Consider the following 272,780-nt stretch of genomic DNA (forward strand, 5'->3'; position numbering starts at 1 on the left):
ACTTGCTCACGCTCGGTAAACGCAAAATACTCTGTATTCTCAACATGGTCCAGCAATTGCTTCAACAATTGGTATTTAGGTTGGTTAAGAGATTTCGAGTAGATGTAGATATTTTCAAATCTGAGTCCATTGGGATGGGTTATAAGTGTGAGCAACGCATTAGTTTTACCACAATTCGACGGTCCACAGAATATTGCACGTACTCTATTCGGGAGTAATTCACCGTGCCGCTTGTGCCTTTTGACATTTTGCTCCGAAAGTTTGTCAAAATTCATCACGGGAAGCTTGGTAGGTTGTTTCTCAAACCGCATCTCGGACATGACTGATCGGATTTGCTATAAATACCCCGTTTTAAAGCACTATTCTTCAGTCAACGCACGAACATGATCGCGTACAGAGATAAACGAAGTAGCAGCAGGCGGCAACATCGTGGCAAGGGTCTGGTGAATAAAATCATCAACAAACTTCCGATCGAGTTGCATGTTCCAGGTTACCAATACTGCGGTCCTGGTACGAAGTCGACGAAAATACTCGCGAGAGGCGATTCCGGTATCAATCCTCTCGATGTAGCGTGTAAGGAACATGATATAGCGTATTCGAAAAATCGTGAAAACGTTGAGGTTAGAAACGAGGCTGATAGGGTGTCGGCTGAGAAAGCTTGGAAACGGGTTCTCGCAAAGGACGCAAATTTGGGTGAGAAGGCAGCCGCTTGGGCAATAGCTAATACAATGAAAGTAAAATCAAAACTCGGAATGGAAATTCGAGAATCAAAAAATGTGACCTTGAGAAAAATTATAAATGCTGCAAAACGTTCTATGGTTCCAAGCAACGATGCAAAAGTAGCCATCGAATCTGCGCTGAAGGGAGCTGAGAACGCCGTTAAAAAAGCGGGTGGTAAATGTAAAGTGCGAACACCTCGCGTCCTACCGGTACCTTCAAAAGTCGGTGGTTTTCTACCGTTTCTGATTCCTATTTTTGCCGGTCTCAGCGCTACGGGTGCGTTAGCCGGTGGTGCGGCAGGTATAGCAAAAGCTGTGAACGATGCGAGCGCGGCTAAACGAGAATTGAAGGAAAGCAAACGACACAACAAAACTATGGAAGCTATCGCGTTGGGCAAAGGGCTTCATATGAAACCCCACAAAACAGGTCTTGGTCTCCTCTTTCAAAAAACTAGATGCGATGCTACCACGTCGAGCGTTGACTGATTGGGACTTGTTGAAATATGCAAAAATCTTTAAGGTTCCGCATTTCCGCGGTGTTTTCATGAGCAACGAAATGCCCGAAAACGGCCCACGAAATAACGAGTCAGCTATAATCAACCTTGACGACAAAGACGGTCCGGGAACACACTGGGTTGCATACAAGAAACGCGACAATAATATCGATTACTTTGACAGTTTCGGTAACCTTCAACCACCCTCAGACCTCATAAAATACCTCGGCGTTGGTAGCGTCAAATACAATCATGAAAGGTACCAGGATCATGATACATTTGAATGCGAACACTTGTGTCTGAAATTTCTAAGTGGTGAGCTATATAAACATGGTGCGTGATTCGTCAAAGTCAGTCTACCACTCGCAGTCATGGATGATTCGTTAACGTTAACGATTTCGGGAACCTCTTCGATACTCGAGGCACAATATTTCCCACCGATCGAACTTGCTCATGATAAAAGTTATGGTCTTGGCTTGGTAGAATTGATAACCTTCAATTCGATTCCCAACGTTGATGTCGGTCACAATAAAATTTACGTAGCTGACAAAGTGATCACCATACCTACCGGTAGCTACGAGATCGAGTACATAGAGGAGTATCTTCAAAACGTGCTAAGAAATACAGATATCAGGCTCGCCATCAAACCCAACAATAATACATTACGCAGCGAAATCGCATGCAACCACACGATTAACTTTGAGCCGAATGATTCCATTGCTCAACTTTTGGGGTTTACACCACGTGTATTGGCAGCTAACCAAACTCACGAATCAGACGTGCCTGTAACTATACTCAAGGTCAACGCGTTGCGAGTCGAGTGTAGCATTACAACGGGCGCCTACGTCAATGGACACAAAGTACACACTATTCACGAGTTTTTCCCGACCGTCCCACCAGGATATAAGATCGTAGAAGTACCGTCGCACGTCATTTACCTTCCGATCACCGTCAAGACCATAGATCACGTTCAGCTCCGGTTAGTGGATCAAGACGGAGACCTGGTTAATTTTCGTGGAGAAGTTATTACTGTGATACTACACATCAAATCGCAATAAACGATGGGAATTGTATATAACAGACTGTCAAAGGGTATGTATATCAGTAAGTCGACATGCCCCGATCAAGTCAGTCGTCGATCGATTCCCGAACCGCTAACACCTCGAAACGTGGAGTTCCTGATAGCTCTGGGTCTGAAACTGACACCTTTTGGAAGAGGAATTTCCGGCAAATAAAAATCCGATTTTGCTTTTTTATCATCTGCTACGTACCATGGAGGAAGAAATCTTAAACATTCAAACACCAGTCGTCTTTGACAAATCCGTTGCGCATTACGAGATTCACGCTCACAAACCTTACGCCTCGTCAACTTTCATCAACAGCGATGAAATTCGAATCACCGTTCAGCATCAAGATTTATGCGTATTACCGAGCAAAAATTCGGTACATATCCACGGACGAGTCCTCAAACCTGATGGTACAGCTACTGTGAACACACAGCTCATAAACAATGCGATTTGTCATCTGTTTGAAGAAATTCGCTACGAAATTAACGCAGTTGAGGTTGATAGAAGCAAGAACGTTGGCTTAACAAGTCTCATGAAGGGTCACGCTTCTCTGCACCCTGGTCAGACTTGGCTGATGGAGAACGCTGGATGGCTTGATGTAGAAGAGAAGAAAAAATTAACCGATGCCGAGGGTAATTTTGACGTACTGATACCGCTCAGCATGATATTGGGTTTCGCTGAAGACTACCGCAAGATCGTTGTCAACGCTAAACATGAGTTAATTTTGACGAGATCAAAAACTGACGTCAACGCAATCATGCAGACTCAAGAGGAGGAATTCAAAATCACGATCAATGGAGTCCAAATACTCATCGTAGAGTTCACATTACATGACGCAAACGCAGCTCGAAACCCTCCATCGCTGCTTAGTGGTGTTCGGAGTAGCATTTTCTTAGATTTTAAGACTTAATTCTAGATACAATTACAAGGTCCAAAACGTACGTAGGATCAAAGGTATACAAGAAGGTTAGGCGATAAATGAAAAAATATTCATAATGTCAATCTTTTTTTTCTTTCGCTTATTGAACGTAAGACCTACACAGGACACTGAATATTTGAATGTGATACTCAGATTATACGTATACGAATTCAAGTTGACCGCACGGTCCGCCAAGATAGCGTAGATGCAACCGTATCTCCTTACTGGTTGTCGTCACCTTCTGGAACAAATCTTCATCTTCTTGAAGGGCCTTGGTCAGTCAGTTGGGCAGAAAAATTGTGAAAGAGTCATCCAAGTCCAGAACGATTCTGTCACCAAATTTCGTTTTAACCCGACGAACGTCACTGACTCGGTATTCGAAGTATACTTCGAGGTCCGAAAGCTCTTTCAAGGGCAGAAGTGTCTCCAGGCGAGCGACTTCGTTTAATTTTGACAAGTCCATGATCGTTACGGTCGAGTTGTATGTGCTCAAAATCTCTTGTGAGTTGATTGAGGTCAGATCTGATTTTCAGCAGATGTTTTACTTCACCAATATTCTTGAGGAGCAGTTCTACTCGTTTCTTCAATTCACGTTGTTGTACAGAGCACTTCTCATTTGCAGGAAGAACAGCTTCAGACTGGCGATGAAGTTTTCACTTTTCGCTTATATAACGTTCCCCCACCACATAATTTGAAATTTGGTGGAGGGTAAGGAATGTCACGTGGCTGATATCAAATACGTATGTTTGTGTATGCGCGCGCACCTTTTAGCATTCCAAGAGCGATAGTAACTCAACACCGCAGATCTATGGCTTTGAATGTACCGCGACTATCGGTCGACTTTGGATATCAAACCGACATCCGAGTAAGTGAAAAACAATTCTCGGAACCATTAATTTTGGAATGTCACGAGGTTGATAACGTGGAAAAGGAATGTGAGGTGGTTGATGTTACACATCAGCGATATTGGGAAAGGAATTCGGAGTGGTTAATGTTACACATCAGCAGTCATATCGTGGGAAAAGAATGCGGGACGGTAAAAAAGTTCTCGCCCCCCGCTGCGTCCTCTACCGTCGGCAGGCGAGCACTACAGACTTTGACCTTCGGTACGGCAGACTGTGACGTCATCGCGGGATTTTGACCTTCGACCGATACAACTGTCGGTAAGGTTGCACGGTCTTGACCTCAAGCCGGTACGGCAGACTGTGACGTCATCGCGGAAAAGGGTTTGCGTCTGGGCTGCGCGGAGCGGAAAAGGGTATAAGTCTGAGCTGCGCAGAGGGGCTCGGTCGGTAAGTGTCGGTAACCGGAATCTGCGTGTAGAACCGGCCTTGCTATACTACTTATGAAACACACAAATTAAAATCAAAACGTAACATACTACAGATAAATAAAATCATGCGAAGTCAAAGAAAATTACTCAAGCAGTTATCATATCAAATGATAACAATAATTGTTAACCGTGTCAAGAAGATTATATCACATGATATCATAGAACGTAGCATAGAATATTACGAGAAGAAACCATCCTCAAAGTCATCGCATAATCAAATCAATATAAACTTGCATGAAGTCAGCCGAAATTATTCGGAATCAAATTTATCACTTAAAAATCCTGAAGAATCAGATGAAATCATGTGAAATCCGGTAAGCTTTTATAATAAAGCAATCTTGATACTCCGAATAGGTGAATCGTAGAAAATCATGAGACAAAGAAAATAAGCGCTCGAACGACTTGATTGGATTATTATTAATGGAGAAAACCAGAAAAACAACGGTTCTTTAAAGAATGCCCCAGGCCGCCATTTATTAAGTTGTGGTGAAGGCTCTGCGAGATAGTAGTGATTGATAGGTACTTCATGTGTCCACAACCCAGGCGCTGTCGGATTATTAGTTTTTCCATAATTACCTGGTTGCATCAAAAATGATCCAATTTCAATTTTCTTATCAGATTTTGACAGTAGATGTACAACTACAAAACGTATATTCTTATTTTACGTTAAAATGCTGTGAAGTATATGAAAAGTACTTGCAAACATAACTGAAAACGAACGAGCTCGTGAAAGCGGTTGAGTAGTGAAGGTAGAATAGCAGACGCGAGGAAGTGTATGTAGTGTAATCATGACCATATTTGTATATTAGCTGTTTGAAAACAATTATTATTAATATATAATTATTAGGCTGTTTATATTTCACTCCTATCACAGTATTTTATCAATCTCATATTAATATTAGGGATGTGCCGGATAGTAAATTTATTCGGCTCTAGGTCATTACCGGATACCGGATACTCGGCTGTATATCCGGGCATCGAGTAACCGGCCGAATTCTTGGCTATCCGGCAGCAAAAATTTTATTGCGCTCATCTTAAGAGTCATCAAGAGAGGCCATACGAAGCGCCAAGTAGCCAATAAGTGGACTTTATTCCACAGATTTTGCCGAAAATACAATAGTATTATGCAATAAAGAACAATAAACAAATTAGCTCGACTTGTAAGAATTGCCGACTAGTACTCCGTTTTGTTAATTTTTTTTTTTCATCCATAATAAATTATCGGAAATTCGAGGCGACCGTCGTTCATCACGACGCGTTTCTCGCCCACTGACAAATTTATTTAATTATAAATTTGTATAGATAATAATAGTTTCGAAAGGTTGGATGTTGAATTAGAGCAGCAACCAAGCGATAGGATCCGAAGAAAGTTACAGCAATTGATGCAGAAATTGACAAATATGTGGCTGAGTCGTTGTTATTGAGATGAGAAAGTCCCTTACTTTGGTGGAGACTATACGCCAAGGAATGTCCAAAACTCAAAATGCCATCAGTGAGCATCTGAGTGCTCCCCTTTCTTCCGTTCATTCCGAAAGACTTCCTAGTGCAGCAGGGAGGATCTACACAAAAAATAGAAATCATTTGCTGCCACAGAATGCAGAGATGCTGCTCTTCATTACGAAACTTATTAAAAAAGCGAATTTAGTGTATTAAACTATTTAGCCAATCATGCCAAAAACTAATAACAAAGATTTTTATTTCCTGTTGGACTACTTATTCAATTTTCTTTGATTTCTTTCTTTTTTCTTCACCTCGATGTCTAATTGTTCTACGGCAATGTTACGTGCCAGCCAATAATTATGGTTGTACCCTCTCTGTACCGTAACCTACCGATGTGCAATTACCATAGGAGAGCACACATGCTTATACCATAGCCTTTAAGATCAACATCGATCTAAATTCAGTTACCATCTTGGTATGCAATGGTCTTCCACCGACAACCTGCATACAACATATCATCTGTCATTTTGCAAGCGAGCTTACGTTCATGTAATGCGCTGCGATATATATATATATATATATATATATATATATATATATATATATATATATATATGTATATATATGTCGGAGAATGGCCACATATCACTCGCAAACTTTGAGTTTTGCATGTGGGACGCATGTTGAACCACCGTTTCATTTAACAAGATGAAACTGAACTTTACTTATTTAACAAAACTTTTTTTATAACGAGATAAAATGTTCAATATTTGTTCGGTTATTGATTTTGCCGTCGTTTCTCTAGAGACCGAATAAAAGAAGGCGGTGATAATCCTCTTCGTTGTTCATTTCATTATCCTTGACACGGCTAGTCCTGACTATCACACGTCCTCGTGTGCTGTAATAAAAAAATTAAAAGATATTTAGACCGTTCGGTCAACCTGATCATATTACCATTCCAAAAATCAGAGATGATGTACTTTAACAAATCCATAAGTTTTAACAAATTCTGTACTAAATAACAAGTCCGGTGACAAACCGTCGACAACACCCCATTTCATATAAATCATCTTCTTTCCACAAGAGTAAGAATTACAATCTTGTCAAAAGACTTGCATTCCTCTCATGAGATTTATATTTTTATCCAAAGACATGTAATTTCCACACACATTGCCAATTATCAATTGGGCTTCACATATGTGACTGCATGACAACACCAAGCCGTCCATACATGAACATTTCCACACACAGTCGCCTCATGCGACAGCACCACACCATTAGCCGTTACATTGCGCCATCTCCGCTCACCGAAATGAGTAAGGTTTTTTTTTTGACTTGCAACTAATAAGCGTAATGAATGTGTGCACTAGGATCAAGCTCAAACCAAAGGGAATGACAATCATTTCCTACTCCAATATTCTGATGAATTTCTTATAACACGTGCGCCAACAAGGATGTCACAGGTTATTAATCCAAAAATAACACATTAAATTTGTAATTTAATACCTTGAATACTCAATGACTCTTCAGAAGATTTATCAAAATCAATATCCAATTCTGAAGGTACAGAACAGTTAGGCATTGCTCGAAGACGGTCATGAGCGTATTTATACGTTCGATTACAATTTAGAGATTTTAATATGTACCGATTTCCGTCTAACACTTCAATAACACGAAATGGCCCTTTAAATTTTGAATTCAATTTTGTTTGATTTCTTTCGTGATTTTCAATTAAAACATAATCCCCAACAGAAAATTTTTAAAAATTTTGCCTTTCGGGCATCAAATCGCGATTTTTCAATTTGCGAGTTGATCTCAATCATATTGGCTGCTCGCTCTCTGATTTCCGATAAGTTAATTTCTTTTTCACAATCAGTAATCGGTAACAGATTCAACGGTCTGGCTACGCGACCGATCACCGATTCAAGAGGAGTAGCTTTAGTCACACTACTGACGGAACAATTCAGTGCCAGTTGAATATCTCCAAGAGAATCCTGCCAAGATCTATTATTATCAACCTCAACAGAAGTGAGCATATTTTTAAGTGTGCTCATAACACGTTCGACTTGATCATTGCCTCGACTAGTACCAGTAGCAATTAAATGAAGATTAATGCAATGGGAACCACAAAAATCACGAAAATTTTTGTTTGCAAAACATCTCCCGTGATCAGCATCCACACGATCCGGTGCTTTATATGTGGTGGAAATAATGTGACAATTGATTTTAAAGCTTTTATAGCACTTACAGCATCAATAGAAAAAGTATAGTGAAGAAAAACAAACTTAGTAAAGGCATCAATAAACACAAAAACATATTCTTTAATATTACTTTTGCCACTAAGGTTTCCAGTAACATCAATATGAAGAGTATGCCAAGGAATACTCTTTGGGATTGGATGTAATTCAGCTTGAATTTTACCAGAAGTAGATTTGGAAATTTGGCAAGTAATGCAATTTTCAACAAATTTTCGGACATATTTGGACATATTAGAGAACCAATAATGTTGGTAAGCCTTCTCTAAAGTTTTATGCCATCCCAAATGAATAATCGATTCATGAACATGATTTATTATAGACCAATGAAAAGCTTTAGGGATTATTGTTAAAATACGAGTGTCATCATTTCGCTATATTTTTCTGAACAAAATTCCAGATTTAAGTTCGTATGTGCTAGAAACATTTGAGTCAAGCTCATCGTTTTCTAATTTAGAAATAAGATCACGAATTTCGGCATCCTTCTGCTGCTCCGCTTGTAACTTTTGAAAAATTTATACGTTTTTGCTCAACAGTTTCAACATTCAGTTTGTCATTCTCAGGTAAAGGATTTCGAGAAAAGAAATCTGCATGTGACAGATTTTTTCCTTCTCGATAAACAATATCAAAGTCGAATGACTGTAAAAATGCCCACCATCTATAAACTCTTGGGGATAAGTCAAGTTTTGCACGAGATGCCTTGAGAGAATTAGAATCTGTGACTACTGTAAATTTTCTTCCATGTAAGTAATGCCGAAAATGTCTAATAGCATTCACAACAGCAAGTGTTTCCAATTCATACGAATGATATCGCGACTCTATTTCTGTAGTTCTTTTGCTAAAATAAGCTACAACATGAGCCTTTCCACCAACTTTTTGGATGAAAATTGCACCGTAACCAACTGAGCTAGCATCTGTATGTAATTCTATAGTAAAATTTGGATCAAAAATCATTAAAAGAGGAGAACTCGTCAAGTGAGAAACAATTTTTGTTCGAATTTCCTCAAATTCAGGTTTCCAATCAATTGTACCCTTTCCATTAGTAAGTTTATACAAAGGACAAACAAGTTTAGAAAACCCTTTTATGAATTGCCGAAAATACGAGGCAAGTCCAATAAATTGTCTAAGTTGAGTAACAGTTTGAGGAGGCGGGAATGCAGTTAACGCGATAACCTTGCGAGGATTTGGTCGAATTTCTCTTGCCGAAACTTGATAACCAAGAAATTCTATTTTCGTTTTCAAAAATGAACATTTCTTTATATTGACTGAAAATCCAGTTTTAGTCAAAGCCCCTAAAACAACTTCTAATTTTCGAATACCCTCAATAACTGTTTCTGACGGGATGAGAATATCATCCATATAACAAATAATAGACGTATTCACTAGGTCTCCCAAAGCTTTGTTAATTGCTCGCTGAAAAACAGAAGGAGCATTTTTCAAACCAAAAGGCATTGCTAAATATTCCTACTGCCCGTCAGGAGTAACAAAAGCAGTCCGTTCAATAGAATCTGGGTGAATAGGAATTTGGCGAAAACCGCTAGCCATATCAAGAGATGTAAAATAATAAGCACCTCCTAGTCTATCTATCTGATCAGCAATAAGCGGTAACGGATATGTAACAGCCACCGTATTATTGTTAAGCTCCGGATAATCAACACACATTAGATCAGATCCATCTTTTTTTTTAACTAAAATAATGGGACTAGCAAAAGGAGAACAACTGGGTCTGATGATATTCTCCTCTTGTAATTCTTTGATTTTATCTCGCACTATTTGACGTTCAACAGTCGAAAGACGATAAGATCGTCTTTGCACGGTTCGGTTATGATCTAGCAAACGAAATTCAAGTTGTCCGGTCGTTACTCTAGATTTAGGTGTTCCTTTGACGAAAGTTGAACGAAATTTGTTTAAAACATCAACCAAGAGACGTTTGTCGAGTTCAGAAACGTCTGTTTTTATTTCGTCAAAATTGAATGAATGAGAGTCTACTTCACAAACATTAATCCTCGGAATTCTTTTTAGAACTAAACTGTCAACTGTCATTTCTATTGAGTAACCAAGAGTTAATATTTCTCTTCCAAGAAGAATTTCAGTTATAAGAAAATCATCATGAATCACATGAAATAAAATTTCCAGGCAATGATTATTCATAGTCACTTGTGCCAAAATTTGAGTGACACTTTGAATACTGGAAGAATCGATACCGCAAAAAATGACTACAAAGTTCTGACGTTTTCCTGAAAGTTTTTTAGCAATGCTTTCTTTAATCAGAGAGCATTCAGCACCGGAATCAAAACAAAATGAAAACTTCTCACCGGAATGTAGTAAGTCGCCAAAAGTTGGTTGAATAGAACACGAATTAACGCGACGCTCCATTTGACCTTGAGCAAGGGTATTTTGTTCAGACCCAGAAGACTTCTTGCAGTTCGTAGAAACATGTCCAACTTCTCGACAATTGAAGCACGTCACAGAAGATTTCACAGCGGTGGAGGGTATTTTCTTTGAAAGATTGCCAAAGTTGTCCGGGATCGTACTCAATGAACGACTTCGACACTCCGATATTTTGTGTCCAAATTTTCCACAGTGAATATCTGGCTTGAGAAAAAGGAAAAGCTCTTTTTCAGTAACCAACTGCCATAAGTTCTTGTTGTAACTTCGTTAGAGAACTTATTTCCGTAGTAAGAGCCAAACGTTGTAAACGTGGATCCAACTGAGCCACGTGAGAAAGAACAATCGAAACAGCAATTCCTTCAGAATTCATCAGTTGTAGTCGTGAAATAAGAACACTTAAAACTCTACTTGAATATGCAGCGATATTTTCATCTCCATTTGGCTGTCCAGAATACAACGAAGGTAACGTCGCCGCGGGAGTTTCAATAATTTCATATCACGCGAGAAAAATGTTTTTAAATTGTTCCCAAGTCATTCCGTTAAAGCTTGTTTGAGGAAACCAAGATGCAGCTGATCCTTTCATAGCTTTACTCAACGCATTTACTAACTTGCTCCCTTGAAGTTCCTGTTCTTGCATACACAATCTAGCTGTCGAGCACCAAGCTTGTGCATTGATATTTTGCTCATCCGGATTGAATTGCGGAAAAGTAAATTCATGATGAGAATCAGCAGTTGGACTTCGCATTGTTCGAATTATCTCCATCATATTTTTATTTTGATTCGCAAACAAAATTTGCCAACGATCTTCCGAAGTATTAGAATTGCGTTGGGGAGTCTCGGACGGTAATTCTGAAATGGATGGTTCCGCGTCCCTTCGGTATCCTACTTCTGACGTCGGAGAATGGCCAGATATCACTCGCGAACTTTGAGTTTTGCGTATGAGACGCATGTTGAACCACCGCTTTATTTAACAAGATGAAACTGAACTTTATTTATTTAACAAAACTTTTTTTATAACGAGATAAAATGTTCAATATTTGTTCGGTTATTGATTTTGCCGTCGTTTCTCTAGAGACCGAATAGAAGAAGGCGGTGATAATCCTCTTCGTTGCTCATTTCATTATCCTTGACATATATACTGTAACCAATATTTTTATTACATAAAGTTGAGGGTAAAACGATAGAACAATAATTGGTTACCCTACGGCGCAGTCGCTAACCTAAATAATTAGATAGAGAGAGATACTAAGGGAGAAAGATACAATTGTTGGGCGCCAGACGCACATGCGTCAAAAATAGATAATTAGAGAAAAAGACAAAGATAAAGGTAAAGGTAATAGATAAAGGTAAGGTCAGGTTCTACGACGGTTTTGCACAGTTCGCTCAGAGAGACAAGATAATGGTAGAGGGGCGGAGTCGAATCCAATAGATAAAATAAGAAACAGGTGAAGCAGGAATAATATCAAATATATTAAACAAGAAGCGATAAGTTTACTGACAAGCAAGTAGCTGAAGAGTTTGCGATACAAGTACGATATATGCGATAATTAACAATAGTTACAGCCAGAGAAAGGTTAAGCGAGAGAGTTAACAATTAACGGAACGTTTTCCGAATAAGCGGGAAATATGCGCAAGCTCGCGATACTAAAAGGTAATGATTAACACGGTTTTATGGTAGATAGGCAGAACAGAAAAAGATATACTGTAATTAAATTAAGCGGTAAGCAAATAAATCATAAAATCAGAGCAGCAATTATAAACACATGCGAAATACAATAATTGTAATAGTTATCACATTACCAGAATAATCAGAAATGGGCAGACAGGGAATTATGAATTACAAGGTAGATTCAAGCGACAGGTCAAATAGAAAATTAGCATAAAATATAGAGAATAAAAGATAATACGTAGTCTATAGTTTGCGGTAAGTGCGAGAGAAAGATAGATAATATTCGGTACGATAAAAGGCAATTCAAGATAAGACAAACAATATTCAAGATAATTAATAGGCAACGTACGGCAAACCAAATAGACTACGGACAACTACGATCAGCGATATAAGCGAAGAAAATAGTGAAAAAGATGTTATGCGATACGGCACAATACTCCAATGTCAAATGAACGACGAACGGGACCGCGCAGCGATATAAGATCGCTCCCGCGGTACTCTCACTAAGATACGATAATCAACGATAATAGGTAAAGAGACAGATAGAAACTAATCAGAGAAAATATAACAAAATAGCAATGCTCAATAGCTAAGATAAAAATTTATCCTTCAACGGAACGCGCTGCTAGACAGCGATATTAGACATTCAAATATTCTAAAAGAGAAAGATAATAAGATAAACAATAGTCACTACAATGCGTAAGTAATAGTCAACTAGTCGCGAAGTTACTTGCAATAAGACAGAGAAAGGGACAAGATAAGAGATAAGAGAGAATAAGGTACGAGCCCAGGTGGCTCAAGCAGACCAACTGCAAGATAAAGAGAAAAGATACGAGCCCAATTGGCTCAAGCAGACCAACTGCAAGGTAAAGAGAGAAAGAGATAAAGGTAAAGGTACGATATATTGCAAGTAATCTCGTGGCTTCACAAAATAGAAAAGGAACCTCACTTACGTAAAAGAAGATATAGCAGATACTAGAGGATGCGGTACAATAGCGAGAAACTAAATACAGTGATAGCAGTAATGGCACTAAATATGACAATAGCACGTCTTTGCGATTCAGGAACTGAACGTAGAGTGTCGAGATGAGCGATGATCCTGATTTTCGTCGAGCTGCTGTCACGTGATTCTTCCTAAAATTTGCGGTATTCTAATTGGACCAGCAGGTCGCGTGGCCTGGTCCACGGGTAGGCGGCGATAATCCCTCGCCGCTTGTTTTTCTTTTCCCTCGACGACAGGTATCGAGGTATCGGGACGTCGGAAGGTGGTTAGCGATGTTTTCCTGCAGCTATGCGGTATCGTTGGTGAGAAGGGGGGGGTCGTACTGCTCGTGTGTTGCGATAATGAGGTGTGCGGCAATGTTACGTCACCGGTCCTTTGGACTTGCGATCGACTGTAACTCACTCCTTGCTTTACTGGTACTCCCCGTTGTAGCTATTTCGTCGGCGCTGCATCCCGGCCCTCGCTCATCGAAGCCCTCATGCCGGAACGATCTGGTGGTGATGGCCCTCAACCCGGATCCCCACACTAGATCCACCAGATCCACGTGGTCAGCATATCATTAGCCTATTCCACGCCGCAGTCCTTCGATAAGACGGTTCGTGAAGAGAAAACCGTCTTCTATTGGATAGTCAACGACTTAGTAGATGTTAGGGTCGGTTCAGCTCCAGGCTGATAAGTATCGTCGACGGGAGGCTTTGTTGTGTTTTTGACGCACAGCCCTGTACGCCGCCTGACGATGCATCCGAGCGGTAGAAGCATTCGTTCGTGGTTCGGCTCCTGGCCGATAAGTCTCAAATAGTTGGAGGTGCTGTTTGTGCATCACGCACGACCCTGTTCGACAACTAGATAGGCATCCATCGGGAGTGGTTTCAGCGGTATTCGTTCGTCTGTAGTCGGTTGTGGTCGATGTTGAGCTGGTACGTGACCCCTGTCAGGCAGTGTCCTGGTATCTTGACGCGAAGGTCTCGCGGATGGTTCTCGAAGAGCATTACCGAATTAGAAAATAGCATACAATTAGCTTAGTAAAGAGAAATCAACTTAAAGATAATTAGTCGTTCATTTTTGGAGTATTGGCCTCAGACGTGCTTTCGTTATTTTTAGCGATATCTGCACCTAGGGGAATGCGATAATTAAACAAAGTGACGGGGTACGAAATACCACGTCACAATACATATATATATCCTATAAATATATGTATATGTGAAGAGAATATATTCTCTTTAAATTGAGCGCGCTTAATGGTCTCCACGCACGCTTATATGACACCAGCTAGATGCCTCGTCGAGTACGAAATGGACAGGTAAACAGAGTCGAGTTAGAGAGAGGGAGAGATAGAGAGGGACAGATAGAGAGAAGAGTTAAACAATATACAGAGCGGTGAAAGAGAGACAAATAAGTGGCCTTAATTGTCGTTTCTCTTATTTACAGGTAACTGGCCAAGTGTATATATACTTTAAATAGTAATATCGTTCAGAACAAAAAAAATTCTTATTTACAGAGAAACTAATTCGGCTCGTTTATTCGACAACCCCAATAGTAGTATAGCAAGGAGAGTTGTGAGTACAAACACCTTCTTTACCGACCGAGCCGCTCCGCACATCCCAGACGCAAATCCTTGAAGGTTACCCCCACTCTCGTCAGATAAAACGTGCTCTGCCGCACTGACTTGAGGTCAAAAACGTGCAACCTTACCGACAGTTGTATCGGTCGACGGTAAAAATCGTACTGCTTTGCCGGCAATTCTTATCGGTCGAGGGTCGAAATGACGTTGTTTTACCGACAATCTTACCAACCGAAGGTCAAAGTCTGTAGTGCTCGCCTGCCAACGGTAGAGGGCGCAGCGGGAGCGAGAACTTTTTTACCGTCCCGCATTTTTTTCCCACGATAGGACTGCTGATGTGTAACATTAACCACTCCGAATTCCTTTCCCACGATAGGACTGCTGATGTGTAACATCAACCACCCCCACATTCTTTTCCCACGTTATCAACCACGTGACATTCCAAAATTAATAGTTCCAAGAATTGTTTTTTATCCACTCGGATGTCGCTGATGTGTAACATCAACCACTTCACATTCCTTATCCACGTTATCAACCGCGTGACATTCCAAAATTAATGGTTCTGAGAATTGTTTTTCACTTACTCGGATGTCGGTTTGGTATCCAAGGTCGACCGATAGCCGCGGTACATTCAGAGCCATGGACCTGCGGTGTTGGGTTACTATCGCTCTGGGAATGCTAAAAGGTGCGCGCGCATACACAAACATACGTACGGCTGTCCTATAAAAAGGACGCTCATCAATGCAAACGATCATTAGGTCTCAACTTGTCAAGTATACGTGAGGAAAAAGCTCAAGATGGAATCCACGAAGTGTTAGAGATTGATCGACATTATGGAATCGGCGTACAAAATCTTGGACAAATCATCATCAACAGCAGAGATCCAGAAATAGATGAAATTTGGAAGTCAAAATATTCGGCTTCTGAACAAAATTTTGCGAAAGGCTTCATCGATTGGAGAAAAGACGAGAATTATCACAACGATCGGACTCTTGAAAGCGCTTGCGGAAAAATTCATACATTTTCAGAAAACGGGTGGAGGTACGCGAAAAGTAAGAAGAAGCGATCGAGTTCACTGGGAAGATTTGGAATCAGCTTTCGAGGGGAGAATTCGAACTGGATCCATCGTCAATTTTAAGCATAAAGATGTGGAGAGATTACTAGAAGACGCTAAGGTACTAGCTGTGACGAGACTAAAAAACGCTTTGAAGAAAGACGGGAGCTTGAGAGCCAAGGTTATCCTGGCTTGTAAATTTGAAGTTAGAAAAGATGATCGCACGGTGGAAGAGATCAAATTTTTTAATACGAGAAATGAAATCATCCTCCAGACAACGGATATCAACGAATGGTTCATCGAAAACGCGACGGAGCGTTTGTTGAAAAAGGTGGAAGATTTCCGGGAAAAGGATTCAGGCTGGTCGCTGACTGAAATAATCAATTTGACTGTGAATATCAACAAGTACGTGCCACTACGAGGCGGTGTCTTCACATACACACCACTACCCAAAGATATTCAAGATAATAAGGCTGTCGTCAACATCCGTAACAGTGACTCGTATTGCTTTCTTTGGTCGGTCACCGCAGCTCTGTTCCCAGCCGACAACAACAATCCCAGTAAAATTACTGCATATCCGTATTTCAGCTCAGTGCTACAATACGGAAGTTTGCATTTTCCAATGTCTTCAGACCAGATTCCAAAATTTGAGAAACTCAACAAACTTTCAATCAACGTTTATGGTATAGATAGTACGGAAAAACAAAAGCGCAGTGAAATCGTACCCATTTATTTGAGCCGAAACAAATCTGACAAACCTGTAATTCATCTTTTAGCGATAGAAACTGAAATCACTGACGATGACGATGATGATGTTGATATGGAAAATTATGAAAAAAATGGAATTTTTCGATTCACTTGTATTCGAAATCTGTCTCGATTAACAAGTTCTCAAATTTCTGAACGTAATGGTCGTACTTGGTTGTGCGATAGATGTTTGACTCACTTTCAATCTGAAAGATGTTTGACAAAACACAATGTAGATTGCATGAATTCAAACAAAACCAAAGTTATGCTACCTACAGAGGAGGAAAAGATACTGAAATTCAAAAATTTCAAGCACAAAGACACCGTTCCATTCTGCATTTACGCGGATCTAAAATGTTTACTGGAACCTACGCTCAAAAAGATGGGTACAAGAACAATTTATCAGAAGCATCTTCCGTACAGTATAGCTTACTATCTACATTGTGCGTTTGACGATTCGCTTTCAAAATTTAAAATTAATCGCGGAGAAACTTGCATCCAATGGTTTGTGAATGAGTTAAAGGAATTAGCACTTTCGTTAGAGGGATACTACAAGACTGTTGTACCGATGGAACCGCTAAATTTCAATCAGATCAACGAATTTGATTTATCGGCGGTCTGTCATATTTGTGAAAACCCGTTTATACCCACAGACGTGAAACATCGGGATCACTGTCATTTCACGGGAAAGTACCGTGGTGCTGCTGACCGCAGCTGTAATCTAAATTACCAAAATTCGCACACTATCCCAGTGGTATTCCACAATCTGTCGGGTTACGATTCACATTTTCTGATCAAAGCCCTGGCAACGTCATTCGAAGGTACTGTTAAACTATTACCTGTTAACAAAGAAAAGTACATTTCCTTCACTATATTCGTTAAGGGAACGGATGTAACGTTCCGTTTCATAGATTCGTACCGTTTCATGCCTAGCAGCCTCAATAAATTATCATCGTATCGGGACGATTGTCAAAAAACAATAACACGTAAATTCTGCAGAAGCTTGAACAAATTTTGGTTATTGACTAGGAAAGGTGTCTTCCCGTACGAATACATAGACAGTTGGGAGAAGCTCGAGGAGAAACATTTACCAGCCAAAGAACAGTTTTATTCAAAATTGAATGACTGGAATATATCAGACGATTACGCACACGCGTGCGACGTATGGCAAACTTTTAACGTCCAAACTTTGGGAGAGTATTCGGACTTGTATTCACAGACAGACGTGTTTTCACTGGCTGACGTTTTTCAAAATTTTCGACAGAATTGTTGGACGACGTACAAACTGGATCCATTACATTACTACACAGCGCCCGGTCTGTCGTTTGATGCAATGTTAAAATGTACAGGCATCGAACTCGAGCTTCTCACCGACATAGACATGGTTATGTTTATCGAAAAAGGTATTCGAGGTGGTGTATCACAGTGTTCGAACAGATACGCAAAGGCCAACAGCAGATATATGAGAAAGGAATTCGATCCTGAGGTCGAAGAATCTTATCTCATGTACTTTGACGTCAATGATTTGTACGGTGCTGCTATAAGCCTTGCTCTGCCATACAGTTCCTTCGAATGGTTATCAGACTTCGGACAACGCGACGTTCTTACCATCTCGGACGATGCGGAGTTTGGTTACATACTGGAGGTGAATTTGGAATATCTTGAGGAATTGCATGAAATTCATAAGGATTTACCACTGTGTCCGGAGCACGACATACATCCGATCTCGAATAGTAAGCAACCGAAATTGACGCCCACGCTACTTTCCAAGAAAAACTACGTTTTTCACTATAGCGTTTTGAAACAATGCTTACAATTAGGCTTGAAATTACTCAAAATCCACAGAGTTCTCAAATTCACACAAACCCCGTGGTTCAAAAAATACATAGATTTGAGTACCGATTTGCGCAAAAAATCTCACAACGAATTCGAGAAAAATTTTTACAAACTGATGAACAACGCAGTTTTTGGCAAAACAATGGAAAACGTGCGAAAGTACAGAGATGTTCCATTGATCACCGAATGGGATGGACGGTACGGTGCTAAAGCTACCATAGCCAAGCCTAATTTTCACAGCTGCGCCGTTTTCGACAAAGAGATGATTATCGTCGAAATGAGTAAGACGAAAGTCAAGTTGAGTAAACCATTGTATGCAGGTTTCTCCATCCTGGATCTGTCTAAAACGCGCATCTATGATTTTCATTATAATTATATTGAGCAGAAATTTGGCAACCGAGCAAAATTAATGTACACGGATACCGACAGTTTGATTTACAATTTTACCGTCCCCGACATATACGAACATATGAAGGAGGACTTGCATAAATTCGACACGTCTGATTATCCGCTTGACAACGTTCACGGAATACCTCGAGCAAACAAAAAAGTTGTCGCCTTGATGAAAGACGAGAACAACGGGAAAATCATTTCGGAATTTGTAGGATTACGAGCTAAATTGTACGCATTCCGAGTCTTGGGAGATGAAAAAGACAACAAACGTGCCAAAGGTGTTGGTGGATCAGCGTTGAGAAAAATAACTTTCAACGATTATTTGGACTGTGCGTTAAAACGTAAAAATCTATCCTCAAATCAGCATTTGATATCAATTCGAAAGCATGAGGTATACACCGTAGACCAGCAGAAAGTAGCACTGAGCTGGAACGACGACAAGCGGATCGTATCTCAAAACACAACCGACACGCTTCCGTGGGGTTACAAGCCTGCACCGTAGCTTTTGTAATTACCGTATCGTAATCTATGTCGGACTTAATTTATAACTGCATCATGATGTTATGTCTGTCGATTGTCTAAAAAATAAAGACGCATACTTGTTATGTGTCGGGTATAAAATAAAGAGAGACATACGTTTCTAGAAAAAATTCATTTATTAAAATGTTACATATCCGATTCGTTTATCCAACTGTTGTGTGTATTGTCAAAACCTAACCATTTAACGTATATTTTTCTTCCACGCTTCTTGAGCACCTTCTCCACCAGAAAGATATCCGCATGTTTAACCTTGGAGAGCTCTTGTTCGTAGAAACCACCAGCGATGGGTTGATCTCGGTAGTCTTTGAGCTTGTACGTCACAGGATGAGTATTTTCCACTCGACTTATCGTGAATATTTCAGTCGTCCAATTGGGAGTGTAACCTTTCTCGAAGACATTTTTGAATTTGCTGATCCGAACTTTGTCGCCGGACTTAAACTTTGCCGATACGGTAGGTACCGCTCGAAGCCCTCTGTACGCCTGACTTAACAACAGCCTCTCGTTTGCAACGGTGACATCCGACGGTTGCATTCTTATGGTTCGGTATTTGACGTTGTTGTAAGCCGAAACCAAGTCAGATAAGATGTCGAGCCACTTATATCTTCCTTTCATGCTGAACTGTGTCCACATTTTATCTATTAGCGTGCGATTGAAACGTTCACAGATCGAAGCCTTCAAATCACTGTACGTGGAGTGAAGTTTGATGCCGTAACGTGTCATAAGCGATTCAAATTCCGAGTTGTAAAATTCCGTTCCTCTGTCGAGGTGTAAATTTTTCTGCACCCGTCCTTGAACAAGCACAGATTCCATTGTGTTGGTATGAATGTTTTTCAAGCATCGAGAGTTTGCTGATGTGAATGGGCGTTCGTGCAACATCGGAACCGTTCGTGAGAAGCGAAGCGTCCGCGTGAAGGCACACGGTCGACGTGTTAGTGTCGCTCTGATCGCTTATACGTAAACAAGTCTCTGTACTCTTAGAAAAGAAAATAAAGAAGCGTGTTAAGCTGCCATCTTGTTTAAGAAAAATAAAACCGACTATTTTATTGTCCTCCAATCCATCCCTCGCACAAACTTGCACAACCAAACTGGCTATTAATTCAACACATTGCCTTCGTAACATCATCTCCAGACTTGCTCTTTATCGGTACAGCCCACGCATACTTTGAAAAAATATCAACGACTGTGAGCAAGTACTTGTAGCCTTTGTTTTGTCCAGCGTATGACGTCATATCAACAAGATCCTCCTGCCAGGTCTCGTCGATGCCGCGCACGTCTACGCGTCGACGAGGGTAATTCCGGCGCGCAGGCTTATGCGGTTCCGTCACCAGTGCTTGCTTTTCCTCGTTCATATTCTAACGATCTTAGTCGAGTGTCCAATTGAGAAATGTTATCAGCGTTTCGAATCGACAGGTCTCTGCCTGTTTTAAAGTCTGTGTCGAAGGTATCCAAGGCTTTCTCCGTGGTGAGCTCTAAAGCTTTCATCATTTGATCGAGGTTATCGATTTGTTTTTGCAGCACGTTGAATTTTCGTCTCAAGATTTTTAAGGTTACAGTATTGTTCGGCTCTGCGGGATCTGCGACATTGCACAGTCTCTTGTTCCGTATATCGTAATGCCCGTCCGCTGTTATTTGAAATCCGACACCCGGAGGACCGCGAGTGCTCGCGGCCGTGTTTTTATCCAGATGCCGCGCCGTCCAAACACGTCGACGCTCAACTCGGTAATGAATGCAAAAATGACGGGAGCTGCTTAATAAATGATTTCTGCTTCGCGTAGCTCTTCGATAATGGAGATTATTTCGTTATTGTGACTCGGATTTCCTGCTGCCTGAGATGCCAGGAGTAAACGAAGACGCTCCACTAATTCGTTTGGATCATCCCATAAAATGTATTCCGTTTCAACACCTTGTCGAGTGATCATAGCTTGCGGAAGTAGACCTTTACCCTTTCGGCGAGGTGATGGGGAATAATCCATCAATTCGGCAATGACATTTTTGAATTTGTCACTGTTATCTTTTCGAACAGCTCCATCGGATGAGTAATACTTTTTATGCGCGTTCGTTGCGAGGATTATGTTTTTAAAATTTTCCCGATCTCCGGCGCTCACAGAAGAACCGTCAGGCTTCTCTTTGAACAAAAGTTCCAGCAAACCCTTCGTTTTCGGGTAACGCGTATCGCCAATACCAATGTAGTCACTCTCAAAAGATATCGACGAATCACCAATCATTAGTCCGTTTGAGAGGTTGCGTACACCGTACACGTTGTCCAATTCACCTTTTGTCTTCGCATCTCTCATCAGTACAAAATACTCATCCTCGATTTTCTCGACCGGTGTTTCTACGATTGTTTCATCCCCCGCCGAAGCAAAGAAATCGTCCATTTCCGAGACAGTTTCATTTTTCGTTTCATTTTTCATCTGCTTTATTTCTTCTTTAATTTCTTCCACCTCTTGTTTGACAGGTTTGGTATCTTTTGTAACATTCACCAGTTCTTGCAACGGAGTTACTACTGGTTTGAAAACGTCACTCAATTTCTGAGTCGTAGATTCCTTGCCCGACTTGAGCAATCTGTGTTTTCGACGGATCGCAGCACTTGCTTGAGCGATCTGATGTAGGACATGTTTTTGCTTGGAAATTTCAGAGCTCCGCATGTTGACGCAACTGAGCCTGCAACGCTACTGCGTCTCTCGCTCGGAAACGTTAGATTTTATTCCTTTGCCAGGCTAACAAAAGAATCGAATCCCTTCCTGTATCGTCCTTCGTTGAGCTCACTGTCTTTGTCGATCACCAGAAACCCGTACTACTCACCGTTCCAGCATGCAGAGCACACACTTTTAAACTCTGTGTAAGACATATCGGTGTTTACATGGTCGTTGTATACGTGTCTCAGGTTCATATCGTCTTGTTTGAATAACACGAGTAAGTTCACGTTGTCGCGCACGAGATGTTTGGGAATACGCGCGTACGTCTGACAGAGATAGAAACAGTCAACGTCGTGATGTCTACCCATGCAAAAGTAGGTTCTAATATTGTCCTGCTTCTCGCACGCTACATCGTCAAATATGATTATTGAGTTGGGCCGTGCTTCTTCCGGTGTGATCACTTGCTCACGCTCGGTAAACGCAAAATACTCCGTAATCTCAACATGGTCCAACAATTGCTTCAACAATTGGTATTTAGGTTGGTTGAGAGATTTCGAGTAGATGTAGATATTTTCAAATCTGAGTCCGTTGGGATGGGTTATAAGTGTGAGCAACGCATTAGTTTTACCACAATTCGACGGTCCACAGAATATTGCACGTACACTATTCGGGAATAATTTACCGTGCCGTTTGTGCCTTTTGACATTTTGCTCCGAAAGTTTGTCAAAATTCATCACGGGAAGCTTAGTAGGTTGTTTCTCAAACCGCATCTCGGACATGACTGATCGGATTTGCTATAAATACCCCGTTTTAAAGCACTATTCTTTAGTCAACGCACGAACATGATCGCGTACAGAGGCAAACGAAGCAGCAGGCGGAAACATCGTGGCAAGGGTCCGGTGAATAAAATCATCAACAGCCTTCCAGTCGAATTGCATGTACCTGGATATCAGTACTGTGGGCCTGGTACAAAATTAACAAAGAGACTCGCGCGGGGTTGATCCGGGAATCAATCTTCTCGACGCTGCTTGCAAGGATCACGACATTGCTTACTTGCAGAATCGTGAAAATCTTGAAGTTAGAAACGAGGCTGATAGGCTCTTGGCTGAGAAAGCTTGGAAACGGGTTCTCGCAAAGAACGCAAATTTGGGTGAGAAGGCAGCCGCTTGGGCAATAGCTAATACAATGAAAGTAAAATCAAAACTTGGAATGGGAATTCGAAAGTAAAAAAATGTGACCTTGAGAAAAATGATAAATGCTGCAAAACGTTCTATGGTTCCAAGCAACGATGCAAAAGTAGCTATCGAATCTGCGCTGAAGGGAGCTGAGAACGCCGTTAAAAAGCGGGTGGTAAATGTAAAGTGCGAACACCTCGCGTCCTACCAGTACCTTCGAAGGTCGGTGGTTTTCTATTGTTTCTGATTCCTATTTTCGCTGGACTTAGTGCTACAGGCGCGTAAGCCGGTGGTGCGGCAGGTATAGCAAATGCTGTAAACGATGCAAGTGCTGCTAGACAAGAACTGGGAGAGAGCTGACGACACAACAAAACTATGAAGGCTGTCGCGTTGGGCAAAGGGCTTCATACGAAACCGTATCAAACAGGTCTTGGTCTCCATCTTTCAAAAAACTAGATGCGATGCTACCACGTCGAGCGTTGACTGATTGGGACTTGTTGAAATATGCAAAAATCATTAAGGTTCCGCATTTGCGCGGTGTTTTCACGCGAAACGAAATGCCCGAAAACGGTCCGCGAAAAACCGAGTCAGCTATAGTCAACCTTGACGACAAAGCCGGTCCGGGAACACACTGGGTTGCATACAAGAAACGCGACAATAATATCGATTACTTTGACAGTTTCGGCAACCTTCAACCACCCTCAGACCTCATGAAATAACTCGGCGTTGGTAGTGTTAAATGCAATCATGAAAGGTACCAGGATTATGATACATTTGAATGCGAACACTTGTGTCTGAAATTTCTAAGTGGTGAGCTATATAAACATGGTGCATGATTCATCAAAGTCAGTCTACCACTCGCAGTCATGGATGATTCGTTAACGTTAACGATTTCGGGAACCTCTTCGATTACCGAGGCACAATATTTCCCACCGATCGAACTTGCTCGTGATAAAAGTTATGGTCTTGGCTTGGTAGAATTGATAACCTTTAATTCGATTCTCAACGTTGATGTTGGTCACAATAAAATTTACGTAGCTGATAAAGTGATCACCATACCTATCGGCAGCTACGAGATCGAGGACATAGTGAAGTATCTTCAAAACGTGCTAAGAAATACAGATATCAGGCTCGCCATCAAACCCAACAATAATACATTACGCAGCGAAATCACATGCAATCACACGATTAACTTTGAGCCGAATGATTCCATTGCTCAACTTTTGGGATTCACACCACGTGTATTGGAGGTTGATAAAACTCACGAATCAGACGTGCCTGTCACTATACTCAAGGTCAACGCGTTGCGAGTCGAATGTAGCATTACAACGGGCGCCTACGTCAATGGACACAAAGTAGACACTATTCACGAGTTTTTCCCGACTGTCCCACCAGGATATAAGATCGTGGAAGTACCGTCGCACGTCAATTACCTTCCGATCACCGTCAGGACCATAGATCACGTTCAGCTCCGGTTAGTGGATCAAGACGGAGACCTGGTTAATTTTCGTGGAGAAGTTATTACTGTGAGACTACATATCAAATCGCAATAAACGATGGGAATTGTATATAACAGACTGTCAAAGAGTAGGTATATCAGTAAGTCGGCATGCCCCGATCAAGTCAGTCATCGATCGATTCTCGAACCTTCAACACCTCGAAACGTGGAGTTCCTGACAGCTCTGGGTCTGAAACTGACCACTTTTGGAAGAGGAATTTCCGACAACTAAAAATCCGATTTTGCTCTTTTATCATCTGCTACGTACCATGGAGGAAGAAATCTTAAACATTCAAACACCAGTCGTCTTTGACAAATCCGTTGCGCATTACGAGATTCACGCTCACAAACCTTACGCCTCGTCAACTTTCAACAACAGCGATGAAATTCGAATCACCGTTCAGCATCAGGATTTATGCATATTACCCAGCAAAAGTTCGGTACATATCCATGGACGACTCCTCAAACCTGATGGTACAGCTACTGTGAACACACAGCTCGTAAACAACGCGACTTGTCATCTGTTTGAAGAAATTCGCTACGAAATTAACGCAGTTGAGGTTGATAGAAGCAAGAACGTTGGCTTAACAAGTCTCATGAAGGGTCACGCTTCCCTGCACCCTGGTCAGACTTGGCTGATGGAGAACGCTGGATGGCTTGATGTAGAAGAGAAGAAAAAATTAACCGATGCCGAGGGTAATTTTGACGTACTGATACCGCTCAGCATGATATTGGGTTTCGCTGAAGACTACCGCAAGATCGTTGTCAACGCTAAACATGAGTTAATTTTGACGAGATCAAAAACTGACGTCAACGCAATCATGCAGACTCAAGAGGAGGAATTCAAAATCACGATCAATGCAGTGGAATGGCTAGTACCGTATTTGAAACTCGCGGATCAGAAAAAAGTTGACCTACTAAATTTCATTCAGAGAGATCCGCCTATTTCGATGAGCTTCCGCAGTTGGGAATTGTACGAATATCCCTTACTTCCCACAACATCGAAACACGTTTGGACTGTGCAAACTTCCACTCAGCTTGAAAAACCTCGGTACGTCATTTTGGGTTTCCAAACAAGTAGAAAGAACAAGACCGGCAAGAACGCAAGTCATTTCGATCATTGCAATATCACGGACGTCAAGCTATTTTTAAACTCTCAATCTTATCCGTACGGTAACCTGAACCTCAACATGAGTCGTAATCTGTACGCGCTCCTGTACGAGATGTACGCAAACTTCCAAGCTACCTACTACGACAAGAACCCCGAGCCGTTGCTGACAAAGAGTGAATTTCTTCGAGACGTCCGCTTAATCGTTATCGACTGTTCAAAACAAAACGAATCTTTGAAGTACGGAGCTGTCGACATTCGTCTTGAATTTGAAGCTAAAGCCAACTTTCCCGCTGAAACATCGGCATACTGCTTGATTGTTCACGATCGTATTGTCGAATACAACCCGCTCAGTAGTGGAGTGAAAAAGTTGGTATAAAAGCTGACCCGTTTCCACTATCTCGCACAGTTCAAAGATGGAGCTTATCGTTGACATACAAGGCTCTCGTAGACCTTTCAACAATACCTTCACATTGAAAGAATTGGCTTTAATTTCAATCTACTTGGAAGCATCTCCATCAATGTGTTTCTTTAAGCCACCTTACGAATGGGACTGTTTGGACGTCAAATACAAAAGCCAAAATTCTTGGTTAGAACGCGATTTTCACGGTTTACCTTGGAGCTGTGGAACCATACCGTTTGAGGAAGTTGAGTGGACCATCGAAGACAGGCTGAGCAAAGCTGAAACCGTGTACGTAGAAGGAGAAGAAAAACGAGATTGGTTGCTCAAAATTGTCCCGAAAGTTCAAATCATCGATATACTGGACTTTGACTGTCCGTCGCTTCAAACCTTGCAAAAAACTTCAGCTGTGTCTCTAAGATGCGACCTTCATACAATACCCAACGCAATCTGTGTAGCACAAAACGTTTTAATACTTCAGAATTGGCTACAAAATCATCATACTGTTCGGATGGCGAGGGTGTACGATTCGTGTTACTGCGCAGAAGCGTCTACAAGAACGGTCCCGCATTCCTGGCGAATGTATCACCCTGGTTATGATACTGTTGAATAGAATTATTGTACTATCGTTGTGAAGTAAATGTCAACCGTACTCTAAAAATTGTACTCAATAAAACTGTTTTTTAAAGAATATTCGTGAAATAATTTTACACCTTCACCTTCACCTTAGCTCTTAAGAGAGAATTTTTTTCAATACGAAGCTTATGTAAGATTCAACCTTGCTCTCCATCCTTGACCGAGCTGTACTCAAACCGAGTTATGTTTTGCATTCCTAGAGCGATAGTTACCCAACACGGCAGATCCTTGGCTACGAATATATACTGCCGCAGCTGTCGGTCGACCTTGCACTCTGGTCTTGACTGAACCCGTCCAAAATTCATCCTAGAGTTCACAGTACAGTTACAAGACGCAAACGCAGCTCGAAACCCTCCATCGTTGCTTAGTGATGTTCGAAGTAGCATTTTCTTAGATTTTAAAACTTAATTTTAGATGCAATTACAAGGTACAAAACGTACGTAGGATTAAAGGTATACAAGATGGTGAGGCGATAAATGAAAAACTAATCATAATTTCAATCTTTTTTTTTTTTTTTTCTTCTGTTTATTGAACGTAAGACTTACACAGGACACTGAATATTTGAATGTGATACTCAGATTATACGTATACGAATTCAAGTTGACCGTACGGTCCGCCAAGATAGCGTAGATGCAACCGTCTCTCGTTACTGGCTGTCGTCACCTACTGGAACAAATCTTCATCTTTTTGGAAGGCCTTGGTCAGTCGGTTCGGTAGAAAAATCGTAAAAGAGTCCTCCAAGTCCATAACGATTTTATCACCTTTCGTTTCAACCCGACGAACGCCACTAACTCAGTATTCGAAGTATACTTCGAGGTCCGAAAGCTTTTTCAAGGGCAGAAATGTCTCCGGGCGAGCGACTTCGTTCAATTTTGAAAATTCCATGATCGTTACTGTCGAGTTGTATGTGCTCAAAATCTCTTGTGAGTTGATTGAGGTCAGATCTGATTTTCAGCAGTGTTGTTATTATCGGGTTAATTAATATACGATTGTTGATTGAGACGATATTTATTGATTAACATAAGAGTCCGTTTTATATGATCCGAAGAACCCGCTTATCACTTCCATACGTATGCGTAAGTTAAAGTCGAGGGGGGTGCCGACAGAGGCGCCAACCTTCTTAGTTCTAGGTTCCCTTTTTGGCGGTATCATTCGAATCTTTTATTGTACATATGATATCTTCAACACTCCCACTCAATAAAAATTCGTTACCTGCTAATTATTGTTAATTTTTTGTTCTTGTACAAGTTGGATACTTAACTTATTTCTTAAATATATGAATCTATCACGTGGAAGTGGTTTTGTTAGTATATCAGCGTACTGGTCTAACGTCGGAACATATTCCAATTGAAATAGTCCTGCCTGTACTTTTTCCCTGGCAAAATGGTACCTTATATCGATATGTTTAGTGCGCTTGTGAAATTCTGAATTTCTTAACAATTTAATTGCACTTTGGTTGTCCATGTATAATATTGGTTTTCTTTGGCGTTCTCCCACTATCTCCTTGTACAACCTTTCTAGCCAGATCAGTTCCTTTATTGCCTGAGCTGCCACTATATACTCCGCTTCCGTTGTGGAGAGTGCTACTACTCTCTGTCTTTGTGAATTCCAAGCAATTGTGCTAGAGTCTAACATAAAGGTATAGCCAGTTGTTGACCTTCTAGTTTGTACATCACCTGCGTAATCCGCATCACTATAACCTATCAGTCTTAAATTTGTACCTTTCTTAAATATTAATCCATAACTAATAGTTCCCTTGAGATATTTCAATATTCGTTTAACTGCATTCCAATGAATTTTATCTGGATTCTGTAAATGTTGACTCACGGTACCGAGGGCAAACGCTATGTCTGGGCGGGTGCCTATCGCTAAGTACATGAGGCTCCCGACTGCTTCTCTGTATAACGCTAGTTCAACGGATTGGTGGTCCTCTCTATGAGCCGAAACACATAGTTCCTGGTGCTTGTCTACCGGTATTGCCACTGGGTTGGCGTTGCCCATGTTGAACCTCTCAATCACCTTCTTTGCATATCCAGCCTGATGCAAGTTTATGGTCCCGTCCCCTGTTACGTCTATCTGCAAGCCTAAAAACAAACTTAATATGCTCGTTGTTACCTCGAATTCTCTCCTTAAGGATATCAACAGTCTGTCGACGGATTCGGGGTTAGATGCTGCTATCAGTCCGTCATCGATATATATGGCAAGTATTAGGGACTCGTCTCGTTCACTCGTGAATTCACACGGGTCAAACTCGCTCGGTTTCAGGTTATGTTTCTTCAAGAAACTTGTGAATCTTTCATGCCAACATCTCGATGACTGTTTCAACCCATAGAGACTTCGTTCTAGCTTGCAAACTCGCCCCGTCTCGTCTTCGTAGCCTTGAGGTTGTGTCATGTAGATGCTTTCTTGTAACTTTCCATTTAGAAATGCTGTCTTGATGTCGAACTGTTGTAGCTTCAATCCTTCTGATGCAGCCATCGCCAGTATCATTCGTATCGAGTCGAATTTGACAACCGGGCTGAACGTCTCGTTATAGTCAACTCCATATTTTTGGGAATATCTCTTGGCCACCAGTCTGGCTTTGTATCTTACTATTTCTCCATTCGGTGATCTTTTTATCTTTTAGACCCAGCGATTTTCTATCGCCTTTTGTCGGTCCGGAAGTTGTGTTAGCGACCACGTTACCTTCCTCGCAAGCGAGGTTATTTCTTCGTCCATGGCTTGTTTCCACTTCGTTGCGTCCTTACTCGTGATTGCTTCTTCAAAGCTTCTAGGCTCTTGGCTTTCCGCCATAAGGTTGCTATCCTCGTCCTTGACGTAGTCATCGTATCTACTGGGTTTCCTTATTTGTGTTCTGTCTCTTAATGAATGAGGTCGTAACTGGTCTCGTTGTTGTTGTAAGGGTCTTTCCATTGGTACTTCAAAGACCTTGTCTTCTGAGTTGTCCTCGTCATCTTGTTGTTCTTCCTCTTGTTCTTGTTCCTCTTCTTCCTCTGATGATTGCTGGAGGTAAGTTATTTCGTGATTTTGGTCGGAAGGATCCATTGGTAGTTTTTCTTTCACGTCTTCTTTGAATTTTATATTTCTGCTGTATTCGACCTTGTCTTCTGAGGCGAACCAGATTTTGTATCCTTTGACGTTTTCACCATAAGCAACAAAAAGTCCTTTTCATGCTTTATGGTCTAGTTTCTTCCTTTTTTGTTTGGGCACATGTGCGTATGCTTCCACTCCAAAAGCGATCAATTTTCCGAGCTTCGATTTCTTGCCGAACCAAAGTTCATACGGTGCTTTGCCACGAATTTTGCTATTTCCTGTGCGATTCAGTATGAAGACTGCCGTGTCAGCTGCTTCCGCCCACAGAATTTTCGGTAATTCTCTGGCATGTAGCATCGCCCTTGTTGATTCCATGATAGTCCTGTTTTCCCTTTCAGCACTACCGTTTTGCTCCGGAGTGTAAACTACGGTTCTTTGATGACGGATCCCATGGCTTCTTGTGATTTCTTCCATCTGCTGATTAATGAACTCTAGACCGTTATCTGTGCGGATGGCTTTAATTTTCCTATTAATGTCATTTTCCGCTAGCTTGATGAAGTCTTTAAAGCGTTTCTCGACGTCGCTCTTTTGTTCAATGAAATAGACTGACCTGTAGCGAGAATAATCGTCCTTAAAGAGCAAGAGGTAACGTGATCCTTTGATTGACGATACCTGCATGGGGCCACATAAGTCAGCGTGAATCAGTTCTCCGGGAGCTGACGTCTTCATTTCTGTGCGGTCTGTCTTCGGAAAAGGAAGTCTGTGTGATTTGCCATATACGCACCCTTCACAGAAGAAATTCTTCTCCGCTTTGACCTCTATTCCTTGCTTCTTTAGGTAGTTCTTGACGTGGGTTACGTTTTGATGAGCCATTCTTTCGTTCCAGGTGTGAATGTTGCTTTGCTCGGCCATGTAAGCTGCACACGGCTCTGCTCGTTTGTTTTCCTTCGATGGTCTTTGCAGCTTGAATTGCATTTGGCATAATTTATTCTTGCGTACTCCCATTGCTTCAACAATTCCCCTGCGTGTGAAGCGGCATCCCTTGGAATCTGCAACTAGCTGCATATCTTTATCGAGCGCTGCTCCAGTAGAGAAAAGGTTGTACTTTAATTTTGGTACATGAAGCACCTCGGCGAGATGCTTTGCCTTCCAGACATTATTATCATAAGCAAGTACGTTTACATTACCTTTGCCAACAGCATAAATTCTCTCACCATTACCTATCTTGATCGGTATAGGTTCTTGTAGTGTTTCATAACCGACAAACCAATCCTTTTGGTTAGACATGTGCTCCGTTGCCCCCGAGTCGAGATACCATCCTTCTTCTTTTGGGAGATTATCTTCGCATAGGGCTGCGATCTCCATTACCAGAGCTTCTCCTTTTGTTTCGTTTTTCTTATAATCTGCCCTGTATTTTGGGCAGTCGTTTTTCCAGTGACCAGGCTTTTTACATATGTAACAGTTACCAGGCTTGTTCTTTTGCGACGATTGCTCGCCACTCTTTTTCTTCTTGTCATTCTTTTTCCATTGCTTGAACGCTGCTAGTGCTTCATTTTCTTCTTCTTCCGATCCTTTCTTTCTTGTTTCTTCTGCTAGCAGCCTCTCCGTGAGGATGCCCAGCGTTCGCTGTTCCTGACTCGTCGATTCCCAGGCCGTAATGAAATGACTGTAACTTGACGGGAGGGTGATGAGAATTTTGGTTATTACCATTGAATCGGAAATATTCTCACCTAGAGTCTGGATCTTATGGGCTAGATCCTCTATTTTAGCAATGTGGGTCGCCATGCTGTCTGCGGACTCTTTCGTCACCTTGTACCATTTTTGCTGAAGAAGATGTATCCCGATATCTGACTTCTGCTCATACACATGGTGTAGTTTTGTCCACATTTCTTTGGCAGGGTCACAATTCATTATGTGCAGCAGCTGACTGTCCTCCGCAGCTGTAGCTATTATCTTCTGTGCGATATTGTCCTTCTTAGTCCACGTGGCCAATGCCTGTATCCGTGCGGCGGTGGCCTGTGCATCTGCCGCACAGACTGGTGGCTTTTCTTCAATACCGTTGACCACATTTAAACTACCTTGTGCTCTGAGTATTACTGAAGTTTGGAATTTCCAACACGACCAATTTTCAGAGCCCTTTAGCTTAGTTATTCTTGTTGTTTCTCCTTCCATCTTGGGCTGTTCCACTTTTGCACACGCGGCTGGGTAACCTCAAAAAAGTGATTGTCTTTATCGCGAACTTTCAACAACTTGATCCCGAAAATATATTCTTTACTGGCATGTTTGGGCCCATAACCTGTTGTTATTATCGGGTTAATTAATATACGATTGTTGATTGAGACGGTATTTATTGCTTAACATAAGAGTCCTTTTTATATGATCCGAAGAACCCGCTTATCACTTCCGTACGTATACGTAAGTTAAAGTCGGGGGGGTGCCGACAGAGGCGCCAACCTTCTTAGTTCTAGGTTCCCTTTTTGGCGGTATTATTCGACTCTTTTATTGTACATACGATATCTTCAACAAGCAGATGTTTTACTTCTCCAATATTCTTGATGAGCAGTTCTAATCGTTTCTTCAATTCACGTTGTTGTTCCAAAGCACTTCTCATTTGCAAGAAGAACAGCTTCAGACTGGCAATGAAGTTTTCACTTTTGACTTATACTATAACGTTCCCCCATTATATAATTAGAAATTTGGTGGAGGGTAAGGAATGTCACGTGGTTGATATCAAATACGTATGTTTGTGTATGCGCGCGCACCTTTTCGCATTCCTAGAGCGATAGTAACCCAACACCGCAGATCCATGGCTCTGAATGTACCACGGCTATCGGTCGACTTTGGATATCAAACGGACATCCGAGTAAGTGAAAAACAATTCTCAGAACCATTAATTTTGGAATGTCACGTGGTTGATAACGTGGAAAAGGAATGTGAGGTGGTTGATGTTACACATCAGCGATATCCGAGTGGATAAAAAACAATTCTCGGAACTAATAATTTTGGAATGTCACGTGTTGATAACGCGGGAAAAAAATGTGGGGGTGGTTGATGTTACACATCAGCAGTCCTGCCGTGGGAGAGGAATTCGGAGTGGTTAATGTTACACATCAGCAGTCCTATTGTGGGAAAAGAATGCGGGACGGTAAAAAAGTTCTCGCTCCCGCTGCGCCCTCTACCGTTGGCAGGCGAGCACTACAGACTTTGACGTTCGGTCGGTAAGATTGTCGGTAAAACAGCATGATTTCGACCTTCTACCGATAAGAATTGCTGGCAAGGCAGTGCGATTTTTACCGTCGACCGATACAACTGTCGGTAACGTTGCATGTTTTTGACCTCAAGTCGGTACAGCGGAGCACGTTTTATCTGACGAGAGTGGGGGTAACCTTCAAGAGTTTGCATCTGGGATGTGCGCAGCGGCTCGGTCGGTGAAGAAGGTGTTTGTACTCAGAAGTCTCCTTGCTATACTACTCCCAACACTCCTGTAGAAACAAACATTACACAGATATATACATAGATATATACATATATATATATATATATATATACATATATTAAAACGTTTTGAGTTTGCACGCTGTCGCCAATTAGACGTACAGTTTATTCGCGGGCTTTGTTTCGCCAAAACTTCACACGCTATGTGTGATATTTAGCGCATACTCCAATGATATATTTATTTTGAGAATTTCCTGTCTCTGAGATAGAGCTGCAGGATTCGGCCTGTGGACTCGGAAGGAAGGTGAAGAAGGATAACTTGTTAATTGTGTGATTAACTCCTGGAACAGCCTGAATAGTTTGACCACTTCTACTTGGTTTTTCAAGATAGCCTCAGAATTTGTTTTCTCACCCTCATGTGCGAAGGCACGAGTGGAATAGACCCATCATCATAGGCCGTGTAAACGGTTGGGGGTCAAACTTGATCTGCGAGTGTAAAGCACGCACAGATAGATCGCTCTGAGAGGTTGACTCGTGATACGAAATATTTATTTCCGGAAGGGAAATATTGCAATGATACGTCTATGTTTTGTTCCCGTGAGGCGGGATAAGAGACAAGATGAAAGGTTGTGAACTTATTCTTCTGGTAATCTCTTAGAGATTTTTGATAATTTAGGAAGGGATAGTTCTTCCTTATTTGCTCTGATATTAATGAAGTTCGCCTGCGGCAAGACTGACTATTAATTGCGTGATAGCATATTGGTCAGAGGGACGGTATTTTATTATTCTGGATCGTTGACTAGTCGGTTTTGGTGATGGATAATGATTGGTTTAGTGGAAACTAAGACAGAATATTATTCATGTGCTAGTATGGTAGTCGGAAGGACTTAGATGATAGTTCGGTTTACCTATGGGTAGACTCAAGTAGTATACCAAGGGGGGTTCTGAGTACAAACACCTTCTTTACCGACCGAGCCGCTCCGCGCAGCCCAGACGCAAACCCTTTTCCGCGATGACGTCACAGTCCGCCGTACCGGCTTGAGGTCAAAACCGTGCAACCTTACCGACAGTTGTTTCACCGTTGTTTTACCGACAATCCTACCGACCGAAGGTAGAAGCTGTACTGCTCGCCTGCCATCGGTAGAGGGCGCAGCGGGAGCGAGAACTTTTTTACCGTCCCGAATTCTTTTCCCACGATAGGACTGCTGATGTGTAACATTAACCACTCCAAATTCCTTTCCCACGGTGAGACTGCTGACGTGTGACATCAACCACCCCCACATTCCTTTCCCACGTTATCAACCTCGTGACATTCCAAAATTAATAGTTCCGAGAACTGTTTTTCACTTAATCGGATGTCGGTTTGATATCCAAGGTCGACTGAAAGCCGCGGTACATTCAAAGCCATGGACCTGCGGTGTTGGGTTACTATCGCTCTGTGAATGCTAAAAGGTGCACGCGCATACACAAACATACGTATTTGATATCAACCACGTGACATTCCTTACTCCCCACCAAATTTCAAATTATGTGGTGGGGGAACGTTATATAAGTCAAAAGTGAAAACTTCATCGCCAGTCTGAAGCTGTTCTTCTTGCAAATGAGAAGTGCTCTGGAACAACAACGTGAATTGAAGAAACGACTAGAACTGCTCATCAAGAATATTGGAGGAGTAAAACATCTGCTGAAAATCAGATCTGACCTCAATCAACTCACAAGAGATTTTGAGCACGTACAACTCGACAGTAACGATCATGGACTTTCCAAAATTGAACGAAGTCGCTCGCCCGGAGACACTTCTGCCCTTGAAAAAGCTTTCGGACCTCGAAGTATACTTCGAATACTGAGTTAGTGGCGTTCGTCGGGTTGAAACGAAAGGTGATAAAATCGTTATGGACTTGGAGGACTCTTTTACGATTTTTCTACCGAACCGACTGACCAAGGCCTTCCAAAAAGATGAAGATTTGTTCCAGTAGGTGACGACAGCCAGTAACGAGAGACGGTTGCATCTACGCTATCTTGGCGGACCGTACGGTCAACTTGAATTCGTATACGTATAATCTGAGTATCACATTCAAATATTCAGTGTCCTGTGTAAGTCTTACGTTCAATAAACAGAAGAAAAAAAAAAAAAAAGATTGAAATTATGATTAGTTTTTCATTTATCGCCTCACCATCTTGTATACCTTTAATCCTACGTACGTTTTGTACCTTGTAATTGCATCTAAAATTAAGTTTTAAAATCTAAGAAAATGCTACTTCGAACATCACTAAGCAACGATGGAGGGTTTCGAGCTGCGTTTGCGTCTTGTAACTGTACTGTGAACTCTAGGATGAATTTTGGACGGGTTCAGTCAAGACCAGAGTGCAAGGTCGACCGACAGCTGCGGCAGTATATATTCGTAGCCAAGGATCTGCCGTGTTGGGTAACTATCGCTCTAGGAATGCAAAACATAACTCGGTTTGAGTACAGCTCGGTCAAGGATGGAGAGCAAGGTTGAATCTTACATAAGCTTCGTATTGAAAAAAATTCTCTCTTAAGAGCTAAGGTGAAGGTGAAGGTGTAAAATTATTTCACGAATATTCTTTAAAAAACAGTTTTATTGAGTACAATTTTTAGAGTACGGTTGACATTTACTTCACAACGATAGTACAATAATTCTATTCAACAGTATCATAACCAGGGTGATACATTCGCCAGGAATGCGGGACCGTTCTTGTAGACGCTTCTGCGCAGTAACACGAATCGTACACCCTCGCCATCCGAACAGTATGATGATTTTGTAGCCAATTCTGAAGTATTAAAACGTTTTGTGCTACACAGATTGCGTTGGGTATTGTATGAAGGTCGCATCTTAGAGACACAGCTGAAGTTTTTTGCAAGGTTTGAAGCGACGGACAGTCAAAGTCCAGTATATCGATGATTTGAACTTTCGGGACAATTTTGAGCAACCAATCTCGTTTTTCTTCTCCTTCTACGTACACGGTTTCAGCTTTGCTCAGCCTGTCTTCGATGGTCCACTCAACTTCCTCAAACGGTATGGTTCCACAGCTCCAAGGTAAACCGTGAAAATCGCGTTCTAACCAAGAATTTTGGCTTTTGTATTTGACGTCCAAACAGTCCCATTCGTAAGGTGGCTTAAAGAAACACATTGATGGAGATGCTTCCAAGTAGATTGAAATTAAAGCCAATTCTTTCAATGTGAAGGTATTGTTGAAAGGTCTACGAGAGCCTTGTATGTCAACGATAAGCTCCATCTTTGAACTGTGCGAGATAGTGGAAACGGGTCAGCTTTTATACCAACTTTTTCACTCCACTACTGAGCGGGTTGTATTCGACAATACGATCGTGAACAATCAAGCAGTATGCCGATGTTTCAGCGGGAAAGTTGGCTTTAGCTTCAAATTCAAGACGAATGTCGACAGCTCCGTACTTCAAAGATTCGTTTTGTTTTGAACAGTCGATAACGATTAAGCGGACGTCTCGAAGAAATTCACTCTTTGTCAGCAACGGCTCGGGGTTCTTGTCGTAGTAGGTAGCTTGGAAGTTTGCGTACATCTCGTACAGGAGCGCGTACAGATTACGACTCATGTTGAGGTTCAGGTTACCGTACGGATAAGATTGAGAGTTTAAAAATAGCTTGACGTCCGTGATATTGCAATGATCGAAATGACTTGCGTTCTTGCCGGTCTTGTTCTTTCTACTTGTTTGGAAACCCAAAATGACGTACCGAGGTTTTTCAAGCTGAGTGGAAGTTTGCACAGTCCAAACGTGTTTCGATGTTGTGGGAAGTAAGGGATATTCGTACAATTCCCAACTGCGGAAGCTCATCGAAATAGGCGGATCTCTCTGAATGAAATTTAGTAGGTCAACTTTTTTCTGATCCGCGAGTTTCAAATACGGTACTAGCCATTCCACTGCATTGATCGTGATTTTGAATTCCTCCTCTTGAGTCTGCATGATTGCGTTGACGTCAGTTTTTGATCTCGTCAAAATTAACTCATGTTTAGCGTTGACAACGATCTTGCGGTAGTCTTCAGCGAAACCCAATATCATGCTGAGCGGTATCAGTACGTCAAAATTACCCTCGGCATCGGTTAATTTTTTCTTCTCTTCTACATCAAGCCATCCAGCGTTCTCCATCAGCCAAGTCTGACCAGGGTGCAGGGAAGCGTGACCCTTCATGAGACTTGTTAAGCCAACGTTCTTGCTTCTATCAACCTCAACTGCGTTAATTTCGTAGCGAATTTCTTCAAACAGATGACAAGTCGCGTTGTTTACGAGCTGTGTGTTCACAGTAGCTGTACCATCAGGTTTGAGGAGTCGTCCATGGATATGTACCGAACTTTTGCTGGGTAATATGCATAAATCCTGATGCTGAACGGTGATTCGAATTTCATCGCTGTTGTTGAAAGTTGACGAGGCGTAAGGTTTGTGAGCGTGAATCTCGTAATGCGCAACGGATTCGTCAAAGACGACTGGTGTTTGAATGTTTAAGATTTCTTCCTCCATGGTACGTAGCAGATGATAAAAGAGCAAAATCGGATTTTTAGTTGTCGGAAATTCCTCTTCCAAAAGTGGTCAGTTTCAGACCCAGAGCTGTCAGGAACTCCACGTTTCGAGGTGTTGAAGGTTCGAGAATCGATCGATGACTGACTTGATCGGGGCATGCCGACTTACTGATATACCTACTCTTTGACAGTCTGTTATATACAATTCCCATCGTTTATTGCGATTTGATATGTAGTCTCACAGTAATAACTTCTCCACGAAAATTAACCAGGTCTCCGTCTTGATCCACTAACCGGAGCTGAACGTGATCTATGGTCCTGACGGTGATCGGAAGGTAATTGACGTGCGACGGTACTTCCACGATCTTATATCCTGGTGGGACAGTCGGGAAAAACTCGTGAATAGTGTCTACTTTGTGTCCATTGACGTAGGCGCCCGTTGTAATGCTACATTCGACTCGCAACGCGTTGACCTTGAGTATAGTGACAGGCACGTCTGATTCGTGAGTTTTATCAACCTCCAATACACGTGGTGTGAATCCCAAAAGTTGAGCAATGGAATCATTCGGCTCAAAGTTAATCGTGTGATTGCATGTGATTTCGCTGCGTAATGTATTATTGTTGGGTTTGATGGCGAGCCTGATATCTGTATTTCTTAGCACGTTTTGAAGATACTTCACTATGTCCTCGATCTCGTAGCTGCCGATAGGTATGGTGATCACTTTATCAGCTACGTAAATTTTATTGTGACCAACATCAACGTTGAGAATCGAATTAAAGGTTATCAATTCTACCAAGCCAAGACCATAACTTTTATCACGAGCAAGTTCGATCGGTGGGAAATATTGTGCCTCGGTAATCGAAGAGGTTCCCGAAATCGTTAACGTTAACGAATCATCCATGACTGCGAGTGGTAGACTGACTTTGATGAATCATGCACCATGTTTATATAGCTCACCACTTAGAAATTTCAGACACAAGTGTTCGCATTCAAATGTATCATAATCCTGGTACCTTTCATGATTGCATTTAACACTACCAACGCCGAGTTATTTCATGAGGTCTGAGGGTGGTTGAAGGTTGCCGAAACTGTCAAAGTAATCGATATTATTGTCGCGTTTCTTGTATGCAACCCAGTGTGTTCCCGGACCGGCTTTGTCGTCAAGGTTGACTATAGCTGACTCGGTTTTTCGCGGACCGTTTTCGGGCATTTCGTTTCGCGTGAAAACACCGCGCAAATGCGGAACCTTAATGATTTTTGCATATTTCAACAAGTCCCAATCAGTCAACGCTCGACGTGGTAGCATCGCATCTAGTTTTTTGAAAGATGGAGACCAAGACCTGTTTGATACGGTTTCGTATGAAGCCCTTTGCCCAACGCGACAGCCTTCATAGTTTTGTTGTGTCGTCAGCTCTCTCCCAGTTCTTGTCTAGCAGCACTTGCATCGTTTACAGCATTTGCTATACCTGCCGCACCACCGGCTTACGCGCCTGTAGCACTAAGTCCAGCGAAAATAGGAATCAGAAACAATAGAAAACCACCGACCTTCGAAGGTACTGGTAGGATGCGAGGTGTTCGCACTTTACATTTACCACCCGCTTTTTAACGGCGTTCTCAGCTCCCTTCAGCGCAGATTCGATAGCTACTTTTGCATCGTTGCTTGGAACCATAGAACGTTTTGCAGCATTTATCATTTTTCTCAAGGTCACATTTTTTTACTTTCGAATTCCCATTCCAAGTTTTGATTTTACTTTCATTGTATTAGCTATTGCCCAAGCGGCTGCCTTCTCACCCAAATTTGCGTTCTTTGCGAGAACCCGTTTCCAAGCTTTCTCAGCCAAGAGCCTATCAGCCTCGTTTCTAACTTCAAGATTTTCACGATTCTGCAAGTAAGCAATGTCGTGATCCTTGCAAGCAGCGTCGAGAAGATTGATTCCCGGATCAACCCCGCGCGAGTCTCTTTGTTAATTTTGTACCAGGCCCACAGTACTGATATCCAGGTACATGCAATTCGACTGGAAGGCTGTTGATGATTTTATTCACCGGACCCTTGCCACGATGTTTCCGCCTGCTGCTTCGTTTGCCTCTGTACGCGATCATGTTCGTGCGTTGACTAAAGAATAGTGCTTTAAAACGGGGTATTTATAGCAAATCCGATCAGTCATGTCCGAGATGCGGTTTGAGAAACAACCTACTAAGCTTCCCGTGATGAATTTTGACAAACTTTCGGAGCAAAATGTCAAAAGGCACAAACGGCACGGTAAATTATTCCCGAATAGTGTACGTGCAATATTCTGTGGACCGTCGAATTGTGGTAAAACTAATGCGTTGCTCACACTTATAACCCATCCCAACGGACTCAGATTTGAAAATATCTACATCTACTCGAAATCTCTCAACCAACCTAAATACCAATTGTTGAAGCAATTGTTGGACCATGTTGAGATTACGGAGTATTTTGCGTTTACCGAGCGTGAGCAAGTGATCACACCGGAAGAAGCACGGCCCAACTCAATAATCATATTTGACGATGTAGCGTGCGAGAAGCAGGACAATATTAGAACCTACTTTTGCATGGGTAGACATCACGACGTTGACTGTTTCTATCTCTGTCAGACGTACGCGCGTATTCCCAAACATCTCGTGCGCGACAACGTGAACTTACTCGTGTTATTCAAACAAGACGATATGAACCTGAGACACGTATACAACGACCATGTAAACACCGATATGTCTTACACAGAGTTTAAAAGTGTGTGCTCTGCATGCTGGAACGGTGAGTAGTACGGGTTTCTGGTGATCGACAAAGACAGTGAGCTCAACGAAGGACGATACAGGAAGGGATTCGATTCTTTTGTTAGCCTGGCAAAGGAATAAAATCTAACGTTTCCGAGCGAGAGACGCAGTAGCGTTGCAGGCTCAGTTGCGTCAACATGCGGAGCTCTGAAATTTCCAAGCAAAAACATGTCCTACATCAGATCGCTCAAGCAAGTGCTGCGATCCGTCGAAAACACAGATTGCTCAAGTCGGGCAAGGAATCTACGACTCAGAAATTGAGTGACGTTTTCAAACCAGTAGTAACTCCGTTGCAAGAACTGGTGAATGTTACAAAAGATACCAAACCTGTCAAACAAGAGGTGGAAGAAATTAAAGAAGAAATAAAGCAGATGAAAAATGAAACGAAAAATGAAACTGTCTCGGAAATGGACGATTTCTTTGCTTCGGCGGGGGATGAAACAATCGTAGAAACACCGGTCGAGAAAATCGAGGATGAGTATTTTGTACTGATGAGAGATGCGAAGACAAAAGGTGAATTGGACAACGTGTACGGTGTACGCAACCTCTCAAACGGACTAATGATTGGTGATTCGTCGATATCTTTTGAGAGTGACTACATTGGTATTGGCGATACGCGTTACCCGAAAACGAAGGGTTTGCTGGAACTTTTGTTCAAAGAGAAGCCTGACGGTTCTTCTGTGAGCGCCGGAGATCGGGAAAATTTTAAAAACATAATCCTCGCAACGAACGCGCATAAAAAGTATTACTCATCCGATGGAGCTGTTCGAAAAGATAACAGTGACAAATTCAAAAATGTCATTGCCGAATTGATGGATTATTCCCCATCACCTCGCCGAAAGGGTAAAGGTCTACTTCCGCAAGCTATGATCACTCGACAAGGTGTTGAAACGGAATACATTTTATGGGATGATCCAAACGAATTAGTGGAGCGTCTTCGTTTACTCCTGGCATCTCAGGCAGCAGGAAATCCGAGTCACAATAACGAAATAATCTCCATTATCGAAGAGCTACGCGAAGCAGAAATCATTTATTAAGCAGCTCCCGTCATTTTTGCATTCATTACCGAGTTGAGCGTCGACGTGTTTGGACGGCGCGGCATCTGGATAAAAACACGGCCGCGAGCACTCGCGGTCCTCCGGGTGTCGGATTTCAAATAACAGCGGACGGGCATTACGATATACGGAACAAGAGACTGTGCAATGTCGCAGATCCCGCAGAGCCGAACAATACTGTAACCTTAAAAATCTTGAGACGAAAATTCAACGTGCTGCAAAAACAAATCGATAACCTCGATCAAATGATGAAAGCTTTAGAGCTCACCACGGAGAAAGCCTTGGATACCTTCGACACAGACTTTAAAACAGGCAGAGACCTGTCGATTCGAAACGCTGATAACATTTCTCAATTGGACACTCGACTAAGATCGTTAGAATATGAACGAGGAAAAGCAAGCACTGGTGACGGAACCGCATAAGCCTGCGCGCCGGAATTACCCTCGTCGACGCGTAGACGTGCGCGGCATCGACGAGACCTGGCAGGAGGATCTTGTTGATATGACGTCATACGCTGGACAAAACAAAGGCTACAAGTACTTGCTCACAGTCGTTGATATTTTTTCAAAGTATGCGTGGGCTGTACCGATAAAGAGCAAGTCTGGAGATGATGTTACGAAGGCAATGTGTTGAATTAATAGCCAGTTTGGTTGTGCAAGTTTGTGCGAGGGATGGATTGGAGGACAATAAAATAGTCGGTTTTATTTTTCTTAAACAAGATGGCAGCTTAACACGCTTCTTTATTTTCTTTTCTAAGAGTACAGAGACTTGTTTACGTATAAGCGATCAGAGCGACACTAACACGTCGACCGTGTGCCTTCACGCGGACGCTTCGCTTCTCACGAACGGTTCCGATGTTGCACGAACGCCCATTCACATCAGCAAACTCTCGATGCTTGAAAAACATTCATACCAACACAATGGAATCTGTGCTTGTTCAAGGACGGGTGCAGAAAAATTTACACCTCGACAGAGGAACGGAATTTTACAACTCGGAATTTGAATCGCTTATGACACGTTACGGCATCAAACTTCACTCCACGTACAGTGATTTGAAGGCTTCGATCTGTGAACGTTTCAATCGCACGCTAATAGATAAAATGTGGACACAGTTCAGCATGAAAGGAAGATATAAGTGGCTCGACATCTTATCTGACTTGGTTTCGGCTTACAACAACGTCAAATACCGAACCATAAGAATGCAACCGTCGGATGTCACCGTTGCAAACGAGAGGCTGTTGTTAAGTCAGGCGTACAGAGGGCTTCGAGCGGTACCTACCGTATCGGCAAAGTTTAAGTCCGGCGACAAAGTTCGGATCAGCAAATTCAAAAATGTCTTCGAGAAAGGTTACACTCCCAATTGGACGACTGAAATATTCACGATAAGTCGAGTGGAAAATACTCATCCTGTGACGTACAAGCTCAAAGACTACCGAGATCAACCCATCGCTGGTGGTTTCTACGAACAAGAGCTCTCCAAGGTTAAACATGCGGATATCTTTCTGGTGGAGAAGGTGCTCAAGAAGCGTGGAAGAAAAATATACGTTAAATGGTTAGGTTTTGACAATACACACAACAGTTGGATAAACGAATCGGATATGTAACATTTTAATAAATGAATTTTTTCTAGAAACGTATGTCTCTCTTTATTTTATACCCGACACATAACAAGTATGCGTCTTTATTTTTTAGACAATCGACAGACATAACATCATGATGCAGTTATAAATTAAGTCCGACATAGATTACGATACGGTAATTACAAAAGCTACGGTGCAGGCTTGTAACCCCACGGAAGCGTGTCGGTTGTGTTTTGAGATACGATCCGCTTGTCGTCGTTCCAGCTCAGTGCTACTTTCTGCTGGTCTACGGTGTATACCTCATGCTTTCGAATTGATATCAAATGCTGATTTGAGGATAGATTTTTACGTTTTAACGCACAGTCCAAATAATCGTTGAAAGTTATTTTTCTCAACGCTGATCCACCAACACCTTTGGCACGTTTGTTGTCTTTTTCATCTCCCAAGACTCGGAATGCGTACAATTTAGCTCGTAATCCTACAAATTCCGAAATGATTTTCCCGTTGTTCTCGTCTTTCATCAAGGCGACAACTTTTTTGTTTGCTCGAGGTATTCCGTGAACGTTGTCAAGCGGATAATCAGACGTGTCGAATTTATGCAAGTCCTCCTTCATATGTTCGTATATGTCGGGGACGGTAAAATTGTAAATCAAACTGTCGGTATCCGTGTACATTAATTTTGCTCGGTTGCCAAATTTCTGCTCAATATAATTATAATGAAAATCATAGATGCGCGTTTTAGACAGATCCAGGATGGAGAAACCTGCATACAATGGTTTACTCAACTTGACTTTCGTCTTACTCATTTCGACGATAATCATCTCTTTGTCGAAAACGGCGCAGCTGTGAAAATTAGGCTTGGCTATGGTAGCTTTAGCACCGTACCGTCCATCCCATTCGGTGATCAATGGAACATCTCTGTACTTTCGCACGTTTTCCATTGTTTTGCCAAAAACTGCGTTGTTCATCAGTTTGTAAAAATTTTTCTCGAATTCGTTGTGAGATTTTTTGCGCAAATCGGTACTCAAATCTATGTATTTTTTGAACCACGGGGTTTGTGTGAATTTGAGAACTCTGTGGATTTTGAGTAATTTCAAGCCTAATTGTAAGCATTGTTTCAAAACGCTATAGTGAAAAACGTAGTTTTTCTTGGAAAGTAGCGTGGGCGTCAATTTCGGTTGCTTACTATTCGAGATCGGATGTATGTCGTGCTCCGGACACAGTGGTAAATCCTTATGAATTTCATGCAATTCCTCAAGATATTCCAAATTCACCTCCAGTATGTAACCAAACTCCGCATCGTCCGAGATGGTAAGAACGTCGCGTTGTCCGAAGTCTGATAACCATTCGAAGGAACTGTATGGCAGAGCAAGGCTTATAGCAGCACCGTACAAATCATTGACGTCAAAGTACATGAGATAAGATTCTTCGACCTCAGGATCGAATTCCTTTCTCATATATCTGCTGTTGGCCTTTGCGTATCTGTTCGAACACTGTGATACACCACCTCGAATACCTTTTTCGATAAACATAACCATGTCTATGTCGGTGAGAAGCTCGAGTTCGATGCCTGTACATTTTAACATTGCATCAAACGACAGACCGGGCGCTGTGTAGTAATGTAATGGATCCAGTTTGTACGTCGTGCAACAATTCTGTCGAAAATTTTGAAAAACGTCAGCCAGTAAAAACACGTCTGTCTGTGAATACAAGTCCGAATACTCTGCCAAAGTTTGAACGTTAAAAGTTTGCCAAACTTTACATGCATGTGCATAGTCGTCGTCTGATATATCCCGATCATTCAATTTTGAGTAAAATTGTTGTTTGGATGGTAGCCGTGTGTCCTCGAGCTTCTCCCAACTGTCTATGTATTCGTACGGGAACACTCCGTTTCTGGTCAATAACTGAAATTTATGTGAGCTACGATAAAATTTCCGTGTGATTGATTTTTGATCATCACCGAGATACGTTGCTAATTTCTTAAGACTACCGGGCATGAAACGGCACGAATCTACGAATCTAAACTTTATATCTGTCCCCTCGACATATTTTGTAAAAGAAATGTACTTCTCTTTGTTTACGGGTGGAAGCTCAATTGTGCCCTCGAACGATGTAGCCAGTGCTTTGATCAGAAAATGTGAATCGTAACCCGACAGATTGTGGAATATCATTGGGAGAGTGTGTGAATTTTAGTAATTTAGATTGCAACCTCGGTGAGCAGCACCACGGTACTTTCCCGTGAAATGGCAGTGATCACGATGTTTCACGTCTGTGAGTGTAAATGGTTTTTCACAAATGTGACACACTGTTGTTGAATGAAATTCGTTGATTTGATTGAAATTGAGCGGTTCCATCGGTACAACAGTTTTGAAATAAACTTCTAACGAATGTGCCAATTCCGCTAACTCATTCACAAATCATTGAATGCAAGTCTCTTCACGATTAATTTTTAATTTTGAAAGCGAATCGTCAAACGCACAATGTAGATAGTAAGCTATACTATACGGAAGATGCTTCTGATAAATTGTTCTTGTACCCATTTTTTTGAGCGTAGGTTCCAGTAAACATTCGAGATCCGCGTAAATGCAGAATGGAACGGTTTGTTTGTGCTTGAAATTTTTGAATTTCAGTATTTTTTCCTCCTCTGTAGGTAGAATAACTTTGGTTTTGTTCAAATTCATGCAATCAACTCGGTGCTTCAACAAACATCTTTCGAAATTAAAATGAGACAGACACCTATCGCACAACCAAGTACGACATTTATGCTTAGAAATTTGAGATCTTGTTAATCGAGACAGATTTCGAATACGAGTGAAATGAAAGATTCTATTTTTTTCATAATTTTCCATATCGACATCATCATCGTCATCGTCAGTGATTTCAGTTTCTATCGCTAAAAGATGAATTACAGGTTTGTCAGACTTGTTTCGGCTCAAATAAATGGGTACGGTTTCACTGCGCTTTTGTCTTTCCGTACTATCTATACCATAAACGTTGATTGAAAGTTTGTTGAGTTTCTCAAATTTTGGAATCTGGTTTAAAGACATTGGAAAATGCAAACCTTCGTATTGTAGCACTGAGCTGAAATGCGGATATGAAGTAATTTTACTGGGATTATTGTTGTCGGCTGGGAACAGAGCTGCGGTGACCGACCAAAGAAAGCAATACGAGTCGCTGTTACGGATGTTGACGACAGCCTTCTTATCTTGAATATCTTTGGGTAGTGGTGTGTATGTGAAGACACCGCCTCGTAGTGGCACGTACTGGTTAATGTTGACGGTAAGATTTATAATTTCAAGTAACGACCAGCCTGAATCCTTTTCCTGGAAATCTTTCACCTTCTTCAACAAACGCTTCGTCGCGTTTTCGAGGCACTATTCGTTGATATCCGTTGTCTGGAGGATGATTTCATTTCTCGTAATAAAAAATTTGATCTCTTTCACCGTGCGATCATCTTTTCTAACTTCAAATTTACAAGCCAGGATAACGATGGCTTTCAAGCTCCTGTCTTTCTTCAGAGCGTTTTTTAGTCTCGTCACAGCTAGTACCTTTGCGTCTTCTAGAAATCTCTCCACATCTTTATGCTTTAAAGTGACGATGGATCCAGTTCGAATTCTCCTTTCGAAAGCTGATTCTAAATCTTCCCACTGTACTCGATCGCTTCTTCGTCGGCTTCGTAATCCGTCACCCACTTTTTGAAATTGTTGAAATTTGACTGTCAAGGATTTCAGAATTCCAATTGTAGTCAAAATTCTTGTCTTCTCCCCGATCGTTGAGGCGTTGTTGCGTAAAATTTTATTCAAAAGCCTGATATTTTGGGTTCCGAATCGAATCCATTTTGCAATTTTTGCCGGCGACGATTCTTCAGATAAAATCTTGAACGCCGTTTCCATAATATCGATCAATCTCAAACACTTCGCGGATTCCATCCTGAGCTTTTTCCTCACGTATACTTGACAAGTTGTGACTTAATGATCGTTTGCAGTGATGAGCGTCCTTTTTATAGGGCAGCTGTACGTATGTTTGTGTATGCGCGTGCACCTTTTGGCATTCCCAGGGCGATAGTAACCCATCACCGCGGATCCATGGCTTTGAATGCACCGCGGCTATCGGTCGACCTTGGATATCAAACCGACATCCGGGTAAGTGAAAAACAGTTCTCGGAACTATTAATTTTGGAATGTCACGTGGTTGATAACGTGGGAAAGGAATGTGGGGGTGGTTGATGTTACACGTCAGCAGTCCTACCGTGGGAAAGGAATTTGGAGTGGTTAATGTGACACATCAGCAGTCCTACCGTGGGAAAAGAATGCGGGACGGTAAAAAAGTTCTCACCCCCGCTGCGCCCTTTACCGTTGGCAGGCGAGCACTACAGACTTTGACCTTCGGTCGGTAGGATTGTCGGTAAAACAACACGATTTTGACCCTCGATCGATACAACTGTCGGTAAGGTTGCACGGTTTTGACCTCAAGCCGGTACGGCGGACTGTGACGTCATCGCGGAAAAGGGTTTGCGTTTGGGCTGCGCGGAGCGGCTCGGTCGGTAAAGAAGGTGTTTGTACTCAGAACTCCCCTTGGTATACTACTGACTCAATATTATTTATGTGATAGCCTGGTCGTCAGAGGGACGGTATTCGATAATGAGGAATCGTCGTTAACAGTTGATTTTGATATCATAATTATCTGTTTAGATAGTACTAAAACAGGATATTACGTGTGTGATAGCATAGTAGTCAGAAGGACTTTGATAGTAGTTCAGTTGCGTATGGCAAGACTGAATATTACTAGCGTGGTAGTTAAAGGCAAGGGGATTCTACGCAAACGTACCTTCACCTGCATTAAGACTTTCAGTCGCAATGACCGTGACTCTCTACGGGTTCAGGTGTCCTACCTATGGGTCGGGGGATTGTGAGACGATCACCATATCTCAGCTATGATGTCAGACGCAATGCTGTCCTTCACTCAGACACGGCTCCCTAGTACCTAAGGAGTTTGTTTTTTTATTGAAAACAAGTAAAAATTATTAGTACGCTGAAAGCCCTCCTTTGATGGGAAGTGATGTCGAGGATTCCTTGGACGGGTACTCCACGTCTCCTGATCGTGGGTCCTTGGTGTCCGGCTCCTCGTGGATGTGGGAAGTATGGGTCTTCTCGTAGAAGTCTTCGATGATCTATCCTGGCGGTTGCTCAATAGGTAATAGATAGCTAGATTCGCATTTGCGCTCGTCTTATATACTCTTATTGTCCAGTTACGCTGTTTTCGGGGATAGAGATTGGTCGCGTCCTCTGAAGAAGGGGTACGGTAAATCGTGCGATTTGATTGGGTTCCCGGTATGTGGCGGGGTTATCGAGTGGACAGTGAGATTTGGGCTTGGGTGTACCAAGCAAAATATTAGGGGGCACGCGCCGAACCCCAGGTGTCGGTATGCCAGCCAGGCGTCCCGTCACAATATATATATGTAAGTTTGTGGCCTGTTTACCCAAACTTATCCATGAAAAACAATAAACACGCTGAACGGGTTACGGAAAGGATAACTAAAAGTGAACACCGCGGAGCCATCGCCTCGGGAGAGAGGGGAGTGATTGACAGGCGCTCGGGACATCCACTAGCGTCATAGTGAATGCTCCGCAAAATATATTGTTTATTACAAATTATTCTTTGTCATTACTATTAACTAAGCCTGCATTCCCGATCATCAAAACCGACATTGTTGTTGATTTAGGTGACTATAAGTGTTATAATTATTTATGTTATTATTTATGTTATTATTTATGTAATGTAATTATTTGTGATGAATAATATATATATACACACACACACATATATATATATTGTAACGTGGCGTTTCAGAATCGCCCGTCACAAGGGCACACAACCGCTATTATTTTTAATTTACGCGTCCTCAGCAGGGTACTCCAAACGAACTCGATACAAAATAGGCAATAACTACTTTTTAACTAATTCTTTTTTGTAAATTCCTTATTTCGCGCTTCGGCGCAAGCTAACAAGGTACTTGGACGACAACGATCCCGATCAACAAGGGACCACTAGCTACCGTTTGCAGCTCTCGACGACTTCGCCTACTGACGGTCTCACCAGACTACACTGGCTACCTTGGTGCACCTTTATATACACCTGGGGTAGCATCCATCCGAACCTTCCGTATCGCCTCGACTGCCGGTGAACAGGGAGATAAAAATCCTCCCGGCGGCCGAGGGCACCGTTCCTCGAAGAAGAACCAGCCGCCAACTCTATCGGATGCCGGAAGGATGGCGTGAAGGGCAGACCGTAGCCTGCCATCCTCCGACTTACCGGCCTGGTGCCGGACCGACCCCAAACCACTACGTCCAGGTTGATGAAGCCATCGTTCTGAGGATGGACGCTGCCTTCCTATCGACAGGGACCAATTGTGTGGGTCGTGGTCCACGGTTTGGCCAACCGTCTGACTGCACGACCTCAGGTACAGGCAGCTAGCTACTGCCTGTACAAAAGCCGGTGGAGGTGAACAATGAGGCGTCACTCTCCACCCGGTAACTTTGACCGAGAGGCACCCTGTGTATGCCTCTGTCAAAGAAGTCCCCGATGATAGGCAGCCTGGACTGTAAACTGAAGCGACTACGAAACCGTACGAGTTGGTGTCAACGACGAAATCGCGAGCAGCACATTACACCACATCTAGCGGTAATTTTTGGAAAACGTATGACCACGCAGTAACCGACATTCGCCACAGGGGGATGGCCTATTTGCGGTGGGGGTCAACCGACCAATCAAAGAAGAAGAATCACCGACGACCGCGAGATCGGCGAGCTGAACTACGACCTGCTATTCTACGCTCGACCTGTTGAGGAACAGCTTCGATTTTCCAATTACTCTCCCGATCTTTCTACCGATTTAAGCTGCCGACACCTTTTCATTCTACCGCTACCGTTCTACCGTCTATTCTACCGAGTACCTTTATCCTTCTAAACTCTTTTCCTTCTTTCTCCTTTCCTTCCCCGTTTTGCTATTGTACAGTATAATTTAAATTAGAATCAGTTTGTGTGCCTGAGATCAACCGTCAAGGTAAGGCTTCTGCCTTTGAGTTGTACTGTTACGAAGTTGCTCATAATTTCTATTCTTTCTCATAGTATTTATCGACTTTGCGTGAATCATGGTCCACGGTTAAAGTTGCAGTAAGCCGCCGTGTCGCTGCATGATTTCGGTCATTAATATTATATTTATTGTTTCTTGGTTGCATCGTGTGATGCCGTTTTGTGTGAATCATGGTCCACGACTTCCGTGTGGCTGTATGATTTCAGTAACTTATTATTTCCGTATCTGAGCGACCTCGTAACTGCCAAATAATTATTTCTTGTATTTATGACTTTTCTGATTATTTGTGAATCTCTATTATCTTGCTTCCGTATTTTCTATCGTATTTCGAGCCCTATTGGCTTCATATTTTATTCCATACTCTTCTTGTAATAGTAGTGTGCCTTGTATTTTATTTCCGTTATTGCTTATTATATTTTTATTTATTTTTGTGCCTATTGTATCGTATATCGAGTTCCTTGGAGTACAAGTGAGCGTAGAATCACCCTTAGATATTACCGCATTTTTCTTTATTACTATTGACAATTTTATACTATTTCTGCCTGTTATTTATTTTTCCGTATTTTGTTAGATTAAGTTCTGTGAATTATTCTTTTGTATTGCGGTGTATTTTAGTATATTTCTCTATTTTGTAAACTCTCCGAAATTCTCTCACTCTCATAACTTTGTATTTTGGTATTCTCTCAAAAGTTATGTTTAGGAATTCACTATTTGAATCCTCAAGTATGTAATGATTATAAATTATCGAATCTACCGTATGAATAATTCTACCGAAGGCTACCTAGTCGATCGTTTGCCGACTTGGTAAATTGTTACTGAATGTCAATCTCTCATCCTGGTTATAATTTATAGTAAATTTGACGTATCATCTACCGAACTACCGTTACGTTGTTTTCTACCGATCGCAGTAAAGCTCTCTCGTTCTAATTAACAGAATAATAATTTTCGTAGCGTCATTTGCAACTTGGGTAAGACCACGTCGCCCAGTGACGTGTAGTTTTAAGTCAACTCTTGCATTATATCGCATCTCTCGGCCTACGTTTATTTTTCTCTGTTAACTACCGTCTCTCGTGTTAAAGCTACCGTTTACTGCTATTCTACCGATATTTTTGTGAACAACGATTATTTATTTTATTAACTACCGCTATCGATACCACCTTATTTGCCTGTCTCACTTATGTAACCTTCTCGACAATATATGATCGATTGACTTATTCATTTTCCTTTTAACTGGAGTTTATTCTTTATTTTGTTATTTTCTTTAATTCTGGAATTACTGCTAGCTGCCTTGAACTCCGCCACTCTACCGGGATGTACGCGATCGTACCTGTGCCTAGCCAGCCATACAACGGGTTCTCTATTTATCCCTTTTGTACGGTTTTGTGTTAATTTTATTGATTTGCATTATTATTTGAAAATCGACGCTAACGCGTCTGGCGCCCAACGTAATTATTTTGTTGTAGTTTGATATTGCGGATAAGTAGAGAATCGCGCCAAAGTGTCAACGGTAAGTCCTCATCCGAACGTAACAGAATTTAGCGTTACAAATCGGCGCTCGACGAGGGGCCCGAAAAGGCTTAGCGTTACAATATATATATATATATATATATAAATTTTGCAATTTCGTATTTTTGCAACGGCTCATTGAATCAGCGGACCAAAGCATATTCTTGTAGGAAATTTGACGCTCTACAAAAAAGGTCCTCACAAAGTTTTCGATAGACACACTCCTTCAAAAGTTATTCGAGGTCAAAGTTGAACTTACAAAAAAATTCAATGTTTTTTTTTTTTTTCGATGATACTATGAATCTTTTCTCAATATTTTGCTAGTAATAATATTTCCTGATGTATTTTTGCTATTCGGAGATTTTTTTAACTTTACTTATAAGTAGATTCGTCTTTCGGCACAAAACCTTTGGTTTAGGCGCTTTTTTTCAAACGAATGAACTGAAGTTGCTTTATTAAAAAAAAATTACTTACAGTAGCTCATTCAGAAATGGAGTTCACTTGTTTACCGACATAACCTAAAAGACACATGTTTTGATTTTCCTCGTTACTGTGCCACATTGTTTCTAACTCTCTTTTCAATCGAACTTCAGATATTACTATTTATTATTTTGCTCTCTAAGTTTATTGTTTTGTTGTTTATCATTTCATTGACTATAATGGAAAATAAAAAATACTTAATTGGTGATATCAAAGAAAATCTTGTTGGACGAAAATTACCAACAAACGGAGAGGTTTTATCAGCGTTCTTATATCAGCATTGTATACACAAACTAACATTAAAAAAAAGTGCTTCAGGTACAATAAAAAAAGTTGAAGAAAAATGGTTACAAGCTGGACTTCCAACTTGCAAAAATTCTCATGCTGTGCAGAAAGTTTTACAATTATTTAATGAATGGTTGAAACTCAAGAAAAGTCGATATCGAAAAAAATCTACTACGCAGAAAAAAAAAGAGACAATGTTAAAAGAAAAGTTTGTAAAATTATTTGATATTGCTCGTTTAGATCCGAAGCAAAAACTTGATGATACAAAAAAACTATTTTTGGAATCTCAACGATCTAACAAACGTTATGGATTTATTGACACAAGTGCTTCAAATGAAGAAATTCATCAAGTTGCCATGGATATTGATGTTGATGGTTATTATTTATTTTATTTTTTTAGAAAACAATTATTTCATATTTTATCTCAAATAGGATTGCATTTGTTTCTTAAGTATTAGCTGTTAATCATATATATTTGATAATAGGTATTAATCAGCCTACAACTAGTAGTCCAGTTCAGGATGGTAGTATTATTTCACGGTTCCAATCGACAATTGGTACAGGAACGACATCTGGAAGTCAACAATCAGAAATGTTTTCTGACTTTGAACCTCCATCTAGTCAGCCAAATCCTCCTCCTAAAATTGATATAATGACTCCTGAACTTGTATCTGCCCTCGATCGAGCAAATGTTACTAGTCGAAATGCTACTTTTATCTTAGCTCCTGCTTACCAAAGTATTGGAATAGATATTGAAACATTAAATTTAAGCTACAGTACTATCCGGCGAGCCCGTCTTAGATTTAGACAAGCTATCGCAGAGCACTTGAAAGAAAAGTTTAAAACTGAAGATCGCTATACTGTACATTGGGATGGTAAAATTTTAACTGATTTGACCGGTTCTGAATCTGTAGATAGAATTGCAATAATATTATCTACTTCGAACGTCAATCAACTCCTCGGTGTACCAAAAATATTTGACGGAACTGCAGAAAATCATGCTGTAGCTATATTAAATACATTGGAAGACTGGAAAGTTACTCCTTACATTAAGGCTATGTGCTTTGACACTCCAGCAGTGAATACTGGTATGGTTTGTTTCGTTAACTTTAAATAATTGAAAATCTAGTTAATACCTACTAATTAATACTATTTTCTCACTTATGTTTCTCTTAATAATTGGCACTATCTTTAATTTACATATTCATACATTATTTACAGGAATACTAAATGGCACAGCCGCTTTGATTGAAAGAAAATTGAACCGGAAACTAATTTGGTTACCTTGTCGCCACCACATTTTCGAAATTATTTTGAAAGGAGTTTTTGAGGTGTTTTGGCCCACAACTTCTGGTCCCAGTGTACCTATTTTTGGGCGATTTAAAAATTGGTGGAGCAAAGCCGATCATTTAAAGTATCAAAGTGGCATGAAAGATGAATTTGTTGCAAATGCCTTGAATACAGACAGACTTGAAATAATTAATCTCATCGATAATTTCTTAACGGTATATTTCTTATAATTTATATTTGAAATAGTTGGGAATTCGTGTTTAAAGATTTTAATTAAAAAATTTTTTTAAACAGGTTACTCAGCCAAGGAATGATTACAAAGAACTTCTCGAGTTATCATTGATTTTTCTTGATGGTCTTCCAGAAAATGAAATAAGTTTCAAATGTCCAGGAACGATGCATCATGCTCGATGGATGAATAAGGCCATTTACAGCTTGAAAATTTTCATCTTCAGAGACCAATTTTCTCTTTCTAAACGAGAAATTAATAGTTTGCGTCAAATATGTATTTTTATTATTTTAATCTACATTAAAGTATGGTTTACTTGTTCGTTGGCAATCGAAGCACCGAATAATGATTTGCAATTGTTGAAAAAGTTACTTCTTTGCGAGGAAATTCAATCATCAGTCGTACAAAAAGCATTAAAAAAATTTAGTGATCATCTATGGTACATGAATGAAGAACTAGCAGCACTGGCATTGTTTGACAACAATGTCTCAAATGAAATAAAAAAAAAAATGTGTGAAGCAATTATTAATAATAAGGAGAGTAAAATTATTCGAGAAAAACGATACGTTGCTAAAGGAATCGAATTGGAATCATTTTTTGATAAAGATTTAAGTGAATTCGTCTCGAAAAATTCACTCATGCTTTTTGAAGCCTTCGATTTATCATACGATTTTCTTGAAGTCGACGTATCATTATGGTCTAATAATGAAAGTTATAGAGATAATTTAGATTTTTTTAGAAGACTTTCTGTAGTTAATGACTCAGCAGAACGAGGTATTGCTCTGATTGAGGATTACAACAACTGTTTAACCAAGAACGAAGAACAATTACAGTATCTATTGCAAGTCGTCCAAGAACATCGTCGTAGTTTCCCAGATTGTAATAAAACAACCTTGAAATAGTCTTTATTTGAGAATATTATAGACGAGAAATCTAAATGTAAAAGTTATAGAATATAACACAATAAATATATCTGACTATAATTGGGCTTTTTCAATCATTAATTTTCCCATCGAGTCAATATAAAGTTACCTTACAAAAATGCGATGTTAAATAATAAACATGTTATCATGGAGAATCCATAACTGATGCACTTGACTATTTAAAAATGTAATTGTTCCGAAATCTATCTTCTTTATAACAAAATAATGAGAAAAGATTCATAGTATCATCGAAAAAAAAAAAAAACATTGAATTTTTTTGTAAGTTCAACTTTGACCTCGAATAACTTTTGAAGGAGTGTGTCTATCGAAAACTTTGTAAGGACCTTTTTTGTAGAGCGTCAAATTTCCTACAAGAATATGCTTTGGTCCGCTGATTCAATGAGCCGTTGCAAAAATACGAAATTGCAAAATTTAAAAAAATTTCTTCCTGTGTTATTTAAATGGGAAATAGAAATTCCCGATGCGCGACCTCTAAATAATAATATTAAGAGCTCTGCTTTTTACAGGCGTCTTTTCACACCTTCTCGGAAGTTTTTATGTGGGGATTTCGAAAAAAAAAAATTAGCCATTTTTTTTGAATCAGCCTAATATATATATATATATATATATATATATATATATATATATATATATATATATATATATATATATATATATAAATCGGTAATGCGATATACCGCGACCATATACTCGGCAGCTCAGTACCGCGGAGAGGGGAGGGGTAATTTTTGGGTAGAGAGTTTCGTACCTCTCTCTACCAAAAATTACCCCTCCCCTCTCTGCGGTACTGAGCTGCCGAGTATATGGTCGCGGTATATCGCATTACCGATTTCGAGACGTGTTGATCACGCCAAGCGCCCAACAAATTTCGCGATCTCGTTTTAGGTCCAGGATACCTCGCGGACGCCGATTTATTGTGCACACGGTAAGTTCTCGGTCATTTTCTCTAATTGACCGAGGCGCAAGAAAAATCCACGTCACAATATATATATCACTTTCATTTCTTCACTTTATATCTTCAATTCCAACTCACACATAGACCATATGGGTCCACAATCGAAATTCACGGAATTCAGGCTCACGAACCCTCACTGACCAGATAGTCTGGTTGAGAAGTGAGTTCACTGAGAAAAATCGTTAGAATGGTCTTAAAAATATGGCGATTGGTGCATTGGATTCAGAATTTAAAATGATGAAACCGGTATTTTTTAATTAAACCGCCATTAAAAATTTCAATAGTTATAAACAAAAAACGAAAAGAAAAAAAGGGAGTCTCCGTTTTATAGCTATAATTTCAAAAATATAAAAGTTAAATGAATTTTGAAAAAAGATCCTAAAAGAGGAGGAAATTTCCGATGAAAAAGTCCATACTCCCGGAATTCTAGCTTTATTATTTATAATTTTAATTTAACGTTGAAAATAGGGCTCCGCGCGGCCGTTTCGGTGCCTAGGCGTCACCGCCTAGCGAAGCATGCAACGCGAAACAATTTTTTTATAACATTCAATATCAATTTAAAAATTTGAATAAATTATAGTGTTATCTAGACACTTGAAGGAATGTAGTCTTACCTAAAAAAATTTTTAACTCGATTTTCGTTTAAGTTATTTCATTGTTAATTAACTCATTTTTCGTAGACTTGACTTTTCATAAAATCACTTGTAAAAGTTTAAAAAATGGGTCTATAAACTTTTTTTCTTTTATGAGCTCTTCTTATATAAATAATAAACAAGATTCAGTGGTAAAAGTTTATAAAAGTTTTTTCATTTGTTTATAATGATTTTTCAAAGTTATCAAAAATGGAAAAATCCGGCTAATGTTATGAAAAAAAATTTTTTTCATAAATCTTGAATTTTCGTTGTTTTTAAATTAATATGTTGCGTTTATTAGCTTGGCTGAAAATTTTTTAACGTGTATTGTTTAAAAATTTTTTATGAACAAATAGCCAAGTTGAATATTTTTGAAAAATTTTTTTTGGTCATTTCATTGTCTTAGTGAAATAATGATTTAAAAAAAAAAATTTTTTCCTAAAAAAATTATTTAATTGTTTATAACTGTTTTTTTCATTTATCCACCATTTAAATTATTTATTAAGAAATAATTTTTTTTCTATAAATCATCATTTAGAATTGTTAATATAATTATAAAAAAAATTTTTTTTTCTATTTGAATTTTCATTGTTTATTTGATAAACAATTTGTTATAAACAAATTCATATTTTCATTTTATTTTTTTTTCGTTGCTTTTAAAAGTTACAAATACAGCCATGTGCATCAGAGTTGTAAAAAAAATTTTTTGGGGTAAAGTATTTTAAAATTCAATAATAAATAGAGAAAAATTTTTTTCACAACTCTGATGCACATGGCTGTATTTGTAATTTTTTAAAGCAACGAAAAAAAAATAAAATGAAAATATAAATTTGTTTATAACAAATTGTTTTTTAAAACAAACAATGAAAATTCAAATAGAAAGAAAATTTTTTTTCATAATTATATTAATGTTACGCCCCGACGTACCGCCTTGGCGTACCTTTTTCAAAATTCCATTTCATTTCATTTCTTTAATTTCTTCAATGCACAGATATCATTTCATCAAAATCTCATATTCTAATAACGGCGAGTTCCACCCCTCCTGGCAAAAGTCACGTAGAGACCAACAATGATCCCTAGTATAAGGTTCAACTTTCTTCTATTTAACTGGTACCAAGAACAGAGATAGGAGACTGCTGAATTAGCATCAGTAGCGCTCAGCCTGGAAATATCCCTCTTTTTAAGTTAAAACTATAATCAATAATTAGGATAAACCACTACCTTTGGAACCACCAAATGAAAATAGATTACTCATTAGGATGTATGAATGAATGTGTGAACATTGCATGTAAATATCTTTTGTTCACATCTTCAATGTGTCACCGACGAGATTGAGAATCGTCGGAACACCGTCGAAGAGCGAGAAGTAACGCTGACCATGTGGATTTGGGCGCCAGGAGGTCGCCCTCGCACCTCATTGGCTAATTACCGTTGTAACTTATTACAACTGCAGCTCCTTGGACCCTCGGGCCCAAGAAGCCGCGTTCTTTCGTCTGTCAAGTCGCGAAGTGCGTGGACCTCAACCCGGATTAGCCCTCTCGAGCAATAGTAGCGTTCGGAAAATCTTAGTTGTGACCGACCTAAAGTCTCGCGCTAATTCGTCAAATTCGAGCATTCAGTTATTCTGTTAGCTGCAAGAGACTCACTATCTTCTACGTTTCCATCTTTTCTGTGCTTTACTAAATCTCATCATTTCGCGAATAGACATTTTTATGCCATTCCATTTTCCATAATTAAATTGAGTTCGGCCCTGATTCAACCGAATCAGGTAATTTTAAGCGATAATAATAATAATTACACTATCGTTTTTAATAAATAATCGTTCCAATCATTTTTAACATACATCAAAATCAGAAAATTGATACTTTCAACTATAACTTTCGATAACAAGATATCATTCTAAAACTGCAAAGACTAAGTAACCGACGTTCAACATCGTTCGATTGATCAACTCTTCCAAACTTGAGGTGAGGCCCTGGTCCAGAATTCTACCGACGCAGACTGACACGATCCGACGGCTCTCAATCTCGTCGACCGATTCACCTAAAGCTAAGTCAATCCGAGTGTTAATCTTCGAAATTGAACGAATTCTTGTTTCACCGTTATAATCAAAATTTAATTCAGTAATATTCATTCAAAAGCAAGTCTAGAATTGGTGGCTAGCTTCACTACCCACAATTAAATCATACTTATTGTATTCCAAGAATTTACCAACGAGACTTAACAATAGGATATATAATTGATTTAAGATAATCTAAAAAGAGAGATGCAATACAATAATCACGACCAGCTAGTTATAACAACCGTTCAGAGTAGATGTTCCTGGTACCAAATAATAACATCCTTTAGAATAGAATAACACACGATTTGTATAAACTCGAACACTTTATAAATTGTTACTTTCGGCTCTTATATCATTATCACCATTGATTGTTACCAGACATTTCAATCACCAAATCGAAACAGAATATACTTCATCTTTTACCAGTTAAATCATATTAAACCATTTATTTTGAACGACCTTTTCCCATTTTTATTATTATAAAATTGCCTCAACAATTTAAACAAACCTCATAGACCTGTACAGGACTATAGTAACACGATCCTACAAATTACCGGCTTATCGAAAGGTAGGTCTTTTCTTAGTTTTAATAATTATTCATTGTCGTTACGTGGGAGCTTGATTATTCAATTAATCATTAACTACCACCGCTCAGTACACTCTCACCCCCACGTAACATTAACAATTGTAAATGATGATTTTTCGAAAAAAAATTATTTCTTAATAAATAATTTAAATGGTGGATAAATGAAAAAAACAGTTATAAACAATTAAATAATTTTTTTAAGAAAAATTTTTTTTTTTAAAATCATTATTTCACTACGACAATAAAATGACCAAAAAAAATTTTTCAAAAATATTCAACTTGTCTATTTGTTTATAATAAATTTTTAAACAATACACGTTAAAAAATTTTCAGCCAAGCTAATAAACGCAACATATTAATTTAAAAACAACGAAAATTCAAGATTTATGAAAAAAAATTTTTTTCGTAACATTAGCCGGATTTTTCCATTTTTGATAACTTTGAAAAATCATTATAAACAAATGAAAAAACTTTTATAAACTTTTACCACTGAATCTTGTTTATTATTTATATAAGTAAAGCTCACAAAAAAAAAAAAATTTATAGACCCATTTTTTAAACTTTTACAAGTGATTTTATGAAAAGTCAAGTCTACGAAAAATGAGTTAATTAACAATGAAATAACTTAAACGAAAATCGAGTTAAAAATTTTTTTAGGTAAGACTACATTCCTTCAAGTGTCTAGATAACACTATAATTTATTCAAATTTTTAAATTGATATTGAATGTTATAAAAAAATTGTTTCGTGTTGCGTGCTTCGCTAGGCGGTGACGCCTAGGCACCGAAACGGCCGCGCGGAGCCCTATTTTCAACGTTAAATTAAAATTATAAATAATAAAGCTAGAATTCCGGGAGCATGGACTTTTTCATCGGAAATTTCCTCCTCTTTTAGGATCTTTTTTCAAAATTCATTTATCTTTTATATTTTTGAAATTATAGCTATAAAACGGAGACTCCCTTTTTTTATTTTCGTTTTTTGTTTATAACTATTGAAATTTTTAATGGCGGTTTAATTAAAAAATACCGGTTTCATCATTTTAAATTCTGAATCCAATGCACCAATCGCCATATTTTTAAGACCATTCTAACGATTTTTCTCAGTGAACTCACTTCTCGACCAGACTAAGACGTAAGGAACATGAGAAAAGACAAGACGAGCAGTTCAGAAAGTATTATTCTTAGAATTCAAATATGCATTCTTGCAACTAATTATCTTGACAGAACTGCACCGATTGGCCTCTTCAAGACCAATCGTCTTGCAATGACGTAGCCAAAAACCAATCAGGAGTCTCTTCCAGATCTCCCACTATTGAAGATCCTTTTCGAACCTGACAGATACAAAAGAGAAAAGAACTAAATTAATTGCAGAACCAATTTAGACTTCAGACCATTCAGAACACTTTGAAATCAAGAACGTCATAGATCATTTTGAATCATAGAACACTTACATTCAGAACCTTCGAACTTCAGTACAACTAACCAAATGAATAACAAAACTGTAAAAACCATACCTCGAAAATCGATTTAAAGATCATCTTATTGGTAATAAACGTGTATTTCAAATTAAAGTGCTGTGTACAACAAATTATTTCAATCACGCATAGTGATAGCTGGCACGACTCAAGACAAAATTCCGGATCGAGACAGGCTGCACGACAAATTCTACTCAAACCTAAACACCACAAGATTTTTCCCGACGTTCTTCCCAGAACGTCACTGCAATATGGTATTAGCCGGCAATCCAGTCAGATATTGGTGTTATCCGATAGACCTGTCGGATAGTGAAAAACAGGAATAGGCCGGATACCGGATAGTAAGCGGACATCTGGCATATCAATAATTAATTTAAGAATATGTGGTGAAGAAATTCAACAGCAGCTTTGCGACTAATTATTTATGATATCTGACTGAAGAATCAATTTTCGCGGGTTCAGTTACCATAAAATTGAAAAAAAAAAAAAAATTTAGTAACGCTCCAGTGGCTAGCGCGCAGTGTGCTTGTATTGCCACATTACTTACTACTATTTCGCGAAGGACTCACATTACAACTTAAAAAATTTATGCGGCATCATGCATTTTAGAAAAACGCTGGTTTTTCCAATTTTTCTCCGTTAATAATGATTCTCTGCAATTCGAGTATTCAGAACATCAAGATTGCTTCATTAATTTTGATTTTACAAGCGAAAAACGAGAAAAAAATACGAGTTTTTGGTTGATAAATGTTTGTTACGTCCGGCGTCCGCGTCCGTGAAGTGGGTTTACTCTCAAGTGATAGGAATAAACAGGTTCGGCTTCGCTTTTACGTACTAGGACAACCGGCAGTTAAAATGAGGGTTGAATAACCTTGGGTTTGTTTGAAATATCAATTATATGTTTATTGTGAAGAAGTTGAGATAGCGGTAGGAATGAAGTATGCTGTGCGAGACCTATAAGAAGTCTAGATGTGACGTTATTGAGAGTTAGAATGCGAGTGTCTCCAGAGACAAAACGTATGGGTGCAGGAAAGGTATGAGAATGCAGAAGGAAGGGAATGGAATTAGTTGAGTAAGAGCGATAGTGACTAGCGTGAGGCTAGATAGAGATAAGAGGAAAGGGCAGAGACTATGATATTAATAAAGAGAGAGTGCAATTACGAAAATTTTCAGGTGAGTTGAAAAATGAACGACGGAGCCAGGAATCGAACCTGGTATCTAGACATGCTTTGCCGGAGACTTACTCTCTCTAGCAAATTTTTCTCGCTAATAATTGATATGAGTCTTTCGTATCGTTCAAATCGACGGCTGGGTCCGCCCTAAATTGGCTAAAATAATGTAGTGTACTGAGATATACACATTAACAGTCACATACAGAAGTCTCTAATGTGTATATGTCAACAAGCCACATATACAAGTCTAAAAGGTGCCTCTTCGCGACGAATTTCAAATAGATATCAATATAAGAAATGTGGTAAAGTTACCGAGTAGGAAAAATAGACAGGTGGTGGTACGCTGGATAGAAAATGTTTATAAAAAATGAATAAATGATAGCTGTAAGTAGAAAACATAACAGCATATAACTACGGACTGTCTTTTGTTCGTGTGATGGGCACAGTCGGTATCTTGATAGTATTTTTGACATGTAAAAATCTCTATTCCTTGTTCGTCACTCTGGAAAACAACAGGTCTCAAATTATAGCGCATGCGCATTAAATTGTTGCACAGACCATTCTATCGTTAGCAAGTCACTCTGTATACAAGATGTATTGTTACTATTTTATGCATATTAATTGCACATCTTCCTCTTCTGATAGTAAGTTCCAATGTCAAAAATTTAACACCTAATTTATTTCGAGGAACGAGTAAATATAATTAATTCAACGAAACTGAAACTTTTTTTCTTTAAAGTGGTTGTATTTTTGGCATGAAAGTACCACATACTAATTGTAAGAACGAACGGTGCACTAGATGAACTATGTGAATCGTGCGCAACAACTTTTATTATAAAAATTAAGATAAATGAGCAATAAAAATATGCAAGGTCCATTGGCAGCCGGCCGCACAAGTGCAAGAATTCAATTAGCTTCTAATCCCAGAGGTATTGGGGTTTGTCCTTCGGACACAGACACGTTGGGCCAGTTAACGCATATCTTGATATCTTGTCTTTGCAACTATATAGTAGCAGGTGGTGATGACTTGCCATGTGCTTATCAATTCTAAGAACAGTAGCCGCGTGTGCAGATGTGTCACTTTGTTTTAGCGTCTGTGACATTTAAAACGTGTCTTCTAAGAACAGTAGCCGCGTGTGCAGATGTGTCAGTTTGTTTTAGCGTCTGTGAAATTAAAAACGTGTCTTCATGATCGAAAACAAGGAGCCTAATAAAATTGAAGAATGTTAAATCGGAGGGCTGAGGAAATCTCCAAGATAAACTGAAAAGTGAAGCGAAGTAATACTCAAATACGTCACAAAATTACAAGTTTTGTTGATCATAACAAAATTCATCAATTGTGACCCATCGCTGTTCAGTGTGAAGTAATAATTATTCTTCATTTGGTACAATTAATGTAAACGATTTTGTCCTCGAAATTGGATTCTGAATTTTTCCGTGATACCCTCTGACATATTATATATATGATGTTGCATTTCTAACGATTGTCTTGATTATGTAACGTAGGATTAAAATTATTCTTCAATGGTCATAAGAAAGCTTTGTGCTTACATTAGAATTAAACTTCCAAGCAAGGCCATTATTTTCAAATCATTTGGAAACATGAAACAAGTTCAAAAGCACAGTAGCGGCTTGTAATTCCCTTGGTTTACAGTAGCCATATAGAGGTGTTCTGCAACTTACACGGTGAATTAGAAATTTGGAACGAACGTTTCTCAACATCAATATAGAAAAAACTGGATTGATAATTTTTTTGCTTTACTATTGCAAGTTGCCTGCATTATTTGTTTTTAACCGTAGTGCGAGTCATTGTGAGCATTTTCGATTTTAGTAAATTTCTTCATTCATTTATCAGAATTCAGGTATTTTTGATTCTTAAAAGGTATTTATACATACTAAATTGAGGGAAAGATTGAAAATGAATCAATTTTTTTGCTTTGAGAACTCCGGTGAATAATATTATTCATGCAAAATTGAGCTTTACGAAGTCTTACAAAGCATAACTATCTAAGGAAAACCGTTGTACCTTAGGATACTTTTACGATTAATTTTTATAAAATAGGAAATTTTTAACACATTGACATGGATCTGGTATCACCTTTCATGACAACAGTTTCACTACAAAACATACTACCACATGTTTGTTCAAGTAACATAATTCTTGAATAAGGGAACTTGAGTTTTTTCCCCAAATATTCTCTAATTGATAAGATACAACTCTCGTGTGTCTTGAAACACGAAACTTTACGGTAGATAACATTCACTACACTCCATTATTTCTGTGTTTAATGACTCTTGATAGATTCGTTTCTCATCTATTTGATCTGTTTATATTCTACAAAATGACGATATGTATCGATTTGACTCGATTCAAGATATACTCTTTTCAATAGTTACCTACAACAGTTCTCCCGAACACGTTTTGATGCAATTACCTTATTTACCTGTAAGATATGAGAATGAGCATTTTCTCACAGTGAGAATGCGTCAGCTTGAATTTTGTAATGATTTTAATATCATCTTATTTTTGCATGCCTAATTTAAACCAGTTTCACATTTTCAAGTTCCTGCTTTAAGAGAACAGGAAGTTATTGTATTCGTTACAGGAAAAAAATTCCAAGCTGTCGCTGTTGCTTTACTTTTGAAGACCCTGCGTATCACGATGGATTATTTCGAATGGATTTTATGTGCGTGCGTGTATGTATGTGTGTACATACGGAGTATTTCTCGTTAAACGGACAAATCAAAAAATTTCACCATCTTTTTTATAATCAGCGATTTTTCTTATGGTAGACTCTCTCCGGAATACTCTTTTTCCAGTTCCCTCTCATTAACATCCATGAGTATGTTATATTTTTGATGCGATTAAGATATCAATCAAAACATAACATATATCGCATTAAATAGTTCATGGAAAAAAGGAACACAAATCTACTTTAACTCGCCTATCTCAGTAAAATATTTTTTCTACTCAGCAAGAATGTTGAGTTCTACGATGAATTTTTTATACGTTTCCAATATAGGGTGTCCCAATTGAAAAGAAGCATTACGTTTTCAGCCGACCTAATAGTTCAATTGGCAAATGTGTCCTATAAAAGTTGTATGGTTCAAAGGGGGACACATGAAGAATTTTCTTTCTGCGGTCCAGCATCATAATTGGTGATGCTGTAGAGGATGGACCAGTTTCTTCAAATGGAATCATACATTTTTGTTTCAATTAAAATATTCCTTATTCAAAAATGTACAACTTTATCAGGAGTTTTTTTTTCATAATATGAATAGTTCGTGAGATACACCAAAAAATCAAATTCTGCAACACACGAGGAGGTTGAGTCTTCCGCGCCGCGTGTGTGCGTGTGTCTGCATGCATTTGTGTTGCGTCGTATCTGACCTTCTTATAATACGACACAATAACAATGTTCTGTGTCTTACCTTTTCATAACACAACAAGGACATACGGGGCGCGGACGACTCAATCTCCTCGTGCATTGCAGAATTTGATTTTTTGGTGTATCTCACGAACTATACATATTTATGAAAAAAAAAATTTCTGACAAGGTTGTATATTTTTGAATAAAGAATATTTTAATGGAAACAGAAATGTATGACTCTATTTGAAAGAACTGGTCCATCCTCTACAACATCACCAGCTAGAATGCTGGACCGTAGGAAAAAAATTCTTCATTTGTCCCCCTCTGAACCATATAATTTTTGTAGAACACATTTTCCAATTGAACTATTAGGTCGGCTGGAAACGTAATGCGTCTTTTCAATTGGGACACCCTGTATATTGCCAAATACCCTGTGAAATTTACAGGGAAATCAAACGTGTCACATTGAAAGAAAAAAAATTACCCATTTTTTCGCTGAAAATATCCTTTTTGATGGCATCAAAAATATAACATATCCTTATATTGCATTGAATAGTAAATGGAAAAACATAACTTTTTTATGCTGAGTTTTTTTGCCGGACTTCAATCTTCCATCCGTATACGGGTTTGAAAAAGAAAACATTTCCGAAACAAGTAGATTAAAAAATCTGAAATAAATTCACAGAGAGTACCTTTAAGTATTACTACTATATAACCGATTATGGAACAGATCCGAGAGGACAAAAAAAAGTGGCTGAGTTGGCGGAGAACGCCTCAAAACGATTCAAAATGAAGTATCGATATTGAACCACTACTCAATGTAGGACTACCTCATGATAATTTGAAGAGGATACCTAAGTCTTGAAATTAAAAGAAAACAAATGATTTTTTTCCTGTTGAATATTCTTGCAATGTTAACTTCGAAGAATATTTCAAACCCAATATGAGCCGAAAATTTCGAGATTTGACGATGTTACAAGGTTCGTTATTTTGAGATTCACGCCTTATTAAATCAGGTTTTGCAGCACAGGACACGCAAAAACGGCCCCAACTGTCCACAGATTACAAAGATTGAGTGTAGAACATAATCTGGATGACGAACGACAGCTGTATAGCTTCCACTGACTGGTGACGAGACGATAATATTTTACATCGTAGAAGATACGTATCAAAGATAACGCGATTATTTGTAAAGTACATTTCTCGATACAGACTGATTATTACTTTGAGTAAACGTGATATTATTGACATGACCTTGTGCGATTACATTGGAAACAGTAGTTATTTTGAGTTTACAATAGCTATTTTCACTTGGATGAACCATTTGGAAATGATAATGACCTGAGCATGTTTTTTTGGGTGCAAAATGATTGTTTTTCAAAAACTGAGCCGGATAGAACAGTTTTTGAGTGATACTTTAGTAGGTAACATCTCTGTTAAGCAGGTCTTTTTCTCCAGCCCTTTGGCGTATACGTAAAACGCATTTCTTACCATTTTTTGTACAATTTTCCACACATCCGCGTGAGATTTATTACCTGCATTTCATGTTATTACGTGTTAACTGATTGTGAACGTTACTAGCTCTATATTCGACCGGTAATCCCACTAAATCACAGGGTGGCTTGAAGAGTAGGTCCTCCAAATCCGATCTGTTTATATTGAAGACTGCACGTTCCTTGAGTATAAAGTCCTTCTCACGATCGATGAAACATTGCACATCCAGGATTATCTTCACATTGTAGAGCGTTGTTGGAATTATGTGTTATTTTTTTTTCTTGTGAATACTGGTAGGACTGATTTTTGGCTTCTTGCACATACGCTTTAATTCCCTCACGCATGAATTTTCAAGAAGTGCAGCAGATTAATTTCAAAGATGCGGAGGGGTTGACATGGATTATTTTATGTTACATAACTGCACAAAAATTCAAATTAGTTGAATTCTCCACCGCTTTTCCTGCAAACGATTTTCACTTACCATATTGTGCAATTTACGAAATTTCTGCAGCTCTTGAAAAACATAATGAAGACATCGCGGCGGTGCCGAGGTGGTCTGTCGCGAATTCGCTGCGCTTGAACGCATCCAAGGCTCACGCCATAATCCTTGGCAACATTCCTTACGTCACCAGGCTTATTGACTATTCAGCTTTATCTGACATAATGTTGGATGGTGTGCGCATACCCCTTTGTTCGTCAGTTCGCGATCTCGGACTTCTTATCGACTGCAGACTCTCTTGGAAAAGCCAAGTTGATGTCATCTCGAACAAAGTCCGCTGCACATTGAGGCAACTCTCGGCGTCTCGCCCCTTACTTTCTGCGCAACTGCGGAAAAATTTGGTCCTGATACTGGTGTTTCCATTTTTCGACTACGCGTGTATAGTGTACAACGACATTTCTAGCGTATTAAACACAAGACTACAGCGCCTGCTTAATGCGTGCGTGCGTTTCGTTTGTGGCGTGGCAAGAGATGTGGACATCACTCCTCATCGACGTAGTTTGGGCTGGCTGACAGTCGGGGACAGGCAACTGTATTTTGTGGGCTGTTTGCTTTTTTCAGTTTTTCGAACTGGCTCGCCGAGTTACCTCAGACGCCTATTTACCAATCGCAGCATCACTTCGTGCTGCTCCGCCAGGCGGGAAAGAACCGACTTTGAGATCCCTACTTTTGCCACGGAGACCTATAGAAACTCCTTCTCGATAGCCGATATCTACTTCTGAAATTCAATTCAATCTACAATTAGACACGTAACTTCTTATCCAAGTTTGAAGACTGCACTACGTCAGTACTTAGTAGATACCGAGGGTCTCCGTGATGTTTACGCCTGAAAGTAGGTTTCAAACAAGGTTCAAAAAATGAGCGTGGCATTGAGATGATAAATGGTCAGAATAGTCCAGACGAATAAGCTATAAAATCGACTGACTTCTATTCTGGAATAACGTAGGTTAGCCGATTTTTTTATAGGTTCATTAGAGACGGACAAACATATTTTCACCCATGTCCAAAAAAGTTAGGTCCGGGTTTGTCCGTAACGATTGTTTAAACTTTTGAGACCCACATTTTGTTAAATAACGTCTTTGTTATGGGTCATACACGAAAACTGTTCAAACAAAAGTTGTTCGTCTCATCATTCTCGATAAAACAAGCTGTCGTGAGATCAATTTTCTCTATTTGTTTAGTTGCAAAATGTAAAATGCCGTGGAAAAAAAAAGTTACATTTCTTGTTATAAATTGATGAATAAACAACGTGTGGCTTTGAAACTTATGGTACAGGTAATATGAAGTGTCTTCGCAATTATCGTGCAAGGCTTTTTTGGCTGTGTTATATAGGTGAGCAATAATCCGCGACAAGCCAAGATCCGTATATCGGATGCCCTCTCTTATGTGATTGGCCCACGGGTTGCAAAAAAAGCATGGAATCAGTTCGTTACTAGTACTTTCCATAAATGAAAAAAAAAAAAATTTTTATACACGAAAATCTCAATTTTTAGGCGACTTGAAATTTTTTGCTTTTAAACAAATAGCGATATCTCCGAGAATATTCATATTATTGTAAATATTATGATGGATTGTACTTGCCCTTCATTTTACGAGTGATTTAAAAAAAAAAACATGAATATCTTCATTAGAACCGGAGATAACGGTGTTTAAGTGTTAGTTTGTTTATTGTTTTCGTAATTAATACTAGGGGAAAAAAATATCAGCTATCTCTCGACACCTCAAGGCATCGCTGTGAATTTTTTCAGGTCTCTAGGTGCGTTGTATCTAGTAAAAAAAATTGCTCAGCAACGTTCGTCGAGCGGCGTTAGTCGGCGGAATGAAGCCGGGCGGCGTGGTGCGGGGCTCGAGGCTTCGCGCGCCCGGCTGTTTTTACCGCTTAATTAACAACTCGATAAGTCCGTTAATAATTATCGTACAAAATTTTTTTTTTTTTTTTTGAACTATGCTATTTTTTTTCTCAACAATTCGAATCTGTAATTAGATTTTTAATATTTGTAATATTTTTTTTTCTTTTGGATTTTAGTCATATTCTTAGGAAATATTGCTATAAATAACTTTAGATATATAATGTCTGTGAATTTTAAGATAAAATGAAATTAAAAAAAACTTAATTAATGTGGTGTGAGTATGTATACATACATATATACATATATAATGGAAGAGCGAGAGAGAGATTCCAAGCGTTATAACGGGTTTTTGCTTTGAAATATGTATTTTCCTCATATGTATATATATATTTCTATACATTAGACTCGTCCAAAATTTAAAAAAAATCTGAAAATACGTAGGATAATGGTAGGAAAAATGAAACTGATTTAAGCGTCAATTATATTTAATGTTACTATACATAAAATAATGTTGAACAAGTGACCATAAACATCCATCCATATTTTTTTTCGCTCGAAATTGTGTATACATATTATTTTATATGATAAAATTATTTATTACATTATTCTGTTATATTAACCCGTTATAACGCTTGGAATCTCTCTCTCGCTCTTCCATTATATACGTATATATGTATGTATACATACTCACACCACATTAATTAAGTTTTTTTTAATTTCATTTTATCTTAAAATTCACAGATATTATATATCTAAAGTTATTTATAGCCATATTTCCTAAGAATATGACTAAAATCCAAAAGAAAAAAAAATATTATAAATATTAAAAATCTAATTACAGATTCGAATTGTTGAGAAAAAAATAGCAAAGTTCAAAAAAAAAGAAAAAAATGTTGTACGATAATTATTAACGGAGTTATCGAGTTGTTAATTAAGCGGTGAGAACAGCCGGGCGCGCGAAGCCTGGAGCCCCCCGCCCGGCTTCATTCCTCCGACTAACGCCGCTCGACGAACGTTGAGCAATTTTTTTTGCTAGATACAACGCATCTAGAGATCTGAAAAAATTCACAGCGATGCCTTGAGGTGTTGAGAGATAGCTGATATTTTTTTCCCCCTCAGTATTAATTACGAAAACAATAAACAAACTAACACTTAAACACCGTTATCTCCGGTTCTAATGAAGATATTCATGTTTTTTTTTTTAAATCACTCGTAAAATGAAGGGCAAGTACAATCCGTCATAATATTTACAATTATATGAATATTCTCGGAGATATCGCTATTTGTTTAAAAGCAAAAAATTTCAAGTCGCTCAAAAATTGAGATTTTCGAGTATAAAAATTTTTTTTTTTTCATTTATGGAAAGTACTAGTAACGAACTGACTCCATGCTTTTTTTGCAACCCGTGGGCCAATCACATAAGAAAGGGCAGCCGATATACGGATTTTGGCTTGTCGCGGATTGTTGCTCACCTATATAACACAGCCAAAAAAGCCTTGCACGATAATTTTGAAGACACTTCATATTACCTATACCATGAGTTTCAAAGCCACACGTTGTTTATTCATCAATTTATACAAAGAAATTTAATTTTTTTTTTCCACGGCATTTTGCATTTTGCAACTAAACAAATAGAGGAAATTGATCTCACGACAGCTTGTTTTATCGATAATGATGAGACGAACAACTTTTGTTTGAACAGTTTTCGTGTATGACCCATAACAAAGACGTTATTTAACAAAATGTGGGTCTCAAAAGTTTAAACAATCGTTACGGACAAACCCGGACCTAAATTTTTTGGGCATGGGTGACAATATGTTAGTCCGTCTCTAATGAACCTATAAAAAAATCGGCTAACCTACGTTATTCCAGAATAGAACTTAATTTCATTCTCCTGGACTAGAATAACTTTGAGTGTAGTGGATGCTCGCACGTCAATCTTTCTCCCAACTCTTTCCTCTTCATGCATTTGGCTTAATTTATTACTACAATTAGTTCTAAGAATTTATGTACCCATTTGCTATTCACATATTATTTGTCCAACATTGCCATGGACATAATAAACTATTATTATTACTATTATTACCATATTACACATTTCGGCCAGCTGATTCGAATTTTCTTGCGGAAGTGTTGAATTTCTCGGTGATAAGAAGGCCTTGTATTCTTCTTCAATGGTATCCAGAACACGTACTCCGTCTTTCGTTTTAATAAGTCTTAGGTTAGTAACGTTGTATATTGTACCAATATCCAGTTCGGACATCTTCTTCGTCGGCTAGCTTTCCAAACGACTGATGAGGTTGATTTTTCCAAGATCCATTCGACGCCCGATACGAATAAGAGGACGTTTCAGATTCCGAATAGAAAAGAGCACGTTTCGAATTCCGGGTGAAAAAGAACACATTTCAGATTCCGGGCGAAGAAGAGCACATTTCAGATTCCAGGTGAAAAAGAACACGTTTCAGATTCCGGGTGAAAAAGAACACGTTTCAGATTCCGGGTGAAAAAGAGCACGTTTCAGATTCCGGGCGAAAAAGAGCACTTTTCAGATTCCGGGTGAAAAAGAGCACGTTTCAGATCGATCCGAATATTAGCACAATTCAGGTTGACTCGAATATTAGGAAGTTTCAGATAGGTTAATTCCAATGTTGCGGAGATTTGTAATTCTCCAAAAAAGGCGATATAATTTTATCTTTCACGTTGACACTGATTTATTTCCCCAAATCATTACAAAGACTGATGATCTTGATGAATAATATACAGTATAGTAAAAATTCAAAAAACAATAGCAAAACAATCAAAAAATCTTACCGATCATGTTATTGTATAAAACTAGGTAAACTTTGTATTAGCAAACAGAACGATTTGTTTCAGAATAATGATTGCCAGTGTTAGATAGATCGTATTTCAAGTGAGAAAATTGGTAATTCATGTTGTTTTTTTTTCTTTATTTTTTTTTTCTTTTTGTTTTGTTTATTTTTGGTTCTACTTAATCCGAGTTTATTTGCCAATACGGAATGATTATTTTGAATACTGATGTGATTGTATAAATTCACAATGAAATTTTTATACGAATAAAATTTAGTATTCAGTACAAAACAAAAAATTCAACATACATAATGGGTTTTGAAAACCTGGAATTACTGCCATGGGGGCGGGGTTGAAGTTCCGAATTTTAAATATTCTGAACGCGCCTAATTCCGAATGTGTTGGTGGTGAAACTTGAAGTAAAGAAATAAAACTTTTACGAAACAACCAAGTTTCGAATGGTCGGAAACCCGATGGTTCAAAGTCCTAAAATTTAAGTTACGATAGAGCAAAGTTCCGAAAAGTAAAGTTCCGATAGAGCAAAATTGCAAGAACTAAAGTTTCGATACAGTAAAATTCCGAAAATTAAAATACACTCAGACCGCGCAGTTTACTCAACACGTGAGTTTAAAAAATCCGAAACACAGAAAATCAGAATCACCGCAATTCCCAGCGTAAAAATATCGAAAATCCAAAACAAAAAAAAAAAAAATCAAAGTAGTGAAATTTCACCAGCCAGATATTCATAAAACTGAAAATCTTGGATCATTCGGAATTTCGATGTTTCAGATTTTTAAGTATTCTCATTCTCGCACTTTCGGAACTATGCTTGACGGAGTTTTGCCCTTTCGGCATTATGTCCGTTCGGAATTTTGAAACGTTCCTTTTCGGACCATTCGAAACTTTGATGTTTCATCAAACTTTGATTTTTTTACCTCAAGTCTCGCCACCAAAAAATTCAGAATTTGGCACTTTCGGATCATTTCTTTGGAGTTCCAACCCTGCCCCCTGCCATGCAGTTCTAGATAAATTTTGAATGTAAATTTCATCACCTAATAATAGGTAAGTGATTATAGGAACATTTCAATTTTCAATTCAGTGAAAGTTCCGAAAACTTTAACAAATATATTTGTGTGCACTGGATTTCAATGAAATTGCTTATTAATTTTCACTCACCTGATTACCAAGTAATAATTTCAGTCGAGGATTATTTTAATGTATTGGTTTCCAATAAAGAAAAATATATTATTATTTTATAAGATGTATTAATCATCTAACTAAATAAATTATCCACCTAATCGAAGCTTATGGTAACAGCTCATTACAGTATTTGAAAACGAAGTGCCCTGCACAGCTTGTGATTCATTGTCGACAGCGGTTATCCGTTGCGTAGAGTTGAAGTTTTCCTACTACCGAAAGTCAATGTTATAACAAGCAAGAATGATGAATAATTGCGAACAAATATACACGCCACATATTATAATATAGATAAAAATAGTGTCATACTTACGCCAAGATCTTCATTTTCTATTTTTTGAAGTTTGGAGAATAATTATTAGTATAAAACTCGTACACTCATCAGTTTTTTCCGAAAACAATATTTCAATAATTGCGCACTGAACTCCAGATTGCGAACTGTGATATCGACAGTACTTGTCTAGATGAATTTCGGCCTCAAACTGAAGTAAAATTCTTCGAACAATATGCTGACTTGAGTATCAAATATATAAAGAATAGGAGTGTTTTCACACACGCAACGTAAACAAGGCGCGCATACCCAAAACAATCATGCTGTTCGGTCACTTTCCCATCACCCGGCGATGAAGTGACGGGTAACATACAAATATATCAAATATTGTTATTTGTGATTGTCTTTTATTGCAGTTTACTCCTTAAGAATCGATTTTCATATAAGGCGCGAGTATGAAAATTTTATGAGGAGTGAAATAATACAAGCGTTAACTCAAAAGCGTTATGTGTCTATACCTATATGTATGTATGTATGTGTATATATATATACATACATACATACATATATATATGTCGCATCACCATATTGTGTCATTGTTATATTTTGATCACCGGTTGTATGACGTTGATGGAACTTGTTTTGGCTTGATTTGTTTTGTTCTTGTTTAACTTAGTTACTTCTTTTAGAATTATTTCGAAACGATTTGAATAAAGTTGTGTTTTTCCGTGGCACTGCGGTTTAAAATGAAATAAACTGAGTAGTTCTCTTTATTAATCTTCGTATATCTGACATATATACATATATATAGGGCAGGGGAGGGGGGGGGGGGGGGGGGCGAAACGGGGTACTTAAGGAAATACTAGAATTTTGTGAACGTAAATATGTTAATTTTTTTTTTTTTTAGTTGCAAACAACGTAAATAATGTCAATTTTCAATTTCCAGTGAGAAAAATTTTTTTATTTTTGCCGGTAAAATGGGGTAGCCTTTGTTACGGGGTAGATTGCGTAGGCTCCGATGAGCGGTAATCGGAGCTTACTCCACGCCCAGCCAAGGTGTTATTTGGCTATTGTAGGGTCCGTTCACGTCGACTATGCACTCGCGTGCTACTACTCCCAATGCAGGAAGGGAATGGAATAGAAAGGGATCGGTATTAAGGGAAGGTAAACGATTTAAAGTATATGATTGTTTATTAGTGGTCAATGCAACGGAGTCGGTCAAGGGAAAAAGGGTATGGTCTTGTTTTAGAGGGATAGGTGTCTTGCTTGAGTGCTGGGATGGATCTGCCTGGTTTTGCGGGATGTAGCAGGCAAGCTAGCCGCGAGTTACAGGAGAACCTGCTGACTCGCGAACGATAAGAGTAGATTACAGAGCGTACGGTAACTAAGAGCGTGGGAAAGGAATATGAAGTCTGGAGGACGTAACAACTTACAAAAAGTAATTTTTTTTTTTTTTTCAAGTAAATAAAATATGTGTAATAATTACTTTTTAAATTAACGTTAGTAATAAAATTTACTCTCAACATAATTTAAAAGAAGTTTTTTCTTGTTATTTCCGTTTCTTTTATTTGTATTGTTTCGCAAAAAGTATGCAAATTTTTTTTTTAGCTTTTAATAGTAAAAATGATGCTAGATGTCATTTTTGACCATTTACGTATCGAAAAAAAAATTTTTTACGAAATTTTCAGGGTACCCCATTTTGCCCGCCTACCCCGTTTTGCCCTCCCTTCGCCTATATATATATATATTATATATATTGTAACATGGAATTTTTGATGCCCGTTACAAGGGGCTCCTTGAACCCTGGGTGGAACCAAAATTTAGAAATTTCCGAAATTGAGTCGCGAAGTTTGTGCAAAAGAGCGCCAGGACTAGAGTCACGCATCCGAAACTACGAGACATCTTAGCGAATAGCGTAAGATATTTCGAGTTTTTTTTGTTTTTTTGAGTTACAACGGTATCAGGCAAGAAGTCGGCACCGAATTCGAGGAAAGTGCGGAGTGGCGGACTAGCGACAATTGCAAAGGAAGGACGTCGAGGCTGCGGAGGGGGAGCCGACGCAGATCCCCGCATCGCGGGAATCGAAGGTGGACGCGATTCCCGCTGGCGGCTGGCGCGCCGCAGCCTCTCCCCCTTCACCCCGCCAACAATTGAGTAGCAAACTTGCGACGGACCGACTGGCGACGAGGGAGCATCACGCTCACCACCAAGCGTCGTGGAGCTGCGCGGAGGACGAGATTGCGATCTAGCGTTAAGTTCTGCGCCGCGATGCTACTAAAGATGCGCGTCGAGTTGCGCAATCGACGAAATCGATGAGGGATCGATTATTGCGTATTCTTGTGGGTATGACGTCACGTATGGGATGGCGTATCGAGATCCGTGTTGCGGCAGGTCGTAGGTTTTTGAAACCACTCTAGTTCTGGCGGTCGTGATAAGTAGTCACGTTTTCCGGAGTTTCGCGAAGTAATGGAGTCGCCCAAAAATCGCGAGGGGAATGGAAAGGGGGTTGCAAGGATGTAGAAGATAAGCGCTGCTTCTATCCCCGCGATTGAATTTCGAGCATAATTACGAAAAGGCTTGCCGAGTAACGGATAGCCGTTTTGGATTTGCGTCGTAGAAAAGTACTCGAAATTCTTTTGCCGATTCTTTTGCTTGATAATCGTAGCCTGATCACGCGGGTTAGAGTAGAGTAAATGTTGAGTTCTTGAGAAAGTTGAGTAGTGTCACGGGTTCTAATTGAGTTTCTCTCGTTTTTGAAATTCAGTATAGCCGAATTCCGCTGTTCCGGGTCGAGCCGCGTTATCGGGTTTTTCAGTGTCACCTCTCGAGTAGGTCGGGAAGTGCCGAATTGGAGTGCTCGGATTAGCGAATAACGTTTTCGAGGATTTTGAGAAGGTTTGATTTCGGATGCGTTGCGATAGCGAATAGTTGCGGTTACGGTTAGTTGCGCCTGCGCTTAGTTCCGTACCCGTTTAGTTAAGGTGATCTGAAATGAGTTGCGTCACCTTGGGATTGTGTTTAGTTGAGGTTACATTTAGTGGTGCTTGCGCTTAGTTAAGTTGCCGTTTATTCAAGATAGTGTTTAGTCGAGTTGAGGTGATGTATAGTCAAAATTGCCGTTGCGTTGAGCAGCGGTTGAGACGAGAAGTTCGAATATTGAGTTTTGGTTGCGTCTGAAGTTTAGTGGCGTTTGCGGATTTGTTTAGTTGAAATAAGTAGGAAACAAGCTTTAGGTTAAGTTATGTTGTCACGTTTATATTTAGGACAGCTCGCGGTAGCGTCGAAGCTCCGAGTCGGGTGAGATTTCGGGTGAGATTGAGGACGCCGTGTGTTCGGTAGCCCGACGGGCGCACCGTCGAGAAAGTAGTTATAGTTTCGGTTTCGAGCAATTATCGCTATGGAGAAGAAATGACGAATCTGCAAATCGAGAATAGCGTATGGAGATTTTGTAATTGTTGAGTGGCATTTTAGTTAGGGAGCCGCGAGCTCAGTAGAGTATGGAATAGAGTAGGTTACGTGTAACTTTCTGTTTAATTTTAGAATCGCGACGAGCGACTTTTGGATTTTTTTTTTGTTTTGTATCACCGTTATTGGGAAATATAAGATTTTATTTTACTTCTTTTGTTAAGTAGCGTGTGTATTTCGAGTGTCTCTCTCTCTCCAAAAATTACTCCCCCCCTCTCCGCGGTACTGAGCAATCGAGCATATGCCCGAGGTATAGCGCATATACAGCGAGAACTTACCGCGTGCACAATAATTTGGCGTCCACGATGTACCCTGGATCTAAAACAATATCGCAAAGTTGTGTTGGGCGCCTGGCGTGATCAACACGCCTCGAAATCGGTGATACGATATACCGCGACCATATGCTCGGTAGCTCAGTACCGCGGAGAGGGGAGCAGTAATTTTTGGGTAGAGAGAATTGCAACACAAGTAAGCCAACGCGTGATGTGGCCAAATTACTATAAAATTACAATGGTATATTTCTCGTCAGCGATATTACAAAAGCAAAAAAAATAAAAATAAACGTAAAATTAATAATAATACGACTGCGTAAGTCGTCCTCCGCGATTCCAAATACAATTTTAAATTTAATCCAAACGAAACAAGAAAGGGAGAAACAAACCAAGTAAAAAAAAAAAAAGGTGAATAAATCTAGGAGACCTCTACGGCCTACGTGCGCTAGTCGCCGTCTTAATAATACCTTATCTCGCAAAAACCATAAACAAAATCGGACTCGATGCGCTGCTCGCGAACGTCCTTCACGAAATGGCGCTGATCGCCAACTTAACACTAACTGATTATGCAAAACAAAAAAAAAAACTAAACTGAGGCGAGGCTCGTTGCGACACCCACGACCCTCCTCTAAGAACGCATATTTTTATCAGCGCGCACCCGAGCTTCACTTTCTCTGCGACGGCGGGACGCAGTCGCGAATTCGAATGCTCCCCGTGAGACTGCTCGCGACCTACACGAGAATGGAGGGTGTACCGGACGAAGTAAAATGACCCCGTGTAACGGACTTCGGTTACACTCAAACTCGAGGCAATAATGTCTCGGCTCAACCCGTGACTCGACTCGATTTCCTGGATTCCGCGAAATTAACGCTACTCCCTTACGCGCAACTCAGGCTACGGTCACCCAGCAAATGTATCGGCTAAAGAATCTCGAGTACAATTGTTAACGCCAATCCTCACTGGCTATCCGTCCTCGGCAAGCCTGTTAATAATGATCTCTCGAGATTCTCTCGCAAGAAGGTTAACAGCGCTTACCGCTCCACATCCAACGCACGAACGGGCCCACTCCCGCGTGATCTCGGGCTGCCATCCCTCGCAAATCCGTTACAATCAAGAAAACACCGCTACGCACTCTATTGTTTCACCCGCTCTCTCTGAACGCCAGAACTTGAGTGATCTCGGATGGTCGCAACGCCGATCTCGTCGCGCTAATTTTTCGTGACGTCATCACCCTAAGAATGCGCAACAATCGATCGGTCATCGATTTTGGGGATTGCGCAACTTGCCACGCACCTGTCGTCTCTACGCGGCGCAGAACTTAAGGCTAGATCGCGATGTCGTCTCCCGCGCAGCTCTACGTAGTCCTGGGGTTGGGCGGGGTGGTGCTCCCTCGTCGCTAGCTGGTACCTCGCGGTTGCCTTGGTTGGGCGTAGGCGGGGTGAGCGGGGAGGCTGCGGCGCGCCGGCCGCCAGCGGGAATCGCGTCCGCCTTGGATTCCCGCGCTGCAGGGATCTGCGTTGCCTCCCCTCCGCAGCCTCGGTGTCCTTCCCGCGAGATCTCCGTGGTTTCGCCTTGCCTCGAAAGGTGTTCAGCGTCGGAGTCGGTCGCTGTAGGGTAGCCGGTACACTCAAAAAAAAAAATAAAAAAAAAGCCTGAAATATCTTGGTCGCAATGCGCTATTTCGTCCCTGTCGAAGCTCGGGTGCGTGACTCCAGTTCTGGCGCTCTCTAAGATTATTCCGCGACTCGATTTTCTAAACCCTGATTCCGGGATCTCGCCTAGGGTTCAGGGAGTCTCTTGTAACGGGCAGGCCTAACCGAACTTCCACGTTACAATATATATATGTCAGAAACGCACAAATAACGTGTGTTAACAAGACGCAATAAATATCCCTGACGGCCGCAGTGACACAGCGTACAGAATTTATTAAATGATTCGATACAAAGATTAAAAGATGCAGGATAATCGTTATAAGGAAATCTCTCGAAGGTGGTGCTAGCGGAGTGTATCGCGCAGAGCCTTTTTCAAAGTATGATCTTTTCGACTCGATGCCTCGAGCGAGAGTGTCCGGAATCCATTCCCCAAAAGCCTGAGACCTCTTCGGCCTTCTTTATTCTTTATGACCTAGGCCTCTACGCGATACAACCCACTCGTGGTACCTGCACCACGCACCCGCAATAGGCTAAGTATTTCTTAAACATCCTGACGACATCTGGTCACTCCATGTTCGACTCATGACCCTCCATAAACGTCATAAAAAGGTCGAGTGCGTCGTCCGGACTTCGTCCTCGACTGCGATGCGACATATATATATATATATATATATATATATATATATATATATATATTAGAGTGGGCCAAAAAAATCGACTATTTTTTTTTTCAATTTGTACTCCAAAAAATTGGTTGGTAGAGACCTCAAGAACATTCTCTCCAAGTATGAGCTCTGAATTTTAATAGCAAGGTCCTCCGCCTCGCAGTTTTCTTTTTTTTTCTTATGGTGAGGAAGAAAAATACATATCTCGATATCTACTATTTATAAAAAAAAAGTGTATCACACTTTTGTATAAAATTGAATTCTCTACAAAAAAGGTCTCTTACAATTTTTTTGTATACCTCACTGTTCAGAAGATATTCACCGTCAAACTTCAATGCACACTATTTTTAACAGTGGCGTTAGTTACACAAGCCAAACAGACGAAGCGATAGGATTTAAAACAAAAATTCTCTCGAGCAAAACATTTTATGTATAATTTGCGAAAAAAAGTTCTGAAATGTTCTCTGAACAAACGCCATAAAAATAATTTAGAGAATGATTGGGATTTCGATATATTAAAAAAAAAATTTGTAAAAATACTAAAAAAAATGATAAATTACGAGAAGTTTCTGAAACAGAGAACTTCTGTAGTAGTTACTACGACGACAGAAACTGAAATTTGTACAAATTTTCCCGAAACTCATGAATTAAATTGAAATTATTTGAATTACTAGGGGCTTCGCCCCTGCGCGCTTCGCGCGCCAACCCCATCTCGGCGCTACGCGCCTCACTATTTCCTTACGCATTGTCTAGTGGACAGGCGAATTCCTTCATGTTGATTTAATGACGGGTCCTGCACTTGCTGTCCACTTCAATTCCTTCTGTGCTTACTTTTCTTTTTTTCATCAATCTAAGCTTCCATTCGTTGGTTGAAAATTGGTGTTCCTTCTCTATTGATATCGATCTATCTCCTTGACTTGCTGAATTATTTTTGCTACCGCTTTGCCCGTTCTTCTCCAAAATCACCTTCTTTATATTATTTTTTTCTCTATATTTATGTTGCTGTTCACTCCGTAAAACACCTCTGTCTCTTGTGGTCAACATCGATCATGGTCGTCCTCTTGCCTGGCTATACGAATATTTATTGGATATTATTCTCTGGCTTATTTGGTTCTTTGCACTTAAAATTTTATTTTCCTTTTTCCTTTGTGATACTTCCGACCATCCACCATCTTCATCGCCTTGTCTGCTGGTTGAAACTCCTCCTTTCTGTTCGTTGGTTGAAAAGCCAGTATGATATTTTTTGTTCGCTTCCCTATATTTTCGCTGCTGTTCTCGTCGTCTAATTTTTCGCTCTTCTATGTCCATCACATTGGTTGGTCGTCCTCTTGATTTATTTTCCAAATCAGTCATCGCAATCGATTCTTCTAATTCTTCGACACCCTTCGTTGAATTATTTTTACTGCCGCTCTGCCGGTTATTCTCCAAAATCACCTTCTTTATATTATTTTTTTCTCTATATTTGCGTTGATGTTCATTCCGCAAAACGCCTCTTTCTCTTGTGGTCAACATCGATCCTGGTCGTCCTCTTACCTGGTTATACGAATATTTGATGGATATTATTCTATGGCTTATTTGGTTCTTCGCATTTACAATTTTACTTTCTACCTCTTTCTTTTGTGATACTTTCGACCATCCACCATCTTCATCGCCTTGTCTGCTGCTTGAAACTCCTCCTTTCTCCATTGTCATCGTAAATCCTGGCTGTCCTTTTGACTGTTTGGTGATATATTTAGATTTACTATTATTTGATTGTTACTTTTCATACTTATTACTCACTATCTGAATTTTATTTTGGTTCTGCAAGACATCAAAGTGTCCACTGTCTCCGTCGCCGGTGAAGAGTAGCGAGAATTATGTTCCATTTTGTGATCCGATCCGGTGTGGATGAATTTGTTCTTCGCGATACACGATTAAACATATCTTAAAAATGTCCGCAGCTGCATATATTGCATTTTTATTCATATGTGATTTGTAATCACCAGGTGACCTAATCACAGCACCGTTTGACTCATTACCTGTAATAAAACCCGCAAATGTAGACCAATTATCCACCACATTTGAAACGATACTCAGTCTCACCTCTGCGTGTCGATCTTGAGTGCCGTATACACAATACGCCAACGCGCGAAAAAGACAATTCCCGTCGGGAATCATCTTGATAATTTTCGTTTGCATGTTCATTTTTTGCGCGTCAGAAACAGATACCTATAAAGATATTTGTCAAAGACTGTCATAAACAGCCGATGACAGCTGTCAAAGGGTTTGCTAGATGCTTTTTGTTTTGTTTTCGGGATCTCACCCCACCGCAAACTTCATGCGTATACTATTGTTATTATAATCTTTTTTTTACTATTGTTATTATAATCTTTTTCTACGTTCATTTGTTTGAAACTTTTTTATTAGATAGAGAGATTAACAAAAAACTGTTAAAAATAGTGTGCATTGAAGTTTGACGGTGAATATCTTCTGAACAGTGAGGTATACAAAAAAATTGTAGGAGATCTTTTTTGTAGAGAATTCAATTTCCTACGAAAATAAGATATAAATTTTTTTTTTTATAAATAGTCGATACCGAGATATGTATTTTTCTTCCTCACCACAAGAAAAAAATAGAAAACTGCGAGGCGGAGGACCTTCCTATTAAAATTAAGAGCTCATACTTGGAGAGAATGTTTTTGAGGTCTCTACCAACCAAGTTTTCGGAGTACAAAGTGAAAAAAAAAATAGTCGATTTTTTTGGCCCACCCTAATATACACTCATAACGCTTTCGAGTTAACGCTTGTATTATTTCACTCCTCATAAAACTTCCATAGTGTGAAATCTTTGATTTTACGGATTTATGAAGCATATTCAACTGGCCTGCGGTGAAAATTGCAAGTGTCAAAGAAATAAATGTGCGTTCAAACAGGGACGAAATATCTGTGAAGTATAATTTGAAAGAAATTGAGTAAAAAATGGTTATATTGAGAAAAAGATATTCATGGAATTATTTTCATGAATACGAAGTCCCACAAGCCTACGATTCCAAGTTGAAATTGAATGACAAGAAAAAAAGGGACTTGCAATCAATGTGCAATCGTAGATTGATACCCTTTGAATTTCACGATTTTTACGACAGTATAATTGAATAAATCATATTGATAACGATCAAAAAAAAAAAAATTTATTCGTATAAAAATTTCATTGTGAATTTATACAATCACATCAGTATTCAAAATAATCATTCGGTATACAACATGAATTACCAATTTTCTCACTTGAAATACTATCTATGTAACAGTGGCAATCATTATTCTGAAACAAATCGTTCTGTTTGCTAATACAAAGTTTACCTCGTTTTATACAATAACATGATCGGTAAAATTTTTCGCTATTGTTTTTTGAATTTTTACTATACTGTATATTATTCATCAAGATCATCAGTCTTTGTTATGATTTGGGGAAATAAATCAGTGTCAACGTGAAAGATAAAATTATATCGCCTTTTTTGGAGAATTACAAATCTCCGCAACATTGGAATTAACCTATCTGAAACTTCCTAATATTCGAGTCAACCTGAATTGTGCTAATATTTGAGTCGATCTGAATTGTGCTGGTATTCAAGTCAACCCAAAACGTGCTAGTATTCGAATCGACCTGAAATGTGCTCTTTTTCGCCCGGAATCTGAAACGTGCTCTTTTTCGCCCGGAATCTGAAACGTGTTCTTTTTCACCCGGAATCTGAAACGTGCTCTTTTTCACCCGGAATCTGAAATGTGTTCTTTTTCATCCCGAATTCGAAACGTGCTCTTTTCCATCCGGAATCTGAAACGTGCTTTTATTCGTATCGGGCGTCGCATTGTACTCCCTACACTAACATACCAACTAAGCTAGCGATTGCAATAATCAAAAACAAATTCGACTTACATTGCTAAGCACACAGCCATTCCGAAGATTGACTTTGTTAAAGCAGTTGAGATCTGTCTAAGCTCAACTTACTTCATTTATAATAACTTCATTCGATCAACAAATCTTCGGTGAGGCTATGGGTTCACCAATTAGTCGGGTTGTAGCTAATCTTGTCATGGAAATATTTGAACAATTAGTAATTAATACAATTCCTTTTAAATTAATTTTCTACAAAAGATATGTCAATGGCATCTTAACTTGTGTGCTCAAGGATAATATCCAAAATTTAGTTAGTGCATTTAACAAATATCACCCTTGACTTGGATTCACCTTTGAACTATAAACCAAAAATAAAATCAGCTTTCTAGATACTCGGATCATTAACGAAAAAGGCATATTGTTCACTGATTGGTATCAAAAAGACACTTGGTCTAGCAGATATATTAAATTTCATTCACATCATCCGATAAAATATAAAAAAGTGTGCCAATAGGTTTATTAGATAGAGGAATCAAGCTTGCTGATAGTAAATTCAGGAAGAAAAACTTAAAATTGATATGCGAAAAAAGAAATTCAAAACGAATGGCTATCATTTGAAAATCATCAAGAACACTCAGACACAAAGAGTGCGCAAATGTTACAACAGCATTACTGATTTCAAATTTGATAACACAAAGAACAATGAACAAAAATATCTAACATCAATCCCATATATCCAAGGTTTATCGCAATACATCAAAAGTATACTTAAGAAAGAAAACATTAATGTTTCATATAAAATCATGAATACTCTTAACAATCTATTCACATCGTTAAAATCTAAAACTGCTACGCCTGATCAAATTGACATTGTATATAGAATTGACTATAATGATTGTAATAAATGTTATCTTGGCCAATCAACTCAACTTCTCAAAAAACGCATAGCTCATCACAAACCTGATTTAAAATCACGAGATCCGGACGAGTCTGTTTTAGATAATTATTCAGTAACGAAAATGCATACATTTGACTTTGATAATGTTAAAATGATTCATAAAGAAAATAGCTGGCAAAAAAGACTAATTGAAGAAATGATACACATATCAAATAAAAATACTCTCGACAAAAGAACTGACATTCAGAACATAAGCCATATTATTCTGGCATTATTTAATTCTAATGTGACAACTTTTCCTAACAAATTACAGTTTTTTTTTGCCACAAGAGTTTGATTTAAATGTAAACCCTCTCTTGACCTAACACTACTGCAATTAAACGATTATGAAGGTCAGCCATCCTGAACATCTATATTTGAAATCACTTCCTCTTCGATCGCCATGAATAGAATATTTAACGCTTAGGAAAGTAATTTTGAATAGGTTCAAAACTGTTTTTTCTCTTGTATATAAGCAAGCTAAAAATGAGCAGGCTGTTTAACAGAATCCACACATCGTAATAATTCCTTGGTCACGAACCTCGTTTTTTCTGTTTCATATACCATCCATCTCCGATCATAAATCCCCATCAGACAAGACTCGATACCTCGCTCAATACGCAGCTCATGGGAAACTCTGATTTATTGAACATTTTACTTATCGAGTTCTTTGTCGATACATTACGTCAAAACTGACATTTTCTAAAAAATTTCCATTCTATGAGCTCCATTATTCCATACCATAATTTTTTTCACCAAATTAGATGTGATAAACATTTTATTGGAATTGTAATGATCAGTATATAATAAAAATATGTAAAACATTGGAAATCATATTTAAGCCTGCCTGCATATATCAATAGCTTGAGCGGATGTTGAGGTTGCGAAAGAATGTGTTTGAGTATGAGATAATGAGATTCAACCTGCAAGTGCACCGAATAATTTCGTTCTATCCTGTGCGAATTCCCATGGAAGAAGTAAGAAGAATTCAGAAACTTGTGATATTCGATCACTCACTCTGAGAACCACGCCCATCAACCGTTTGCATATATTCAAAGCATATAACTGTTATTTTCAAACTTCATGTTACCTCCATTTCAAAAATTGAAAAAAAATAAATAAAAAATAACTACCTCGATAAATTACTCATCTGTAAGAGTCTGCTTATCAAAGAGCAAAGTCTTCTTATCAGAGAGAAAATCTCAGATAATCGTATGGTTAGACTGCGAGTAAATCAGGAATCAGAGCTGCCCCAGTCAATGCGCAACCATTATAGATTAGAACTCTTTTATCCCATCAATTTACTTTTCATCAAAAAGGAAAAAGTATAGAAAAAAGGTATAAGCAATAAAAAATGTCTAATTTCATAAAAAACAGATAAATGTATACAGAATTTCTGGAATAAATAAATGAACTTGGAAAAATATAATCGTTCATTATGAAAAAGTAAAGGTTTGTCCATGAACGGTTAAAAATCCATTTATCTCCGGTAGAACAGGAAGTTCAAATTATACGGGACACGGCAATTTGCCAGATTATCATTTGATTGTTACATACCATAACTTTCAGATTTTTTCATAGAGTGGCTTCCGAGGTCATCGAGAAAGTTTGTCAGCTAAATCGACAGACCCACAGACAGAACATTTTGTCAGAAAAACATTCTTTCCTGATTCTCCAGGTTCGAAAACTAATATTTTTCATACATCACCAAAGGCGATGAAAAGTAAAAATATTTTTTACGGTATCAGATTAAGTTAAGTTAAGTTTTTGGCATAAATCCGGCCGTTTGGGGCGTCAGCCCAGAGATCGCTACATCATCAACTGTCACGTGGATAGTTTCAGAAATCGAGAAAATTTTTCTTTGTATTGAAGGTCAATAATAAGAAACATCCATCGATTTTGACGTTTTACCTATTGTATCAATTCTCTCGGTGTCCAAGATCAAAAATAAATGAGGGAAGTCAAATTTCACGTTCCGGCTCTAAGGGGCCTTCCTTGGAAAAATCATAAACATTCATCACAATAATAAGAGACACAAGAACTTTATAAGTAGTTGAACTTACATTCATTTCCGTTGAAAACTGCTTAAAAGTGGTGAAACTTGAAGATCACATGACGAAAAAACCGTTAACAAGACGGTGAAACTTAATTGCAAAACCATTATGAACGGGAACTATCAAACTCTCAATCACATCCGGTGGCAGCCCAAGTTATCGGCCAATAAATTACAGGTCAAGTGTTACCCTAAAATCACAATCCATTGTAATCCAACGAATAATAAATTGAAAGCTTAGATCGTAGATACGCGGGTTTGGAAGTTCTTATCGTAATGACCTTAAGGTTGTTTATTCCCGAGCGGTAAAGAATGGACAGGTTCGGCTACACTTTTACGTTCTAGGGCAACGGGAGGTTAGGATGAGGACTGAATTACTTTAGATAGGTTTAGAATATTAATTATATGTTTATTGTGAGAAAGTTGATGGAACAATAAAAACGACGTGAGTGAGCGCAGAAAACAGAGTGCATGATCAGGGTTCTGGGAATCAGAGGAGATAGCCAAGTGTGCACAGGATCACAGGATGTGCGTGAGATTGTTTAGTGCAATGAAATGAACAGGCTTCTAGATAAGAGCGTCGAAGAATAAGTTGCGAAGAGGAACTGAGTATGTAACATTATTGTCACTTTCATCGTCATTGCTATCGTCATCGCCATCTCCATTACCAATCGCCATCGCTATCGTTATCGTTGTTGTTATTATCATTACCACTATTATTACTCAACCGCCGAAAGAGACATTGGTTTTATTTGTCGAGATCTTTTGGAACCATTCTATCATCGAAATCAAACAATTATTAACCAAAAACAGACATAAATTGTGCAACCTAGTTACGACGCAAAGATCGACACGAAATCGGAAGATGAATTATCGATCGATTATTGGGCGGTTTCTCGAACATTTCCATCTGTAATGCGGGATTTTTAAAAATTTCTCCAGACTTTTTAAAAGGAGATATTATTCTTGTAAAAATGAAGACCATATGACGATTAATCAAACGCTTCAAAACAATTCCAAGCAATATACCGTCAGGCGTGGATATTTATAAGCTAGGCAAATGTGGAGATCCCTTTAATTTGGGTGATGTAAAAGAAGGAATAATAAGTATAAAAAGCAAGGTTCGTTTATTCTACCATGACACTCTGTCAAATTTTCCTGATCTAATTATCATATCTCGCTATTATCCTACCTAAAATAATTCAGAAACCTAAGTATTTATATTTCATTCGTTGTGAAATTCACACGAAGTCACTTATTGTCATCCATGCGCATGTTTCATACGTCGATGAACGAATGCCTCCCCCCCCCCCGTGATCCAGCACCAATAGCGCAAGTAGCGCTCTAAATGATTCCATGTAGTGATATGCGATTCTGTACAAAAATCGATTTCCGCGATCGATTCAGATGATCCTAAAAAGATCGATTCACACAAAAGGTCGAATAAAAAATATCGATCCCGAATAGAATCGATACTCGAAATCGTTTGGACCAGACATAGAACAAATTTCAAATAAATGTGGAAACGGTAATAAAGTACTCGACATTTGAAAAATATGTTCTTTATTGAAATTTTTTATGACAAATAGTGTATCACATAAGAACTTGTTAGATTTTAGGTGCCACTATTCTTTGCTAAGGGGTTTATAAATCAATATCGGTACAAATGGTCACCCGGCAGTCGGATTCACGCCTCGGTCATTATGTTTGCAGCCATGGAGAATAATCGCTCAAAGGGAACAGAAGTAGCGACCACCGCCGGGTATCTTCGAGCGAGTTTATTTAGTTCGGAATCCACAGAATACTCGAATAACCAATATTTAATAGGCTGAACGTTCATACCCAGTGTTGGCTGACTTAAGTAATTCCTCGGGTGATCTAGCATTTCGTTCGACTGTTCAGTGTGTCTAATATTCGGCAAGTTTGCTAAGACTTCATGGTGCGACCAAAAGTCGGAATCATATGATGCACTCTGCGAGGATATAGCTTCTCCTTCTGGTTCTGGGACAGCTACCTCATTAATGTTCAAGATTCTTCTTACTTACTATTTTCCAGAAGCAGTTATCAAATCAAGAGATCGCAATTGCGTCTTCATAGTATCCACTATAAGAATGACCTTACATTCCGTGAGATATTATTCTCTACAGACGATCTTAGTCGCAGTTTCGAATGGCTTTAGAAATTGAATGACCTCTTTGACAACTTGTAACTCAGATGTTCTTACAATCAACATATATGATGCAACCAGGTACTGCAGAAGAATGATTCCTACTTGATGTGTCAATTCAACAAATCCCTCTAACATGTAGTACGTAGAGTTGAAGCACTTTGTATTAATTTTAAGTTACTGCGAGCTTGCAGTTGATCCGTAACTACTACAGAATACTTGAAATACGTCACAATCGACTTCACTTTCGTACATAGAGGGTTCAGCATTTCATTATGTCAATTACTTTGGAAACGACTAAATTCAAGGTGTGCGCGAAACAGAGCATGTGCTTGTCTGCATTAAGCGGAGGTACCTGAGTAAACGGCGAGAAAAACAGGTAAACTTCGGGAATTTTTATCTTAAAAACTAATGTTTCGATTGGAGCCGGGTTTTTTTTATTGGAAAATATGTTCATTGAGGTATGTTTAGGAATTTTTTAAAAATAAATTCGTTGACTGGTAGCGCCGTTGTTGTGGTCAGTGTCAGATGTGTTGTTCGTTGACATGGCTTGTAGTGCCAAGGATTCCGGACAGTCGGTTGATCTGAAACATGAAAACGCAACGGATTCTTGAAATATAATATACAAAGGAGTTCGCCTCGTAGGATTTTTTTGAAATGTTCACTTTTGACGGAATTGCGACCGTTTTAATTTAACATCTGTTTTTCGTTCGCAATTTCCGACTATTTTGGTTGCATAAAAACGCAATGGTTCAATCAAATAAAATACCCCTAAGTGGCGAACGAGAAAAACCATCGAAGAATATTGTATCTAAATTTGGTCTAAATCGGACAAGCCGTTTTCGAGATACATCTGGCACCGACTTTGGAAACTATGTTTCGAGATAATCGCGTTTGAAAAGTGGATAAAGAAATGATGCGCTCGGCCGTTGGGCCGTTGCACGAGCTTTCGATAAATTCTCCGTATAATTTTTGGCGATTACGGAATTTCAACATGAAATGTTCACACAATATTCTTCGTACTTCAAAATTTTAAAAAAAAAGAAGTTAAAATCGATTTTTCAACAAGTGTACTTCAATGCTGTTTCAGAAAACAGCAAGTTTCTCAGAAATATTACTCGCAGGATAGAGATATTTTTACTTTACCGTTAATCAGTATTCCCAGGTTTCCGTGATGATAATTGTCTGTCCGCAGTCTTCACATTTCACATGTTCACTGATAAATGAAAAAACAGTCACAAAATTCAGCTAAACGTATTCGATATCGTGTTTTACACTCGGTTCTAAATCGATTCATTTACGAATTTTTTTGGCAAAAGCACTCACTTTACTGTCATCTTTTTCACATCCATGGCGATTCAATGGACGTTTTTTTTCGGAGGATTGTCTTTACGGATCTTGAACGTCGCCTATCTGTTCTTGAGATTTTATTTCACTGGTCTTTACGGTTCATTTTATCGATTTCACTAACGATGCACAGAATAGAAAATACTGTTCTCTCTTGTATAATAAACGATAGACTGCCGCTTCGAAACAGCACCAGGCGCCCGCAGTTACCCTACCCTTGTATACCTGCTCGCTATAACGAAAGGCCCCAGCGCAGCGCGACAGCTCCAGACCTAACCGACTGCAAGCTCGACTTTCTGCCGCCTTTCACAGAATAACCCACAACTTCTTCAATATTGCGAATTTCTGTATGGAATTTAGACACAATATTCTTTAAACTACAAACTACAAGGCAAAAAATCGATTCTTTGAATAATTTACTCAGGTACCTCCCCTTAAAGGGATCCGTTATGGCTTTCGTGATATTCGATGCATTGATTGAAATGAAAAACAATCTGTCTATAGATGTATTCCACTGGTTGATAGTGTCTATGAGTCATCTTCCCAAATTACTGGCAGTATGACGATCGTTCTGCTCACAAGGAAACTGCCTGAGGTGTCCCCCCGATTTCGACCATTTGAGGATCTGTTATTCTTCATCGAAATCTAAGCGACAAGTATTTTCTTTTGTCGGCAGAAAAACGGTTTAAAGGGGTGAAATCAGCCCCCAAAGTTGGACATACTCAGTGGTTGTTTCATAGTTTCGCATACTTCCAGTTGAGATAATTGAATGAAACCAATTGGAGAATAATTCCTATAACGAATAATGAAAAATGCATTTTGGCCAGTTACGACGGGGTTGAATAGTTGAAAATTATAGGGGTTGAAAGTAAAAAATTTTTATAACTAAAAAACCATTGTTCGGATTTTAATGAAATTCATTGTATTTGAAACAGCAGAAAAAAGTAGGGGATACGTGTTTTTGCGTTTTTCGGAATAACGTCACTTAGGGGATGAACTACTCTTATATACGTGCAGTCAAATTCGCATTAGAATCGCACTATTTTGCTTCAATTAGTCCTATTTAACATTACAAGGCTCTTTCTAAGCAACAATTTAGAAGCTTCTTCGTTTCAATAAATTTCGGTTGTATTTATAACAAAAACCACTCTTACAAATTGCCGAACGGTTTCTGGCATAGTTTCTTTTATGATCGTAAAATCTTCCGGAGCCCGGTATTTTAGTAGTTTGTGAGATTACTGGAATCGATTCCGAGCTTACAGCTTTGGAATCAACATGGCTAATGCTGTAAACATTTATGACTTTGGTTATTATTTTTTTTCCAAAACATTGAAAGAAATCGGTAAGTTAACATGGAATGGCTTGTATACCATTGAAGAAATGGAAGTTGTCTTGTGTGACGCAGAGGCACCAAAACATTTGTTTTTCTGGTTGACTGGCGCGTAAAAAACATTAGAGGTCAAAAAATTAAAGTTGCTTGTCCCCACCGCTCTCGCGGATATTCAAATTTGGACCTGAATTCGGGCGGCTAGTCCAATAGATGCAGTCATTATGTGCAGCCAAGCATCAATTGATATTATTCATTCTGACCTTGCAATTTTGGAATCATCACATAGTAGATGGCACAAAATTATAGAAATATGATATTGTAATATGATATTTATGAAACGATTACGACGAATGAGGGAAATCAGGATGTATATTATTTTATTAATTCGAACACGTCAGTTTAGCTCCAAGTCTATAGTCTAATCTCTTTCTCTTTTTCCGGTCTGTTAATTTATTCGCTATGCGGCGACCGTCAATGGCACATTATTGTACACCGATAAATACAAACCTCGACTCACCACGAGCCCTACAATATATTGAATTACAACGAATAATCACAATATTATCGCATCCTGGCATTTCACAATATGAATGGTGGATCAGGGATTGCAATTTAATAATGTTATTTCTCAGATGCAAATTTAGATCATAATTCATCAATAAAACTCTGTCAGAGAAATGTCTGACATAATTTTTCCACACCCTAAAACCACGAATTTCAAGGGGTTGGATCTTTCCGGTTGTTCCTTTAGGGCTAATTTTTAATGTAACGTCTCTATGCGGACGTGTTACTTCACGTACAGCTGCAGGGCACTGGCCACTCCATGAATCAATCAATAGTACACTTTTTAACCAACGTTGCGGACCAAAATATTTTGCAATCAAGTTTTAAAATGTTCTGAAAATATTGTAACGTTTTAGGCGTTACGTTAATAAAATATGGATCCGCGAGTTTACTTATCAAGTTGAAGAAATCAAGAGCGTGAATAACAAGCCAAAATCAAAGGCGAAATTAAAATGTTGTGAAAAGCTTTTAATGCGTAATACGTGTTTCTCTTTTAAAGTCTGAAACAAGACTGTTTTTACAGTAATATCGGTTGGCGCAGCAACCTTATTCTTTTTAAAGACATAAGAGGTTTATAAACGTCTTTTATCTATGCTGACTACTAGATCATTAAAGAGGGGGCAAAACGGATGATTTCACCCTTTGTAACACTACTCCCCCCCGAGGAAAAGAGTCGTCCCGACTCGGGAAAGATAGAATAATTATAAAAGTATTCTAGTAGTCAGTGCTCAAAGGTGAGTTGGAGCTGTGGCTCTAAAAATTTAAGAACTCCCTTTTTTACTATCTGGCATTTGCCCACAGTCTCAAGGTAAACCACAGAAAACCTTGAGCAGATAGTTGAGCGTTAAATATTCTCAAAAATGTATGTGCCATGTTTTATAAAGGTTAGTGTTAATGAGTGTTATGTGGCTTCATGAATTCAAAGTTATCCGCAACGGCCCAGATTGATGTCGGGAAGAAATTCAATCTTCTTCATGAAGGATCTCTCCGAAACAGGTTCAGATGAAAACATCGAACCGGGAACCGACAATTCCAGGACCAAATAAGATAAAAACAGACTTCTCTTCATAGGAAATAAGGAAATCTTGGGGTGACTGAATCCAGAGCTTCTTCTGAGACAGCACACCCTAGAGTTTGGAGGACAAATGTGAGTGGTGGTATAACAATTCAAATTCACTAAGTGAATTTGAGAGAATACTTGAATAAAATAAATGAAATATGTATTCAAAAGAAAAGAAACGATCTTATCTGAATCATTTCTGCATCCTTCTTCAAAATAAGACCACCAGTCATCTTCAGGAATCGGGAAAAGATTGGATGGAAAAGGCTGTGTCAATTAACCTGAAAAAGTACTCACAAAAACTGACACTTAAGGTTAATAAAATGTGAAAATCAAGCAATCGCTCATCGACCTCGAAAAATAATCGTGGCTCTTTTCACATTAATAAAAGAAACCAAAGCCTGTCCGTTACAAAACTCGATTCCAGAGAAGAAGGTTTTAGAAAAACTTGGTCGGCTGTAGTTTCTACAATTATAACCAAAACGGCAGCCGATAAAGAAGAAAAGGTTTGATTTACTAGCCAATCCTCATGAACCTCATGAATAGTTCTGAGTAGCTCTAAAGAAATGCTCGATTCCTCCTCACGAGAACGGAAGAAGTTTCTGGGGAAACTCGCAAATGAACAATCAAATCTACTCTGAGCTCAGACGAGCAAATGAGAAGATCGAAATTTTTCATTAATAAATGAGATTTGAAGTCGCGAAAATTACCTAACCTTCGATGAGCTTCATTTCCCTGACAGGCATTAAAATAGGTTGGGAATGCCTGTCACGCATAACCAAAATAATTCAAAGAAAGCGGTCAACTCCAATGATAATTTTATGTAAAAACGTCTGAAACTAGTTCCTCTAACCAGCCTCAGAAGAAGAGTTAGTTTGAGGATTGAGGATTTTCTTCCCCAACCTCTTTATCTCTTCTTCGCCAATTATAGGAATCTGAATGCGAGTTTTGTATCATTTCTCTACTATTCTTTTTAAGTAAAAAGCAATGATTAGCATCATGTCCTATTTTATGACAAAATAAACACGTTACTACATTTTGATCTGTCATAACTGCGCCTCTAATTTCGTGTTTGTTACTCTGGTTCTGAAGAGAACCACGATTTACACGATTATAATACTTGTTATTATTTTTATTTCTATAATTTTGAGGTTTTGATTCCTCCGAGTGTTTAAAACTTCGTCTTTTTGAGGTGTTTTCGGACACCTCAATCCGACGAAGCTTGCTCAGCCCAAAATACTGTTTCCTCATTGCCTCCACCTCAAGGGCTTTGGCCGTTGCCTCCCGCAGAGAAGTGAGGCCCGATGTTCCAACGGCCATTTTAATTTCTGGATCACTAATTGCGTTTAGAAAGGCTTGAGTCGCTAATAAATTACGAGACGGCTCGTGATCTGGCAATGCTACACGTGAAAGCCGTTCTATATCCTGGCTAAGAGACGCGAGGTCTTCGTTTCGTCCTTGTCTCCTAGTCTGTAATTGAGCCGTGTACAGTTTCGTCAAGTGGTCATTTCCGTATCTTAACTTTAGTGCAGAACTAAGTTTTTCGTAATCAGAAATTTCTTCTTCAGACAATGCCGTTAAAACATTCAGAGCCGGCGTCCGAAGACAAGAAGCAAGGCTGTGGGCCCTCATGGCGGAGTCCCACTGATTATGTTTAGCTATTGTATTAAATTGACGTTCATACTCCGCCCATGGAATCTTTCCATCAAAAATTGGCGGTTTCAAAGGACAAAAGGATTTCTCATTAATCTGAGAAGTAACCCGTGGAAGTCTCGAATTATTTAATTGACTCAAATTAGAGTATTGAGGCTGAACCTGAGACAGAGGCTCGGAAAAATCAACCTCATTGTTTACTCTATTTCTACTAACTGGGGATTCAACTACTCCCCTAGTAAAAGGCTCAGACCTTGAATCTCGAACATCCTGGATTTGTCCTGGATGTCGGATCTCTTGAACAACGGAAACAGGAACAGGCAAGGGAACAGGAGAGGGAACAGGAGTAGCGACTCTAGAACCTTGTGGTGTAACAGCCAATCCTCCAGCGCCACTCATTTGATGAACGGATTGAAGGGCCGCCACAGTCGTCCGAAGAAGGTCTTGGAGATTAGTTTCAGAACGCTCTCGAGCCTCCCCTTGCTCTTGAAGCAGCTGGATTAGTTGTTGCTGTTGTTGTCTTGCCGCTTCTTGTTGTTGTCTTGCCGCTTCTTGTTGTTGTGTTAAGATCTTTAATAGATCAAGTTGAGAGACCGTCGAAGGAGTTAAAAGAAGGTCCACAGAAGGTGTTGAAATTTCTTCTGGAACCCTCGGATTTTCTATGAGAGAAGATTCTTCTCCACTTTCTCTTCGACGTGAGCGCGTCATACGACTACAACTCATTGTTTATTACACGCACTGAATCGACTTAATTAACAAGAACTCAAGATCCCACTTCTGACACCAATGTAACGTTTTTTAGGCGTTACGTTAATAAAATATGGATCCGCGAGTTTACTTATCAAGTTGAAGAAATCAAGAGCGTGAATAACAAGCCAAAATCAAAGGCGAAATTAAAATGTTGTGAAAAGCTTTTAATGCGTAATACTTACGTGTTTCTCTTTTAAAGTCTGAAACAAGACTGTTTTTACAATAATATCGGTTGGCGCAGCAACCTTATTCTTTTTAAAGACATAAGAGGTTTATAAACGTCTTTTATCTATGCTGACTACTAGATCATTAAAGAGGGGGCAAAACGGGTGATTTCACCCTTTGTAACAATATAATAATATGACATTTACTACTGCACATACTACTTTTTCATTTCCATAACCGAATAATCATGGAGTTTATACCTGAAGTAAGTTTACCGAACTTCGATATTTCTATGTACACATGATCTGGTCGAAACAATGTCTGTTGCACAATTGGACCGAACATATCACTTGCTTCTTTTAGGACAGGAAAATTGGGGACAGAAGTGTTCCTTCAGCTAATATATTTGGCTGAATTGCGTAACTGTGTGTAGTAAAATCAACTGACTGCACTAGACATTCCACCTTCTTTTCGCCTTCGACTGCTAAAGTTCTTCCAGAATGCATCTCCAATTCGAAATCACTTTGATCTGAATTACACACATTCGATAGATCGTATATTTACATATTTTGCTTCACACCTTGTACTGTAACGGGTGCGGTTTATCTTGGGCCACAGCCTATGTGATAAACCTGTTATTAGTGTGTTCATTGTCGAATTTAATAGATTTATAAGGAACCCCCTCCGATGGGTAAAAGCTGGATCAGCTTATCAGACCCAAAAACCCTTGATAGTCGAACTATACGGACTTAGGTATCACCAAAGCCGCCTAGGAATGTGAACAAGCACCTCCGCCGTTGCTCCCTCTGGAAAGACAAGGGCTCCTTTGGCCATTGCTTTAAGTTAGAGACAAGTGAGAGAGGCGTATGACATCTGTTCGGAGTTACGGGCTAACCAGTACTCCCATCTAATTGCGAACTCGGAGTAAACAGAGTCGCCTGCCTATATTGTGTTATGGGTTCTCAACCCAAATCATCCGATGATCGAACTGCACGGACTTAGGTATCACCAAAGCCGCCTTGAATATTTGAACAAGCACCTGCGCCCGTTTCTCCCTTCAGTAAGATAAGGGCTTATAGGCCATTGCTTCAACTGGAGACAAGTGAAAGAAGCGTATGTCACCTAGTCGGAGATACGGGTTTTCCAGTACTCCCTTCTAATCGCGAACTCGGAGTAAACAGAGTCGCTTGCCTATATTTTGTTATGGGTTATTGACCCAAAACACCGCTAACCTTTCAAACCAGGGAAATCCTTGGCTGACTGTTGGTATTATTTCCCTCCCTTTTTCAAGATAAAGTTATGTATTCGAGGAATGCGTTGACAGCGAGACAGACGAGTGTATGTTTAACTATAACATAAGTTTAATAGCGATTAATCCAAGTACAATGGTCTTTGTCTAAAGACAAAAATAAGGTTTTACAAAATATATCCGTAGAGAACTAAAATAAAAAAATAAAATTAAAGAAATAATAAATCTAACAGAATTAGTCGGTTCTGCTCCTAAATCTCCCTACAGCTCAAACGTTAAATACGCGGCTCTATTCAATATTTCCTCTAGAGGTCCCGGGCTATCGTGGACTCTAATTTTGATACTTTTTGCTATAATTTGGAATAAGCTCTATGCTTGAATTTGCTTTCTAAACCTCGTGAAGCTAAATTCGATAACGCTCTCTAGATAAGAAACGCCTCGTTACAAAATGACGCAGCTCGGTGCTGTGCCGGACAACTGGTGACCGCTCTTCGTGGTGCGCCAGTTTTATACTTTTCCGAAGCTGTTGTTGGATGATCCTCTCGACGTCATTTCCCTATTTGTGTGTCCCGTTGTGGGTCGTCGTCCTGGTATGCGTTGGTTAGCGTCCGTCGTCTTTGTTTATTATTTTGGATGCTAGCAGGTCACGGTCGCTATCGATGGTCGTCTTGATTAGTTGTCTGTGTCAGTTGTTGACATGTTCTGCGTATGTCACCGTTGATATTGATGAGATTTTGAACAGCTGCCCGTTACAGTACAGATTGTTCAGCTTGTTTTCTCAAACTTTCGGCATTTTCAATCGTTTTTTTGGTGATGAACTTATTCATTTTCCTCGATACAATACGATGGGCAATTTTGAATGAATTCACCCAATGTCCAGATGTTTTAAACCGACAGTCTTCATGGCCTATTTCTTTTTGGGTTTGTAGCGCCCACCTTCGTAAATCATTATTGTGCATTGGTGATCCAGCATCAACAGCGAATTTCAAGTTCCGCTATGTGTAGTCACAAATTCTAGCTATTTTTTCCTTGTATGTTCCGCCCTTATTTAAATAGTGAGCCCAGCGACGTAATTGGCGAACAGATTTTACTTTTTTGAACTTCTGGCGGACACTTCCGACGTTCAAAATTTTTTTTTCCAGACCTCCAGTAATCAACTGCTCTTGATCTCACCTCAGTCAGTTTTTTTGTTAGTGAGTTATATCGTAATAGTACGTGTTCGGATTGTGTTATGATGTTATTGTTTTGACTGGGACTTGGCTAAATGATTCAGACCTTGACACTGAATTTGGATTTGAGAATTACAGTATCTACCGTAAGAACAGATCCGTATTGACAAGTCATAAGTCGCACGGTGGAGGTGTTTTGATAGTAGTGAGGAACTCTCTCCATAGTTAACAGTGTGACTTGTTTTTTGATTTGTTAGAGCACTTGTTTGTCCTTATTAAGTTGAGGGGAAGGAATGTGTTAATTAGCTCTGTCCATCTTCCCCCATTATCGGAACTTCAAATTTACCTTCGTCATACACTGGACTTGGAAGACATCACTAATGAGCTTTCAGGAATTCCCATTATAGCTGTGATTGACTACAATATTCCGGGATATAACTGGGAGTTTGTCAACAACGTGCTTTCGGCCAAGGGTCATCATGCAAATAGCAAAGTTATCCGCGTGATAGAGATTCTAACCAGTCATTTCAATCTGCTTGGTCTAAGACCGTTTAATTCGATCTCTAATTCTTTTGGGCACATTCTTGATCTTGTGTTTCCCAATATAAGTGACCTTACAGCTGAAGCCTGTGAGTCTCCGTTAGTAAAATTAGACAAATTTCATGCACTGCTTGACATTTCTGTTATGACTGACGCGTTGCCAGCGGGTACTCACAATCAGTACAGAGATTCATTTCTCAACTTTAAAACGGGTGACTAGCATGAAATCAGTGCTGCTCTCGCCTCAATTGACTGGGCCAATCTTCTCTGTCTAAACGAGGCAGATAGCATACTGGCTGTGTTCCACAATACCATAAGCTGTATTATTACGCGTCATATACCCGTCGTAACAATCTTCTCCAGTACACGTCTTTGTTTGTATAGTGCCGAGCTGCGTGATGTCATTAAAGAGAAAAAACGCCATCATCTCTCTTATAAGAAATTTAACTCCGACGATGATAGATGCTTATTCAAATTATGCAGGTCTCGTGATAGGAGCATTTTTAAGCACGACTACGACAACTTTGTCGGCAAAACTGAAATCTATATTGCTTTCAATGTCAAGGACTTTTGGTCCTTCCTCAATAGCAAACGGAAGGATAATGGTATGCCGGTGTTTATGTCTTTGTCTAGTGAACTCGCAACTGATGGTCCAGGGATTGTCAAGTTATTCGCTCAAGACTTCAGTAAGAACTACGATTATGGCTCTAGCATTGTTCAGTTATCTAAGTTTGATGTCCCTAGGCATGCTTTCCTTGGCGCAATGTCGATAACCTTCGCAGAGCTTACTAAAGCGCTTAAGTCCATAGACTCAACATGTAGCTTTGGCTCTAATGGGCTCGACCCTTTATTATTTAAACGTTGTGCGTCTCTTTTAGCGCTACCCCTATCAATTATTATGAATAAACCTTTGGATACTGGTATTTTTTCGAAACTTCCGAAAGAGAGATTCATTTTGCTCATTTACAAGGCTGGTGATCGGTCAAATGTGGAAAACTGTAGGTCAGTTACTAAGTTGAATGCTGCTTTCCAACTCTTTGACAAAATTATGTTTGATAAGCTGTCACCACTTCTTTCCCAAACAACACAACGTCCACTATCAGTTGACTAGAAGATGACCGAAAATATTCTAAGTCGACTGAAATCGTTGTCTACTTGTCGACGAAAAGTCGACACATAGTTGACTTATAACACAGTTTAAGTCAACATATGGTCGACTTATGAAAAGCCGACCCCAAGTCGACTTAAAAAGCAGAATTTGAGTCGACCGCCGATTTTCTCAAGTCGACGTAGAGCCAGCTGTAAGTCGACTATTAGAGGTGCGTGACCTCACCAATACAGCAATAATTTTAATATTGAAATACCGCCGACACGCCAAAATTATGTCGCCTCCATTAATTCTACGATTTTAGTTAATTACTGTTTAAAGAAAAAAACTAAGAACTTGGACGTGATCTTGTGCGACAAGATTTTGGTTTGGCATAGGTATTATTTTTAGACAGTATTTCTTCTAAGATACCTGAACTGCGCTCATATGTATATATTATTGTATCTAATTGGTAGCAAAAGAATCTAAGACACTGTGATATTTTCCAATTTTAATAAGAAACCTTTTTTTACAAGATTGTTGTCGTCAGCAATCTGAATCTGAAATTCTCATTCTGTAGAATAATAAAACTGAAAGACCTACTCATAGATTACACTACACTAGAAACATATATGAAAAACCTTGGAGAGGATCGCGCGGGGTCAAACTTTGTTCACAATTATTGAGACTACCTTTATCCTTTCTGGCTACGAAGAACATTATAATCTTTCGATTTACTACCATTGGGTCACGCTCATCGTCATTACTGAAAAATTGGTACATTCCACGAGTAAGAAAGCTACATCAATACGAAAGTGTGAAACGTTCCTTGGAACATACTATAGACGCGTAATTGATGGGGTTATGCACGAAAAAGCGAAAGTTGTGTAAATTTTAGTACATTTGCGGATGAGATAAAACTTCTTACCTTTTAAGAATATTTGGCCAAACTTTGGTTGTTGAGACACTTTGAATCACTTTTGTCTCACGATTATGAACCGACTTTATAAAATAATTGCCCTGCTTGAAGCTTGCTCGATATAACTTTTATAACATATTCTGCGTCGTGCTTGGTGGCGTGGGTGAGGTTATGGGGGTTACCCATAACGTATCGGGTGTTACGCCATTAGCGCCACCTGCAATACACTAGTCGACTTAGAGCTGACTTTTAGTTGATTTAAAAATCAGCTCTAACATGGCTTTCAGCCAGTCAATAGAAATCGACTATACGTTGGCATTTTCAACTTGACTTAAAGTCGGCTCCAAAAAGTCGTCTATGTGTCGGCATTTCAAGTTGACTATGGGATGGCCGAAAAAAGTCGACTTTAAGTTGCCTTTTTGCCTACTGTGTTGTTTGGGTCTTACCTTTATTATTGATGAAACTCATGGATTCATGCCTATAGGGTCAACCCTGTCTAACCCTGCGGTGTACGGACAATCTTTAGTTACCAGCCTGCAGAAAAAATTTCAGATAGATGACTCTCTCTCCTGGTGAACAAACTGGTTAATTATGGTTTATTCGGGAAACTCCTTACATGGTGTGATTCTTACCTATCCGAAAGAGTGCAGTATATCAAGGTCAAGGGGTTTTTATCCGAGCGCATCAATGCCTACTCTGGAGTCCCGCAGGGATCACACCTTGGCCCCCTGTTCTTAAATTTGTTTGTTAATAATATCAGTTTGATGATTCGAAACTCGGAGTTTCTTATGTATGCTGTCGATCTCAAAATCCATACGGTCATTCAATCACCCGAGGATGCTAAGCTACTCCAAGAGGATAGGCACGGTTGGTTTGTGGTAACAACAATGGCCTTAAGTGGGAGACCCAGTTGGAACGTCCAAAGAAAGGCTTTTCTTCCGAATTATTTTTGACCAAACGACAAAATAATTTATAACAACAGTTTTCCCATACGAAAGATATATGTTTAAAGTACACATTACAATTTTTTCAAAGAAAAATATTTAAAATAAGCCGGTAGGAGGCAATGGGCGAGACGTCTGCAAAAAAAAGGGTGTTGCGGTGATCACTCTCGTGCTGCAAAGGATCATCTGAAACCAACAAAAGAGGGGGGAATCATAAGTTAATGATATAATGCTCCGGATGAACAAAGGGTTTTTAAAAATTTCAATTTTTCACAAAATGGCGGACGTTGAAAGTCGAAAGTGTTGTTTTGACTAAAATTTCACTCACATTTTTGCCTATAAAAAAAAACTATTGTCAAAATAAAAAAAATCTTTCGTTCATCCGGAGAACAACTATGTATAGAATAAGTGTTGGAGCAGATCTCGGAAAAATAAGAATAGGAGTGACGGAACAGTGGAATAACTTGACACCGTGTAATATATTTTTACTATATGAAAATGTATTAACGAATATATATATAGATATGATAGAATAGAAAATGTCTCTTGAGCTTCGCTCTACTGCGTTCTGTTCAACAGACTGACGAGACGCTTGCTTCACACCTGCGGTAACCGTTCACCTTTCTCTCCCTCTCTCTCACTCATTCTACGCACGCGCAAAACTAAGGTCAATACTTCCACCGTTTTAGTGTGCGGATTCGAACAAATTTATTAAATCACACATTCGTTTGAACAAATTTTTGGTAAGAGGTTTTGTGAACATATCTGCTTTTTGCGCCTCAGAAGAAATATATTTTATATTTATTTCATTTTCTTCTTCTTTCTCTCGCACGTAATGATAGCGGATGTCTATGTGCTTAATCCTTTTATGATACTCGGAATTTTTCACGAGTATAATCGAGCTTTGATTGTCGACAAAGATTTCCGTCGGTCTGTCACCTAGACATCCGATATCTTTTAGTAAACGCCGCAACCACACACATTCGCTCGCTGTAGCCGCCGCTGCCACATACTCAGCTTCCATCGTGCTTATCGTAACCAACTTTTGACGCTGCGACGCCCACGTCACAGGTCCCCCATGTATTTCAAAATATACCCTGTCGTTGACTGTCGCGTTTCTAAATCTACTGCGTAATCGCAATTTGAATAGCCAATTAGAGTTTTTGTACTTCCACCAGCACCATATTTTATGCCAAGACTTCTGCTGCCTGACAAATACGCCATTATTCGTTTTACTGCTCTCCAATGTTCGTGGTCATGTCTGCTTAAGAATCTACTTACCGAATTTACTGCGTAGGCTATATCTGGTCTCGGAACCGTCGCGAGAAAAATCAGAAATCCTACCGCTTCTCGATAAGGCACGCTTTCGCACAATTTTTCATCACATATTACAGGATAAAGTGTTACATTGGGATCTGCGGGTATACTCACTGCTTTTGCTTCATTCATACTGAATTTTTGAAGGATGCCATTAACATATGCAGTCTGATGTATGAATACAGATTTTTCCGCCCGATTCCGCTCTATTTGTATGCCCACAAACATTGACGCATCACCCAGAGTTATTTTGTACGCACTACTTAAGTGATTATTATAACTACACTTTCTGTCGCTTCTCGAGATTTTGACGCCACGAGGCCATCGTCTACGAACAACGCCAAAAATACTACATTTTCTCTCACTTTTCCTCCAAAAATGCACTTGTCGGCTTCTGTTTCTGTAAACTTAAACGCTCTCAGAAATTCACTGAAACTCTTGTTCCAGCAGCGCGGTGACTGCTTTAACCCATATACGGATTTTCTTAACCTACACACGACACTTTTACGCGCTTTTTCCGACCATTCTCCGTTAACGTAAAGTCCCTTAGGAACCTGCATATACCTATATCTCCTGTTTTAGATCACCATGGAGAAATGCAGTTTGCACGTCAAATTGTGCAACTTCGAGATCTTGAGCTGCGATGTTTGCCAAAAATACTGTTAGCGAGTCATATCGCACCACTGGTGCGAATGTTTCGGTGAAATCAAGTCCATATTCCTGCATAGAGCCTCGCGCACACAGACGAGCTTTATAACGTAGTATTTTTCGTTGCATATCTTTTATAATTTTAAAGACCCATTTTGAATCAATAGTTTTTACAATTTTTGGTATTTTTTCGATTACCCATGTCTCATTTTTCTTGTGAGCATCTAGTTGTTACGTAGCTGGTAAGGGTAATAATTTGAGTCGATGTACTCAGCATTGTCTTTATTATATGTTTCCTTGTACAGGCCTTGGACTCGACTGCCCGAGTCTCCGTAGACCGTGCTCTACTTACGCCTGTTTACATGTTTCTGTTTATCGTACATACATTTTGTTGTAATGGGAGAGTTTTGGGAATGGTAACGAATGACTTCGACACAATATATATAACTATACTAGTAGTGTTGTATTCATCGTACAAGGCTCTGGTGTCGACTGACTGACGACGCCGTCGACGCTCGCTCGCGCTCGGTACTTGCACACATACACACATCAAGCTCAATCACACATACACAATACAATGTTAACACGCCCCCTGGATTGAGACTGTATTACAAACAAAATAAAAAAAGAATATTCTTTTAAACTGAAATATAATTTTGCTACACTATTCATTCATCACTTTTATAAAATTCATTATATTAGATTTTTACTTTCTCTAGTCCCATATCTTGTACAAATTTATTTAATTTATTACAACCATTCGGTTTTGTTAATGAATCAGCTATAATGTCTTTGCCTGGAATATGTTTCACACTTACATGGTTTATTTCAATTCTTTCTTTTATAAAATTGTATTTTACTATAATATGTTTTGTTGCACGACTAAAATTAGCACTATTACTATAGTCTACAGCGCCTTTATCATCACATGATATCTCCATTGGTACATTTCTTTGTATTGCAAATTCGAAAAACAAATCTTTCAACCATAATGCATCGCTTACACCTTCAGCAATTGATTGAATTTCTGCCTCGGTTGATGATTTTGAAATCGTATGTTGTTTTACAGATCGCCAACTTATTGCATCCCTTTGAAGTATAAAAATATAGCCTGTGGTAGATACACAATTCATTTTATCAGAAGCATAACTAGCATCACAATATCCTTTTACTAATACATTTGAATCTCTTTTATAAGTAATTCCTAAATCATATGTTTTCTTTAAATAACGTAAAATATATTTTAATGCTTCCCAATGTGCCAGAGTATACTTAGTATTATATTTACTTAACAATCCAACAGAGAAATTTAGGTCTGGTCTTGTCGCTTGTGCTAAAAACATTAATGATCCTATTGCATTTTGGTAGGGTATTAATTTTAATTTATCATCTTGTGATGGACTTTGAGGGTTGCTAGGAATAAAAAAGTTCCCACCGCCATAGGTATTGTAGATTCATTACATTCTTCCATAGCATATTTTTCTAGAATTTTCAAAATATAATTATGTTGATGAATCTGAATTTTTCCATTACTTCTAATAATTTGAATACCTAAACATTCCTTAGCATCTCCCAAATCCTTCATTTGAAAATTTACTGACATTCTATTGAGAAATTCTTGCATGTGATCTAATGAATTATAAAATACAAACATATCATCTACAAATACTGCTACAATGAAAATAATATTTGATTTTACTACATAATAAACGCATGGATCTTGTCGACACTGTTGCAAGGACATTTCTATAAGACTTTTATGTAATTTCTCATACCATACTCGACTACCTTGTTTCAGTCCATATAAGGCTTTTTTTAATCTACATACTTTATTCTTTGTTTGTGGCGCAATAAATCCTTTTGGCTGCTGTATATAAATTTCATGTTTGAGATCACCATGAAGGAAAGCTGTACTTATGTCTAAATGTCGTATATGCAGATCTAATTTACAAGCTAATGCGATCAAAACTCGAATTGTTGTATATCTTACTACCGGTGAAAAAACCAAATCAAAATCTACCCCTGGTTTTTGCGAAAACCCTTGTGCTACCAACCGTGCTTTATATACAACATCCAAAGTATTAAGATTTTTACGCTTGAAAACCCATTTTGATCCGACAATATTCGCATTAGGTGGAGGATCTACTAACTCCCAAGTATCATGTGATAGTATTGATAAGTATTCTTTTTCCATGGCTTTAGCCACTCAAACGAATCTGGAGCATTTACAGCTTCTTCATACGAACCGGGATCTGTCAATATAGGTTGAGTAGTGTTAAAACTTGTTGCATAATCTTTTTATTTATTTGTTTTGCCTTTATTGGCTCGAGAGGATCTTTGCAATTCTCGAGACAAATTCAAAGAAGCACCACCTTCCTGATCAGACTCGATCGGATCATTATTTTGGTCACTATTATTATTAATTTGTAAATTATTTTCATCAACTTCCATTAAATCCGATTGAGACTGATCTGGAGTTTCGAAATTTTCTATGACTATTTCGGGTACTTTTCGAGTTTCAGATAATGTTCCGTTCGAATTTTCAGGTACTATAGTGTTTTCATAATCTATTGGTAAATTTATAATGTTATTATTTGGATCATCTGTGTTTTCATTAAAAGTTACATTTATACTGGTGTGGGATTTCTTTTGTGAAATATTCCATAAAATATATGTATTTTTGTCTTTACCATAACCTAAAAAGATACATTCAATGGTTTGTTCTTGAAATTTTTTTCTCAGTTGATCAGGTATATGGGAATATGCTTTGCAGCCAAAAATTTTGAGATGCGATAAATCAGGTTTTGTTTGATACCATGCCTCATAAGAAGTTTTATTATTTAAAATTTGCTTAGGAGATCGATTGGACAAATATGCTGCTGTCGCTATTGCATAAGACCAGAAATGTTTGTCCAAACCCGAATCAGACATCATGTAACGAGCTTTCTCTAAGAGACTTCTATTTGTTCTCTCCGCGCGCCCGTTAGACTGCGGATTATAGGGAACGATAGTTTGATGTTCAATCCCGAATTTTTGCAAAATTTTTTTAAATTGCCATTTACATACTCTTTTCCATTATCGCTTCTCAATGACTTTATTTTTTGTCCTGTTTGATTCTGAATAAAGTTGATAAAATTTTCAAAACAAGTAACTACTTCAGTTTTATTTTTCAAGAGATAAACAAAAATCATTCGAGAGTAGTCATCCACGAAAGTAAGAAAATATTTATGACCCTCGATTGATAATCTATCACCTCGACAAACGTCAGTGTGTACGAGCTCTAAAATTCTACTTGCTCGTGAATCAGATGCATGATAGGGTTTTCTCACTAACTTACCATAAATACATGGATCACAGGTTGTAGGTAATTTAGATTTTATTATTTTAATACCGTCAGCTGATTGATTAAGCTGATATAGCTGTTGGTAATTTAAATGTGCTAATCTGCGATGCCAAGTATACCCACTGACTATTTGTGAAGATGTTACAAAAGCTACAGGTTTTTCAATAGCTGGTATTTTCTTTAGACTTAAACAATTCGGTATTTTATAAATTCCATTTTTGACTAAAATCGCTTCAAGTATTTTAATATTATTTTTATAGACAAAACACATATTATTTTCAATATCTACGGGAGCACCATTTTTATCTAAACAACTAATTGAAATTCAAATCGCAGCTAAATTTGGTACATACAAAACATTTTGTAAATGAACTTTAGAAAATACTGATTTCGACTTTACTATAATATATACATCGCCCTCTCCCTCTACTTTCATACGAGCCTTGTCGGCTGATATAACCTCAGTTATTTTTGAGGGACGCAAGTTACATACATACGCTTTGTTGTTGGTCATATGCTTCGATGCCGCAGAGTCCATGATCCACTCACGGGTTAGGTTGTCTCCGCTTGCGACGAAACTGACGAAACTGCACATATTCGCTACTTGCTCTGTCTGCTCCTCTCGAGAGTCTCCTTCGTCGTCGTTGTCGTCCCGCTGAGATGATACACATACCTTACTGTGCAAGTGTTGTTGTGATGATGGTTTACTGCGACAATCAGCAGCTAGGTGCCCATGTCGATGGCAATGATAACATAACTGACGTTTCAGCCAAGCCTTGTTGTTGTTGTTGTTGTTATTGTAGGGTTTCGTGCGCCGATCACCTTTAAACGGTACTCTTGAATACAGACCGTGCGCGTCACCACCACAGCTACTGGATTCCTTGTATTTGACTTCTTCCAATATTTCAGTCTTGACTAAATCCGCTGTTATTACTCGCCAACATCAATGCTCCGACCCAATCATCCGGTACAAGCATGCCAATGGCGCGAAGCTTATTGGCTGTCGTTATTTTCTTTTGAACATAATCTTCCTCGGAGTCACAATCTTCTAGATGAGTTGTAACGCTAAATTCTTTTACCCTCGGATGAGGACTTACCGTTGACACTTTGGCGCGATTCTCCACTTATTCAAAATATCAAACTATAACAAAATCAATTATGTTGGGCGCCAGACGTGTTAGCGTCGATTTTAAAACAATAATACCAATCAATAAAAATAATACGAAACCGTACGATGAATAAATAGAGAAATCGTTGTATGGCTGGCTAGGCTCAGGTACGCACACGTACGAGCTGGTAGAGTGGCGGTATTCAAGGCAGCTAACAGTAATTACAGAATTAAAGAAAATAACGAAATGAAGAATAAACTCAAGTCAGAAGGAAAATGAACGGGTCAATCGATCATATATTGTCGAGAAGTTTACATGGTTGAGACAGGCAAATAAAATGGTATCGACAGCGGTAGTTATTAAAATAAGCAACCGTTGTTCACAATAATTTCGGTAGAATAGCAGTAAACGGTAGCTTTGAAATGAGAGACGGCAGTTAACAGAGAAAAATGAACGTAGGTCGGGAGATGCGATACAATGCAAGAATTTACTTAAAACTACACGTCACTGGGCGACGTGATCTTACCCAAGGTGCAAATGAAGCTACGAAAATTATTATTCTGTCAATTAAAAACGAGAGAACTTTACTGCAATCGGTAGAAAACAACGTAACGATAGTTCGGTAGATAATAAGACGAATTTACCATAGATTATAACCAGTACGAGAGATTGATATTTATTAACAATTTACAAAATCGGTAGCGTAAACGATCGATTAGATAACTTTCGGTAGAATTATTCATAAACGGTAGAATCAATAATTTATAATTATTACGGACCTGAGAAATTAAACAATGAATTCCTAAACACAACTTTTGAGAGAATACGGAATATAAAATTATGAGAGTGAGAATTTCGCAGAGTTTACAAAATAAAGAAATACACTAAATACACCGCAGTACAAAAGAATAATTCGCAGAACTTAATTTAACAAGATACAGAGAAAAGAATAACAGGCAAAAATAATATAAAATTGCCAATAGCAATAGAAAAAAAAGTGCGGTAATATTTAGGGGCTGATCCTACGCTCGGTTGTACTCCAAGGAACTCCATATACGATACAATAGGCACAAAAATAAATAAAAATATAATAAGCAATAACAGAAATAAAATATAAAGCACACTACTATTACAAAAGAGTATGGAATGAAACGTAAAGCCAATAGGGCTCAAAATACGATAGAAAGTACAGAAGCAGGCTAATAGTAATTCACAAATAATCAGAAAAATCATAAATACAAAAGAAATAATTATTTGGCAGTTACGAGGTCGCTCAGACACAAAAATAATTAATTACTGAAATCATGCAGTAGCACGGCGGCTTACTGCAACTCTAAGCCGTGGACCATGATTCACACAAAACTGGCATCGCACGATGCAACCAAGAAACGATAAATATAATATTAATGACCGAAATCATGCAGTCACACGGCGGCTTACTGCAACTTTAAGCCGTGGACCATGATTCACACAAAGTCGATGAATACCATAAGAAAGAATAGAAATTATGAGCAACTTCGTAACGATACAATACAGAGGCAGAAGCCTTACCTTGGTTGGTGACTTCAGGCACACAACACTGAATTTAGTTTAAATAATACTTAGAATAATCAAAAGAAAATAGAAAGGAAGGAAAGGACTTGAATTTACAGGTAGAAGTTAACGATAGTGCAACGATAGAGGGTATGGAGAAACGGTAGATAGAGTAACGATAGAACGAGAGGAAGAAGGATCGGTAGCTCAAAACGAGAGAATAATCGGGAGAATACGGATAAACACAGCTATCGCTCAGCAGGTCAAGCGTAGAATAGAAGGAGGTCGGAGTTCGGCTCGCCGATCTCTCGGTTGTCGCGAGGTGATTCTTCTTCCCTTTGATTGGCTGTTTGACCCCCACCGCAAATAGGCCATCCCCCTGTGGCGAATATTGGTTACGGCGTGGTCATGCGTCTTCCAAAATTACCGCTAGATGTGGCGTAATGTGCTGCTCGTGATTTCGTCGTTGACACCAACTCGTACGATTTAATAGCTGCTTCGGTTTACTGTCCAGGTTGCCTATCATCGGGGACTTCTTTGACAGAGGCATACACAGGGTGCCTCTCGGTCAAAGTTACCGAGTGGAGAGTGACGCCTCATTGTTCACTTCCACCGGCTTTTGTACAGGCAGTAGCCGGCTGCCTGTACCCGAGGTCGTGCAGTCAGACGGTTGGCCAAACCGTGGACCACGACCCACACAATTCGTCCTTGCCGACAGGAAGGTAGCGTCGATCCTCGGAACGATGGCTTTATCAACCTGGACGTAGTGGTTTGGGGTCGGTCCGGCACCAGGCCGGTAAGTCGGGAGATGGCAGGCTACGGTCTGCCCTTCACGCCATCCTTGCGGCATCCGATAGAGCGGGCGGCTGGTTCCTCCTCGAGGAACGATGCCCTCGGCCGTCGGGAGGATTTTTATCTCCCTGTTCACCGGCAGTCGAGGCGATACGGAAGGTTCGGGTGGAGGCTACCCCTGGTGTATAGAAGTGCACCAAGGTAGCCAGTATAGTCTGATTAGACCGTCGGTAGGCGAAGTCGTCGAGAGCTGGAAAAGGTAGCTATTGGTCCCTCGTTGGTCGGGATCGTTGTCGTCCACGTACCTTATTAGCTTGCGCCGAAGCGCGGAATAAAGAATTTACAAAAAAAAGAATTAGTTAAAAGTAGTTATTGCCTATTTTGTATCGAGTTCGATTGGAGTACTCTGCTGAGGACACGTAAACTAGAAATAATAACGGTTGTGTGCCCTTGTGACGGGCGACTCTGAAACGCCACGTTACAGAGTATTGCAAAATTAAATAAGCAAATTTACTTTTCTGAAGAGTCCGGTGTCCTGAAATGCCTCATTCAATTTTTCCCATATCGTTTTTGCGTCATCAATTTCTTCGTTGAAATGATGTCGAACACACGGATGTGTGGCAAGAACTATGCGCGATGCGACTTCACTTTTCTTGGTTGCATCGGTTTCGAGAACAATAGGTGGCACAGCTTCTATCACATTCCAGAGTCCAGCAATTTCAAAATATGCTCGCATATCACATACCCAATCTCGGTAATTATCACGACCAGTGAGCTTTGTTATTGACTGGTAAAGTGAGTAATGCGAATGCGAGGTGGTAGCCATTTTGTTTACCGGTCGACTCGTTCAAACGAGCTGATGACTTGGCCGGGCTCACGAGAACTATTTGTGCGTGAGATATCACTTTTGGCGCCCAAAAAACACGACTCTTTACAACAAGAATTTTTTTTAAATTTCTGGGCCCATTACCTATTGTTGTAATGGGAAAATTTTGGGAATGGTAACGAATGACTTTGACACAATGTATTGAAACGATTCGTGTTTATTTATCCGCCGAATATCGCTAGAATTTCATACGTAACATGAAAAGTAACGCGGTGGTTTCGCGCAAACTCGAATATAGTATTAGTTTTAAGAATTTCCTGTCTCGTAAGTGAAACGGCAGGATTCGGTCTCTGGACTCGGAAGGAAGGTGGAAAATAGTTATTTGTTAATTCTTTGATGAGCTCCTGGAAGAGGTTGCTAGAGTTTGACCGGTTTAAATTGATTTTCGAGATAGCCTCAGAAGTTGTTTCATCACTCTCATGTGCAATGGCACGAGTGGAATAAACCTATCATCACAGGTCGTGTGAGCGGTTGAGGGTCAAACTTGTTCTGTGCTTGTGAAGCAAGACACAGAATAATCGTAATGAGCGGTTTACTCGTGTGGAGAGAGATTTGTTTTCCAAGAGGAAATCTTTGACCAGTGATTATGTTATGTCCCCAAGAAGTGGGATCTATGACAGGAAAGAGTGTCGTGAATTTACTCTTCTTATAATGTTGAGAAATATTGTTGAAAGGTAAGAAGGAATTGGTTTCTCTTATTTGGTTTGATAATGATTCGTTTCGCAAACGGCAAGATAGAATATTATTGACGTGATAGCATGGTGGTCAGAAGAACGGTGTTTGACGATAGAAAATCGTCGTTGAAGAGTTATTATTTGGTATTGATAATGATCTGTTCTGCGTATGGCAAGACAGAATGTTATTTATGTGATAGCGTGTTGGTCAGAAGGACGGTGTTTGACGATGGAAAATCGTCATTGTTGAGTTATTATTCGGTATTGACAATGATTTGTTTTGCAGACGGCAAGACAGAATATTGTTTATGTGATAGTGCGGTGGTCAGAAGGACGGGAATTCTACGCAAATATACCGTCGCCCATATCAAGACATCCTGTCGCAATGCAGGAGGCTCCTTATAGGTTCAGGGGCCCCACCTATGGGTCAGAGGATTCTGCGACGATCACCGTATCTGAGTTTTGACGTCAGTCGCAATGCTGAGCTTAGTTCAAATACGGCTCCCTATTACCTGAGGACTTTTATTAAAAAGAGATGAAATTCGTTGAATACGTTGAATACCCTCCTTCGATTGAGAGTGGTGTTCGAGGATTCTTGCAGTGACGAGTCCACGTCTCGTGATCGTGAGTTAAGTCGACTGCTGGTTCCTCGTTGAGGTGTCGTGCTCCGCCGAGCAAATGTGCGGATGAATCCTGAGTCGGACGAATAACTGGTCTACTCTGCGTACGATATACGATAGATGATCAATAGATGTCGAGCCACATTTGTGCTCGACTTTGATACCTGCTAGTCGTCCAGTTTCGCAGATTTTGTGAATAGTGATTGGCCGTGCCCTTTGAAGAGGGAGCACGGTAAATCGCGTGATTTGGTTGGTTTATTGGTACGTGGTGGGGTTACCGAGTGTGTCGCAAGTTTTGGGCTTGTCACCGGTAAGCATAATATTGGGAGCTCGGGTTGACCGTCAGGTGCCGGTACGCCGACGAGGCGTCCCGTCACAATATATAACTATACTAGTAGTGTTATATTCATCGTACAAGGCTCTGGTGTCGACTGACTGATGACGCCGTCGTCGCTCGCTCGCGCTCGGTACTTGCACACATACACACATCAAGCTCAATCGCACATACACAATACAATGTTAACAATACATAGGTATATTACAGTTTTCTATTGCCCCGATCCAATATTCGGCGTCACAACCTTTTACAGCTTCATTGTATGACAACGGTTCGACATACTGGGTTATGTTTACCTCCTACCTCAGCGGTCTCCTCAAACTTTCTCGATTTCTTAAAATCGGTCGTGTATTTACAGGCATGTCTTGTATACGAACATTTTCTCGATTTTCTTCTTTGGCTTTTACCGCTTGTTCAAAAATCTCTTCTACGTCGTCTTCGCTGTCGCTGTTGATTTCGTAGTATTGAATTTTTTTTGGATAGAAAAGAAAAACTCAATGAGTTCAAAGAGAAGGGATAATTGGATGACTGGTAGAAGGGGTTGCAATAAAATTGTTACACTCGAGAATTACAATAATAATTACGATAATAAACTTTATTAGAATGATAGCGAAAATTAGTTAACAGGTTAAGCTCGGAATGACTTTGTCTGTAACTCCTCCTTCACAGAGCTGGAGACAAACTGAAAGAGAATACGAATGCTTTCTCTCTCTGTACTTTGGTACGACGCCTCTCACGTCGTTTACCGGTAGCTCGAGAGTCGAGGTACCGGTATAGTCGGACTCTGCTCGAACCAAATCAACACTTCCGCCGTTTGAGTAGAGTCAGAGTTCCTTAACCCCGATGTCGTCCCTCAGTTTACAAAATCGATTTTTCGTTAAAGCCTTTGTAAGGATGTCGGCCTTCTGTTCTTCGGTCCGAAGGTATTCGATTCTCAGTTCATCAGCTTGAACTTTCTCTCGCACGAAATGACACCGCACTTCGATGTGTTTCGTCCTTTTATGAAACTCCGGGTTTCTTGCGAGTCGAATTGCACTTTGGTTGTCTACGTGGATGACCGTTGCCTCTTCACAAGGCTGCTCGATGTCGAATAACAGTCTTCTCAGCCACACCGCTTCCCGCGATGTTATCGACGCTGCCACGTACTCTGCTTCAGTTGTACTGAGCGTGACGAGTTTTTGACGTTGACTTGCCCAAATCACCGGGCCACCAGCCAGCTCAAAAACGTACCCGGTTGTGGATCTTCTCGTTTCCACATCTCCTGCGAAGTCAGCGTCCGAGTATCCTCTCAGAATTAACCCGCCGTCCTCGCCTTGATATTTTATTCTGTAGTTCATCGTCCCGGCGACGTACGAAATGATGCGCTTCACCGCGCGCCAATGTTCCTTGCTGTGTCGATTGAGAAATTTGCTAACCAAATTTACTGCGAACGATATGTCTGGGCGAGACACAATCGACAGGAACATCAGAGACCCCACGGCCTCTCGATACGGAACTTCTTCGCCCTCTTCACCTTCGGATAACGGTAGAAGTTTCGATCCCGCTTCACACGGTACACTTGTCGACTTCGTATCGACCATCTCGAATCTCTCGAGAATTTTTCTCGCGTATGTGCTCTGATGCACAAACACTGTCCTCGTTGATCTGTCTCGTTCGATCTGCATTCCCCCGAACAAGCTTGCGTCTCCGATGGTGATTTTGAACGCTTCCTTCAGATGTTTGAGAACGACGTCGATCGCTCCTCTGTTTTTCGCTGCTACCAGGCCGTCGTCGACAAAAAGGGCCAGGTACAGGACGCTTTCTCCCACTCGACCGAGAAAAATACATTTGTCCGCGCTCGTTTCTTTGAATTTAAATTTCCGGAGGAACGAGCTGAATTCCCGATTCCAGCAGCGAGGGGATTGTTTTAATCCATACAGCGACTTATCGAGGAGGCACACTTTGCTCTCTCGCGATCCCTCGTCTACCGGCAGTCCATCGGGCAATTCCATGAAAATCATTTCGTCGAGTGATCCGTACAAAAATGCTGTTTGTACGTTAAATTGAGAAAGCTCCAAATCTTTTGCTGCAACCATAGCCAAAAGAACCCGCAGCGAGTCGTATCTCATGACTGGAGCGAACCTCTCGGTGAAGTCCACGCCTTCTCTTTGCATGAACCCTCTTGCTACGAGACGAGCCTTGTATCGACGAATTTTTCCTTTTTCGCCTTTTAAGACCTTGAAAACCCATCTTGAATCGATTGTTTTCATTCCTGGTCGCCTGTTCACCAGCGTCCAGGTTCCGTTTTCCCGGTGTGATTCGAGTTCTGAGTCAACGGCTTGCCGCCATTTTTCCGACTCTCTGCTGCGAAGGGCTTCTCCGTAGGTTACCGGTATTGAACACTCAGCGACGTTTGTTTCGAATCTCGACGGCTTTCGAATGAGATTCCGATCTCATAATTATCGTTTTTCACCTTAAGCAGCTTCCGGCTGTTCCACTTCTTCCTCAGCTAACTCGAACACCCCGTCGTCGTCGTTTTCTTCGTCTTCTTCCGCCGGAGCTGGAATGATTTCTTCGTTCACTTCACGCTCTTCTTTCTTCGGCAAAATCAGCTCACTCGATTTGCCTTCCTCGGATAGAACTGACAGTCCGACGACTTCATGAAATGTCACATCTCTCGACACTATCACCTTTTTATTTTTTTGGGTCGAAGAGTCTGTAATTCGAGGAATTACTCTCGTAACCGACGAGAGTCGGTTTCTTCGCGCGCGCATCTAGTTTTCTGAGTTGCTGCTTCGGTACCTTGACAAACGCTTCTGAGCCAAATATTCTCAGATGCGTCAGGTCCGGCTTCACACCGATCCATTCTTCGTACGGAGTTTTTCCTTTTGTTACACTCGATGCTCCAGCTCGGTTCATCAAGTACACGGCTGTACTGCACGCTTCCGCCCAAAGATATTTGGGGAGATTTTTCGCCAGTAGCATGGTCCGCGCACTTTCAATCAACGTTCGATTGTCTCTTTCCGATTTACCGTTCTGCTGTGGCGTGTACGGAGCTGTGAACTCGCGTTGAATTCCTCTGGAATCCGTGTAGCTTTCCATTTCCTTGTTTTCAAACTCCGTACCGTTGTCCGACCGAAGAACCCGCATCGGCCTGCCAAATTTGTTTTCGATGAGTTTGTCGAACCTTTTAAACTTTTCAAGAACGTCACTTTTGTGCCTTAGGAAATATATATGACGAAAACTTGTCGCATCGTCTTCAAATGTCAACAAAAATCGCGCACCACCGAGAGATGTTGGGGACATCGGTCCGCACACATCCGTGTGGATCACTTCTCCCGGTGTTGTCTGTGCGCGAACTCGCGTTTTCTTGAACACTTTTCTATGGGATTTCTCTTCCTAACACGAACCACAAAAACTGTCTCAGTGTTTTCCGAAAACTCGACGCCTTTTACTAGGTTTTCTTTGACTAGGCTTCGCACCGCCTGTGCGTTCACATGTCCAAGTCTCTCATGCCAAACTCCACAAACTCGTTTTCACATCGTTGGCTTCACTGCCGCACTTCGCATTTTTGGTTTTAAAAATCATTTGATAGATTTTATTCTTGAGATTCACGCTGTAACCAACCGCGAACCCGTTATTGTCAATACGCACGCCATTTCTCCGAAAAAGCACTCCGAGGCCTTTTTCCGCACAGACACCAACCGAAAATAAATTTTTCGTCATATCCGGGATATGTAACACGTTTTCGATACGAGACGATACCCATCCGTCGTCTACGAACTTCTCGATCTCCACTGTACCGACTCCAGCGACACGACGCTCTTTACTGTCTCCGAGAGACAACGTGTTACCTACCGGTAACTCGGTGTCTCCGAGAGACACCGTGTTACCTACCGGTAACTCGCGATAGTCACTTAACCAGTCCCGTCGGTAAGTGATGTGACGCGACGCTCCGCTGTCGGTCAACCAGCTATCGCTTTTATCGGCAGCGAGTATCCTTCTCACTACCTCTGACGGAATTTGAAACACAGCACTTTTACCGGTATCTTTCTCATTACCCGCACTCGTGTTCTCAACGACAAAGGCACAATCACTCGAATTGTTCCCGCCACCGTCACTGCCTTTCTTTTTACAGGATGACGCGTAATGGCCGAGTTCTTGACACTTGAAACATCGCACTTTGGGCTTCGCACCCTCTTTCTTATATTTCGTGTCCTGCTTTGAACTCACTTTTCTTTTGTCCTTGTCCTTTTCCTTTTCTTTCGAATTTCTCATCGCTACGAACGCACTTTCAGTGTTGTCGTTCGCTGACAGACGCGACTCTTCGCGACGCAGCCGTTCCTCCAGATTCTCAAGCGTTTGCATTTCTGGCGGCATATTGTCCCATGCGGTCAGGAAATTCGAATATTTCGGCGTCAGATTTCCCAAAATCTTCCCCATGATCGTCGTATCTGAGACTGCCTCTCCTACGTCCATCAGCTGAGCCGCTATGTTATTAACTTTGGCGACGTGCTGAGTGATCGAGTCGTTTGCTTCCATTCTATACTCATTAGGGTGGTTCAAAAAAAAAAAATTAATTTTTTTTTTCTTCCAAACAGGCTCAAAAGTTTCTTTTGGATGTAAAAAAATTATTGTGAAAATATGAGCCCTTAATATTAATATTAAGATAGTCCTCATCGCATTTTTGTAATTCCCATAAGAATAACATGGGAAAAATTATTTTTGCTTCTTCTGATTTTTATACCGTTCATACAACTGATTGACTAATAAATCGCTGTTATAATCTTTATAGAGAATTGAACGCTCTACAAAAAAGGTTTGATAACATTTTTTTATTAGTCCACGCGTTCAAAAGTTATTGAAGATCGAAGTTCAAATTTTTAAAAATTTGATCGAATTTAGTGAATTACACCGAAACTGTTGGTTTTGGTGACAAATTATTTATTTTTTTGAAATTTCACAGTGGCTATCCCCCTTAATGTTTGACGAAATATTTGATCCTTAAATAAATTTTTTTTTTTGAAATTTCACAGTGGCTATCCCCCTTAATGTTTGACGAAATATTTGATCCTTAAATAAATTTTTTTTTTTGAAATTTCACAGTGGCTATCCCCCTTAATGTTTGACGAAATATTTGATCCTTAATTTGTCACCAAAACCAACAGTTTCGGTGTAATTCACTAAATTCGATCAAATTTTTAAAAAATTGAACTTCGATCTTCAATAACTTTTGAACGCGTGGACTAATAAAAAAATGTTATCAAACCTTTTTTGTAGAGCGTTCAATTCTCTATAAAGATTATAACAGCGATTTATGAGTCAATCAGTTGTATGAACGGTATAAAAATCAGAAGAAGCAAAAATAATTTTTCCCATCTTATTCTTATGGGAATTACAAAAATGCGATGAGGACTATCTTAATATTAATATTAAGGGCTCATATTTTCACAATAATTTTTTTACATCCAAAAGAAACTTTTGAGCCTGTTTGGAAGAAAAAAAAAATTAATTTTTTTTTTTTGAATCACCCTAATACTCATACAGTCTCGTTGAGAGCATTAATCTGTTCGACGCCGATCGTTGTTCGTGAATCGACGCCAATTTCCTCCACATTTCACATGCGGTTTCATAAATTAATAATGGTCGCATTTATTCTGACTCGAGCGTTGACGACAGAAGGAACATGGCACGCGCATTCTCGACGTCCCATGCCTTAGCCTCTGGTGTCGCTCCGGCCGGCCTCTTTTTTGCACCGTTCACAATTCCCCACATACGATGCGCCATAAATAACGCCCGCATCTGAAATTTCCAGCCTTGATAATCATGGCCATCGAATTTTGAGACATTCTTTGTTGTGATTGCCTCAGACATCGTGGATTCGTTTTGCTCTCTTCCTGCGCACGAACTCTCACACGAGGTACTTTATCCAAGATGGCCGTCCGCCGGTTACACCACGTGACTTTCAAACCGGGATTGCTTACCGGTACGCTTCTCGCGTTTTTACACCGCGTTTTACGCAGCACGTTTCACACGCTAATTACACCGCGTTTTACGCTTCTCGCGTAGCGAAACCGCTCTTTTCGCGACACTCCCGAGAACCGCTTTTCTACCAATCTAGATCCCTTCTCGCAGTCAGCGTGACTGGGCCTATAACCTATTGAATTTTTTTTGGATAGAAAATCGAAAAAAAAAATCGAAATCAAATTTGAAATTGAAGAAAAAAAAAAAAAATTTGTTGAAAAAAAAAAAATTGGAGCACGCGGTACTTGGCGGGCCTTTTTAAAACGAGCACAAGAAAATACAAGTCGAGCTATATAAATATTATGATGGCAATATAAACATGGGCCCGCCAAGTACCGCGTGCTCCAATTTTTTTTTTTTCAACAAATTTTTTTTTTTTTTCTTCAATTTCAAATTTGATTTCGATTTTTTTTTTTTTGTCGTCAAAATTTAGGGATGGCGGGTCGGATAAAGGGTGGACCCAGTCGTCTCTGACGTCATTTTTTCACTCCGAGATGCGCAGAACGCAGTGCGCACCGCATCTCTGACGTCATTTTTTTTTCCGATATGCGCAGAACGCAGTGCGCACCGTTTCCAAATTCTTGCGATCTATCGGCTTATATATATAAGCTCAACGCATCCGATGCAGACTCGTCAGTCTTACATGATATATGCAAGTCAAAAAAGTTATACAAAGCTCAGCTTATATCAACGTCAAAGTCATGGCAGTCGAAGCGTAATATACGGAACAAGAGACTGTGCAATGTCGCAGATCCCGCAGAGCTGAACAATGCTGTAACTTCAAAAATCTTGAGACCCGTAAAAGCCAGGGAATTCGGAAATTCTGGAATAGTGAAGAAGACGATTTTTCTTGACCTTGGTGAATTGTTGAATAATATTATTCTTGGATATGAAGGTCGTGAACATCAAAACACTTTTTTTGTGTTTACGTTTCAGCCGTGATGGGGGCCCTCCTCAGAACGATATATTTAAAACATCCCTGCTTATTACCTAAACCTTCCATATTAAATTTTGTTATGACTGAGTTGTACATTATTTTATTATTTCTGTTCGCGACAGATGTAATAAAACTGTTTTTTTTTAAAGAATATTCATGAAATAATTTTATACCTTCACCTTAGCTCTTAAGAGAGAATTTTTTTCAATACGAAGCTTATGTAAGATTCGACCTTGCTCTCCATCCTTGACCGAGCTGTACTCAAACCGAGTTATTTTTTGCATTCCTAGAGCGATAGTAACCCAACACCGCAGATCCTTGGCTCTGAATGTACCGCAGCTATCGGCCGACCTTGCACTCTGGTCTTGTCTGAACCCGTCCAAATACTCATCGTAGAGTTCACATTACATGACGCAGCTCGAAACCCTCCATCGTTGCTAAGTGGTGTTCGGAGTAGCATTTTCTTAGATTTTGACACTTAATTCTAGATACAATTACAAGGTACAAAACGTACGTAGGATCAAAGGTATACATGATGGATAAATGAAAAAATATTCATAATTTCAATCTTTTTTTTTGTTTATTGAACGTAAGACTTACACAGAACATTGGATATTCGAATGCGATACTCAGATTATACGTATACGAATTCAAGTTGACCGTAGGGTCCGCCAAGATAGCGTAGATGCAACCGTATCTCCTTACTGGCTGTCGTCACCTTCTGGAACAAATCTTCATTTTCGTGGAGGGCCTTGGTCAGTCGGTTGGGCAGAAAAATCGTGAAAGAGTCATCCAAGTCCAGAACGATTTTGTCTCCAAATTTCGTTTTAACCCGACGAACGCCACTGACCCGGTATTCGAAGTATACTTCGAGGTCCGAAAGCTTTTTCAAGGGCAGAAGTGTCTCCAGGCGAGCGACTTCGTTCAATTTTTGAAAAGTCCATGATCGTTACGGTCGAGTTGTATGTGCTCGAAATCTCTTGTGAGTTGATTGAGGTCAGATCTGATTTTCAGCAGATGTTTTACTTCTCCAATATTCTTGAGGAGCAGTTCTAGTCGTTTCTTCAATCCACGTTGTTGTTCCAGAGCACTTCTCATTTGCAAGAAGAACAGCTTCAGACTGGCGATGAAGTTTTCACTTTTCGCTCATATAACGTTCCCCCAGAATAAATGAATTTTTTTTGTAAAAACGTATGTCCCTCTTTATTTTATATCCGACACACAACAAGTATGCGTCTTTATTTTTTAGACAATCGACAGACATATGCATCGTTGTACAATTTCTTATATTTCGGAGCGTTCTTATTCACTATCCTACATAACAATAATATTTTATACATCATGGTACAGTTATAAATTACAAAGCTAAGGTGTAGGCTTGTAGCCCCACGGAAGCGTGTCGGTTGTATTTTGAAACACGATCCGCTTGTCGTCATTCCAGCTCAGTGCTACTTTCTGCTGTTCTACGGTGTATACCTCGTGCTTTCGACTCAATATCAAATGCTGATTTGAGGATAGATTTTCACGGTTCAAAACACATTCCAAATAATCGTTGAAAGTTATTTTTCTCAACGCTGATCCTTTGACACCTTTGGCACGTTTATTGTCTTTCTCATCTCCCAAGACTCGGAATGCGTACAACTTAGCTCTTAATCCTACAAATTCGAGCATGATTTTTCCATTATTCTCATCTTTCATCAAGCCGAGAACTTTTTTGTTTGCTCGAGGTATTCCGTAAACGTTGTCAAGCGGATAATCAGAAGTATCGAATTTGTGCAAGTCCTCCTTCATGTGTTCGTATATGTCGGGGACGGTAAAATTGTAAATCAAACTGTCGGTATCCGTGTACATTAATTTTGCTCGGTTGCCGAATTTCTGCTTAATGTAATTGTAATGAAAATCGTAGATATATGTTTTAGCCAGATCCATGATGGAGAAACCTGCATACAATGGTTTATTCAACTTGACTTTCGTCTTACTCATTTCAACGATAATTATATCTTTGTCGAAAACGGTGCAGCTGTGGAAATTGGGTTTGGCTATGGTAGCTCTAGCACCGTATCTTCCATCCCATTTCGTGATCAGCCTGACATCTCTATACTTTCGCACGTTTTCCATAGTTTTGCCAAAAACTGCGTTGTTCATTAGCTTGTAAAAATTTTTCTCAAATTCGTTGTCAGATTTTTTTCGCAAATCGGTATTCAAATCTATATATTTTTTGAGCCACGGTGTTTGCCTGAATTTGAGAACTCTATGAATTTTGAGTAATTTTAAGCCTAATTGTAAGCATTGTTTCAAAACGCGGTAGTGAACAACGTAGTTTTTCTTGGAAAATAGCGTGGGCGTCAATTTCGGTTGCTTACTATTCGAGATCGGAGGTATGTAGTGCTCCGGACACAGTGGTAAATCCTTATGAATTTCATGCAGTTCCTCAGGATATTCCAAATCCACCTCCAGTATGTAACCAAACTCCGCATCGTCCGAGGTGGTAAGAACGTCGCATTGTCCGAAGTCTGATAACCATTCGAAGGAACTGTATGGTAGAGCAAAGCTCATAGCAGCACCATACAAATTATTAACGTCAAAGTACATGAGATAAGATTCTTCGACCTCAGGATCGAATTCCTCTCCCATATATCTATTGTTGGCCTTTGCGTATCTGTTCGAACACTGTGACACACCACCTCGAATACCCTTTTCGATAAACATAACCATGTCTATGTCGGTGAGAAGCTCGAGTTCGATGCCTGTACATTTTAACATTGCATCAAACGACAGACCGGGCGCTGTGTAGTAATGTAACGGGTCCAGTTTGTACGTTGTCCAACAGCTCTGTCGAAAGTTTTGAAAAACGTCGGCCAGTAAAAACACGTCCGCCTGTAAATACAAGTCCGAATACTCTCCCAAATTTTGAACGTTAAAAGTTTGCCAAACTTTACATGCATGTGCATAGTCGTCGTCTGATATATCCTGATCATTTAATTTTGAGTAAAATTGTTGTTTGGATGGTAACCGTCTGTCCTCGAGCTTCTCCCAACTGTTTATGTATTCGTACGGGAACACTCCTTTTCTGGTCAATAACTGAAATTCATCTGAGCTATGATAAAATTTTCGTGTGATTGATTTCTGATCATCACCGAGATACGTTGCTAATTTCTCAAGACTACTGGGCATGAAACGGTACGAATCTACGAATCTAAACTTTATATCTGTCCCTTCGACATATTTTGTAAATGAAATGTACTTTTCTTTGTTTACGGGTAGAAGCTCAGTTGTGCCCTCGAACGATGTAGCCAGTGCTTTGATCAGAAAATGTGAATCGTAACCCGACAGATTGTGAAATATCAGTGGGATAATGTGCGAATTTTGGTAATTTAGATTGCAACCTCGGTGAGCAGCACCACGGTACTTTCCCGTGAAATGGCAGTGATCACGATGTTTCACGTCTGCGAGTGTAAACGGTTTTTCACAAATGTGACACACTGTTGTTGAGTGAAATTCGTTGATTTGATTGAAATTTAGTGGTTCCATCGGTACAACAGTTTTGAAATAAACTTCCAACGAATGTGCCAATTCCGCTAACTCGTTCACAAACCATTGAACGCAAGTCTCTCCACGATTAATTTTGAAATTCGAAAGCGAATCGTCAAACGCACAATGTAGATAGTAAGCTATACTATACGGAAGATGCTTCTGATAAATTGTTCTATTTTCCCCAAAACTTTCATGTGTGGGTTGCAGTAAACATTCGAGATCCGCGTAAATGCAGAATTGAACGGTTTCTTTGTGCTTGAAATTTTTGAATTTCAGTATTTTTTCCTCATCTGTAGGTAGAATAACTTTGGTTTTGTTTAAATTCATGCAATCAGCTCGGTGCTTCAACAAACATCTTTCGAAATTAAAATGAGACAGACACCTATCGCACAACCAAGTACGACATTTATGCTTAGAAATTTGAGATCTTGTTAATCGAGACAGATTTCGAATACAAGTAAAATGAAAGATTCTGTTTTTTTCATAATTTTCCATATCTACATCATCATCGTCAGGGATTTCAGACTCTATTACTAAAAGATGGATTGTAGGTTTATCAGACTTGTTTCGGCTTAAATAAATGGGTACAATTTCACTGCGCTTTTTTTTTCCGCCCTATCTATACCGTAAACGTTAATTGAAAGACCGTTAAGCTTCTCAAATTTTGAAATGGTGTTTTTGTCTAAAGACATTGGAAAATGCAACCCGTCGTATTGTAGCACTGCGCTGAAATGTGGATACGAAGTAATTTCATTGGGATTTTTGTTGTTGGCTGGAAAGAGGGCTGCGGTGACCGACCAGAGGAAGCAATACGCGTCTCTGTTACGGATGTTGACGACAGCCTTCTTATCTTGAATATCTTTCGGTAGTGGTGTGTATGTGAAGACACCGCCTCGCAGTGGCACGTACTTGTTGATATTTACAGTCAAATTGATTATTTCGGTCAGCGACCAACCAGAGTCTCTCTCTTGAAAATCTTCCACCTTGGCCAACACTTTTTGCTTTACGTTCTCTTCAAACCACCCGTGTATGTCAGCTGGCTGGAGGATGATCTGGTTTCTGGTGTTAAAATATTTGATTTCCTCAACAAGTTCAGCGTTTTTCGTTATATTGAATTTACAACACAAGACACAGTTTGCTTTTAAACTTCCCACTTTTCGTAGCATTTTCTTCAGTCTTGCAACGACGAGGTGTTTCGCATCTTCCAAAAACCTGTTCAAATCTTTATGCCGCAGATTGATAATGGCTCCCGTTCGAATTCGACTCTCGAAAGCTGTCTCCAAATCTTCCCACCGTACTCGATCGCTTCTTCGACGGCTTCGTAATCCGTCACCCACTTTTTGAAATTGTTGAAATTTGACTGCCAACGATTTCAGAATTCCAATTGTTGTCAAAATTCTTGTCTTCTCCCCGATCGTTGAGGCGTTGTTGCGTAAGATTCTATTCAATAGCCTGATATTTTGGGTTCCGAATCGAATCCATTTTGCAATTTCTGCCGGCGACGATTTTTCCGATAAAATCTTGAACGCCGATTCCATAATATCGATCAATCTCAAACACTTCGCGGATTCCATCTTGAGCTTTTTCCTCACGTATACTTGACAGGTTGTGACGTAATGATCGTTTGCTGTGATGAGCGTCCTTTTTATAGGGCAGCTGTACGGATGCGCGCGCACCTTTTGGCATTCCAACAGCGATGGTAACCCAACACCGCAGATCCATGGCTCTGAATGTACCGCGGCTATCGGCCGATCTTGCACTCTGGTCTTGTCTGAACCCGTCCAAATACTCATCGTAGAGTTCACACGGCAGTTACAAGCCAAAAAATGTCACGTGGTTGATATCAAACCGACATCCGAATAAGTGAAACACGATTCTCGGAACTATTAATTTTGGAATGTCACGTGGTTGATAAGGTGGTTAGACAAAACAATGCGTTCGACAAGTTTCGACTTGACGGCGAGCGGCATGCGGTCAAAGGATTTCGGTGCGACGTTGAATTTGGGACAAACAATTCTCGGAACTATTAATTTTGGAATGTCACGTGGTTGATAAGGTGGGAAAGGAATGTGAGGTGGTTGATGTTACACATCAGCAGTCCTACCGTGGGAAAGGAATTCGGAGTGGTTCATGTTACACATCAGCAGTCCTATCGTGGGAGAAGAATGCGGGACGTGACGTCATCGCGGAAAAGGGTTTGAGTCTTGGCTGCGCGGAGCGGAAGAGGGTTTGAGTCTGGGGAGAATGTATAGGCGGACTGGTCGGCTCGGTCGGTAAAGAAGGTGTTTCTACGCAGAACCCCCCTTGCTATACTACTTTTCTCTCTCTGTACTTTGGTATCTCGCGTCGTTTACCGGTAGCTCGAGAGTCGAGGTACGGGTATAGTCGGACTCTGCTCGAACCAAGTCAACACGTAGATTTTCGTTTTTCCTTCTGGAAGAAGTAGCTCCCCTCGATCCTCTTCTCGTGGTACGTTCTCGATGTTGTTGTTTCGTTCATTGAATGTCACATCGCGTGATACCGTCACTTTTCTTGTGCTTGGATCGTACACACGATAATTCGTTGAATCACAGTCGTAACCGACGAATATCATTTTCTCCGCCCGAAGATCGAATTTCTTCGTCAATTGTTTCGGAACATTGACAAATACATCGGAACCGAAAATCCTTAGATGTTGAAGATTAGGCTTTTTGTCCATCCATTTTTGAAACGGAGTTTTCCGTTCACGTACACTTACGGACCCATTGCGATTCATGTGATAGACAGCTGTTCTTGCAGTCTCGCCCTATAGCGTTGTCGGTAAATTTTTCACCAATATCATTCTCCTCGCACTTTCTATTATTGTCCAATTGTCCCTTTCACTTCGTCCGTTCTGTTCCGGAGTGTATGGTGCTGAATTTTTTTTCGTGATATTTTGAGACGAGGACCTTGATTTGTGTCTTGCGGGTTATTTTAGGATCTTGAATAACGGGATTATTATGGATTAGACAAGATTATTCTCTATTGTATATGTTGCATGTTTACATAACGGAATGCCAGATAACGACTGACTCGAACTTCCGGCATAAGCCTCTATCGTATGTTTGTGACACGCTCATTGGCTGCCTTACTGGCCACGCCATTGGTAGCGCTCTCAGGCGGTCGACGAGTCAGACGAAAGAGGCAGAAGAGTATGAAAAACCTTTTATTCCTCAACACGATATCTCTAAAATTCAGATATTTATCTATCATTTTGTTCCGATACTCCGTTCTATTGTCTGAACGAAGCACCTTTATTTTTCGATTGAACCTATTTTCAATCATTTTGTCGAATATCTGAAAAGTTTCACACACATCTCCTTTATGTCTGATAAGATATACAAACCGAAAGATTGTAGCATCATTCTTGAACGTCACCCATGAATCTCGCTCCCCCAGGCGTTTGCTCCTGCATCGGTCCGCATACATCACTATGTGTAAACTCACCTGGAAGCGTTGGTTCGCGTTCTCTTAGTTTTCGGAACGGTAGTCTGTGAGACTTTCCGATTTTGCACGACTCACAGAATAAGTTATTTTTTTCTTTTAGCGAAATACCCGTTACGAGCCCCTTTTTTTACTAGTTCTCGTAAATCACGTTCGTTAATATGCTTTAGTCTTTCGTGCTATACTTGATTATCAACCGTCGATGTATTCGCTTTCCCGATGTTTGGTATTTTACGAGAACGAAACAGCATTCGGTAAATTTCGTTCCTTAACTTTACTCTCGATGCTAACACTCTTCCATTGTCTATAATTCTTACCGAATGGTTTTTGAAAACCATTTCGCGACCACCTGTAGTTATAACACCGACCGAATAGAAATTCTTCTTGATGTCAGGGACGTGTAGTACGTTTACGATGCACGCATCTATCCATCTACTGTTTATTAACTTTTGGATAGGTATTGTCCCACTGTCGATTACATCACACTCGGTATCATCACCGAGCATCACTTTTCCGCCGTCGGTTACTGCACTGTAACTCTCGAACCAGTCTCGTCTGCACGTAATATGTTTGGACGCCCCACTGTCGGTAACCCAGACCTCTTTTTGATCTGCGTTTAGTATTGCGTTCACTATACCGACAGGTGGTTCCAAATATTCTCGTTCGACTGATTTTGTTTTCGTACAGGTGTTTGCTCGACAATGAACACGTAATCACGTGCTTCTTGAGAATTACTTTCATTATTATTATTTTTATTTCTTACACAATATTTACTTGTGCAATCACGAATGAAATGTCCTTTTTTCTTGCGCTTGTAACAATAACCGGTACGTTCTTTTTCGTTTTCTTTCTTTTGTTTAGCTTGTTCACTTTTGTTTTTGTCCTTTCAACAATTTTTATTTTCATTTTTACGATATGCCAAGAACACACTTTCCGATTCATCACTCATTGATAAACGCGTTTCCTCACGAATTAGCCGTTCCTGCAAATTTTCCAAATTTTGTCGTTCGGGGTCGGCACTATCCCACGCCGCGCGCCATGAGAAACGTTGCGTATTTCGAGGATAGACTTGCGAGCACTTTCGTGATTAAAGTAACTTTCGACACTTTTTCACCAATATTGTCTAAATGCGCGGCCATGTGCGATATGTCGCACGACTGAATCAGTGGGCGCCATTTTATACTCGTGGAATTTTTGCGTCAAGAGCAGCACATTTTGTACTGACTTTTGCTCATGAATCCTTAGCAATATATCCCACATCTCTTTAGCCGTTTCACATGTTAATAACGGTTGCATGTGATCTTCTTCCAACAACGTAGAGATTACTATCATTGCGCGCGAATTTTCCTTTTTCCATTCTCTTATAAGATCTGCTTCATCGACACCGATCGGCATCTCATTTTCGCTTGTTACGATTTCGAGTATGCTATACGCATTTAATAATGTTTTCACCTGAAATTTCCATGTTTGGAAATTCCCGCCGTTGAATTTTACTATATTTCGTGTCGAGGTGATTTCAGACATTTCGGATTCTCAATAGACCTCGTGGTCGCAACTTCTTGCTTCGAGAAAACGTGCTTGAAATTATGGACGCTCCGACTCACCTCCTGTTCTCTCTAGCCTTCGTCCAAAGACTTCTCCAATTATTTTCAGATTACTCAGTTAGGGTGCTGGGCCCATAACCTGTTGGAGCAGATCTCGGAAAAATAAGAATAGGAGTAAAGGAACAGTAGAATAACTTGACACCGCGTAATATATTTTTACTATATGAAAATGTATTAACGAATATATATATATAGATATGACAGAATAGAAAATGTCTCTTGAGCTTCGCTCTACTGCGCTCTGTTCAACAGTCTGACGAGACGCATGCTTTACACCTGTGGTAACCGTTCACCTTTCTCTCCCTCTCTCTCACTTATTCTACGCACGCGCAAAACTAAACTCAATAATAAGTAAGACAAATTTCAAACCGATCGGTAAAGCCGTTCTCGAGTTACAGTGATCACCGACTTCGAAAACATGGTTTCGAGAAAAACGCGTTTGAAGTTTTGAGTACGATTTGCATGCAGATAAAAAATTATTATAATATATAAAATTATTTTGTAACTTACATTGAATCGTCTATTCCTGGGCCATATACTGCGCCTTCCTCCGCTTTGTTAGCTGCACCTGCAGCAATTTTTTCTTGACGACGAGCTTCCTTTGCCTCTCGAGTATTTTCGAGGGAGCGCCGGTTAGCTTTGTCAGACACGGTGTCCTTCAAAGTTATATACCTCGGCGAATAACGATCCGATTTGCTTGTAATTTGTCGGAAAATACTCTTGAAATATGGTACTTTTAGAAAATGGGAAAAATCGATTTTTTCAAAATTCTAACTGGACATCCCCCTTTAAGTTAAACTATAAGAAGTGTCAATATATCTCCTTCTGAAGATCCCGAAGTCTGGTCTCTTCTAATTATTCGATTAACCACCATATGCTTAGTCAAGTGGATGAGATTAAAGATTTAGGAGTGATCTTAGACTCTAAACTTCCTTTTACTCCTCATGTTGCTGAGACTATTCATAAAGCCATGAAGTCACTCGGATTTGTAATGCGATCTTGTAAGGACTTCAACTCACTGCAAACTGCGCTGAACTTGTACAATGGCCTGGTGAGCCCTGTTTTTATGTATGCTTCCCCGATCTGGTCTCCTTATACCGACTGCATCTGTCGTTCTTTAGAGATGATGCAGCTCAAATTTTTCAGGCTTTTGGCTTTTAAAGAAGGTGAACCTTTGAAGCCAATAGAGCATGACTACCAAATTATTGCTTCCAGCATGAGGGTGTGTAGCCTGCGTTCCATGCGGTCATTGAATGACCTTCTCTTCCTGTTCAAGTTCTGGAATGGCTACATAGATTGTGTTGACCTTCTACCTCTATTCCACTTAGAGTTCCCTTGCTTGGTCTGAGGCTCAATAACTCTCTATTTGCTCTGGCGACTTTAGAGACAGGGTGATTGTCGCTAGACTAAGCCTTTCAGGTAATGCTAGCCGTTAGTGGCTAGACCTATTCAATGATTCGTGAAGTTCTTTTACATCCAAAGCTCGTAGTTTGGTGCTTGCGTACGCTTAATGTGGCGCCTCTTATTTTTTGTATGTTACCTGTTTCTATCTTTCATTCGTCTGTATCTATACTATGTACATTGGGGTGTCCCTTAACAGGGGTGTTTTCGAATTTGTATGCTCCCAGGGGCTCAAACGCTTCTAAATCAATAAAAATAAAAATCCTCTAAAAATTTCAGCTCTCAATATTAACTCTAAGATATTCCGCTTTCCCGCCAAAGTTTCTTATGGAAATAACATGTAAAAAATGTGTGTTGTTCTTTTAAATTGTTCATGTTGGTGACGAATTGACCTACAAGAATGAGAAGTACATATTTTTGTAGGAAATTCGACGCTCTATAAAAAAGGTAGGAGTACGATTTTTTGTCAAGTCTACTGGTTCAAAAGTTATTCGAGCTCAAAGTTTAATTTATATAAAATTATCAATATTATGTTATTCCCGTTATCTTATCACAGAGTATACGTGTTTTCAATCGCTTACGTTTATTTACCAAATATGGACGAATTAAGCTACGCATAAAATCGTACGTGTGCTCATTCAGTTCCGAAAAATTTATTATTCGAGTGTAACGATAAAATTCATTGTGACTTAATACTCCCATCAGAATTTTTATTCAAACAAATTTTTATTCTCGGGCTGTGGAATTTTAAGGTTAGTCGGTGAGCAAAGTGCCAAATATGCCTCAAGTCACGTGCGCGCTCTGTTTCGAATACATTGCTCGGGCCACGGAGGGACTCTCTACTGGAGCTGTTTGTAAACACAGCTTTCATACAGAATGTGTCAGCATTAGATTAAATGCTGACAGTGACTTTGAGGCTGTCCAACGGCTACGTTTTCAGTGCCCAGCGTGCTCTATCACTGACAGCTTGGTTCAGAGTTTACTAGAATCCATCAATAGTAAACTGGATGGACTGAAGACGTGTGAATCCAAAGTGGATAAGATTGTAACTGAGTTAGCATCGCTTCGGGAAGACATTGGGTCACTTAGGTCTGCCCAACAAGATACTGCCGAACGAGTTGAAACAGTTGCAAGTCTAGCTAACGACCTTGACCGCCGGCTTAGCATTGTTGAGACAAAAACAACTGGGGCAAAATCCTTACTTTCAGCGGCTAACGAAGCTGTATTACTATGTGCCGCCTGCAACCAGGTATCAAACCAGCTAATCGTCAACGGGCTTCCTGAAGCTGATGGTGAAAACCTTAAAGAATTGGCTGGCACCCTTATTAAAGCACTAGGTATACAATCGGATAACAGTGTTTTTCAATGTTTGTCAAAAATTGTCAATGCATACAGAATGGGCAAAAAGTCAAGAGCTCGAGGGCTGAGTCCAAATGGAAACTCAGCGGCATCGCGCTCAATCGTCCTCATGATGAAGAACAATGACTGCTGCAGGAAAGTGATCAATGCCAAGAAAGAGAAGAAGAACCTAACTGCTAAACATGTTAACCCTTCTTTCCCAGAAAGCAAAATCTATGTCAACCATCGTCAGCCAGCCCAGCTGCATCAGCTTAGAGACCGGATCTTCAGGCATTTCCACAAATTGAACGAAAGCACATCTGGATCGCTGATGGCGCTGTCTTCCTAAGGAAATCTCAAACTCGCAAGCAGTGAGAATCCTGCCGTCTACGGACCTGCAGGAGATCTCACGCTAATTATTCGGGTCTCTCATAACGTCGATTATCACCAGCAAAACTGAACTCTCGGTACTTAATATCTGCTCCCTAAATGCATAATCTTTAATGGCTCATCTTGATGAATTCAGAGAATTTTTCCGCACTAATCCTTACCACGTGACTGGAGTTGTCGAAATCTGGCTCAATGACGCTACTGGGGACCAACAAGTCGAACTGCCAAGATATACCATTCTGAGGGTTGATCGGCACAATAAGGGAGGAGGCGGCGTGGCGATGTATATCAAGAAAGAACTCAACTTCCGTCTACTAAGCTCATCCGCTGGAGATGGGCAGGTAATCATTCCAGAATATTTGATAGCAGAAATCTGGGGTCCGTCACAATACAAGATCATGGTTGCTGTTGTCTACAGACCACCGAAAGCGGGATACATGTGTCTGTTCGCAGATGATATTGCACCTAGAATAGTTAACTACAAATTTAATGTGTTTTAGGGGACTTTAATGCAGATTTTCAAACAACAAATGATAAAGCAGTAAGACTGAGAGACCTCTTTGATGCGTCCGGACTGAGTATTGTACCATTACAGCTAACCAATCATTCAGCACAAGCGAGCACTTGGATTGATGTATGCGCAGTCAGTCACCTAGCTAAACTTTACGCCTGGGGTCAATCAGGTCAACCTTTCCTATCATCTCACGACCATATCTACATCTGCCTCAGATACAAACACTCAAAACCGGCAAGACGGATCATTAAATGCCTATCATGGAAAGAGATTGACTCTGATGCAGCCACAGAACTGATCAATAGAAAAAAACATGAGCTGGATGGTACTAACGGTACTCAGCAATCACTAGACCAGCACCTAGACAAGCTGAATTGCCTGGTTCAGGAAATCATCAACCAATGTGTTCCAGTTCAAGAGTTTGTAGCAAAGCATTGCCCAACCCCTTGGTTAACACAGGAATTGAGTGAGAAACGTAAAGAGAGAGACAAATGCTACAGACGATTCAAAAGAAATGGCCGCTGTGAAGCATGGGAGTCTTACATGCAAATACGCAGACAAGCACAGTCTTTATGGAAAAAAGAGCAGGCAAACTATCTACAATCAGTTTTCAATCACTCAGGTCACACGAGGCAGTTTTGGGATGAAATGGACAGACTTGGTCTCACGGTGGCTTCAACAAAGTCGCGAGGGGCGCTGAACTTTAATATAGAGGCATTAAACAATTACTATGCAACAACAATTGCAGGCAGGAAGCTTCCACCGCTCGACGGCCTATTAACTAGTTTGAGCCGAGTGCAGGCCAACGAAAATTTTCATTTTACCCATGCCAATATCGATGACGTCATGAAACATCTTGCAGCTGGCACCTCCAGAGCGACTAGGATTGATGGACTATCTGCGCAAGCACTGAAAATGCTGAAGAATCTGATTGCCCCGCTTATTACGGAGCTAATAAATAACTCCCTGGACACTTGCTGCTACCCGACTCAATGGCGATCGTCTCTAATCACGCCAATACCGAAAATCCGAAGCCCAGAGTCGCTGTCGGACCTGCGGCCAATATCTATCCTATGCGGCATGTCGAAAATCTGTGAACGAATTGTCTTTGATCAAATGCTCAAATATGTTGATGACCATGATATTCTTGATCCTTATCAAACTGGCTTCAGGCCCGGTATGGGCACACAGACAGCTGTCCTAAGATTTTCAGATGATGTACGTGCTGCAATAGACGAACAGATGATGATCATAGCTGTGTTCCTGGATTTTGCAAAAGCATTCGACTCGGTAGATCACAAACTGCTGTTGACCAAGCTGCGCAGACTAGGCTTCTCAACGGAAGTCATTCGATGGCTATATTCTTACCTCGCAGGACGAAAACACGCGGTGAGAAATGGACAAAATATATCTTCGTGGCAAGAGTGCTGGACGGGAGTCCCACAAGGCAGCCTATTGGCACCACTGCTATTCTCACTCTTCATCAACGACCTTCCCACGTGTCTGCGCTACTGCAATCATCTTTTCTACGCTAATGATAGTGTTATTTATCTCACCTGTAAATTAAGCGAACTGGAAGAAAGTGTAACCAAGATTAACAAAGATCTTGCGGCAATTATGGAGTGATGCAAGGAAAATAAACTCAAAATGAATGCCATAAAAACAAAAGCGATTATCTTCGGCAGCGCCTTTAACATTAATTCCATAAATGTCGATCAGCTACCAAAACTTATACTGGGCGAGGAAGAAATAGAATACGTTGACAACTTCAAGTATCTAGAAGTCATGCTCGACCCGAGGCTCTCATGGACTTATCAGGTCACAAGAGTATGCAACTCAGCGTCAAGAACATTATACCGTCTTCGCCAATCCGTAAATGAGGTCGGGGTGTCATTGAAGCGACAGCTGGTCGTCAATCTGGTACTCCCAATATTTGACTACTGTGCAACAGCTCTTACAAATCTAAACCTTAACCTGGAGAAGAAGTTATGTGTTGCGCTGAACAACTGTGCCAGATTCGTACTGCGAAAACGACTTGGCGAGCACATCAATGGCCCGCGTTAATCTCGGATGGCTCTCACCGGAAAATCGTCGCCTATATTTAATAGGCTGTCTCTTCTACGGCATCCTTGTACTCAACAAAAATGCCCTGCTAGGAAAGCAAATCAGACTTAATCATAATGTAGCCAGGCACAGAGATAATAACAGAACCGATACGCTAATTGCGCCAATTCCAAGGACAACTATGTTCAAAAACTCATTCATAATTACTGGCACTGATCTCTGGAATTCGTTACCGCCGGACATTACAACAGCAACAACACTGGAGGAATTTAGGACGCGATGTTTCCGTTACCTTCACGCGATGGAGCAAACAAACTACGATTAGCAGTGCCTTGACGAAATACAGTGCTGTGAGATAAACCTATTCAATCTTAGTGATAGATATTATAATTGTTTCCATATTCATAATTAAATTCTTATTTTTTATTTTGCTGTGTTAAGCAATCTGATACTGAGAGACCATACAATTAATATTACCTAAAATCTTATACGATTCCTTGTTTATTATTATTTTATTTTATTTAATTTTTTTTTAATTTTAAAAATTTTTTGCTTCTCTTTTTTCTTCTATTTTTATATCGGTATACATGAATATCTGTATATTGTTGATATAATTAACAAAAACTGTGTACCCACTCTGTATAAATAATAATAATTACATAATTGTATGCCTTATAACCGTTAGAGGACTTTGTTCTACGGCCAATAAATAAATGTTACATTACATTACATTACATAAGTAGTTTTAAGACATATTATAAACATACTTGGGTTGTTGTAAAAATATTTTTTCCTAAAATGATTGTATGCAATATTATACTAGCATATATAGCAAAACAAACAATACTGTATTAACAAATATCGCTGCACATACTGAATTTGAGTCAAGCCCAAACAGCAGGTATCTAAGTTATGTACAACCCGTTGTACAACAACAAAATTAAAAAAGTAAAAAAAAACTTTTTGAACTTGAAGGAAGCCGGATACGGATAATGTAAGATAAAGTCATCAAACCTATTGTTTGTTGTACATATACAACTGAACAAAGCATGATACCCAATTGTGAAACATCAAAATTGATATTAACAACATAAACAAAAACTACTGACGGATGCTCAATTTTTATTTGGACATTTACATCAATAAGTTTTCGGGTTTTACTCGATTGATATTGAGTCATTTTATAATAATTATTTCAAAAAATAAAGTGACAAACATCATAAGTGCTAAGGAATGTCGATATATGTAAGTTTGGAATATTTTAGTTTCACACAGTAGTTCAATAATATGATTAAATATTGGCATTTTTGTACATTAGTTAAAAGGTAAACACCATATAGTTCTCATGTAAAATCGTGTGAATTCATTTTACGTTAAAGAAACCTGATGATGGTAGGCGGGGTCCTGCCGAAACGTCGAATGTAAGCACAATCGAGTGCGAATAGTGTTGAATAAAGGTTGTCAAACTTATTTAAAGAAGTGCGCCTTTACGCGAGCGCACTCATGATTGGGCGACATATGTGCGAACTAATGTCACGATAGAAGTGTGAGAGTAGCCGAAAGATGTGTGATCTCCCGTCTACTCGTTAGTCTCAAGAAGAACGTTGTTCAGAGCAGTCAAAGAATAAACGAATATTACATTACTGTATTTTCCACTGATAAATACGTGTGCATCTCTATTATTCCCGAATATTGAATCCTCCTACAGCACTGAGCAAATTTAACAAGTTATGGGCCCAGATGCATAACGTAGAAGTACTGAATAAAAGGGATTAAGAAAAAAAAACGCGTTCTCTCTCCGTGAGATACGGTAGACCGCGTGGCGGCTTTTCGTCTATAGCAAGCACGTGTCTTGCTGGAAGTGAAACGGTTCATGTGTATTGAGAGACAATGTTGGACGAAATAAATGTGAGAAACATTCCAAAATTCGATGGAACTAATTTTCGAAGTTGCAAATTCCAGTTAAAAGAGCTTTTTGTCGCGTCGGGTGTAAGTGCAGTGGTAAATGGCACGAGAAGGCTACCGGTAGTAGCTGAGCCGGCAGTGATTGCCGCGTGGCACAAAGACAACGCGAAGGCAATGGTGTTAATCTCAACCACGATCGAGACATCGTAACTTAAATCGCTTTTGACGTGTGATACGGCAAAACAAATGTGGGATGCGCTATGCCTCGTGCACGAACAAAAATCGTCGTCAAATAAATTATTTTTGACCTAAAAGTTTCACGTCAACAAAAACGTACTTTTTGTGCCGAGTCTTCGGAAGAATCTGTTCTCGGTGGGAACGTGTACACGAGAGGGGTACGAGGTAGTTTTCAAGGACTCCAGTATTATGATCTATAAAGCTGAAAAATTGATGGCGGTAGGTGTATGACAAAATAACAACCTATACCGTATGTTTTTTCGAATATCCCGGAAGCGTGAAATAACAGACGAAGTGAATGTGTCAACGGTGAATTTACGAGTTTGATATGAACGTCTAGGACACATGGGAAGCCAAGCACTGTGTGATATGGTGAAGGGTGGTCTAGTTCATGGTGTAAAATTTTCGAATAGAAAAAAATTTTTTTGTGAGCCGTGCCAATTTGGAAAATCGCGTAGACTTCTGTTTAAAGAAACAATCGGGAGAAAAAGTGTAAAACCGGGTGAATTTGTGCACACAGATGTGTGTGCTCGTTTTCAAGTAGAATCACTCGAAAAAGCGAACTACTTTGTGTCCTTCATAGACGTAGCCTCAAATTATTTTCATGTATATTTCATTCGACACAAAAGCGAGGTGTTCGAGAAGTTCAAAAATTACGTAGCACTAGTGTACAACAAGTTTAACAGTCGTATAAAAAGAGTGCGTGCGGACAATGGGGGGGAATACAAAAACGCAAGACTGAGTGAGTACCTGGCGGATCGAGGAATCGTGCTCGAGACGTCGGCACCTCACACGCCGCAACTGTTTTGAAATTTGGTTATTTTTATTAGTATAACATTACAAAAGGCACGATGAATACAGATTCAGAGAAGCGTGTTTTGATATAGAGAATAACGTGGCTGCCATGTGACAATATATCACAAAGCAGAAAAAAAACAAAAGAAATATAATATATCGTGCGGATGTGGCGTCATGGACTACGTGATATGTTTAGAGCCCATGTCGACCCAACCGCGACATTTGAAAAGCAGTATTTACTTCACAGCAACAAAACGGCAAAGCCGAAAGGGCAAATCGTACCATTTCAGAGAGTGCAAGGACGATGTTGAAGGCCCAGGATCTACCGAAGCACTTATGGGCCGAAGCTGTAAGTAATACTGTCTATATAATCAATCGAACGACGCATTCATCGACGAGAAATATAAAAACTCCTTTCGAGCTATGGACAGGGAGAAAACCCAATTTCGAACACGTTCGAATATTTGGGTCAGTTGCATACAAACATGTACCCAATCAGCTGCGAAGAAAACTTGACGACAAAGCCGTCAAAATGATACTTGTAGGGTATCAAGCTGATTCAACTAATTATCGTCTGTATGATCCCAAAACGAAAACTGTCTCAGTGTCCAGAGATTTCGTATTTTACGAGACTTTGGGTGTAAACGACGCAAATGACCAAGGAGCGACTCAATTGGAAATAAAGTTGCGTCGGAGCGAGGAGGAGAAAGAAGAATTCGTCGTCGCAGAAGAAGACGATGAAAATGAAGAGACTGCCTCCTTCGAAAGTGAGAACCAAGAAACAGCAGCGCCGAGTAACGTAAGTGTTTAACCGGAAAAATTATATGGACTTCAAAATCGGGAAAGTATAAAACTTCCTAAACGATACGAGATAGATTTTGTGGATTATCGGGTGCCGCAAAGTTTTAAGAAGGCAACGAACGGCCCCGACGGTTCAAAGTGGGCTAAAGCTATCGTGCGCGAGCTCCGAGCGCATGAGGAAAATAACACCTGGACATTACTGAAAAGAACAAAGGCAATGAATCTAATAGATTATAAGTGGGTGTTCAAGATCGTTGAAAATCAAAAAACAGAGTCAAAATTTAAAGCAAGGCTGTGTGCCCGAAGTTTCCCGCAGGAGCAAGGAATAGATTACAACGAAACCCTCCCACCGGTCCACAGTGGTTCCAAACCCGAATCGCTGGCCAAAAACCGAAAAATGAAGTTTATATTCAAGGAATTTTACCTGTGGGGTCAGGTAGAGGGGTATTTCGGGGAACCCTTTCAAGGGTCGGTAGGTTGCAGGTGTTGCATTTAGCCGTTGGGATCTTATTCGTAACACAGCGCTCGAGCTGGTATAGTCGGTCGTGCGCTACGCTAGAAAAATATCGTTGTGTTCAAAGTGATATATCTTCAAGTGGAATTGAGTTATTTTAATTCTGCAAAATGGAGTCTCTGCCTGGATGTAAGTACACTTTGTAACAGTTGAATTTAGCCGCCAAAGCAGTGACTACGGGACTCAGTAATAGGTAGATCTGTAGGGAGGGGGGCTTTCACCTAAGCGGTGATATGACAGACGTAGAGAATCGATCGAGAAGTATAAGCGGGAGACGACGGATGAGCGGTCGATCGTCCTCAGAGTGCGCTCTAAAATCAAGAAATCATAACGAACGAATAAATACAACCGACGAAAATGAAGTAAAACGCATACGGATTCTATTACGAGAACAAAGGACTCGTAGCAGCGACCCATCTTTTACGGATTCCCGATCAAGGAAAAACCACCGAGATATGACGGACGAGGGGATTCAAATTGGCTGGGCACGGAATTAGCGAGCGCAACTGAAGAAATGGGAACTGAGATATGAAGAATATCCTCAATGACCCGCTTATGATAAGTTTTTATATATTCTGACCTGTACTATTTTATCTGTAATTTTACGAGTATGCCGTTTATGGAATTGTTGTTGTCCTAGATGTCCGCCGTGCCCATTTTATTTATACAATTTATTTATTATTTTCTCTTATATTTATACTTTTCTTTTATTCGGTTTCCATTTATCGATGCATGTCATTCGGTCATACCAACATCCGAAATTCCGTTTTAAATAAAAACAATAAAAAACAATAAAAAGTAAATTGATAGCGGATGATTTTCGTTAATTGCGAGAGGCTCCGCAGTTGGAGTTACAAAAGTTCAAGAAAGTACAATCTATACCACAGTTGCACCGGTGGGCCCATAATTTGAACAGGGGGGGGTAGGGGGGGCATACAAAGAAAAATTAGCACGAATTTGTGGTTACTCTTTCGAAAATCTCAAAGCTGCTGTGGATGCTGGTTTAATAGTGCACGATTCTGATTTGAAAAAATGGGCCTTACATGCTCAAAAAAAAATAGGGCATACTGATTTTCGTTTCAAAGCATCTCGTACGTGGATAAACTCATTCAAAGTAGCTCATCGTATCGTATCGAGAGAAATTAATGAATTCATTACATCCAAAACAATTGAAGATGGAAAAGTCTTGGAACAACAAATTCCAAAATTTGTCTACGTTGTAAAGTAAAATATTAGAACGTACGGATTGTCAAATACATTTAACGCTCAGAGTGGCTGCCAACTAGAAATGCATTCCGGAAGAACTTTAGCAATCGAAGGAGAAAAGCAAGTCTCTTCTACGAGCCACAGTTACACTATTCAGCCGACTATATCAGCTGACGGCAACCTGCTATCTCCTCTATTTTTGGGTTTAAAAGAACCAACTGGTAAGATTGGTCCAATAGTAGAGAAAACGCTTTTCAGACCAGATAATGTGTACATAGAAGTATCCAAGTCTGAGAAGCTTACTTCAGGTATAAATTACACCCACTGTTTTCGTATAGACATTTTTTCGAATGAAAAAATAATAGGTTCTTTTATTTTCAGTTCATTTTAAAATTTGGTTGCAGCATGTATTTTTCCCGAAAGTTGGTTCAAAATCTTTATTACTGCTTGATTCTTGGACTGGACACTGTCCCCAAGCTGTACTTGATGTGTAACCTTCAAATAGAGACGTCAAAGTAATGATTATACCTAAAAGAACTACCGGAAAAATCCAGCCCCTCAATGTTTTTGGATTTCGAGTATGAAAAAATTTTGTTAGAGATTTTTCTGATAATTGTCATTTGATGAATTATGATATTGATTTGCTGAAGACGATTTATCTTGACCTTGATGATTTGTTGATTAATGTTATTCTCGGATATGAAGGTCACAACTCAAAACACTTTTTTATAGTGTTTACGTTTCGGCCCTGATGGGGGCCCTCCTCAGAACAATTTATTTAAACATCTGTCACGAACAAAAATAAAATAATGTACAACTAGGTTTTAACAAAATTAAACATAGTCGTATAGATAATATGCAAGGATGTTTAAGCAAGTATAAAAGAGAGGAATTACCTAGTATAGGATGACACTTCCAATTACATCGAATGCGTGTTGGTAATTAATGAATAAATAGAAACAATAAAAACAATAAAAAACAAAAACCGAAACACACTGCGTTCGCGACACGTAGTTCCCAAGAATTCATATTTGTTGTTAATTTTGATAAAATAAAATAAAACACACAGCCGTTATAGGTTGAATCCAGAGCACATTTGCACAAGTGGAACGTCCAGTGTGTACTGGGGGGAGGTCGATATCGATAGTTATCAGAGCAAACGCAGAGTCAACGAGTTAAAAGGAAACCAAAATTTTGTTAAGGAGGTAAAATCGAGAGCAAGCTCAGTCGGTAATGGATAATTACAATGGTCGTATCACATAGGTGTAAATATTACTCAGATGTTCTATGTCTTGTTTTCGGTTGGCAGAATTGGGATGTGCAACAATATTGCACATTTCTAACAATAGCCTATTATAATACAACGGTTCAACGTCAATAATGCTGGCTTGAGAATAATTGAAGGAGTGGTCGAAATCGATGGCATGTCTCGTCAGTGCAGTATAATTATCCTCGTGTTCATGGATATTGCGTTTATGCTCGGTTATCCTGGTGTGTAGTTGTCTACTAGTTTGGCCTATGTAGGACATGTTGCATTGGTTGCAGGGTATTTTGTAAACTACACCAGAGCGCATACCCGGGGGTAAGGGGTCCTTACCCGAATCAAACATCGAGGATAGATCATGTGAACATTTACCCACAAATTGAATTTTGTACTTAAAGAATGTTCTGTTGAGTGACTCAAACAACCCCGCGACGTATGGGATGGAAATATAGTTTTTTTGATTGGTTTGTGCAGTAGTTGCATCGATATTATTGTTGGGGCTGGTCAATGACAAGATGGAATCGTATTTGAACTGTATATGTTTGTTGAGCAGGCGAGGTGGATAGTCGTTTTTACTTAGTACCTGCTGAATCAAGGACCAATTTTTTTGTTATGAAATTCCATACTTGAGAGTCGGATCGCTCTGTCAACTAAGCAATTAATCGTTCCAATTTTGTAAGATCTGGGATGGTGAGAATGGTAATTTAAATATCTTTGTGACCAAGTAGCCTTATGAAACCAATCAGTTTTAATGAGCTGGTTATCATTGATGATCAGGACATCTACAAAGCTAATTCGGTGATTAGACTCTAATTCAGAGGTAAATTGTAGTCTCGGATGGAAACTGTTGAAGACAGATAGCATTTCTGCAACTTTATCTGAAGGGACAGCTGTAATTATGTCATCTACATATCTGAAATAGAATGAAGGCTTGAAGTCCAGTTTGTTGAGACAATATTGTTCAAGATCATCCAAAACCAAATCCGACAAAATTGGAGAGAGCGGTGAGCCCATCGGTAAACCATAAGTTTGAGCATATATGTTCTGATTAAATTTGAATATGGCAGCCTTAAAACATATGTGCAATGCTTTTAAGAGTTCGTTAAGTGGGACCGGAATTTTGTCCACCAACTGATGCCAACGCTGTTTAACAGCGTTGATTGCAAGATCTTGTAGAACATTTGTAAACAATGACACAACATCCAGCGAAACTAAAATATGATCAGGTGGGAGACGAAAGTCCTTAATAGCATTAACCAGAGCAAAACTATCTCTTACACGTGACAAGGCAGGTACGATGTTGTTACCTATACATTGACTGAGGAAGCGAGCCAGATTGATAGTCGGACTATCAGTGAACGAAACTATAATTCTTACCGGTGTATCCGGTTTGTGAATTTTCGGTAGCCCGTAGGCTCTAGGTGGTAGGCAATCAGTTTTTGCGATATGACGTCTAAGTTGATCAGAGATGAGTTTGCTTTTAGACCAATCCGTTGTTCGTTTTTTGACTTCCTGTTGCAAGGTACAGGTAAGATCGCATCTAACAACTCTGTAAGAGTTGTTGTTGAAGAGTTGTTGCAACATTTTATCCTCGTATATTTGTTTGTTCATCACAACAGTCGTGTTTCCCTTGTCTGCTTTCAAGAAAAGTAAGTCCTGGTTGTTATTTTGAAAGATCTTAGTTTCTTTAATTTAATGAAGGATATTCTTGTCAGCGTGAAGGGGAGAAGGGGTGTTGATGAACTTTTTTATGGTGTTCGTAAAATCTTGGCGGGCCGTATTACGGCAATCAGAAGAAATGAAGGAAATCTTTGATTCGAAATCAGAGATAAGTTTGTAGGTTGGGATGCAGTGAGGCTTAAAAGGAATGCCATATTTGGGTCCCATTTTTAGCACGTCAGTAACATTGACAGGAATTTCCGTATTGCTAAGGTTCACGATCCAATTTTCAAAGGTCGAGTCAATTGGATTAGAAGTGGGACGTTTTTTGTTATTAATCAGATTGGCTAACTTGTTGATGTTAGCCGCCTTGTAAGCATTGAAAGCCGGTTCCAATTTCAAAGGACCCCTTACCCCCGGGTATGCGCTCTGGTGTAGTTTACAAAATACCCTGCAACCAATGCAACATGTCCTACATAGGCCAAACTAGTAGACAACTACACACCAGGATAACCGAGCATAAACGCAATATCCATGAACACGAGGATAATTATACTGCACTGACGAGACATGCCATCGATTTCGACCACTCCTTCAATTATTCTCAAGCCAGCATTATTGACGTTGAACCGTTGTATTATAATAGGCTATTGTTAGAAATGTGCAATATTGTTGCACATCCCAATTCTGCCAACCGAAAACAAGACATAGAACATCTGAGTAATATTTACACCTATGTGATACGACCATTGTAATTATCCATTACCGACTGAGCTTGCTCTCGATTTTACCTCCTTAACAAAATTTTGGTTTCCTTTTAACTCGTTGACTCTGCGTTTGCTCTGATAACTATCGATATCGACCTCCCCCCAGTACACACTGGACGTTCCACTTGTGCAAATGTGCTCTGGATTCAACCTATAACGGCTGTGTGTTTTATTTTATTTTATCAAAATTAACAACAAATATGAATTCTTGGGAACTACGTGTCGCGAACGCAGTGTGTTTCGGTTTTTGTTTTTTATTGTTTTTATTGTTTCTATTTATTCATTAATTACCAACACGCATTCGATGTAATTGGAAGTGTCATCCTATACTAGGTAATTCCTCTCTTTTATACTTGCTTAAACATCCTTGCATATTATCTATACGACTATGTTTAATTTTGTTAAAACCTAGTTGTACATTATTTTATTTTTGTTCGTGACAGATGTTTAAATAAATTGTTCTGAGGAGGGCCCCCATCAGGGCCGAAACGTAAACACTATAAAAAAGTGTTTTGAGTTGTGACCTTCATATCCAAGAATAACATTAATCGATATTGATTTGCATTTGAGAAACAATATCATAAAGCTTCAGTCACTTGTTCATAACCAACTGTCGTCACCACGTTATATCGATCTTTTCAAATATTCTTGGTACAAAAGTGGTTACATAAAAGAAAAACCAGCGAATTTTGAAAATCCTGTACACTTTGCATTTGGAGATTCCTGCAACTCACACTGTGAAGTTCCAGGATGTGAAAATGTTGTTATTGTTCGCTGTTCCTGGTGTAAAAAGTCGTTATGTTTTAAAGACTTTTTCGATGACTATCATTACTGCAGTACTTACAACGGCTAATAGAGCGTACGATTATATTTTCGCTTCTATTTATTGCTTTAGTGATTATTTTGTTAAACTGTTGACATATTATCAATAAAAGATACAAGCATATTGTACGCTTTCTTTTTTTTACTTGACTACGCAGTTTTTCTGTCCCTCATCCCAAAACTTGGTCTTATCTACCGAAACGAATACGTGTAAGCGCTTATCGTATGCTTATGTTATCTCATTGCCAAATATAAATCAGTCAGAATTATCGATAAGTTAGATATAAATACTTTTTCAACGAAAGATCGGTCTATAAATAAGTTGGCTCCTAGATAAAACCGTTCATTAAATGCTATATACGTGATACGGTGCGGTAAATTAAAAAAAAAAACATATCACTAGGAGGAGGAATAAAAAAAAAAAAGAATTACTGCCGTTTCATTGGGATTACATGTAAACATACATAGGAGTAGTTCACCCCCTTAACTTGATTTGCGAGAAATACGCAAAAACCCATATGTATTATTTTTTTTCGCTCTTTCAAGTGCAATTGAATCCATCGAGATAGGTGCAATAGTTTTTTTGTTATAACGATTTTATGAATTTCAACCCCTATAACTTTCTTCCTATGAAACCCCCCGATATGAAACCAGTTGCATTTTTCATCGTTTATCATTAAGGTAATTATCCATTTGGGTGCATTCGATTATCTCAAGTGAAAATAGGTGAAAACTGAAAAGTACCCCTCGAAGGTCTTAACTTCAAAGGATAATTTCACCCCCTAGAAACGTTTTTCCGCCGATGAAAAAAAAACATGTCTCTTAGATTTTGATGTAGAATAACATATATAAATTTCATCAAAATCGAAGGATGTCAGCGGAAAGACTTTCCTTGTAAGTCACTGTACGGACTGAAACGGGCACCAAGGTGCTGGAACGAGAAATTCAGTGCGTTTCCAAGAGACTTTAAGCTTAATAAGTGTGATTCGGGTCCGTGTATTTATAAGGGGCGCATAAGTGGCGCTGATGTGATATTAGCGTTATTTGTAGATAATGGGCTATAGCGTCGAGCTCGATAAAAGTATTAGAGTCAGTGATAGCGTCCTTAGAAAGGGGGTTTAGAATCACGCTCGGAACCGCGGAAAAATTCATGGGGTTACAGATCGAGAAAAACAAACAAGCGGTAACCGTATTCATACACAAAAGCGAGTACATTAAGAAAATACTCAAAAGATTTGGTATGACCAATGCGAAGCCGGTGTGTTTACCAGCTGATCCGAATGTGGTGTTAGGCGGTGTTGAAGACGGAGAAGAAATCGAAAATGTACCGTTTTGAGAAGCCGTCGGTTCATTAATGTTTCTTTGTGTAGTATCACGACCTGACATCGCTTTCGCAGTAAACTCAGTGTCAAAATTTTTAAGTAAACACGGTAATGCGCATTGGAGGGCAGTTAAGCGTATATTCGTGTACTTGGTCGGAACGAAGGATTTAGGAATCCTGTATAAACACGGCAAAAACGAAAAACTAGTCGGGTATTGTGACACTGATTATGCGGGCGATGTAGTAACTCGTCGTTCAACGAGCGGTTTCGTATTTAGCCAAGCGGGAGGGTTAATAACCTGGTCGAGTCAACGGCAAAAGATAGGATATGTGGCGGCAACAGCGGCAGCAAGAGTAGCAATATGGCTTCGTAAACTCTTGGAGGAAATCGGATGTCGGCAGAGCGAAACGACATTGCTATTTACAGATAATCAAAGCGCGTTAAAATTGGCAAAAAATCCGGAGTTCCATAAGAGGACGAAGGCTATTGAGATACGCTATCACTTCTTGCGCGAAAAAGATGCGAGTCGCGAAATTGTTGTTGAGTACGTGCCTACCAATCGACAAAAAAGTGATATACTTACCAAAGCACTGCCGCGACAACAGTTCAAGAATTTGTGTGATACTTTAGGATTAAAATCATTAAAAGAGTTTTCTAACCGGGAAAGTGTTGAATAAAGGTTGTCAAACTTTTTTTAAAGAAGTGCGCTCTTACGCGAGCGCACACATGATTGGGCGACATATGTGCGAACTAATGTCACGGATAGAAGCGTGAGAGTAGCCGAGAGATGTGTGATCTCCCGTTTACTCGTTAGTCTTAAGAAGAACGTTATTCAGAGCAGTCAAAGAATAAACGAATATTTCATTATTATATTTTCCACTGATAAATACGTGTGCATTTCTATTGCTCCCGAATATTCAATCCTCCTACAGAACTGAGCAAATTTAACAAATAGTGCATCTTTTCATCCTTGGACGTCACCCAACGATATTGAATTTATATATTATCAACACGGCCACGAACATTAAACTCAAAAATACTGACAATGAGTGGGTTTCCATCTCTGTAATCGAATTTTTCTACCGCTTCGGATAACACGGATCCCTCAAAACAAAGTCTTGCAAACCTACAAGAAAGATTAATAAAAGAAGAGAGGAAAATCTCAAAAGTCTAGAGGCGTGCATTAATGTCATCCGAACACTAGGTGTTACAATTGCAATGGCAGAAGTCGTTTGAGTCGTCACTGAGAGCGACCACGACGCGACGCCGTGATGCCCGCATGGCAAATATGAGCAAAACTTAGTAGTGTATATATGAGAGTTCTAACTCAAAGATGGCGGCGCTCCCCCCTAGTTCCCCCCTAGTTCCCCCCTAGCTCCCCCCTAGCCCCCCCCCCGACCCGCGGCGCACCCCCCCCCCCCCCCCCCGGTCATTTTCGGCGGCTATTTTCATAGGATTTGACACACACACACACATACAAAATAATTCCTGTCGAGACTTGTTTGGCGCCGGAAAGCCGCACATAAATCAGATAGGGTAAGAATCCGCTAGATCTATTGAAAAATTCCATGAAATGACCCCTGAAGGAAGGTTTAAAATGGCGTTTTGAATGCTTTCAACAATTTTTTTATTTAACATCAATTACATTTAGTTTTCTTATTGTATTCTCAATTATCTTATTCTAAATTTTAACGAGTAAAATTATACATATTATTTTTAATATCCATATTAATTAAACATATCATTATTTCGAAATTGACTCATACCAATTTTTTAACAGTACCACTGATCGGATTATATTCAACAATGCGATCATGCAAGATCATGCAGTAGGCAGAAGTGTGTGGCGGGAACGTAATGCTACAGTCAAATTCCAATCGAATGTCCACAGGTTCAGTTTTCAATGTTTCGTTCTGCTTGGAGCAATCGATGACGATAAGGGGAGCTTGGTTTATAAATTTACGCCTCGATAGCAAAGGCTCAGCTTCTTTATTATAGTAGCTCATTTGAAACCGAACATACATATCATAGAGAATGGCGGGGGATGTGCAGGCTCGGACTTGTTCGCTATCAAGAGTCGTAAAACCCCAAAACTGTGTGTACACATACCATCCGGTGAAGAGCGGGCAAGATAAGATTTTTCTTACACCAAACACTGTTCGCTACCTGCTTTTCGTTGACCGATTTTTCACACCACATGGCCCACGCTGCTTAAAGACTCATAAAACTCAAAAACTACATTAGGCGGCGGTGGGTTCGTGGAGAGGGGGAGGGGGAGGGGGTGAAAACCTGTTCCAACACGCTTTAAGGCAAGATGCAGCTGCGGAACTGGGTGACTTCAAACTGGCAGATAAACCGCAAAAATTTAGGGATGGTGGGAGGGGGGCTGCGGACCCCGTCGCCTCTGACGTCATTTTTTACATGAATTTCATCTTCTCTGCAGAGTCGGGAGGGTGATGAAGAGCGGGCAAGATAAGATTTTTCTGATACCAAACACTGTTCGCCACTCGCTTTTCGTTGACCGATTTTTCCCAACACATGGCCCACGCTGCTTAACGACTCATAAAACCCAAAAATTTAGGAATGGCGGGTCGGATAAAGGGCGGACCCAGTCGTCTCTGACGTCATTTTTCCCTCCGAGATGCGCAGAACGCAGTGCGCACCGCATCTCTGACGTCATTTTACCCTCTGATATGCGCAGAACGCAGTGCGCACAGTTCCCAAATTCTTGCGATCTATCGGTCTATATACATATAAGCTCAAACATCCGATGCAGACTCGTCAGTCTTACACGATACGTGCAAGTCAAAAAAGTTATACAAAGTTCAGCTTATATCAACGTCAAAGTCATGGCAGTCGAAGCGTATATGGGACTTGCGGAGCAGATGGAGAGGACGTACAATTTGCTGAGAGAGCAACCACCCGGAGAAGAGAATGACGCCATCATCAATCATTGGACTGATATTGGAATTGCGAATATCCAAGTTCTGCGCGATATTTCCATGCAACGAGGAACAACCGTTGGTGCGAAAATACGGATCCAACATACGATCGCACTCCTGCAATCTTGGGTGACGAAGATCAAGCAGTTGCAGCAGCGCACAGTGGTGACGGGTGGAAATATCGGTACTCCTGCGGGTGTACAATGGGACGACGTGGATAGCGCTTTTGCCAGCCGAATCAGAACGGGGGTTATCACAAATCTCCGTCATAAAAATTTGGACGCCTTTCTGGACGATGTGCAGCGCGTCGTCACCGAGAAGTTGGAGCTGATACTGCGCGAGGAGGGAAATGTGAAGGTTAACATCATATTATCGTGCAAATTCGAAAATGCCAAGCACGAAGAGATCTCCACTGAAGTTAAGAGTTTCAACACCTCCAACGTGGCGATTCTCCTCCCATCAAGCGATATAAATGGTTGGTTTATACGTGCACGGGATGATCTACAGTCAAAGGTGGAAGATTTCGAGCAACGCGATTCCGGCTGGAGTATGATTGAGATCCTTAACCTCACTGTAAATATCAATCGCTATCAGCCTCTCGCCGCGGGGGCTTCAACATTCGTCGACCTGCCCCAAGACATTCAACGGAAGAGAGCGGTGGTGAACGTGAGAAACGAGGACGAAAGATGTCTTCTCTGGTCCGTCATAGCAGCCCTCCACCCGGTCAAGATCAACGCCGATAGGACTAGCCGTTATCATCGATATATTTCCGAGTTGGACTGTACAGGTATCAAATTCCCTGCTACTCTACATGATGTGAAAAAGCTTGAGAGATTAAATAATTTGCGCATCAATGTATATGGAATAGAATCTCAAACTTTTTCGCATCATGCAAAATCAAATAAAAGCGTCATCGTGCCAATTTATTTGAGTAAAAATTTGCATAGCGTAAACACTGACACGATCCATCTTCTAATGGTTGAGAGTAATCCGGAAGACGATATGACTGGCGAGTTTGCACCGAGATTCCATTTTGCTTGGATTAAAGATCTTTCCCGATTGGTGAGCAAACAATTGTCTGATCATAATGGCCAGCTGTTTTTATGTGACAGATGTTTGTGCCACTTTAGCGTGAAACACGCCTACGACAATCATCGGCAAGATTGTATTACGCTAAATAAAGTACGCATGGAGTTTCCCAAGTGTAAAGATTTAGTATTTTCCAATTTTCAAAACAAAGGCACCGTTCCGTTTGTCGTATACGCCGATCTCGAATGTATATTAATCCCTGAACCTATAGATGAATTTGAAACTCGTAAGACTTGTGAAATTCAAAAGCATATCCCGCACAGTGTAGCGTACTATGTACATTGCGCGTACGATGAGACTTTATCGGAGTTCCACGGTAAACGCGGTGTCGATTGCATAGATTGGTTTATGCAACGGCTTAAAGATTTATCAATTCAAGTAGAGTCACGCATCAAAAACATAATTCCGATGGAGTCTCTTACCCAAGTGCAACGCGATCGTCACATGCGCGCAAAGAATTGTTATATTTGCGAAAAACCGTTTACCCCTGAGGAGAAAAAGTGTTACGATCACTGTCACTTCACGGGTAAATATCGTGGTCCTGCTCATAATCGGTGTAATTTGAATTTCAGAGAGTCGCACACAATTCCAATAGTTTTCCACAATTTGTCCGGTTACGATTCTCACTTTTTAATAAAATCTCTCGCGTCAACTTTTCCCGGTAAAATTACACTGCTACCCATAAATAAGGAAAAATATATATCCTTCACGAAACGCGTCGATGGAACAATGATGCACTTGAGATTCATCGATTCGTTTCGATTTATGGCTAGCAGTATCGATAAACTTTCCAAATATTTGACCGATACCGATAAACGCATAACACGTAAATTTTATAATAACCCGACTCAGTTCAGTTTGATGACCCGCAAAGGCGTTTTTCCCTATGAATACGTCGATTGTTGGGGGAAACTCGATGAACCGCGATTACCTGCAAAGAAGCATTTCTACTCGCACCTCTGCGATGCAAATATTTCAGACACCGATTACGAGCACGCGAAAACTGTTTGGAGGGAATTCCATTTAGAGTCATTGGGGGGCTACTCAGATTTATATTTAAAGACCGATGTTCTTTTGCTTGCCGATATTTTCGAAAATTTCCGCGCTAGCTGCTTCAAAACATACAATTTAGATCCGTTGCACTACTACACTGCACCGGGGCTTGCTTTTGACGCGATGCTCAAGCATACTAATGTAAATTTGCAACTTTTAGACAACCCTGAAATGGTATTATTTATTGAAAGAGCCATTCGAGGCGGCGTAGCGCAATGTTCTAATCGACACGCTAGTGCCAATAATAGATTCATGGGAACAGATTTTGATTCAAACAAAGCGGAATCGTATCTCATGTATTTTGATGTGAATAACCTGTACGGTGCAGCTATGAGCGTGCATTTACCAATCGGTTCGTTCGAGTGGGAATATCAGCACATCGATATAACGAACCATCCGGACGATTCGCCGATCGGTTACTTTCTGGAGGTAGATTTGGACTACCCTGTAGAACTCCACGAGGATCACAAAGACTTACCTCTTTGTCCCGAACATTTTACTCCTCCGGGTAGTAAAAATGCCAAACTCGCGACCACCCTTCACCCCAAAACAAAGTATATATTGCACTATAGAAATTTGAAACAGTGTTTGAGTTTAGGATTGAAATTAACGAAAGTGCATAGAATTTTGAAGTTTGCGCAATCTCCATGGCTCGAGCCTTATATCACGCTCAATACAGACATGCGTAAGCAATCTAGGAATGAATTTGAGAAAAACTTTTACAAACTCATGAATAACGCTGTGTTCGGCAAGACTATGGAGAATGTGCGAAATCATAAAGATGTTAAATTGGTTACAAAATGGGAGGGAAAAGGTGGTGCGAGAACGCTTATTGCCCGAGCAAACTTTCACAGCTGCACCGTATTTGACAGTGATATGGTTATCATTGAAATGAATCGTGTCAAAGTTCACTTCACCAAACCTATTTACGTCGGCGCATCAATTCTAGATCTGTCAAAAATCTTTCTCTACGATTTCCACTATAATTTTATTAAAACCAACTTTTCGAATAAACAGGCTAAATTGATGTATACCGACACAGACAGCCTTATTTATCAATTCAATGTGCCTAATATCTACGATATCATCAAACGTGATGTAGATACAATGTTTGACACCTCTGACTATCCGCCCGACAATGTGTATGGTATTCCCCTTAAAAACAAAAAACAACTAGGGCTAATGAAGGATGAAAATAATGGTAAAATTATGACAGAGTTTGTGGGACTGCGAGCAAAGCTGTACACATTTACTACGATGGGCGAGGATGGGGAAAAATATGACAGTGGCGTAAAAGTGAGTAAGCGTGCCAAGGGTGTAAGAAATTCATCGATAAATAGCATCACGTTTGATGATTATAAGCGCTGTCTGACGGCTTACCGAGAGTTGACTCTTCCACAGTGTTTAATACGCAGCAAAAAACACGAAGTAAGCACGATCGTACAAAAAAAATTGGCTCTGAGTTGGCAGGATGACAAGCGGCAATTGATACCTGGACAGACCGACACCGTACCTTGGGGGTTTGTCCCAGCCTCCCAATAGCTATAGGATAAACTTTAAACATAGAATTGATGTAAATATTTGATGTTTGACGCCTCGAACGATCCACCATCGGGCGGAAACGTTTCATGATCAATACGATATTTAATGGATTTGAAGTTTCAAAATGCGAATTCATATACTCAACAATTGTTTATTTATTTATTATTGATATATCAAGCAATTATTCATATTTATTCGTTTACCACGAGAAAAGTTTTCAGAAAATGAAAAAAAATTTTCAGGAAATGAAAAAACTTTTCAGAAAATGAAAAAAAGTTTTCAGAAAATGAAAAAAAGTTTTCAGAAAACGAAAAAAAGTTTTCAGAAAATGAAAAAAAGTTTTCCAAAAAATAAAATGTGTAATAATCGTATGGCAAAATTGCATATTATCATTGTTATTATCACTATTATTATTATCATTATTATTATTATTATTATTTTCGTAGTACATGCGCGCACAAAGGAGATAAAATGTGGAAATATTTGTATATTCAAAATCTTTTATTGTAATTCGGAAAATACATACAAATTATGTTACATGTCTGTTTTATTTATCCAACTATTGTGCGAATTATCAAAACCCGACCACTTCACATAGAACAGATTCCCCCATTTGCGTAACACTTTCTCCACAAGGTAGCCGTCGGGATATTTCACTTTGGCGAGCTCTTCCTCGTAGAAGCCCCCCTCGATGGGATGATCTTGATAATCGGTAAGTTTGTAGGTGGGTGGATTGGTATTTTTCACCTCACTCACGGTGAATATTTCTGTCGTCCAATTGGATGTATAGCCTTTTTCGAATACATTCTTGTACTTGCTGATTCGAACTCGATCGTCTACACTGAATTTCCGCGCTCGATCACTTCGTTTGATTTGCCGAGGCTTGTACACGCTACGATACAGCTGTTTTTCATTCTCCGTGCTAACATCCTGTAAGTTTTATTTGAATCGTGCGATGTTTGGTGTTGTTGTAGGACTTCATTAAATCATCCAAAATATTAATCCACTTGTGAAATCCTAGGAGAGTAAACCACATCCACATTTTATTTTTTCAATGTTCGACTAAAAACGTTCGCATGTCGACGCCTTTATGTTGCTGAGTGTCAAATACATGTTGATATTGTGCTGCATCATGAGGGCTTTCAATTTGCTGTTGTGAAATTCTTTGCATTGATCAACGTATAGATGTGCAGGTATACGGCTCTGGGTTAGTACAGATTTCATAGCAGCAGCCGCATCTTTCCCCCCACCACGGATGAGGATGAAACAAAAATGTGACAACGGTGTTAAAGTGGGTAAGCGTGTCAAGGATGCGAAAACTGCAACGATAAATAACATCACGTTTAATGATTATAAGAACCGTCTGAGGGGCTTACCAAGAGTTGATCAACCCCACAGTGCTTAATACATAGTAAAAAAATGCGAGGTTAGCTCCAATGTACTGAAAAATTGATCATGAGTTGACAAGACGGTAATATGCAACCGATACCTGGGCAAACAGGCACCAGAACTTGGAGGGTGTGCTGCAACCCCGCAATAAACTAGCCGTAGGCTGGAACTGAGGGCATAGAACCGTTGTAAATATATGCGTTTGACATCCATGGCGATAGTTCATGAAGCAGAGACGTTTCGCCGGCAATACGATATTGAGCAGATCGAAGTTTTAAAATTCGAATACCGTGTAAATTCATGTATTCATCAATTATTTATTTATTTATTATTAATATATTGAACAATTATTCATATTTATTCGTTTACCACGAGAAAAATTTTCAGAAAATGGAAAAAAGTTTCCAGAAAACGAAAAAAAGTTTTCAGAAAATGAAAAAAAGTTTCCAGAAAACGAAAAAAAGTTTTCCGAAAACTTTTTTCCCATTTGATTAACACGTAAAAAAAGTTTTCAGAAAATGAAAAAAAGTTTCCAGAAAACAAAAAAAAGTTTTCAGAAAATGAAAAAAAGTTTCCAGAAAACGAAAAAAAGTTTTCCGAAAACTTTTTTCCCATTTGGTTAACACGTAAAAAAAGTTTTCAGAAAATGAAAAAAAGTTTCCAGAAAACGAAGAAAAATTTCAGAAAATGAAAAAAAGTTCATCAAAAAATAAAATGAGCATTAATCGTATGGAAAAATTATAGATTATCATTATTATTATTATTATCATCATCATTATTATCATCATTTGAAGGCCTTTGATCACGGCAGGCGATGGTGGAGGTGCCCCCTGCTACCAGGGTCCGGCACTATCGACGTCGAGGCCACCTGCAGCCCCTCTCTTCCGCAGTCTAGGAGGACCGCGATCCTCGCCCCTTCCAAGGTCGTCGCAAGAACTGTCATTGCTCGCGAAGTAATGACCCCCGGATTTAGAGTTCGCATGATTGAGCTACGCATACGACGTCCTGGCGCGGAGCTTCAGGGGCGGCTGTGTCCTAGCATTTCACAAGTGGACTAATATTTTGGCTGTGCCGCCCCGAAGCTCCGCGCCAGGACGTCGTATGCGTAGCTCAATCATGCGAACTCTAAATCCGGGGGTCATTACTTCGCGAGCAATGACAGTTCTTGCGACGACCTTGGAAGGGGCGAGGATCGCGGTCCTCCTAGACTGCGGAAGAGAGGGGCTGCAGGTGGCCTCGACGTCGATAGTGCCGGACCCTGGTAGCAGGGGGCACCTCCACCATCGCCTGCCGTGATCAAAGGCCTTCAAATGATGATAATAATGATGATGATAATAATAATAATAATGATAATCTATAATTTTTCCATACGATTAATGCTCATTTTATTTTTTGATGAACTTTTTTTCATTTTCTGAAATTTTTCTTCGTTTTCTGGAAACTTTTTTTCATTTTCTGAAAACTTTTTTTACGTGTTAACCAAATGGGAAAAAAGTTTTCGGAAAACTTTTTTTCGTTTTCTGGAAACTTTTTTTCATTTTCTGAAAACTTTTTTTTGTTTTCTGGAAACTTTTTTTCATTTTCTGAAAACTTTTTTTACGTGTTAACCAAATGGGAAAAAAGTTTTCGGAAAACTTTTTTTCGTTTTCTGGAAACTTTTTTTCATTTTCTGAAAACTTTTTTTTGTTTTCTGGAAACTTTTTTTCATTTTCTGAAAACTTTTTTTACGTGTTAATCAAATGGGAAAAAAGTTTTCGGAAAACTTTTTTTCGTTTTCTGGAAACTTTTTTTCATTTTCTGAAAACTTTTTTTCGTTTTCTGGAAACTTTTTTCCATTTTCTGAAAATTTTTCTCGTGGTAAACGAATAAATATGAATAATTGTTCAATATATTAATAATAAATAAATAAATAATTGATGAATACATGAATTTACACGGTATTCGAATTTTAAAACTTCGATCTGCTCAATATCGTATTGCCGGCGAAACGTCTCTGCTTCATGAACTATCGCCATGGATGTCAAACGCATATATTTACAACGGTTCTATGCCCTCAGTTCCAGCCTACGGCTAGTTTATTGCGGGGTTGCAGCACACCCTCCAAGTTCTGGTGCCTGTTTGCCCAGGTATCGGTTGCATATTACCGTCTTGTCAACTCATGATCAATTTTTCAGTACATTGGAGCTAACCTCGCATTTTTTTACTATGTATTAAGCACTGTGGGGTTGATCAACTCTTGGTAAGCCCCTCAGACGGTTCTTATAATCATTAAACGTGATGTTATTTATCGTTGCAGTTTTCGCATCCTTGACACGCTTACCCACTTTAACACCGTTGTCACATTTTTGTTTCATCCTCATCCGTGGTGGGGGGAAAGATGCGGCTGCTGCTATGAAATCTGTACTAACCCAGAGCCGTATACCTGCACATCTATACGTTGATCAATGCAAAGAATTTCACAACAGCAAATTGAAAGCCCTCATGATGCAGCACAATATCAACATGTATTTGACACTCAGCAACATAAAGGCGTCGACATGCGAACGTTTTTAGTCGAACATTGAAAAAATAAAATGTGGATGTGGTTTACTCTCCTAGGATTTCACAAGTGGATTAATATTTTGGATGATTTAATGAAGTCCTACAACAACACCAAACATCGCACGATTCAAATAAAACTTACAGGATGTTAGCACGGAGAATGAAAAACAGCTGTATCGTAGCGTGTACAAGCCTCGGCAAATCAAACGAAGTGATCGAGCGCGGAAATTCAGTGTAGACGATCGAGTTCGAATCAGCAAGTACAAGAATGTATTCGAAAAAGGCTATACATCCAATTGGACGACAGAAATATTCACCGTGAGTGAGGTGAAAAATACCAATCCACCCACCTACAAACTTACCGATTATCAAGATCATCCCATCGAGGGGGGCTTCTACGAGGAAGAGCTCGCCAAAGTGAAATATCCCGACGGCTACCTTGTGGAGAAAGTGTTACGCAAATGGGGGAATCTGTTCTATGTGAAGTGGTCGGGTTTTGATAATTCGCACAATAGTTGGATAAATAAAACAGACATGTAACATAATTTGTATGTATTTTCCGAATTACAATAAAAGATTTTGAATATACAAATATTTCCACATTTTATCTCCTTTGTGCGCGCATGTACTACGAAAATAATAATAATAATAATAATGATAATAATAATAGTGATAATAACAATGATAATATGCAATTTTGCCATACGATTATTACACATTTTATTTTTTGGAAAACTTTTTTTCATTTTCTGAAAACTTTTTTTCGTTTTCTGAAAACTTTTTTTCATTTTCTGAAAACTTTTTTTCATTTTCTGAAAAGTTTTTTCATTTCCTGAAAATTTTTTTTCATTTTCTGAAAACTTTTCTCGTGGTAAACGAATAAATATGAATAATTGCTTGATATATCAATAATAAATAAATAAACAATTGTTGAGTATATGAATTCGCATTTTGAAACTTCAAATCCATTAAATATCGTATTGATCATGAAACGTTTCCGCCCGATGGTGGATCGTTCGAGGCGTCAAACATCAAATATTTACATCAATTCTATGTTTAAAGTTTATCCTATAGCTATTGGGAGGCTGGGACAAACCCCCAAGGTACGGTGTCGGTCTGTCCAGGTATCAATTGCCGCTTGTCATCCTGCCAACTCAGAGCCAATTTTTTTTGTACGATCGTGCTTACTTCGTGTTTTTTGCTGCGTATTAAACACTGTGGAAGAGTCAACTCTCGGTAAGCCGTCAGACAGCGCTTATAATCATCAAACGTGATGCTATTTATCGATGAATTTCTTACACCCTTGGCACGCTTACTCACTTTTACGCCACTGTCATATTTTTCCCCATCCTCGCCCATCGTAGTAAATGTGTACAGCTTTGCTCGCAGTCCCACAAACTCTGTCATAATTTTACCATTATTTTCATCCTTCATTAGCCCTAGTTGTTTTTTGTTTTTAAGGGGAATACCATACACATTGTCGGGCGGATAGTCAGAGGTGTCAAACATTGTATCTACATCACGTTTGATGATATCGTAGATATTAGGCACATTGAATTGATAAATAAGGCTGTCTGTGTCGGTATACATCAATTTAGCCTGTTTATTCGAAAAGTTGGTTTTAATAAAATTATAGTGGAAATCGTAGAGAAAGATTTTTGACAGATCTAGAATTGATGCGCCGACGTAAATAGGTTTGGTGAAGTGAACTTTGACACGATTCATTTCAATGATAACCATATCACTGTCAAATACGGTGCAGCTGTGAAAGTTTGCTCGGGCAATAAGCGTTCTCGCACCACCTTTTCCCTCCCATTTTGTAACCAATTTAACATCTTTATGATTTCGCACATTCTCCATAGTCTTGCCGAACACAGCGTTATTCATGAGTTTGTAAAAGTTTTTCTCAAATTCATTCCTAGATTGCTTACGCATGTCTGTATTGAGCGTGATATAAGGCTCGAGCCATGGAGATTGCGCAAACTTCAAAATTCTATGCACTTTCGTTAATTTCAATCCTAAACTCAAACACTGTTTCAAATTTCTATAGTGCAATATATACTTTGTTTTGGGGTGAAGGGTGGTCGCGAGTTTGGCATTTTTACTACCCGGAGGAGTAAAATGTTCGGGACAAAGAGGTAAGTCTTTGTGATCCTCGTGGAGTTCTACAGGGTAGTCCAAATCTACCTCCAGAAAGTAACCGATCGGCGAATCGTCCGGATGGTTCGTTATATCGATGTGCTGATATTCCCACTCGAACGAACCGATTGGTAAATGCACGCTCATAGCTGCACCGTACAGGTTATTCACATCAAAATACATGAGATACGATTCCGCTTTGTTTGAATCAAAATCTGTTCCCATGAATCTATTATTGGCACTAGCGTGTCGATTAGAACATTGCGCTACGCCGCCTCGAATGGCTCTTTCAATAAATAATACCATTTCAGGGTTGTCTAAAAGTTGCAAATTTACATTAGTATGCTTGAGCATCGCGTCAAAAGCAAGCCCCGGTGCAGTGTAGTAGTGCAACGGATCTAAATTGTATGTTTTGAAGCAGCTAGCGCGGAAATTTTCGAAAATATCGGCAAGCAAAAGAACATCGGTCTTTAAATATAAATCTGAGTAGCCCCCCAATGACTCTAAATGGAATTCCCTCCAAACAGTTTTCGCGTGCTCGTAATCGGTGTCTGAAATATTTGCATCGCAGAGGTGCGAGTAGAAATGCTTCTTTGCAGGTAATCGCGGTTCATCGAGTTTCCCCCAACAATCGACGTATTCATAGGGAAAAACGCCTTTGCGGGTCATCAAACTGAACTGAGTCGGGTTATTATAAAATTTACGTGTTATGCGTTTATCGGTATCGGTCAAATATTTGGAAAGTTTATCGATACTGCTAGCCATAAATCGAAACGAATCGATGAATCTCAAGTGCATCATTGTTCCATCGACGCGTTTCGTGAAGGATATATATTTTTCCTTATTTATGGGTAGCAGTGTAATTTTACCGGGAAAAGTTGACGCGAGAGATTTTATTAAAAAGTGAGAATCGTAACCGGACAAATTGTGGAAAACTATTGGAATTGTGTGCGACTCTCTGAAATTCAAATTACACCGATTATGAGCAGGACCACGATATTTACCCGTGAAGTGACAGTGATCGTAACACTTTTTCTCCTCAGGGGTAAACGGTTTTTCGCAAATATAACAATTCTTTGCGCGCATGTGACGATCGCGTTGCACTTGGGTAAGAGACTCCATCGGAATTATGTTTTTGATGCGTGACTCTACTTGAATTGATAAATCTTTAAGCCGTTGCATAAACCAATCTATGCAATCGACACCGCGTTTACCGTGGAACTCCGATAAAGTCTCATCGTACGCGCAATGTACATAGTACGCTACACTGTGCGGGATATGCTTTTGAATTTCACAAGTCTTACGAGTTTCAAATTCATCTATAGGTTCAGGGATTAATATACATTCGAGATCGGCGTATACGACAAACGGAACGGTGCCTTTGTTTTGAAAATTGGAAAATACTAAATCTTTACACTTGGGAAACTCCATGCGTACTTTATTTAGCGTAATACAATCTTGCCGATGATTGTCGTAGGCGTGTTTCACGCTAAAGTGGCACAAACATCTGTCACATAAAAACAGCTGGCCATTATGATCAGACAATTGTTTGCTCACCAATCGGGAAAGATCTTTAATCCAAGCAAAATGGAATCTCGGTGCAAACTCGCCAGTCATATCGTCTTCCGGATTACTCTCAACCATTAGAAGATGGATCGTGTCAGTGTTTACGCTATGCAAATTTTTACTCAAATAAATTGGCACGATGACGCTTTTATTTGATTTTGCATGATGCGAAAAAGTTTGAGATTCTATTCCATATACATTGATGCGCAAATTATTTAATCTCTCAAGCTTTTTCACATCATGTAGAGTAGCAGGGAATTTGATACCTGTACAGTCCAACTCGGAAATATATCGATGATAACGGCTAGTCCTATCGGCGTTGATCTTGACCGGGTGGAGGGCTGCTATGACGGACCAGAGAAGACATCTTTCGTCCTCGTTTCTCACGTTCACCACCGCTCTCTTCCGTTGAATGTCTTGGGGCAGGTCGACGAATGTTGAAGCCCCCGCGGCGAGAGGCTGATAGCGATTGATATTTACAGTGAGGTTAAGGATCTCAATCATACTCCAGCCGGAATCGCGTTGCTCGAAATCTTCCACCTTTGACTGTAGATCATCCCGTGCACGTATAAACCAACCATTTATATCGCTTGATGGGAGGAGAATCGCCACGTTGGAGGTGTTGAAACTCTTAACTTCAGTGGAGATCTCTTCGTGCTTGGCATTTTCGAATTTGCACGATAATATGATGTTAACCTTCACATTTCCCTCCTCGCGCAGTATCAGCTCCAACTTCTCGGTGACGACGCGCTGCACATCGTCCAGAAAGGCGTCCAAATTTTTATGACGGAGATTTGTGATAACCCCCGTTCTGATTCGGCTGGCAAAAGCGCTATCCACGTCGTCCCATTGTACACCCGCAGGAGTACCGATATTTCCACCCGTCACCACTGTGCGCTGCTGCAACTGCTTGATCTTCGTCACCCAAGATTGCAGGAGTGCGATCGTATGTTGGATCCGTATTTTCGCACCAACGGTTGTTCCTCGTTGCATGGAAATATCGCGCAGAACTTGGATATTCGCAATTCCAATATCAGTCCAATGATTGATGATGGCGTCATTCTCTTCTCCGGGTGGTTGCTCTCTCAGCAAATTGTACGTCCTCTCCATCTGCTCCGCAAGTCCCATATACGCTTCGACTGCCATGACTTTGACGTTGATATAAGCTGAACTTTGTATAACTTTTTTGACTTGCACGTATCGTGTAAGACTGACGAGTCTGCATCGGATGTTTGAGCTTATATGTATATAGACCGATAGATCGCAAGAATTTGGGAACTGTGCGCACTGCGTTCTGCGCATATCAGAGGGTAAAATGACGTCAGAGATGCGGTGCGCACTGCGTTCTGCGCATCTCGGAGGGAAAAATGACGTCAGAGACGACTGGGTCCGCCCTTTATCCGACCCGCCATTCCTAAATTTTTGGGTTTTATGAGTCGTTAAGCAGCGTGGGCCATGTGTTGGGAAAAATCGGTCAACGAAAAGCGAGTGGCGAACAGTGTTTGGTATCAGAAAAATCTTATCTTGCCCGCTCTTCATCACCCTCCCGACTCTGCAGAGAAGATGAAATTCATGTAAAAAATGACGTCAGAGGCGACGGGGTCCGCAGCCCCCCTCCCACCATCCCTAAATTTTTGCGGTTTATCTGCCAGTTTGAAGTCACCCAGTTCCGCAGCTGCATCTTGCCTTAAAGCGTGTTGGAACAGGTTTTCACCCCCTCCCCCTCCCCCTCTCCACGAACCCACCGCCGCCTAATGTAGTTTTTGAGTTTTATGAGTCTTTAAGCAGCGTGGGCCATGTGGTGTGAAAAATCGGTCAACGAAAAGCAGGTAGCGAACAGTGTTTGGTGTAAGAAAAATCTTATCTTGCCCGCTCTTCACCGGATGGTATGTGTACACACAGTTTTGGGGTTTTACGACTCTTGATAGCGAACAAGTCCGAGCCTGCACATCCCCCGCCATTCTCTATGATATGTATGTTCGGTTTCAAATGAGCTACTATAATAAAGAAGCTGAGCCTTTGCTATCGAGGCGTAAATTTATAAACCAAGCTCCCCTTATCGTCATCGATTGCTCCAAGCAGAACGAAACATTGAAAACTGAACCTGTGGACATTCGATTGGAATTTGACTGTAGCATTACGTTCCCGCCACACACTTCTGCCTACTGCATGATCTTGCATGATCGCATTGTTGAATATAATCCGATCAGTGGTACTGTTAAAAAATTGGTATGAGTCAATTTCGAAATAATGATATGTTTAATTAATATGGATATTAAAAATAATATGTATAATTTTACTCGTTAAAATTTAGAATAAGATAATTGAGAATACAATAAGAAAACTAAATGTAATTGATGTTAAATAAAAAAATTGTTGAAAGCATTCAAAACGCCATTTTAAACCTTCCTTCAGGGGTCATTTCATGGAATTTTTCAATAGATCTAGCGGATTCTTACCCTATCTGATTTATGTGCGGCTTTCCGGCGCCAAACAAGTCTCGACAGGAATTATTTTGTATGTGTGTGTGTGTGTCAAATCCTATGAAAATAGCCGCCGAAAATGACCGGGGGGGGGGGGGGGGGTGCGCCGCGGGTCGGGGGGGGGGGGGCTAGGGGGGAGCTAGGGGGGAACTAGGGGGGAACTAGGGGGGAGCGCCGCCATCTTTGAGTTAGAACTCTCATATATACACTACTAAACTTGAATAAAAGTCATGGTGATTCAACATCAACAAGAAGCTATTCTACAAATCTTAACGTAAATTTTGCGCTGTCTAACGCGTTCATAGCTACGCTCCAGGAATACAAAAAGGTAGAGGCTAATGTTATTGGACGGGTTGCGCCTAACATTAATTGAACGAAAACCACAACTCATCCCATAGATTTGCCGGAAAAATGCGATACTTAGGACGGTTGAATGAGTCGAACACTGAATATGAATAAAATATCACTTACCTTACGTTGGTTTGGTAATACGGGCTGTGGACGGCAGTTCGTGCTCAGCGGGCAGTTGAAGATTGTCTTTTTTGTTTATTTATTAAGTTTATTGAATAAATTTTATTAAGGCCAGATTTAGGGTAGCACAGAAAAAAATAATGTTTATTGTAATTTTTAAGGTATATCAATAAGTGTTTGGACAAGTACGAGATTTTCTATAATTAATATGGTCGAGCAAAGCTGAAAAGTAGTGTTCTCTTTGAACTCAAAATCTGAAGCAGATGTCTTCTAGAATGTAAGGCATGAAGTTCTCAAGTTCTAAAGTGACGTGTTGAAAAAATGAAATCTGTTGAAAAGGGTTCTCTCCTTGAATTTTGAGGTTCCCTACTATTTAAGAAGGCGGGAACCGATCAGAAAAAAATTAAATATAATTATCGTTCTTGATTGATGAATATATAAAAAACAGAAAATCCCCTTGATTGGTTCTCCACGGTTTCCGGAAAATGGAACCAATCAGGGAAAAGAGAAGATATTTAGTGAATTCTAATTTGTTAATATTTTGCGTGCCCCGGGGCCCAGGGTAGTGGGACTGTTATGCCCACTATTGCTCTACTCACGGGTGCATGTAAGAACCCCTCGTCCCTTGTTTATGCTTACTAACGAATCTATGCTATTGTTGCGGTATTCTATATACGTGCCACTTTTATGGGTGGTTTATTGCCCTGTATGTGCGCGCCAGATGTCTAATCCTTGAAAATACCTTCCAGTATTTTCGGGCATTTATTTTAGTATTTAGAAAACAATCAAAGGAATCCCTGTGGCATTCACATACAGGCGGCTTACTTAGGTTTAAGAAAAGGAAAGAAAAGAACGAACCCTGCAAGCTGTAAGAGTCGATAAAAATAGAATTAAATAAAATAGGCAGGACAGAGATGGCTTCTTGCGGTTTCAAATATTATTTTATTTCGAGCAGTATATAATAAATATCTCGAATCGTCCATACAGCACGGGGTCTGGCGTCGAACTGTCTTCTTATTAATTATTTCTGGATTCGTGCTCCAAATTCGCGGTATACGGTAAACACATTTCGATACCAATATATTTTGTTGTGATTATTAGGCGAGCGTCGTAACGGTTATTCCGACGCTCCAAAGCGGTTAATGAGAAATGGAATAAAATCGTATGATGATTATTATTTAGAGAAAAATTCTTAATATCTAGAGGCAGAAGGCATCGAGGATGTAACACCAAACTCTTGGACATCAAATGGGTCTTCAAATTAAAAACAGACTCATCCAGAAATGTGAGTCGTTTCTAGGCAAGATTATTTGCTCGAGGTTTTATGCAGTGTCATGGCATAGACTACATTGACACATACGCACCAGTGGTTAAATATGAGCCAATCGGTATCCTGTTTGCCTTAGCAGCAAATAGAGACTTGGAGATGATATAGTTCAACATCAAAACAGCTTTCTTATATATCGAATTGGAAGACGAGCTTTATATCAAAATCCCAGAGGGACTCCAAGTTTCAGATGCCGTTACCGAAGCTTGTAGATTGAGAAAAGCTCTCTACGGACTGAAGCAGGCTTCAAAGTTTTGGAACGATAAATGCAGTGCTTTCTTGAACAAGTTTTGTTTTACGAAATATAGATCAAAATAATCTGTATTTACAAAATCAAGTAACAGTGAACCCACTATGTATCTGGTCTTAATGGTAGATGATGGTATGATATTTGGTGAAAGTATCAGTGAGATACAAAGTGGTATAAAAGTTATGTGTGATGAATTTGAAGCAAAGGTAGGTAATGCTGATCTATTTGTAGGCATTCAAATTGTAAAAGCTAGGCAAGACAGTCTATTTTTATACGTCAAGAAAATTGTTGTAAAAGAGTGATTAAAATATTTGAAATGGATGATGCTAGTCCTACAGATACATCAGCTAAGCCTGGTTTGAATTTATCAGAAAAGAATGTGAGCGAAGGTATTAACTACCCGTATAGAAAAGCTATTGGTTCTGTGATGTACCTCGCTACTATGTCTTGGCCTGATATAGCCTACATCGTAAATATTAGAAGTAGATTTGTCAATGACTTTGGTTCTGTATATGTTAAGTGCCTTTCCAAGGTTTCGAAAGTGAATGTTTTATTTTTTTATTTTGAAACACCCTAATGCACAAGTTATTATTTTGTAGATGCACATATATTTTGTACCATAGTTTTTCAATACTGGTTATGATTACATTATATACGTATAGAAGAATGTATATTAAATTATAAATATACTTATGTAAAAAATATTTCACCAAGAATACCAAAATTATTGATATCACAAAAAGTGTATAACATATTGTCCTTCAATCCCAAGTTATTGTTTCATTATACATAAAAGAACCTCACTAAAAATATCCAAATTATTGACATCACAAAAAGTATTCTGTTATTATATATTCACAGTTAGTATCAGAAGTTGTGTAAGAGTGAAAGGACCTCACATAAGACATTTCGAATTTGTTTCATATATAATTTACCAGTATTCTTTTTAATACATTACCCTAGAAAATTGGCAGATATGTCCAAGGTATCATACGGTTGACATACTGCATATACTGCAGCGTTTTCAGAAAAAGAACGAAATAGTTTTACTAAACATCGGTAAATTATTGGAAAAATCAGTGCATACATATGAATGTAAGATAAGTGTGGGACCTTTGGAATTAACTTTTTTTACATAATCGACGTGTGTATCTCGATAAATATTCATTGTTTCTGCAATTGAAGAACAATAAAAATTTTTTTCAAACAAAGTATGTTTAAAATGGATTACAGTTGGGATCAGTTCAAAAGACTGTAGTTACCCCGCACATACATAGCAATTTATTAGCTACATCTTTGAAATAACCATATTTGTTGTTGGATGAGAGTTTGACATACTCGAATCTCGCACGCTTGTGAGCGCCATTGACAGAGAGGCGTCAGTGCGAGAAAAAATACGAGAGGAGCGCTGGTGTGCCTAGTCAAGTACAAGAGGTACACAGAGAGCGTCTGTTCCGTTTTTGATGTAACACGTGGAAAAGAACACGTACGTTTATTTTTTTCAATTAATAAAAAGTTGTTTATCGTATCGAATCTACCTGCAGTGAGACAATTAATATTACCCACTTCCTACTGCTAAAAATAACAAAATTTGTTTTTAAACCTCAAAGTTCAATATAATTTAAGGCTGTCAGAAATATCACCGCATTCATTAGTGAGCCCACTAGAGGCGCTGTTGTATAGTTAGACAAGTGGGCTAGGTCTACCTCTGTGCACATAGTTGTATTTTAGACGCTATGTCGGGATATGTCATGCACCCATTGTTGCATTGTGGGTTAGATGAGTCTAAGGCAAGAACGTTATTACAACTATTCATATTAACCTGAAGCTCGTTATTTCGTGCCATAAATAAAGAATATTGTATTCCTTTCAACGAAATCCCCCGTGAATTTCTTTATTTAAACAAAGGCATCAGATGAAATTATTTCGAAAAATCAATAAAAACTTGCTGGATTCGAAGACATTATTTATTAGTTTATTAAAGATATAAACAGGTATACGAAGTTCTCCAAATCAGGTAAAGTTATTTCACACAGAGAAAAATAAAATGTTTCATTGGATCAAAGATTCACATTGTAAGATATATGTTTCTCAACTTCTGGAACAAGCTTAATTTCATAATCAGCTATCTAACCCGTCCCGGCTTTACACGGATGACTTTATTTTAGATTAACTGATGACCGATATTTTTGTACTACATTATTTTTACGTATATCTAACCATTTGGTTAACGCACGCCGATAAAACAGTCAAGCAATGCTTTTTCTTCCAACTTAATTTAGAATTATTCAAAATTCAAATTAAAAACTTATTTTTATCAAAATGAATTATAGGAGAGACTGAGGAGAGTTGCGGCAGAGGTGAGTTGTGATAGGGCCGAATTATCTGAATTCTCCTGATAGTTAGTGAGCTGGCACCTTCGCGCATTCGTTACTTTTCGAAAAAGATAAATTTGTCACACCTACCATATGTTAGTCAGGGATAGATTAGTTTTTTTATGAATGAAAGAATTTTAAAAATCGGTTCAGTAATTTTAGAGGTTACAACTTACATACACACTAACAAACTTTACCTCTTTATAATATTAGGATAGAAAAGCGGTCAAGGTGAAATATTTTTTATCTGTGTTTGATTCGTACAGTGTATACAGATTGCCGCATGATATTTATTATCACACGTGCATGCAAGGTTGGGCTTTGCAGAGTAGTTTAATGGGACTAAAATGGAAAATTTCATTTCAGTATTATAAAGATAAGTTGGTGCATGCGCAGTCCACGATTGCTTCACTTTTGTCATTTGGAAAATCACTTTCATCCCCAGGGATAAGAAATCGGCCACTCACGTCCCGCAAAACTGCCACGCAAGACCCGATCACTTTTTATTCACTTGTTATAAAAACTATCGTGTGTGACTCGGGTCAAAAGCTGTAAATCACTACTTGTGTGATTGCCGCGTTCGCTTCGCTGAGGCGCAAACATCACACTCGTCGCAATCGCCAACTTTTGTCCCTTGTCATACAATATATATTTGAGAACACATGTTATTTTGTTCGCACTTTATTTCTACTGAATCAATAACATTCGTGAACAGTGCCGCAGAGTGATCAGCGCAAATAGTCGTAAACCTCGGTCGGACGCATTACATGGCTGTTACATAACTATTTCGTATGTTTTGCAACATGTTAATAGTTTTCACTTGTGAGAAATTAGTGCCATACAATTGGTAAGTTTGATACCATATCGAGTTGACCTTAGTTTAAAACAAAAGTGGAAACTATGGCATGTCACAGCTTTCAAACAATCTTTCTGAGAGCGAAGTTATGCTGTACTTTTTTCTTTTTCATACGATTATATAGCAGTAGAATTTTTTGATCATCCTTTTAATACACACATACTTTTTTGTAAATACTATGACTAGGTGATTGGACAATGGGAAAAAATGCAGCACAACTTTGCCCTCAGAATGATCGTTTGACGGCTATGAATTGCTAAGGCTCATATATGTACAAATCTTGGAGCCATACCCTCTAGCGCGAATGACCTAGAATACATCGATAACAAGTTCTCATTCTCCACGACGTACATTTTGATTAAAGAAATAGTACGAAGGAACGTTTATCATTGACATTTTAAATCTAAAAACCCTTGAGATATATTGGACGTATTTTTTCTTGATTTCAATAAAATATAAAACCTGGAATCAGCCATTGTTCAGAAGTAGATAAATTTAACATGGGTTTGTACACATTTCATTTCCAAGTAGAACTAAACACTTGTGTATACACACACAGGTAGTGTATCTTACCAGCTAATCGTTTTATGAGTACCAATTATAATGTAAAGAGCTGAGATACTCACAATCAGCTCATAATTATCAGCTGTAATCTGTGCAATTAGGAGCGGTACCACGATGTGTCCATAGAATTGTAAGAAATAACGGAATCCAATTTCAATTGATCGAGTTGTTGGCCATCACTATAGTACAAATGTTGGCAATATACCGGAATTATACACGGCTTAAACTATGTGAAACTCTATTAATTTAAATTGAATCCGTTTAAAACGTCGGAATTTATTAAGGTTTATTGCATATCACTATTATTGATTATAGCGTACAACAGTTCGATATTTTCTTTGCAGATACTCGGAAAAAAGAAGCCTCGATTCATTTACAATTTGTGACATAATCATGTCGGTGGAAACTGTGAAATTAGCAAGTGGTAAGTACATTCAATTTGATGTAAATTTAAATAAACTAAGAATCAGAAAAATATTGAATTTGTGACATGGGTCGATTGCGAGCTATCTCAGATTAGACAGGCAGAGGGGTCAATCGGATTTATGTAGAAAAAATGTCATGACCGGCTGACCAGAGATCGTGAATACCGAATACATCGTAGTTTACAAGCCAAGAATCGTTTAGTGATTTATCAACCACAAATGACCTTTAGCAATACGTATTATAACCTCCTCTGAGCCAGCTTGGACATTATCAAAATGATTTCTTTTAATCACAGTGCTTCCGCACAAGTTGAAGTATTCATATGTAATATCTCATCATTCAGTATTCACTCACAGTAAACTGTCAAACGCTTGCCAGTATGAAATTTGTTCGTGTTGAAACTAACTATTATTGTATCATTTTTATAGAATTATTCTCCCACTCCATGGGTTATGGATTCTAAGGGAATACTACTTTAAAAACTTCTTTTTGAGGGATAGATCGCTCTAGATTTTTCCACGACCACGACTTTTATGACAGTTAATTTAATTTAGAAATTATTTGGCCGTAATTAATAGCAAACATATGATAAAGGTTGAAGTTTCACAAAAATTTGCAACTAAATTATTTTCTACTTTTAAAATACTATTATTGAGATTTTTATGTTATTTGGTGCATAACATTTTTAATCTATTTTTCAGCATTGATATACTATCTTGTCGTTGTTTTATATTTAAGCAACGTAAACGTTTATAAAACAAAAGTAATTACTGTTTTCCTCGAAGATTCTAATTATATACATAACTTGTCATCATATTTTTCATCCGTTTCACTTGATTGGGGATGTTTGGCTAACAGAGTAGCTAGCTACCCGAGATAAGACTGAATGCGACAATTTTTGTAAATTTGATCATCAAAAATCTCCTGTTCGGAATTTCTGCTTGAAAATAGGTACTTGTTGTTGGTTACCGGTTGACTAATTACGCGGAACCGCTGACTTATGCCTTCATTCGAATACGTCAAATTATTTTGTTTACGCAGCTGGCAAAAGCTTGTCTCAAATTTGGTAAAAGTATTGAAAATACTTCTGAATAATAAAGTCAGTAAAGGGCATAGCCGGATAAGCAGGTCGAATCGGCCCCCGCTGAATTTTTTGTCGGTACTTCAGGGATCAATTTGGACCCAAATGAAAATAATTCAGTGAAAATTTCAGCTATTAATCTTAAACGGTTTCCGAGTAATTGTAAAAAAACCTATTTTTTAGTATTTATTTTTTTTTTAATAGTAAAATTAAAATTTTTTTTTTGCTGATTTTTTTTTAAATACTTACGAGTAAAAGCTGTGAAAAAATTTTTTTTTTATGATTTCTAGACTAATAGCCGATTTTTAAACTAAAAAACAAAATTACAATTATTTTTTTTTATGCCTATTTTGAAACATGCAATCACCAAATTTGGACAGAATACGTCTTTTATACCCCTCTGTACTCAGGAATTTTTTCATTTTTTTTGGTTTGGTGCAACGTCATGAAAAAAATTAAAAACCAATTTTTTGTTAATTATTTTATATTTCAACTGCTTAGAAGACTACTTACAACTAATTATAAAATGTATTTATTCATAAAAATATTCATCAAAAACGTAAGTGGTCATCAAAATATTTGTTAATATTTTCGTCAATCTTCATCACTGTCTTCATTAATAACTACACAGCGCCCGGTATTATTGAAAATGCGACCTAATTGCATATTTTACTGACAGGATCATACCAGCTTTCTCAAGCAGTGTCATACTTAGCTGAGATGATGGATGAAGATAATAATATAAGCCTTCAGTACGTAAGATCGGCTGAAAACATTCTTAGATTTCAAGTAAGATCTCGGCATATTAATGCAAAAACATATCGCTGCTTCATTGAGTATCATCGTGGCAAAAATGGAGTTAACGGAATTTCTCGATATTGCTGTGATTGTGCCAACGGTCGGCGTACAGTTGGTTGTTGTTCGCATGTAGCAGCTATTATTTATTACCTATCACATGCTAGATATTTATCGAGAATTGTAAGACCAGCAGAAATTTTAAGTCGCATTTTCAATAATATCGGGCGCTGTGTAGTTATTAATGAAGACAGTGATGAAGATTGACAAAAATATTAACAAATATTTTGATGACCACTTACGTTTTTGATGAATATTTTTATGAATAAATACATTTTATAATTAGTTGTAAGTAGTCTTCTAAGCAGTTGAAATATAAAATAATTAACAAAAAATTGGTTTTTAATTTTTTTCATGACGTTGCACCAAACCAAAAAAATTGAAAAAATTCCTGAGTACAGAGGGGTATAAAAGACGTATTCTGTCCAAATTTGGTGATTGCATGTTTTAAAATAGGCATAAAAAAAATAATTGTAATTTTGTTTTTTTATTTTAAAAATCGGCTATTAGTCTAGAAATCATAAAAAAAAAATTTTTTCACAGCTTTTACTCGTAAGTATTTAAAAAAAAATTAGCAAAAAAGAATTTTTAATTTTACTATTAAAAAAAAATAAATACTAAAAAATAGGTTTTTTTTCAATTACTCGGAAACCGTTTAAGATTAATAGCTGAAATTTTCACTGAATTATTTTCATTTGGGTCCAAATTGATCCCTGAAGTACCGACAAAAAATTCAGCGGGGGCCGATTCGACCTGCTTATCCGGCTATGCCCTTTGTGTTAGGGTGGGTGGGGACTGCACTGTAAAATTGACCCCACTTAATCGGGCGTACAGAGCTCTCGATTTAGTTTCTGCCATTTTTTTTGCATACAAATCCTTTCCTCAAACAGGAAAATTAATTTGACCATTTTTGGGTTGTTTGCATAGTGTTAATTTTACAGAAAATGAAAATATGAAAAATCCAGTACGATTGATTATTCGAAGCCGTCTTTCGAACACGTGAGAAAATTGGCAGCATTTCATCTTCAAAATTATGGAAGGAGATGAACTTTTGAGGAATTGTTTAAAAAAAAAAAACTTCTATAATTGTGGGTTAAATAACCACATCGCTAATCTGTAACATTTGCGGTATGCGTGTTAAAAAAAATAAAAAACTACGATATAAGAGGGATTCTCCGTCTACTCGGCCACTTTTTTTTCGAACATCTCAGATTTGTCCCATAATTGGTTATATCAAAGTACTACTAAAAGGTACTCTATGTGAATTTTTTCAGATTTTTTAATTCATTATTTGAGAAATTGCCGTTTTTTTGTCAAATGAATATATCTCGGAAACTTGAAGTAACGGAAAAAAAATAACTCTACATAAAAGTTGTAGTTTTTTGTTAGCTTTCGAGAGTGATTTTTGAAAAAATCTTTACGTTCCGGTAACGCTTATTTTTTACCAAAAAAGGAAAACATAATTTTTTTTAATCAAAAAGGACCCTTTTTCTTTTGCTGAAAAAATTATAGAGTCTTCCAATATGTGTGAGAATATCGCCAAAAAATCGCCAGAGTGGCACGGATCGAGGTTCTAGGGTAAAAAAATGAAGCCACACAAATTCGGTCGAAGTTCCGGTATAAAAAATTAATTTGTGTGGCTTCATTTTTTTTACCCTAAAACCTGGATCCGTGCCACTCTGGCGATTTTTTGGCAATATTGTCACACATTTCGGAAGACTCCGTAATTTTTTCAGCAACAAAAAAGGGTAAAAAAAATGTAGCCACACAAATTCGGTCGAGGTTCCGGTATAAAAAAATTAATTTGAGTAGCTTCATTTTTTTTACGCTAGAAACTCGATCCGTGCCACTCTGGCGATTTTTTGGCAACATTGTCACACATATTGGAAGACTCTGTAATTTTTCAGAAAAAAAAGGGTCCATTTTGAATAAAAAAAATAATTTCTTCCTTTTTTGGTAAAAAATCAGCGTTACCGGAACGCAAAACTTTTTTCAAAAATTCATCTCGAAAGCTAAAAAAAAACTACAACTTTTATGTAGAGTCATTTTTTTCAGTTACTTCAAGTTTCCGAGATATATTCATTTGAAAAAAAACGGCAATTTCTGAAATAATGAATAAAAAAATATGAAAAAATTCACATAGGATACCTTTTAGTAGTACTTTGATATAACCAATCATGGGGCAGATCTGAGATGGTCGAGAATCCCTCATAAATGAACATTATATGTATAGGTACTAGTCATGAAATTTCACCCGATCTAATATTACGGATAAAAGTTTATTAAATTTGGATGAAAATCAGTATGTACCGGATTTTTAAGTTAATAAAATTACGAATATGACTTCAAGCCTCGATAATTCCCAACGGTGGACCCAATATAGCAGAGAAAATTTTTTTAATTCAGTACATGGTAAATTCAGTGAATTTTGAAAATCAGCTCCATCTGATCATACACCTTTATGAAAAGTCTTATGTGCTTTTTGTATTCAAAAAGTTACCTTCTAGATTTCCTTCTCTTATCGTTAGTATCACCCGCAACCGATCATGAGGCCGTGGAGAGGTTATAATCCCTTTGTCTTCTTTTTCTATTTTTTGTATTTTCTTCTATTGTTCGCAGTTTTCATATTTTTTTGTAATTTTGTAACTTGAGTATTTATTCAGTTTTAGTTTTCTTTATATTTATTTCAATTTAAATTGCTTGTGGCTTATTGGATTCTTGTGAATCGAATTTCACTAATAAATTCGATAAAATTGTGTCAGCTATTTGCATTCACCATTCTGAATTCCGATGATTAGATTTCGAATCTGTCATAAACGATCCAAAAAACCATACCCAGATTTTAATCCGAATTTGATTAATTTTTTCAACTTTCTTTTTCACCATATTGGAACTGCAGTCTTGAATTTCCAAAATATGATCTCAGGTCCTGAATCAGCGACCTCAAAACTCCCCGAATGATGTATTTTATACAATTCCATATGATTATGGAGCAACTTTCAGAAATCAGTCGGCCGTGTTGGATCCACCATTTTATATTTTCACAAGCTGACATCACAGAGGGCTAAGTGCCAAAAAATTCAGGCTAGACTCTGTTCCTTTCATTATTCCAATCATTTTATAAAAGTTCTCATGAAAATTAGCTCACGAGCAACCATTTACGGTGTAACCGAGCGTAAATTTACACCCAAATTCAGAGACTCCAGTGCCACCTGCACCTCAGGATGGTGCTTTTAGCGTGGCAACAGCACAGACACGGCCGAGCGGCGTATCACATCCCCTAACGTCACGTCCCACTGGAGTTACATCAAGAGTCTCTGGTGAAAGTACCAATTCCGAGCCACGCGCACACTGCCAGAGCCAACACATGCAAAACTTTTACGTTGCGGCCAAATGAGTCGAACAAAAACTTGCGCATTTGTTGGCGCTGGCAGCGACCATGTGGCTCAGAGTCGGTACTTTCACCAGAGACTCCTGGTATAAGGGCCGCCACTTCGGGCAGAACCATGGTGGAATTAATAAGGTGTGGTATTGCGCAGACCTTGTGAATAGCCAGTAGGAAAGTAGTACCATTACGCCAGCCATTAAGAGCGGGAATTCAAAATCGTCAACTGCCGTCAATGACGTAAACTGTATTTGATTAACAGGAACTTAAATGATGTACCTCGATTGTGTTACAGAAATATAAATATCATGTGAGGATCCTGTCAGAGTCAGAGACGAAGCGTATAATTTCCCTTTACGAATTTAAAATTTTTATAAGATATATGTACTCACTTTGGAGGTTAGAATCACTCGGCACACGAAGCTTTAAACTATTCACTTATTATCCTATTTATATTGTATTGTTGGAAAATTTTGATATTTTAGATGTTGTAGTTTCACAAATCCGTTGTATTATTGACACTTTTACACGTATTCACGTTTTTTCTACCAATGGTTCATGTCTCGTACACATCTACACCTACACAAACAAATAAATATCACGAAAGTTTTATGCAGTATATTACTTGTATGGTATGGTCTCCGACAAAAACAGGACATGATGATATTAAATTTCACAACTTTTCATTGAAACCAATTCGGCTGTGAATTAAATTTAATATACAACCCTAATTGATGTTCACAATTTGTATTGATTTTGACATGCAGCTTGAAATTCCTTTACATACTTGTGATTGTGAAAATACTTTTGCATAAGAATATTGTTACACCGTGAATTTGTTATTAAAACACACTCCTTCAATTGTCGATATCGTGTTTGAATTTTCATAGACTGTATCTGCGAATATGCTTCCAACAAATGAGTATCAAATTTCAGACAGATTTCTTTAACGGTGCAATTATACTAATCGTATTGTTTCTATAATCACGTTATTTGCTGAATATCAGGCATCGTTTTGTAAAACCATTACTAACAATACGTACGACATTGGGGTATACCAAAAAAAAAAATTTGTACTCTGCTCGTTTCCCATATAAAAAATGAGTGCTTTCATATATTATAAGAAGCGTCGTTCAAGAGGGCCTCTGACAAAAAAAAATCAAGAATTGTCTCAGTTGACCAGAAATCATACTGGTGAGACACCTGCTAGACTTAATTGACCGAAACCCCCTTTCCTGAAGTGGAATTGCACACCACATTGACTAAAATCACAAGGTGGTATAGGGTATAGACTAAAAATGTAATGTTTCATGCATGAAATTAAATTAATCAAGAATGTTTACTGGTAATATGTTAGTGACTGATTTTCGCTGATTTTTGTTTTTAAGGAAACGAATGGTTATCTTGTCGAGATGTACTATGGTACCTTAGCTTCTGTGGGTTTGCTATTGACTACATACTAAGAATCAACTTGAGTCTGACCATTGTAGCTATGGTCGCGCCCCGGTCCGAATTCGTAGCGATTGCACAATGCACACAAGACATATCGGCAACAATAAACTCAAGTCTTTCCAAACTGTTGGTCAACTCATCATCCCCTACAAATGTCGAAGAGAATACCATTATTCCATCATTGGGTCTTGCAGAAAGCCAGAAATACGTAGGTGACTCGTCATTTATTGTTTCTTAATATATTTTCATTTAAGAAAAAATTGGAAAATATTCATCATATAAAAATCAGTCAGTTTGATCAAGTTTTCAAATGCTATCCACCGGTTGAATTTATTTTACATCCTTATGACAAATTTCAGATCAATTTGAATTCGATTTCTCATTAGTCTGTGAAAAATATGTCAGCATTTATCAATTTCTACTTGGTCCTTCCAAAACAACTCAAAATTTGCTTAGAACGCCTTGTCATATGTCGAGAAAAATTAGATTGCTATTTAACTATCCCTATTTTATCTATCTTATGCGGACAAAGTAAAATAACTTTGTATTAACCACTTTGGAGAAAATTTGCTTATAAAATGTTTCAGGGTTCATCAATAAATGATACTGAGTACCCCGATCGATTTTCCTGGAATGAGTATGAACAAGGCCTCGCTCTGGGAGGATATTATTGGTTGCACTGGGCTATGCAACTTCCTGGTGGCATCTTAGCACGTCGTTATGGAACGAAGCTTGTCTTTGGCTTAGCTAATTTCATTCCCGCTTTGTTGGGCTTCTTTATACCACTTTTCGCCCGATATCATCTATATGCCTTTGTGCTTATAAGAGTTCTCCAAGGAGCGCTTGCAGTATGTACAGTATTCCTTCTGGATAAAGACGACGAGGGGAATATAATTCTTCGAAATTACTTTCGTCCACCAATACAGGTTGATTCACACTGTACGGCACGGACCGTCACGTAACGGCAACGGAACGTATCGAAATCAGTACGAGGAAACCTTGTAGCATAGATTTCAGTAGGACTGTACATACTAATCAGCAACGATCTTCTCGTTCCATCAATGACACAGAACAGCTCCGACCGACAACATTGCCACAAAGAATGTTTTGATGGTCCGCTACGGTACATTTCATGGCTCGTCCGCCAGTCTGCACACGAAAATGGTACAAGACGGTCGGAACAGAGCCAAAATGATCAAAGAATATTAACCCTAGAACAGTATGATATATTGTGATACGAGGGCAGGAAGTTGGCTATTCCTGATGAGTGTGAACCACAAACCCGCACTCGTGATAAACGATAATTTTTGTAACACATGTAATGGCAGGTTCGACTCGAGACAATTGTGAATATGGTAGTCTAACCCGAACGTAGGCGGGTTGCTGCACCACAGCGGACGCGACCGTAGTCACGGATCATCATGTCAGATGGCGGTAGTTGCACCGGTTTCGCTCAGAAGACTGTTAGTAAAATACCATTTCCTAATGGTTGTGTGATATTTCCTAACATCTTCTGAACTGTGGAGAATCGGGTATTTCGCACGTCCGCCACGGTACGCGAATTCGAACTTCCCGTGCAAGTGTTACAAAATGTTTCTTCCTTTACCTATTCTGGTAACGACGTGTGAAAAAACGCCCTGATCTTGTAAATTCCATCTCTCAGGTACATCATGTCGTTGAGGGTCCTATAGGGTATCATTTTCTTCGTTATGTAATAAAGAATCACGTGGGCCAACTGGCTCTACCTGCTCTCGGGTAGTGAAAATAACTTATGGTTGGTGTCTTCAATCGAAAACGAAAGCTGTGCGGTGTCAAAACCCCCTGTTGTTTTTTTATCCCCCGTTACCATTCTAGGGTTGATTGAAAATGTAAAGTCGTGCATGGCATTGTACTTAATGAACTACCCGAGGTTTAGCGATACTGGAGTTGAGGAGAATGCTTGGAGAGCAATTGCAAAGTAAGAACCAGTCAGATCAGGTATATTATTTATTATTTTTAACAACAATTGTTAGAAAATTGTATTTTGCCAGTCAACCTGTTTTTTCAACTATTTGGTTTTGTCTTCGTCTAGAAGTAAAGCTAAGATCACAACCAGTAAATCGTCGCTCGACGATTGGTTCATTACGACGCTGAATGTTAACTGACCGATAATTGCTGGTACACTCTGAACATACTTGTAAAAGTATTGTACCCATGCCGGTACGTTTCATTGCCATTACACGATGGTCCGTGCCGTGCAGTGCGAATCAACCTTAGCTAGGACACGACTCTATATGGAAGCATAGGTCTTATGGGCCCGCTGAAGCTAACTCTTAAGGTGATCTGAGCGAGCTTATCACCCCAACCGCCGGGAGTGCCCGCGGTGTTCCGTGTCCGTGCACCCATGACCCCGAGATTGACGCATGCACTACTGCTTACGATTAGTGCCGCTTTCACGTACGCGCGTATGGTAACGTCAAGCGTTCATTTGGGGTATTAAATTGCTGGCTTTGATGTTAGCATAGAACCTGTGCCTTCATATACATCCTTATTTCATTCCTCTGAATAGGGCCGCGTGCCATTCGCATCAATTGCATTTTATTTTTGAGGCGAAATTCTTTTTTCACTTGATTATTGGTAAGTATAAAACATGGAATAAAAAGTTTATACCGATCAAGAAATCATCCTGCAAGCAGGAGCGACATCAAATTTAAAAATGATTTGAAGAGGTATGCCGCTGAAAAGAACAAAATGCGTATTCCAAACGAAACCAATAATTCTACAAATTTATTTCATGCTTTCTGTATATTGTCTGAGTTCCGGTGAATACGATTAAAAGACGATCTATTTTGTATTGATCTTACAAAAAGTATCGATTCAATTCGATGTCATTTGCATTTTCGTGTATTCATACAATAAAAACGACTTGTGTTAAATAAAAAATATACAAACTTATATGCATTCCCTGGCGTGCAAGTTCCAACGTCAGGATTTTCAGAATCATTTATCAATGAACTAATTTAAGTTATTGAATGTGATTCTGAATACATGTATATGAATACGAGAATATTTTGCAAAATATGTTAAAAATGACATGACAGATAATCAATAAGTGATGTAGAGTGTTTTCCAATAGTAGCTATGTACAGAGTTAATTGTCCAAACACTCGTACACAGAAAGTAGTGGGAAAGCGCTCGAGCAAGAATTAGGAGAAGTGGCTCTGTTCAGAGGGGTCCTATCTGGAGGGAATACTGTATTTATACTTGATAACTTACCAAAGAAGGTTAAGAATCAATTCGATAGAAATAATGGAACTCAAAAAAATTAGTTTTGGATCCTCCATTTTTTCGCGTAGGGTGCAGCTTGGCCCGCCATGCACAACATGACAGCTAAATGGATTCCTTCTAGCGAGAGAAGCAAGTTCGTCAGCTCTTATCTTGGTAAGTTGAGAAATCAATTTTTGAATGTCTGTCATTTCATCTCATGGAATTTATAATCACATGACCACTCCCACAACCAACGTACCGCAATGTAGATATTATGAGTGATTTTTACTGGACAAAATGAGTCATCGAATTTATCCGAAATGGTGTCACCAAGCCGATAATTTTTTTGGCAGTCTCGGATTTATGGAGAAAAGTTCAAAGCTGGCATATGAATTTCACTGAAATTGATAGTAATAATACGCTTTATGCATGGTAAAGTTCAGCTATGTGACTTATTACGTTGATTTTGATTAGAAGCTTTCCATAAACTACGTAGCTCTATTTCGGCCACTCTTAACCGGGGGGGGGCCTTCCTTCCCCCCCCCCCCCTCCTCCCTGACCCGCCCAGAAAGGCATGTGACTTACAGTTAGAAATTTATATACTAATTAATTGATATACGAGTATTTTTGTTTTATAATTTTTGTTATTACAAGGTATCCGAAAAAACAAATTCCGAGATGGAGCCACACATGCAAATCATTATTAACCCTCCGCGATCTGTGGAGGTCAAAATGACCCCACTCTCAATTTTAACGCCAAATAACTATAAGTTGTTGTTGAACGAGGTTAGTGCGCTATCTGGTAGCGCTTTGAAGTGTCCTTTGTGCGTAGAGAATAGAGGCGTTACGTTCCACGTACCATTATCTACGTAACAGCTGTTGAGAAAACATTGCGTGCGCGTTGGAGTCATGTTAACCCCTTGCCCCGTAGCCATATTCTAACATCTTACTTCGTGATGTGTTCCCAAAAAACTAATCGCAAAACAAAGGAACAGTCGCCACTTTGCCGGCGACCGATGCGCAGCGACCACAGGGTCCTTCTGTGCATGGATTGTGCGGAATCGGAGTACTGAAATATTTTTTTCCGTAATTTATACATTAACGTACCCATGTACTGCTCAAAAAATTATTGAGAAAACAATATTTAATAAAATGACTAAAGTGTTTCATAATTTTCCGTTCTTACATACTTCAAAATAGACCCTTTTCAGGTCTCAAAATAAATACCTTTTTTAGATCGCTTACTATCGAGCTATTTTTCCTTAAAAATATCACGTTTCAAAAGTATCACCTGCTGCTGCATACAGGGAGTTTGATTCAATGAGCAGTTGTCGAACCACCTCTATACCCACCCAAGATGTTATTTGGGTAAGTTCAAGTCCGATCTTGTCACTGGCTTCGATCCAAAAATGATGGAAGGAATGATAAATGCGATAAAGAAGGTTTACTTGAATCCGTAGACGTTTTATTACAGTAGTGAAAGAATGAGGTAAACGTGTTAACGAAGTGAATTTTGGAATAGATAGAATTAGATTTGAAATTCTAAGTCGAGTAGATGAACGTTCGAATACAAATTTTTTTACTTAATGGAGGATGGGATAGAAGTGTCTTTGATAAAGGGTAGCATAGAAGTGCAGCTGAGACAAAGAGTGCGAGTCCACGAAAGGTGAGGGAATCCAGAATAGTTGCGAATAGAATTAGAGCAGACTAAGGGCGATGAGACTGCATAGAAATAGGAGAGGATGGAGACTGTAAGATTATTATAAGGAATGTGGGAGAGTTAACAGGTAGCGAAAAGATGGGGAAGACGTTTGGTGGAACGCCAAACGTAACACACACATAAAGTTCATAAAAAAATATTGAAAAACGTTAAAGTTGAAATGAATGAATTTTTTAGTGGAAAAAGGTATTTTCACACGTTTGGTCCTTCCAAATTTTGTCGCGCCACCTCATGATTTGATTGTACATCCAACAACGATTAGTCCTTAATTTACAATGTCCAAAGTATATCCCTGAAATTTGATGAGTCGATCGATGCAATACTGTTCGTGTGACAGCTATTTAAAGACGATTGGGGTTATTCCAACAATTTCTGACCATGACGTTTGGTACCGGAAGTATAACCGCGGAGGACTAACAGGAACAAAATTATTCTCAGATTTTTCACGATATGAAGTTAAGTTTCAAATGTACCTATTCCGAAAATACGTCATTGAAACCCTCGATTGCATAAGAGATAATATTACGCGCGGCAAAACGAATGAGAATGCATCAATTATAAAACCACGTATCGCAGACTAAGACGCCCGCCGCCCTCCGTGAATCCTAGCATAGCCTTTCATCAAACCTCTCGCTCCCTCAAACTAGCTACATCATTTATGGACAGCTTCTTAGAGCTTATTCACTCACGAATGAGGTAAAACGTTATACAGCGGTGTTTCACATGGAATTCCTAGCATAACAGTTCAGAGTCTTCATTTCAGGCAACGGTAACGGCAAAACATGGAAGTTTGCAAGTCATGATAATTGGCGGTTGTGAATTAATCACAACAATTTTTTTTCCAGATATTATTAGGATGTGAACTATGAATGCAAACCTGTTTATTATCAATAAAAATATTTTGTTGCTTTTTAAAAACCTCCATTATCTTGTGAGGTTGTTCAAATAATATGAGCTTGCAACAAATAGCCATTGGACGTACGTGTAAGTTATGAGTTTCCCATACTAAAGTATCAATTCAACGAGAGGGTAGTATATTTGATGTAATTGTTTTGTGTTTAGTACTTGTCGTAATTTATAAAAATCCGGGGCATATATCTTAGTTTTTTTGCTACGTACTCAACATGGGAATCCCATCGAAAGTATTGGTCGATAACAATTCCAAGATATTTCGCCGAAACAGTGTTTACCAGGACAGTGCAGTTGCATACTTCCTGCCTCTCACAAATTCTCTCATGTATTTCAATCACATCAAATTGCGAAACACTATGGCTGTAACATCGGAAAGCAATGTATTGTGTTTTTTTCATGTTGATTGTCAGATAATTGGCCCGAAACCAGTCCCTAATAACTGGGAACTCACTTTCAACCTTGGCCTTGGCTTCGGCCCAAAATGATCCTTGAAATATAAGTGCCGTGTCATTGACGTAGCTGATAATCTTGTCGGCGATTTGACTTTCAAATATATCATTTATATTGTAACGTTCTTGGACGTTACGGAAATAAATATGGATTCGTGAGTTTGATTATCAAACCAAAATCAAAGGCGTAAATAAATGTCGTGAAAAAGCTTTAATTGCAGGGTACGTGTTTCTGGTTTTAAGTCTGAAACAAGACTGTTTTTACAATAATGTTGGTTGACGCAGCAACCTGATTCTTTTCAAAGACATAAGAGGTTTATAAACGTCTTTTATCTATGATGACTACTAGATCATTAAAAAGGGGGCAAAACGGGTGATTTCACCCTTTGTAACAATATAGAGGAAAAGGCATTGGCCCCAACACTGACCCCTACGGAACCCCATAATTTATTGCCTTTGGCATACTACACTGGTGTTTGATTTTATCGATTTGCGATTTACCAGTCTAATCGTTCCTAATCAGTGAGTGAACGATACCACGATAGCCATATTGTTCCAGCTTACTCAGCAGCACCTCATGGTGAAGTGTGTTGAATGCTTTGGCAAGATCAAGAAGTACAAGTACAACAATGGCTCTGTTTCCCGAATCAGGCATTCCATATATATATACTATCCGTTAGGTTAGCTATGGCTGAACTGGTGCATACACTTTTGCGAAATCCATAGCGCTCCTATATATTCAAGATAACTCGTTACTCTCTTCGCTAGAAATTTTTCGAAGATTTCGATAATACTGGGTAATAACGATGGCGTTATGCAGTTGGCTGCATCGCATTCTTTGCCATCTTTATAAATTGGGACAACCACAGCCACTCTAAAGTGCTTTGGGCAAATGCCCGTACAGAAACATTTAATAATTGTAAATGCTATTGGAGCGGATATGAAAGCACTGCAGAACTTTAACCCTTTACACTCGAGGCCTTTTTCGTTTGCGCGAAACAGCAACTCGAGAAGATTTGGGCCAAATTAGGTAAACATTTTACAGGTACTTTGAAAACAATTTATAAACAAACAAGCGTGTACAAATAATAAAATTTCACCAGTTTATTCATTTATATGTCGATAACAACAAACTTTGATAAGTGCCGTAGCAGCGTCGCTCGATTTAAGACTTCAAATCACTAGGGCGCTGCAGCAGCGCCGCTTGAGTTCACACTTGAAATCGGCCGGGCGCCGTATCGGCGCCGCTCGAGTGCAAAGGGTTAATACTCGTATTTTTACCGTGATTCCGTTAATTCCCGGCGCATTGTTAGTTTTTAATGAATTGATGCATTTACATAATTCTGTAATGTCCACCTCTCTGAGAACCATCAAGTTTACTACCCGCTGTACATATACAGTTCTATCAATATGCCTCCTGATTTTTGCCGCAAGGTTAGCACCAATATCGCAAAAAATTATTGAATACCGTCGCCATGTCAGACCCGTTGGTTATAACTCTACCGTCTTTAACGACCAGCTTCACTGTCTTGCTCTCACTGTCCGGGTTTATAATTTCATTAACCACTTTCCACGTCTGTTTCGGATCATCATTTGAGTTTCTTATTTTAGCTCTATGTTACGCAATTTTGGACTTTTTTAGCACAGACGCTATATTGAATTTTTTTTGGATAGAAAAGAAAAACTCAATAAGTTCAAAGAGAAGGGATAATTGGATAACTGGTAGAAGGGGTTGCAATAAAATTGTTACACTCGAAAATTACAATAATAATTACGATAATAAACTTTATTAGAATGATAGCGAAAATTAGTTAACAGGTTAAGCTCGGAATGACTTTGTCTGTAACTGCTCCTTCACAGAGCTGGAGACGAACTGAAAGAGAATACGAATGCTTTCTCTCTCTGTACTTTGGTACGACGCCTCTCACGTCGTTTACCGGTAGCTCGAGAGTCGAGGTACCGGTATAGTCGTACTCTGCTCGAACCAAGTCAACACTTCCGCCATTTGAGTAGAGTCAGAGTTCCTTAACCCCGATGTCGTCCCTCAGTTTACAAAAACGATTTTTGGTTAAAGCCTTTGTAAGGATGTCGGCCTTCTGTTCTTCGGTCCAAAGGTATTCGACTCTCAGTTCATCAGCTTGAACTTTCTCTCGCACGAAATGAAACCGCACATCGATGTGTTTTGTCCTTTTATGAAACTCCGGGTTTCTTGCGAGTCGAATTGCACTTTGGTTGTCTACGTGGATGACCGTTGCCTCTTCACAAGGCTGCTCGATGTCGAATAACAGTCTTCTCAGCCACACCGCTTCCCGCGATGTTATCGACGCTGCCACGTACTCTGCTTCAGTTGTACTGAGCGTGACGAGTTTTTGACGTTGACTTGCCCAAATCACCGGGCCACCAGCCAGCTCAAAAACGTACCCGGTTGTGGATCTTCTCGTTTCCACATCTCCTGCGAAGTCAGCGTCCGAGTATCCTCTCAGAATTAACCCGCCGTCCTCGCCTTGATATTTTATTCTGTAGTTCATCGTCCCGGCGACGTACGAAATGATGCGCTTCACCGCGCGCCAATGTTCCTTGCTGTGTCGATTGAGAAATTTGCTAACCAAATTTACTGCGAACGATATGTCTGGGCGAGACACAATCGACAGGAACATCAGAGACCCCACGGCCTCTCGATACGGAACTTCTTCGCCCTCTTCACCTTCGGATAACGGTAGAAGTTTCGATCCCGCTTCACACGGTACACTTGTCGACTTCGTATCGACCATCTCGAATCTCTCGAGAATTTTTCTCGCGTATGTGCTCTGATGCACAAACACTGTCCTCGTTGATCTGTCTCGTTCGATCTGCATTCCCACGAACAAGCTTGCGTCTCCGGTGGTGATTTTGAACGCTTCCTTCAGATGTTTGAGAACGACGTCGATCGCTCCTCTGTTCTCCGCTGCTACCAGGCCGTCGTCGACAAAAAGGGCCAGGTACAGGACGCTTTCTCCCACTCGACCGACAAAAATACATTTGTCCGCGCTCGTTTCTTTGAATTTAAATTTCCGGAGGAACGAGCTGAATTCCCGATTCCAGCAGCGAGGGGATTGTTTTAATCCATACAGCGACTTATCGAGGAGGCACACTTTGCTCTCTCGCGATCCCTCGTCTACCGGCAGTCCATCGGGCAATTCCATGAAAATCTCTTCGTCGAGTGTTCCGTACAAAAATGCTGTTTGTACGTTAAATTGAGAAAGCTCCAAATCTTTTGCTGCAACCACAGCCAAAAGAACCCGCAGCGAGTCGTATCTCATGACTGGAGCGAACCTCTCGGTAAAGTCCACGCCTTCTCTTTGCATGAACCCTCTTGCTACGAGACGAGCCTTGTATCGACGAATTTTTCCTTTTTCGCCTTTTAAGACCTTGAAAACCCATCTTGAATCGATTGTTTTCATTCCTGGTCGCCGGTTCACCAGCGTCCAGGTTCCGTTTTCCCGGTGTGATTCGAGTTCTGAGTCAACGGCTTTCCGCCATTTTTCCGACTCTCTGCTGCGAAGGGCTTCTCCGTAGGTTACCGGTATTGAACACTCAGCGACGTTTGTTTCGAATCTCGACGGCTTTCGAATGAGATTCCGATCTCTTAATTATCGTTTTTCACCTTTAGCAGCTTCCGGCTGTTCCACTTCTTCCTCAGCTAACTCGAACACCCCGTCGTCGTGGTCTTCTTCGTCTTCTTCCGTCGGAGCTGGAACGATTTCTTCGTTCACTTCACGCTCTTCTTTCTTCGGCAAAATCAGCTCACTCGATTTGCCTTCCTCGGATAGAACTGACAGTCCGACGACTTCATGAAATGTCACATCTCGCGACACTATCACCTTTTTATTTTTTTGGGTCGAAGAGTCTGTAATTCAAGGAATTACTCTCGTAACCGACGAGAGTCGTTTTCTTCGCGCGCGCATCTATTTTTCTGAGTTGCTGCTTCGGTACGTTGACAAACGCTTCTGAGCCAAATATTCTCAGATGCGTCAGGTCCGGCTTCACACCGATCCATTCTTCGTACGGAGTTTTTCCTTTTGTTACACTCGATGCTCCAGCTCGGTTCATCAAGTACACGGCTCTACTGCACGCTTCCGCCCAAAGATATTTGGGGAGATTTTTCGCCAGTAGCATGGTCCGCGCACTTTCAATCAACGTTCGATTGTCTCTTTCCGATTTACCGTTCTGCTGTGGCGTGTACGGAGCTGTGAACTCGCGTTGAATTCCTCTGGAATCCGTGTAGCTTTCCATTTCCTTGTTTTCAAACTCCGTACCGTTGTCCGACCGAAGAATCCGCATCGGCCTGCCAAATTTGTTTTTGATGAGTTTGTCGAACCTTTTAAACTTTTCAAGAACGTCACTTTTGAGTCTTAGGAAATATATATGACGAAAACTCGTCGCATCGTCTTTAAATGTCAACAAAAATCGCGCACCACCGAGAGATGTTTCGGACATCGGTCCGCACACATCCGTGTGGATCACTTCTCCCGGTGTTGTCTGTGCGCGAACTCGCGTTTTCTTGAACAGTTTTCTATGGGATTTCCCTTCCTGACACGAACCACAAAAACTGTCTGAGTTTTCCGAAAACTCGACGCCTTTTACTAGGTTTTCTTTGACTAGGCTTCGCACCACCTGTGCGTTCACATGTCCAAGTCTCTCATGCCAAACTCGAAAACTCGTTTTCACAACGTTGGCTTCACTGCCGCACTTCGCACTTTTGGTTTTAAAAATCATTCGATAGATTTTAGTCTTGAGCTTCACGCCGTAACCAACCGCGAACCCGTTATTGTCAATACGCACGCCATTTCCCCGAAAAAGCACTCCGAGGCCTTTCTCCGCACAGACGCCGACCGAAAATAAATTTTTCGTCATATCCGGGACGTGTAACACGTTTTCGATACGAGACGATACCCATCCGTCGTCTACGAACTTCTCGATCTCCACTGTACCGACTCCCGCGACACGACACTCTTTACTGTCTCCGAGAGACACCGTGTTACCTACCGGTAACTCGCGATAGTCACTTAACCAGTCCCGTCGGTAAGTGATGTGACGCGACGCTCCGCTGTCGGTCAACCAGCTATCGCTTTCATCGGCAGCGAGTATCCTTCTCACTACCTCTGACGGAATTTGAAACACAGCACTTTTACCGGTATCTTTCTGATTACCCGCACTCGTGTTCTCAACGACAAAAGCACAATCACTCGAATTGTTCCCGCCACCGTCACTGCCTTTCTTTTTACAGGATGACGCGTAATGGCCAAGTTCTTGACACTTGAAACACCGCACTTTGGGCTTCGCACCCTTTTTCTTATATTTCGTGTCCTGCTTTGAACTCACTTTTCTTTTGTCCTTGTCCTTTTCCTTTTCTTTCGAATTTCTCATCGCTACGAACGCACTTTCACTGTTGTCGTTCGCTGACAGACGCGACCCCTCGCGACGCAGCCGTTCCTCCAGATTCTCAAGCGTTTGCATTTCTGGCGGCATATTGTCCCATGCGATCAGGAAATTCGAATATTTCGGCGTAAGACTTCCCAAAATCTTCGCCATGATCGTCGTATCTGAGACTGTCTCTCCTACGTCTATCAGCTGAGCCGCCATGTTATTCACTTTGGCGACGTGCTGAGTGATCGAGTTGTTTGCTTCCATTCTATACTCATACAGTCTCGTTGAGAGCATTAATTTGTTCGACGCCGATCGTTGTTCGTGAATCGACGCCAATTTCTTCCACATTTCACATGCGGTTTCATAAATTAATAATGGTCGCTTTTTTTCTGACTCGAGCGTTGGCGACAGAAGGAACATGGCACGCGCATTCTCGACGTCCCATGCCTTAGCCTCTAGTGTCGCTCCGGCCGGCCTCATTTTTGCACCGTTCACAATTCCCCAGATACGATGCGCCATAAATAACGCCCGCATCTGAAATTTCCAGCCTTGATAATCACGTCGAATTTTGAGACATTCTTTGTTGTGATTGCCTCAGACATCGTAGGTTCGTTTTGCTCTCTTCCTGCGCACGAACTCTCACACGAGGTACAATATCCAAGATGGCCGTCCGCCGGTTACACCACGTGACTTTTAAACCGTGATTGCTTACCGGTACGCTTCCCGCGTTTTCACACCGCGTTTTACGGAGCACGTTTCACACGTTAATTACACCGCGTTTTACGCTTCTCGTGTAGAGAAACCGCACTTTTCGCGACACTCCCGAGAACCGCTTTTCTACCAATCTAGATCCCTTCTCGCAGTCAGCGTGACTGGGCCCATAACCTATTGAATTTTTTTGGATAGAAAAGAAAAACTCAATAAGTTCTAAGAGAAGGGATAATTGGATAACTGGTAGAAGGGGTTGCAATAAAATTGTTACACTCGAGAATTACAATAATAATTACGATAATAAACTTTATTAGAATGATAGCGAAAATTAGTTAACAGGTTGAGCTCGGAATGACTTTGTCTGTAACTGCTCCTTTACAGAGCTGGAGACGAACTGAAAGAAAATACGAATGCCTTCTCTCTCTGTACTTTGGTACGACGCCTCTTGCGTCGTTTACCGGTAGCTCGAGAGTCAAGGTACCGGTATAGTCGGACTCTGCTCGAACCAAGTCAACATAATAAAATTTTCTATGCTTGTTTTAAGGCATCGACTACTTTGGCCTATATAACATCTTCTTCAATCACTACAAGGTATTTTATAGACTAAGTTGGAACAATTTTTCTTGGGCAATTGGTCCTTTGGTAAGACAAACAGACATGACCTTATTATAATTGAAATTGTGATGACAATCCAACCTGTGTCTCGTCAAGGCTGTTTGCGGACGCTTGTGTCTGAAATTTCTAAGAGATGAGCTGTATAAACATGAGACGTAATTTAATAACGTCAGTCCAACACTTGCAGTCATGGATGATTTGTTTACGTTAACGATATCGAGAACGTCTTCGATTCTCGAAGTACAATATTTTCCTCCGATCGGACTTACTTTAAACAAAAATTATGTCCTCGGCCTCATTGGACTGTTAACCTTCAATTACATTCCCAACGTTGACGTTGGTCACAATAAAATATACACGGCTGATAAAGTAGTGACTATATTTACTGGCAGCTACAAAATTGAGGATATTGAAAAGTACGTTCAAAACGCGTTGAAAAATCCCGCAATTGAAATCAGCATAAAGCCCAGCAATGATACCTTGTGCAGCGAAATCAAATGTAACCACATTATAAGTTTTGAACCAGCCGATTCTATTGATCAGCTTCTAGGATTTACACCGCGCGTACTGGCAGCTAACCAAACTTACTAATCGGATATGCCTGTAGCTATTCTCAAGGTCAATGAATTGCGAGTCACATGCAGCATTACAACGGGTGCCTATGTCAACGAACGCAAAGTCCGTACTATTCACCAATTTTGCCCTATCGTTTCGCCGGGATATACAATCGTGGAAGTACCGTCGCATGTCATTTACCTTCCGATCACCATCAAGACCATAAATCACATACACCGTCGGTTAGTCGATCAAGACGGAGACCTGGTTAATTTTCGTGGAGAAGTTATAACTGTGAGACTGTACGTCAAATCGCAATAAAAGATGGGTATTGTACACCTATAACAGATTACCCAGGAATTACCCGTATTAGTAAGTCAGCATGTCCCGATCAAGTCAGTCATCGATCGATTCCTGAACCGCTAACACGTCGAAACGTGGAGTTCCTGGTAGCTCTGGGGCTCAGGCTGACACCTTTTGGAAAAGGAATTTCCCACAAATAAAACTGCGATTCTGCTGTTTCGTTGCCTGCTACGTACCATAGACGAGGAAATCTTACGCATTCAAACGCTTGTCGTCTTCGACGAATCAATCGCACACCAAAAAATACACGCACACAAACCGTACGCATCGTCAACTTTCAACAACAGCGATGAGATTTGAATCACCGTTCAGCATCAGGATTTATGCGTATTACCGAGCAAGAGTTCGCTGCATATCTCTGGAAAATTGCTCAAATCGGACGGCACTGCAGCAGCGATCACAACTTTAGTCAATAACGCCATCTGCCATTTGTTCGAAGATGTACGGTCCAAACTAAACGCTGTAGAGATTGATAAATGTAAAAACTTAGGTCTGACCAGCCTGCTGAAAGGTTTCGCTTCGGTTAACCCTGAACAAAGTTGGCTTATGGAAAATGCTGGATGGCTTGATGTTCAGGAAACGAAAAACTAACTGATGCCGATGGCAACTTCGATGTAGTTATTCCCTTGAGCATGATATTGGGCGTTGCTGAAGACTATCGTGAGATCATCGCTAACGCGAAACACGAGCTGATTCTTACAAGATCAAAAAGTGATCCAAATGCCATCGTTCAAAATCAAGACGAAGACTTTAGAATCGTGATCGATCAGGTGGAATGGTTAGTACCCTATGTAAAGCTCTCGGATCAACGAAGAATCGCACTATTGAATTTCATTGAGAAAGATACACTTGTCTCCATGAGCTTCCGCAGTAGGGAGTTGTACGAATATCCTTTGCTACCGGCAACCACGAAACACGTTTTGACTATGAAAACGTTCACCCACTTGGAGAAACCACGATTTGGACTCTCGGTTTTCGAACGAATCGATAAAACAAAGCCGGTAAAAATGCTAGTCATCTTGATCACTGTAACATTACTGACGTCAAGCTCTTCTTGAATTCCGAGTATTATCCGTACGGTAACCTGAACTTGGACATGAGTCACAATCGCTTTGCATTACTGTACGAGATGTACGCAAACTTTCAAGCCACCTGTTACGGCAAAGAACCCGAGCCTTTGTTTACGAAGAGCGAATTTCGAGATTACGAACCTTTGATTTTCATCGACTGTTCGAAACAAAATTTGGCTTTGAAATCCGGATCAGTAGATATCCGTATCGAATTTGAGGCTAAAAATAACTTTCCTACTGGTACATCTGCTTACTACTTGATTTTACATGATCGTATAATTAAATATAATCAGCTGATTGGTGGCGCGAAGAAACTGGTATAAAAGCCATATATATCAACATTGCGAATTCTATGTGAAACTGTAATTTTCAGCTTTTTCCAATAAAATATTTTTTATCGTGAATATCAATCGTTAATTCAGAATCTCTGCTAATTTCAGAAACTTCCAGAATTCAACCTCACACCGAAATATTTTGACCGCAGGCCGCTGAACGTCAGGTTGAAACTCGTCGGACTATTCCGAATATTATTTCCGTCGGACGATTCGGAGAATTGTTTGTCAACCTAAAATTCGTTCACGGTCGTTGCATGAGCCGTCCAACGTCGTTCCTTTCCCTCGAAACCTCTCGATCGTTGGAGAATCTTTTCGAACCTTTTGGAAGCTTTCAAAACCTGATACGTGCGAGGATTCTCGGTCGTATGTCCGAGGATTCACGGGGTGCGCTCGAAGGCTTGAGGATTCACGGTTGATGAGCATGGTAACCGAGAGCGCTGTTTTTCTGGTAAGGGTAAGACCTACGGTGACTGATAGTTAATTTCAAGCGGTTTTTACTGACGAAGAATGCACGAGGGTTAAACGATGGCAGTTCCGAGGAGTTTTTACCAAGGATCATGGTCATTTGGGGGATTTTTTACAGACCATCGTGGTCACTGAGGAGGTTTCTTTACTGACGATCGATTGGCAAAGCACATTTTATCTTACGAGGGGTGGGGGGTAACCTTTAAGGGTTTGCGTCAGGGGAGCTTGCCGGTAAGGTAGGTGTTCCTACGCAGAACTCGCCTTGCTATACTACTTTCCACGAATTTCGATGCGTTATTTCGGGTGAGAGACCCGAACTCTTCGTCCATAGCATTCTTCCACAGCGTCGCTTCTTTGCTCTCGGTAGATTCCCGGTACGAGAGAGGTTCCTGGTTTTTAGTTAGAAATAGTTTGACAGCGAGGCCGCTATATCGCTCGGGGACTCTCAACGTTTTTCCGTTTCGAAGTCTGTGGGCCTCGTTCTAATTATTAGCTCTTTCTTGGTCGAGCATTATTTTTTCCGCAGCACCTTCAGGTTCGACATGAGGCTCGTCCTGTTCAATCTCAGGTGCGTTCTGCTCTATCTCGTTCCCGAAAACGTCGGAGTCATCCTCGGATTCTTCTCGTTCGTGCTCCCTGTTCAACCACGCCTCGTCATCTTCCCGTTTTCCTTTCACCACTACTTGGTCGAGTTTTCCGGAGAAGACGACATCTCTCACGGTTGCGATTTTGTGTCGTAAGTATCGCATACTTGATGTCTCTTGGCTTCTTTACCGTAGCCGATGAAATATCCCTTTTTTGCTTTTGCGTCGAACTTTCGGCGCTTTTCTTTCGGCACGTGCGTGAACACCTCTTCGCCGAAGATGTGGAGTTTTTGAATGTCTGCTCCTCTTCCGAACTACAGTTCCGACGGTGTTACGCCTTTTATGCTGCTTGTTCCAGTTAGATTCCACGTGGTCACCGCCGTGTTAATGACTTCTGCCCAAAACTCCGCGCCGAAAACTCCCGCGAGTATTAGCTTCCTTCCAGCTTCCTTTAGTGTGCGATTGTCTCTTTCCGCACAACCATTTTTCTCCGGGGTGTACGCAACTGTACGTTGATGCCGGATTCCGAGTTCATCTGTCAGCGTTTTCATCTCGTTGTTGACAAATTCGAGTCCGTTGTCTGTGCGGAATACTCGAATGCCTCCCAGAAACTGTTTCTCTGCTTTCTTGAAGAATTCTTTTACACAGATTGCAGTTTCCGCTTTGCTCTCAAGGAAGTTCACTTCACGGTAGTGCGAGTAGTTATCCTTCAGAAGGAGAAAATATCTTGATCCTCCGAGAGATTTCGTGGGCATTGGCCCGCAGAGATCTGCATGTATAATTTTGCCAATGTTCTTGGATTTCGACGTAGTTTCCGGAAAGGGAAGCCGGAGTATTGTTCCAATGGTACATGCCTCGCAGAATGGGTCTTTCGCTTCCTTCACAGGTATATCGAGCCTCTTGAGAATTTGTCTCACATGACGGAAATTTTGGTGGGCCGGTTTGTCGTACCGGATTTGGAGCGTGTCTGTCGAGCTCACATACGCTTGTAGTGCATCTTTCTTTCGTCTCGACTACATCGTAGAATAGTTTTCCTCGATGTATCCCCGTCGCGATGGTGTGACCTTTTCTCGTCAATGCGCAGGTTGAGTTCGTCGATCTCATCTTGAATCCTTTGTCCAGCGCTGCACCGGCCGAGAACAGGTTGTATTTCAATCTGGGAACGTAAAGTACATCAACAAGGTGATTCTTATTCCAGGTTTTTCCGTTGAACATATCAACGTTGATGCAGCCTTTCCCCAAAGCCTCGATGCTGACGCCACACAAATTTGGTCGAGGTTACAGTAAAAAAAAATTAGTATGTGTGGCTTCATTTTTTTTACCCTCGAACTTCGACCCGTGCCACTCTGGCAATTTTGTGGCGATATTGCCACACATATTGAAAGACTCTGTAATTTTTTCTGCAAAAAAAAAGGGTCTATCTTGAATAAAAAAAAATTATTTTTTCCTTTTTTGGTAAAAAATCAGCGTTACCGGAACGTAAAAATTTTTTCAAAAATTCCTCTCGAAAGCTAACAAAAAACTACAACTTTTATGTAGAGTCATTTTACTTCAATTACTTCAAGTCTCCGAGATATATTCATTTGAAAAAAAAACGGCAACTTGTCAAATAATGAATTAAGAAATCTGAAAAAATTCACATAGAGTAGCTTTTAGTAGTACTTTGATATAACCAATTATGGGGCAGATCTGAGATGGTCGAAAAAAAAGCGGCCGAGTTGATGGAGAAACCCTCATTTATGACACATTATCCCTGGGCCCATAACCTGTTAGGGATCGTTGTTTAATCAATATTCCACTTGGGATGTGCAATATAATAACGTGTTTATTGGTGGAATATCTTAAGTAATACGTGACTTGTGATGACGGAACAAAACAGAACTGAGAGTAGGGGCATGGAATATGTGGGTCGGGAGGTTGACTACATGCCTTCTAAAAAGAGGATTGGTAAAGACAATTTCTACAACACTAACTTCATTATGAAAAACCTAGTCAAAGGTGTAAACATTTTCAAGAATCTAATAGAAACTTATTCAGTAACTCAAACACAATTTGGAAACGAGACGCGCTGTTTGACGAATATTTTCTTTCAATCCATGAAAAATGGTATTGGAAATGAAGGCTTTTGGCTTGATTTTTCACCATCTACTCCATAACTGTTTTGTGTTGCTTGTAAGCTTCTTAATTCTAATTGAACTATATAGCTTATGACTTCTAGATTCGATGACTGGAAAAACATTCATGCAAAAGTGCAGAGCCTGTTCCCTTGAGGAATGAGCTGTTATTGGTAAATTTGGAACTATAAAAAAAAAAAGAGGAAATGTAATTAATGTTCCATTTATACATCTGAAGCTACTTGACTCCTCTTTCTAAGATACTGCATCAATTTGCAACAAGCACCGTACCTTATCTTATCTTATCCATCTGATTTTTTATTGCATACCTTTTCCACCCTTCTTTTCTGGCATTTCAAATAAGATAAGATTACATGATATGAGCGTGGCTTGCATATTTTTCATATTTTGATTTATGATCTGCTACGTTAATTTTTTTTCTGTAATGTGCGTGATGGGTAGCTTAGATTTTTGTGGATCCTCTGATTTTTATATACATCACCTTATAGACTTAAGTAAGCCTATTATTGAGTTTAGTCAGTACACTCACGGTTGGGCTCGATTAAATGTACAAATGAAGAAATGAATATGAATCAACTTCCTTGGGTAATCCGTATTTCTACTCAGTTTTGCTCTATCTTGCAGATTTCACAGCGCCAAGATTTGAAGCTCGCATGGCGTGAATTTTCAATTTTTATTCGCAATGGCTTTCTTCAGAAATTCTCTCTTGTTATATCTGCGATAGATGATTTTATTACTGGGTTCTTTTACTGTTCAGCGTAACCACCGTGGTCGACGCTGTGGTTCCAACATTTATTAAAGTCATGAGTGAACATATTTTGTTAGTTAATCAATATTAGTGATTTTGTTTTGATGAAATAAAATTTGCATTTCTTCTATCCTACTCATAAAATGACTTTATAAATTTCGTTACTTTATAAGTTTCGTTAGTCGTCTAATGAGAATCTACTATGAGTAGATCTAACAAACACGAATTCTTTTTTTCAACTATTAATTTTGATTATATTTTGTCCATGGTAGGGAGTTCTGTCGGGGCAGCGATTACCTATCCAATCAGTGCAATGCTTATCAGCTGGCTTCGATGGGAATCAGTTTTCTACGTGACATCTGTACTCGGCGTTGTATGGTGTGCATATATTTTATTACCTCACTTAAAAGCACATGATAAAATGTGATCTTAATCAATTTACTAAAGAAAGTCATTCTCGGGCTATAAATAACTTACCCGAATTATACGATAAAAAAGCTATACACTCTTGATATTTGGGCTGATTCTGTTCATCAGTTTATGAATAAACGAAAAGTAAGGGTGCGATTACTCCATCGGTACAGGTAGGACTACTACATGAATGTAAGAGAGCAATTGAATTCTGTTCAATAGCCATTTTATTTTTGCAGAGTAGTGTTCAATTTTTTTTTAGGTACGTTGTCTGGTACTATCTTGCCTATGACAGGCCACAAGAGCATCCCCGAATATCAGAAGCCGAAAAAGCTTACATCTTGGAGAGCTTAGGAGAGTCTGTGAGTCACGACGATTCTCAAACAGTACCGTGGAGGGCCATTCTGACTTCATGGCCTCTCTGGCTAATAGCCATAGCCGAATGCGGTAATGCTTGGGGTGTTTTCACTCTCAATTCAGAAGCGCCATCTTACTTGAACTATATCCATGGATGGAATATTAACGCGGTGAGATGCAACAAATCTACTTTGATGTTTTGTAGTAGACATAGCACATTACGTAGATCTGTAAAAAAAGTGAATTCGTTACGTTTAACACAATACGTAAAGAACTAGGTTATGATAAATCAGTAAGCTTAAAAGCTGAGAAACTATTGACTGACATGGTTTCTGTAGTAAAATATTATTATTCCTCGTTTCAGTTTAATGTAGTTACAGTATACAAAGCCAATGAAAATCAATGTTCACACTCACTTTGTGACGGTCTTGTTCAATGTAATCGATTGTTTTCGGTCCTAGCTTCCGAATTCCTACTCCCTGAATTGGAATATTTGAAAACATTACTAACAGGGTCCTATATTGAAATTAAAAAAAAAAAAATTATCATGTATTGTCCTAGAACTATAGCCGTGATGTTTTCACATTGAATACTATTTATGAAATTGCTCAAGACAAATAATTGTAATTATAATAACGTCAGTTTAAACTGCTAAGAAAATGCTTAGTCATTGGTCATCAACATTTGCTACATCACGCGATTCCTTTGCCACCAATCTCGAAAACATAACAGGAAAATTTCCTGAGTAAATCAATGCACGTTATTCAGCGACCTGCTTCAATTTACAAATATTGCAACTCAGCTGAATTTACTTGGCTCGAAATACTTAGATGTGAAAAGAATTAACATCATGTCTCTTAACTTCCTTCCATTTAAAACTCGTTGGTTTATAATTTGGATTTTTTCGTAGGCTGGCATGCTTTCAGCTGCCCCTCACATGATGCGCATGGTATTCGCCTACATGTTTTCCAGTTTTGCGGACTGGCTGCTCCGAACGAGGAAAATGTCAATAACAAGAGTGAGGAAGTTTGCAATTCTAGTATGTAACGGCGTTCAAAGTATAATGCTCTTGGGTCTGGCCTTTAGTGGCTGTCATCCGATCTTAGCAGCAGCATTTATGATCGCTGGGATGACGGCTGCCGGTGCAAATTCCGCTGGAACGCTCGCATGCACTGTCGACTTGAGTCCAAATCACGCAAGCGTGCTTCTCGGTATTGTAAACACCGTTGCCACAAGCTCTGGATTCATCTCTCCTATGATAGTCGGGATTCTGACCAATGATAATGTAAGGTTATAGAAACGAACCGTGAAAATAATCTTTTTCTGGCACGGGCATAAAAAAGTCACTTTTTGATGCCTGTTCTTGATCCGTAAAGTGCCATCTGATACCGCTAACCTCGGAACTTCCTTGAAATAGTATATTACTTGACAAGTGCGGGAAGTAGGTGATACTTGCCCGCACGAGTTATGTATACTATTTTTTGACACAAGTTGTGGTAAGTTTATGATAAGATCTGATAAAAGTGGTATTGGTACACAAAGAAAAGCTAATATGACCTTTTGTAATCGATTCCAGTAATCTGAGCGCCGCCTTCGCTTCTTAGCGCCGCGTTTGTTTACATCGATTATAATCTGGTAATACACAGTGCGCAGAAGTATGTTATTACAATTCTAAAGATAGCTGTGAAAGTAACATTCACTTACCGCACGTTCCGCAGGCACGGTAAATCGAACTTATCGCACGCTGTGTCAAAAAGTCTTTTTACGGCAGTTCTGATTTCTGTTGCGCGGTTAAGGGTGGGGATCTCAACTGACGTCAAGGTGATATTTAAAACCGGTGCCGGAAAAAATAATGTATGCGGCGCATCCGTCAAGTGTTTTTGGCTCTGATAATGTTTCCAAGTTCAAATGAAATCATTATTAAGAGTAAGAATTTCTTCTCTGCATGCACGATGTAAGGAGACTGTAGTGCGTAGATGTTTATGTTTACCCTTTCAATCCTTTGCTTCCGATGAGAAGCCCGTAAGACGGCAATGCCGTCTAATAAATGAGATGCGGGTGTGCAAATCATTAATCTACGAGAGAATTTTGTTGAAAATATGTAAGGTTATGAGAGAAATTAATGACAACAGAGTCAGGGCGGCTAGGTGGTCTAGTGGAGTAAGTCTCCGGTAAAGCATCGCTAGATACCAGGTTCGATTCCTGGCTCCGTCGTTAATTTTTCAAATTCACCAGTTGTTCGAAATCATTATTCTTGTCCTAAAAACTTTTACTTCCCGGAAATGCCGCATAAAGTACTATTCTGAGTTACACCTCTCAGAGCTTATAACCTAATAGTTTTTAATTTATTGTAGCAAACGATCAATCAATGGCGTATGGTATTCCTCATTACGGTTGCAATAATGTTTTCGACTGGTGCGTTGTACATATTATTTGGGGTTGCTGAATTACAACCTTGGAACAACATCCCTAATGAAGAAGTGGGCGAGGAGCTGCACAGACTTCGCAGATCAAATGTGGGTAAAATCGAATATGGAGAAGCTACCAGTGTTATTTCAGAGCAGAAAAATGGTACTTTATTACCCATAAATAATGTGTGAAATTTACGTCTTGACGTGAAGACATTCAGATAACTGAGATTATCAAAATTAACAGTTGATCCTGCTTTTAAATTCGCTTTCGATGGTCCCATGTTACGTCCCAGCCGATAATTATGGTAGTATTTTCTCTATAGTGTAACTTACTGACCTGGAATTACCATAAGAGAACTTCGCATGCTCGTACCATAGCTCCAACATAAGATCCATATCGATCTATGTACATAGTTAGCATCACTCATACTCAGTGTGTAATGTTTTTGCACTGGAAATCTGCATACAGCATTCCATCCGTCATTGCGTAATGAAAGCAAGCTTACATTGTGTAATGCTCTGCAGTATATATAATTTTCATACTTAACTTTACATCTTTGATTTTAACCCACACACATACTGCATGGTCTACAGTCAAAATTTGCAAAACTCAGGTTCATAAACTTCGCAGATTAAAAGCGAGGAACGTGAGAAAAAAAAGGACGATCAGATCACAAAGTCTCATTCTTAGAACTCAAAAAATCATTCTTGCAACTGAGTATCTTGTCAGCACTGTGCCAGTGGCCTCTTCAAGACTAATTGGCTTGCACTAACACAGCCAAAGACCAATGAGGAGTCTTTCCAAAATTCCCACTATTGGAGGTATTTTTTAAATCAGACTGATTCAACGCACATAACCAATTTAGACACCAGACGAAACAGAACTTAATTAAATTTAAAACCAGTTTGGACTACACACAATTCAAAACACATGGAAATTCCGATCAGTGCAAATCACTCCAAATTATAAAACGCTGATATTCAAAAACTTCAAACTTAAGTATAAGTACCGTGATTCCATTAGTGAATCATATAAGTGTATAAAACCATTGTAAAACCGAACCTTAAGAATCGATACGAAGAACTTCTTATTGTTAATAAATACGTATTTCAATTAAAGTGTTGTGTAAAAAGGATTATTTCAATGATGCATAGTTATAGTTAGCACGACGCACAACAACATAATTCCAGATTGTTTCACCACAAGATCTGTAAATCGAGCTTAAGTTAAAAATCATTCATCGAATTAAAGATTTCGGAAGACGTTCTTCCCAGAACATAACACTTATATTAGACTACGCCGATATTTGTGTGAAGTTGTAAAATTAATTTATTACTTTATAAAGATGCAGCAGAATAGTTCTATTCATTTTCCTCTTTCATCCAATTCAGAATACGAATCTATGTGCGGGGAGTAGCATTGCTAATTATTTTTATTTAACTAGTTAAATTATAAGCAGACAATAAGGGAATAACTGAAATAAAATGGAAGTTTCTTCGGATTCTTTCTTTGAGCTTAAAAATAATAGCCTAATCTTTCTGCTAGTGTGGGTAGTACGAAGTCAACTCGTCGCAGTCTCAGTAAAAGCTGAAAAGGCCAAAAGAAAGTGATTGTTGGGTACCAGGCACCTAGTGCAACGAGATTTGCTAATATCGTAATTAGTTAGTAAAGGATAAGTCGAGGAATAAGCTGTGATAGAGCTGGAACATTTGTCATGAAATGTAACAGTTTATATCCTCTCATAGGAACATGCCGGGGATTATTTAAATGAGTGCGAAATTCATCATGCAGCATAGCCCGCACTGCGCGCTTGGCTTTCTTATCGGCAGCAGTGCTCGAATTACGCGATTATATGCACTGTCGCTGAGCCCGGCGAGAGGCCGGGTAGTCAGTCTCAATACTGCCTCCCGGCGTAACGCACGCCTAATTTTACTTATACGTAAATTTAATATAGCGTTAACGCCCGCACTCACAATTGTTGTAATCAATTATAACGCAATTCTCCGTTTAGAATAAACATATGAATATATATAATCGTTGCGTAATTTTCGCATGACAAATTTGGCAATCCTGCCAGGATCCGGTTTAAACCAACGAACGCGGCGCGCGTATCAAACGGCCGGATCAGAGTGACGAACTTTGGAAGTGAGTGCATGAGCCCAATAAGTCCACGCGCGAACCTTCGGCTACGCGTTTAGAAGTAATTATTACGGATTGCACCTAGCAAGGGATAGAGTGAAAGGCCGCCTCGCGTAGACAATCAAGGACTATGTGTAGACCGCTTGATAATCAGGGACTGAGTGTAGATCGCCTGATTCTGCACTGGACAATTTCCATAGTGAACCTGTGTATTTATTGAAAAGGAAGCAAGTACAAAATTCTGCACTCCTTAGATACAATAAACTTCGCGTTTAAACCATCTAAGTGAAATGAAGTGAGAATAAGGACACTCAGACTCGAACTGCTCTTACGAGTATATTCTTGCCCCCGGTGCCTGTCAGAGACTCCAGGACATCAAAGCCTCGTACCGACGGCTGTAACGATCTTCGAGTGTGATGCTGCACACCTCAATTTAGCTACTCCTAGCGTAAGTATAAGCATTTTGCTACTTACTCGAGTCACCCTAAAAGTATCGAAGAAAAATTGTAATTGAAACTAAGAATTTGATGGTCAAACTTTAATCATTCAAATAAATAAAGTCCAAGCTTGACTCAAGGTGAATTTTAAAAAAAAGTCACAATGGACGACAACGACCGGAGATTGGCAGTACCTCCTACTATTGCTGAGACTGCAGAAAATGGACAATCCGTCACTTCTGAATCCCGATTCGAAGAGAGATTTTGGGATTTGACAAACCAAATGACCCAGCTTGCGAATAGGCTACAAGAAGCCACCGAACGTAATGATTTAACTGCAATGGGCAGATACCGTCTTGCTCTAGAACAATTAAACGAAGAGAGATTAACTGCGCGTCAACTTGCTCGCCGTGAAGATTTCCCTATAGAAGAGGTTACCCGTTTTATTCAATTGAGAAATCAAGAACGCCGTGAACGCGACTTCATTCGTCGCAATAATGTAGAAATAAATCGAAACTCTAAGACAGTTCCGCGTCCCGAAGACAAGCTTGAAGGCGTTACCAACCAAATGTTTCAGGCAATGCAACAATCAAATAACCAATTAACCGAAGAAAATCGTCAAGAGTAAGCTCTTTCGAATATTGAGGGCGTTGCCTATGCCTCAAAGAGCGCGCGCGAACAGAGACTCACGATTTTCCTTCTCATTTTCTCATTTTTGAAGATAATTAGGTTCTTAGGGGGTCATTTTGAAGATAAAGAATAGATCTGTGTAGCGTATTTTGCCGAATTTTCGATTTCGCTTTTAGATTTGCGAAAAACGTACTTGAAAGTACGTTATCTTTGAAGTGAGACACAGCGGACACTGAATTTTTTTTCGAAATTCGGCGAAACAGGCGATACAGATCTATTCTTTATCTTCAAAATGACTCCCTAAGAACCTAATTTTCTTCAAAAATGAGGAAATGAGAAGGAAAATCACGAAGAATAAAACAGCAAATTTCTCGCGCAAAAGGCGGGCGCCTGCTAGCGCCACGACCGCGTTGGCCGGCGACCATGCGAATTACAGGCGAGGAGAGTAGACTCAAACCTCCCGCTACAATTCCCCTCGTTCGAATCCTCGTCGCTCGGCACGTGGATAGTGTTTCGCGCTTTTATTTTTGCTTGTGTTTTTCTACCGTTTTTTTTATTATTTCGAGTCAGTATTTATTCCCGCGATGGCTCAGAAGAGAAGGAACCTCTCTTTGAAGAAGAAGAAACGACCCGGCATAAAGATTTTGTCAAATTTCAGGAAAAAATTAGGTAAATCGAATTATTTATATGATTGATGTCGCATCCTCTCCGACTTCGATATTCAATCACTTGAGTACGAACAATCGCAAGGCTCTAATTTAAGAAGGTACTTTCAAGAGCCGATATTGCTGTTCATAATAGCAGTATAAATTCATTCTCAAGTTTTTTAAACATACGAAAATATAAACTAGAATGCATTGTGACGTGTGGTACTAGCCCGGTTTGCATTAGTGGCTAAAATATGTCATCAATTTGTTACGTGTTCAGGTTAAATGATCGAAATCACTATTCGGCAATTTGCATTAGTGTTTACACTTTGTCGATCATAAGGAATATTCTTATCACTTATTGTGACTACCTAAGTATCCAAGGTAAAGTTACAAGGTATCGGGCAAAATTTACCATACAAAGCAAATACGGCGCGTACGTATTAGGCCACTAAAATACGCGCGTTTTGTTTTTAGAAATAAACTTGACGTAATTCTGGGGTAATCATACATGCATACATTACCTACAAAACAGCCACCTACAAAACTGTCATCAAATCAGATACTACTGCCAAGTATAATTTATTTAGAAACTAATGATGATTTTAATATACTATGACTAATGACGACAAAAAAAAAAAATTGAAATCAAAATTGAAATTGAAAAAAAAAAACATTTTTTGTTTAAAAAAAAAAAATTAGAGTACGTAGTACTTGGCGGGCCCATGTTTATATTGCCATTACAACATTGATATAGCTCGACTTTTATTTTCTTGTGCTTGTTTTAAAACGGCCCGCCAAGTACCACTACCTCCAATTTTTTTTTTTCAATAGAAATTTTTTTTTTCAATTTCAATTTTGATTTCAATTTTTTTTTTTGTTATCGTTAGTTATAGTATATCAAAATCATCATTTGTTTCCAAATAAATTATACTTGGCAGTAGTATCTGATTTGATGACAGTTTTGTAGGTGGCTATCACATTAATATACTTAGCGAAAGGTTTTTGCACCAGAGGTGCTTTTTGGGGATATCAGTACTTTTTGCGGGATTTCGCTTGAACATATAAAAATTTTGCTCACTCGTTACGCTCGCTCGATAGATTTTTGGGATACAGAATAAATATTTGAGACGAAAATAATCGGTGGAAAAGCCAAGTTAGAGCTTTCTCATAATTACATGTATCAGGTTCAAGGTCTTCTACACATTACGAATAGGAAGTGGTGCTATTTCATAGTTTGGACGCCAAAGGGATTGATTTTTGATAAAATAAAACGTGACGATAAATTCTGGACCGAAAAAATGGAGAATAAATTAGCAGATTTCTTTTACTTTTGTTTGTTACCCGAGATCGTAGATTCTAGACGTGCCCGACAACTCTCAATCCGCGAACCCCCCCTCAAATCATCGAAGCCCAGAAGACCGCGCGTAAGAAACAGTAAATTCACGACCGACAGACGACAAAAAACTGTAATATAAATATATGTACATATGTACATAAATGCAATAGCTTTGTATATAGCTTACGTGTAAGACTTCTGTGATTTATGTTTAGTTAGTTATGTGTATTACCATGCCAAAAATTTGCTAGTCATATCGTTATAACTATATATCTGATTATTCATTCCAGGAATCCTTTCAGTCTGACCGAACTGCGTGTATAGGGTTGTTACGAACGGTCCTTTTCACTTTCGCGACACGCGCTAAGCGTCAAGCTGCTTGCTCGGCGCATTCCTCCGAGGGTCGCTGCCCCGCACACAACCAGATGAGTCAGGAAGTGCATCGACACCGAAAGATGGCGCGATGCCTACTCTGCAGAATAACGCCCCACCACCGACGAAACCGAGCTGTAATCGGTAATCCATCGACACCATCAAGTCAGTTGTAATTGAGGAGTGTGAGATCATCGAGATCTCAGCCTGGAGATAAGCGTGTGGTGCACCCCATCGATCGAACCGGCTACCGGAAAGGACCTTCCATCACCCAGAAAAGGCAACGTGGAGACTGAGGATTTCCCGACGGAACGGCTCGGCAAATCGGTGGTGTGCCCTAAGAGTCACCCTCGCGCTACCCAAGGTGGCCCACTCCTTGACTCACCTTTTCCTTAACCGTAACGTAGTACTTAGTCATACTTAATTTGCTTTGTCATATCTAATAGTTTAATTGATTACACTACTCGTTCTTAATCTCTCTTTGTCATTTGCAATAGTGTACTTAGTATAATTCAGTATACAAAACATAAACCATTGTGGACAATATGGGTTCCACCTATTCGTCCTATCCATACTACTGAGACCCTGTCACCCAGAATCTTGTACTCTTATCACAGCAGGTGTGTTTACACTTTATACAAGCGAAGCCCAAAATAACCTATTTCTAACCGCTCGGGAATAGACTATACATATATATTGTTACAAAGGGTGAAATTACCCGTTTTGCCCCCTCTTTAATGATCTAGTAGTCAGCATAGATAAAAGACGTTTATAAACCTCTTATGTCTTTAAAAAGAATAAGGTTGCTGCGCCAACCGACATTATTGTAAAAACAGTCTTGTTTCAGACTTTAAACGAGAAACACATATTACGCATTAAAAGCATTTTCACGATATTTTATTCACGCTCTTGATTTCTTTGACTTAATAAGTAAACTCGCGGATCCATATTTTATTAACGTAACGTCCAGAACGTTACAATATATATTCTTTTTAAGTCACGTTGGATGAGATCCTTCAGATCATCGTCTACACGTAACAGGGTGATTCAGAAAAAAAAATTTTTTTTTTCCTTTCCAAGCAGGTTTAGAAGTTTCATTTAGGTATACAAAGACACCAGTTGAAATTTAAGATTTTAATATTAATATTGAGGGGTGGCTCATCGCACTTTTCGATTTTCCATAAGAATAATATAGGATAAATGTTGTTTGCTTCTTCTAGTTTTTATAACTAGCTAACGAAGCGTTGTAAAAAAAATCTAAAGACATACTTTTGTAGGAAATTGAATGTTCTACAAAAACGGTCTCTTGTCCAAATTTCGTAAAACTAACCGTGTCAAAGTTACAGCCTGTCAAAAGTTGAGTTACCTATAATTTGACCTTTTTGAATATTACAGCGTAGCTACCGGTCTCATAAAAAAAGTGTGCGTGTTTTTGTGAAGCGTACATTTTACTTGGAATAGATGATAACTAATAATTAATTTTTGCAACAATGACGTATTACTCTCCATAGTTTGCGCTTTCTATAGAATTTATTTAGCCATATAATGTATACAATGCTCGATGTCTTGTTATGATATCAATTTTCTCGATCAAGGTTACTGTCATGTTTCACTCATACTGTTTTAATTTAATTTCTATGAGATCCTTTTCATACAGATTTCGTGATTATGTTTATTAAGTTTGAGCGAGTTTAATTTCACTTTTATCATTTTATATTATTTTTTATAATTTTGTATTTGTTTGGTGCAAACCCGATCATGATTGGGAGGTAGAGACGGGTTAGGTGGGTCTCTGTTTGATAGCGATCTCCACGTGGTGGGACCTAGGAGATTGATGATATTTTCGTTGTTATATCATGAATTTGCTAACAGCTATTCGTTGCAATTTTCAATTTAAAATTACCTGTGGCGACGTCTGGCCGGTATTCATATTTACGTATTATTTTCGAGACTGTATTAGGAACAGCTCTCAGCCAATCAAGCTATGCTTTGAGCTGACTCAAGACAGTCCTGCAAATCGAACCTGACTATGAATACCGGCCATTAGACTATTGCCAGTCACGTGATCGCATTGCGTAGAAATACCGACGCGCCGGCGAATATAATTTTCGTTGAAATATTAAGAATGTATATCTATATCTACATACGTATAAGAAATTCTACGTCGCGTCAATCAAAAAATGACCTCGTATTTTTTCAATCTATTCATACTCTTTTTCACATAAAATAAAGGTAAAAAGAATCGATACGCATTTTGGTGTTCGTCGGAATTATGTTTGTTTTCGAAAGTTACAAGATAATCATTCAATTTTGATGCAAAAGGAGCGCGCATATATCCGGTTCTATTCGACGTGAAGACATCATTTACAGTGCATTCAGAAGGTGAACGAATAAGCTATCATAAAAACAATGTAATGTTGAACATTATTGAAAATTCCGATTTTTATAAACAATTCAAATGCTTGACGATTCTTACCTCATTAATGACAAATTTTTGGGTTATAAAAAAATAGTTCCGGGTTCCTTATTAAATTCTGTATTACTAGTAAATTTTTCAAGTGGAATCCGAGAGGAATCTATTTTTTTTCTATTATTCATCAGGTGCTGCGTCGTGCCGAGCGCGGCACACTGGGCTGTTTAAAAATATTTGAAACCGAATGCCCTTGAGGGGTGGAAGAGGCTAGCCCGCGTCACCCGCCCCGCTCCGGCGACAGCTCGGCTGCTCCGTCTCAGTTGTTTCTTTACTCTCTCTCTCGCCACGGTTAAGGCGGAAAGCAGAGTAGCCCGCGCTTTCTAGCTAGGCAACGCCCTTAATACCAATCGAGAAGCAATCAATAACTATTATCGCTTAACAACTAACGATGATCCGAATGTTTCTAATATTTTGAGACCGCCCGGAAACCATACCGGAGCGATACCGCGAATTCAAGTAGGTACCGCACGTCTCTTAGAATCGGAAGTGGAAGGTCCTACTCAGATAGCCCCTTCAACCGTAACAAACCCACCACATTACTCGGCATTATACGGGCTCACTCAAAACCGATTGCTGCCACCGACACTGCGCATCAATGAGGTGGGCTCCCCAGCCAATTTAGACTCGGACCAGCAAGGTATAAATACGATGCCTATACCGATCCCTCACCAAAATCGCTTATCAGAAAACGACCGATTTTCCACCGCGTGAGCCAATGTAAACCATGATATCTTGTCGGATACGGATCAACACTGCAACGCGTTCTCGAAGAAAGCCAACGTGTGTCACGGATGCCAAACGTACGCCTTACGCCAAGGCCTAGTCCACAGTGGCCTATTGGTCAGACGGATTACGAAATCCCACGAGGTACTGGTAGCAATACCTGTGGCAACGTCCCGCGTCGTCGTCTAAAACAGCAAGAAGAGGACGAACTTCGAAGAGCCTTGGAAATGTCTGCTGCTTTACCACATCATCGTCTGGACACTGTGACGTTCAGTATGACCCAGTTGCTGAATGATCCCGAAGCTTTACGCCAACACCAGGAGATAATGAGGAACATTAAGGAACTCGCTCGAAGAAACCAAACGAGAATTCAACTACCAGCAACTGCGCCACCCCGAGACGTGCTTCTCCCTCGGAACCCAAGAGACCCAGGCCCGTATGCACGAACGGAAGCTTACTTGAACAATGTCAGCCTACATCCCGATGCTGCCCGAAGATACCCCGAAGAACCAAATCGCCCAGCGGACGAGCCCTACGCGATCCAAGATTTCCTCCCCACGTTTCAAGCCATCGAGATGATTTATTGCAGACTGGAAGGAAAAGCAGGCGAAGCTGTACACGCTTGGATCATGCAAGTAAAAGCCGCCGATATGGTAGTTATGCCAACTCAACGTTTCCCGTTATTGAGCATGGCAATCAGCTTGAAGACGGGAGGAGCTCTTCAGAAGACCATCAACCAGCGGAGACCTCGTACAATCCTAACTTTACTCGAAGTCATAAGATCAGCCGTCATTGTCGAGAAAAGTGCCACCACATTGGAAATGGGGCTTGGCAGAACAGGCCAGAAGGGCGACACTGTGGACGCCTACAATCTCACATTCAATCAGATCTACCAAGATCTTGTATCTGCCTTCTCGAATCAACAACTACGAGCGAACATCGATCCTCATCTTCAAGACCTCGAAAATAGAGTGTGCCAGTACTACCTGTACGGACTCAATCCGAGAATATTCCATCAAGTCAAAAACCGTCAGTACTTCAAGTTACTAGAAGCCCAGAAGGCCGCGAAAGAAGCCGAAGGCGAGGAATTGAATTTCCGAATGCATCAACAACAGCTGATGAACAGTAACGACACAGCCTCGAAATCCACGTTTTGGAACAAGTCTCAAATTTACGGGCCAGGCAGCGCATCAGATACGCGAAGATTCCAGGTACAACAAAGAACCTCGACGAAATTGCCAAGGTCAACTCCTCGACCACCAGCGTCTGTCCATCACCACGATGAAGCGGTACAAGATACAGATAAAGGACTCCAGAGATATGAATGCCACACCTGTAACGAACATCGAACCGCCCATGAACAACAAGCAGTATGTCATAACTGCGGAACCAAAAGACACTACAGCCGGAACTGTTACGCTCCGCGCCGACCACAGAACGACCAACGCTCTAATACTAACGGCAATAAACGAGACGTAAATTTTCAAAACGCCAGCCTCAAAGACAAACCGCCCAACGACCAGGTAAATTGCACCTCAGAGGAACTCCAATCAGAGGAAGAGGAAACAGAGGGACAGAAGGACCAACTAGAAGACGAGTGCCAACTGGAGCCCGCTTATGTTCGGTTTCACAGGGGCTACTACAGTGTGCTGTAATAAAATTTGGAGAAACAAAGCGAGGAGTAGCCCTTATGGTTGATACAGGTGCATCAATAAACCTCATAAAACGGAAGGTTATTTATCCATCGGATAAACAAATTTATCCAGTTATCAAACGCAAAATTTCCTTTAAAACAGGCAAAGCACTAAATTCCGCGAATGAAATTGCTGTACTAACTCATATGGGACTAAAGGACGAATTTGTCATTATACCAGATGATTATCTGCCTGACGAAGAAGATAGAATCATGGGAAACCCGTTTATGAGGAGGCGAGATTTCCGGTTGAATGCCTCGACGCTCACACTGAAGAATAAGATACACCACCTTGGTAGTGACTGAAAAATTCGATTTAAACCAAATTCGGTGAACAAAATTGCCATCGATACCGACGAAAAGAATCTCGATCTCATATTACGCATGGTCTATAAAGACGGAATGCCTATCGAAAATATCCTGGTGCAGATTGTACACACAAACAATCATGGTACTGCTTATGGAATCATCACCACCGATGAAGACGAAGATATCGAGCTCGGACTGGAAAACGTCTAAGTCCACCGAGTAAAGAGTATGTCAACCCCGCGTGTATGGCAACAACCACGTGATGAAAGAGACCAGGCGTTCCAACATACTGTCGACTTGAAACAACTACCGGAGGAGTATCAGAAAGAAATTTACAGTATTCTTCAGGATTTCAGCGATATCTTTGCCTTACAGGAGGAAGACATGGTCAATGGAACTTCAATAACTGAACATCGCATCGAGTTGTCAGATCCTCAACGCATTGTAAATGTGAAAAGTTTCCGTGCTCCACAGCTGCACCAGCAGATTGTAAAAGAGGGAGTAGAGAAAATGTTGAAACCAGGAATAATAACGGAATCCGAGTCACCATACAACTCGCCAGTTTGGGTTGCACCCAAAAAACCGGGCCCCGACGGAAAACCCAAGTATAGAATTCTGATCGATTTCAGGAAGATTAATGAACTTACCGTTCAGAATTCTTATCCGATACCGATAATCGAGGATTTACTCGACCGCATGGGAAGGGCCAGGTTTTTTACTACTGTCGACATGTCCGCAGGTTTTCACAAGATCAACATGGCTGCTGACTCCAAGAAATATACTGCCTTCTCAACCCCCGACGGGCATTTCGAATACCAACTAATGCCTTTCGGATTACAGAACGCTCCTGCGACCTTCCAACGCATGATGAACGATGCGCTGAGAGGATTGAATCGGAAGATCTGTTGCGTCTACATTGATGACATAATAATTTTTGGTGAAACGGAGGAAGAACACCATCGAAATGTAAGAACCGTACTTCAGCGTTTAAGACAATGTAATCTGAAACTCCAGCCAGAGAAGTGCACCTTCATGAAAACTGAATTGAGATACCTCAGATATGTCATCACTGACCAAGGAAGCAAACCAGATCCGGAGAAGACCAGAGCGATTCAACAATTACCCGTTCCAGTCAACGTTAAGACAATTCAATCCTTCCTTGGTTTGACGGGGTATTACCGAAAGTTTATACAAAACTATTCAATGTCAGCGAAACCATTAACAAGGTTAACAAGAAAAGACACCCCATGGGATTGGTCAGCAGCCTGCCAAGAAGCCTTCGAAACCCTGAAAGAAAAGTTGGTCACGCCACCGATACTTGTGAGATCAGACCCAGCTAAACAATACGTCGTAACCACCGACGCGTCAAACGATGGAATTGGAGCCGTACTATCTCAAGACGGCCACCACATACATTTCTCGTCTCGAACCTTGAATGATGCGGAAAAGAATTACAGCACGGCAGAGACGCAGATGCTTGCTGTTGTATGGGCCGTCAAAAGACTAAGAGTATATTTGCTCGATACACCGGATAAACCTTTCATCATCCGCACCGATCATCCTGCACTCGTATAGCTGAAAAATTGCGTAGACCCTAGTTAACGCCTGTTGCGTTGGAGATTAAGATTGGAGGAATGCTCATTCTTGATAAAACATGTTTCGGGAAAAAGTAACGTATTAGCGGATGAGTTATCTGGAGTCAAAGGAAGAGATTTTTGGAAAACTCACCGAATTGGAAAAGGGACTATACGAAATCACACCCATCGATAGTATTCGATAGGAATCACAAGTGGGTCCACCATATTGCCGCACGCCACATTGACATCGAGAGATTGTCACTTACAACAGGCAGAACGAAATCTCACATCAAACTCGTTCCCAACCGACATCGAAAAAGCGAGTACGGCAGATGGGTAAAGATTACCTCTGAAGATAAGGATGCCTCTGACAACACCCTGATTATACCAAAGAATCAGACTGATAGACATGAGAAGCTCAGAAACTACATTCATCCGAAAAGGTACGAAAGGATATACTTCTGGATTGACCCTAAGAAAGTCACCAAAGAAGAAACTAATTATATCATCGAAGATCTCAAGAGGATACGGCAGGACTCAGGGGCAGACATATCATTTTGCTTGACAGGAAAGGATGTGCCTAACAAACAGCAACAGAGAGAAATCATGGCCAGCGCTCACAACGACATCAATGGACACTTCGGCCGAGCAAAAACGATTGACCGAGTAAAAGAAACGGCCGTATGGTCACGTATGGAGAATGATATCGATACCTTTATCCAGGCATGCCCCACGTGTCAGATGTATAAGAAAGAAAGGATCCAAATGAAATCACTCGTTATTCTTTTTGAAACCTTTGCTGAAAAATCTAATGATCTAATTTCGATAGATATTGTCGGACCTCTGGTCGAATCTTGGAATAAACACTGATACATCCTCACGATGCAGGATTCAATAACTAAATTCATTAAATGTGCCCCAATTACGAATAAAACCGCGACAGAAGTTATCAAAACTCTATCAGAATACTGGATAGGTAACTTCGGGTGCCTCAAAGTAATTCTGACGGACATGGGAAAGGAATTTTGGAACGAGCTGACCGATTCCTTTCTCGAATACTATAATATCAAACATATCACCACGACTGCATATCACTCGCAGTCGAACGGCTCTATAGAACGGATGCATAGTGTCCTGAAAGACTGTATTCGAACTGCCTGCAAAGAGAGAGTACACACTTGGGACAAGGTTTTAACAGAAATGGCACGTGCTTATAAAACTTCCGTTCATCAATCAACATGTGAAACGCCTCACAACCTCATGTTTTGTCATGAAGCCAACAATCCTGACAGTTTCCGCGGAAACCGATTGGAAACCGTGATTAATAAGAAAATGTTGTGGATACGAAAATGGGAGGAACGGTTCGAGAAAGCTCTGGTCCGGCTTACCAAATCCAGAGAGAAAAACCAAAAACAAGTGGACCAAGGAACGCGACGACAAACACCTTTATATCAAGTAGGAGATAAAGTAATGATCTATACACGACAGAACGCCTTGGAAAGGATTTGGAATGGACCATTCGTCGTCATCAGGATCAACAAACAAAAAGGAAATATCACTTACAAGAAAACCACGGATTATTCCACAACATCTTATTGGAAGACTCATCTGAATAATACCAAACCGTACTACGAATACGACACCGGATCAAGGGAAACCGATCCAATCCCTAGAATTAAATTAAAACGGGTTCAAGGTAACGATTGGACCTCCACGGAATAGAGTTTTAGTTTCTTTTGTTATAGGTGTAGCAGTCTATCCCTAGCCTACTTCGATGTATCCGTTATCAATGGGACTTTACTCCAGGAAGAAGTGGGCAAAGTATACATGTACCAGGAAAGGTGGAAGATATTCCAATCCATTAACGCAAGTGGGTTCACCAAACCATTACTCGACATCCGCAACAAACTCGAAGGCCTTCAGACGATACGGGATAACTATCTGGACCACTGGAATCCTGGTCAACGATCCCGCGCCCAGTCCGCCCTGGACGCTTTAGATTCAGAATTTGCCCGTGTCTCGTCACACAAGAATATTTTGGAAATCAGCTTAGACTTGGTTGCGCCTATTCTTCAAATGACGCCCCGCCTCTCTAAATTAAGAGAATCTCAATCCCACGGAACCAAAACAAGTACTCCGAAAGCGCTCGCACCGAGCGATGTTACTTACGAAGCCTCACACGAAGTTGAGGCAGTATTTGGAAAACATATCGTTCTGGCGGGTCTGGCAAATGAAATGTATCCCCTAAGGAAATCTTATCTCTCACCGAACATCAGACCGAAAAGAGGAATGTTTAACTTTTTAGGAACAATCCAAAAATCAATCTATGGAACTGCTGATGCGGATGATTTGGAAATAATTAATGGGAATCTAGCCTCACTAAAAAATATAACGGACACTCTAAATCTTGTTGTAACAAAGTCCTTGCACATCAACCACGTCCAAGTTAACACCTTGAATACAAATCAGCTCAAACTTAAACACTCTTTGGAAACTGTATGGGGACAATTAGAATCACTAAAAATAAAAGGTAACGAAACGCTTGCTTATCAGGAATACACGGAAGCCATAACTCTAAATTTATTCGAAATTAAGGAACTGCAACGACTAATCGATTTGGTAATGACTGCCGTGCAATTAGGAAGGCATGGTATCATCGATAACACCCTTTTTACTCCAAAGGAGCTTATGACAGCTCTTCAAGCTTTCGACGCCAATGACAAAAAGACGCTAATACCTATTAAAGAGGAAAATTACGAGAAGTTTATTGAAATAAGTGATTTAACTATAACCACAGATAAAGGCAAACTTATCTATGCTCACAGTGCCTTACTTAGAAAAGGAACCTTGGGTAATAATTCAGAATACCCCGGTACCCTTAAAAATTAATCACACTTATGTAGCGCTTAACCCAACTTATGCTTTGAAATTAGTACGTAAGAATTTTATAAGAGAAGTCACATTTTCTCAACTGAAACAGATAACCGATTATTTTATTACAGATTACCGTGATGTGGGACATCGCAACGATACTATAGAACTTTGTGAGAAAATAACTGATCCCATACCACGAGAATGCACCCTGAGTCGTTTTCTCGTCATAGATATTGCTTACATAAGAACGCAGGGATCGCAAATAATCTTACCTTCAAAGCCAATTGAGGTAACCATAACATGCTCGTCAATGCAGAGTTTTATTATTCAAATCACTAATCCATCCCTGATAACCACAAATCAGAGCTGTGAACTTCAAACTTTGAAAACGCGAGTCAAATTAATCGTAGAATATATGACTTCTCAATTAACAGAAATACACGCAGATACCATTTCCCCGCTACACAAATTTGTAACAGGCCGGGAAATTGTATTGCATCACGTGATTAACTTGGATACCCTCAAGGATCAAGGACAAGCCATTTTAGACCTTGAGAGTGTCCTCGCGAGTAACAAACCGACCCTTCGGGTCAACAATGCATGAGCTAACTTCAAAAGTATAGGGATCCCATCAATAGCTGCCATTTCTGGAACGATATCCGTTTTGTCTATTCTACTCTTGCTGTGGAAATTCAATATACCCACCTATATTTCAGCGTTCACTGGATATTGTTGCCAAAGGATTCCCTCTGCTTTGGAAGTATTAGAACAAAGGAAATTAAAACGCAAGATTCAAGAACAGGCTAAACGTAACGAAAGAGTCCTATGAGAAATCAGAAGCCGCAGAGACGCGCCTTTGTCTTCGTCGGGGGATGTGATAGAGCTGGAACATTTGTCATAAAATGTAACAGTTTTATATTTTCTCGTAGGAACATGCCGGGGATTATTTAAATAAGTGCGAAATTCATCATGCAGCATAGCCCGCCTTGCGCGCTTAGCTTCCTTATCAGCAGCAGTGCTCAAATTACGCGATTATATGCACTGTCGCTAAGCCCGGCGAGAGGCCAGGTAGTCAGTCTCAATACTGCCTCCCGGCATAACGCACGTCTAATTTTGCTTATACATAAATTTAATATCGCGTTAACGTCCGCACTCACAATTGTTGTAATCAATTATAACGCAATTCTCCGTTTAGAATAAACATATGAATATATATAATCGTTGCGTAATTTTCGCATGACAAAGCGTTACCTGAATCGGAATACTCGGCTGCTCAGTGTTTGGCAGAGGTAAACCTGGGCCGGAAAATGGTTGTCATGACACAATCCTGATAACAAATAAATAGGATAACTAGAATAGAAATTTAATGTGAAATTGGAAAGACAGTTCTTAAAGCTGCTGCTTTATACAAGCAACCGCAAAGAGGGGTATTCATAAGTTTCATACAGTGCCAAATATAAGAACACCATACAATCGGTATAAACAAACAAACAAAAATAAAAACAGCAACAACAACAACTCTTTATTGATCACAATTATGTTTGCAAATACATGGGGGTGAAAGTAGAGTAGAGCAGGGGTTGGCAGTAGTAGTAAAAGCACCCGCATTTGTACGAGAAACAAGGAAAACTGCCGAAAACTTTGTCCAGGTGTAGCCGAAGACCCGAGTCCGAAGTTCCCACTAGCAAACCGGCGCCTGAACGGCGTGACCGGTCTTATATTTTTACAAGTTGCCGTTCAGGACCTAATTAACTGACAGGCCGAGGATTTGAACCCAAGTCCCCTCGCTTCGCAGCTGCGAGTACTAGCACCTGAGCCACTACCGTCGGTGATAAAAAATATAGATAAATTTAGTAACACACGGAAGCTTATATTAACGAAAATTCATAACAGATTACACGCTACACTTACGGTATAAACTTACTGCAAAATAGTAATTACAGATAACTGAATACAAATCAAAGCGTAATATTCCACCGTTGCATTACACAGGAATGTACTCTACATCGGTTTAGATCCAATACAAGATATATTGATATTGAGTAAAAAAAGGGGTTATCGGACTTTTCGAATAGTCGCGCGCCTGCGTGCGCACTCGATGCGACGCCATCATTAACTATGTTCCCATGCGTGGCCGAGAGAGGCGTTATGCGAGAACGCGGCCGGAAGGCGAGTCAGTCGTCTAACATCAGCTATCGAGTATAACACGTTTTCGTGCATTATTAAAAATAATAAAACCTTATCTTTCGTTTGTACATGCTTGATGGTGTCTATCGTTATTTATATCCGAAAACAACCTGCTCCCTTAAACCTCGAGACATTCGACACTGCAATAAACGAGTCGTTTATCTCAATAGGTTATGGGCCCAGGCAATCGTGCTGCGGGGTTTTAAGGGACAGCGCGAATTTTTTTTTCGAGTGGCAACGAGACGCGTGGGTCGGGATTGTCGACCGCGTGGCGGACATTTTGAAAGCGTGTGTAAGATACCTGTGGGAGTGAAATATTCTCGTGTGGGGGTACAATGGCCGACGAACAGTTGGTGAGAGGAATAGTGAAACTCGATGGGACAAATTATGTGACGTGGAAGTATCACATAATGTCGGTTCTCGAGTCTGCGGATGTCGACGACGTAGTGGATGGGAAGAGACCGAAGCCAGCGGATGACGCGAGTACGACTGAGAAGAAAACGTGGAAGAGAGATAATGCGAAAGCAAAAGTACTAATCGCATCGTCGGTGGAAGCGGGAGAGCTACGTTCCCTGGTCACGTGTGCGACGGCTAAAGAACAATGGGACGCGCTGAGTCAGATGCACGAGCAAAAGACTGCGCAGAATCGTTTGTTTCTGAGACAAAAGTATCACGAGTACCGCATGGCACCGGGAGATACGATTGCTCAGCACGTGGCAACGGTGAAGGGAATGGTTCAACAGATGAAAGATCTCGGTGGGACTATCGATGATGTCGACGTGATGGCAAAAATCCTCATGGGTCTGACGTCGAGATTCGAAACGTTTCAGACAGTGTGGGATAACGTTGCCGAGGCAAATCAAACATTAACGAGTCTGATAGATAGCCTGATTCGCGAGGAAGCACGACTCGGATCTGGTGGAGAAAGAACGGAGGCTCTTTCGGCTGTGAAAAATACAAGTGCGAAAAATACGAGTACGAAAAACGCGAGTGCGAAAAATGCGGGTACGAAAAATAAATCGAAGTCGACGGGAAATTCGAGAAAACCGCGCGCGATAGAAGACGTGATGTGTTTCAAATGTCGAGAGACAGGGACAGGCCGTTTCAAGACAACTGCCTTGTATTTTACACCTCTCATTTCTATATTTGTTTTCAACTTTATATTTAGTGGTTGAATGTTTGCAAATAATGTATATATTAAGTATATATATTTTTAGTTATTTTACTAATAATTCTAATTATAAGTAACCGTACTTAAAAAATAATATGTGTTAGAAAAAAAATACGTATAAAATTTTATCTAGCGATAGGTATAAATAAATAAACAATAAATTTTTAAGAAGGTACTTAAATCTTATATGTAGTGCAATCGAATCAACACGGGAATCGTTCTATACAGCTAACGCGACTTAAAACATAACATGATCTTACGAACAAACATTACACGAGAATATACTGTATATCTAGCTCGATACATAACAATGCAATACAATGCCAGTCGACATCAATCTTAAGTCTAAAACCACGCAGTGAATCAAAAATTTCTCTCGACATTCTTCCCAGAACATAATTGCAACGAAAGTTTTAATATTTTTTATATTGTTTGAACAAATATAAAGTTTTTACTCACCTAGTTCCTCAATATTTAAATCAAATCATTTCCTCTATTTCTCAAGCTCCATTTACATGTTCGATGGATCGTGGTACCCCAACGTTTGAATTAGTGTTGAAGAAATTTTTGAATGATCCGTACCAAACTGCGCTCACAATTGGATAAATATAATAATATGGAAACTTTTGAAAATTTAATACTTCTTTCATGAATTAAATAAAATGTATTCATGTTTTCCGTCACATAAATAAATAATGTTTCACATAATATAATTGTAAATAACAATATACTTTCAAAAAAACGATTTATTCTTGATTTAACCTTTCAAACATTATTTTAGACGTGAAGGACACTTTTCCGTATAGCCAATATGTTGTTAGATCTGAATAATTTATGGTACAGAATTCGAATCTAGCACGCTTTTTATAAGAACTTTACTTACAAGATGACGGAAATTCAACTGTTAAATTAGACGCATGAGCTTACACGTTACATATATGGTAATATCTAATCCAGTGTAGAGTTATACATATAACAGTGTCCCAGTCTGATTTTAAGTCACAGATAGTAGAAGCCCCCGTGACAGGGTCAACCTTCACTCTAGCCCATTATACCCTTTAGTCTGCACAATCACATCATTCAGTTGTTTAGCTAACAGCTAGGGAGGCTCGAGTACAGGAGGACGATCAGCCCCATCTTTCCGCATTGGAACAGCTTGTCAAAATTGGACAGAGATTTTAGTTGAAACGTCAAGCGTTTATAGGCAGTGGCCAGTGCGGATTTTAGCAACACTGGCGCCCAAGGTAAGATAATCGTGACGGCGCCCACTTAAGGGCATGATTAACAAACAACAATTAGCAATTTTCTGCTTGACAAATCTAAATGGGTATAAATAAATAATCGGTAATTATTATAAAACTTCTAAATTTAAATAACTTTCCTTAAGCTTTATCCGGAGCTAACGACGTGGACGTAGAAAGTTTAGCAGCTCCTTTGTGTATTTTTTTACATTTTTTGTATTTTCAGTCATTTTTTTGTATTTCTTGTATTTTTATATTTTTTTGTATTTTTTTTTTTGTGTTATTTCTTAATCTTTCATTCAAACTATGGGGCTTACAAATAACAGAAACCTAGTAAAATTTCACTTTTCGGGCCCTTTTGTCGACGAATGCATATACCAGGTCAGTGAAATTCAATTTTTCGGCAACTTCATTCTCAACAGAGAGCGTAGCTCAATTGGTGAGTCTCGATTGTGAAATCGTTGACTGCACGTCATACATTTTTATCAGGTTAAGTTGTGAAAAACTGCGTTCTCCGCTAGCCGCTGTGACAGGAATTGTTACCAAGGTACGAAATGCAATCCATACATTTGGATATAGTCCCTGAACGTTACGCTGTTTTATGAAATTCAAAACACAAATGGGGATAACATCGTTCCGAAAGAAAAGCTCTGAGACTTATGAGCTCGTCACATAATAAATTTCCATCTATATCAGAATTGGAACCAAGAGTAAGTTTCTGTTCAAGATTATTGCAGAATACTTTAAGTTTATTTCTCTCGGGGATTTGTGGAACATTATGCAAAATACACTATGTTTCTGAATAATCATGCGACTGTTTGAACCTCTCTGTCAACGACGTTAAAACGGTGTCCAGCAATTTATTGAAGAATTCTATTTTAAATTGTTTTTTCAGGGGATCGAATAGGCTCATCCGTGGCCTTTCACCAGCCTGACGTTTTATGCGTCGCGAGCGCGTCATCGGCTTGAAAGTAGGTTCGATTTGAAGTTCTTCTGCTGGGCCATTTGCCATTAACATAGCATTTTTGTGGATTCACCGAGGTCGACGTTTTTCGATTACAGAGATTTGCTGACGATATTAATTTGAAAGAGAATCTCGTACCAAACAACTAAAGAAATTGGGAACCTGAAATATTTCAATTGCTCTACTTCGTATGAAATACTAGTGTCAGTTTTCTCACTTTCGTTAGCCAACGTGAGTAAAGCACCATGGACCTCGCAAATTTGATACTGGACAGCTTTCACACTATTTATCTTAGCTTCCCAACGTGTACCGCCAAGTTTTTTCAAATTATAAAGTTTTACGTGATCAGTTGGGATTTTCCATCAATTGACAGAAGCAGAAAACAGAGTGAATAATCCCTGCAAAACCCCAAACAACGTTACGAATTTCACCGATGATTTAGCAGCGTCGCATAGTACAAGATTGTAACTATGGCAGATACACGATACAAAGAAAGCCAATGGATTTAAATCGTAAATTCTATTTTGTACACGGATATTTTTTTCCTTCATGTTTGCTCCATTATCATACCCCTGAACGCGACAATTGCCTGACTCAAATCCGTGTTAGTTTTTTACGTTCAGAATTACTTCCGTGAACCCTGCACCACTAGCGTCACCGACCGGAATGAACTCTATGAAATGCTCTTTAATATTGACATTGCTATCAGACGAGTCAGCGAATCGAATCGTTAGAAACAATTGTTCAATATCATTTTGTAGCACGAATTAGCGAAAACGCGACAGCTATACACGAGATCGTAATTCGGACAAATGGGTGCCTATCTACGTCACCGAATTCTACGAATTATTATTACGTATAATCGTATTATTGGGCGCCAAAAAGCTTATTTTCTATTTTGCTACCTTACCTGGTCATGTGACCGGTTAGCTCGCGGTATATATCGGCATCTGGTCTTGATGAGCGTTCGAGGCTCCCGGCAATCGAAGTTGAGCTAATTTCCTTGGAAGCGGATTGGGATGGACTTGAAGGAAATTACACAGATTGTAAATTGTCACCGTACCTTGTTTATTATTATAATATTTAGTCTTCCAAACTTCCTCACTTACACAAGCTCACTAGCTTCTTTTAAATTTTCTTCTTCACACTCAGCACGTGTTGCTCGCTACTATACTGTAGGACAAAGACTGCCCGCTGCCGCGCCATGGGCACAGATCGGCGTGTCAACAGCTCGGCTACACGAATCCCTGCTTGTCATGGCTGTTCGGCGCGCGTATTTAAAACCAAACCAAGCTCGACTAGGTTCTTAAAACTCTATAAAGAGGCGAGTCAAGTTTACCTCGCCACAATTTATATCTGGCGTGCAGTCAGTAGAGCCGTATCTAGGCAGTGACGAGATGGACGCCCGCCAAGGGCGCAGCTACCGGGGGAGTGCAAAATCGTCCATGAAAAATAATTTTTTTTTTAGATTAGTGCATTTTGTTAGGGACAAAAATTTCACGTTATTGAAATGAATGTTATTCCAGATTGTTAAAAGTTATTGTACGTAAGTAATGTGTAATTACAGTAGAACCTCGATCATCCGAACCAATTGGGATCGAGACTAGTTCGGATAATAAAAAGTTCGAATAATCGAAACGTGGGTTTTTTGGGACGAGATTATAAACAACACCTTTTTACATAAAAACAGTACATACATATATACATGTATTAAAACTGCGCGACAAATCTCCGTAAGCGGACTCACAACGTTCGATGAAACAAAGCGCGTTTCAGCACGCTCGATATGCGCCTTTGCATGACCACGATTCTCGCAAAGATACATTGTTACTTACGACAGTGCGACGGTAGCGAGCAACAATGTATCTTTCGCGCCCACGCACAGTGGTTCCAAATCCCGAATCGCTGGCCAAAAACCGAAAAATGAAGTTTATATTCAAGGAATTTTACCTGTGGGGTCAGGCAGAGGGGTATTTCGGGGAACCCTTTCAAGGGTCGGTAGGTTGCAGGTGTTGCATTTAGCCGTTGGGATCTCATTCGTAGTGGAGAGCTCGAGTTGGTATAGTCGGTCGTGCGCTACGCTAGAAAAATATCGTTGTGTTCAAAGTGATATATCTTCAAGTAGAATTGAGTTATTTTAATTCTGCAAAATGGAGTCTCTTCCTGGATGTAAGTAAACTTATTATATTGTAACAGAAATATAGGATAATCGTATCTAACTTAACGTCAGAGTCGAAATCCCTAATTATAAGGTATCCATGATTAATAAATAGCTTCCGAGTAACTTAAAATCATTTAAATGTTACGCGCCGTTACGCCATATTGACTCGAGACGAATAGGGTACAGACATTCAAATTCAGGCTAGCGCGCAGGCGTCAAATTGTCGAGCGAATTATCGACCCAAGCCACGTGCGGCAGGAGCCGGCACAACGACTCTTGTGTCAACCCCCGTACATAGTACATAGTTTTGTAGTTTGACTCTTGTGTCAACTCCCGTACATGGTACATAGTTCTGTATTTTGACTCTTGCGTCAAGTCTCGTACATAGTATATTTTGTGATTTGACTGTTGTGTCAATCCCCGTATAATTTGACTCTTGCGTCAATCATCGTACATAGTACTGTTTTATAATTCGACTGTTGTGTCAATCCCGTCGTATTCTTCGAACAATTTTGAGAGTCGGATTTCGACATCAATTTGTAAGTACAAATAAACTTGTATATTCTGTCCAATTTTTTCTTTCTATACACTTGGAAATTTGAATTTTCCCTTCCTTGGGTCCCCAAATGAACTCCCTTGCGAATAGAGTTTATAATTGAAACTATTTATTGTTATTTGTCAGCCAACTGAGCTTAGCCATTATTTCGTTTTCGTTCATTTTGATAATTAACTGGCGCCCAACATGATATAATAAAATTGTCTGAGCCTCGACAGCACTTGACCCAGGCCGCGTCGAGTAGAAGCAATTCAAAATAAAATATAATTCTGTATAAATTGTCAATAATCTTGTGAAATTATTAAACAAATAGAAGGGAGTGAGTTGCTTCTGTCTCAATATCATTGCGATTTCTTATATTAATCATACACTGAGCAACAAAAATTATGAACATCTGCCGTAAATTCTCGTGCTTGCTGCGGAAAAAAGTTATGTTCACATTGAGTAAAAGTTAATAATTCTAAATAATTCTAATACTGGTTAGATGCCACGTTATTGTATACACTCTTGAGTAATACCTCACCAAAAAATTAGGTGCACCGAGTTGCCCCTCTGGTTATGGTGAATTTTTTAATAACTGGACGCGGGAATTCAGGGACGGCGCGTGCTGGCGCGGCATGTATACTATACTGTGCGGAGTGCACCACAGTAGGGTGCGAATTTGAGTGATTTGTTTCTCATAAATATAATTATTATTGTACCGAATTTGACTATAATTTTCATTAAAAAATCATTACTGATTCTTAAAAATTTTCTATTATTGTCTAATAGTACAAGATAATTAGGTTTGAAAATGGCAAAAAGGACTTATTTCTTAAATTTTTTAGGACAAGTAGAGGGTCATTAGAGAAGCCTAAAACCACCAAAATCCAACAAAATTTCCTTGTGTTGGGTCCGCCATGTTGAAAAACATGAAAAACAGGTAATCCTCGATATCTCGGCTCCTATTGGTCGGATTTTCATTTTTTTTTTTCTGCATTTCACTAACATCTACTGCATCCACTCAACGATGTTATCTTTGCGGTGCTACATTCCAAGAGTTCAATGACATCTACAACATTTGGAAGAGGAAAATAAATGAAGATCATTTGGAATATGGGATATCATCACTGCACGCGTAGATTCGTTTTTTCGAATGCCTTATACATATTTCATACAGATTAGAAATTAAATAATGGCAGGCTGATAAGAAAAGCATCGAAAATCGTAAAAAGACCATCCAAAAAGGTTTCCGTGAACGATTGGGACTTTTGATTGATCACCAAAACAGGGATATGGTAGCACGAATGACGGTAATACTGCGCGTCGTTTCTTTCAAAATTCCGATGTTTCCGCATCTCTAACGGGAATAGATGAGGATCTAATCAAAAGATTCCACGTGATCTTGCAAATAATATCGTGCGGGTCTGGAATAAATGTTGATGAATTTGAAAAATACGCTGTAGAAACAGCCCGTAGATAGGTGCTACTATATCCTTGGTATTACAAGCCGACTACTGTGCACAAACTTTTAATTCACGGCGCAAAAACAGGAGGGGTTTCCATGTTGCCGATAGGACAGATGTCCGAGGAAGCCCAGGAATCTTGCAATAAATATATAAAATCATTTAGACCAGACTTTGCTAGAAAATTTAGTAGGAAACAAAATATGAAGGATGTTTTTGCGCGGCTTTTGATTGCATCTGACCCTGTTATCTCAAGTTTGCGTAAACTACCAGCTAAGTCAAGCAAATCATTATCGCGTGAAGCCATGGCTTTGTTGGAATCGCCAACTGCAAACAAACCAAGAGTAGTTGCAAAGTCTGACTGCAGCGACTCTAGCGACAATAACGATAGCGATTCGGATAGCAATTGGAGCCTTTAAGTTTGAGTGCCTTTACGTCATTTTACTATATGAATGTAATATTTAATGTAATTTCTTAATAAATAAGTATTTGTATTCAAATTCGTATTTACATTCACATACTTTCCCAATCTACTACATCCTACACATGTACGTAATAATAAATTATTTCTATTCAAAACCCCTTGGTACCTAATTCCATAGAGATTGATTCAAGTTTAAATAAACTTATCCACCATTTTCGTGCTGCCATTTTGTTTTTTGGAAATTTGACTTCAGATTCGTTTCCAGCGATCTCGAAAACCCCCGAGTAATAAATCTGATAGCGATTCGATAATATCTTCTATATTTGGCCAGCGATTCGGGATTTGGAACCACTGTGCACATTCGGATAATTGAGCGTTCGGATGATTGAGGTTTGGATAATCGAGGTTCTACTGTATGTCTATTACTTTTACAGTAATACTGTGAACAGTCTAGTTGGCTGGTTACAAAGTGACATTACCTTTATCTCCGCCCCTCCCTTGCCGCCTTATAGTTGAAAAAAATACACAATTTAAGCAAGCAAGTCGTAACTTGAACAATATCATAACTGATTATAACCCTCCCGCGGTGCCTGGACTTCTCCATGTTTCATAGCAAAGCTTTCAAATAGTTTATATAAATACATGTAATATAGGTTTTTAATCGAATATTTTTTCGCATTTCGTTCAATTTAATCAAGTATAAATGTTACGTTCTCGTAGGCCTTCTATGCACAGTATTTTTGTAACTACCATTTTATTGTTGAGAAAATTCATTGTAAGTATAATCGTCTGCAAATAAGGATGTATAGTCAATTTATATTCCACTTCCCTCAGTCAGATACAAACAGTTGCTTTATGAAAATAATATCTCTCACAAATAGTAGGCTAATATTTTGATATAAGGAAAATATAGAATTTGACACAAATTCCACCAAAAAATTGGTATTTCAAAGAAACGGAATTCTCGAATCAAAAAACTTTAAACCTACAACCTTGCACTTTAATTTTGTAAAATTTCCGGGGAAGGACCCTCGGATCCCCCGTTTTCGTTGGGTGGTGTTCCATAACCACCAAACCCCCCGGTGTGGTGGGGCGTAAATGTTTCCGCAAAAGTCCAGCCAAGGGCGCGGCCAAACCTGGATACGACTCTGTCAGTCAGCTATAATTGAATAATATTTAGAGTCTTTGGCGCGCGAAACAATGTCAGATGTGATTTTTTCGCCCATCAGATCTATTAACTCATTTTCAATATCCTTAGAACAATAGTGGTCCGAAACATTTCTCGCCTTTGCTAACTTCAAATGCTCCTCCATGATCGGATTGAATTTACCTAACAACTGTACTGATAAATCATTCAGAATGTATCGGAGATTGTGAGGCAGCGAGGTAGGGGTTCGAAATGATGTAGATAGATTTATCACGTAAATAAATAATACTCGTATTAAAACAGTTATTTATTATCACTTGTTGTTTTACACGCGCTCAGTCCGAGTCGCCATGTTGCAATCCCCTTTTACATGCACGTCACTGGGATAATGCCGCCAACCCATACACTACACTTAACAATCTCCTTCTTAAACCTGAAAACCTCTGTGGTGTACACAAGATCAAACTTGAACGGTATATCAAGTTGTAATTATTCTCTTAACACCTTGTGTACGTATCATTCTCAGCCCAGAGGTACAGCTTTGGGGGCTTCTGGAATATTCAAGAGACCGGTATTTTGTGGTGTATAAATGAGACTCAGCAAAGCCCAACAAAACGTAACGTTCTCGTGGTCTCAAGAACGAGTTGAACTGCTCGTCCAGAAGCAAAGCTGAAAAGGAAACATTACAACTAGGGTGCACTAACAACACAGGAACAAACCCAAGCACAATTATTAAAAGAAGGAAATAAGTAAAAAGTGGCGTAATTTCTTCACAAGACACCAATTATAACGTGCTCTATACTAGAGAACAAAATGGAAAAAATAAGACAGACAAACTCTCAATGTTTGTAGTTAATATCGTTTTGCGGTTTGAATCGCTCGCTTTTAACTATGCGTAGCTGAAACTCGATGAGAACTGAACTGTCCGGCCGAGTGGCGCTCCTTATATACTTGATGGGTAAGTATCGTAGTTTCGGCTTGTCCGTTGGTGTGGAAGATTACGGAACGTTCAAAAAAGCGAGTTTGCTCATCTATTATCGAACTTGAACGTTCGAGATAAACATCGAAGTGACAGCTGGAATGACGATGCAGATGCGTTTTTCTAACAGGAGCGTTTCTAGGGAGACGTATGCCTACTTTTTCTCCTGTCGTTTTGTTGACCTTCTTGGTCTGTCCAGTTACCTCGTGAAACGTTACTGTTGAGGGACGCAATATCGACTTTTTATTTGTAGATAAGTAGTAAAGCAATAGTAGGTAAGGTAGGGAAGAAAGATCTGGAGTGAGTGAGTAAGTAATGTAGAAAGGAAAGATCTGGCATGAATGTATGGAAAGATGTGGAAAGATACAGAAGGATACTAGAATAGATGGAACTATATAAAAGGATCGTAGGAACGAGCGAGGGGCTCAGATGAGAGGTAACCAGCGACGCGTTCAAATTGAATGTATAAGAAAAAGAAAATAAATTAAAGAAAGAAAGTGAAATACTGTGATTATTAATTAATACTACCTATCCCAAATTCTTCAACAGTTACGTTCCTGGACACACTGACTTTCTTCCTTATTAGGTCGAAAACACGATAACTTTCTGAATCGCCTTGGTATCTGACAAACACTGCTTGTTTTGCGCGAGCGTCGAACTTTGTGGGGAATTGTTTTGGTATGTGCACAAAAGCTTGAAACCCGAATATTCGTAAGTGTTCAAAGTTCGGTTTTTTGCCATGCGACAACTCATACGACGTAGCTGTGTTATTTGCCGTTACTGTTAGATTTAACATGTAGACAGGAGTATTGACAGCTTCTGCCCGCAAATGAGTTGGCAATCCTTCCGAATGCATCATTGATCGCGCACTTTCAATAATTGTTCTATTGTCTCTTTCGGCTCGACCGTTCTGCTCCGCGAGTACGGAGCTGTGTTTTCGTTCGCGATACCGTTTGCGATTAAATATCTGTCCATCTCTTTGATGCAAAATTCACGACCGTTATCTGATCGAAGAATTCTTATCTTTCGACCGAATTTGTTTTTAATCAGCTGCTCGTATTTTAAAAACTTCGGGTACACCTCTGACTTGTGTTTTATGAAATACACACAACGGAAACCGGTCGCGTCGTCTTTGAATCTATGAGTTTTACTGAGCTGACATGCCTCACAGAAGAACACAGCTGGGTCCGTCATTTTTACGCCTTTGACCAGCCTTTTGTTCACTAACTCACGTATCGCACGCTTTCCGATGTATCCGATGTGCTCATGCCACGTGCGGAAATTTGTTACAGACACGTTTGCTCCTACTCTTTCTTCTTGTAAATTCGGTTATTTTGCCTGATTCCTGAGGCAGCAAGTTCGTTTTTACGCATTATTTTCACTCGACCGTCTTCAAAGATCGTCGTAAGTCCGTTCTCCACGCAAACACCTACTGAGAACAGGTTTTTCTTCAGTCCCGGTACGTGAAGAACATTTTTGATAGTGGATTTTACCCATACAGCGTTCAAAAGCTTTCTCATGTTTACAGCTCCACTAGCGCGTACGACGCACTCATTATTGTTACCGAGTACCACCGTGCCACCTTGTGTATCCGGTCGATACTCTGTGAACCACTCTCTTATGAAAGTCATGTGCGCGGACGCCCCGCTGTCGGTCATCCAGGTATCCTTTTGGTTGGCTTGTCTCAGCTCTGTTACCGACTCGCACGATTTTGCAGAGCTCACCGTAACCTTTGGCTTCGGGACACCTACAAACGCACAGTCGCATTCGTCTTTATTGTTGAGATCACTTTTTCCTTTCTTGCACTCGCGAGCGAAATATCGAAGTTCGTAACACATGTAGCACTCCACTGTTTTCTTTGAGCGCCTCCTTTTTTTTTGTCTAGAACTTTCTTCGATGCGACAAGTGCACTCGCACCCTCATCAGCTTCTGTTTTGAGGCGTGCCTCCTCACGAATTAACCTTGCTTAAGATTTTCTAGCGTTTGTCTCACAGGGTCCAGCTTTTCCCATGCGGTCCATAGCGTTCCATACTTTGACGTTACGCTCGCTAGCTACTTCGCCGATATCGCTTCGACAAAGCCTCGCCAAGATCAATTAAATAAGCCGCCATAATTTGCACCTCGACAATATGCTGCTCCATCGAGTCTCCGACAGCCATCTTATAGCCATGAAATTCTGTTAGAAGAGCTCCTTTGTTCGCCTTGGATTTTTGCTCGTGAAGTAACTGTAACTTCTCCCATATCATTTTCGCCATTGTACACGTTAGCAGTGGGTCCATCAGCGCTGGTTTTTTTTTTAATTTATTCATGTAATTTTATTCACAGTTTCTCGTGGCTACATTAATACATGATGCCGTTTTAGCTTTTGTTGATAAAACATGTGTGGTCATATCCTGGTGATTGTGTTGGGTTTGTCTTGCGACGCTGCTTCGTTGTTTGTTGTTTTGGTGGCTGGTGATTTTGGTTCGGTGTTTCGCGACTGAGGGTGAAGGTGATGATGATTGAGGTGAGATTTATTTACAAATGTAACGGTTTTTTTTTTTTTTTTTTTTTTTTAAGGTTCAACCGATACGTTTTGATTTTATGTTATATTAGAAATCTAGATATATTCAATAAACAAAATACATTAAATCAGGAGGAAACAATGTAGAACACAGATTTATTGAGTTTTGGTATAACCTTTTAAAAGAACAGGCAATCATAGAAAATCTCATTCACTCTTTCATTCACACGTTAAAATTACTCAACGCGATTACCGACGTTTTGTATATAATTATTCTGGTAAAATTTTTGTACCATATTAACGAAAGACTGGCTCTCTTTTCCTTTATGCTTCAAATTTAAAAATGATTCTAGTGAAAGAATGAATCTACTGACAAAGGACTCTAAATTATGGTGAGATTACAATAAAGTTAACAGACGAAGATATAAAATACTGACTTAAGAAGGCTATTACAGATTTGTGGCACAATCCACCTACAAATCAGTAATGAAAAGATGACTTAGCTCGGAATATCTCTGATGAAGAGAGGTGGCCTAACGGCTCCGTAGATGATCATGGATGTTGAAGTTCTTTGATATTCCTTTTATAGAATCGGTCTTCACCGATTATACTGCGTGGTCGTTCGTCGATCAGATATTTGGATTTGTTCTTTAGGCTCACAGGCTCCGAAAGATTGGGATTGCGTTGGGTTACACTTCTTGTATGAATCGTCGTCTCAATTTTTTTTTTTTTTTTTTTTTTTTTTTTTTTTTTTTTTTACTTGTTTTGTTTTCCCAAATGTTAACGAAATTATAAGAATGTGAATATGACAGGACTAGACTTTATATCGACCGTTCGCTTCGACCCCGGCTCGCAGAGAGAGAGTTACACTTATTTCACCGGATAGGTGATCTTGACCGACGTGACACCTAGAGTTAAGCGTTTGCCCTTTATTTTGAAACGTTGTATGTGCTTAAGGCGCGTACATACGAATTACTTTATATTCTATGTGACTCGCATGTAATATCGTTACATCACCCCCCCCATTTTCGAGATTGTTGTGAGAACGAAAATATCGAAAATTACTCGTTATCCTATATTTGCAGTAAAATCTAAAAACCTCTCTTTAAATTACTTCTTACTTATCAATCATTCAATCCATTCATCCTTCATCATTCATCATTAAAATTATCATTTTAAAATCTAATCACATTTTCTTTTAGCAAACATTTTGTTTAACTGGACTTACATCTAAAAAATTCTATAATCTATGCATGTTGGACTTATTAGAACATTTGAAGGATTCATGACGAGTTTTTCGTGAATTTTCATTACAAAAAATTATCTGTTATTTAGCACTTGGATTTGTGGGCTGATAATATTTGCGTAAACTCACACGATTGAAAGTTCCCAAGTTTTTGTTTTTATTTTTTGTATCTATTAAATTATATGCATTTTCATTAACTTTTTTGTTTATTTTGTACGGACCTTTAAACAAATGGAAGAATTTGTGTGTTAATTTATCGATAGCGGAGGATGGATATGGTACACGTAGTAAAACTAGATCTCCTTCATTTAAAATTACAGTTGAAATTGATTTTTGATTCCGGCTTCTATATTCAAAATTTTTCTTCAAGTTTTCTTTGGCTAACAATATTTTAATATCGTGACTATTTTCAATTCTGTCTGGAAATTTTACAATTTTTGTTAATTCATCATGCGCTGTTTTATTAAAATGAAGTTCGTATGGAATAAAACCGGTGCTATGGTGTGTTGTTAAATTTAATAATTTTTCGATTTCTTTGACATATTTTGCCCATCTAGTATGCTTATCATTGCAGAAGGTACGGAAAAATCTCCCCAGTTCTCTCATCACTCGTTCAGTAGGATTGGATTGTGGGTGTCTAATTGATGAATAGCAAACTTCTACTCCTTGTTTTTCTAATTCGACTTTCCATCTAGCAGCTGTGAATTGAGTTCCATTGTCGGATAGCAATCTTTTTGGTTTTCCTACGTTTTTAAAGTACTCGTTGATTATTTTATTTAATGCTATTGTTGTAGTAGCTCGTTTTATGGGGTATAACGTAACTAGTTTTTAAAATGCATCTATTGCAACTAACAAATATTGGACTCCCCCAATAGATCTCGGCAGAGGGCCATAGAAGTCAATTGTAGTCAATTCGTTCGGGTGATCAGCTGTTACCTGCTTGTACTTTCCTTGCATGCTGTAGGATAATGCCTTTGTTCTTTGACATGTGTCACATGCTTGAATACGTTTTTTGATACCTTCTCTCATTTTTCGCCAGTAATAATATCTGTTAATATATTGGTATGTTTTATATACACCCATATGACCTATTTTTTCATGTACAGAAATTACGAGTAAATCTACTATACTTTGTGGGATTACTACTCGCCAATTTTGATCGAATTTACTTTTATAAAACAACAAGTCTTCATGTACTTTGTAACAACCATCAGATGAATCTGTATTGCATTTATTTATGATATTTTTCAATTCCTCATCTTTTATTTGCAATTGTTTTAAATTTTTCAGGTTTCTTATCAACGTTGGATTCATTTTAATAGTTTGAGATGCGATTTTGTTTAGTTCGAGTTCTACATTATCTACTAGCAGTTGGTTTATTTTTGCTATTAGTAACTTGTTACGTTCGTTTGTACTTTGTTTCCCGTTGATATTTCGGCTGAAAAAATCTGCCACCACATTATCTTTTCCTTTGCAATGCTTGACTGTGAATGTGTACTGTTGTAAGATTACAACCCATCGTGATAATCGTGGACTTAAAAACGGTGCTGTATTTATAAAAGTTAATGCTTTATGATCTGTTATTATTTCAAATGGACTTCCAATTAACCAAATTCTAAATTTATCTAATGCATACATTATTGCCAGTAATTCCTTTTCCGTAGTTGTGTAATTTAATTCTGCTTTCGACAAACATTTACTTATAAGTGAAATAATTTTATGGTTATCTTCCTCATCAATTTGGTACAAAATCGCACTTATTCCAAGATCGCTTGCGTCTGTTTGTACTCTACATATGACGCCAGGTAAATAGTGATTAAGGGTTACACAGTTTATAAAACTTTCCTTTATCTCTTTAAATGCTTTCGTATGTTTCTCTGTCCATCTAAACGGTGTATTGTCTGTTAATAAATCTCTCAAGGGCGTGACATAGTTCGAATATTTTATGCTAAACTGCCGGTAAAAGTTACACGCTCCTAAAAATCGTTGTAAAATCAATTTACTTGTTGGTACTGGAAATTCTCTAATCACCTTGATTTTGTCTGGGTTGGGACTAACTCCCTCAGGTGTTATAACGTATCCGAGAAATGCGATTGACTTCTTACAAAAAAGTGACTTATTTAGACGAAGTGTAAAATTGTGTTTCATTAAACGATCAAATATTAGGCTTAGGTGTTTCATATGAGAATCAAAATCAGTTGAGGTTATTAAAAGATCATCTATATAACAAGTCAGAAAGGAGGTAAATTCATTACCTAATGCCATATTTAGGGCACGTATGAATCCACTTCCTGCCGTCTTGAGACCAAATGGAATTCTGCAAAAGTGGTATAAAGTGCCACCGTGTAAAAAAGCTGTATATTGACGTGAATTTCTCTCTAGCGGGATTTGCCAATATCCATGTGTTAGATCAGTAGATGTCATGTATTTTACACCATGATATTTTCTTAATAATTCATTTATTGGTGGTGGACATTCGTTATCAGACTCAATTATGTCATTTATATATCTGGCATCTAAACATAACCTCACTCCATTCTCCCTCTTTTGTACTATTCGCAATGGATTGCAGTATTGACTATTTGATCTTTCTATAATTCCTGCTTGAAGCATTTTCTTTATCTCTGCATCTACTGCTTCTCTAAGTTTAAATGGTACCGGGTATGATTTTTTAACGATTGGCTTGTCTTTTAGTAATTTGATAGAGTGTTCATAAATGTTTGTACATCCGGCTTTCTCTGAAAATAGTTTTTCATATTTAATTAGCAATTTTTCCAGCTCAACTTTTTGCTCTTCACTTGTACCCATAAGATTATTCGCGATCGACCGGACAGATTCGAAAAAGTTTTGATCATTTGTTTGAGATCTTGTTACTTGAATTTGTTCTATTAAAATTGATTCGATATTTTCATCCAATTTATCTTTAAAAAAATTGTGATCTTCCGATTCTACTGTTTTCTGGCAAACTAAATTCTTTTTGTAAAAATTATGGTCTTGTGATTCTATTGTTTCTGCGTTATTTTGTTCATGTTCGTTTACATTTTGAAATACAGATTCATTACATTTTATATTATTTTTTACACACATCAAATTTAGATTTTCTAATTCATTATTTCTCGGATTATCTCTTTGATCTACCGATGCAATTTTATCAAATTCATTTATTGCTACACATATATTTTCCTTATCTACTAAAATATTTTTATCAATTTCATCATTTTCTACAAAGATATATTTTAAATTTATTTCTGTTTCTTCATCAATTTTATTCTCTTCTACACAATCAGATTCATTGTCAATTTGCATCACATTTTCATGTGTTTCTGACATTTTATCATCATTATCACATTCAGGATCTTTAGTTGTGATATTTTCAAAAACTGTTTTTATATCTTCATCATCATTTTTATTTTCTTCATTATTATTCTCTTTCTTTGAATTCTTTTTAAATATTTCTTTACCTATTTTTTCATGTTCTTTTTCTGAATCTTCAGTTCTTAAAATTTTGATATATATTTTCGCGTTTTGTGCAAATGAGCTCAACCTTTCCGCAGGTTCCCGGTCGTATGAGAAAAGTGGTGGAGCTATTACTTTACCTTTAATACTAATTGTTTTCTGACCGTAATCTAAAACTACTTTATTAATATCAAGCCAATCGTTACCAAAAATCACACTACTAGACAGATGCGGTATAATTAAAAAAGCTGTTGTGATTTTCTGCGATCCCATATGAACATCAACCAAAATTTGTCGCTTAACCGCTGTGGGCTTTTTCCCAATTGCTGGTAAAACTACTACATTTGTAACTGGTAGTTCATTTAAACTATGATTACCTTTGAGAGATTTATATACTTTTTCAGACATACATGTTACTTGGCTTCCTGAATCAAATAAAGCTACCATTCGATAATTTAACACATTTATTACTACATTTGGACCCTTCGATAAGTTTTGTTTTACTCTTTCAATTTTTTCTTCAGCATTACCAATTTCGTGCATTAAGTCCTCAACTAAATTTGCATAATCCCAACTCGATGTCGGACTTATACACATCGAGCTGTTTATTAGTTTAAATTTCTATTTGGACTGGTTTGTAAATTATTGGTGTTAGTTTGCATTTGAGTTTGTAATGACTGTATCTGATTATTGGTTCCTGAGAAATAAGGTGGTGGATAATTGACGTTTGGTAAATTCATTTGGTTGCTTGTTGATGCTTGAACTTGCGGTTGATATTGCCATGGTGATAAGTTTGTACCAAATTGAGGATTTTGATAAAAGTTGTTTGCAGCATTTGGATAATTTTGTTGCCTACTTGTATTATTTATCTGTTGCTGTTGTTTATGTTGAATTTGCATGTTGTTTACATTATTCACTTGATTGTTGTTACTTTGATTTTGATATTTGTGTTTATTATTGTTTCTTTCTTCATAATTTACATCTAATTGCGATAAAGCTTGTTCTATTATTTTTGTATCCGCCATATTCACAGTTGCTAGAGTATCACGAATTTTATATGGTAATTGTTGGATAATGGTATAGTTTATTTCGAACTGGTCTAGTTTCGGTAATAGGTATTTTGCTTCCTTAAGCTGTTTAAAAAAATATGTTTGAAGTGAACCATCCTGTTGATTATACCTTCTTGAACTCCACTTTGTTTTGACTTTAACTTGGATTGGAATGGAATAAAATTTATTTTTAAAGGCTTCTTTAAAATCATTATACGTGTTGATAGTTTCTTTACTCGCTTCCCACCATATTTTTGCTCTACCTGATAATTTACTTTCGACTATCGACAATTTACACTCTTCCTTCACACATTTTAACCTGAAATAATTTTCCAAATTTTCCAAATATTCAATAGGATTTATAACTTCTTCATCTGTAAACTCGGGAGCTTTGGCATCAATGTGACTTCGTTGCAAACTTACTATTAACTCACTCACCGATATTTGATCGTTATTGGTAACTGGTTGTTGAACTGGATTCTGTATCTGTTGAAGAGCCTGTCTTTGTTGTTCGTTCTGGAGCTTCAACAATGCGACTTCGTTTGCCAGCTGTGCGTTAGTTGCTTGTTGTGCCTGTAGCTGTTCAATCGCATTTCGTAAACCCGCGAAACTCGCCATTTCCTCCTTCAAACGCTCCAGTTCTCCCTCCATCTCGCTTGTATTATTTCGTATTTGACTATTGCCTGCTTTTGATATGTCAGGTTCTGACCTCCTTGGTTTATTTGTGATCCTTGACCTAGTTTTAACAGGTGTTCTTTTAATCGTTGGTGCCATGTACTTTTGAAATTCTTATATTTCTATTTATCGCGTAATATATGTTTCTTACAATTACTACCTAAGGTCAATCATACAAACATTCAACGACGAAGTTTCAAATTTAATCCTATGTTTACTTTCTTTATGTCTAAACTTTATGTTCGGGCGCCATTTTGTAACGGTTTTTTTTTTTTTTTTTTTTTTTTAAGGTTCAACCGATACGTTTTGATTTTATGTTATATTAGAAATCTAGATATATTCAATAAACAAAATACATTAAATCAGGAGGAAACAATGTAGAACACAGATTTATTGAGTTTTGGTATAACCTTTTAAAAGAACAGGCAATCATAGAAAATCTCATTCACTCTTTCATTCACACGTTAAAATTACTCAACGCGATTACCGACGTTTTGTATATAATTATTCTGGTAAAATTTTTGTACCATATTAACGAAAGACTGGCTCTCTTTTCCTTTATGCTTCAAATTTAAAAATGATTCTAGTGAAAGAATGAATCTACTGACAAAGGACTCTAAATTATGGTGAGATTACAATAAAGTTAACAGACGAAGATATAAAATACTGACTTAAGAAGGCTATTACAGATTTGTGGCACAATCCACCTACAAATCAGTAATGAAAAGATGACTTAGCTCGGAATATCTCTGATGAAGAGAGGTGGCCTAACGGCTCCGTAGATGATCATGGATGTTGAAGTTCTTTGATATTCCTTTTATAGAATCGGTCTTCACCGATTATACTGCGTGGTCGTTCGTCGATCAGATATTTGGATTTGTTCTTTAGGCTCACAGGCTCCGAAAGATTGGGATTGCGTTGGGTTACACTTCTTGTATGAATCGTCGTCTCAATTTTTTTTTTTTTTTTTTTTTTTTTTTTTTTTTTTTTTTACTTGTTTTGTTTTCCCAAATGTTAACGAAATTATAAGAATGTGAATATGACAGGACTAGACTTTATATCGACCGTTCGCTTCGACCCCGGCTCGCAGAGAGAGAGTTACACTTATTTCACCGGATAGGTGATCTTGACCGACGTGACACCTAGAGTTAAGCGTTTGCCCTTTATTTTGAAACGTTGTATGTGCTTAAGGCGCGTACATACGAATTACTTTATATTCTATGTGACTCGCATGTAATATCGTTACACAAATGATGTGATGGTGGGCGTTGCTAGTGACGCGGTGGGGTGAGTACGGAGTTACGCAATCGTGGGACCCCGTTGTCTATCCCGGTTAGGTTGTTGGGTAGGGTTGCTATTCTTTCCAGGTGCGATTTAAAGTTTGTTTTGGCTCTTTCGCGGAAGCTTACTTCGTCAAGCATTTCGTATAGGTCAGCGGTTGGGAAACTCCTTGGTAGGTTTCCTGCTATTTTGATTACTTTTTTGTGGGTTATTTCTAACTTTTTTAGGTTGTTTTCGCTGTACAGTGGATAGAGGCAGCCTAGGCCGTAGTCTTGTATGGGCAGTATGCAGGCCCTTATGAGTTTGTGTTTTATGTGTTCGTCTATTTTGCTGTTCCAGCTTAGGATCCCGGATAGCATGTGTGTTGTTTTGCGTGCTTTGTCTGTGATAGTTTTTGTGTGGCGTGCCATATGCAGTGTGCAGCGGAGTTCGATGCCTAGGTAGCAGATGCTGTCGCGTATCGGGATGTGTACGTTGCCTATTTTTATTGTGCGCTGGTTTTGTTTGTGTCCTATTATCATCGCTTGTGTTTTGCTAGCGTTGCACTGGAGTCCCCAGGACTCGTAGTACTTCGTGAGGGTTCGTGTCGCTTTTTCGGTTTCTGATTTTGCTAGTCTCGCGTTCGTGGATTCTGACATTATACAAGCGTCGTCGGCGTATTGGGCTAGTAAGCTGCATTCTTCGGGGATGTCTGCGATGTACGCGTTGAAGATTACCGGGCCTAGGACCGAGCCTTGGGGTACTCCGCATTTTTGTGTCTTTGGGTCGCTAAGTTCATTCAGGTATTTGCCGCGGATTGTTCTGTCTTGCAGGTAGCTCTGTAGCATTTTGATTAGTCCGGAGTCTATTTCTTTTCTTGTTAATTTTGTGTTTAGGGCAAGGTGGTCTATGCTGTCGAACGCTTTTGACAAGTCTAGCGACACTACGCAGGCGGTTCTGCCACGGGACTTTACATTTTGTATGAAGTTGACTGTTCTGGTTAATTGGGTTGCCGTACCTAGTTTTTCGCGGAAGCCATGCTGGGAGTTTGGCGTTAGGGATTTTATTGCTTCCATTCTGTTGAGGATGATGCGCTCGAGTGTTTTGCCCAACAGTTTGATTAGTGTTATTGGCCTGTAGGAAGATGGGTTTTCGGGCGGTTTCCCGTGCTTATGCAGGAATACCGGGACAATCTCTTGAAACTATACATATAATGCGCATGCGCGAGTTTTATCGGCTGCTCGGGCAGGTTAGCCACTCCAAGTTTCAGCTGTCAAACTCTGTTTCTGGCGGCGTTGTAGTTCATACGAATTTTTGAGGTTAGAATCTCAAACAGTCGAGGTAGTGACTCGGAAAGTTGATGCTAATGCTCTTTGAAAATTGGCTTTATTCGACTGAAATGAGAAATCTGTTTAAATGTTGGGTGCTTGGAAGAAACGCAGCAGGTAGGTGCGAACACTTTATTTAATCATTTTTATTATTTCGTACATTAGAAATAACAATGGAATTTTTATCTATCAACAGATGATACGGCTAAAATAATTACATCTCTGATATTCACTGTTATCTGCCCATTCAATTTGTCAGACGTACAAAGATCATCGCCACTTTCAAGCAACTACGCAACTTTCTCACTCTTTTGTGATTTCAGGCGGTAATATTGAATTTTATCACTTTCGAAAATGAGACATTAAACTGAGCATTCAAGAAATTTAAATATCTCACTATCTGTAACGGGACTGTGAATCTTTTTTTTCTTGAAAATAGTTCAACAAAATTTACGAATATTCGATAGTCAATGTATTTTTTCCGATTAACAAATTATTGCTACTACTATTTAAAATTTCCGAATGATTATCAGAATTTATTTCGCAAATTTTCAATGATGTTCGATTAAATAAATGAAGGGAACCTAATACTCAAATTGAAAATTCAAGTGATATTAGATTTATTAAAATGATTTCTGTATTTCATGTTAGTGCGGTTCGAAACAAAGAAAATCTAATCGAAAGCGTAGAACTCAGGAACGTAAATCACATCCTGTGACACAAGTTGAAAATCAAGTTTCTCAAAATGCGCCTCGATGTCACAATTAGCTTCAAGGACAATCATGTTTTAGAGTAATGTCAATTTTAAAGTAATGTAAAGATTGTGTCCCTTGTTCCATCAAAATAAATGAATATCTAATTTTTAACGAAGTTTATGAAAATTTTTTTCCAAGTAATGTAATCCGATACAATATCTTGTTCATAGTCCTCCGAACATCACCTTCTAACAAGGATATTTGGAAAGAGTCCCTTTGTTGCAGAAACCATTATAAAATTCTTGGTCTTCAATTCGTGCTATTGAATAACTCTGTGTTTCAGGTTCCATTTTCAATCTCAAAATGGGATTTTTTTTGCTCCAGATAATGCTAACATGAAATGCAGAAATAATTGCGGTACATGGAGATTCACAAGCTTTCAGTCTTAGCGTAGGACCCTACAAAGAGTGTAAAATTGAATTTGGTTTCAAGTTATCGTGCAACTAGCTAGCCAGATGACACCGTCAACTAAGATTAAATTTAAAGACATTTTTAACTGAACTTATTCAATAGTTCTAGATTTAGATTGATTCAGTTTGCCTAGCAAAATTCAACCCTTCAATCTAATTGAGGACTTGAAAAACTATTTATCTGAATTCAATGCCAAAGAGAGTAAAAGTAAGCTTCAAAATAAGATACCAAATCAAATGGTATAAAGTTTGAAAAACAATGCTGGTCAATAATAATGCTTAAATTACAATGGAGCACAGAATGATTCCTCGGTAGAATGAATTGGCAGCAACGGTTAAGTAACAAACTTATCGCTATTGGCTCGATCAAAGTAAAATGATGGGATATTCAGCCATTATGATCTGTAGTATATCCCGCTCTTCAATTTTGCCTCAACTGATGTTAAGAAGGTGGCGATGGCCTGATAAAATTCACTCTGGCACCTGATGTCTGACGAAACAACCAGGTTCGATGGTTCTAATGATTGCACCGCTCGAGAAACCAGGATCCTTGCCACCTAAACGTTTTGACCATCAGGTAAGGCATAATTTTCCTTGTGTTAATTAAAGTTTAAACTTCGAGCCTGCTGAAAAAAAAAACGAATTTTATCATTGAATCCATGTTAAAATATTGTCATTGTCAAAGATCACGTAATTGGAAATTTACTTATATGCTTCCATGCCTGACAAATTTAGTCCCGCTTTGACAATGAATTATTTCGTACCTGAAAATATTAGAAGCTATTATTATCAAACAGGATCTTTCGGTATTTTTGAAGGCAAAAAAAAAGGCAGCACTTTTTGAAAGGCAACCAATGGCCAGACGAGGGGTGATCAGAAGAGTGGAGATTGGTCTCCCAGTGTTATCGGACGATTGTCTTGTAAGTTATTGTTTTGTTTCCGAATTTTTCATTAATAGCATGATTTACACTGTAATATTAACTGTTGTTCTTTTTCTCTTTTTATTCTTGGATATCTGGTGAACCCTCTTTGTTAACGGAACATTGATTGTTGTACAATGGAGCTGCAAAAACTTTGTCAACTAATCAATGATGTCGGCGAGGGTTTTTGTGAGCATTGTGTCGGGTACGTTTTCTGTTAATTGCTGCTCTTTGTCCTCCTAAGCTTCGTGTTTAAGATGAATAATTTCTTTATTCCTTGTTACTCATTTCTTTTATTAATTTCATTTTCATCGGCACTAATTACTGACTTCTGGAGCACTGCACCGTAACGAATCTACTCTGGAAATACCTTCTACTGGGTCTCAACCATTCATTTATTTTTAATTTTATGTAAATAAAGAATCTGTTCACAATAAACATTGTTTTTACTTACCTACCTCTGTTTGTCCAGACTCCCACTTGTTAATGACATTTCACGTTGAATTTCAGATTTCTTCTTTCAATAAATAACACCCAATTTCTGTATCATTTGATATTTGCTTTTCCGTTAAATTCTTTATTGCGTCGCCGCGTCGGTTGAATATCTTCCGAAATCAACCACGGTATTGCTGAACGATACTATTCTTTGTAGACGATTCACGCTACGTAAAAATAAACGGCAGCATAACCTCAATCCACGGCTTTACGCGCGAGAGAATTACAGCTTTTGTTTCATTTTGGGTACGTTGGCGCCTTGCTCAGCAGATGAAAACATCACCGTGGCGCGATTTCACCGACCAATGAGATTAAATTATTTGGCGCATGCGCGTTATATGTATAGTTTCAAGAGATTGTCCCGGTATGCATGTCCCTGTTTTCCATTCGCGTGGGAAGTGATTTGTTTCGAGACAGTAGTTATAGATGTTTTCGAGTGTTGTGTAAATGGTGGAGTGTGCATTTTTTAGTGGTTTAGCTGTGATGTCGTCCGGGCCTGGGGCTTTGCCGTTCTTGAGTTTGGATATTGCTTTTCTTATTTCGGTTGTGTTCGTTCGTTCCAGGGGTTTGCTAGGCCAGTATTTAGTGTCGGTTTTCAGCTCGTCCTTGACGTTCGTATGCATGACCATGGCAGTGTCGAGGAGTTTTGTTGCTACGTCTTTTTGCGAGTTGCAGTCAGGGAAAATTGGGGCTATTGTGGGCGGTCTCTTCATGGCTTTTTGGATTCTCCAGAGTTTTTTGTGGTGGTCGTCTTTTGACTCGATGATATTCGACCATTTTTTATTATTGTGTTCTGTCAGTCTCGTCACGCATTCTGTCCTAAGTTCGTGATAGGTGTTGCGGGCTATGAGGAAGTTTTCAGTGTTTGCGTATCTAGTTTTCATGGCTTGTCTGGCTCTGTTTCTGCTGCGGATCAGGTCTTTGATTTCCGGGGGAAGGGGATTATTGGTGCCTGCTGTTATTTTTTCGCTCAGTTCGGAGGTGGTTCTTTGGATTTTTTCTGTGATTGACTTAATGGCGATGCTTAGCTCTGCTGTGTTGTTAGCTTCTAGTGGGAGTATTTTAGTTTTTTCGCGGAATTCGGTCCAGTTGACATTTTTGAGTGTTCGTCTCGCCGGTTGGGTTCGTAGGGTCTCAATGTTCATTGTTGTGAGTGTTGGTCGGTGGTCGCTTCCGATGTCTGTCAATGTTCGAAATCGCCCTTGCCTTCTGTGCACATGTCTGTGAGTGTGTAGTCGAGTATTGTGTTGTGGGTCTGGATGTCAGGTCTGCTGCCGTCTATGGGGCCTAGGTAATAAAATCCACTGTTGTTGATAGCGTTTAGTACCGCTCTCCCTCTGTTTGTGTCTGTTGAGTGGCCGAAGTATCTGTGTCTGGCGTTCCAGTCACCGCATATGACTATTTCTGTTTTTCTGAGAAGCGTTTCTAGGTCTTTTGTTATCTTATTGTAGAGCTCCGAGTTGGAAGGTTTGTACGGGGCTGCGTGCATTCCCATTACTGTTATTCTTCTATTATTTTCGAGTTCAAGTGTGATAATACATGACTCAAGATATTTCATCGACGCTGTTTGAGTCCAGTGCAGGGATTCATGTATGTACATGTTTGTGCCCCAGTTTTTGTCTTTTTTGTCTGAGATTTTGCAGTAGTTCGGGATGTTTGCTTTTATTTTAGTGGACTGTTTTACCTCGTTTATTATTATTATATCGGGTGTGTATTTGTTTGTTAGGTCTATGATTTCATGCATTTTATTGCTGAGACCTCGTGCATTAATTTGCAATATTTTGAGTCTTCTTACCATACTTGGGCTATTGCGGTTACTATTATTGTGATCGTGCTTCGTGCGCCACTTGTTTGGGTGTTTTTCAACGCTAGAGTAATAATGTCCATTACTTTCAGGACTGTCGTGATGTCGTCGTTGGTGATACCTGTGGTTTCCAGTAGGCGAAACGTTGCTGCGGTGATTTAATCCACGTTTTTTTTCCATGTGTCGATTTGTGCTCGGTGTGCCGTGTCCATTCTCGGTCGTGTTGTTGTGGGATTAGGCTGTTGTTGGTCCTGTGTTGACGGTGTTGACTTGTTTGGTTCTGCTTGTGTTTGTGTGTGAGGCTCGCTCTGTTCGGTCGTTTGGGGGGTTCGCGTCGGGTGTTGTGAGCCGATGTGTTGTCTCTTTTTGTTAATGTTGCTCTTGGTTCTTGGTTGTCTGGGTTTGGTGATTGCTTTCGCGGCATCGGCGTAGGACTTTCCGGGATCGTTTGACATTCCTGCTTTTTTGATGATTCTCTTTTGCAGCACCTCGCACTGGTTTGAGTGCGCTGCGTGTCCGGTTTTGTTGCATGCGGTGCAGGTTAGTCCGTCTTGCGTTATTTCGGATGTTTTGATTGGTTCGTATTTGCAGTAGGCGGCTCGGTGGCCGATGCGGAGGCACTTGTTGCACACCAGGGGTCGTCTGTTGTCTTCTTGTTCCTTGTATTTTTCGATGTGTACCTTACATGCTTCTAGGTATTTATGTTCGTAGATGTTTTTCAGGTCGACTTCTTTTGGCAGTATGACGAGTGTTGACATGCCGGAGGTGAACTTTATGACTTTAATTGGTTGTGCTTGCCAGTGTTCTTCAATCATCGTTTTCAGCTCTTCTTCGTCGTAGTCCGTGTTGGGGAATCCTTTTACGATTACTTTTTTAGTAGGGTCTTCTTTTTGGCCGTACACGTGGTGTCCGATTTTCTCTGCGTCGAGCCAGTTGTCCATGGATATCCATTGTCGCTGCGTCTCGCAGTCAATTCGCCAGTTGCCCTTTCCATCGGTGCGAAATTTGGCGTTTATCTTCTTCACTTGTTCGTGGAGAGCCATGCGTCTGATTTTGTCCTTTTACAGGTCGGGTTTTTGAATTATGATTGGGGGTGGGCGACCCTTATGGTTTTTGTTGTTGGCTACGTTGCGTTTTTTCGTTGGGATCGGCTCCAGGTTTTCTGGTTGTGCCGACGAGGCCAGTGAGGTATGGGATCCGAAGTCTTCGAAGTCCATTGTGTTTGCGTCGGTTGTTTCACCTTTTCTTTTTCTATGGATTGTGTTCGTTTTGGTGTTTATTATGATTGGGCTGAGTGCGGGGTCTGCTGTTCGTTTTTGTGTTGGGGGAGGAGTTGCGCTTACGGGGTCCATGGTGGATCCGCCGTCTGCCCCTTCCCCTTTGTGGTTATCGTTGCCACTTGCCACTTGCCACTAGTGCCTGTTTGGATAGTGTTATGTTCGCTGATGGTTTATACTTTTACTGCCCGAGAGTTACGTGCTGTGGGGTGTGAGCTTACTCGACCGGAGCGTTAGCGGAGTACGTCCGCTCCCGATCGCTGTTCGATTCCGTCTCACCTTCCGCGCTGGTTCCATTGACGATCAGATTTGATACATAGCTTTCGCATTGTCCTTCACCCATGCTTGTGCTGCTGTTGTCGTACGATCCACCGGCATTTCCCTCGTGCCGGTGATGACATCGCTTAGGCCATATGCGAAAAATAACTGGTTCCGCTAAGATTTCCAGTGCTGGAAATTAGTCACATCGAATTCGTTGAGGTGTCTCGCCGAGATGTCGTCAGACATAGTCGATACAAATCACTTGCACCGAATTCGCGAAATTAAGATTCAATACGTGGTCGCTCGTCATGGCCGACCCACGCCGCGACTGTCGTTTCGAACCTGACTTCGTTCCTCACCAGGATACCTCTGCACAGTACAGGTGGCCTGGGCCCATAACCTGATAAAGCATTCGGAGTGTATCGTGAAACAATGGCAGATGTGATTTTTTCGCCCATCAGATCTATTAACTCATATTAAATATCCTTAGAACAATAGTGGTCCGAAACATTTTTCGCCGTTGCTAACTTCAAATGCTCCTCCATGATCGGATTGAATTTACCTAACAACTGTACTGATAAAGCAGTCAGAATGTATCGGCGGAGATTGTGAGGCGGGGAAGTAGGGGTTCGAAATAATGTAGATAGATTTGACAGGTTTATTAAACTTTGAAATGGCTTAAGAGGAGGTTCTAGTCCAGAGGCTCGAAAATGTGCGTAATTTCATGATTTTTTTTTCAGAGTACATAGGTATTTTTTTAAAAAAACTTTTGTGGCGTTTATTTGTCTATATTTTAAAAAGTTTACAAAATTTTTTCGAGTAAAAATAATACAAAATGGCAGCTCCAGCCCTCACTGACGACGGTCGTGCGCGGCGGTGGACAGTGTGCGCGGGGCACTCTACAGCCCTGTCAAGTGATCCGAAACGAAAAAACCAAAAAAAATCTTAAAGTAGATGAAATTTGGGGGGCCTTATGAATTTCCGATTTTCAAAAAACCCTTTTTAGAAAAAATGGGGACCCTTTGAAAAAAAAACACCTTTTTTGCCTCTTTTTATTTGTTTTAACGTTAAAAAAAACAATACTAAACATTTTTTTTTGACAAAAAACGCTTCCTGAAGGCCCCCTAAATTGAATAAGCTTCAATTTGAGCCGCCAAACGTCGAAGTCGGTGTAGTCGTTGAAGCGGAATCGCGCCCCGCGCGCAAAAAAAAGGTGTTTCGAGAAAAACGCGTTTAAAGTTTGACGAAGAAAAAATCGTATATACTGTTTTTTTTTTTTTTGACACTTACATCTAACCAGCTATTCCCGCACCATACAGGATTTCTTCCTCATGTTCAAAAAGCATGTTTTGCTGAACTTTGTTGCTGATTTTGTCAATTCTGGCCTTTTTCACCAACACTGATAGATTCGCCTCCGCTGTTGTGATGCGTTTATCGTCCGTCTTCGCAGCAAAGTTTTTACTATTTATTCCTATGACAATCCCCAATGTCTGCATGGTTTTTAATATTTTTAGGACCTTAAGGATGAAAATAAAGCATTCCAAAAAAATAATTTTTTTTGGTCGATTTTGACTAGAACCTCCCCTTAATTATATCGCGTCACAAGACACATTGGTCGGCTATTCGTAGCTGTCGCTAGGCCAGCGCGGCTCGACTTCGGATGCACCCGAGCATCTCCGACTTCGCTCGAACTGTCTCGCTTGCTCGCAGCATGTGCTTAGTCGATAAGTAAGAGAAGTGTGACAAACTTGCATTAATATGTATCGATCCCAAAAATTTTCCATTGTTCGGTCTGTACAGTTTGTCCGAGATCCCTCTAAACGCCATACTATGTTTCCGCCAGGTAGAGAACAATATTCATTAAACGAATTAAAACATTTTACCAACGCAATGTTTCGCGACTAATTAATTTTCGTTCGTCTTGAGAGTTTGCAGAGTGACGACCGGTATCATCTTTCGGAAAGTTAACTCGATGAATCTGCGTTGGACCTATAGTTATATTGTAGAAGTTTAACGTGTGTCGCCACTGGTGTACAAGAGAGAGTAGGTGTGCACATGCGTGAGATTGTATCAGAGAATGATCGAGCGCCTGCGAGCGTTCTGTTCGTCGCTAGTCGTCCATGAAGACACTCATAATCTAAATAAATAGTATTACTGCTATATTGAGAGAAATATATTGTCTTATATTTGTGTTGCACCTTGTCTCTCCACGTAATCCTCTTGCAGCAAAAATTAGCTACAACAAGTTATGATGTGGCCAATAGCTTTGTTATTTAGATTACCCGGCCGAGTACCTATATCAGATGAACCGACGGAACTTACTGAATCAAGCTCTAGTGGTGTCCGTGGTGTATTACTAATATTAGTAGTATTCAGTTCGGAGGATGGGTCATTGGGATTGTGAGGAAGCTCGGATATAATAGTAGGATCACCAGTAGCACTAGTAGCCAGGTCTGGTGATCTACATTCATTAGCATCGCAGAGTTCATCTATTTTTGTTTTGGATATGGCGGGTCCTATTACTGTCGATGTCGAAGTAGAAAAAGAAGAAGCAACACATTGCACAGTGGACTGAATCGCCGAAATTGTCGGCAAAAGTCGAAATTTGAAAGTTGGCGGTTAGAGTTGGTTTTGAAATATATTCAAAGGAAGGAGGTCCTTAGCTAGTTTTCGGAAGGGCAGAGTGCTGACTCAGGTATTTGGACTACAAAAGTTGTTCAAAGTGCACCGTTGCGACAGTAACCATTGCGACCTGAGGCTGCTCAAAAGAAACGCTGTATTGAAAGTGCCGGTAAATTTTTATTAAAGTGTTGTTTGTTATGTGCGACATCGAGGGTGTTCCTAGAGGTACGTAGAATATATTTATACATTGACTACCTATTTCCTCGATAATTGCATGTCCGAAACCTAGAGACGAAAAATCCCCTGCAACTTGCATCGATGTTTGAACATCTTGATCGAAAACTAGCGAAAAAGTTGTGATCCCAAGAGATCCTGTGTAGTTTGAAGTTTGAGTATATGCAGAATAGTGTTTAGTTTCGTAATTTTTGAAAAAATGTTTCATATTCCTTCATATTGGTCCGCACGGCCCGGCACGGCCGAGTTCCCACAGTAGCACAGTGGGCTGAATCGCCGAAAAAGTCAGCAAAAGTACACCAATGTTGTGATTGTGACGAAATTTTGCGTCCACACGTTTTCGAGATCGCTGATCACGAATATGAAGTCGAATTTGCAAAATTCAAAATGACGGATCCAATATGGCCAACCGATATCACAAAATTTCATTGGATTTGTTCTGATAGTTCTGTCGACGTCGTAGAGGATGACGATGAATGCAAATAGTTTAGATGTAGGTATTTTAGTATATTGTTATAAAGGGTGAAATCATCAATCACCCGTGTTATCGTCTTTCTAATGATTTAGTAGTCATCTTAAGCTGTAAGCTTTCATATGTCATAAAATGAATAGGGTTGCTGCGTCAACAAATATTATTGTAAAAACAGTCAGTCTCTAGACTTTAAAAAGAGAACTTCGTGACTAAATACAACCACTTTCTTTCTTTAATATTCCTCGTTTTGTGAGACTTCTTTGACTCGGCGTTCGCTTAATTCGCACGGAGAACCCTTTGATTCTCTCAATCCTTTTGTCCTTTTCCCCCGTTGTTACAATATATTGACAATGACTTGTACCGTTTGAAATACATAAAAATGTTTGAAATACATGTCTCATATTTCACTAAGCCATGCTTTGTACTCTTTTTTTTGTTACTATTCATGACAAACCAACAAGTAAAACCTGGATATATTAAGTGTAACTTTGAGAAACCATTTTAACTCAGGAATTTAAAATGTCAACATGAAATTCGTTTTCTAAAACCTGGAAAACATAAGTACGAGAGGTTTTACTCAAATCTAATGACATTTTGTGATATCAGTCGGCCATATTGGATCCGCCATTTTGAATTTTGCAAATTTGACTTCAGATTTATGATCAGCAATCTCGGAAACATGAGTATACGAAGTTTTACTCAAATCCAATGAAATTTTGTGATATCGGTCGGCCATATTGGATCCGCCATTTTGAATTTTGCAAATTCGACTTAAAAGTCTTTTATAATGAGAATAACAATAAACTCGATTATAAACCATTGACGGAATTTCTATTTCGAATTCTGTACAATCGATGATTACTCTTGTATTCGAGTACTTCGGAAAAAACATTTTGGCATTGTTGCTTTGATAGCATCAATCCTCGGCCAAAAAACTAAATTTGCTGTTGCTGCTGCTAAAGCCTGTAAAGTCGAGTGGAAAATTCTAGAAACTGTTGTCCTATGAATACTAAATAAAACACCTAAAGCAGAAAATGTTAATCCAGTCTTAATTTTCATTAAGAAAATTAATAGTCTGTCTTCTTTTCCAACGGTAAATTTATGCGAAGGATTTGTTCTTTTCAAGAAAAATTTAAAATAATTGAAAGTGACACCAGCCAAGTCGATTAGCTGCTCATCTTTTGAAATTGAAACCCAAGAAAAAATGTTTCTGATGTTTCAGTTGATCGGGTAACAACATCTTTCATTGGCGTATTACATTCTTTGTCCTTGTACTTCTTCCGATTAGCAATTATTCGACTTTTCACATCAATTATTTCAGTTTGAATCTCTGCATCACATTTATCAGCACCTACGTACATATACTCGTTACAAATAAACGTTTTTCCGGCTTCATTTGGGTTGGGGACAAAATCCACTTGGCAATCCTTGTCAACCTGTTCATTTCGATCCATAACAATACCAATCATAGAATCCATTGCAATATCCTTACTTTGTGAAGTCACTTTAGTACCAGTTGTGCTTGTCGGAACTGTAATATAGTTTTTAGCTTTCCTTCGGTATAAAAGACGTGTATGCCTGCAAACAAATTATAAAGACATGTATTAACTGAGTCAATGTTATTTATTATTAGAATTTTAATGGCAATTCATTAGCTTAAACTTAGTACCTGCTTATTGATGATCTTTCATTGATTTTTGGTTTTCTATAAACGGAAGGAAATATTGTTGGGATGTAGCTTGGGTTTACCTCAGCTTCTGACTTTTGACCCTCGATAAAATGGTCACTACAGATGGTATCTGTTGGTTTTGGAGTCCACGGTGATCCATCAACACTACAAAAATATTTTTATATTAGAAATGGAACTTACATTTTCACTTAATTTATTATTGCATATATATTTATATTTTTTTATTCAAACTTATATGAAATTTTTTTTTTTTTTTATAAAAAATTTATTTAAGCTTATATAAAAATATATATATATTCCGGGCAGTTTTCAGGACTTATATATATAAGTGTATATATGTTTTTTTTAAATGTATTTATATTTACAAAATACTTATTACTTGTAGAGTGAAACACACTCTAGTCTGAGTGAGCATGGTACAGAAATAGTTTATACATTACTTACTTTATTCTCTTAATTGCGTTTATCCACTTTTTTCACTGCTCTACTTTCCAACTAGCTCTTTGAAGTGTGTAAAATTTGCACTGACTATTTTTGCCTGTATTTTAGCAATTAACAACACAACAACCATTGTGAACCATTTTTATATTCAATTTTCACGTGTTTATTTACAATAAAAGCATGATTTGACGAAATTTTGTCCACTATGAGCGCTGTAATCGATTCGGTTATCCCCACCATATACTCCGCTCCCTGCCAATACCTCCTAGCTTGCCTCATTGCTTCCCCGCCTGGCGGCTGCTCCCCACTCTTTCGGCCGTGCAGCAGAGAGGTCGGATTCCTGCTGCTGCTTTTTCTTTTCAATTAGGGCTTTACCTCGGTGCACGGACCGCGCAGTCTATCTCTATGGCCATGTTCGTAAAATGACTGCCAGTACTAAAAATTCCCTAGGACAGAGACAGAGCTGTCCATGAACTCGGCAGCGCAAAAGAGATAAAAGATTGCTGACAGTACTGTCAGTCAATTTTCGAACACGGCCCATATGTCTATGGTAGTTTGGGCTCCTAGGGACATTTTCTGACAGTTGCGATTGGTATTGCGTCGACTGCTCAATCAGGCGGTAACTGTCAGCCAATAAAATTCAAACCACTTGATGCACGTGCATAAGTTACGCACTTTCGTCATGGACACACTGTAGATAGGTATGCAAGACTAATCATAGCAGAGGGCGAGATACGACTAGCTCTCGAAGAAACACGCTCGAAGATCACGCTTAGCGCTTGAGCAGCGTTGCCAAGTTTGACTTTAACGGTTTTCGCTTTAAAGAGCAGCGGTAATATAGACTATGTTACAAGTGTGAATTTCTATTTATCAATCCGCGTACATTATTGAATTACAATTCCAGGTAGCATTCTGTCGCAAGTTCGTGATGTGACCGTCACATGCGCGCATACATGACCCTGCCGGCAGACAACTATCTGTCTGTTTCCGCATTGTAGGAAGACTTGCGAATACCTTCCAGCAACTACCTGTCATACTGCAGAACATGCATGATTCATGCATGCTTCGCCAGGATCGGATTTGTGGAGGATTATATGTAATAATAAACCTTCTTCTTCTTAATGGCTGTGCCCCCGAAAAGAAAGTGCCAACGTACTCTTCCCTTATTCCTGGGATATCCCAGGAATTTGAAGAACTATGTTTGACTCTTTTATATTGAGTTGCACTTATTCTTGCTTTAATTTATATTCCTTATTATATCTCACTTTACAGTAATTCAATGATATATTAAAAAAAAATTTTTTTTATTATTTATTTTTTTTTTTTTTTGCTTCTTTCTTCTCTGTCCCCTTCTGGGATGTTTCCTGTTACGTTTCCAAGGCTTTAGGCAAAAAGGATATATACGACAGCACGACAGGAAAAAAAACAATAAAGAAAACACTGAAACAGAGACAATTAATGTATTAGTGTTCCAAAATAAATACTCATGTTCATAAATTAAGATTATTCCTGATTATAAAATCTGCCAGGACCGTAATAACATGGGTAGGCCCCTTAAGGAATATTTCTTGCAAATCGGTGCCTCTTGTATTTTATGCTTTAGAAAAAAGTTCTTAAGTTTGACTCGGGAGTGGCTAAAATATGGGCACTCCGAAAAAAAGTGGTTACCCAATGGAACAGGGTGACCACACGTACAAACCTATGGAGCGACCAGGCTCATCCTAGCTAGGTGCTCGTTGGAATTGGTATGATTAGATTTAATCCGATTGATAAGAGCAATTCTTTTCTGCTAAGGGACAAATTAGCAAACCAAGGGCGGCCTGTGAATTTGGCCGCTAAAGAGCAATAGGTGATTCCTTTAAGGCGGCCTGATTCGAGGATACTAGACTGACTTGAAGTTAAGGAGAAGCTTCTTGATAAGTGCCTTAGATCGGACCAGAATACCCGATTGTTAAGCGCCAGAGAAGGGTCTCCGGTGGAGCGAGCGGTAAGGTCTGCGAACTCATTATCTGGGATTCCAACATGCGCTGGGGTCCAGATAAGAAAACATTGATAGCCTAGCTTGCGAAGGTTGAATAACTTCTATTTCATCGAGATTAAAATAGAATTCACCCTATTGTAGGTCAGTGGAAGCGCCAGGGTCGTGAAGACGCTAAGGGAGTCGGTGAGGATTGAGGATCTGTAAACTCTCATTTTGATGATTAGCTTGACGGCCTTGAGAATACCGAGCGCTTCTGCTGAAAAAATGCATGAATTACAGTTCAGTCCAAAGCAGGCTGGCTCCCTATCGCTTAGTGGAATCACCGAAGCAGAGACAGTCGAAGGGGCGGAGCTGTTGGAACCGTCTGTGAAGAATTGTGAATGATTAGGAAACCTCGTACCGCAAATGGATCTCAGCTTTACAGTATGGGAAGAATCCTTCCTAACAATAAACCCTATTTCTGTGTTAATATTTGAATCGGAGAAAATAGCAAAATAATCCAGTCCGAAGCAAGGGGAAATCTAAGAGGACATAATCCAGGATGCCAACGTTCGGATACAAGTCCAGACCTTAAAAATCAATGGCACCCGAGCCCCGGCCACGCCTTTCGATAATGTCTTTAATTAGTTGCAGCTTTGGGGATAATCATATTTCGTTGATCAGAGCAAGTTCTGTATAAAAAGTTCCTTATTAACCCATGTGGTTCTTAAACAACCGATACAAACTTTTAGCGAAAGTGAGTGGATAACGTCCACTCTAGAGAGGTGGGATCTAGCTGCATCCCCAAAAAATTGGTAGCCCCAATCAAGGATGGCCCTGACGTAATCCTTGTAAACAAAAAGCAAAGTGGTAGGATGTCCGCCCCAGGTGAGGCTGGAGGTAGATTTTAGTACTGCAACTGCCTTAAAGGCCTTGAGCCGGTTGTATATGGACTTTCCATAGCAGATTCCTGTCCAAGTAGATCCCCAAGAATCTCACATTGGGGAGGTTATAAATCGGTGTGCCGTTAAATTGGATCTGGATCGGGCTAATCCCAAGAGACCTTTTAGTGAAAATGCATAATTGTGTCTTACTAGTACTGACTGACAAACCCCTATTAAGAAGCTCGATAGAGAGGGAGCCCAAAGAGGCAGACACCTCATCAAGGGAAGTTTGTAGGGTTCCATGGGATGAATAGATTACTACATCGTCGGCATAAGTAAGAGTCTTAGTGTTAGGACCTGTAAATTGGGTGATGGATCTTAAATAGACATTAAAGAGAAGGGGGCTCAGGATGGACCCCTGGGGAAGTCCGAGGCTGGTGGTTCTGATACATAAACTGGCCCCCAGGACTCTCCCGTGGATCACTCTAAGCAAAACGAAATTTCCAGATGAAGACAATTATTCGGCGGGAAAGCCAAGTGCAACAAGGTCTTGAATTAGGATTTTAGGAATGACATTGTCGAAGGCCTCCTCTGTATCCATAAAGACTCCGATGAAGAATTCCTTGCAGAGAAAGGCTATATTGATGTCCATTGTAAGGACAGCCACATTGTCCATCACCGATTTGCTTTTCCTAAAATCAAAAAACCATTTTAGCAAGGCCAACTGGTTTTCGATCCACCAATGAAGCCTGAAATTGATTATACGCTCCATGGTTTTAAGGGGGTAGTCTGCTTTAGAGGCTTCAAAAAATCGATTTTTTTTTTTTGCATAAATGTCTTGCTAAACTATCCAAGGATGTGTCCCTAAAATTTCAGAAGCAAATTCGAAATATTTTCGGAGTTACAGAAGAAATAGTGAGCAAGCGTCGAGCAGGTATACGAGCGGTTTTTTGAAGTTTTGAACCAGTTTTTTGAAGAGTCTGAAGGGCAACTCTATGGACCAGGAATCGCTGATTAGCATATTAATGCGGTAAGTTCAAGAAAATTACGATTTTTTATGTACGAAAACTTTAAAGCCCATTTTCTCGAGTTTTCATTTTCACAAGTTTTAGGAAACGGTGCCGGCGATAGCAAAAAAAATATATGTCCGATTGAAAAAAATCAAAGTGATCTAGCTTCAGTATTAAATTATCTTCTATTTGAACTAAAAAAGTTGGACAAAAGTACTATTTTAATTACTTGTCTTGCAACTTGAAGTGAATTTTTTTTTTCAAGAAAGTGAATTTTTTTTTCAAGCTTCGAAAAAATTTGGAATTTCATCATTTCTTCGGTATTTTTTTAGTTCATATAGAAAAGGAACTTAAAAAAACTAAAAAAAAATTTGGTTCGACTGTTTCAGATGCATCGCACGACCTCCACCACCGGCACCGATTTAAAAGTGCAGACTTCAGGCGCCCAGAAAAATTGTTATAACTTTTAAAAATTTCAATATTTTTTAATAATAAAAATTGTTCTTTAAAGCTTAAATATCATACACTATCATCTCAAAATTTCGTTTTACCGCAATCATTTCCTTCCCTTTCAAAAAAATTGCTGAAAAAACGCTTTTTTTCGGCTTTTAAAGCAGACTACCCCCTTAAGAAGGACGGAGAAAAGGGATATTGGTCACAATCCCTTAGAGCCTGGCTTTGGAATAAAGCAAACAACATAAAGTGACCACTCTGAAGGAAACTTGTGCGATGTTAAAATTGAGTTGCACAAGTCGGGTAAAAACTCCAGACCTTCAGGCAGAAGACGTTTCAGCACCTCGTTAGAAATGAGATCTATCCCCGGCGAGGATTTGCTCTTAGAGACCCATGTGGACCATTCAAGTTCTTCTCTAGTGATATCACAGTCTAGAATTGGGCCAGATTTACCTAGCATGGCAAAAACGGGTTCTTCAACGACATATGGGACAGCAATCTTTCCAAAAGCAGGCACTATGACAGGATTATTGGGGGAGTAGGAGTCCACCGAATTAGGTAGATGGAACCTTTTTTTGAAGCTTTTAATTGATGACCAAACTCTATCGATACTCGTTCGGGGGCAGATTGAGGAGCAAAATTCTTTAAAGCTGTTGCGCTTGGCCTGCCTGAGGAAGTTCTTCACCTCTTTTTCAAGTTTAATGTAGTCTTCCCAGTTAAATTCGAAGGGGTTGTCCCGGAACCGTTTGACTGCCGCCCTTCTGGCGACAACCTTGCTGGTACATTCCTGGCTCCACCATGGGGCGGCAGCGGGGGGTGCCTTTGTTTCAGGAAAGTTCCGGGATTTTACCACCTGCTGTAAGGAGGGAGTCATACAGTATCTCGAGGAATGAGTTATACTTACGATTGATCTCAGCCTCTTTGGGAATGGCAGGAAGATTAGATTTCAAGGTGTTATTGAAAAGAACCCAGTTTACCTGGTCAAGTGAAAGCCTTTGCTTGTTCTGCAGCCTATGGAAATTTACTTCCCCCAGCCTGATTAGAATTGGGTAGTTATCGCTGCCTGGGGGGGTCATCAAGGGTAGACCACGAAATACCCAACAAAAGCGAAGTTGAAACAAAAGTTAGGTCGGGCACGCTCTGTCTGTTTGAATCTATATGAATTTTGGTAGCTGATCCATTGTTAAGTGAGAATAGATGACTTTCTCGAAATGCCTCGGAAAGAAATCTGCCATCTTGATTCAAAAGTTGACTGCCTCAAAGGGCATGGTGTGCATTAAAGTCTCCGTAGATGAATAGGCTGTCGTATTGGGATGAAGCCTGGAAGAACTCCCTCCGCTCGAGACAGTCAAGAAATTTGTTCGGAGGGTAGTAAGCATTGAGAATATGAAGGTTGCAACTCCAACTTATTCGAAAAGGGGAGATGGTCAATTCTATGGAAGAAAAGGTTTCTTAAGATCAGGAAGGCCACGCCCCCTCCCCCCCCCCCCCCCCCCGCCCCCGGGGGTGGTGGCTGCCCTGTCCCTCCTGACCGTGTTGAAGCATCAGTGATGTAAAAGTTGATTCGAAGTCAGCCAAGTCTCTGTCAAACATATATCGTCATGTCTATTGCCAAGGCCTGCAAACTCGTTCCATTTACTGAAAATACTACGACAGTTCCATTGGAATATATTTGAGGAATAGACCATATTATCGGTAGCATTGCCGTCTATATAGCTCCTCCGAAGCTTTGATGTTGATGGATCCGAAGTCTTCGAAGTCCATTGTGTTTGCGTCGGTTGTTTCACCTTTTCTTTTTCTATGGATTGTGTTCGTTTTGGTGTTTATTATGATTGGGCTGAGTGCGGGGTCTGCTGTTCGTTTTTGTGTTGGGGGAGGAGTTGCGCTTACGGGGTCCATGGTGGATCCGCCGTCTGCCCCTTCCCCTTTGTGGTTATCGTTGCCACTTGCCACTTGCCACTAGTGCCTGTTTGGATAGTGTTATGTTCGCTGATGGTTTATACTTTTACTGCCCGAGAGTTACGTGCTGTGGGGTGTGAGCTTACTCGACCGGAGCGTTAGCGGAGTACGTCCGCTCCCGATCGCTGTTCGATTCCGTCTCACCTTCCGCGCTGGTTCCATTGACGATCAGATTTGATACATAGCTTTCGCATTGTCCTTCACCCATGCTTGTGCTGCTGTTGTCGTACGATCCACCGGCATTTCCCTCGTGCCGGTGATGACATCGCTTAGGCCATATGCGAAAAATAACTGGTTCCGCTAAGATTTCCAGTGCTGGAAATTAGTCACATCGAATTCGTTGAGGTGTCTCGCCGAGATGTCGTCAGACATAGTCGATACAAATCACTTGCACCGAATTCGCGAAATTAAGATTCAATACGTGGTCGCTCGTCATGGCCGACCCACGCCGCGACTGTCGTTTCGAACCTGACTTCGTTCCTCACCAGGATACCTCTGCACAGTACAGGTGGCCTGGGCCCATAACCTGATAAAGCATTCGGAGTGTATCGTGAAACAATGGCAGATGTGATTTTTTCGCCCATCAGATCTATTAACTCATATTAAATATCCTTAGAACAATAGTGGTCCGAAACATTTTTCGCCGTTGCTAACTTCAAATGCTCCTCCATGATCGGATTGAATTTACCTAACAACTGTACTGATAAAGCAGTCAGAATGTATCGGCGGAGATTGTGAGGCGGGGAAGTAGGGGTTCGAAATAATGTAGATAGATTTGACAGGTTTATTAAACTTTGAAATGGCTTAAGAGGAGGTTCTAGTCCAGAGGCTCGAAAATGTGCGTAATTTCATGATTTTTTTTTCAGAGTACATAGGTATTTTTTTAAAAAAACTTTTGTGGCGTTTATTTGTCTATATTTTAAAAAGTTTACAAAATTTTTTCGAGTAAAAATAATACAAAATGGCAGCTCCAGCCCTCACTGACGACGGTCGTGCGCGGCGGTGGACAGTGTGCGCGGGGCACTCTACAGCCCTGTCAAGTGATCCGAAACGAAAAAACCAAAAAAAATCTTAAAGTAGATGAAATTTGGGGGGCCTTATGAATTTCCGATTTTCAAAAAACCCTTTTTAGAAAAAATGGGGACCCTTTGAAAAAAAAACACCTTTTTTGCCTCTTTTTATTTGTTTTAACGTTAAAAAAAACAATACTAAACATTTTTTTTTGACAAAAAACGCTTCCTGAAGGCCCCCTAAATTGAATAAGCTTCAATTTGAGCCGCCAAACGTCGAAGTCGGTGTAGTCGTTGAAGCGGAATCGCGCCCCGCGCGCAAAAAAAAGGTGTTTCGAGAAAAACGCGTTTAAAGTTTGACGAAGAAAAAATCGTATATACTGTTTTTTTTTTTTTTGACACTTACATCTAACCAGCTATTCCCGCACCATACAGGATTTCTTCCTCATGTTCAAAAAGCATGTTTTGCTGAACTTTGTTGCTGATTTTGTCAATTCTGGCCTTTTTCACCAACACTGATAGATTCGCCTCCGCTGTTGTGATGCGTTTATCGTCCGTCTTCGCAGCAAAGTTTTTACTATTTATTCCTATGACAATCCCCAATGTCTGCATGGTTTTTAATATTTTTAGGACCTTAAGGATGAAAATAAAGCATTCCAAAAAAATAATTTTTTTTGGTCGATTTTGACTAGAACCTCCCCTTAATTATATCGCGTCACAAGACACATTGGTCGGCTATTCGTAGCTGTCGCTAGGCCAGCGCGGCTCGACTTCGGATGCACCCGAGCATCTCCGACTTCGCTCGAACTGTCTCGCTTGCTCGCAGCATGTGCTTAGTCGATAAGTAAGAGAAGTGTGACAAACTTGCATTAATATGTATCGATCCCAAAAATTTTCCATTGTTCGGTCTGTACAGTTTGTCCGAGATCCCTCTAAACGCCATACTATGTTTCCGCCAGGTAGAGAACAATATTCATTAAACGAATTAAAACATTTTACCAACGCAATGTTTCGCGACTAATTAATTTTCGTTCGTCTTGAGAGTTTGCAGAGTGACGACCGGTATCATCTTTCGGAAAGTTAACTCGATGAATCTGCGTTGGACCTATAGTTATATTGTAGAAGTTTAACGTGTGTCGCCACTGGTGTACAAGAGAGAGTAGGTGTGCACATGCGTGAGATTGTATCAGAGAATGATCGAGCGCCTGCGAGCGTTCTGTTCGTCGCTAGTCGTCCATGAAGACACTCATAATCTAAATAAATAGTATTACTGCTATATTGAGAGAAATATATTGTCTTATATTTGTGTTGCACCTTGTCTCTCCACGTAATCCTCTTGCAGCAAAAATTAGCTACAACAAGTTATGATGTGGCCAATAGCTTTGTTATTTAGATTACCCGGCCGAGTACCTATATCAGATGAACCGACGGAACTTACTGAATCAAGCTCTAGTGGTGTCCGTGGTGTATTACTAATATTAGTAGTATTCAGTTCGGAGGATGGGTCATTGGGATTGTGAGGAAGCTCGGATATAATAGTAGGATCACCAGTAGCACTAGTAGCCAGGTCTGGTGATCTACATTCATTAGCATCGCAGAGTTCATCTATTTTTGTTTTGGATATGGCGGGTCCTATTACTGTCGATGTCGAAGTAGAAAAAGAAGAAGCAACACATTGCACAGTGGACTGAATCGCCGAAATTGTCGGCAAAAGTCGAAATTTGAAAGTTGGCGGTTAGAGTTGGTTTTGAAATATATTCAAAGGAAGGAGGTCCTTAGCTAGTTTTCGGAAGGGCAGAGTGCTGACTCAGGTATTTGGACTACAAAAGTTGTTCAAAGTGCACCGTTGCGACAGTAACCATTGCGACCTGAGGCTGCTCAAAAGAAACGCTGTATTGAAAGTGCCGGTAAATTTTTATTAAAGTGTTGTTTGTTATGTGCGACATCGAGGGTGTTCCTAGAGGTACGTAGAATATATTTATACATTGACTACCTATTTCCTCGATAATTGCATGTCCGAAACCTAGAGACGAAAAATCCCCTGCAACTTGCATCGATGTTTGAACATCTTGATCGAAAACTAGCGAAAAAGTTGTGATCCCAAGAGATCCTGTGTAGTTTGAAGTTTGAGTATATGCAGAATAGTGTTTAGTTTCGTAATTTTTGAAAAAATGTTTCATATTCCTTCATATTGGTCCGCACGGCCCGGCACGGCCGAGTTCCCACAGTAGCACAGTGGGCTGAATCGCCGAAAAAGTCAGCAAAAGTACACCAATGTTGTGATTGTGACGAAATTTTGCGTCCACACGTTTTCGAGATCGCTGATCACGAATATGAAGTCGAATTTGCAAAATTCAAAATGACGGATCCAATATGGCCAACCGATATCACAAAATTTCATTGGATTTGTTCTGATAGTTCTGTCGACGTCGTAGAGGATGACGATGAATGCAAATAGTTTAGATGTAGGTATTTTAGTATATTGTTATAAAGGGTGAAATCATCAATCACCCGTGTTATCGTCTTTCTAATGATTTAGTAGTCATCTTAAGCTGTAAGCTTTCATATGTCATAAAATGAATAGGGTTGCTGCGTCAACAAATATTATTGTAAAAACAGTCAGTCTCTAGACTTTAAAAAGAGAACTTCGTGACTAAATACAACCACTTTCTTTCTTTAATATTCCTCGTTTTGTGAGACTTCTTTGACTCGGCGTTCGCTTAATTCGCACGGAGAACCCTTTGATTCTCTCAATCCTTTTGTCCTTTTCCCCCGTTGTTACAATATATTGACAATGACTTGTACCGTTTGAAATACATAAAAATGTTTGAAATACATGTCTCATATTTCACTAAGCCATGCTTTGTACTCTTTTTTTTGTTACTATTCATGACAAACCAACAAGTAAAACCTGGATATATTAAGTGTAACTTTGAGAAACCATTTTAACTCAGGAATTTAAAATGTCAACATGAAATTCGTTTTCTAAAACCTGGAAAACATAAGTACGAGAGGTTTTACTCAAATCTAATGACATTTTGTGATATCAGTCGGCCATATTGGATCCGCCATTTTGAATTTTGCAAATTTGACTTCAGATTTATGATCAGCAATCTCGGAAACATGAGTATACGAAGTTTTACTCAAATCCAATGAAATTTTGTGATATCGGTCGGCCATATTGGATCCGCCATTTTGAATTTTGCAAATTCGACTTAAAAGTCTTTTATAATGAGAATAACAATAAACTCGATTATAAACCATTGACGGAATTTCTATTTCGAATTCTGTACAATCGATGATTACTCTTGTATTCGAGTACTTCGGAAAAAACATTTTGGCATTGTTGCTTTGATAGCATCAATCCTCGGCCAAAAAACTAAATTTGCTGTTGCTGCTGCTAAAGCCTGTAAAGTCGAGTGGAAAATTCTAGAAACTGTTGTCCTATGAATACTAAATAAAACACCTAAAGCAGAAAATGTTAATCCAGTCTTAATTTTCATTAAGAAAATTAATAGTCTGTCTTCTTTTCCAACGGTAAATTTATGCGAAGGATTTGTTCTTTTCAAGAAAAATTTAAAATAATTGAAAGTGACACCAGCCAAGTCGATTAGCTGCTCATCTTTTGAAATTGAAACCCAAGAAAAAATGTTTCTGATGTTTCAGTTGATCGGGTAACAACATCTTTCATTGGCGTATTACATTCTTTGTCCTTGTACTTCTTCCGATTAGCAATTATTCGACTTTTCACATCAATTATTTCAGTTTGAATCTCTGCATCACATTTATCAGCACCTACGTACATATACTCGTTACAAATAAACGTTTTTCCGGCTTCATTTGGGTTGGGGACAAAATCCACTTGGCAATCCTTGTCAACCTGTTCATTTCGATCCATAACAATACCAATCATAGAATCCATTGCAATATCCTTACTTTGTGAAGTCACTTTAGTACCAGTTGTGCTTGTCGGAACTGTAATATAGTTTTTAGCTTTCCTTCGGTATAAAAGACGTGTATGCCTGCAAACAAATTATAAAGACATGTATTAACTGAGTCAATGTTATTTATTATTAGAATTTTAATGGCAATTCATTAGCTTAAACTTAGTACCTGCTTATTGATGATCTTTCATTGATTTTTGGTTTTCTATAAACGGAAGGAAATATTGTTGGGATGTAGCTTGGGTTTACCTCAGCTTCTGACTTTTGACCCTCGATAAAATGGTCACTACAGATGGTATCTGTTGGTTTTGGAGTCCACGGTGATCCATCAACACTACAAAAATATTTTTATATTAGAAATGGAACTTACATTTTCACTTAATTTATTATTGCATATATATTTATATTTTTTTATTCAAACTTATATGAAATTTTTTTTTTTTTTTATAAAAAATTTATTTAAGCTTATATAAAAATATATATATATTCCGGGCAGTTTTCAGGACTTATATATATAAGTGTATATATGTTTTTTTTAAATGTATTTATATTTACAAAATACTTATTACTTGTAGAGTGAAACACACTCTAGTCTGAGTGAGCATGGTACAGAAATAGTTTATACATTACTTACTTTATTCTCTTAATTGCGTTTATCCACTTTTTTCACTGCTCTACTTTCCAACTAGCTCTTTGAAGTGTGTAAAATTTGCACTGACTATTTTTGCCTGTATTTTAGCAATTAACAACACAACAACCATTGTGAACCATTTTTATATTCAATTTTCACGTGTTTATTTACAATAAAAGCATGATTTGACGAAATTTTGTCCACTATGAGCGCTGTAATCGATTCGGTTATCCCCACCATATACTCCGCTCCCTGCCAATACCTCCTAGCTTGCCTCATTGCTTCCCCGCCTGGCGGCTGCTCCCCACTCTTTCGGCCGTGCAGCAGAGAGGTCGGATTCCTGCTGCTGCTTTTTCTTTTCAATTAGGGCTTTACCTCGGTGCACGGACCGCGCAGTCTATCTCTATGGCCATGTTCGTAAAATGACTGCCAGTACTAAAAATTCCCTAGGACAGAGACAGAGCTGTCCATGAACTCGGCAGCGCAAAAGAGATAAAAGATTGCTGACAGTACTGTCAGTCAATTTTCGAACACGGCCCATATGTCTATGGTAGTTTGGGCTCCTAGGGACATTTTCTGACAGTTGCGATTGGTATTGCGTCGACTGCTCAATCAGGCGGTAACTGTCAGCCAATAAAATTCAAACCACTTGATGCACGTGCATAAGTTACGCACTTTCGTCATGGACACACTGTAGATAGGTATGCAAGACTAATCATAGCAGAGGGCGAGATACGACTAGCTCTCGAAGAAACACGCTCGAAGATCACGCTTAGCGCTTGAGCAGCGTTGCCAAGTTTGACTTTAACGGTTTTCGCTTTAAAGAGCAGCGGTAATATAGACTATGTTACAAGTGTGAATTTCTATTTATCAATCCGCGTACATTATTGAATTACAATTCCAGGTAGCATTCTGTCGCAAGTTCGTGATGTGACCGTCACATGCGCGCATACATGACCCTGCCGGCAGACAACTATCTGTCTGTTTCCGCATTGTAGGAAGACTTGCGAATACCTTCCAGCAACTACCTGTCATACTGCAGAACATGCATGATTCATGCATGCTTCGCCAGGATCGGATTTGTGGAGGATTATATGTAATAATAAACCTTCTTCTTCTTAATGGCTGTGCCCCCGAAAAGAAAGTGCCAACGTACTCTTCCCTTATTCCTGGGATATCCCAGGAATTTGAAGAACTATGTTTGACTCTTTTATATTGAGTTGCACTTATTCTTGCTTTAATTTATATTCCTTATTATATCTCACTTTACAGTAATTCAATGATATATTAAAAAAAAATTTTTTTTATTATTTATTTTTTTTTTTTTTTGCTTCTTTCTTCTCTGTCCCCTTCTGGGATGTTTCCTGTTACGTTTCCAAGGCTTTAGGCAAAAAGGATATATACGACAGCACGACAGGAAAAAAAACAATAAAGAAAACACTGAAACAGAGACAATTAATGTATTAGTGTTCCAAAATAAATACTCATGTTCATAAATTAAGATTATTCCTGATTATAAAATCTGCCAGGACCGTAATAACATGGGTAGGCCCCTTAAGGAATATTTCTTGCAAATCGGTGCCTCTTGTATTTTATGCTTTAGAAAAAAGTTCTTAAGTTTGACTCGGGAGTGGCTAAAATATGGGCACTCCGAAAAAAAGTGGTTACCCAATGGAACAGGGTGACCACACGTACAAACCTATGGAGCGACCAGGCTCATCCTAGCTAGGTGCTCGTTGGAATTGGTATGATTAGATTTAATCCGATTGATAAGAGCAATTCTTTTCTGCTAAGGGACAAATTAGCAAACCAAGGGCGGCCTGTGAATTTGGCCGCTAAAGAGCAATAGGTGATTCCTTTAAGGCGGCCTGATTCGAGGATACTAGACTGACTTGAAGTTAAGGAGAAGCTTCTTGATAAGTGCCTTAGATCGGACCAGAATACCCGATTGTTAAGCGCCAGAGAAGGGTCTCCGGTGGAGCGAGCGGTAAGGTCTGCGAACTCATTATCTGGGATTCCAACATGCGCTGGGGTCCAGATAAGAAAACATTGATAGCCTAGCTTGCGAAGGTTGAATAACTTCTATTTCATCGAGATTAAAATAGAATTCACCCTATTGTAGGTCAGTGGAAGCGCCAGGGTCGTGAAGACGCTAAGGGAGTCGGTGAGGATTGAGGATCTGTAAACTCTCATTTTGATGATTAGCTTGACGGCCTTGAGAATACCGAGCGCTTCTGCTGAAAAAATGCATGAATTACAGTTCAGTCCAAAGCAGGCTGGCTCCCTATCGCTTAGTGGAATCACCGAAGCAGAGACAGTCGAAGGGGCGGAGCTGTTGGAACCGTCTGTGAAGAATTGTGAATGATTAGGAAACCTCGTACCGCAAATGGATCTCAGCTTTACAGTATGGGAAGAATCCTTCCTAACAATAAACCCTATTTCTGTGTTAATATTTGAATCGGAGAAAATAGCAAAATAATCCAGTCCGAAGCAAGGGGAAATCTAAGAGGACATAATCCAGGATGCCAACGTTCGGATACAAGTCCAGACCTTAAAAATCAATGGCACCCGAGCCCCGGCCACGCCTTTCGATAATGTCTTTAATTAGTTGCAGCTTTGGGGATAATCATATTTCGTTGATCAGAGCAAGTTCTGTATAAAAAGTTCCTTATTAACCCATGTGGTTCTTAAACAACCGATACAAACTTTTAGCGAAAGTGAGTGGATAACGTCCACTCTAGAGAGGTGGGATCTAGCTGCATCCCCAAAAAATTGGTAGCCCCAATCAAGGATGGCCCTGACGTAATCCTTGTAAACAAAAAGCAAAGTGGTAGGATGTCCGCCCCAGGTGAGGCTGGAGGTAGATTTTAGTACTGCAACTGCCTTAAAGGCCTTGAGCCGGTTGTATATGGACTTTCCATAGCAGATTCCTGTCCAAGTAGATCCCCAAGAATCTCACATTGGGGAGGTTATAAATCGGTGTGCCGTTAAATTGGATCTGGATCGGGCTAATCCCAAGAGACCTTTTAGTGAAAATGCATAATTGTGTCTTACTAGTACTGACTGACAAACCCCTATTAAGAAGCTCGATAGAGAGGGAGCCCAAAGAGGCAGACACCTCATCAAGGGAAGTTTGTAGGGTTCCATGGGATGAATAGATTACTACATCGTCGGCATAAGTAAGAGTCTTAGTGTTAGGACCTGTAAATTGGGTGATGGATCTTAAATAGACATTAAAGAGAAGGGGGCTCAGGATGGACCCCTGGGGAAGTCCGAGGCTGGTGGTTCTGATACATAAACTGGCCCCCAGGACTCTCCCGTGGATCACTCTAAGCAAAACGAAATTTCCAGATGAAGACAATTATTCGGCGGGAAAGCCAAGTGCAACAAGGTCTTGAATTAGGATTTTAGGAATGACATTGTCGAAGGCCTCCTCTGTATCCATAAAGACTCCGATGAAGAATTCCTTGCAGAGAAAGGCTATATTGATGTCCATTGTAAGGACAGCCACATTGTCCATCACCGATTTGCTTTTCCTAAAATCAAAAAACCATTTTAGCAAGGCCAACTGGTTTTCGATCCACCAATGAAGCCTGAAATTGATTATACGCTCCATGGTTTTAAGGGGGTAGTCTGCTTTAGAGGCTTCAAAAAATCGATTTTTTTTTTTTGCATAAATGTCTTGCTAAACTATCCAAGGATGTGTCCCTAAAATTTCAGAAGCAAATTCGAAATATTTTCGGAGTTACAGAAGAAATAGTGAGCAAGCGTCGAGCAGGTATACGAGCGGTTTTTTGAAGTTTTGAACCAGTTTTTTGAAGAGTCTGAAGGGCAACTCTATGGACCAGGAATCGCTGATTAGCATATTAATGCGGTAAGTTCAAGAAAATTACGATTTTTTATGTACGAAAACTTTAAAGCCCATTTTCTCGAGTTTTCATTTTCACAAGTTTTAGGAAACGGTGCCGGCGATAGCAAAAAAAATATATGTCCGATTGAAAAAAATCAAAGTGATCTAGCTTCAGTATTAAATTATCTTCTATTTGAACTAAAAAAGTTGGACAAAAGTACTATTTTAATTACTTGTCTTGCAACTTGAAGTGAATTTTTTTTTTCAAGAAAGTGAATTTTTTTTTCAAGCTTCGAAAAAATTTGGAATTTCATCATTTCTTCGGTATTTTTTTAGTTCATATAGAAAAGGAACTTAAAAAAACTAAAAAAAAATTTGGTTCGACTGTTTCAGATGCATCGCACGACCTCCACCACCGGCACCGATTTAAAAGTGCAGACTTCAGGCGCCCAGAAAAATTGTTATAACTTTTAAAAATTTCAATATTTTTTAATAATAAAAATTGTTCTTTAAAGCTTAAATATCATACACTATCATCTCAAAATTTCGTTTTACCGCAATCATTTCCTTCCCTTTCAAAAAAATTGCTGAAAAAACGCTTTTTTTCGGCTTTTAAAGCAGACTACCCCCTTAAGAAGGACGGAGAAAAGGGATATTGGTCACAATCCCTTAGAGCCTGGCTTTGGAATAAAGCAAACAACATAAAGTGACCACTCTGAAGGAAACTTGTGCGATGTTAAAATTGAGTTGCACAAGTCGGGTAAAAACTCCAGACCTTCAGGCAGAAGACGTTTCAGCACCTCGTTAGAAATGAGATCTATCCCCGGCGAGGATTTGCTCTTAGAGACCCATGTGGACCATTCAAGTTCTTCTCTAGTGATATCACAGTCTAGAATTGGGCCAGATTTACCTAGCATGGCAAAAACGGGTTCTTCAACGACATATGGGACAGCAATCTTTCCAAAAGCAGGCACTATGACAGGATTATTGGGGGAGTAGGAGTCCACCGAATTAGGTAGATGGAACCTTTTTTTGAAGCTTTTAATTGATGACCAAACTCTATCGATACTCGTTCGGGGGCAGATTGAGGAGCAAAATTCTTTAAAGCTGTTGCGCTTGGCCTGCCTGAGGAAGTTCTTCACCTCTTTTTCAAGTTTAATGTAGTCTTCCCAGTTAAATTCGAAGGGGTTGTCCCGGAACCGTTTGACTGCCGCCCTTCTGGCGACAACCTTGCTGGTACATTCCTGGCTCCACCATGGGGCGGCAGCGGGGGGTGCCTTTGTTTCAGGAAAGTTCCGGGATTTTACCACCTGCTGTAAGGAGGGAGTCATACAGTATCTCGAGGAATGAGTTATACTTACGATTGATCTCAGCCTCTTTGGGAATGGCAGGAAGATTAGATTTCAAGGTGTTATTGAAAAGAACCCAGTTTACCTGGTCAAGTGAAAGCCTTTGCTTGTTCTGCAGCCTATGGAAATTTACTTCCCCCAGCCTGATTAGAATTGGGTAGTTATCGCTGCCTGGGGGGGTCATCAAGGGTAGACCACGAAATACCCAACAAAAGCGAAGTTGAAACAAAAGTTAGGTCGGGCACGCTCTGTCTGTTTGAATCTATATGAATTTTGGTAGCTGATCCATTGTTAAGTGAGAATAGATGACTTTCTCGAAATGCCTCGGAAAGAAATCTGCCATCTTGATTCAAAAGTTGACTGCCTCAAAGGGCATGGTGTGCATTAAAGTCTCCGTAGATGAATAGGCTGTCGTATTGGGATGAAGCCTGGAAGAACTCCCTCCGCTCGAGACAGTCAAGAAATTTGTTCGGAGGGTAGTAAGCATTGAGAATATGAAGGTTGCAACTCCAACTTATTCGAAAAGGGGAGATGGTCAATTCTATGGAAGAAAAGGTTTCTTAAGATCAGGAAGGCCACGCCCCCTCCCCCCCCCCCCCCCCCCGCCCCCGGGGGTGGTGGCTGCCCTGTCCCTCCTGACCGTGTTGAAGCATCAGTGATGTAAAAGTTGATTCGAAGTCAGCCAAGTCTCTGTCAAACATATATCGTCATGTCTATTGCCAAGGCCTGCAAACTCGTTCCATTTACTGAAAATACTACGACAGTTCCATTGGAATATATTTGAGGAATAGACCATATTATCGGTAGCATTGCCGTCTATATAGCTCCTCCGAAGCTTTGATGTTTGCAATGATCTTGTCGGAGTTGGCGAATTCTTCGACTATGCGGTTGCACAAAAATTTTGTGAAGTCCGTAAGAGATTTCCAGATTTCAGTCCTCACCCAATCCATCATTCTCATGTCAGATTCCGATGAAGAGAGTGGGGTTCGGGGAGTATCCAGGTAATGCTCTACATCCATTGAGGAGTCTAGGCCCTCACTATTAAAATCCGAGATCAAAGTAGTCGAGTAATCTGTATTACCCAAGAAGAGAGTAGGATCTGATAGGTGAGAGTCTGAGATCGGAAGGGAGGTAGCCTGTCCAGAGAAGTTAGACATCGTTAGTCTGGAGCTCCGATTGATATAGGAAGTAATTGCCGGTGAGGATGTAGATGGCATACACCACGAGTCGTTATTCCTGGCGGGGGATAACGGCGGAAAATCGTTTCTGTTCAATAAGGGAATCTGAACGGTGAAGGGACGATTGGCCTTGGAAGCTGCCGCTTCTATAGAAAACTTGGCTCGAATGAGTTCTTTTTCCTTGCAATAAGCCGGGCAGTCCCTATCTGACGCTTTATGATTGCCCTGATAGTTTGTACAGTAAAAGTTATAAGTTGAACTTGGCTTCTGGCAGGATGATTCGTGGTGCAATCCGCCACAGTTATTGCATTTAGTCTTGCCCTGACATTGCGATTGTACGTGACCAAATCGAAGACAATTTCGGCACATTTTCACAGATAGTAAATATGGTATTATGTCCCTGGTGTTGAAATATATGGCAACGTTGTCCGGGAGAGCCGAGCTGTGAAAAAAACATTTAATGGGCGTCGAGTTCTCCTGTTCAAGACTTCCATCCGAGGAGCGAAATACCCACGGGATTCTCTCGATGAGACTTCAGAACTGGATTGACCTAGTACGGTGATGGTCTCCCGAATCTCCTCCTCAGAGAGAGAAGGGTCTACACCTTTAATTAGACCTATTTTGTAGATGCACCCATCGGAAACATAAGCTCCTCAAGCCGGATTACATGTTGCAGTTCCTTGCCCAACGAAAAAATCTGCGTCCTCAACATTGTCAAAAAAAAGGTTATAACGGTTCGTGCCTGACGCCTTGATATTAGAAATACCCTTAAGGAGTCTATTATTCTTTAGCAACTTGGCAAAACTTATAGCATGAATCTTGCCCGCACTTCACCCGTTTTTATCACAAGCCTGCAACAGGTATGGCGGGAGGTCACCCTGTATGTACCTATTACTGTGGGCCCTCAATGAGGGCACCCAGGGGGTCAGTTGATCAGCCCCTCTAATTTTGTTCAGAGGGGAATTAGAATCGCCAGGGGCCTCGTCAGAGAGATCCCTGCCTCTTTTCGAGACCGGTGTTGATAACTTGTCAGGCATAACGATAGGAAAGAGAAGAAAGAGAAGGAAAAGCAGAGCGCCGAAACAAACAAACTGGAAGGGAAGAAACCAGAGGATTTACAACAATCAACAAGACAGGACAAACCTTGCGGAGATCAAAACAGGGAGTCAGGAGAGGAGTAGCCTGCCTCTCGTATCGCTTTCCAACTCCAACTGAGACCAATATCTGTTAATAGCCGCAGTTCGAAGGTATTCGTTCCACTCGAGTTGATGCAAACGAAGTTTTCGAAGTACAAGTTGTCGAAATATCGAGGATGAGCGAGCCAGGAGCCGCCACCTGCTTGAAACGCCAGCTGATCATTTTCACTGCGTAGATGCGCGTGGATAAGTAGAGTGGGTGAAAAGAATGTTCACAAAGACTTCAGAGGGTATAGGCAGTTGTAGATCCTGAAAAATGCCCAAGAGGTGATCGCACCAGATTGATCGCACAATCTAATTTGAGCACTAAAATAATTCCAGACTAGACCCTATCGGTCATCTTGAAGCACTTCGAAATAATAAATGAAAAAAAATATCCAAATTACACAGATGATATGAAGGAATTCAATAATATAAGACTGATAGCATAACTGTTAATAGACTATTGATAGTACGGTCAAAAATTTCCGTAAATCATAAATCGAAATGAATATATATTGTATGCGCGGCCGCCTGCTGAAGATTTCAGCCAGGAATAACCGCTCTCGTTAGGTTAAACTATCGGACGCGTATCCGCAGATTGGGAGGGGAGTGATTTCTGTTGGCACAGTGATGTTCTCAACACTTTTTTGACATTAAAGGTGATTTTATTGGCTAACAACACTTGAATACAAAAACAGGGTCTAGTTCGCGGAGCGGCAAAGGTCCTACACCTCTTGCAACGCCAAACGAAATTAAGGTGGACAAATGGACGTGATATTCAAATCGGCCGTAACACATATGTTCTTATAAAGTGCGTGGGAAGAATAATATCGTCAGAAAAATATAACCTAAGGCTTACCAATGGAAAAATAAGGATACACACACACACACACACACACACACACACACACACACAGGGAGTAAAGTTGCTCGCGTCCGTGGAATCCTCAATCCATACGTGCTCCCTGGGTGGTGCCAAATGAGCAACACGGGAGCTGAAGAGGAAACAGCCGCCCGCCGTGTATCCGGGTGGGTCGGAGAAGAAATAAAATAGTTCCCGCGGCAAAAAATACCAACTCCCCTTCAGCGATGGAAGGTTTGGTCACAACAACTGACCAAGGGTTACGTACGCAAGCGGATTTGGTGACGCTGCTCGAAAGAGATGTGCGATATGATCCCTATAGCGCGGCGTACGTGGAAACTCCCGGCATCTACGTGCCGCACCCACGGGAGCAAGAGGAAGCCTGTGATGGAATATGGTGCACGGCTGGAGCAGATGCCTTTCCCTGCTCCAATAGCCACAAGCTCTCTCAGTCATGGGGTAGCTGTTAGAGTGATCACCCCCTAACTTCCGGAGGCATCGCGTTCGGAGACGACCTTTTGTTCTGGAGTATTACATAAACTTATGGAGACTACAAATAACACAAACAACAACAACCAAGAGACTGCAGAGGACGTCTTCATGGACGTCGAGCAGGGCACGAACATTGCCCCACCAGCTACACGAGGGAAAAATGTTTTGGTCGCATCCCACCGGGACAGAGTAAACTCTGCACCGACCAGTGGATGTCGCCAAACACCGATGGAGATACTAGGCTCCAAAATTGAAGAGCTAGCGTGGTACATCAAGGATAGGAACAACGTTCACGGAGAAATAAAGAAGTTAGTCAGGTCGATCGACACAGCATATCACCTGGCACTAAAAGACTACACTGGTGCTCCGAAAACGGTACCAAGCGGGACGGCGCAAACAACGCAAACATCTCCTCAGATCGAGCCCCAACCAAATGCACAGCAGACACCGGAAGCCACCTTGAAGAATTCAAACTCCAAAAAAAGGCCGCTACCCACACCTAGCCCCGCTTCTGATCAAGATTCGCGAGCATCTAAAAAACCGGCCAACGACAACATCTGGGCGGTAGTGACTCGGCGAAAAAAAACGAAGGAAAAAGTGCCACAAGACTCGACAGTAACAGCGAAAGCGCCCCAAAAGCCAAACGTTAAAGATGGCCCTTTGGCAAACAGCCATCGTAAGGCGAACAGAAGGAAACCAAGAACAAAGGCTGTTCTTGTCCAACCAGCAGAGGGGCGAACGTACGCCGAACTCCTTAAAGAGATCAAGGCCAAGGTAGACCCGGGCAAGACTGGCGTAAACATTAAGTCTATCACACAAACAAGGCGCGGAGGCGTCCTGCTGGAGATGAGCCGCAAGTCTGAAGACAGCGCAGCTTTTGCTGCCGCGATAAAGACAGCAACCACAAACATCGGCACGGTGAAAACACTGACACCACTGACGACGATAGAGATTCTTGATCTGGATGGAGTCTCTACCGAAACTGACGTTCGTGAAGCACTCAAGCGGGACTTCACGACAAACCTGGAGATTAAACGGGTCAACTTGACCAAGGTTACACCAAGAGGACAACGTGCGGCCTTCTGTGAGATAGACGAGGCCAGTGCAACCCAGGCCCTCGATAAAGCTCGCATAAAAATTGGATGGGTGAACTGCCGCATTCGCCCAGTCGTAAAAGTGACCCGATGCTTCAAATGCCTTGGGTATGGGCACCAAACACGTAGCTGTACGGGACCTGACAGGAGCAATTGTTGCTACAAGTGTGGCGGCGAAAACCACAAGTTGCAAGACTGCGCGGTGAAGCCAAAGTGCTTTCTTTGTACGCCGGACAAAGAAGTCCATGATGGCTTATGTCATATCGCCGGCTCCGGAGCTTGTAAGGCATTTCGCACCGCACTTGCCGAAGCTGCGAGAGGGCCGAAATGACGCGCTTATTACAGGGCAACCTGAACAGGTGCGCTTTGGCGCAAAATTTACTGCACCAGCGTATCTTTGAAGACAAGATCGATATCTGCCTCATCTGCGAGCAACATCTGAACATCCAGGACAGAACATGGTTCGCTGATAAATCCGGCACGGCAGCGATCTGGATCGCAAACACGAAGAACGTCACCGTCGACAGCAGCGGATGCGGACCAGAATACGTCTGGATCAAAACCCCAACAGCCTATATTATGAGCGTCTACCTTTCACCCAATGAAGGGATTAGTGTGTTTCGCCAGAAAATGGCAAACATAGAAGACATCATCGATAAGTTCAACCAGGAAGTCATCGTAGCTGGTGATTTCAAGGCAAAATCGGCTGAATGGGGTGCTGATTTCTCCGACACTAGAGGCAACGAAGTAGCAGACTTTGCAGCAAGACTTGACCTCATAGTGCTGAACACCGGAAATACTACGACTTTCAGAAGACCAGGATATCAGGAATCCATCCTCGACATCACGTTGGCGACTCCAAGGATCGCGAATATGATCGAGGATTGGACAGTATCAGAGGAATACAGTGGCAGTGATCATCAATACGTAACATTCAGCATTCGAATGGCAGCTATTTCGGTACCTCGTCGTGATCATCAACCGCGGAGGTGGAATGCCAAGAAGCTCGATTTAGACGCACTGCGAACTTCTCTGACACGAAGCTCGTCGTCTTTCCAGAACAACACGAATCCGAATACCCGTAATGAGACGGAAACATTAGTGTCAAAAACAATGGGATTGATTGTTGCCGCATGTGATGCTTCTATGCCACGATTGAAAAAACAAGGCTCTCATAGGCCGGCATATTGGTGGTCACTAGAGATAGCAGAGCTTCAGAAAACATGCCACAAGCTACGTCGACAAGCGACGATAGCTGCGAAACGCTCTCGGGACCAAAACCTACATTCGACCGAGTACAAGCAGGCTAAAAAGAACTTAAACCGGGCTATTAAAGCAAGCAAAGCGAAACTGTGGCAGGAGATCTGCAATGACCTTGACAGAGACATCTGGGGTAAAGCCTACCAAATTGTCGTCAAACAACTTGGAAAAGCCTCACCAGAACCGCCGAAGCCGCCTGCTCTAATGAACAGTATCATAGCGGAGTTATTCCCAAAACACCAGCCGCGGAAGAAGAGGCACTATGCAAAAAACGGCACAACACCTTTCACAACCAAGGAGTTGCAAGATGCGGCTAAGACCATCAAGACAGGAAAAGCACCTGGCTCCGATGGCATTCCGGCATCGGTGATCAAGACGGTAGCCCTGGAATTCCCAGGAATACTCCTGAGCTCGTACAATGCATGTTTGGCAACCGGCACATTCCCCACGACCTGGAAGCGGCAAAGATTGGTCCTTTTAGACAAAGGGAAGGGAACTCCTATAACACCTTCGTCGTTTAGACCACTTTGCATGCTGGACATTGCCGGAAAACTACTCGAGAAGCTCATCCAGGGAAGGCTTCGAAACGACATTGACCGTGCCGGAGGTTTTGCTATTAACCAACACGGCTTTCGAAAGGGCCGATCGACAATCGGCGCGATCCAGAAGGTCATAGGGACGGCGAGAGAAGCATGGTCTGGTAGCCTCAAAGCTCGCAAGGTGTGTCTTATCCTCACACTAGACATTAAAAACGCCTTCAACAGTGCTAATTGGGGCGACATTTTGGATGCATTGGAATACAAATTTGAAGCCGAGCCAGAAAATCTGGCAATAGTAAACGACTATCTCGACGAACGGACGCTGATAGCGGAAACGACAGAAGGCCCACAAGAGCATGACATCACAGCCGGCGTGCCGCAAGGTTCAATTATGGGACCCGATCTGTGGAACGCAGATTACGACGAGCTCCTGGAAATCCCGTTACCGAAGCAAGTGGAACTCACGGGCTTTGCAGACGACGTCGCAGCCACATTAGTGGTGGACAGCGCCGAGGAGGCAGAAATCCTAGTTCGAGCAACCATTGATGCCGTTGAAACTTGGCTTGAGAAGCACCACCTGAAACTCGCCAAGCAAAAAACTGAAATGGTCGTCCTGACTCGACAAAAATGGTTTCCTAAACCTTTCATTGTCGACACGGGCGAGACAACATTGAGGTCTACCAGGACACTGCGTTACCTAGGAATAGTGATCGACGAGAAACTATCTTTTCGCGAACACCTCGAAAACGTATGCACGAAGGCCAACAAGACGGTATCCAGTTTATCAAGGATCATGATGAATACAACAGGACCACGGACCAAAAAGAGAAGGGTCCTCTTGGAAACAGTCCACTCAGTATTGCTCTACGGAGCAGAAATATGGGCAGACATTTTAAAACAGAAGACATACGGACGCAAGATGGCAGCAGTGCAGCGCCGAGGCGCACTCAGGGTTACCTGCGCATACCGCACGGTTTCTGAAGCGGCTGTATTAGTCATTGCGGGAGCAGCACCTATCGATTTATTAGCGTTCGAAAGAGCCAAGCTCTACGACGCTAAAAAGAACGGCGACAACTCCAAAGAGGCAATAACGAAAATAAAGAAAGAGACGCTACAGGAGTGGCAGGACCGATGGACGACGGGAGAGACGGGTAGATGGACGGCACGCCTGATCCCGAACATCAACTTCTGGCTCTCTCGGAAGCATGGAGAAACGGACTTCTTCCTGACCCAGTTCTTGACGGGCCATGGCCAATTCAACGACTACCTCTTCAGGATGAGACTACATGACAGGCCGACATGCAAGTATTGCCCGG

General features: G+C 39.7%; 4 protein-coding genes across 10 annotated transcripts; 3 read left to right on the plus strand and 1 right to left on the minus strand.

Annotated features, from left to right (window-relative positions):
* The first annotated feature begins 52,360 nt into the window (after window positions 1–52,360).
* On the plus strand, window positions 52,361–112,112 carry LOC124296592. Its single transcript, XM_046746626.1, has 8 exons — window positions 52,361–53,027; window positions 53,138–53,740; window positions 53,874–54,157; window positions 54,237–54,432; window positions 98,262–98,574; window positions 98,878–99,212; window positions 103,244–103,347; window positions 111,933–112,112. The coding sequence occupies exons 1-8, from the start codon at window positions 52,547–52,549 to the stop codon at window positions 112,110–112,112; spliced, it is 2,496 nt and encodes an 831-aa protein (XP_046602582.1). The 5' UTR covers window positions 52,361–52,546.
* Window positions 63,071–198,543, plus strand: LOC107226446 (sialin). 7 transcript variants are annotated; one of them, XM_046738379.1, is made up of 10 exons: window positions 63,071–63,359; window positions 168,077–168,156; window positions 174,868–175,139; window positions 175,519–175,779; window positions 178,267–178,351; window positions 194,518–194,623; window positions 194,919–195,183; window positions 195,924–196,031; window positions 196,100–196,298; window positions 197,368–197,506. In XM_046738379.1, the coding sequence occupies exons 2-9, from the start codon at window positions 168,126–168,128 to the stop codon at window positions 196,292–196,294; spliced, it is 1,323 nt and encodes a 440-aa protein (XP_046594335.1). In that variant the 5' UTR covers window positions 63,071–63,359; window positions 168,077–168,125; the 3' UTR covers window positions 196,295–196,298; window positions 197,368–197,506. The 7 variants fall into 7 exon arrangements, with proteins under 7 accessions (XP_046594335.1, XP_046594289.1, XP_046594324.1 ...); XM_046738333.1 differs by having other exon boundaries at window positions 195,924–196,298; window positions 197,368–198,543; XM_046738368.1 differs by lacking the exon at window positions 63,071–63,359 and adding an exon at window positions 136,704–136,734 and having other exon boundaries at window positions 195,924–196,298; window positions 197,368–198,543.
* LOC107216741 lies at window positions 131,386–133,412 on the plus strand. Its single transcript, XM_015654020.1, has 2 exons — window positions 131,386–131,713; window positions 131,773–133,412. Exons 1-2 carry the CDS (start codon window positions 131,386–131,388, stop codon window positions 133,410–133,412), a joined length of 1,968 nt encoding a protein of 655 aa, XP_015509506.1.
* On the minus strand, window positions 141,152–142,186 carry LOC124296593. Its single transcript, XM_046746627.1, has 2 exons — window positions 141,297–142,186; window positions 141,152–141,158 (listed from the first exon to the last, which is right to left on the minus strand). The coding sequence occupies exons 1-2, from the start codon at window positions 142,184–142,186 to the stop codon at window positions 141,152–141,154; spliced, it is 897 nt and encodes a 298-aa protein (XP_046602583.1).
* Window positions 198,544–272,780: the final 74,237 nt, after the last annotated feature.

This window comes from Neodiprion lecontei, chromosome 1 (genome assembly GCF_021901455.1).
Source record: "Neodiprion lecontei isolate iyNeoLeco1 chromosome 1, iyNeoLeco1.1, whole genome shotgun sequence".
Taxonomy (NCBI): domain Eukaryota; kingdom Metazoa; phylum Arthropoda; class Insecta; order Hymenoptera; family Diprionidae; genus Neodiprion; species Neodiprion lecontei.

Coding starts and splice junctions, on each gene's coding strand:
- LOC124296592 (XM_046746626.1), top strand. CDS start 52,547: ATGGAAAATAAAAAATACTTAATTGGTGATATCAAAGAAAATCTTGTT. Junction 54,158..54,236: donor TCATCGATAATTTCTTAACG/GTATATTTCTTA, acceptor TTTTTTAAACAG/GTTACTCAGCCAAGGAATGA. Junction 103,348..111,932: donor CGAGTCATATCGCACCACTG/GTGCGAATGTTT, acceptor TTTGTTTTGCAG/ACGGCAAGACAGAATATTGT.
- LOC107216741 (XM_015654020.1), top strand. CDS start 131,386: ATGGCTCATCTTGATGAATTCAGAGAATTTTTCCGCACTAATCCTTAC. Junction 131,714..131,772: donor ACCGAAAGCGGGATACATGT/GTCTGTTCGCAG, acceptor AATGTGTTTTAG/GGGACTTTAATGCAGATTTT.
- LOC124296593 (XM_046746627.1), bottom strand. CDS start 142,186: ATGAACAAACAAATATACGAGGATAAAATGTTGCAACAACTCTTCAAC.
- LOC107226446 (XM_046738333.1), top strand. CDS start 168,126: ATGTCGGTGGAAACTGTGAAATTAGCAAGTG. Junction 195,184..195,923: donor ATGGATGGAATATTAACGCG/GTGAGATGCAAC, acceptor ATTTTTTCGTAG/GCTGGCATGCTTTCAGCTGC. Junction 196,299..197,367: donor GGATTCTGACCAATGATAAT/GTAAGGTTATAG, acceptor AATTTATTGTAG/CAAACGATCAATCAATGGCG.